This window comes from Ursus arctos, unplaced genomic scaffold (genome assembly GCF_023065955.2).
Source record: "Ursus arctos isolate Adak ecotype North America unplaced genomic scaffold, UrsArc2.0 scaffold_26, whole genome shotgun sequence".
Classification (NCBI taxonomy): domain Eukaryota; kingdom Metazoa; phylum Chordata; class Mammalia; order Carnivora; family Ursidae; genus Ursus; species Ursus arctos.
The window spans coordinates 31,158,589-31,402,381 of record NW_026622941.1 but is presented as its reverse complement, the minus strand read 5'-3'; the positions used below and the strand labels follow the sequence as shown (position 1 = coordinate 31,402,381).

Below are 243,793 nucleotides of genomic sequence, written 5' to 3'. Positions count from 1 at the left end.
AAATTGGCAAAGAAGAAGTCAAAATGTCTCTCTTTGCAGATGACATGATACTCTATATGGAAAACCCAAAAGAAGCCACTCCCAAACTATTAGAAGTTATAGAGCAATTCAGTAACGTGGCAGGATACAAAATAAATGCTCAGAAATCAGTTGCATTTCTATACACGAATAACGAGACCGAAGAAAGAGAAATCAGGGAATCCATCCCATTTACAATAGCACCAAAAACCATACGTTACCTTGGAATTAACTTAACCAGAGACGTAAAGGACCTATATTCTAGAAACTATAAATCACTCTTAAAAGACATTGAGGAAGACATAAAAAGATGGAAAGATATTCCATGCTCATGGATTGGAAGAATTAACATAGTTAAAATGTCCATGCTACCCAGAGCAATCTACACTTTCAATGCTATCCCGATCAAAATACCAAGGACATTTTTCAAAGAACTGGAACAAACAGTCCTTAAATTTGTATGGAAACAGAAAAGGCCCCGAATCTCCAAGGAACTGTTGAAAAGGAAAAACAAAGCTGGGGGCATCACAATGCCAGATTTCGAGCTGTACTACAAAGCTGTGATCACAAAGACAGCATGGTACTGGCACAAAAACAGACACATAGACCAATGGAACAGAATAGAGAGCCCAGAAATGGACCCTCGGCTCTTTGGGCAACTAATATTTGATAAAGCAGGAAAAAACATCCGGTGGGAAAAAGACAGTCTCTTCAATAAATGGTGCTGGGAAAATTGGACAGCTACATGCAAGAGAATGAAACTTGACCACTATCTCACACCATACACAAAAATAAACTCCACATGGATGAAAGACCTCGATGTGAGACAGGAATCCATCAAAATTCTAGAGGAGAACATAGGCAACAACCTCTACGACATCGGCCAAAGCAACCTTTTTCATGACACATCCCCAAAGGCAAGAGAAACAAAAGATAAAATGAATTTATGGGACTTCATCAAGATTAAAAGTTTCTGCACATCCAAGGAAACAGTCAGAAAAACTAAGAGGCAGCCCACGGAATGGGAGAATATATTTGCAAATGACACTACAGATAAAGGACTGGTATCCAAGATCTACAAAGAACTTCTCAAACTCAATACACGAGAAACAAATAAACAAATCAAAAATGGGCAGAAGATATGAACAGACACTTTTCCAATGAAGACATACAAATGGCTAACAGACACATGAAAAAATGTTCAAAATCATTAGCCATCAAGGAAATTCAAATCAAAACCACACTGAGATACCACCTTACGCCAGTTAGAATGGCAAAAATAGACAAGGCAAGAAACAACAATTGTTGGAGAGGATGTGGAGAAAGGGGATCCCTCCTACATTGTTGGTGGGAATGCAAGTTGGTACAGCCACTCTGGAAAACAGTGTGGAGGTCCCTTAAAAAGTTAAAAATTGAGCTACCCTATGATCCAGCCATTGCACTACTGGGTATTTACCCCAAAGATACAGACGTAGTGAAGAGAAGGGCCATATGCACCCCAATGTTCATAGCAGCAATGTCCACAATAGCTAAATCGTGGAAGGAGCCGAGATGCCCTTCAACAGATGACTGGATTAAGAAGTTGTGGTCCATATATACAATGGAATATTACTCAGCTATCAGAAAGAACGAGTTCTCAACATTTGCTACAACATGGACAGCACTGGAGGAAATGATGCTAAGTGAAATAAGTCAAACAGAGAAAGACAACTATCATATGATTTCTCTCATCTATGGAACATAAGAACTAGGTTGATCGGTAGGGGAAGAAAGGGATAAAGAAAGGGGGGGTAATCAGAAGGGGGAATGAAACATGAGAGACTATGGACTATGAGAAACAAACTGAGGACTTCAGAGGGGAGGGGGGTGGGGGAATGGGATAGACCGGTGATGGGTAGTAAGGAGGGCACGTATTGCATGGTGCACTGGGTGTTATACACAACTAATGAATCATCAAGCCTTACATCGGAAACCGGGGATGTACTGTATGGTGACTAACATAATATAATAAAAAATCATTTAAAAAAAAAAAAAAAAAAAAAAAAAAGAAAGTAACTAAGGTAAACAAAGCAACAAGAACAAAGGTTTAAAGGAGAAACGTGAAGCTAGAATGAAGCTGCCTTAAAAGAGCTAGCTACATGTAGTCTGGTTGTGCTTCAATCCATGTTACAGCACCAACCGGATTTACTGAGTGCCCATTGTACGAAAAGCACTATTTTAGGCCATATACATTTTAAAAATATATTGCAAAACAGGGTTTTCGCTCTCATCAGTAAATGTAGCAGTGAGGAGAGTAAGACCTATAAACATGAACTGTCTCAGTTATCTAATGCTGTATAACAAATCACTTCAAAAATTTTAGTAGCTTAAAACAACATACATCGATCGCAAATACGCAACATGAGCATGGCTAGCAGGGACAGCTTATTTCTATACACTCTTGGCTGGGGCTGGAGCAGGGGGACAATTCATTTGCTCACACATCCGGTGTCCAGGCTGAGAAGACCTGAAAGACTGGGGCTCCTCAGTCATCTTACTCTATATGGTCTTTCCATATGGTCTTTCCAGCATGGAGGTTTAGCAGTAGCCAGACTTCTTAAATGGCAGTTCAGGGCAGCAAAGCTAGGTGTCCTGAAAGAGGAAAAAAAGAGAGCAGCAGCTGGAAACTGTATCACTTTTTATGATACAGTCTTGGAAGTCATGCAGCATCACTTCTACCTCATTCTGTTTGTTAGAAGTAAGTCATCAAGGCTCACCCATATCAAGAGGAGAGCAATTAGACCCCATTGTTCATGGAAGGGGAGTTAAAGTGCAAACATATCCTCTGGCCTCGAATTACTTACATTCCTTCTGCATGCAAATTACAGCCTCCACTTCCCAAGACAACCCCACCTCTGTAAAAGTCTCAGCTACTATGGCACCAGACATAGGTTCAAAGTCCAGAATCTCATCCAAGCGTGTGTGACACTCTCCAGATGCTATTTAGCAAGCACAGCTCCTCAAGTATAACAATTCTCAATCTGAAGACCTGGGAAACTACAGAGACAAATTACATATCCTCTGTACACCAAAATACAATGGTTTAAGAGGCATAAGTTAATTATTATAGACTTTTCTATTGAAAAGGAGTGAAATAGAGGTAAACAAGAGTTACCAGTCAATAACGATTCCGAAATCCAGTCAGGCATATACTGATGGTCCCTTGATGACGGCCTACTGCCTAGGAATGCAGCAACAAAACGCATGTCTATATATCTTAACTCTACCCTCTTAAGCTCATGGTTCAACCCCCTTCATCATCCTTTTCCATAAAAAACTGCTTATGTTTGCAGCTAAGTAGTTTCATCAGCCTGCTTCCTGCAAGTAGTACTTTGGAAGTCCAAAGGCCTCTTTTTATGTTGTACCATCTCTGTCCCTTTTAGTCCAAGCAGGCAGTGTTTCTGCAAGTACACTTCTCTTAAAACTTTGTAGGTCTCTCAGGCGTGTCTGGGTGGCACAATCAGTGAAGCGTCCAAATCTTGGTTTCAGCTCAGGTCACGCATGATCTCAAGATCTGAGGTAGAGCTCTGCATCAGGCTCAGTGCTCAGAGGGGAGTCTGCTTCTCTAAAAAAAATAAATCTTTAAACAAAACAAAAAAATAAAATAAAACTCTGTAGGTCTCTTATGAATAGTACTGGGGTTCACCCCATTAGACAAAAGCTACACCACAAAATTCACCAAGATAAATCATTCTCAGGGCACTGGGGTGGCACAGTAAGTTGAGCATCCAACTCTTGATTTTGGCTCAGGTCCTATCTCAGGGTTGTGAGATCCAGCCCCGCATCCAGCTCTGGGCTGACGTGGAGCCTGCTTAAGATTCTCTCTCTCCCTCTACCTTTGCCCCTCTCCACTGCATGCTTTCTCGCTCTCTCGTGTGAATAAATAAATCTTTAAAAAAACGGTAACTCATTATCTTTGGCTTCTTGTCCTTGATAGTCTTAAAGCCCTGTAGTTGAATAGAAACAATTTGCAGTTCATGTCCTTTAAGATCCTTAAAGATGTTTACCTGTTGAAGATAATACCTCAAATCTTTCTGAAGTCCTTGCAAAGAGTTGTACAATGACACCCTAGTCATCACCTTTATTCCCTATATTCCTGCCATTGTCCTGCAATTGACCTTTGTTCAAAAGCCTTTTCATAATTTTAGCATTGTTTGCCATCTGAAGAAACTGGTATTAAAAAAGTCTTATTTTTGATTCCAGCAAGTCCTAGCTTCATTACATACAAAAGTATTTCTTTTGCTTAACACTCTCGTCTTGCATTTTATTACAGGCAGCTAGAAGAAGTCTCTTCAACACTTTGAAATCTCCTTAATTTTGTAGCTTTATTTTCTCATTAGTTCTATTTTCTGCATTCCTACAGGTGACAATGTTGCTTAAATTTCTGTCATTACATAATAAATGTCCCCATTCTTCCAACTTTCAATAACATTATCAATTTCCCTCAGTCCTCGCCGATGAACCACTAACACAAGGTTACCACCAGTCTCTACAAAGGCTACTATACATATTTAACCATTTTCTCAAGGTCCTTCCAGTTTTAGTCTGCCACTCCATCCCAAAGCCATGTTTTAGGTTTTTGTTGTGGCAGCACCTCACTTCCAGGTACTAAAATTATTCTAATTAGCTACTATTGGGCAGCAAATCCCAAAACTCAGTGGCTTAAAACAACATTTATTTTGCTCATGAAGCTGCAGCTAGACAGAAGACTGGTATAAAATAAAAATCTAAATAAGTGGATATAACATATTCATTAACTGCAAAACTCAAGATTATTAAGAAGTCAATTTTCCCAACATTAGTATAAAGATTCAACACAATCCCTATCAAAATATAACTAGATTTTTGTGTAGAATTGACAAGCTGAGACCAAACCTTATTTGGAAATGCACATAAAGCCAAAATAATCATTTTAAAAAACAGGCAGCAACACTGATTTCAAAACCTGCTATAAAGCTACATTAATCAAGACAATCTGTTCTTCACATAAGAGATACAGAAACATATCTATAATAAATAAATATTAAAACATAGATCATAATAAATAGGTAAAATAATAAAAACAGAACATAATAAAGAGTTCAAATCCACACATCATGGTCAAATGACTTTTAACAAAGGCATCAAGTTAATTCATTGGGTGCAAGAATTGTCTTTTCAACAAATGCTGCTGAAGCAATTCGATACCTATGTTTAAAAAAATTTTTTTTCACCTTATGTGGTACAAAACTAATAAAAGCTACAAATAAATCATAGACCTAAATGTAAGAACTAAAAATACAAAACTTCTAGAAGTAATCACAGAAGAAACTGTGACTACATCATTAATTTTTCTGAAAAGATAAATTAGGTTTGATCAAATTAGACCTTCTGTTCTTCAAAGACACCATTAAAAAACTGAAAAGACACTATGGTCTGAGGAAAAACAGTCAAGTTTTGCTATAACAACTGTTATGAAAAGGCAAATTTGTTTCCATATTATATATTAGGGAACAATTTAAGCATGATATAAATTTCAGAGATTGATGTGCGACCGCGTCCACAAGAAACCTTAGGTGAATGCACAAAACTGTACCCGTCTGAACTGAGCCACATAGGTATACACAGAATGAACACACACATATTGAAAAACCTACCAGTTACTTTGATTCACAGTATTATTTTTCATGTTTTGCTATTCTTTTACATTTGTGGAAATTGTATATACAATGAATATATAAAATATGCATAATGAATACATGCGTGTGTGTGTGTGTGTGTGTGTGTATGTGTGTGTGAGAGAGAATATACATATATATTCAACATTCCAAACAAGTCTGAGTGTCCTGATTCAAAAATGCTGAGCAGTGTGGGGAGCCTGGGTGGCTCAGTCAGTTTAATGTCCGGCTCTTGATTTCAGCTCAGGTCTTGACGTCAGGGTCATAAATTCAAGGCGGGCATTAAGCCCCATGCATATACCAAGCTTTAAGTATTATAGAAGTCTGAAATAACAAAGCATTTTAAAAGAAAAGAGAGTGCTATCTCCTCAGCAACAGGCATAAAGAAATATACACTGCAGACCATCAGAAATACAATGAAAAAATACAAGAAATTCCTATGGCTTGAGGAACTTCCAAGTGCTACAAAGTCAAGAAGGCAGCCTAAAAGAAATAGAAATGGTAAAATTACTGAAAATATGGGTTGAAGACCAAACAGTGAAAAAAATCAGGAACTCTTCCCACAAAGAGAAAGCACCATCTATATACAAAAGCCTTAAATATAAATCACCAAATCCTGCAGAAATGGTTTCTTAATGCTAGTATTGGCTAGTTTGGTGGTTTCAAACAGTGCTGGAGCTATAGGGAAGGAAACAGAAGTCTAGAATGACAGCTTTTTTCTGTCAGGATTTGGAAGGTATAATTACACTGTATTTTGTCTTCCATTAATGCTATTAAAAATCATCTAACAGTGTAGCTGTCCTTGTTGGAAGGTAGTCTTTTTCCTCACCAGCTGCTTTCAAGATATTCTTTGAGGCTCTGCCATTTTATTATACTCGGTCTATACATGGATTTCATATTATGTTTCCTACTTGGAAATTGTTGGACTTCTTGAATTTGTTTGGACTTACTGTTTCACTCATATTTTCTATTTCTTTCCCTTGTGCATTCTGGACAACTTATTCTGATGTATATTTCATTTCAAAAATCTCTCTTCACGTGTGTCTAATATGCTGCTAGATGCACTTACTGAGTTTTCAGCAGATGGCAGAAATGGATGGAAAACTGGAACTAGAGAACTGTAAAACTAGAAAAAGTAGCAATGTCAGAATCTGAGTCACACCTACAAAGAGAATTCATGCGTCAATTTGTCATGGTCCCTGTCAATATGGATTCTCCCAGGAGAAAACTATAAGGCAAAACTGAATGCAACATTTAAGTGCATGTAGTTTTTTGGGGGTGTGATTTCAAGAAAGACTGGTAGGGAAGTAGGAAAGTGAGACAGGAAAGGAAGGAAGCTAATAAAGGGTTTATTATCATGCAAGTTACTATTGTAGGCAACTTAACCCTTTTGAGGAACTCCAGAAGAATAGTGTTTCTCCAACTTTAGAGTGCATAAATATCACCCATTTAAGCATATATTCTTGGTCCCCATTCCCAGAGATTCTGATTCAGTAGTTTGGGGGGGGGGGGTTCTAAGAATCTGCACCTCTAACTAAATCCTGTGCAATGGTATCATTAATGTTACAGGTCTGTGGATCACACCTTGAGTACAAAGCGGTGCGGAAAATGCTTTGAGGAAGTTATCCTGCACAAGAGGCAAGGGAACTGCAATATTTACTCACCAACTCCCATCATTCATTATTTTAGAAGACTTCTCTCAAACAGCAAACAGCATTAATTCCCTGGTACTTCCTGCCTGCCTGCACATAGGCAGAGCAGGTGTCTACAGCCAAGAGAAACCTCTCAGGAAGTAAGTCATAGGTGCTGTCAGCTGGAAACCAGGCTGGCATGTATTGAAATGGAAAGTGCCAAGGAAATGTGAGCAGAGCAAGGACAGCATTTGCTGCACTGCTATGTATGGTGTCATGGGGAAAAATAAACATTAACCAAGAAATTACACAAATAAATTACAATTATGGTTAATTGCTATAAAAGAAAATTACATGAGACTATCCCTGAAGATAGCTTCCTACTATTACAGATGGCAAGTTACTAGAGTAATTAATTCTGAGCAAAATAAAGCACTGTTCCACAAATCCGTTAAATACCAACTCCAGATCAGTTATCACACACATCAGCCGTTAGTGACTGTACATTATCTTATTTGCAGTTACTGTGATTGATAGTTTACATTACAAATTGTGTGCATAAATATTAAGCTTTCCATTTTGTTTCATTTGGATAAACCCCAGCTAAAATTTATTTTGTTTTATACATCTTAAGTTGTGAATATGGAAAGAAAGCTGTTTAACTTCAGGGTTTTTTTCATTAAATGGATTCACCAAAGGAAAACCTAAACCATACTGCATTTTGAGAAGTATGCTACAATCTATTCTACTAGGTAAGAGATGTCTTTTTGATTTTGTAAATCTATACTCACTTTCCTCTCCAATATTTTTATCTTCTTAAAGTACCTAAAGAGTTAGCAACTGCAAAGTTAGGGAACAGTCCACAAAACTACCCTTATTTCAGGGGTTTCAAGAGCACCTTCAAATTTAATAATTTGCTTTATAAGGACTCAGAACTCACTGAAAGCTGTTATACTCACAATTATAGTTTATTACAGGAAAAGAATACAGATTAAAATCAGCCTAGGGAAGAAAGATACAGGACAGACTCGAGGAAAGTAATAAATGCGGAGCTTCCAGTAGTCCTCTTCCGTGGAGTCATGTTTCCTGGTATTAATGTGCGACAACACACAGAATATTGCCAACCATGGAAGCTCACCCAAACCTTAGTGTCCAGAGTCTCTACTGGGGCTCCATCATAGTGGCAAGGTTGACTGCCCACATGCTGACCTCAGTTTCTAAAAGCTTTAAGAAGTTGAGCTGATACAGCTTAACCCCAAGTTTCATTCTAAATCACATTATTACTATCTAGCTTGGCCCAAAGTCCCCAGGCTAACAAAGACATTTCTATCAGGCATGAACAACACTGCAACAATTTAGAGATTATATCCCAAAAGCCAAGGGCAAAGGGCAGATATCTTTTGGGGGAAGTTTACATTCTTTACTACACTGCACTTTATCCTGTGTGGTCACTGCACTAAAAAGCGCTGACATTCCTTTTACCTCACTGAGCTTAATTGCCACGTTATGATATTGATAAAAATATAATTACACGTAGATTTTTGTAATGAATGTGCTTTCAGTACTAGTAGGCTTTAATATTTGGGAAAAAAAATCCATTTATTTGATATTTGAAACCAACCTAAGCTTCACAGCTCACCAGTAAAGGGTCTTCTTTTTCTATATATTGATCTTCATTGCTATGTCACATTTTGCAAAATAATGCTCAGGACAGTCAATCCACGATGGAATACTGTTTAATATCACAATGAAAATCGAGCCTTTTGAAAAACTATCAATGTACATCAAATAATTATATTCCCTTTTCATGAGATGATTACTATACTTTCAGAAAATTACTTCAAAACTCTTTGAGCTTTCTGAGTCCAGAAAAATAACTTCCTAAAACTAGCTAAAAACTTAAGAGTGCTACTTTTTAAGCATCAGCTGTTGGTGTTTCTAAATCATTACGCTTCAGATCTCCCCTGCAGCACAAATTATTAAATGATATGTGTGCATGTAACAATGCAATATCTCATCATCCTTTTCTTTAAAGGCACAGAAACTCCTACCAACTATATTTTTGGTTCAATTATATGTCAGAATGCCCTCTGCTGTGCAATCTGTTATACATCCATACAAATAGTCAATTCCAGAGTATGAACATTTAAAATCTTGAAACAAAAAATAAATGTTATGTTGGAAACAAAGCCTATATTTTATAGATGAGAAACTAAAATTTTTGAAAAGAATCTTAGCAAGATTAAAATTAGTGAATATAAATCATTTTTTCCCATGCTGAACATCTTTTATAAAAGCATAGAAATATTTTTTTGTATCTTGAAGAGAAAAACATTTTCCTTTGAATTAATAGAAGCTCCAACAAAAAACACTATCCAAACAAAATAGAAAATATATTTTATCTAAAAATGCCAGAATTTTTTAATGAGGGTATAATATTTAATATAAGTGGCTAATAGTCCTCACTTTGGCAGCATATTAAAACTGGAACGATACAGAGATTAGCATGGCCCCTGCACCAAGATGACATGCAAATTCATAATATAAGTAACTAACAAAATTCTTATAAGATTATAAAACATACTTGGTATTATTTAGCATTATTTTCTGTCTTAAAATCATGGAAGAGAACATTTTTGGTAACAGATGCAGCTGCACTAAATTTTAAAATAAAGAAAACACGGAAGTAAGCAATTAAACATAACAGTAAATAAACAGTAAATTTACATATATATTTTCTAAAAACGTGAAGATATACTATGTATAGATCTTGAAGATATATCTATATATATGTTTAAAAAATCTATGTAAAATTAAATGTATACATTAATATTTAAATGTTTTAAAACAAGCCATAAATATATCCTGTAAATACTTTCACCTTGTGCTTAGCTACATATTCTTATTCCTTACTCTAATGAAATTTTGAACATTAAATGAAATGCTAAATCTTAGGCTGAGATTTTAGAATATTAGTTGTTCTTAAGGATTTCCTGCCCTCCAGTGGTATCTGCCTTAATATTTTCACTGCACCTTCCAACATTACAAAGAGAAGACACATCACTTCTACATTTACATTTTGAAATTATATCACACTGTATGGCAGCATCTGATTTTTCTTCCATTACAGGTTCATTGTCTGTTTGTACCCATGCATCACATCTTGCAACCTGTGGAATGTAGTTAGTACTGGTTTTGTTTTGTAATATGTATGCTGAATTACACTGACACTGTAGAAATTTATCTGTATTATTTTTCATTGAGAACTGGTGAAGATTCTCTTTTTGTTTATGAATTTTGGCATTGTTCTTAATAATCCTACCACATGGAAGTTTTGGCATCCTTTCTAGATAAAAATTATTAGTTGTTTCTTTGATTCTGATGGATTTCCTATTTGATTCTTCAATTTGCTGCAATATTTGCTCTTCATCTTCAGATGGCTAAAAGAAATTTAGTACTTTTGCTGTAAATTTTTGCTTAAATTTACAAAAATCATTCCATCACTTCATAGCATTCTCAAAACTCATACTATAGAAAATTTCAAAATACAGAAGATACTTGGCAGGTTGCAATTCAAAACTGGTATACCAGCAAACAGTCTTCAAACAGTAATCTACTGCCTCTGGAGATTCCTCAAAAAATTAAAAATAGAACTACCATATGACCCAGTAGTTCCACTACTAGGCATTTAACCAAAGAATATAAAAGCACTAATTCAAAAAGTTATGTGCACCCCTATGTTTATTGCAGCATTATTTACAATAGCCAAATTATGGAAGCAGTCCAAGTGTCCACAGACAGATGAGTGCATAAAGATTATATACATATATATATATATAAAGGAATATTAGCCATAAAAATAATTAAACCTTGCCATTTACAACAACATGGACTGACCTAGAGACAATAATGGTAAGTAAAATAAATCACTCAGAAAAAGACAAATACCATATGATTTCACTTATATGTGAAATTTAGGAAACAAAAGAACAAAGAGAAGAGAAAAACCAAAAAACAGACTCTTAATTATAGAGGGGAGGTGGGTTGGGGAAATGGGTGAAATACGTGAAGGGGATTAAGAGTACAATTTTCATGATGAGCACTGAGTAAGGCACAGAATTACTGAATCACTATATTGTACCTCTGAAAATAATATAACACTATGTTAATTACACTGGAATAAAAAATTTTTAAAGTAATAATAATAATAATCTATCACTTCCAGGAGGTTTATGGACTTTTAAAATAGCAAGAACAATAATAATAATTCTTGTATTAAAAATGATAAAGAGGGGAGCCTGGATGGCACAGTCTGTTAAGTGTCTGCCTTCAGCTCAGGTCATGATCCCAGAGTCCTGGGACAGAGCCCCATGTAGGGTTCCCTGCTCAGTGGAGAGGCTGCTTTTCCCTCTCCCTCAGCAGCTCCCCCTGCTTATGAGCTCTCGCTCTGTCAAATAAAAAAAAAAAATCTTAAAAATGCAAACGAGCTAAAAAAGAAAGAAATTTTGTCTCTTATCAGTCCTAATAATAACAGGCCACATCATCTCCCTGCCCTTTCACAAAGGTATTAATAAACAAATTATTCACTCATTGACTTACTAAGTCAAAAAATACCTATACTGTAGCTTTTATGGGCCCAGTCTCATGAAAGGTATTAATTTAAGGAGAGTATCAGCTAACAGGAAATCAAATAGACAAAAGAAAAGTTAAATAAGAATAAATATCTCAGGGGACCTGGGTGGACTAGTCTGTTAAGCATCTGACTCTTGATCTCAGCTCAGGTCTTGATCTCAGGGTTGTGAGTTCAAGCTCTGTGTTCTGCCTACTTAAAAAAAAAAAAAAAGAGTAAGATTCAAAAAAAAGAATAAGTATCTCAACTGTTTTCTAAAAAGTCAAATTTTAAAAACTTTTAATAGGTGTAGATTTCAGTTTGCTAGCTTGAATGTTTCAACTTCATGAAAATTTATCGTTTAATTACTGAACTAACCAAAACATTTTTTTAACAAAAATTCTATTTAGTACTGATTATTCCAGCTTAAAAAAAAAAAGGGGCAGAGTTAACATAAAAACCACAGAATGAGGTACAGGCCTCACTGGATTGGCACTAAAATAGTAAAAAGTAAGCCCAAGAAATAGCACTGAGACTGGCTGGGCACACATTAAAGAAAACAAGCTCACTATATTTATAAAGAAAATATTCCTTTAGCATCTGCAATGTGAGTGAAGCAGACATGGTTGGTGCCCTATTAAAGCACATTCTCACGGGTGGAAATGATATTAACTGAATAATCATATACATACATATAATTACAAATTGAGAAAAGCATTATAAAGAACAAGTATGAAACACTTTGTAAGTATAACTAAGAGACTTTATTTTTTTTAATTTTTATTTTATTTGAGAGAGAGAGAGAGAAGAGAAAGCAGCAGGGGGAGGGGCAGAGGGAGAAGCAGACTCCATGCTGAGCAGGGAGCCCAATGTGGGAATCAATCCCAGGACCCCAAAATCATGATCTGAGACGAAGGCAGACGCTTAACTGACTGAGCCACCCAGGTGGCCCATTAAGGGACCTAACTGAGGAGCCAAAGAGGGGCTTTTATTAGAAGTCACATATCTGAACTGAGACTTAGAGGATGAATAAGAGTACGGCAGAGGAAACAGGATATATAGAGGTCCTGAAACACAAAAGAGACTGATAAGCTAAGGAAAGCAAAAAAATAGTGCATGTGGAATGTGGTGTAAAAGAGAGAATACTAGAAGCTGGACATGTAGCCAAGTGCCAGGTTACACGCGGTCTATAGCCACCGTAAGTCGTTTAGATTCTAAAGTAAAACATACTTCCACTGAATAGTTGAACACAGAAATAACATGATTCAATTTAGGTTTTCAAAAGATCATGTTGACTGCAAACAAAAGAAAGTGGAGCAAGGGTGGAAGTAGAGAGATCTCCCAGGAGACAACCACAACAGTGCAAGAACAATATATCAGTACTTTAGACTAGTGTGCTGACAGCAGAAGTTGAGAGAAGTAGATGAATATGCAATTTATTTTGGAGGTAGAACTGACTGGATAAAGTGATGGAATGAATGTGTTTAAGAAAACTGATAAGCTAGAAAGAAATGGCAAAGTTAACTAAATTTCTGGCATGAGCAATTGAGTTTCGGAGAAAAAAGGTATCTACTAATACAGGAATTATCAGGAAACTGATTTGGGGCAAAGATCAAGGAGTGTTCAGTTTAATGTATGAAGAAAAGGAGATTTTTGTGAAATATCCAAGAAGATATATCAAACAGGAAACTGGACATCTAAATAAGAATGTAGGCTAATGTGATAAAGTTGAAAACTGTCCTGAGTCAGATAGCATATGTCAATGGGATATAGAACACCACCTAGAGTTTAGAGTGTAAGTTAAGAGAAGAAAAGAGTCCTGTAGCAAACCCTAAACACTACAACATTTATACAGGGGGAGGGATGGAAGAGAGTCAGCAAAGGCGTAAAGTAGAATTAAAAGAGGTATGAGGGAAACCAAGATACTGTGCTATCACAAAAGCAAAAAGAAAATAAATCACTTCTACCAGTATTGTTAGTTCTCATAAATAAAAACTGAAAAGTGACCCATGAATTTGGCAACATAGAGGTCACTGGTGTTCTTCCTTAGCAAGGGCAGTTTGGATGGTGAGCCAGAGACAAAAAAAAAAAAAAAAAGATGGGAGATTTAACGAAGAATTCCACTGAAACACGTGATTTATGAGAAATGCAGCACTCCTACTCAGGACATAACATGTCACTCCAATTATTCATATTACATTACTCAACATTTTATAGTTTTCTTCATATAAGTCTTCAGACTTTACTATATATTCTTAGTTGTTTTAGGTTTTAAACTATTGTGAGTAGGAACTTTTAAAAGGCATTTCAAAAGAAATACAACTTTATCACATACACACACATTATCTTGATAAGGGTGGCTTTTGTAAATAACAATGAACACATCGTTTTTATAAATGTGAATGAATGACACTCATTTACATTTCAATTTTACATTTCTGTTTATAAGTTTCTTACACTTTAAATATTTTCTTTACATTTATTTTCACCACTTATTGACAATTATTTTTTTCAGAATGTAAAGCAAAACTATGAGAAATACAAGTAATTCCAAATTAATAGAGCATAAATTAATAAGCGAAGAGAAAAGTAACTTACCATCTCTGAACTAGAACTGAAGCAACTATCTGTTGGCCTTGGAGAGTAACTGGTAGACTGACTACTCTGTGAAGAATCAAGATCTGAAAATAAAGGTTTAACTGATGAAGAATGGTATTTGTTAATGCTCCACAATGTATATATACACAGGCAGAAGATATTTGCTGGTAAAATAAATTTAGCTGACATTCTCTAGAGCACTTTAAAGTGTGCAAAAACTAGTTAAAATCTTGTATACTTGGCAGCTTGCATTTCTGACAGGGTATTATGGGTTTATTCTACACTTAAAACATTTGTATCTATAAGTAAAATAAGAGTATACAACATAAGGGAAGAAAGAATAAAGAAATTGGATTTTTTTTCCCAGTAGACAAACCATTTTTTAAGAACAAATAATTTAAAGTGTCAACTACAGGAAGGAGAAATAAGCCAAGTTTATTAAGTCACAAGGGGTGAGATATTTGCTAATCCAGTAAATGAAGATTCATTGTACAATCAAAATTGTATGAAAAAATCAGGACTAATGCTCTCTGTAACAGAATCTAACCATCAGTCAGCTGAGAGGCAGAGAGAACCTAGCTGAACTCCAATACTCTTAGTTCATCATTCTAGAAGGAAATACACCTGTAGTTCAGGTTCTCCCTGATAGTAGAAAGCAGAGTACAGAAAAGTAAATGATAGGATTTTACTAACACCATAATCTAAGAGCGTTCCCCCTAGTAAGGTTTATTTACTTCATAGGTACAGTAAACCCAGAGTCATTAGAACAGAAGACAAATGCCTGTTGAATTAATATCTTACCTATAGCAGTGTAAGAAAAGATACGCAGATCGAAATGTCAATTCAGTTCAACACTAACCGAGTAATTAATTTATGTAAGGCACTGTAATAGTACGGAAACATGACATGCCTACAATGCTCAAAGTGTTCAGAATCTTTTAATGGAGAAAGACATACTGTGTAAAAGAAAAAGTCACAAAATTAGGTGCAGCAACAGAAGTCACAGAAGGTACAAAAGTAACAGAGAACTAAGTGTGGTAAGCTCAGAGAAAGAGAGAGTTGGGAAGAGCTACTAAGAAAGCACAGCAGGGGCGCCTGGGTGGCACAGCGGTTAAGCGTCTGCCTTCGGCTCAGGGCGTGATCCCGGCATTCTGGGATCGAGTCCCACATCAGGCTCCTCCGCTATGAGCCTGCTTCTTCCTCTCCCACTCCCCCTGCTTGTGTTCCCTCTCTCACTGGCTGTCTCTCTCTCTGTCAAATAAATAAATAAAATCTTTAAAAAAAAAAAAAAGAAAGAAAGAAAGAAAGAAAGCACAGCATAGGGGTGGCCTGGATGGATCAGTTGGTTAGGCATCCAACTCTTGATTTCGGCTCAGGTCCTGGTCTCTCAGGGTCATGGGATCGAACCCCATGGCTCTGTGCTCAACATGGAGTCTGCTTGTCCCTCTCCCTCTGCTCGTCCCTTCACTCATGCTCTCTTTCTCTCTCAAATACATAAATAAATGAAAAAAAATTTAAAAAGAAAAGAAAAAGCACATATAAAGAATAGGTTTTGAAAGATGAATAAACATTTTCCAGAGAGAAAAGATGAAAAGGGGGTAGAAAAAAAAATGGGGTAGAAGAAAAAGAAAATGTAAGGATACATTTTAAAATTAAAGGAATTTGCCTTTGAGATTATCTACAAACACATCTAACTGAAGACAGATTAAAGAAGGGTGAGACTGGATAAAAGCAGGTCAGTTAGAAAATTAACTCAATAAACTCGTTATGAAGTGATGAGGATCTGCCATAAAGCAATGAAATTGGGGTGGAGAAGAGGCAAGGAATACAAATTTCAAGAAATCTTTCAAATAGCCTCAATTTTTACATTATACAGCTTTAAAATTCTTTATGAATCTGGTATATGACATTAATACCAAAACATCAGAAAGACTGCACAGACACATACCTACACACATACTCTAAAGGCAAACCTCACATTATCAATGTAAAAATCTTACATAAGTACTAAAATTACAAATTTTAAATTAAAACAGGATATGGTAAGATAGGATAGCAAGCAAAATTATAATACATCATAAATTGGTAGGATGTATTATAAAAACGCTAGGATGGTCCATATTACAAAGTCCATTAGTAAAATTCACCATTTTAAAAGATCTGTACCACCATGAGGTATCACACCTCACACCCATTAGAATGGCCAACCTATAAAAATTTAAAAACCCAAAAAACAGTAAGTGTTGGCAAGGACGTAGAGAAATTGAAACCCTTGTGCACTATTAGTGGGAACGTAAAATGATGTAGCTGCTACAGAAAACAGCATGAAAGTTCCTCAGAATGTTAAAACCAGAGGTAACATATGATCCAGCTATCCCATTTCTGGGTATATATCCAAAAGAACTGAAAACAGTAGCTTGAAGAGATACTTGTACACTCATGTTCATTGTAGTTATGATTCACAATAGCCAAAAGGTGGAAGCAACCTAGATGTCTCCATACAAATGGATACAGAAAATGTGGTTACACACATGGCATAATATTCAGCATTAAAAGAGAAGGAAATCCTGCCACATAGCATTACATGAATGAACTTTGAGGATATGCTAAGTGAAATAAGCCAGTCACAAAAAGACAAATATTGCCTAATTCCACTTATATATCTAAAATATTCAAATTCATAGGAACAGAAAGTTAAATGGTGGTTGCCAGGGGCTGTGGGGAAAGGGGAGGGAAGGTGTACTGTACACTTGAAAATTGCTGGGAAGGTGCATTTTATGTTATGCGGTTTTTTGCCACAATAAAAAAAAAAAAGACCTATGAAGAAAAGTTAATAATCATTTTTAGAGATGCCAAGAATTACTCTTTCCCAAATTACTTATTCCTCCCAAATCATTTCCTTAAAAAATTCTCAATAAAATAATCAACACACATATGCCTAAGCTCAAAATCCAAAATCCTACTTAATGCAAAGAAAATTGGATACATATTCACACTAAAACAGCAACAAAACAACAAAAGTACCTACAGATAAATCTAACAAGACACATGCAGAATCTACTTAAGAAAAATTTTAAAGTACTTAAACGTGGTTTAAACAAATATTAAAAATACAAAATTAGACTGAATTAATTGAAGAACATCCCTTGTTCTTAAGATAGGCTAATTAACATCCTTAGGTTGATGATTCACACTACGTTAATATATACACTTAACATTTTCCTAATAAAAATTAAAACATTTCTCTGGAAGTTAAACAAGTTGATTTTAAAGTTTATATGAAAAAATAATTAAAAATAGCCAGAAAAACTTTTTTAAAAAGTGTAAAGGGAGGTGTAACTCTTCTAGAAATTAAACACACTATAAATCATAATAAAAATAGTATGGTATTAGCCCATGAAGATTAAGAAAGAGAAATGAAAAGTACAGAAATCCCTGAAACAGACCCCAGTATACATAGAAAGTTACTATATAAAAAAGGTGGTATCACAAGTACTTAGGGAAAAGATGCATTTTAAAAACCTGAATAGATACGTATCTTGCACCTTAATTTAGGATAAATTCCAAATGGATTAAAGACCTAAATGTAAAAATATAAAATTGTGCTAATACTAGAAGAAAATATAAGTGAATTAATTTATAATCTGGGAGTGTGGTCTTTCTAATTAAATCCAAAAGTATAAAGGAAGCGATTGATAAAATTAAGTACATAAAAAAAGTTAAGCCTTTTGCAAAAGCAGAAAACACCATAAGCAAAGTAAAAACAACCCAAAAACCAATAATAAATTAGGAGAAAATATTTGTGATAATAGTTACCTCTAGAGGGCAGGATAGGAAATGCAATTGAGAAGAGCTTCAAAAGTACTGAGTATACATTATTTTTAAGCTACAAACTATATACAAAGGTATCAGTTTTATTATTCACTGAACTGTATATATACATTGTATATACTCATGTATATTTTATAAAGGGTAAGAGAAATTTTAAAGAGTCAGTTGCACTGCTATTATTTCTAAAATATCTATGAAATATTTGCTGGCAAAAATCTGAAAACAACAACAACAACAACAAAAAAAAAACAACCCCACAAAACACGACTGATTTTCATTTAAATGTTAGGTTTTTGTTTTGTTTTGTTTTTTAAAGAATAAAATTCATTATAGTTACACTGGCAGATATTCTTAGCAGATGTTGGTCTGTCTTTTAAAGAACAGGTTCTTCCTTCTTCCATCAGAATCTAGAAGAAAAACAAAATTTTAACAACTTCCAAGTATAAACAGTTAATACCCATTAATATCTCCCTTTTAATCACACCAATTCATTTTATAGTACTTTTCCTTTATATTACTTTAATTCAACAAAGATGATCTTAAAACTACAAAGAAAAATTTGCCTGTGATGAATAAAATAAAATTTAAATATGTTTTGAAACAGCAAGCAACAGAATAGACACTTACTAAGAAAACTGACGGAAAGAAAAGGCTTGAGGTAAACAGTAAATGAAGCTCAGAGGCAGAAATATGAGAGCAATCTGGAGGGTTATTCTGTTAAAGTTCGATATCTTAAGTTGGTTGTCAGTTTATACATTTTCAGGTTTTTTAAATAATAAAAGCCCACAAAGTATAAATTTTCTGTAGAACAAACCATTGGTTTTTGTTTTCATCAATTTCTATGTAATTTCTAATTCATTTTCATTTTCCTTTTTTTTTTATCTTTTTTTTTAAAATCCAGAGTGTTTAATTTCCAGGAAGGTAAGGGAGGTTAAGCATCTTTAGTTGTTGTTTGATGATTTCCAACTTAATGAATTATTAGAGAATGTGACTATGAATCTCTTAGATAAATCTCAATCTTTCTTTACGGCTTACTACATGAATTATATTTGCAAATGTATCCTGGACATAGAAAAATATATATATTCTCTGTTGGTAAGATAGAGTGTTTTAATAAACACAGGTAGGATAAAGGAGAAACTGTCCAGCTGTTCACCAAACTATTTCCCTTTCCTCCTTAGGCATACAGCTAGACTACATATTCTAGCCTCCCTTGGAGTTGATTTGGACATGTGATTTAAGTTCTGGTCATAGGCAAAAGTGGTGTACACCACTACTACTCCTGGCCCATAAAAATGTTCTCCACAATCCTCTACTTCCGTTTCCCTTCTGCTATCTGATATCAACACATGTGGAAACCACCAGTTAAAGACAGCAAAGTCCTCGTCAGCTTGGGGTCCTGAATAACTTTATGGAGCACAGTCTCTTCTCTAATCTCACTATTCAATCATTTAAAAAGTATTATATGTTCAACTCTTAAAACACTCAAGCCCTAAACTGGCACCACAACACACAAGTTGAGACAGCTATATAGACCCCAAAGCAAGCAATACCTACCTCAGAACTGTTTATAGAGGATAAATGACAGAAAAGATCATCCGTAAGAGAAGAAACGAAATTATTCAAAGAATTTCTCCCATACCCCAGGAGAACAAGCCTTCACAATGCCTGCCAAGCTGGATTTCATAATTGGTATGGATCAGTAGCTCTATATTTTCTCTTCTGTTTTCTGAATGAGTTTTCTATTGCATTTATATTTTTGCTCTGGTACTATATATGTTATGTGACAGGCTTCTAATTTACACCTAAAGGCCTACTGAAATACTCTCCAAAGACTGTAGAGCCCAGCAGGCACCATCCTCACACTCTCCTTCTGCTTTGTCTCAGGTCATGGGTACTGCCTGAAAACACTCCCGATGCACACATCTAGAATCCCAGTCTTTGCAGCTACCACCCATGGGATGTCCCTTGATCATCAGCTCTGATAGCCAACAGGGCTTTTTGTATGCAGGTCCCACAGGACTGCAACAAACAGAAAAAGAGTTCTTAACCAGCTACCCACCCAGGGAGCATCAATGAGGCAGCTGAGTGAAACACCCATTTTTTTTCTGTGAAAGAAACGTATATTAGCTTATCCTCATACCTCTGGCCAGAGGGGAAAGCTTCTAATGAAACACACATCTAGGGGCCACCTGAAATCCTCTCCAGATTCTGTGGAGGCCAGCAGGTACCACCTTCATACTCCCTCTGCCTTACCCCAGACTGGTGTCTCCAAGAAAGGAGCTTACACAAACACACAGCATCTCAGCTTTTGTAGTTGCTGCCCAGAGGACACCTTCTTTGGTAACCTGGTTCTGATGGCCAGCAAGGGCTTAGGTTCACAGATTCAACGGGATGACAGCAAACAAAGGAACACCTAACTGGCTATCACACCAGGGCTTAGTGCAGAGGGAACAGACAGATGCCCATCTCAAAGTCTGGCAATGAAAGAGGTATATTTGCATACTTTAAAAGCTCCCACCTGAGGGTGCAGCTTCCAATCAAACTGAATCTGAGTACTAACTGAGATCCTTCCCATTGGGACACTGGCAGGTTTTGGCATTCCCTCAACTACTTGGAACTACTAAAAATAAAGTAGGTTACTTGGAAAATCACAAAGGTTTGAGAGACAACCAAGAGATGGGGTGGGTTGAAACACAGGTTTTATTTCCTACTTAAGGCCCCTCCTTCAGGACTAAGAGAGGTGTCTGATTTATCTAACAGTAGAGACCAACATAGAATCAAAGCAAATGAAGACACAGAACAATATGCTACAAAAAAAAGAACAAGATAAAGCTTCAGAAAAAGACCTTGGTGAAATGAAGATAAGTGATTTTCCCGATAAGCGTTCAAAATAACAGTCATAAAGATGCTCTCACTAAGGTCAGGAGAACAATCCAAGAACAAAGTGAGAATTTCAACAAAGAAACAGAAAATATAAGAAAGTACCAAACAGAAATCACAGAGCTGAAGAATACAGTAACTGAACTGGAAAATATAATAAAAGGATTAACAGAAAACTTGACGAAGTCAAAGAAAGGATTAGGAACTCAAAAAAAGGGCAGTGGAATGTGTCAAATCAGAGGAGCAACAACAAAAAGGAATTTAAAAAAAGTGAAAATAGCATTAAGGGTCTTATGGGACAATATCAAACTAGTATGCATATTATAGAAGCCCCAAAAGGAAAAGGAGATGGGGACAGAAAACTTACTTGAAATTATGGCCAAAACCTTCCCTAACCTGGGGAAGGAAGCAGAGTTCCAAATAAGCTGAACCCAAAGAAACTACACCAAGACACATAATTAAATTATGTTTTTGTAATTAAATTACAAGAGGAGAATTTTAAAAGCAGCAAAAGAAAAACAACTTGTTATATACAGGTAATCCCCACAAAACTACCATCAGATTTTTCAATAGAAACTTTGCAGGCCAGAAGAAAGTGGCATGATATATTCAAAGTGCTGAAAGGAAAAACTACCAATCATGAATATTCTACCCAGCAAAGCTGTCCTTCAGAATAGGAGAGATAAAGAGTTTTCCAAAGAAGCAAAAAGCTAAAGGAATTCATCACTAGACTTCGCTTTACAAGAAATGTTAAAGGGATTTCTTGAAGCTGAAATAAAAGGTTATCAATTAGTAACAGGAAAACATATGAAAGTATAAACTTACTAGTAAAGGTAAATATATACTAAAATTCAAGATAATGTTGTAAAAGGGGTGGTTTAATCACTTACAAAGCTAGTATGAAAGTTAAAGACAGAATTAGTAAAACCAACTACAATAATATCTTAATAAATACATAAAACCAAAAGAAGTTGTGACATCAAAAACATACAATGTTCGGGGTGGGGGGATAGTAAAACTATAGGGCTTTAGAATACATTTGAACTTAAGTTTTTATCAAGTTAAAATGTATTGTTATCAATAGAAGTTGTTTTATATAAGCTTCATGGTAACCACAAAGCAAAAACCTATAGTAAATAAACAAGATTTTAAAAAAAGGAATCTAACACTACAGAAAATCATCAAATCACAAAAGAACAGAGCAAGAGAAGAAACAACAAAGGAATTACACAACAGCCAAAACATGATGAGCAAAATGGCAATTAGCCCATGTCTATCAATAACTCCTTTAAACATAAATAGACTAAATAAATTTCTCCAATCAAAAGATACAGAGTGGCCACATGCATTTTTTTTTTTAAAGATCCATTTATATGCTGCATTCCAAAGACTCATTTCACACATAAGGACACATACAGACTAAAAGTGAAAGGATAGAAAAAGATACTTCATGAAAATGGATACCAAAGGACAACTGCAGTAGGTAAACATAGACAAAACAGACTTTAAAACAAGACTGTAATTAAGAGACAAAGAGAGTCATTATCTAATGAAACAGGGATGAATCCAAGAAGAGGATGCAACATTTGAAAATATATAAGCACCCAACATAGTGAGTATCTAAATATATAAAGCAAGTATGAACAGACCTAAAGAGAGAAATAGCAACATAGTAGTAGTTGGGAACCTGAATACCCCCACTTTCATCAATGGATAAATCCTCCAGACAGAAAATCAATTAAGGAAACATTGGCCTTCAATGACACTTTAAACCAGATGTACTAAACAGATATATACAGAGCATTTCACCCAAAAGCAATAGCATACACATTCTTCCTAAGCACATACTGAATATCTTCCATGATAGATTGTATTTTAGGCCAAAAAACAAGTCTTAATGAATTTAAGAAGACTGAAATCACACTAGCCATGTTGTCAAACCATGACAGTATGAAAATAAAAATTACAAGAAGGAAAATGGAAAATTGATAAATCTATGGAAATTAAACAGCATGCTCCTAAACAACCAGTGGCTGAAAAAAAAAATCAAAAAATATTTTTAAGTATCTTGACACAAATAAAAATGGAAATACAAAAATACAAAAACTCTGGCATGCAGGGGCGCCTGGGTGGCACAGCGGTTAAGCGTCTGCCTTCGGCTCAGGGCGTGATCCCGGCGTTCTGGGATCGAGCCCCACGTCAGGCTCCTCCGCCATGAGCCTGCTTCTTCTTCTCCCACTCCCCCTGCTTGTGCTCCCTCTCTCGCTGGCTGTCTCTATCTCTGTCAAATAAATAAATAAAATCTTTAAAAAAAAAAAAAAAAAAACTCTGGCATGCAGCAAAAACAGTTCTAAATGGGAAGTTTGTGGTGATAAGCACCTATATTAAGAAACAAGAAAGATCTCAAACAACCTAGCTTTATACCTCAAGAAACTAATCAACTGAACCTACAGTTAGTAGAAGTAAATAACAAAGATCAGAGTGGAAATAAATGAAACAGAAACTCAGTAGACAATACAAGATTAATGAAACTAAGAGCTGGTTATATTATATTATTACAAACTTTTATATATTACAAATTTTATATATTACAAACTTTTAGCTATACCTCAAAAGGGAAAAAAAGAGGACTCAAAATCAGAAATGAAAGAGATGTTATAACTGATAACAGAAAAACCGATCATAAGAGACTACTGAGAACAATGATAAACAAACAAACTGAATGACCTAGAAGAAATTAGTAAAATTCCTAGAACATACAACCTGCCAAGACTGATTCATTAAGAAATTGAAAATATGAATATACCAGTTACTAGTAAAGAGATTGAATTAATAATCAAAAACTTCCCAACGAGCAAAAGTCTAGAACAATGGCTTCACTTGTGAGTTCTATCAAACTACCAAACATTTAAAAAAGAATTACTATCTTTCTCAAACCTTCCCAAAAAGTAGAGGAGAAAGGAACACTTCTGAACTCATTTTATGAAGCCAGCATTACCCTGATATGAAAACCAGAAAAGGACACCACAAGAAAAGAAATTATAGGACAATATCCCAATGAACACAGATTCAAAAATCCTTGAAAGTATTAGCAAACTGTATTTAACAATACATTAAAAGGATTACACACCACAATCAACTGGGATTTATTCTGTGATTGTAAAGATGGTTCAACACTAACAGATAAACATCAATCATCTCAAAAATGCAGAAAAGGCATTTGACAAAATTCAACATTCATTCATGATTAAAACTTGCAACAAAAGAGATAGAGGCATCATACCTCAACGGAATAAGAACCATATATGTTCAGCCTATAGCTAACATCATACTCAATAGTAAAATGTTGAAAGTTTTTCTTCTAAGATCAGGAACAACACAAGGATGTCTACTCTCACCACTTTTATTCAACATAATACTGGAAGTCCTAGTTGGAGCAATCAGGCAAGAAAAAAAAAAGGGCATCCAAAACAGAAAGGAACAATTAAAATTACCTACATTTCCAGATAATATGATACTATATATACAACACCCTAAACATTCCACCAAAAAACTGCTACAAATAATAAATTCAGTAAAATTGCAGGTTACATAATCAATATACAAAAGCAGTTGCATTTCTATACACTAATAATGAACTATCAGAGAAATTAAGGAAATAATCCCATTTACAATTGCATCAAAAAGGATAAAATACCTAGGAATAAATTCAACCAAAGAGGTAAAAGATCTGTACACAGAAAACTATAAGACACTGATGAAAGAAATTGCAGACACAAATAAATGGAAAGATAACCTGTGCTCATGAATTGGAAGAATTTATCTTGTTAAAATGTCCATACTACCCAAAACAGATCCAATACAATCCCTATGAAAATTCCAATGATATTTTTCACAGAAGTAGAAAAAATAATCCTAAAATTTATATGGAACCATACAAGACCATGAATAGCCAAGGCAATCTTGAGAAAGAAAAACAAAGCGGGAAGCATCACACTTCCTAATTTCAAACATTAGAAAGCTACAGTAATCTGGGGTGCCTGGGTGGCTCAGTCAGTTAAGCATCTGCCTTCGGCTCAGGTCATGATCTCAGGGTCCTGGGATCAAGCCCTGCATTGGACTCCCTGCTCAGCAGGGAGCCTGCTTCTCCCTCTGCCTCTCCCCTCTTGCTCGTGCTCTCTCTCTCTCTCAAATAAATAAATCTGAAAGAAAGAAAGAAAGAAAGAAAGAAAGAAAGAAAGAAAGAAAGAAAGAAAGAAAGAAAGGGAAAAAACTACAGTAATCAAAACAGTATGGTACTGGCATAAAAACAGGCACAGAGCAATGGAACATAATAGAAAGCTGAGAAGAAAATCATACATAATGGCCAATTAATTTACAAATGAGCCAAAGATGCACAATAAGGGAAGGAAAGTCTCTTCATTAATGGTGCTAGGAAAACTGGACAGCTACATGCAAAACAATGAAAGTGGACCCCTATCTTACACCATACACAAAAATTAACTTAAAATGGAATAAAAGAACATAAGACCTGAAACCATAAAGCTGCTAGAAGAAAACATAGGGGGTGGTAAAGCTCTCTGACACTGATCTTGACAAGGATTTTTTTGGATTTACACCAAAAACAAATGCAATTGAAGTAAAACTAAACAAGTGAGACTACATCAAACTAAAAAATCCTCTGCACAGCAAAGGAAACAATCAACAAAATGAAAAGGCAACCTACAGAATGGGAGTACATATTTGTAAACCATTTATCTGATAAGGGGTTAATATCTAAAATGTGTAAAGAACTCCTACAACTCAAAGCAAAATACCAACAATCTAATTAAACAATGGGCAGGGGAACTGAACAGAATTTTAGCCAAAGAAGACATACAGATAGCCAACAGGTACACAAAAAGGTGCTTAATATCGTGAATCATCAAGAAAATGCAAATCAAAACCCCAATGAGATAGCACCGCACACTTGTTAAAATGGCTAATACCATAGAGATAAGAAATAACAAGTATTAGAGCAAGGACGTGGAAAAAAAGGAACCCTGTGTACTGCTGGAGGTAATGTAAATTGGTCAGCCATTATGGAAAACAGTACAGAGTATCCTGAAAAATTAAAAATGGAACTACCATATGATCCAGCAACTCCAATTCTAGTAATTTTCGCAAAGGAAATGAAGACAGTAACTCGAAGTGATTATCCCCACTGCCTTGTTCACTGCCATTATTTACAATAGCTAAGACATGGAAATGAACTAAGTGTCCATAGATGGAAAAATGTAAAGAAGATGTGGTATACATATGCAATGGAATATTAATCAGCTATATTAAAGAAGGAAATCCTGCCATTTGCAACAACATGAATGGAACTTGAGGGTATTATGCTAAGTGAAATAAGTTAGACAAAGAAAAACAAATACCATATGATCTCACATGTGCAATCTAAAAAAAAAATATTAAATTGAATACAAACTCATAGATTCAGAGAACAGACTGGTGGTTTCCAGAAGTGGGGTATAGGCAAAAGGGATGAAGGCTGCCAAAAAATACAACCTTCCAGTTATAAAATAAATAAGTCCTGGGGATGTAATGTACAGCATAGTGACTATAATTAGTAAAACTATTACATATTTGAAACTTGCTAAGAGAGTAGATCTTAAAAGATCACAAGAAAAAAAACAGATTTTTAAGTGTGGTATGGTAATGGATGTTAACTAGACCCATTCTGGTGATTATTTCACAGTTTATACATATATCAAATCATTATGTTGTACACCTGGAAGTAATAAATTGTTATATGTAATTAAATCTTAATAAAAATATTATACTCCTCCAAGACCTTGTTCTTTCATATTCCCTTCCACATCCAACAAAAGGATCTTGGACCACCCCTACACTTTCCATTCCCTACTATCTGCCATCCAAGATGGATTTTTGTTTGTTTTTTCTCTGTGCTTCTGTTTCTTCATTAATTCTGCCTCAGGAGGAACTATCTGTTCTGATTTTACCCAGGCAGTAGGCAGGCAAAACACTGCCTTTCTTCTGTTCTTACCTCTTCTTCCTTTGCTGTTTTGACTCCTGCCTTGGTTGCTCTTGCAGAATTTAAGATTTTAGCCACTGTACCTTTGGAATAGGTATATATTCCTATACATATGTCTATACATCACAAATTAAAAATTCCATGCCTGGGGGCGCCTGGGTGGCACAGCGGTTGGGCGTCTGCCTTCGGCTCAGGGCGTGATCCCGGCATTCTGGGATCGAGCCCCACATCAGGCTCTTCTGCTGGGAGCCTGCTTCTTCCTCTCCCACTCCCCCTGCTTGTGTTCCCTCTCTCGCTGGCTGTCTCTATCTCTGTCAAATAAATAAATAAAATCTTAAAAAAAAAAAAAAATTCCATGCCTGGTCTACTGAAAGAACTCCTCATAGCACTGGATTCCCGTCGGGCTCCACCAATGGGCTTTTTTCTTTTCTGACTTGCTCTAGCCACATTTAAGCTGCCATAAATGTAGTTAAATAGAGTTGGTTTTTTTTTAAGTATTCTAACCTGCTGACAATTCCTTCTTTGAGGGAATATAGCTATATTATTCTTTTTTGGGAAAACAGAAGTTCTAGGAGTAACAGGACAGCATCTGATATTACTGACCATATTCCCCTCCTTGAAAATCTATTTTTCGGGGCGCCTGAGTGGTGCAGTCGTTAAGCATCTGCTTTAGGCTCAGGGCGTGATCCCGGCGTTCCGGGATTGAGCCCCACATCAGGCTCCTCTGCTGGGAGCCTGCTTCTTCCTCTCCCACTCCCCCTGCTTGTGTTCCCTCTCTTGCTGTCTCTCTCTGTGTCAAATAAATAAATAAAATCTTTAAAAAAAAATCTGTTTTTCTTTTCTAACATTCTTCTGGTAGGATTCCTCAAACCTGTCTAACAATTCATTCTGTCTCTTTTTCTGGCTTCTCTTCTACTGTGTGTCCTCCAACTTTAAATGTTGTGGCTTCACAGGACTCTTTACTCTTGTTCTATACATTTTCTCTTGGAAAGCACATATGTACACACAAATGTATTAAATTACCACCTACTCACTGAATACGAACTAAAAGCCTCTTCTGACCTCAAGCTCTGTATATATAAATGGCTATGACACATTTTCACGGATATCACAGATTTTTCAGAAGACCTCAATCAACCTCGACAGGTCAAAATTTAACTGATATTCTCTTAGAAATCTCTCCCTCTGAATTAGAGTAATGCTAGGTATTAAAAATAAATCACAAAATGTTTAACATTTAAACACAATTATTTCTTTCTCATGTAATAATCTTTTTTTTTTTAAGCTTTTATTTATTTATTTGACAGAGAGAGACAGCCAGCGAGAGAGGGAACACAAGCAGGGCGAGCGGGAGAGGAAGATGCAGGCTCCCAGCAGAGGAGCCTGATGTGGGGCTCGATCCCATAACGCCAGGATCAAGCCCTGAGCTGAAGGCAGCCGCTGAACGACTAAGCCACCCAGGCGCCCCTCATGTAATAACCTAAAACGAGTTTTCCTACTCAGTAGGTAATTTTCCTCCATCTAGTGATTTAGAGACTCAGTCCCTCCCATCTTGTGGCTGCAAACATTCCTTAGGGCTTCACTACCATCTAGCCCTCACAATAAGGATAACACAGAGAAGGAAATCCCCACTTTTTGTAGTGCATGAAAATAATGCACATCACTTCTGATAACATTCGATTACTGAGACCTAGCCACGTGGCCAAATTTAGATGGATGGAAGATAGGAAAAGGGCTCGTTGGCTGCGAAGCCCTTTACAGTAACAGGTCTATCTGTAAAAGAGGTTACATAAAATTTGGTGGAAAGTTAACCTTTTCTGCAGCCATTTCTCATGTTTTCAATCTTGGTGAATGGCATCATCCCATCAACTACCCATTTAACTCAAATCATAAATACAGGTCTTTAATTTTTTCCTTCTCACTTAACTAATCATCAATTTCTATCAAATCTAGATTTAAATCTTTGTTATAGCTCTTCCCTGTTTCCATCCTCACTGCCACTCCTCAACTTTTTAATACTGTGATGTTATCAATTCCTCTGCTAAAATTTTTTTAATGGCTGTTTGATGATAGAAAATTATACTGTTTATATGTCATACAAGGTCTTTTATGACCTGGTCCTTTATAACATCCAGAAATATTTCTTGCCATCCCTCCACCCCTTATAATTTATGCTACAGTAGTGTAGCAATAATAGTAAGTAGAATGAAACACATTTACTTAGAGTTTCTAAAACAAGCTATATTCCTTCGTCTCTTAGTTTCTATCTATATTGCTCCCTCTTCATAGGATGAAGGCAGTTTGTCCACTTGGTAAACTTACTGACACCCAGATCAAAAGTTTTCTCCTCAGGGGCGCCTGGGTGGCACAGCGGTTAAGCGTCTGCCTCCGGCTCAGGGCGTGATCCCGGCGTCATGGGATCGAGCCCCACATCAGGCTCTTCTGCTATGAGCCTGCTTCTTCCTCTCCCACTCCCCCTGCTTGTGTTCCCTCTCTTGCTGGCTGTCTCTATCTCGGTCAAATAAAAAAAAAAAAAAAAAAGTGAGTTGCCTGACTCAAAAATTTAAAAAAAAAAAAAAAATTTTTTTTCTCCTCTATCACATCTTCCTCTGACTACCCATGAAACTTAGAACTGTCTTTTTATTACTTATTATTGAAGTATAACTGACATAAAAGGTGGTATTAGCTTCAGGTGAACAACATACTGATTTGAGAATTCTGTACATTACCCGATGCTCACGTTATATAACTATAGCTACCATCTGTCATCATACATTATTACAATATTACTGACTATATTTCCTATGCTGTACTTTCCATTTCTGTGACTTATTTTATATCTTATTTATTTTATAATCCTCTTCACCTATTTTCCCCATCCCCCCCAACCTCCCTTCTGGCAGCCACTAGTTTGTTCTCTGTATTTAAAAGTCTTGTTTTCTTTTCTTTATTCATTCATCTCACTTAGCATAATACACTCTAGGTCCATCCATGTTGTCACAAAAGGCAAGATCTCATTCTTTTTTTATGGCTGAGTAACATTCTACTCTGTGTGTGTGTGTGTACACACACACACACACATATATATATACATACCACAATTTCTTATTCATTCATCTATTGATGGACACTTGGGTTGCTTCCATATCTTGGCCACTGTATGTAATGCTGCAGCAAACATTGGGGTGCATATATCTTTTCAAATTAGTATTTCTGTTTTTAAGACTTTTTTGTTTTTAGATTTTATTTATTTATTTGATAGAGTAAGCAAGAGAGAGAGCACAAGCAGGGGGCAGAAGCAGAGGGAGAAGCAGGCTCCCCACTGAGCAAGGAGCCCAATGTGGGACTTGATCCCAGGACCCCGGGATCATGACCTCAGCCAAAGGCAGCCACTTAACTGACTAAGCCACCCAGGTGCCCCATATTTGTTTTCTTTGGGCAAATACCCAGTAATGGAATTACTGGATTGTAAAGTATTTCTATTTTTGCTTTCTTAAGGAACTTCAATACTGCTTTCCATAGAGGTTGCACCAATTTACATTCCTACCAACATGTTGGTGCCTGAAGCATACCAAAAAGGAGTCATTTAGAGGTCCCTGTCTTAAATTATAAACAGCAGCCTTTTCAAATTCGGTTGTATTTTGCTCAGAGTACATGACAGAATGTATAAGTAAACCAAACAGACAGCTAAATGATTGGGTATTTGGATGAATTTGTTATGTATTTTATGAAACTGAATTCTCTACAAAGCAGTAAAAAGTAGATCTTAGGTACCAGAAGAACCCAAGTATTGAGTAAATCAAAGAATGTAAGTTTGTAATTCAAGTTAATCTTTCAACAGCTAAAAACTGAAGAGCAGGAACTCTCATTGGCAACTTTTAAATTTCTTGCAGTTGAGGCTTTAGGGCAGAATACCAGAAGTTTTGCACATATAGCTCATAAAAAATATTTTTAGGGAGTATATTTTCAATATAAAAAATTAAAATTAATTCTCCACATCCTCGCCAACACTTGTTACTTTTTGTCTTTTGAATACTGGCCATTCTGATTGGTATGAAGTAATATCTCATTGTGGTTGTGATTTGCATTTCCCTGATGACTGCTGATGTTGAGCATTTTGTCATGTGTTTGTTGGCCTTCTGTTTGTCTTCTTTGGAAAAAGGTTCATTCGGGTCCTCTGCTCATTTTTTAATCAGATCGTTTGCTTTCCTGGTGCTGAGGTGTATCAGTTCTTTATATATTTTGGACATTAACTCCTTATTAGATATATATAATTTGTAAATATTTTCTCCCACTAAGTAGGTTGCCTTTTTATTTTGTTGGTGGTTTCCTTTGCTGTGCAAAAGCCTTTTATTTGGGCGTAATTTAGTTCACTACTGCTTTTGTTTCCCTTGTCTGAGGAAACATAGCCATAAATATGTTGCTAAGGCTGAGAAGAACAAAACTGAAGGTATCACTATCCCAGATTTCAAGATATACTACACAAAGCTATAGTAATCAAAACAGTATGGTACTGGCACAAAAACAGACACATAGATCAATGGAACAGGATAGAGAGCCCAGAAATAAACCCACATCTATATGGTCAATTAATCTACAACAAAGGAGGTAAGAATATAGAATGGGGAAGAGTCTTTCCAATAAATTATATTTGGAAAACTAGACAGCTACATGCCAAAGAATAAAACCAGACCATTTTTCCTACACCATATATAAAAATGAACTCAAAATGGATTAAAGACCCAAAACTGAGAACTGAAACCATAAAACTCCTAAAAGAAAACTTATAAGTATCTTTTACTAAATTCCAACTGCCTTCTGTAAAAACCCCAGCTGGGGCAATTGTATCTAAATGCATTAGGTTTTTTGTTTGTTTCGGTCTAGCTACTAGACTATATAGCTTCCTAAAGGTAAGTTCCATGTCCTTTCTTCTCTGTACCTTTCATCGTCACATGCGTGATAGAATGTAAGCATCAGAAGAACAAAAACTTTGTTTTTTCACCACTGTAGCCACAGTGTCTAGCATATAAAAGACACTCAATAAATTCTATTAAATGAATTCATAATATGCATTCGATGAGTATTTATTGAAGATAAAAAGAGAAAACAGTATAGTAGAAAATATAGAGTCAAATAAGAGTCTCAAGGGGTGCCTGCGTGGCTCAGTCAGTTGAGCGTTGGACTCTTGATTTCAGCTCAGGGTCTTGGGATCAAGCCCTGCACCCGGCTTCCTGCTCAGTGAGGAGTCTGCTTGTCCCTCTACCTCTGCCCCTCCCGCCTGCTTGCTCGCTCTCTCTTTAAAATAAATTTTAAAATAATCAAATTTAAAAAAAATAGTAAGAGTCTAAATCCTGGTTTGAGTGTATTACCTTGAACAAGTTATTTAATCTCTCTGAACTGGAGTCTCTTTTGCACTGAAGAGCTTACAGAATCAGGCTCTTACACAGTAGAAATGAAGTACATAAAGCTTCTAGCACAAAGCCTGGACTGTTTTAACAATCACACACCCTTATAATGAGCAGCAGTTACAACTTACATAACCAATGTTTATAGTTCTTTCAGTATTCTTAAACATATAACTATGTTGACCATAGCACACTGAAACCTAAGTGTTTTCATTTTGGAAAAAATTTTATAGGACTTATAAAAACAATTTTTAAAACATCTAATTGGTTTGTCTTAAAGCATTCTGAAAGGTGTTAATTTTATTTCTAAATCCAAGCTATAATTTCCCCAGAATAAAAAAATATAACAAAAGAAAGTACTCAGAAGAAATTTTTTTTTGATAAAAGCTAAATTTAAGTCAAAGTAAACTGCCAATACTAAAATATGGCATAATAACAACTGACTTAATTGGAAAGACAATGGAAGATGTACTTTACCTCACCAAGTCCAAAGTCCCATGGTTGCTTCAAATGCAATTCTTCCAAACAGATATTACCCCTAAGGATCATAAATAAGATGCTTTTAAAGTGTGCTTTATTTCCTGCTGAAAATTATTATTCTAAATTTTGGTTTCCAAAGTTGGCTTCAGATCAGAATTATAAGGGAAGTTTTTTGAAAAACAAATATTCATAAGCTCCAACCTAAAGAGAGTATTCATTATGTGTGGATCAAACTTGGTATTTTTAATTTTAAAAAGTCATCCCCTCAAGTGATGTGGACATGCAGTCAGGCTGGGAACCATGTTCTAAATCACTTTCATAAAGTACATTTTAAAATTCAAGACCTACCATTCTGTTTTTCATTCACAAGTTTCTGAATATTTGGGGTTTTGACAATAAAGCAGCTAATTTATTGATTTTATTAAATAAGTTGTGAATCTATATTTTAATTAATTTGTTGTGCCAATCCCATTAAAATAGCATCTATACACTCTTTTTATAAATAGATATTTTAAATATTTCCATGAGAAAGTACTTTCAAAATTAAAATATATTCTAGTTCATGATTTTCAGTTACCAAGATCTGACTAAATCACAATTACTACCAAGAAAGTTTGGGCTATTCCAAAACCAGAAATTTTGTTTAATTCCCTATAGTAACAGTCCCATAAAATGTTAATATGCTTATGCCATTACAGTTGAATTCTATCAAACTCTTGTTCTGATTCTGTACTAACCAAGCAACCTTCCCATGGAGAGCTGAGCCAAAAGTTAGAAAATACGCTTACCATGCAAGTAAGCATTCCTATACATGTGACTCTTCTATTTCTTTCTGTAAATTAATAAACTGACATTCTGGTAAGTATGTAAGTTTCTTGAACACATAAGTTAGTTTTCTCAAACCTAATTAATACTCAGCTTCCAGATATTTTTGCAATAGCAAATATGAGCACCATACTCTCAAATGAGGTGATATTACCAAGATTCTGACAGCTGAGAAGCCTTCCTTGAGGGTGGTCTACCCACCCCTAGAGAGCAATATGCCTATTCACTTTTCATCAGTTCAAACGTTCAACATGCATTATATTAGATCCTAATTTGTATTCCCCAGATTTACCTAAAAACTTACATATGATTCACTGGATATGTCTGGCTTCCATTCTGTGGTGTCTTCTCTTGGTAATCACTTTCAAATTTTCCTTTAATAATAAAAGTATTCGTTGAACTCAAAACCTTAACAGAGACTATTTGTTTTTTAATTTGAAGCTTACAACCCATAGAAGAAAATTACTGATTCGAAAAGTCATATAATAGAATGTCATTCTATTTTTAATTTCCTATTCTTCCATGCGCGCGCATATGCGCACACACACACACAAACTGAAAACAAAAATTCCCAATAGATTATGTTTTCCATGTGTAACACTCACCTTTTTTTTCAGAGCTGGCTGCATAACAATCCTTTTCAAAAGATGTACTAAGGGTATTTCTTTCATTATTGTGGTACTCTTTTTGATACCTCTTGTTTGGCTGACACTTTTCTGGATAAATTGTTTTATTAAAAGTAGAATTACTATGAGTCAACTCTGGATATGTAAAAATACTTCTAATGCATCTATCAGTTGAATCATTTTTATCAGAACTTGTGATTGCACAAATATCTCCCATACTGTCATAACCACACTTGTCAAAGTTTTTCTTTATCCTCTGTTGATCAATGTTTAAAAAATTGACATTTTCACTAATAAAAGAGTTACAAGTCTCTGATATAAGGCTGGCTTCTGGTTGGTTCACATCTTCAAGAAAATTTGAAACTCTTCTATTTTCTCCCCAAACATGTTGTACTGACTGTTTTTCAGTAATGAAGTCTGACTGTCTTTGCTCATCCATGCTTCCACATTCTTCACCCATAACTACAACAGGTCTTCCAGTAAGGAAATTCCTATTGCCTGGACTTTGAGATAAATAAAAACGTATTTAGCAAGAAAAACATACAGCATTTTCATTTCGAGACAATTAAATTCTTAGATAACATATTGAATAGCCACTAATATTTACCTAGACTATGTTTTACTTTTTTTAATTTAAATATACAATATTACTTTGGGTCGAAATTTGTCTAATGTACTCTTCTCATGCCTTAGTATAAAAACAAGCTACACTTAGTTCAGGATTTCAACATGAAAAATTAGCATGGGTTCAATGTACTGTTATATTAACAAAACAAAAACCTTCAGCTTGTCTTGTCTTCTATAATAAGATCTAGTGAATAACCCAGACAATTATTGTGTATAGCTGCTGCATCATTTAACCAGAAAAAGATATTTAAAGATGGTGCAGAGGAAAATTATCCTGTTAAAACATAAAATCATATAGTCATGAGAATATAACAGATTTTTCTCAACCTAACAACTCTGAAGTTCCCACAACAGAAAAATGTAGATACAAATGCATATGTAAGTAATAAAGCCAAGATATATAAGACAGATTAGATGAAAATGTTAGACTAATTTTTAAGTTCCTTTTTAATGCAGAAAACATAATTCTACTTTATGTCCAACTTCTATCAAATCAAAGCTATTGTAGGAAATAATTAGATATCAAGATATTTCAATTTTTTTTGTCACTGACTATCAACAAATTTACTTGGGGTTGGGTTGTTCCAGAGACTGGAGGTACCAAAGAAATTGAGAGAAGAAATATAGGCCACTAAAACTCTGACTGATATCCAATTTTATTTTTTAAGTTATTTATTAAATACCTAACAAGCAGGTACACCTGTTGTGTTCCAGACACTATACCGTAATGTGTTGTGGACAGAGAAATAAAAGAATTCAATCTGCTATTAAGGAGAGAGAGATGTTTTACCCAGGAATGTTCACAGATCACGATCCTGAACTGTTAATCAACATAGGTCTCTTTGGTGTTTTGGACAACATAACGCTATTATATCAAAAGGCATAACCTATAGTATGCAATAATATACAACACTAACACCAGAGAAATTTTCATTACTCTAAATTTTTTTTTAAATGTAAAGAAAGACTTATCTATGTATATTAAACAGATATTTAATATATGCCTATTATGTGGTAGGGAGACAATACAGCTTATATTCTAGTTAAGGAAAATAACAAATAATTAACCATTAATAAGTAGAAAGGATAAAAGAAATACAGAAATAAACAAATAAAAAAGATAATTACTGTGCCTTTATAGGTGCTACAAGATCATATGATGGAATAACTTGTGTTAGAAGTCCTATCTCAGAGAGTGTGGTCAGAAAAGTCCCTAGTAAGGAAGGGATAAGTAAATGAAAGACACAGAATGGTTAAACATGTGAAGAAAGGAGTAAGCATACTCCAAGGGAATAGAATAATATACACAAATGCAAAATCTGCCACACATTTGAGGAACAAAAAGAACAGGGGTGCCTGGGTGGCTCAGTCGGTTAAGTGTCTGCCTCCAGCTCACGTCATGGTTCCAGAGTCCTGGGATGGAGCCCCAAGTTGGGCTCTCTGCTCAGGGAGGAGTCTGCTTCTCTGTCTGCCCCTCCCCCGGCTTGTGCTCCCTTTTACTCTCTCTCTCAAATAAATAAATAAAATCTTACAAAAAAAGAAAAAAAGAAAAGAAAGATTGAATAGAATCAGTGAAGGAAAACCTATGACATAGTCTTAAAAGGGGCCAGATTATACAGAACTTAGTATTTTTAATTCAAGCATAATTAATATACAGTATTATATTAATTTCAGGTATACAATATAATGATTCAATACTTCTATGCATTACTCAGTGCTCATCATGATAAGTGTACTCTTAATCCCCTTCACCTAGTTCACTCACCCCCGTACCCACCTCCCCTCTGGTAACCACCAGTTCGTTCTCTAAATTTAAGTCTGATTTTTTGTCTCTTTTTTCTTTGTTCATCTGTTTTTAAATTCCACAAAAGTGAAATCATATGGTATTTGTCTTTCTCTGACTGACTTGTTTCACTTTGCATTATACTATCTAGATCCATTCATATTGTTGCAAATGGCAAGATTTCATTCTTTTTCATGGCTGAGTAATATTCCATTGTGTATATATACATCTTCTTTATCCACTATGGATGGGACACTTGGGTTGCTTCTATAATTTAGCCATTGTAAATAATGCTGCAATAAACATAGGGGTGCACACATCTTTTTGAATTAGTGTTTTAATTTTCTTCAGATACCCAGTAGTGGAATTACTTGGTCATACGAATAGAGCTTTATTTTTTAAAAGAACAATAAGAAACACTGAAAGTTTCTAAATACAAAAGTAAAATTGGCTTGCTTTTTGCCTTGAAAAATATCAGTTTGACTGCTAGGTGAACATAAGTTTCAAAACTTCCAACTAGCCAATATGAAGCAAGAGACACCCGACTTACCCTCCTGACTGGCACAATTAAAAAACTGGACAAAATATATGAGATAAAAGTTTTCATACATGGACCATCAGGTAGAACAGGATAATGATTCTTGAGAGAGAAAGGAAGCAAATGAGATGAACCCTATGACTGCTCCTAGCTTACTGCCTGCAGAAAGTATACAAGCCACAGAATACAAAGGGACAACGCCGTAAGAGCTCACAGATTCCCCTTGTTGAGAAAACAGAGCTGGGAGTTCAGAAAGAATACAGAGGATAGAGTTCACAAGGCAGAGTATCATTAGGAGAGTCCTTCAAAGAGAGAGCACTCTGGAGGTCTACGGAGAGTTCTCAAATCTTCAGCTAAGTACTAATCAGCACATGCATATGAAGAAATAATACCCAAGGCTGGGGATGGGGAGGAGAATAAAATATCTAATAGGATAAGATGGAACAAGTCCAGGAATTCACATACAGATGGGAAAATTTGGTGTTCCCATCAGCCAGAGTGGAAAACCTCATAATTCAAAGGGAATCACAGAGTACTCAGAAGGGTATTGCCTCAGCAGGGCACAAAATTAACCACAGACTAAAGGCATATCTGGTCCTGCTTAACAAAGTTTAAACCAAACTTCAAAAACATCATAGTATTTCCAAATAACTACTGTATCTAGAACAAAGCTTAGGGTGATTTATAGGAATACAAAAATCTCCAGACACCAAAAATATGAAATTCAGAATTTATAGAATCCAAACAAAATTACCAGGAATACAGAGAAGCAGAAAGTACAGGCCATAATGAGAAGAAAAATCATTTATTAGAAACAGACCAAGAAATGACACAAATGACAGTATTCGTAGACAAAGGCGTTAAGAAAAGTTATTGTGCCTATATCCATATATTCAAGAAGACAGAGGAAAGACAGCATGTTGAAATAAATGCATGGAAGATATAAAGAAAAGTTCAATCAAACTTACAGAGATGAAAAACATACTGAACAGGATTTATGAGTAGATGAGACCATCAAAGAAGATACACTAGTGATTTTGAAGATAAAATAATCTATATAACATGAAACACACAGAAAGAAAAAACACTGAAAATATATAAACAAAGCATCAGTAAACCGGGACACAATTTCAAGTGGACTAATTTAATGTAATGACATTTAATTTAATGTCCCCAAAGAGGAAAAAGAAATCAGAAAAAATGTGTTAAAAATTAATGGCTGAACTGTTTCCAAATTTGATAAAAACAGTAGGTCCACAGATTTAAGAAGCTCGACACAGCCAAAACACAAGAAATGGAAAGAAAATGAACATCCTAATTAACGGATAAAAATCCATGTTAGAAAGTGCATGACAGAGAGTCCAACAGAAAAATTATATATTGTATATACAGACATTAAGATAAAAATGACAGCAAATTTCTAGTTAGAAACAATGCAAGTCAAAAGACATCTTTCAAAAAGAGTAAAGACAGGTATACAAAAGATAAAAAGGATTAATCACTAGCAGACCCATATTAGAAGAAATGTTAAAGTGTTTAGAATTGAAGGAAAATGTCACCAGATGAAAATCTAGATCTACACAAAATCATCAAGACCATTTACCAAAAGTGGTAAATTTGTGCTTAAATATAAAAAATATGTTTTCTTATAGATCTCTTTAAAAAGAGCAATAATGTATTACTGGATCTACAACATATATATATAAATAAGATATATGAATATACAGAGGCCAGAATGGAGAAAAGAAAGCGGACTATTATGTTATTATACTATATGTGAAGTTGTATAACTTGAAGATAAACTGTGATAAAATATATACTATAAGCTAAAGCAACCACTGGAAAAAAAATCAGATATAAGTTAATAAGCCAACAAAAGGGGTAAATTAAGTCATAAAAAACACTCAAACAAAATAAAGGCAGATAAAGACGAAAAGGAAACATATGGGACAAATAAAAAACAAGAGAACAGACTTAGGGGCGCCTAGGTGGCTCAGTCGGTTAAGCGTCTGCCTTTGGCTCAGGTCATGATCCCAGGGTCCTGGGATCGAGTTCTGCATCGGGCTCCCTGCTCAGCATAGAGTCTGCTTCTCCCTCTCCCTCTGCCCCTTCCGCATGCTCGTGCATGCTCTCTCTCTCTCTTCTCTCAAATAAATATCGTTAAAAAATTTAAAAAAAAACAAGCGAATAGACTTAAACCCAACCATATAAACTGTCACATTAAATGTAAACCATACTCTTGACAGTAATACAAGTCTCGATAAATTTGAAAGGATTCAAATCATACAAAGGATGTTTCCTATCCACAATGGTATTAATTTAGAAAGGTACAGGAATGCCTTAGGATTTCTAGAAAGCAAACAACAAATTTCTAAATAACTCATGGATTGAAAAAGAAATCAAAAGAAAAATTAGGAAGACTTTCAACTGAATGAAAATTAAAACATCAAAATTTGTAGGATATAGCAATAGGAGCAGTTAATGGACAATTTAAAGTGTGAAAATACCTCTATTAGAAAAGAAAAATGACTTCAAATCAATGACCTCAGCTTTCACCCTAAGACAATAGAAAAAAACTAAATTAAATCCAGAAGTACAGGCAAAAGGAATTGAAGAGCAGAATTCAATGAAATAAAAAATAGAAGATAAATATGTGAAACTAAAAGATTATTCTGGAGAAGATAAAATTGGTTAGTCTCTTTATCAGAATGATCAGGGGGAAAAAAGTAAAAATATATATGCACTCCAATGTTCACTGAAGCATTATTTATAATAGTCAAGATATGGAAACAACCTAAGTGTCCATAAATGATAAATAAATGGATAAAGAAGATGGGGGAGGGGTGCGTGTGTGTCTATGTAATTGAATACTACTATTAAAAAAGAATGAGAAGGGGAGGCAGAAGATTAGGGACCTCATTTCACCTGGTCCCTCAAATTGGATACCTATCAAACCATTATGAACACTCAAGAAATCAGCCTGATATATAAGAAAATATATCTGGAACTCTAGAAGCAGAAAAGCGACTGTTTTTTGCAAGGTACGATGTGCAAAGTCGTGAATCTGCAGGGAAGTATTGGAAGATAAATGGAAGAAGGTGGGAGCCTCCATAAGCTGGCTACTGGAAAGTTATATAACACCAGAGCGCAAAATCAGAACCCTCAGAAATCTGCTCCAGTGAGACACAACCCTTTCTTAAAGTGGCTTGGGGGATGAAAAGGGCAGAATTCTAGGTGGGTCATTGTGGTCTCAGGATCCCAAGAGACACAGAATGAACCGGGGTGCCTGAACCAGTAGAGTGCCCAAGCAGGGGAACGAGGAAACTGGTTATGGTCAGAGAGCCCAGGAGGGACTCTCAGCTCCAGTCATCATAAACCGCAAGCCCGGCCCGTGGGGAGACCACCCTTTGCCTGAGCACCCTGAAGAGGACTGGTACATGTGGGCCGTTTACCATCCCCTGGGAGGGGCGAAATGGCTGCACCCACAACTAGGCAAAAGCTCTCAGGGCCATGGAAAGGACAGTAGGGCAACATTCAGCCATGACCCGGGAGCAGCGGAGCAGGGGGCACGCATGATCTCACAAGCACTTACAGTCCCAAATACACAAAGAGCACTGGCACTGACGGTTCCCTGGGACTCCCCCCAGGAGGACCACAGTGCGTACATACCACAGGAGTCTGTGGAGTTTGGCACACACAGAAGTAGAGAATACTTGACCCAGGGTTTATTGAAGAGGGGCGATCGGGATCTTGCGCCTCTGGGCCAGAGATCCAACACGGCCATTTTTGCTCTGACCCTCTGAAGAGGGCGGAAAGCCTCCAGGGAACAAAAGCCACACAGGCAACCAGCTTATGTTGAGCCCAACCCCCCGACAAGGAGCGGTGCAATTCCACCCAGGCAAAGACACCTGAGAAACAGCGCAACAGGCCCACCCACAGAAGAAAGACTGGAAGAACAGCTGAACTAAAACTGTATGGATTCCAGAAAACTGCAGAACTGCAGCTCCAGCAGAGAATAGTATATTGAGCTCCAGGTATTTCCTTATGACTCGTTTATCTTTCAGTCTAAAATTTTCTATTTCTTTTTTTTTTTTTTTTACCTTTTTCCCATTTCAACTAGATACTTAATTTACTAACCTATGGTTTTAAGTTGCTTTTTAACTTTTCTTTTTACATCTACATTTTATAGATATATGCTTCATTTTTGTCTTTTTTTTCCACTCTACTCAACTTTATTTTTAAATATATATATTTACTACTTATAATTTTATAATTATATTTATATTCTATGTTTATAATTTATAATTATATACTTTATTGTGTGTGCGTGTGTGTGTGTGTGTGCGTGTGTGTATATATATATATATATATACACACACGCACACACACACACACACGCTTTGCTTTCTTTGCAATTTTGGGATTTAACACACAGACCAAAGTTCAATCAGGAACAAGTGGATCACCCTCTTTTGTCCACCCTGGGGGATTAGAGTCTCTTCCCCAACCACCTTTTTTTGTTTGTTTATTTCATTTTGGTTTTGTTTGCTCTGTTGTGGCTTCTGATCACTTCAGATTTGTTTAGGGTGTATTTTGCTTGGGTCGCAGTTGATATTTTGGACTCTGCTCATCCGCTTACCCATCCTTCTCTGGGCAAAATGACTAGAAGGAGGAATTCACAACAAAAGAAAGAACCAGAGGCAATGTTCTCTGCTGCAGAGCTAATCAATATGGAATACAAGTGAGAGAGCAGAGATGGAATTCAGGATAACAATTACAAAGTTAATAGCTAGGCTTGAGAAAAGCATAAGTGACAGTACTGAATCACTAAGGGCAGAAATGAGATCTAATCAGGCTGAACTTAAAAATGCTATGAATGAGATGCAGTCTAAATTGGACGCTCTAATAGCTAGGGTCAATGAGGCAGAAAAGAGAATAAGTGATCTAGACGACAGGCTGATGGAAAGGAAAGAAGATGAGCAAAAGAGAGAAAGGCAACTCAAAGCCCATGAAGAAAGGCTTCGAGAATTTAATGATGCCTTGAAACAAACCAACGTCAGAATTCCTGGGGTCCCAGAGGGGTTGGAGAGACAGAAAGAGAGAGAGACAGAGAGAGAGAGTGCTAAAAGGTATATTTGAGCAAATAATGGCTGAGAATTTCCCTAACCTGGGGAAGGAAACAAACATTCATGTCCAAGAGGCAGAGAGGACCCCTCCCAAAATAAACAAAAATAGATCAACACCCCAACACATAATAGTGAAGCTTGCAAATCCTAGAGGAAAAAAAAAGCTATCCTGAGAATAGCTAGGAAGAGGACATTCCTTACATAGGGAGGAAATAACATCAGACCTTCCCACAGAAACCTGGCAGGCCTGAAAGGGCTGGCAAGATATATTCAGGGTACTAAATGAGAAGAACATGCAGCCAGGAATACTTTCTCCAGCAAGACTATCATTCAGAATGGAAGGAGAGATAAAGAGCTTCCAGGACAGAGAGACACTGAAAGAGTATGTGACCACCAAGTCAGTCCCACAAGAAATATTAAGGGGGATACTGTAAATGAAGAGAGACCCCAAGAGTAATACAGACGAGAAAGAAACAGATAATCTACAGAAATAGGGACTTTACAGGCAACACAATGGCACCAAATTCATATCTTTTAATAGTTACTCTGAATGTAAATAGGCTAAAAGCTCCAACGAAAAGACACAGATTGGATAAAAAAGGAAGAACCATCATATGCTTTCTACAAGAGACTCATTTTAGACCTAAAGACACCTTCAGACTGAAAGTGAGGGGGTAGAAAACAATTTACCACACTAATGGACCACAAAAGAAAGATTGAGTAGCAATCCTCATATCAGACAAATTAGATTTTAAACCAAAGACTGTAAAAGGGATGAAGAGTGACACTATATCATACTTCTTGTCTATCCAACAAGAATATCTAACAATTGTAAATATTTATGCCCCCAACATGGGAGCAGCCAATTATATAAACCAATTAATAACCAAAGTAAAGAAACATATTGATAATAATACATTAATAGTAGAAGATTTCAACACCTCACTCAAAACAATGGACAGCAGAAGACCAACAGAGAAACAAGGGCTTTATGACACACTGGACCAGATGGACTTCACAGATATATACAGAACACTTGATCCCAAAACAAGAGAATACCCATTCTTCTCAAATGCACATGGAACTTTCTCCAGAATAGATCACATATTGGGTCACAAATCAGGTCTCAACTGATACCAAAAGACTCAGATTATCCCCTGCATATATTCAGACCACGGTGCTTTCAAACTGGAACTCAATCACAAGAGGAAATTCAGAAGGAATGGAAAACAGGAAAATAAAATAATAGAGAAAACTGATGAAATCCAAAAACTTAGTTCTTTAAAAGTATCAATGAAATTAGCAAATCTTTAGCTATACTGACCAAGAAAAAAGGAGCAAAGACACAGATCTGGAATTAAAGAAGGGACATCAGGGATACCTAGGTGGCTCTGTCAGTTGACCCTCTGCCTTTGGCTCAGGTCATGATCCCAGAATCCTGGGATGGAGTCCTGCATCAGGCTCCCTACTCAGCGGAGAGCCTGCTTCTCCCTCTGCCTGCTGCTCCCCTGCTTCTTTCTCTGACAAATAAATAAAGTCTTAAAAAAATAAAGAAGGGACATCATTACTGACTTTAACGGAAATTTAAAGATTTTCAAGGAAATACTATAAACAAGTTTATGCTTCACACAACTTATATGAAATGGATAAATTTCTAGAAAAACATACATTACTACAACTGACTCAAGAAATTAGAAAATCTGAACAGACATAAGAAAAATTAGTAGTTAAAAGTTGTCCTGGGAAGAAAAGCCCAGATGCAAAAACACTTAAAGAAAAAATCATATCAATTCTCCACAAATTCTTCCATACCAAAATAGAGGAGGACACATTTTCCAACTTATTCTGTAAGGTTAGTATTACTTTGGCACCAAAGACACTACAAGAAAAAAAAAATTCATACCAATTTTCATGAATACAGACATAAAAATCATCAACAAAATAGTAACAAACCAAATCCTACAATATATGAAGAGGATTATATACCATGACCAAGCAGCTTTTATCCCAGGAACCCAAGGCAGTTTAACATTTGAAAATAAGGTAATACACGATATATTAATAGAATAAAGGGTTGAAAGAACTACATGATAATCTCAAGGGACACAGAAAGAACATCTGACAAAATCCATGATAAAAACTTTCAATGAACTAGGAATAGAAGGAAATTTCCTAAACCTGATAAAGGACACCTACAAAAAACCTACCGCTAACATAAGAGTGAAATGCTTTTCCTTTAAGACTGGGAACAATGCAAGCATGCCCACTCTTGCCTGCCTGCTTATTATTCAACACTGTGCTAGAGGTTCTAGTCACTGTAGTAAGAGAAGTAAAACGCATCCTGACTGAAAAAGAGAGGTATAAATACCTGTATTTATGGACAACATAATCCAGTATGGTAAAAAGCCTAAAGAATCCATAAAACCACTAGTAGTACTCATAATGAGTTCAGCAAGGTCACAGAAGACAAGATCAATATTAAAAAATTAATTATATTCCTATATTTTAGGAACGCACAATCCAAAAAAGAAATTAAGAAAATAATAAATACCATTCACGCCAGCATAAAAAGAAAAAAATATTTAGGAATAAATTCAGCCAAAGCAGCACAAGGTTTATTAACTGAAAGCACAATACATTACACTAAGAGAAGTTAAAGAAGATGAAATACAATGGAATATTGTTCAGCCATAAAAAAAAGAAATTATGCCATTTGTGCCAATATGGATGAACATAGATGACATTATGCTAAATGAAATAAGCAGACACAGAAAGACGAATGCCACATGATCTCACCTATATGTGGACTCTAAAAAGTGACAGTCCAAGAAGCAAGGAGTAGAACTGCCAGGAGCTAGAAAATGGCAGAAACTTGGGGAAAATTTCCACCTTAAAGTTAGTGATTCCTCCAATCCACGATCATGAAGTGTTTCTCCTATTAATTTTTTTTTAATGTCACAGCAGCTTTGTTCATAACAGTCCCAAATTTGAACTATCCCAGATGTCCATTAAGAACAGAACATATGTACACCTGCAACTAATGAAATACTGTATATCAACTATACTTCAACAAAACATAGAATATTATGTAATATTCATACAGTGGAACAACACACAGAAATGAAAAAGAATTAAGTACTGATACATGGAATAGCAAGCAACAGCATGGATGAATCTCCATACCAAAAGAAGACCACTGTATAATTCCTTTTATATGAAGTTCCAAGACAGGCTTAATTCATGTATGGTGACAGGAGTCAGAATGATGATTACTATTGGGAACTAACTTACTAGACTTACTGTGGTAAGTCTACTTAAGAGATACTGTATTAACAAATTTCAAGTATGTAAAGTAGTAGTATTAATTACAGTCACTATGTTGTATATTAGATCTCCAAAACTTATTTGTCTTAAAACTGGAAGTCTGTACACTTTGACTATTGTCTCCCCATTTCTGCAGAGAACATAACTATATGATGTCACACTCAAGTAAAACTCTAGAAAATACAGACTAATCAACAGTGACAGAAAGCGGATCAGCAGTTGCCTTGGGATGAGAGTAAGGGATGTAAAATGGCCAGAGGAAGAGACTACAAAGATGCCCAAAGAAACTACTGGTGATGATGAATATGTTCATTATATTTGACACAGGTCAAAACTTATCAAAGTGCACATTTTAGATAAATTCAGTTTGTTGCAAGCCGATTATACATTAATAGAGCTGTAAAAAAAAAACAAAAAACGGATCTCAGGAAAAGAGTTTAAAACAAAATGAACCATTATTTGATTATTAAAATTCTCCAGGCAAGAGGCAGTAGTGGCTTAGACTGGGATGGAACCTATAGAGGTGGAAATGTGAGTAGGTAACTTTAAAACTTACTAGAACACAGAATTGTCAAAACTTTGTTGGTGAAATGGATATTGGGAGTTGAAGGAAAGGAAGCAATCAAGAACTTTTATTTTGGTGTCAGCTACTGAGTGAATAGTAGTGTCATTTACCAAAATGATGAAGTCTGGGATAGGATTACAGAGTCAAGGTTTCTCATCCTGATTACTAGGAGTGATTCATACTGGTTTTACAAGTTTAATGGATTTTAAAACAATGAACCAGGATTTATATACAAACAACTAGAAAATAAAAAGGGGCACTAATCGACTACCATAAATAAGAAAAATAAAATATGTTTATGATACAGAAAAAGAACTAGTAATTCATGGAGATTATAAAACAAATGCAAAGCACCTGCGCTTTTTAAATAAATGAAAGGTAGATGTGCACATTAGAAAATAATTACTTAAAACTATTTTAATTAAATGCTACATTTAACTTCTAGTATTTTTTTCCTATAAGTATTACTTAGGTTTGTCTATATTTCTAAAAAAATATTTGTTCATTAAAATTGAATTAATAACTCAAAGAAAGAATGCTGTCATTTCTTTATTTCCTTCAAAAGTCTTTGCTTGGGATGTCTGGGTGGCTCAGTCAGTTAAGCGTCTGCCTTCAGCTCAGGTCATGATCCCAAGGTCCTGGGACCAAGTACTGTATGGAGCTCCTTGTTCAGCAGGGAGCCTACTTCTCCCTCTGCCTGCTGCTCCATCTCTCTCTCTCTCTCTCACTCACTCACTCACAAATAAATAAATAAATAAAATCTTCGAAGATATTTGCTTACCTGCCTAATCTTTCGAATAATGACCCAAATTGTGCTGTTTTATGTGGTGGACTGAGAGCATCTTGATTTTCATTTAATTGGGAAACCAAGGAATTAGAATAATTACCTTTACTGAGCTGAAAAAAGAAAGAAGAACCTGCCAAAATGGTAAATGTACATACATGTATACAATTTAAATTACTTACCATAAAATGTAGACGTAAGTGGATATCTATATGCAAAGAAAATTAATTTTCTAGTTCAAAAGAAAGTAACTGTGTCCTTATTGAAAACAAAACTAATATTGTGCTAACAGTGAAAAGCAATACCAGTATTTAAATGATTGTTAAAATAACAGAATTGATACTATGATGAGCTAACCATTTCCTCAGAGGTTAAAATATATGTTATTAACTATAATTAATATTTTATAAATATAATTAAATAAAATTGAAAATATATTAATTATAATTAATATATTATAAATATTATTATAAACAATTAATATATATATATGTGTGTGTGTATATAATACCCAGGACACCAGGATCCTGAGCAAATGATCTCTGAAAGAAAATAATTTTTCCCCCAAAAACAGCTATATTTACCTCAGTTTTATCCATTTACTAAGTAATTTTAGAATGCTCCTTTAATCTTTCTGAATATCAGTATCATTGAGTGCAAAATGAGGAACGTATGGAAAGACTTGTGGAAAACAGTTTAGGTAATCCATTTGTTAATGTGGAAGTTACCACATAAATGTAAGATATTATAGGGGCCCAACACTAATCTATCCAGCAATAATAATTTATATCTGTAGTATACTTTATTAGCCATGAAACACAGAAATGAGAAGTCCAAAAACAATCAATGACACAAAGTTGGAAAAAAAGAAAAGAAGACAAAAAGAGATACTGAAAGTCTTAGAAAAAAATGGGGGGGGGGGTGTCCAAAGTCAGGGAGAGCTAGAAATAAAGTCTGGTAATACATCTCTTATCTCAGCCTCAGAGAAACAGTGATAGAGGTGCAAAGACAAAGTCATCCCATGAAGTGAGAAACACACAAACTAAAAAGAAGAGAATACTTAATGTTGGCTCAATTCTACTTCTCTAGGGTTCAGTGAGCCCCAGGCCACTTTTTCTTCTAAACTGTTGTTTCAATTTATTTTCCTTTGTATTTTATAGTTTTGTTTAATTCTTACTTTTCTTGAAATCCCTCCAAATAAGCAATTAAACACTTTTCTAATACTTCACAAAGTGCCACTACACTTTGGACAGGAACATCAGCCTCTCTTCTTTAGTTTTCTCTTCTGTATATTAAGTATAACATTACTGGCTGGGACTCCTGGGTGGCTCAGTCGGTAAAGCATCTGCCTTCGGCTCAGGTCATGATCCCGGGATTCTAGGATCAAGTCCCGCACTGGGCTCCCTGCTTAGCAGGGAGGCTGCTTCTCCCTCTGCTTACTGCTCCCCCTGCTTGTGCTCGCTCACATGCTCTCTCTCTCTCTGACAAAATAAATAAATAAAATCTTTAAAAAAACAAAACACTATTTACCCCTCTGAAGATAATCACTAACCTGCAGCCTAAAAGTAGGAGATTATTTAAGTAAGATTACAGAGAGTTACATTCCCTATCCTATAAACTATCTAGGTGCAAATTTTAGTCTTATAAAATACAAACTGAAAAACTAAATGCTTTTCATTGTATCATTCCAAAGTTAACGGGGTCCTTAAATTAATAAGGCTAACATCTATTACTGGAATATAATACTTTATTTTCTCTTCTCTGAAAAACAGAAAACATACTTTAATACTTTCATAAAATTGAATCAGTATCATTATATATAATGTACCATGTATAACTTATAAAATTAGAAATTTATAAATTATAAATTTGTTTATAAATGACAAATACATAATTATGGCATAAAACCAATGCATGCTAAAAAGGGAGAAATTCAAAACTGAATATTCCCATTAACAAGACATCATGTTTATATAACCATTTTTCCCACTACCATTATACACTAGTATAACAATCATAATTTTATTATTTATTTTTTAAACTCTATATAATCTGATAAATTGACTACTTTTTATAGTTTATTGCAGATATATTTCAGAACTTTAAAATCTGGATGTTTTTAGATTTTTAACTTTAGAGAATACAACGACTAAACAATATTTTAGCACTACACATCTCTATCCATATAAACACATTTGTATAGTTTTAATTCAAGTGCATATAACCAGTTGTCATCTGTCAAATCATAAAAAGAATCAAACCATCACAACTCATTCTTTAACAGACTACTGTGACATCACTGAGATTTTATACTGCAATTCACAGGGCCCTTTCCATATCATGACTATTGGGCAACCACGACATCAACAACTGGTTATTTACTGTGATTATAATCATCAACTATTATATAAACACACTCAACTATTTTCAATTTTACCACCAGTAATTTTATAAAAGGATGATGATTTCAAAGATTTTTAAAGAAGAGTGCATTTTTTGGATTCATAATCTTCTACAGAGCAGACAATTAAATTTTGACCAGAGGAATTATTTTTTTTTTTATTTTTTTTTTTAAAGATTTTATTTATTTATTCGACAGAGATAGAGACAGCCAGCGAGAGAGGGAACACAAGCAGGGGGAGTGGGAGAGGAAGAAGCAGGCTCATAGCGGAAGAGCCTGATGTGGGGCTCGATCCCATAACACTGGGATCACGCCCTGAGCCGAAGGCAGACGCTTAACCGCTGTGCCACCCAGGCACCCCTGACCAGAGGAATTATTATACTTAACTGATACCCTAATTTGACTATATCTATAGCAATTCACAATGTTTTTAAATCCATAGGAACAGAAAAAAAGAGCATATCATAAAAATACAATGATATAAAATCCTAAGACTAGTGATTCAAATGTACCTGTTCATTCTGTTTTTCACATAAAACTTTCTGAGAACTAGGTGCTATTCTGAGAATGAAACTGTGTTTTGTAATATTCTTATTAGAAGATAATTCTGCTGAAAAAGATGGTTGAGAAAAAGTGTAATTTTCTATTCTGTTGAACTGAGGTTTAAACACTCTATATGAGTCCATGACTTGTGACAACTAGAGGAAAAGAAGATACAACCATTTGATCTGCTAAAATTTATAAACTTGAGAAGAGGAAAGTCAAAATAGGAGTGAAAAAGGTCACAGACTGCAGAAAAAGTTCCAAGGAAAAGCAAGTCATCAGTAATCCACAGGACTTATTAAGACAAGAGAGGTTATCAAGTAAAATCATACTGAAGAGCTTCTTTCTATCTGACTTTCTCTGAAGAGCTCCTTTCTATCTGCCTTTCTCACTACTGGTCCCCTCAACCTCCAAGCTTCATACCATCTCCAAATGACAAGAAATCTGAGTTTCACTGATCCACAATTCAGGTAAAAAGATTTCCAAGAGATGTTAGTATCATTGTCATTCCCTGATGCAGTTTAATTTTGGCAACTCAAAGCAAAGAAAGGATAATTAATAATATAGTGTTGGACCCGAGGCGCCTGGGCGGCACAGTCAGTTAAGTATCTGACCCTTGTTTTCGGCTCAGGTCATGATCTCAGTATTGTAAGACTGAGCCCTGTGTTAGGCTCCACACTCATCACAGAGTCTGGTTAAGAGTCCCTCTCCCTCTGCCCCTCCCAGGCCCCTGTGCTATCTCTTTCTTTCTTTCTCTCTCAAATAAATAAATAAATCTTTTTAAAAATATATAATAATATAGCATTGGATCTTAAAATTTCAAGGTTTAATCACAATCTATATATTTTCCAATTGTTAAAATTTTATTTAGTAAAAAAATCATCTATGATACATTGAAAGAAAAATAATCTTGGAATCAGTGTAAATGGTGAAAATCACAATTTCATATAAAATTATATATACGGTCACTATGCTAGAAGAGATGAATTTCTCAATGATCACATGAACCCAAAGCAGGAATCCCCAAATGAATAATGTTATGTACACACAGGCCTAATCTACATTACCAGAATTCCAAAGAGTTTCTCATAAGCAATCAGTTATTTAAGGTATAAGTTCCATATACTAAAAACTTTAAAAATAGTTTCAAAGACTATGAAAAATTTTTTTAAAGAATAATTTTCCCTGATATTCCAAAAATTTCTATCATTTGGTAGCATGCCACAATTGTTAAAGTAACTTTAAAAAAAATTTTTTTTTAATCTTACCTGAACTGTGTCAAGTTCTTTCTTGCTGCCTAGTCTTGATAGTACATAAAAATGAAAAGAAAATTTTAAGGTTAAAAAAAAGCTGGTAATAAATTTGGCTATCTTTTTATATGTATTTAAAACTTACACTGTTCTATAGAAATACACGAAAACATACAGAACTCAATCATTCTCAAATGTTATAAAAATTGTATTATTACTAGAGAAACATTTTGAGGATAAGGAAAGTCAAACTATGTGTACAAAACACTTAGTATGGACATTAGCTTTTTTGATGAAAGTCTTAATACTTTAATAATACTGTTAACAGCCAAACAAAAACTACAGCTAGAAGAAAAGTCCTCTGTACATTTTCTAATGAATGAAACAGTACTGATGATGACCTGCTTAAATACCTAAATAATATACAACCTTGCTAAAATATACCTGTTGTCTCTATCATCAATGCAGAGGTTAGATGGTACACGGTGAGGTGACATTGGAAGTTCTAAATTATGCTTTCTTAGGGGCATTTTTACGTCTCTATGCATATTCACGTGGATTGGTTTTCTCACAGTTTCTATAATGAAAAAATAATTAAAAATATTTTAAAAGCAATATTTGATATACAATGTTCATTAAACAAGTGTACATCTTAGAAATTTCCTAAAACTACCTATATTCTATATATGCTAGAAGTCATTACAGTACTAAAAACTATCATAGATAATTCAAATCATCTCTTTTTCATTATCTTACATAGTCCTCATCAAAGGGGCTACACTGATTCAGTTCTATTTTTTTCCTTCCTCTAAGATTTCCTTGACCCCCAGACTATACCAGATGCTATGTTATACATGCCCATAGCAGTACGTATGTTCTCTATTATACCACTTACTATGGTTTATTGCACCTGATTAATTCTACCTCTCTTAGTAGATTTTTAAACTTTATGGGAACAGAAGCCTTTTCTCTCCTTAGACAAGATTCCACTATTTGGTCTGCTCAGTACTTTTTAACTACTCTCCTTTTCTGGGTAATGCTTTTGACACACATACCAACTACATATGGGTTTTTTTGTGTGTGTGCATGTACCTTTTTTTAAAGATATTTATTTATTTATTTATTTATTTATTTATCTATCTATCTATCTATCTATCTATCTGTCTATCTGAGAGCGAGCAAGAGAGAGCAGGAGGGAAAGGGAGAAAGAATCTGAAGTAGACTTTGTGATGAGCACAGAGCCCAACGTGGAGCTTGATCCCATGACCACAGGATCATGACCTGAGCCAAAACCAAGAGTTGGATGCTTAACCAGCTGAGCCACCAAGACGCCCCAGCTATACAGTTCTAACAGAGAACTTCCTATCTTCTTATAAACCCTGTCCCTAAGGAATCCATCAAAATTCTAGAGGAGAACATAGGCAGCAACCTCTACGACATCAGCCAAAGCAACCTTTTTCATGACACATCCCCAAAGGCAAGAGAAACAAAAGATAAAATGAATTTATGGGACTTCATCAAGATTAAAAGTTTCTGCACATCCAAGGAAACAGTCAGAAAAACTAAGAGGCAGCCCACGGAATGGGAGAATATATTTGCAAATGACACTACAGATAAAGGACTGGTATCCAAGATCTACAAAGAACTTCTCAAACTCAATACACGAGAAACAAATAAACAAATCAAAAAATGGGCAGAAGATATGAACACTTTTCCAATGAAGACATACAAATGGCTAACAGACACATGAAAAAATGTTCAAAATCATTAGCCATCAAGGAAATTCAAATCAAAACCACACTGAGATACCACCTTACGCCAGTTAGAATGGCAAAAATAGACAAGGCAAGAAACAACAATTGTTGGAGAGGATGTGGAGAAAGGGGATCCCTCCTACATTGTTGGTGGGAATGCAAGTTGGTACAGCCACTCTGGAAAACCGTGTGGAGGTCCCTTAAAAAGTTAAAAATTGAGCTCCCCTATGATCCAGCCATTGCACTACTGGGTGTTTACCCCAAAGATACAGACGTAGTGAAGAGAAGGGCCATATGCACCCCAATGTTCATAGCAGCAATGTCCACAATAGCTAAATCGTGGAAGGAGCCGAGATGCCCTGCAACAGATGACTGGATTAAGAAGTTGTGGTCCATATATACAATGGAATATTACTCAGCAATCAGAAAGAATGAGTTCTCAACATTTGCTACAACATGGACGGCACTGGAGGAGATAATGCTTAGTGAAATAAGTCAAGCAGAGAAAGACAACTATCATATGATTTCTCTCATCTATGGAACATAAGAACTAGAATGATCAGTAGGGGAAGAAAGGGATAAAGAAAGGGGGGGTAATCAGAAGGGGGAATGAAACATGAGAGACTATGGACTATGAGAAACAAACTGAGGGCTACAGAGGGGAGGGGGGTGGGGGAATGGGATAGACCGGTGATGGGTAGTAAGGAGGGCACATATTGCATGGTGCACTGGGTGTTATACACAACTAATGAATCATCGAGCCTTACATCGAAGGCCGGGGATGTACTGTATGGTGACTAACATAATAAAAAATCATTATTAATATAAAAAAAAATAAAAAATAAAAAATAAATAAACCCTGTCCCTAGAAAAAATAATTGACTTAAGGGCAGCCATCTGACCCAAGATGAATCAATAGTAGGATTACATCTGTGTGGTTATAAATAATTGCTCCAGTGCTAGGACCTGGCACCAGTAGGGGAAGGTAATATGCTTCCAGTAAAATTCAAAAACTCAGAACCAAAGAAACAACTCTCAGTGTTTCCCTTGTGGCAAACCAGGAGAGATGAGCAATACTGGTTTTTAAGGTCACGTTTTAAACCTGAACGTAAAAGACAATCTGAGAAAATAAAGTTAATTTTTTTCTCTAAAGTGAGAAAAAAATCTTGGTGGTATTCAAGTCCCCGATTCAAGCAGTGGGGGCCCAGCTCTACCACTGCCCTTTCCTTTTAGTAAAGTGTCTTAGTCCATTCAGGCTGCTGTAACACAATACCACAGACTGGGTAGTTATAAACAACAGAAATTTATTTCTCAGTCTGCAAGCCAAGCAGTCCAAGATCAAAGTGCTCTCAGATTCAGGGTCTAGTGAGAGCCTGAGTCCTGGTTCACAGACAGCTGTCTTCTCCCTGTGTCCTCACACAGTGAAAGGAGCAAAGAGAGCTCTCTGGGGTCTCTTTATAAAAGCACTAATAACATTCATGAGGGCTCCACCATCATGACCTAACCACCTCCTAAAGGCCCCACCTCCTAATACCATCACTAATAAACGTATGCTTTTGTAGGGAAGGAAAATATCTTTTTCCTCTATACCTTTCTAAATTCTCAAGTAGGGACTCTATAATAAAAGATTAATAAAGAGAAAAAAACATACCAATTTATTTAGTATAAATTTTAAATGGAAAACTTTATAAGGAAACTGGGACCCAAAGAAGTGGTTAAACTTGAGCAGTTTGATGGAGAATGAAAAGTAGTGATGATCAAACAAAAGGGGGTATGGACTAACTGTAGCCAACTGAAGGAAACAGCAAGGCTTATTTGTTTAGATTCTTCTCAGTGTCCCTCTGTCTTGGAGATAAAGATGTTCCTTTCCTCCAGGTACAGGGAGAACAATTCTCACATGAGGATCTTTCCTGCACATGCCACTTCTCAATTCCTTCTGCTTAAAATCTTTAGTATTCCAACATGCCTTATTTTGGGGACAGTGTGTCCTGACCCCATCATTTTCTATTCTATTCCCAGCATCCAATACACTACTTATGGAAGTACTCAATAATGGAGGTACTCAATAAACATGTTGACTGTATAAATGAAAAGAAAGTGAGGAAGAAAGGAAATATATAAAGGTAAATACATCATTGGAAAGCCTCATGAAAAAGAGTGAATCTGGTCTCCTATCTTACAACATACACAAAATTCAACTCAAAATGGATTAAAGAGTTGAATGTAAGACCTAAAACCATAAAACTAGAAGAAAACATAAGGGTAAGTTCCTTGACATCAGTCTAAGCAATGATATTTTTGGATTTGACACAAAAACAAAGGCAACAAAAGCAAAAACAAACATCTGGAACTACATCAAACTAAAAATCTACACAGCAAAGAAAATCATTACCAAAATGAAAAGACAAACTATGGAATGGGAAAAAATATTTGCAAATCGTATATCTGATAAGGGTTCAAACTGCAAAATATAAAATGAACATACAACTCCTGGCAAAAAATGAACAATCTAATTTTGTAAATGAGCAGTGGAAATGAACAGACATTTTTCCAAAGAAAACATACAAATGGCCAACAGACACATGAAAAGGTGCTCATCACTAATTTTCAGGGAAATACAAATCAAAACCACAAGGAGATATCACCTCCCACCTGTTAGAAAGACTATCATCAAAAAGGCAAGGGATAACAAATGTTGGGAAGGATGTGAAAAAAGGGAACCCTTGTGCAGAGTTGATAGGAATGCAAATGGATGGAGCAACTATGGAGAACATAATATATGTTCCTCAAAAAATTAAAACTACATGATTCAGCAATCCCACTTCTGCGTATATAGCCACAGGAAATGAAAACAGAATCATCTGGAGTATCTGTACTCCCATGTCCCATGTTCACAGCAGCATCATTCACAATGGGCAAGATATAAGATATGGAAACAAGCTCATGTCTGTCAATGGATGACTGGATAAAGAACATGTGAGATATATACATATGATGAAATATTCTTCAGCCATGAACATTAGGGAAATTCTGCCATTCATGACAGCTCGGATGAACCTTAAAGGCATTATGTTAACTGAAACAAGCTAGAGAAAGACAAACAATGCATGGTATCACTTACACGTGGAATCTGAAAAAAATCAAACTCACAGAAACAGTGTAGAAAAGTGGCTGTCAGAGGCAGGAGACTAGGGAGTAGGGGAAATACAGGTTGGTAACAGGTCAAACTTTTAGCTGTAAGATGAATAAGGTATGAGGAGCTAATGTAAAATGCCATGACTGTGGCTGATAACACCGTATTACGTAAGTGAAGAAAAAGAAGGTAAATACATCAAATAGATTTACAACGAACCTTTTATTCCTAAAGTCCATAAATAATGTATTTATGTCTAAAGTATAACTAAATTTGCTTCTATAAACCGCCGTCTGCATTAAGGAATAAAAATGCCAGAGAAAGGAAGAGGAGATACTAACAGCACTTATGATCAATTTCTATCCCTCCTTTATGAGCTGTCTTATTTCTTAAGTTCTCATTTTCATACTTATTTTAAAAATTAAATATCAGACACGAGTTTCCCTGAGAAAAAAAATACTCTGACTAAACTTTTAATTCACTTGAAGGCTCAAAGTACAGGCAAAAATGAACTTTATTTTGAAGTATTAGTCTACTCTAGTTAAAATTCCAAGAATGCCTAAGAAATTATTCAAGTTGTGATATAGGAAACTAATTATTGAGGTAAAAATCTTTTCAGCACCTCCTTTCAAACAAATTCTCTAAATACTTTAAGACAGTAAAGACATTTATTTCCTGCTCTTTTAGCTAAACTTTGGTAACTATCTGCCTACACAGATTAATGTAGTAATTAAAACAACTGCAATATAATAACTTTGACCATGTCTTATAAAATTAATTTTATATAACACACAACTTAAAAATAGATAAGCAATAAAAGGATTTTAAGCAAAAAGTAACAAAGGTACTTTAAACAAAAAGTAATTTAAGAAGGCAACCAAGTTTTAAAATTAGTTTACTTTCCATATCCTTTGAGTTCTAAAATTATAAATTTATTAGAAAACAATGTTATGATCACATTAGAATCAAAACAAAATGCTAATGGAAAGACTTACCAGGTGTTTTCTTCTGGCAAGATATGTGATTTACCATATATAGGTTAAGGAGGTCTAAACTGACAGTGGAATTTTTGACAGGGGATGAAACCCCCAGTAATTTCATTTTTGATTTTAACCTTTTCTTTTCAAAATATTCCTAAAATAATTAAAAATAAAAGTTATTACAACAACCATATGGTTTTAGGCAGAATCATAAAAAATAAAAAAGTAATAATGCTATTTAGTAATTAATTGACTGGACATTTTTATATTTTTGACACCCCCTTTATATACTTACATATAAATTAAAATCAATCATGACAACATAGTTTGCTTAAAGACCCTTAATTTCACAGCCTCTTAAAATCTTTTTGGTATATGTAATGCCTTTAAAATAGAACTTTATAAAGGCATTACTAGGTATCAAAAGATTAAAAATTATCTGAAGTGTAAAGCTTTTTAAAATTTTGATTAAAAAAATCTGACAAGTTAAAAATTTGTTTTTCTACAGAGTAACTATCCCACAGATATTAAAAACCTTAAAGATATGCACAGTTTAGTACCATTAAAAGTCAACTGAAATAAGAGGACAAGGAAAAGCAGCTGTGTGAGACTAATCTCCAGCCAGAGTCAATTTAATTTCTTTCATTATCCTTCCATGACTGCTACTTTGCCATTAGCAAGAGCTGTACTGTTGAGTGGACTGAGAAGTGAATGAGAGATAAAAGTGAAGGGGCATAGCAAGAAAGGGAAAGGATCCAGAGAGGGCTTCACTTGTTTTAATAAGGGAAAATTGAGTATGTCTGAATATCAGTGGAAAGCCTCCAGTTGACAGTGACTGGTTGAGGATACAAGAAAGAGAAGAAGTAACTGATTCAGTGAAGTCCTTGAGAAAGATGGAATCCAGACTGCAAATAAACAGACCTTCCTTTGACTGAAGGAAACTACTTCCATTATCACAGAAGGGAAAGAGAGGATCAGTGAAGATGTAAGATAGTTTACAGAACTGATAGTAGATATATGAGATAATTCTCATCGGATAGCTTCTATTTCCTCTGAAATATAAGACAAAGTCATCTAATGAGTATGAAGAGATTAAAAATAGGGTTGGAGAAGAGTGGTTTAAGGGAGGCATGACATATTCAAGGGAAGGTATGACATTTTCAAAGAATAGGAAAGTGACATAACTAGAGATCAACATTTCTGGGAAGGGCCATATGTTTTTCCCTTTCTTATAAAAAAAATCTGGGGACAGATTATAGTTTATTTATTGAATGCCTATGTTATTGCTCAACACAATTCTAGGTATAGGAGACACAAAATGAACAAAAGTAATAAAATCCCTCTTCTGATGAATACATGCTGATGAAGGTGGGGGAGAACAGAGGAAACAAATTTATAAGAAAATACCAGATTATGAAAGAGAAAAGTGATAAAAAAAAAAATGGTCCTGGAGAGAAAGTAACTGGAGGGTAGGGAGCTACTTAGATGCTGTGATCAGAGAAAGCCGACCTAAGAGGAGATACTTTAGCTGAAACCTAAATGTTGACAAGCCAGATACACAAATATCTTGAGGAAGAATATTCCAGACAAAGATCAGAACGGCAGAAAGAAGGCCAGTATAGCTAAAATAAAATGAACAGGCCAAGTGGTAACAAAGTCAGAGAAGCTGGCAGGGTGAAGATCCTTCAGGTCCTTCTAGGCTATGGTTAAGTCAGATATTATTCTAAAAGCAATGAAAAACAATTGAAGCTTTTAAGCAGGGGAATGAAAATTCTGATTTGTGATCTTAAAAGATCATATTAACTGCTGTGTGAAGAACAGACTACAAAGGAATAAAAGATAAAGCAGAAAAACAATGATAAATTTGATTACATTAAAATTAAGAACCTTCCTTAAAAGACAGCATTAAGGATAAAAGCTATAGAGTACACATATAACCGAAGAATTCTAAATATATAAAGACAATAAGGAAAAGACAACACAAATTAAAAATGGAAAAAATACTTGGAAAAATACTTCACAAAAGAGGAAACATGGATGAAAATTTCAGATAACCTCATTAGTAATCAAGAAAATACAAGTTAAATTTACAATGAGACATCATTTCACTAAGTTAATAACTATCCTACTTTTGTAATAATACTCCCTTGCTTTTCTTTAAGTTTTATAAGCTTTGAACATATTTTGTTTTGGAACTTTTTATATATGGAATCTTACTGCTTACATTCTGAGTGCTTCATTTGTTCAACATTATATTTTGGGGATTCATCTACATTAATTACATGTGGTTAACACATTTTCACTGCTATATCATTACTTGGGTATGCCATGATTTGTTTAACCATTCTATCCCTAATGAACATTTGGGTGGTCCCCTTCCCTCCCCATTCCTCTGCCCCTCTTCTTCTTCTCTTTTGCCTTCTTCTCTTTCTTTTTTGCTACTTAACAACAATGATCCAAACAAGCTTGTACAGGTCTCAAAGTACACATGTGGAAGTTTCTCTTAAATATATACTGATCGGCTGTAAGATATATACATGCTCAACTTTATATAATAAAATTGATGTAAGAAAAAAATTTTTTAAAAAAAGTAGAAGATACATTATAAGGCCGTCATAATACTCTAGGCACTCAACGATGAGTTGAATCAGGGTACTCATAGCACAGGTATGCACAGGTAGTGAGAAGTGATCAGACTTTCCTTAAAATACTGGGATATATTTTGGAACTAGAATGACAACAAGAATTAGCAATGATCTTTAAGTCTCCACCTGAAAAAATGGTTGGCTAATCAAGCTATCTATAAGAACAGAGAAGACTGGATGGTCTTCCAGTTACTTAGGTGAATTTATTACCCTTTGAAAAACACCAAAAGATCACTGTTCTTATAAGGCTAATATAAATAAAAATATTTTTTCTTTACCTTTTGCTTTCTCCTTTCCTGCTTGATCAGAACCCTGGTACTGAAAAAGGAAGCAAGACAAAAGATATAATGATTAAATAGTCTCTAAAACAATTGACATTTTAGCTGAATTGACAACTTGAAATTAAAAATCTAGAAGTACAGTAAGAATTATTTTCTGAAAAGAAACTATAAAAATGTTCTTATTTACAGTTTATATTGTTTCAGACAATTTTCTTAGAAAATCCAAGAAATAGTAAAAAAGACTCTAGGCCTACGAAGAATAATAAAACACAGAATAAACCTGGATTATAAAATCAATATAAGCAAAGACAAAACAATGCATTGGAAGAGATGTATCCCTGAAACATTCTCATCTAATAGCAATATTCTTGGTCAAAACTGTTATTTTCTTGCCTCCCTTATATTTCAATATTCTACTAAAATCAAGAGGGAATAGAGAGAACATCAAAATCTATTTGGATCTAAGGAAATTTTAAGTTTATTATTAGAGAAACTTCAGTTATATTAATTATATTAATATATTAATTATATTAATATATTAATTATATTAATATATTAATTATATTAATATATTAATTATATGTGTACCTGACTTTTAAAAAATAGTCATTATGGATGTGCCTTATACCTGTGATCTTTGTGCTAAACACTGCACTGAATCCCAATGACAGTACAGTTTTTAACAGTTATAAAATATTTACTCTATTAGTAATAATGGAATGCTATAAAACATTCAACAATTTAAAAAGATCTGCACAATACAGCTTTTTTTTTTAAGATTTTATTTATTTATTTGACAGAGAGAGAGACAGCCAACGAGAGAGGGAACACAAGCAGGGGGAGTGGGAGAGGAAGAGGCAGGCTTATAGCGGAGGAGCCTGATGTGGGGCTCGATCCCAGAATGCCAGGATCACGCCCTGAGCCGAAGGCAGACGCTTAACGACTGAGCCACCCAGGCACCCCAACAATACAGCTTTTGGATATACATGAAACTATAGTCTCAACAAGATTTGTGCAAGAATTATAAGTAAAATTATAAAATGTATCTTAACTACATGAGATTATATAACAACATGAAAATTAAAACTGTTAATAGCAAGTACTATACATCTTGCACCACCCTAAATGCTTTGGATACTTATATGTATAAATTCATTTAATCTTCACAGCAACTCCGTAAGGTGGGATCTATTTTTATCCTCATTTTACTGATGGAGAAACTAAGACACGGAGAGGTTAACTAATTTGCCCACAGTCACATTGCTGGTAAGTGTAAAATGGAGATTTAATTCCAAGAATTCTGATTTTAAAAACTTTAACCAGTGCATTACACTACTTTCCAAGTATGTCAACTGTGAATACACAAGCTATTCATTTTTCCAAATTTTCATAAACTACATGAGTAAGTTACTGAATACCCTCATACTTGCCACTTACTTAACTTGTTCTTTAACATACTTCCCAATAGCTCTGTCCTAATTGACCATTTTGAGCTCGTTGAACAAAGAACCCAATCTATTCTGTTCTGTGCAGCATCATAAGTGTACTGCTGGCATTCAAACTTTAGAAAAGAAAAAGGAAATAAATTACATTTCATTGACACCTCAAATGTTAAGGCTGGAGTGGATCTTAGAGACTAGTTTATTCTCCGTCATATTAAAATTTACAAAAAACTTGCAAGTGACTTAGCCAAGTGACTTTTCAAAGTTCAGAAATATAAGAAGTATGACAGAGCCAGCAATATTAAGCATTTCAGTTTATAAACAGATAATAAGAAGAGATATCAATTCTACAAGCAGTTCCAACATCATAAAGATCAGCAAAATTAAGGACAAGTCAAAATCTAAATACAGTCTTTATATATGTAAATATCAAGTGCTTTCATTCCAGGCTGATTTTCCATTTTCCAGGACACGCTTATGGCTCTCACCAAATTCTCTGTACTACATAATCCCCATCACTCTGCCTAACAAAAGTCAATTAAGGACTCAAGGGGTGCTTGGGTGGCTCAGTCAGTTGAGCGTTTAGCTCAGGTCATGATCAGGGTCCTGGGATCGAGTCCCTTATCAGGCTCCCTGCTCAACAGCCTTCTCCCTCTTCCTCTGTCCCTCTGCCCAGCTTGTGCTCGCTCTTCCTTTCTTGCTTTATCTCAAATCAATAAAATCTTTAAAAAAAAAAAAAAAAGAACTCAAGATCAGCTGCTAGATCAGCCTACTACCATAATAAAAGTGAAAAGGATCCTGATGTAGAAGTCAAAGGTAATTTCTCAAATAAAACATTTTAGATTGTTATTAAGGCAACTGATGCTACGAAACAGTGTCTCTCAATTAAATGCACTAAAGAAAAACACTGCATCAATTAGGATTCTTAGTTCCAAGAAACTGAAAGCACCTTTGGTTAATTTACAAAGAAAATAAATGCATTAAAAGGAAACTGGGTTGAGACACCTAGGTGGCTCAGTCGGTTAAGCATCTCTACCTTTGGCTCTCAGTTCAGGTCATGATCTCAGGGTCCTGGGATTGAGCACCCACACTGGCTCCCTGCTCAACAGGGAGTCTGCTTCTCCCTCTTCCTCTGCTCCCCTCCCCCCGGCTCATGCTCTCTCAAATAAATAATAAATAAAATCTTTTTTAAAAATTGTTAATAAATAAAAAATAAAAGGAAACTGGGTAGCCAACAAACCTGCCAAGGCTGAGAAAGCAGATTTGGCAACCAGCAGGAACAAGATAGTCTAGGCTGTGAGGTCACAGTCAAAACCATGTCGTAATTAGTTTCAATAAGGACATCACTGCTGACACAGGTCAACATTGGACACCACTGATTATACCACTGTTACAGAAAATCCAAGTTCAGCTGTTCTTTGCTTGAAAAGCCAATACTCACCTCGAGATGAGTTTTAGTTGGAAAGGAATTTGAGCTTTATTCAGGAGGTTGATCACCTGGGGAGAAGGTGGACTCCTGTGCAAAAACCAACTCTGAGGTTTCTCTGCCTGGCCAAAGATTCCCCCCCCTCCAACCACCCAAAGAATTTTAAAGGAACTTTAGGGCAGTTATCACTAAAAGGGGAAACCCACAACTATATGGTCAATTAATCTTTGACAAAGTAGGAAAAGAATATACAATGGAAAAAAGACAGTCTCTGAAACGAACGGCGTTGGGAAAACTGGACAGTAACATGCAAAAGAAGGAAAGTGGAGGAGCCTGACTAGCTTAGTCAGTGGAGTATGCAACTCTTGATCTCAGAGTTGTGGGTTCAAGCCCCATGTTGAGTGTGGAGCCAACTTTAAAAAAAAAAGTTAAAAAAAACTAAACCGAGGATGCTTGGGTGGCTCAGTCAGTTAAGATCTGCCTTTGGCTCAGGTCATGATGTCCCACATCAGGCCCCTTACTCAGCGGGGAGTCTGCTTCTACCTCTGCTTGCTGCTCCCCCAGCTAGTGTGCATGTGCTCTCCCTGACAAATAAATAAATAAATAAAATCTAAAAAATAAATAAATAAATAAATAAATAAACTGGACCATTTTCTTAAATTCCAAATGGATGAAAGACATAAATGTGAGACAGGAAACCATTAAAATCCTAGAAGACAACACCGGTAGTAACCTCTTTGACATCAGCCACAGCAACTTCTTACTAGATATGTCTCCAGGGACAAGGGAAACAAGCAAAAATAAACTACTGGGATTTTATCAAAATAAAAAGCTTCTGCACAGCAAAGGAAACAAACAACAAAACTGAAAGGCAACCTATAGAATAGGAGATTATCTGCAAATGACATATCTGATAAAGGATTAGTGTCCAAAACGTATAAAGAATTTATCAAGCTCAACACTCAAAAAAAAATCCAGTTAAAAAATGGGCAGAAGACATGAATAGACATTTTTCCAAAGAAGACATACAGATGGCCAACAGACACATGAAAAGATGCTCGACATCACTTTCATCAGGGAAATGCAAAGCAAAACTACAATGAGATACCACCTCACACCTGTCAAAACAGCTAAAATTAACAATACAGGAAACAACAGGTGTTGGTGAGGATGCAGAGAAAGGGGAACCCTCTTATACTGTTGCTGGGAATGCAAACTGGTACGGCTACTGAGGAAAATAATATGGAGGTTCCTCAAAAAAGTTAAAAATAGAACTACCCTATTATTCAGCAATTCTACTAGTAGGTATTTACCCAAAGAATACAAAAATACTAATTCAAAGGAATACATGCACGGTGATGTTTATAGCAGCATTTTCAACGATAGCCAAATTATGGAAACAGCCCAAGTGTCCATCAACTGATGACTGGATAAAGAAGATGCGGTGTGTACATACACACACACACACACACACACACAGGAATACTACTCGGCCATCAGAAAGAATGAAATCTTGCCAACTGCAATGACACGGATGGAGCTAGAGAGTATTATGCTAAGCAAAATAAGTCAGTCAGTCAAAGAGAAATACCATATCATTTCACTCATACATGGAATATAAGAAACAAAACAAATGATCATAGGAGAAAAAAGAGAGAAGAAAACCAAAAACCAACTACAGAGAACTGATGGTTACCAGAGGGGAAGTAGGTCGGGGGATGGCTTAAAGAGGTGATGGGGGAATTAAGGAGCGTACTTTGTAAGGAGCACTGGATGTTTTACGGAAATGTAGAATGACTATATTGTACACCAGGAAATAACATTATACTTTGTTAACTAACTAGAATTTAAATAATTTTTTTTAATTTAAAATATTTTTTTAAATCGGTAAAAAGGGAGCATAGTGGTCTGCAACACTTCTTGATTGCGTGCCGACTCAATGGTACCAGCTACAGATGTTATCGTGGTACTCAGAGGTTGTGCAAGGGGGTTTGGCTCTGAGACTGTCTGGGAAACAATGCATGATCTATAGATATACAAAGAAAGGTTTGGTTAACCAATCATGTGGACGAAAGGCGCTTGCTAAAAGTTAAAGACTAAGTTGGCCAGAGGGGCCACGGTGGCGGCTTCACCATCTCCACTCCTGGACAGTAAAATACCTCCTCTGGCATCACTGACATTACTGTCCCTGAAAATTCAATCCTGCTACAGCTCCTACAACTGCCTGAAACTACAATAGATTCTCTGTATTCTCTCTCTGGCTCAGTAACTGCTGATTCAAAGTATAGGACAAGCATATCAAAGTCCGAGCTTAGATCATATGCCCATTCCCTAGTGCTGAACAGCCTGAAACACATTATCTGGGTTTTGTTGTGGGGTTTTTTTTATGTGTGTTGGGTTTTGTGGGGGTTTTTCCCCCACATTCTTTAGAGGAAGGTGGCCTGTGCCTAGCACCAAAAGTCATAAGGTGGGAAGTATCCCCCCACACACACACAAGGGGCTCAGATGCTGGGCTGCCAAAGAGTACAAATATCTACTTATACAATACAATTAAGATAGCTGATGATCCAAAAGTAATTTTTTATTTGACTATCAGATGTGTATGTGTGTGTGTGTGTGTGTGTGTGTGTGTGTATTCCTAAGAGTTGCATCTAATGGTTTTGCTTAGGTGAGGGCCAAAATAAGACAGTAATGTTCTTTTTGTTGTTCTACAAGGAAGGGTTGAGTAAGATGGCAATACAGAAGGCTCCTGAGGCCACCTCTTCCCACAGACACACCATATGTACAGCTACATTTGCAGCATCCCCTCTGAAAGAGGTTCGGAAATTAGCTGAATGACTCCTACATACTAGTTAATTGAGGAAATACCCTCACTGAAACAGGTAGGAAAAACTATGACACACTCTTACCATAAACACATCCCCCTCCCCCTTAGCACAATGCCATATAGTTGGGAGGGAACCTCCAACTCCTAGTTTTGACCTGAGGAGCAAATGGTTTGTACTGCCTATGCAGCACTCCCAATTTTCAGGGCCCTCACTAGATAGGTAAGTTCCCAAAAACCCAGCTCTGAAAGCCAACAGGGCCTGTGTCCAGGAGACCCACAAAACTATAGTAAACAAATACGCAAATTCTTAACAGGTGTGCAGCACTCACCACAGCTATCCCTCAGGGTTCAGCATAGAGTAGGTAAATCATCTCTCTTCCAGCCTTCCCTGGAAAAGGTTTATCTGCATATTTAAAAGCTCCTTCCTGAGATACAGGCTTGTAATTCCAGCAGACATTAGGGGCTGGCTGCAAACCACTCCAGGAAGGGAGAATGCCAGAGGACACCTCTCCTGTCTTTTTCCAAACCACTCCAGCACATCAGTATCTCCCTAGAAGGAGATGGTGTGCCCCAGCTATTATAGCTGCCACCCAAAGAATGGGTCACTGGATGCCCTGGCACTGACATTTGTCAGTGGCTTCCTTTCAAAGAAACCGGTAGGACTTTAGTAAACAAACAATTCTTAACTGCCTGTCACCCCAGGGCTAAGCAAGGAGCAACCAGGCAAAATCTCTTAATCCCATTAGATCCCTGAAAAAGGTTCCCCGAAAAAGGTTTATCTGCTTACCTTAAAAGATACTGCTGTAGGGCAAGGCTTCTAATCTAGCAGGCATCAAGAGGCTGGCTGTGATCTTCCCGAGAGACCAGGCTTTCTCCCTCCAGCCCACGCCGGTAAAACCAAATACCAGTATCTCCCTGGAAGGAGCTTGTACAGCATATTTAATGCCACAACTTTTGTGACAGCCACCGGAAGAATAAGTCTTCAGATCACCTGGTTCTAACAGCCAATGGGGCTTGCATTCACAAGTCCCACAGAAATGCAGCAAACAAAGAAATAGTTCTTGACACAAAAAACATAACCCAGTGGCTAGCACAAAGGAACAGGCAAAAAAGCTCATCTCCCAATATCTTCCTGGAAGGGGCTTAAATACATATATACCCAGCTGCTGCCTGAGGGTTAGCAACCATGCGCTAACTGCAGTCCTACCCACTGGGGACACTGATGGGTCTTGGCACACCATCTACTACTAAGAAACACTAAGGAGACCTGGACAATCACAAAAGTTTGAGAGAGAACTAGGAGGTAGGTCCTAGCTAGCTGATACGAGATTCATTTCCTTCACAAGACCATTCTGTCAAAACTGGGAGAAGAGGGGGATTTAGGGTAGATCAAGGGGTAGGAAGATCCTGAACTTACCTCTTCCCACAGACACAGCGAGGCAACAACTACATATAACGCAACTGACTCTGAAAACGACTTGAAGGCTAGCAACAGATCCTCCACAGATAATGACATAAAGAAGCAGCCACCCTGAGACGGGTAGGAGGAGCAGAGATAGAGTCAAGAACCAAACCCTCAGGCGAGACGACTTACAAACAGGAAGGATATGATGAGGATAGAAGTCCTCATAAGAAGCAAGGGAATCAATCTCGATATCAGGCACCCTAGCCCTGGGAACCTGAACCAGAAGACAAGCCCTCACAATGTCAGGATTTCAAAGTCAGTGGGGCTTAACTCCAGAAGAGCCAGAGGACTACAGAAAACCGATACGCCACTCTTAAAGAGCCAGCATGCCATATCACTTGGTCCAAGACCCAGCACAAAAATAGCAGATTGAAAAGCACCAGGGTTATAAATAAAGGGAGATTTATTGACGAATTTTAGGGCATGTGCCAGACAGGCAGGGATCTGTAGAAGCTTTCTCTGGGAATGGAAATGCTGGCACAATTTTTCTTGCCCTCCTTCAACCTAATACTTACAAGAGCCAATTCTGACGCTATGTACTTGCTAGCAGTGCTAGTCCTGCCCTCGCATTCCCTTGCAATTATACACTACCTAACCCACCTGCCCCAACAGGCACTCCTCCAAAGCAGGTCCCACTCCACTACACCCAGCAGGCAGCCCCAACCAGACCAGCACCACTCCAAAGCAGCTCCTTCCTCAGAGAAGGGAATGTCAGGTCAAGCCATCAGTATGCCCACAGCAGTTGCAGGTGGGCCTCTCAGCCAGCCATGCCAGGGGCCAGCCGTGCCCATCGGTGTGCCCATAGTAGTCAGGGCCAGTCATTGCAGACATTTGGGCTGAGAGCCAGCCCTAACTACCAGGGAGCCCACAGCAATCACAGCCCAATCACAACAGAAAGGTACATGAAGCCGACACAGGGGACACCCCTAGAGTGCCTGGTTCTTATGACCAGGGGCACCTGCACTACTGGGCCCTACAGGATCCTTCTACATAAGACCACTGCTTTTAAAACCAGGAACTGACCTATCTAATACATAGAAACAAACACAGAGTCAGGGAAAATGAATAGACAAAGGAATATGTTCCAAACAAAAGAACAAAATAAAACCACAGAAAACTAAACAAACCAGAAATAAGCCATCTACCCAACAGAGTTCAAACTAATGGTCATAAAGATGTTCACTGAATTTGAGAGAAGAGTGGATGAACTTCAATAAAGAGAAAATATAAAAAGAAACCATCAGAATTGAAAAATAATGGAAATGAAAAATAAACCACAGGGAATCAACAGCAGATTAGTGAGTGCAGAAGAGGAGACAGCAATCTGGAAGACAGAGTAGTGGAAAGGATCCAAAAACAAATGAAAAATGAACAACAACAAAAAATTAATGATGATAGCTTAAGGAATCCCTGGAAATAACATCAAAGGTAACACTGCTATTATAAGAGTTCCAGAGAAGAAGACAGAGACAGAATGAGGCAGAAAACTTACTTGAAGACATAATAACTGAAAACTTTCCTAACTGGGAGAAAGAAACAGACATCCAGGTCCAGGAGGAAAAGCAAGCTCCAAACAAGATGAACCCAAGGAGGGCCACAGCAAGAAATACAATAATTAAAATGTCAAAAAGTAAAGATAAAGAAAATCTTAAATCAAAGAGAAAAAGCAAATGGGTACATACAAGAGAAACCACATAAGACTATCAGCTGACTTTTCCTCCTTTCAGGAGAAACATCACAGGCCAGAAATAAGTACATGATATATTCAAAGTGCTAAAAGGAGAAAACTTACAACTAAGAATAATGTACCCTGCAAGGTTATCATTCAGAATTGAAAGAGAATGATTTTCCCCAAACAAAAAAGGAATTTATCACCACTAAGCCAGCCTTACAAGAAATACTAAAGAGACTTCTTCAAGTAGAAAAAAAACAGTCATAATAAAAAAAAATAATAATGAAGGGAAAAAAAATACACTGGCAAAAGCAAATATATAGGAAAGACACTAGATCAATCACTATAAAGCTAGTATGAAAGTCAAAAAACAAAAGCAGTAAAATCAATTATATCTACATATTAGGAAATACACAAAACATTTAAAATATGAAAAAATATACATTTTAGGTATAAAATCTAAAAAAAACTAAAATAAACATAAAATGTGGAGAGGGCAATCGATGTGTTTTATGAATGTGTTCTAACTTAGGTCACACCCAAATTATCACAGACTACTATATACACAGGATATTATATATGAACCTACTGGTGACCATAAACTAAAAATCTATAATAGATGCACAAAGAACAAAGAGAAAGAAATAAAAACACCACTGGGAAAGTCATCAAATCACAAATGAAGAGAACAAGAAAAGAAAAAAGTACAAAAACAACCAGAAAACAATGAATAACATGGCATAAGTACACACTAACCAATAATTACTTTAAATATAAATGGACTAAATAAATGCTCTAATAAAAAAAGAGGCTGACTGAATGGATTAAAAACCCATCTATACACTGCTGACAAAAAGACTTCCTTCAAACCTAAAGACACATACAGACTGAAAGAGAAGAGATGGAAAAAGATATTCCATGCAAATGGAAGCAAAGAAATGAACAAAAAGCTGGGGCTGCAATACTTAGACTTAGGCAAAATAGACTAAAACAAAGACTGTAGGGGCGCCTGGGTGGCACAGTCGTTAAGCGTCTGCCTTCAGTTCAGGGCGTGATCCCAGAGTTGCGGGATTGAGCCCCACATCAGGCTCCTCAGCTATGAGCCTGCTTCTTCCTCTCCCACTCCTCCTGCTTGTGTTCCCTCTTTCACTGTCTCTATCTCTGTCAAATAAATAAATAAAATCTTTAAAAAACTGTAACAAGACACAAAGAAGGGTATTACATAATGATATCAGGATCAATCCAAAACCACAACATAACAATTTTAAGTATCTGAACCCAACATATGAGCATCTGGACACATAAAAGCAAATATTAACACACACACAAAGGGAGAAATTAACAGTAATACAATAAGAGTAGTGGATTTTAACATCCCACTTACATAAATGAAGATTATCCAGCCAGGGGGAATAAAAGTGAATTCGAACACATTAAACCACATGGGCTTAACATATATATACACAAAACATTCCAAAAACAGCAGATTACACATTCTTTACAAGTGCACATGGAATGTACAATATGAGCAATATGAACTAGAAATGAATTACAAGAAAACACCTGGAAAAAAACACAAACACATGGAGGCTAAAACACCATTCTACTTAAAAACCAATGGATCAATGAAGAAATCAAAGAGGAAACCAAAAAATATCTGCAGACAAATGAAAATGGAAACACAACAGTTCAAATTCTATGGGATATAGGAAACGCAGTAGTAAGAGGGAATTTTATACCAATATAGGTCTACCTCAAGAAACAAGAAAAATCTCAAATAAACAATATAGCTTTAAACCTTTAAAGGAACCAGAAAAAAGAACAAAGCCGTAAGTTAGAAGAAAGGGAATAATAGAGCTTAAAACGGAAATAAATAAAATAGAGACTATAAAAAAAAATCAATGAACTAAGACCTGGTTCTTTGAAAAGTAAAGCAAAAATTAAAATTAAAAAAAAAAAACACCTTAAACTAGATTCATTAAAAAAAAACAAAGAATGGGGCTCAAAAAAGTAAAACCAGAAATGAATAAGTAACAACTGATACCACAGAAATACAAAGGATTGTAAGAGACTACTACAAAAAATTATACGGCAACAAATTAAAAGCCTAGAAGAAATGAATAAATTCCTAGAAACATACAATAACAACCTTCTAAGACTCAACAGGAAGAAATAGAAATTCTGAACAGACCAAAACTAGTAATGAATAAAATCAGTAATCACAGGGGCACCTGGGTGGCTCAGTCGTTAAGCGTCTGCCTTTGGCTCACGGCATGATCCCAGAGTCCTGGGATCAAGCCCCACATCAGGCTCCTCCACTGGGAGCCTGCTTCTTCCTCTCCCACTCCCCCTGCCTGTGTTCCCTCTCTCGCTGGCTGTCTCTCTCTGTGTCAAATAAATAAATAAAATCTTAAAAAAAAAAAATCAGTAATCACAAAACACAACAGAAGTCCAGGACAGGATGATTTCAGAGGTAAATACTACCAAACATTTTTAAATAAGAGTTAACACCTATCCTTTTCAAACTATTCAAAAAAAAAAAAAAAAAAACAGAAGAGGAAGAGATGCCTCCAAATTTGTTCTAAGAGGCCAACATTACCCTAACACCAAAACGCAACAAAAAAAACCTTTTAAACATTCATTAGAAAGATCATTCACCAAGATCAACTGCATTTCATCTCAGGGATGCAAAGACTATTCAATATATGCAAATTAACACAATACGTCACATTAACAAAATGAATGATAAAAATCACATGATCATCTCAATAGTGCAGAAAAAATTTGACAAAATTCAATCTCCTTTCATCATAGAAACTCAGAACAAAATGGGTTTAGAGGGAACATACCTCAACATAATAAAGGCCATATATGACAAACCCACAGCAAACAACATAGTCAATGGTGAAAATCTGAAAGCTATTCACTAAAATGAAGAACAAGACAAGGATAGCCACTCTCACCACTTTTATTCAACCAAGTATTAGGAAGTTCTGGCTGTTGTAATCAAACAAGAAAAAGACATCCAAATCGGTAAGGAAGAACTCAACCTGTCACTATTTGCAGATGACATGATACTATAATAGAAAACTCTAAAGGCTCCACCAAAAAACTATTAGAATAAATGAATTCAGTAAAGTTGCAGGATACAAAATTCATGTGCAGAAATATGCTGTGTTTCTATACACTAAAAATGAAATAGCAGAAAGAGAAATTAAGGAAACAATTCCATTTACAATTGCATCAAAATAAAAATAAAATAGAGGCATCTAGGTGGCTCGGTCAGGTAAGTGTCTGACTCCATTTCAGCTCCAGTCATAATCTCATGGGTTGTGGGATCCAGCCCCACATTGGGCTCTGCCCTCAGCAGGCAATCTGCTTCTCTACTTCTCCCTCTGCCCCTACCTCTGCTTGCAGTCTCTGTCTCTAATAAATAAGTCTTTAAAAAAAAAAAAAAAAAGAACAAAATAAAATACCTAGGAATAAATTTAACCAAAAAGGTAAAAGACCTGTACTCTGAAAATGATTAAGACCTTAATGAAAGAAACTGAAGACACACAAATAAATGGAAAAATACTCTGTGCTCATGGACTGGAAGAATTGGACATATTGGACATATTGTAAAAATGTCCTTACTGGGATGCCTGGGTGGCTCAGTCGGTTAAGTGTCTGCCTTCGGCTCAGGTCATGATCCTGGGGTCCTGATATGGAGCCCTGCATCGGGCTCCCTGCTCAGTGGGGAGTCTGCTTCTCCCTCTGCCTCTGCCCCCCGCTTGTGCTCACTCTCTCTCTCTCTATTAAAAAAAAAAAAAAAGTCCTTACTACCCAAAGCAACCTACATATTCAATGCAAACTCTTATCAAAATACCAACTGTATTTTTCACAGAATTAGAACAAATAATCCTAAAATTTGGATAGCACCACAAGACACTGACTGAATAGCCAAAGCAATGCTGAGAAAGGAAAACGAAGCTGAAGGTGTCACAATCCCAGATTTCAAAGTATAGTACAAAACTATAGTAATCAAGACAATCTGGTATTGATACAAAAATACATCACCAAGACCAGAGAGCCCTCAAAAAACCCACTTTTATATGGTCAACTAATCTACAACAAGGGAGGCAAAAACATACAATAGGAAAGACAGTCTTTTCGATAAGTAATATCGGGAATACTGGACAGTACATGGAAAAGAATAAAATTGGACCATTTTCTTATACTACACGCAAAAATAAACTCAAAATGGATTAAAGATGGAGATATAAGTCCTGATACCATAAAACTCCTAGAAGAAAACATAAGCAGTAAATGCTTAGACATCGACCTTAGCAATATCTTTCTGGATCTGTCTCCTTAGAAAGGGAAGTAAAAGCAAAAATAAACAACTGCGGCTACCAACAAACTGTAAAGCTTTTGCACAGTGAGAGAAACCATCAACAAAACAAAAGAGCAACCTAGTTAGTGGGAAAAGATATTTAAAAATGATGTATCCAATAATGGGTTAATATCCAAAACATATAAAAAACTCCTACAACTCAACAACTCCCCCCAAAATAATCCAATTTAAAAATGGGCAGAGGACATGAATAGGCATTTTTCCAAAGAAGACATAAAAATGGCCAACAGATACATGAAAAGACACTCAAAATCAATAATCATCAGGAAAATGCAAATCCAAACCACCATGAGGTATCACCTCACACCAATCAGAATGGCTAGTATAAAAAAAAAATAGCGTTGGTGAGGATGTGAAGAAAAGGGAACCCTTATGCACTGTTGGTGGGAATGCAAATTAGTGCAACACCACTACAGAAAATAGTATGGTTGGTTCTCCCGGTAGCTGGTTCCCATCCTCAGGTGTGTTCCACAAGCCACTTCACTAACATAACAGAAGAACATTTTCCTTTTCTTTTTTTCCTTTTTTCTTTTTATGTTTTATTCAGTTATTTTTATTTTGCTCTCATTAGGAAATTCCAAGGGTTTTAGATGCTCTGTGCCAGGATTGGGGTTGAAGACCAAATATACTTACCTTGTTATATATCAGAGTATCATAATGATCAGTCTTTTGTTGAATGTGTGGTATTGAAGTCCCGTGCTATTATTCTGTTTGCATCTTGCTTCAGCTCTGTTTATATTTGCTTTATAAATTTAGATGCTCCAATGTTGGGTGCATAAATGTTTACAATCGTTATATCCTCTTGACCATCTGACCCCTTTATCATAGTGTAATAATTTTTTTTGTCTCTTGTTACAGTCTTTGGCCTAGAGTCCACTTTGCTTGATATAGGTATGCCATCCCAGCTTTCTTTTGGTTTCCACTTGCATGGAATATCATTTTCCATCTGTTCACTTCAGTCTGTGCATGTCTTTAAAGCTGAGCTTTGTCTTTTGCATGCAACTTCTAGTTGGGTCATTTAAAAAAACCTAATCAACCACTGCATATCTTTTGACTAGAGAATTGAGACGACTCACATTTAAGGAAATTATTGATAGTTATGGACTTACGGTTGCCATTTTGTTAAGAGGTTTTTGGTTGTGGGGCGCCTGGTTGGCGCAGTCATTAAGCATTTGCCTTTGGCTCAGGGCGTGATCCCAGCATTCTGGGATCAAGCCCCACAACAGGCTTCTCCGCTAGGAGCCTGCTTCTTCCTCTCCCACTCCCCCTGCTTGTGTTCCCTCTCTCGCTGGCTGTGTCTGTCAAATAAATAAATTAAATCTTTAAAAAAAAAAAGTTTTTTGGTTAATTCTTCTATTCCCTTTTTTTCTCTTACTCTATTCCTTTGTAGTTTGATGATTTTCTGTATGATATGCTATGATTCCTTTCTCTTTATTTTTCTCTAAAAGCTTTTGTGTTTATCATGAGGTTTATAGAAAACGTAACAGTCTGTTTTAAGCTGATAATAACTAAACTTCAGATGTATATTAAAGCTCCCCCACTTCCATATTTGTGTGTGTTTCATACTTCACTTATAAGTAACGTCTATACCCAGTGTGAGGCTTGAACCCACATCCCTGAGATCAAGAGTTTCACACTTCTCCAGCTGAGCCAGACAGGCACCCCCACATTTTCTGATCTCACAATTTTCATTTTCTCATTTTGTGCCTGTTACCAAGTTATTGTAGTTCTATTATAATCATATTTCTTCCACAAGAGAATTATAAGTGATTACCCACTACCATTAAATTAGAATTTTCTGAATTTATTTATATATTTCTCTTTACTAGTGAGATGTTTTCCTGTTACCAATATCTTTTCTTTTCAGTTTGAGGAATTCTTTTAACATTTTTTGTAAGGCTGGTTTAGTGGTAACAAACTCCATAACTTTTGTTTGTCTGGAAAACTCCATCTTTCTTTAATTTCGAAGGACAACTTTGCTGGTAGAGTATTCTTCGTTGGGAGGTCTTTCTCTGTTAGCACTTGAAATATATTGTGCTACTCTTTTCTAGCCTGCAAAGTTTCTGCTGAAAAATATGCTAACAGTCTTATGGCGGGTTCTTTTGTGAATAACAAGTTGTGTTTCTCTTGCTGCTTTTAAGAGTCTCTCTTTGTCTTTAACTTTGACAAATTCCATGCTCTTTCCCCACATCTTGCCATAAGTATTTCTTCTATCTGGCTATTCCTGAACTATATCCATTTAAAATAAAACTGTAATCAAGTAGGTAAAATGTTTCTCTGAGTTCTGTGAGCTCCTCTAACAAATCAGTTGAACTGGAGGAGGGCCTCAATGGAACCAACCATGTGATTAGAAGGTTGGAACTTTCAGTCCCACCCCCTTAACTTCCTGGAGAGAAGAGGAACTAGCAGTTGAATCAATCAATAATAGCCAGTGATTTAATCACACCTACATAATAAATCTTCCATAAAAACCAAAGGGACCAAGTCTGGAGAGCTTTCAGGTTGGTGAACACATGGAGATTCGGGAGAGTGGCACTCTTAGAACATAGAAATTCCATGCTCTTTCCCCATATCTTGCCATAAGTATTTCTTCTATCTGGCTATTCCTGAACTATATCCATTTAAAATAAAACTGTAATCGAGTAGGTAAAATGCTTCTCTGAGTTCTCTGAGCTCCTCTAACAAATCAATTGAACCAGAGAAGGGCCTCAATGGAATCTCCAATCTATACCCAGTTGGTCAGAAGCACAGGTGACAACTGGGACTTGCTGTTGGTGACTGAAGTAGGGGGCAGGAACAGTTTTGTAGGAATCTAACATTATCTCCAGTTAGATACTGTCATAAACGAGTTTAATTGTATGACACTAGTTGTAGGACACCCAGCTAGTTTTGGAGAGTTGCTTGGGGGTGGGAGGGCAGATACATCAGAATCAGATAAAAAATCAATAAGAAAACATTGGTCTTAAACGATACATTAGATGAGATGGACTTAATAGGCGGAACATGTTACAGAACATACCATCTAACAGCGCAAAAATATACAGCCCACATAGATCATTCTCCAGGACAGACCATGTTAATCCACAAAATAAGTCTTAAAATTAAGAAGACTGAGATCATATCAAGGATCTCTTCCAACTACAATGGCATAAAACTAGAAATCACGGGGTGCCTGCGTGGCTCAGTTGGTTAACATTCGACTCTTGGTTTCAGCTCAGGTCATGAGGTCATGATCTCAGGGTCATGAGATCAAGCCCTCCCCCCCCACCGTCAGGCTCCACACTCAGAGTGGAGTCTATTTGAGATTCTCTCTCTCCCTTTCCCTTTGCCCCTCTCTCTCTGCTCATGCATATTCTCTAAATAAATAAATAAAATCTTAAAAAAAAAAAAAAAAGACCTAGAAATCACTTCCAAGAAGGAAACTGGAAAACACAGTTATGTGGAGACTAAACAATATCCTCCTGAACAACCAACAGGTCAAAGAACAAATTAGAAACAAAATAAAAACATATTTTGAGACAAATGAGGAGGAAAACACAACATACAAAAACTTATGGGATGCAGCAAAGCAGTTCTCGGTAGCAATAAATGTCTATATTAAGAAAAAGAGAGCTCAAGAAAACCACCTAACTTTACACCTCAAGGAGCCAAAACAAAACAAACAAAGCCCAAAGTTAGCAGAAACAAGTCTATAGCACAGAGAGTGAAAATAAGTGAAATAGATGCTAAAAAGGAGAAAAGATCAACGAAAATAGGAGTTGAGTTTCTGAAAAGATAAAATTAACCCACCATTATCTACATTTATCAAGAAAAAGAATGAAACTAAAAATGGAAGAAAAGACATTACAACTGACATAATACAAATAAAAAGCATCATAAGAAACTACTATGAACAATTATAAACCACAAATTGGACAACTGAGAAGAAATGGATAATTTCTTAAAACACACAATCTACCAAAACTGAATAATGAAAAAATAGAAAATCATAACAGACCAATACTACTAGGAGACTGCATCAGTATTCAAAAATCAACCAATAGAGAACAAAGACTTGATGGCTATACTGGTGAATTCTGCCATGCATTTAGAAAATAACTAGCATCAATCCTTCTCAAGCTCTTCCAAAAACAGAAAAGGAGAAAACACTTCCAAACTCATTTTACCAGACCAGCATTACCTTGATACAAAAACCAGACAAAGACATACAAGGAAAGAAAATTACAGGCCAATATACCTGTTGAACATCAATGCAAAAATCTTCAACATATTATCAGCAAACCAAATTTAACATAATGGTAAAAAGATCCTTCACTATGATCAAGCCGGATTCATGCCAGGGATGCAATGATGCCTCACCAATATGCAAATCAATGTGATAAACCACATTAACAAAAGGAAGCTGAAAAATCGTATGATCATTTCAATAGCTACAAAAAAAGCATTTGCCAAAATTCAACATCCTTTCATCATAAAAACTTTTAACAAACTTTAACAAAGTGAGTCAGAGAGAACGCACCTCAACATAATAAAGGGCATAGATGACATGCTCATAGCTAATCTCACATTCAATGGTGAAACACTGAAACCTTTTCCTCTGTGATCAGAAACAAGGGTGCCCACTCTCATAACTTTCATTCAACATATCAAGTCCTAGCCAGAGCAATCAGGAAAGAAAAAGAAATGAAGAACATCCAAAACAAAAAAGAGCAAGTAAAATTGTATTTCTTTTCAGATAACGATATATATGGAAAACCCTAAAGACTCCACCAAAACAAACAAATTCAGTAAAGTTACAGGATATAATATCAATATACAAAAATCAGTTGTTTCTATACATTAACAACAACCTATCAAAAAGTGAAATTAAGAAAACAATCCTACTTACAACAGCAGCCAAAAAAAAAAAAAAAATAGAATAAATTTAACCAAGGAGATGAAACATCTGTATACTGAAAACTCTAAGACACTGATGAAAGAAATTGAAGAATACACAAATAATGGTGAGACATTTCATGCTTATGGATAGGAAGAATCAATATTGTTAAAATGTCCATACTATTCAAAACAATCTACAGATTCAATGCAATCCCCATCAAAATTCCAATAGACTTTTTCACAGAAATAGAACAAACAATCTTAAAATTTGTATGGGACCACAAAAGACCCCAAATAGCCAAGGTAATCTTGAAAATAAAGAATAAAGCTGAACGCATCACACTCAATTCAAACTATACAGATTTTCCTCAACTTACAATAGGGTTACATTCTGATAAAGACATTGTAAGTTGAAAATGTTGTAGCTGAAAATGCATTTAATACACCTAAGCTACCAAATTTCACACTTACCCTAACCTACCTGAAGCATACTCAGAACACTTTACATTAGCCTACAGCTGGGAAAAATAATCTAACACAAAGCCTAATTTATAATAAAGTGTTGAATATCTCATGTAACTTATATGCTGTACTAAACATGAACAAAGGAATGGCCGTATGGGTAGAGAATGGTTGTTATTTGTTCATTGTTTACCCTCCTGATTGCATGGCTGACTGGGAGCTACAACATGCTGCAACTGCCTAGCATCCTGAGAATCATACTACATATCACTAGCCCAGAAAAAGATCAAAAGTCAAAATGCAAAGTATGGTTTCTACTGAATGCATACTGCTTTTGCATCATTATAAAGTCAAAAAATCTTAAGTCAAACCATCATCAGTCAGGAACCATCTATATTACAAACCTATGGCAATCAAATGGTATGGTACTGGCATAAACGTAGACATGTAGACTGAGATTCTGGGATAAAATAGCTGAGCATGCATATATGGTCAATTTTATGACAAAAGAGCCAAGAAAATATAATGGTGAAAGGACAATAAATTGTCCTAAAATAAATGGTAGGGAAAACTGAATGGTCACATGCAAATAATGAAATGAAAGTGGACCCCTATCTTACACCATACACAAAAATTCACTCAAAATGACTTGAACATCAGACCTGAAAACATAAAAGTGCTAGAAGAAAACACAGGGGGTAAGCTCATTGACACTGGTCTTGGCAATAAATTGTTTGGATTAAACCAAAAACAAAGACAACAAAAGCAAAAATAAATAGAACTCCATCAAACTGAAAAGCTTCTGCACAGCAAAAGAAATCATCAACAAAATGAAAAGGCAACCTAAAGAATGGCAAGAAGTATTTACAAATGTTATATCTGATAAAGTGTAAATATACACAATCTATAAGGAATTCAGACTACTCAATAACACACAAAACAAAACAAAACAAATTAACTCAATTTAAAAAGAGGCAAAGAGGCAGCTCATCCTGCCCACGACTCATGGCAGTAGCAGGACACTTAGCTCACTTCATCCCAAAGATACAACTAGGTAACACCAACATCAGCGTAAATAACCCAGAGAGGCAAGAGTAGCAGAACAGACTCACCACAGTTAAATGTAGAAAAGAGGCACATCAAAGAGGGAAGGAAGGGCAGAGATGCAGTCCAGAGCTAAATGGACCTGTGGGACTCTGCCTGGGAGGGAGGGACACTGCCCATGAGAAGAGGGGAGAGGAAAGGACCCCAAACCAGGCACCCCAGGCATAGGAGACCCACACTGGGACAAAGAATCCCCACAATATTTGGCACTGAAAACCAGAGGCACATAATTTCATGAGTTCTTACAGTCAGGGGGGCTTAACATCTAGAACTTTCTAAATGAGTTGGCTTGGCTCTGGGAGAGCCAGGAGGGCAAGAGGAAACTGAGTCCCCACCCTTAAAGACACAGCACAACAGCCTAGTGATGATAGAGCACAGAAGTAGTGGTTTGAAAAAATACCTGGGGTATTTGGGAGGGAGATCTGTTTACTAATTTCAGAGTGTATGCTGGAGGGATAGGATCACTAGATTTCTCTGGGAACAAAAGATCTGGAAGGTGCCATTTCCCTCCCCAAACCTGCAACCTAGATCCTTAGACACCTGCAGGAACCAACACAGTGTCAATACTAGCTACTTAACTTGCCAACAGCATACCTACCCTTGCATTCTCCTGCCCAACTGCTCCCTCCAATACACCCTTAGCCAGATCCATCCAAAGTGGTGCCACAAGCCTGGCAGTGTGAAAGCAGCCCCAACAGGGGCCAATACCACTCCAGAGTGACTACTGCCCCAGGGAAAGGGAAGGATAACCACACACACTAGTAAGACTATGGCCCCAGCAGTAGGCTGGGGAAAGGCATCTGGTTTGACAGCAGGCTCCGCCCACCAACAAAAGCTTCTCAGGGGACAACACAGGGAAAGCACCCTGCAGTTCAGTGCTACTGCATCCCTGGAAAATGCCTGGCCTAACTCAAATCAAGACCAAGGCAGCTCAAGACAGTCCCACAAAAAACACAGGGAACTAACCCTGCCCACAATAGGCAAAGGGAGACACTTCAGATGACTGAAGCAAACACTGGCTCAGCCACAACAGCAGGGGAGATACGCACACACACACACAACACCCCTGAAGTGCCAGGTTCTACTAAATAGGAGATGCTGCCCTGCAGGGCATTACAGAAACCTCTTCTTCATAAGGCCACTACTTTTAAGAGTAGGGGGTGTAGCCTACATACAGAAACAGACACAAGGAGTTAGACAAAATGAGAAGACAGAGAAATATGTCCCAAATGAAAGAAAAGGACAAAATCACGGCCAGAAAGCTAAATTAAACACATAATACGCCTGATAGAGAATTTAAACTAATGGTCATAAAGATACTCACTGGACTTGAAAAAAGAGTGGACGACCTAGTAAGACCCTTAACAAAAAGACAGAAAAATGTAAAAACAAAAAAAAAGGGGGGGGGGGATGCCTGGGTAGCTCAGTCAGTTAAGCATCTGCCTTTGGCTCAGGTCATGATCTTAGGGTCCTGGAATTGAGTTCTACATCGGGTTCCCTGCTCAGGGGGCCTGCTTCTCCCTCTGCCTGCTACACTCCCCCTTCCTGTGCACTCACTCTCTCTGTCAAGTTCTATTAAAAACTAAAAAGATAAATAAAAGCTAAAAAAAAACCATAAAAAAGAACCAATCAGGGATGAAGAATCAGTATTTAAAAATTAAAAGTACACTAAAGGTAATAAACAGTTGACTAGAGAGAACAGAAGAACAAATCAGCAACCTGGAAGACAAAGCAATGGAAAGCAATCAAGCTGAATAGGAGAGAAGAAAAAATAATAAAAATGAAAATAGACTTAGGGAATGCAGCAACACCATCAAGTGTAATAACATTTGCATTACAGGGATACCAGAACGAGAAGACAAAGAAAAGAGTGCAGAGAATTTAATTGAAGAAATTATAGCTGAAAACTTCCAAATTTGGGAAAGGAAACAGAAATACTGATCCAGGAGGTACCAAGAGTCCCCAACAAAATCAACGCAGGAGGTCCACACCAAGACACGCAGCAATTAAAATGGTAAAAAGTAGTGATATAAAGACAATTTTTAAAGCAGCAAAAGGAAACAGCTGCATACAAGGGAAATCCCATAAGGTTATCAGCTATTTTTCAGCAGAAACTTCACAGGCCTGAAGGCAGTAGCATGACATATTCAATGTACTGAAAGAAAAAAACCTGCAACCAAGAATACTCTATCCAGCAAGGCTATCATCCAGACCAGAGGGAGAGATAAAGATCACTTCCCAGAAAAACGAAAGTTAAAGGAATTTATGACCACTAAATCAGCTCTATGAGAAATGCTAAAGGGGACTATAAGGATAACCACAAATCAAAACCCAGTAATAGATATGCAAAAACTAAAGAAAAACCCAAGGATATCACTGAAGCCAGGAAACCATGAGAAAAGAGAGCAAGAGAAGGAACAGAGACCTACAAAAACAACCATAAAACAAGTAACAAAATGGCAATTAAGTACATACCTATCAATAATTACTCTGAGCACAAATACATTAAACCCTCCAATCAAAATATACAGGGGGATGAAATGGGTTAAAAAAGCAAGACCCATCTATATGCTACTTATAATAGACTCATTTTAGACCTAAAGATACATGTAGATTGAAAGTGAAGGAATGGAGAAGGATTTATCATCCAAATGGAAGTGAAAAGAAAACTGGGGTAGCAATACTTATATCGGAAAAAAAGAGTCTTTAAAACAAAGACTCTAACAAGACAGAAAGAACAACATTACATAATCATAAAGGGAACAATCCATAAAGAAAATATAACAACTGTAAATTATGTATGGGAGCACCCAAATACATAAAGAAATTAATACAAACATAAAGGAAGGAATTGATCATAATACAATAATGGTAGGGGACTTTAACAACCCACTTACATCAATGGATAGATCATCCAAACAGAAAATCAACAAGGGAAGAGTGGCTCTGAATGACACATTGGACCATATGGATGTAAGATATATTCAGAACATGCCATCACCAAACAGGAGAATGTGCATTCTTTTCAACTGCATACAGAATATTCTCCAGAAGAGATCACATGTTAGGCTACAGAACAAAATTCAACAAATCCAAAAAAACTGAAGTTATTCCATGCATCTTTTCTGACCACAACACTACGAAACTAGAAATCAACCTCAGGAATAAATCTGGAAAGAATATAAACACATGGGGGTTAAATAACATGCTACTAAACAATGAATGGGTCAACCAAGAAATCAAAGAAAGCAAAAAAAAATACATGTAGATAAATGAAAATGAAAACACAACAGTCCAAAATCTTTGGGATACAGCAAAAGCTGTTCTAGGAGAAAAATTCATAGCAATATAGACCTATCTCAAGAAGAAAGAAATATCTAAAATAAACCACCTAACCTTACACCTAAAGGAGCTAGAAAAAGAAGAACAAACAAAACCTACAACCAGTAGAAGGAAGGAAATAATAAAGATCAGAGCAGAAATCTAAAAAAAAAAAAAAAAAAGAAAGAAAGAAAGAAACTAAAACAAACAAAACCAGTAGAACAGACCAATGAACACAGGAGCTGCTTCTTTGAAAAGATAAAAAATTGATAAACTTTTCAGCTGAATGACAAGGAAGAGAAATCCCCCCCAACAAAGAAAAGATACAGTCTGTGGCCTCTGCCACAGAACTAATGGATATGGATATAACCAAATTGTCAGAAATGGAGTTCAGAGTAACAATGGTCAAGATGATGTGCAGGCTTGAAAAAAATATTAACAAAAATATGAATGAGAATACAGAATCTCTAAGGGCGGAAATGAGAGCGAATCTGGCAGAAATTAAAAATGTTATGAATCAAATGCAGTCTAAACTAGATGCTCTGATGGCCAGGGTAAATGAGGCAGAAAAACGAATTAGTGAATTGGAAGATGGGATGGTGGAAGAGAAGGAAAAAACAGAAACTTGGCTCAAAAAAAATCCAATCTCAAGAATGTAGATTACAGGAGATTCCTGACTCAATGAAATGTTCCAATGTCAGAATCATCAGCATCCCCGAGGGGGTGGAGAAAGAGAGAGGTCTAGAAGAGATATTTGAACAAATTGTAGCTTAGAACTTCCCTAGTCTGGCAAAGGAAACAAGCATTCGTATCCAAGAGGCAGAGAGGACCCCTCCCAAGTTCAATGAGAACAGACCTACACCACATCACATCATAGTGCAATTTGCAAATACTAGAACCAAGGATACAGTCTTGAAAGCGGCCAGGGGGAAGAAAATCCTCATGTACAGAGAGAGAAACATCAGAACGTCAGACCTGTCTACAGAAACCTGGCAAGCCAGGCAAGGCTGGCAAGGTATTTTCAGAGCTCTAACTGAAAAAAAAAAAAAAAAAAAAAAAAACCACGCAGCCAAGGATCCTTTATCCAACAAGGCTGTCATTCAGAATTGATGGAGAGACAAAGACCTTGCAAAACCGGCAGAAACTGAAAGAGTATGTGACCACCAAGCCAGCCCTACAAGAAATATTAAGGGGCATTCTATAAAAGTAAAAAGACCCCAAGAGTGATACAGAACAGAAATTTACATTCTATAGAAACAAAGACTTCACAGGCAACATGACATCATTAAAATCATCTCTCTCAATAATCACTCTCAATGTGAATGGCCTAAATGCTCCCATAAAACGCCACAGGGTTGCAGATTGGATAAAAAGACATGACCCGTCCATTTGCTGTCTACAAGAGACTCATTCTGAACCTAAAGATACATCCAGACTGAAAGTGAAGGGATGGAAAACCATTTTTCATGCCAATGGACCTCAAAAGAAAGCTGGGGTAGCAATTCTCATAACAGATTAGATTTTAAACTAAAGACTGTAGTTAGAGATACAGAAGGACACTATATTATTCTTAAAGGATGTATCCAACAAGTGGATATGACAATTATAAATATCTATGCCCCCAACAGGGGAGGAGCTAGATACACAAACCAACTCTTAACCAGAATAAAGAGACATATAGATAATAAGACGCTAATAGTAGGGGAACTCAACACTCCACTCTCAGCATTAGACAGATCACCTAAGCAGAAAGTCAACAAAGAAACAAGAGCTTTGAATGACATACTGGACCAGATGGACCTCATAGATAACTGAGGACTTCAGAGGGGAGGGGGGTGGGGGAATGGGATAGACCGGTGATGGGTAGTAAGGAGGGCACGTATTGCATGGTGCACTGGGTGTTATACACAACTAATGAATCATCAAGCCTTACATGGGAAACTGGGGATGTACTGTATGGTGACTAACATAATATAATAAAAAATCATTAAAAAAAAAAAAGTTGTAAAAGAGATGAGACAAAAAAAAAAATACAGAACACTACACCCCAGAACAACAGAATACTCATTCTTTTCGAATGCACATGGAACTTTCTCCAGAATAGACCATATACTGGGTCACAAAACAGGTCTCAACTGATACCAAAAGACTGAGATTTGCCCTGCATATTCTCAGACCACAATGCTTTGAAACTGGAACTCAATCACAAGGAAAAATTTGGAAGAAACTCAAACACTTGGAAACTAAGAACCATCCTGCTCAAGAATGATTGGGTAAACCAGGAAATTAAAAATCAGATTAAGCAATTTCTGGAGACCAATGAGAATGAAAACACATTGGTCCAAAACCTATGGGACACTGCAGAGGCGGTCCTAAGGGGAAAATACATAGCCATCCAAGCCTCACTCAAAAGAATAGAAAAAAACAAAATGCAGTTTTTATATTCTCACCTCAAGAAGCTGGAGCTGGAACAGAAGAACAGGCCTAACCCATGCACGAGAAGGCAGGTGATCAAGATTAGAGCAGAGATCAATGATTTACAAACCATGAGCACAGTATAGCAGATCAACAGAACTAGAAGCTGGTTCTTTGAAAGAATAAATAAGATCAATAAGCCACTGGCCAGACTTATTCAAAAGAATAGAGAAAGGACCAAAATTAATAAAATTATGAATGAAAGGGGAGAGATCAAAACCAACACCAATGAAACAGGAAGGATCATTGGAAACTTTTATCAACAACTTTATGCCAATAAATTAAACAACCTGTAAGAGATGGATGCCTTCCTGGAAACCTATAAACTACCAAGACTCAAACAGGAAGAAACTGATTATTTAAACAGACTGATTAATTATGAAGAGATTGAAGCAGTGATCAAAAACCTCCCCAAAAACAAGAGTCGAGGGCCTGACGGATTCCCCAGGGAATTCTACCAAACATTCAAAGAAGAAATAATACCTGTTCTCCTGAAGCTGTTTCAAAAAATAGAAACAGAACGAAAACTACCAAACTCATTCTATGAGGCCAGTATTACCTTGATCCCCAAACCAGGTAAAGACCCCATCAAAAAGGAGAATTACAGACCAATATTCCTGATGAATATGGACGCCAAAATTCTCAACGAGATCCTAGCTAATAGGATCCAAAAGTACATTAAAAGTATTATCCATCAAGACCAAGTGGGATTCATACCTGGGATACAAGGGTGATTCAACATTCACAAATCGATCAGTGTGATAGATCATATCAACAAGAAAAGAGACAAGAACCATATGATCCTCTCAACTGATACAGAAAAAGCATCTGACAAAATACAGCATCCTTTCCTGATTAAAACCCTTCAGAGTGTAGGGATAGAGGGTACATTCCTCAATTTCATAAAAACCATCTATGAAAAACCTACAGAGAATATCATTCTCAATGGGGAAAAGCTGAAAGCCCTTCCTTTAAGATCAAGAACACGACAAGGATGCCCACCCTCGCCATTATTATTCACATAGTACTAGAAGTCCCTGCAACAGCAATCAGACAACAAAAAGGGATAAAGGTATCCAAATTGGCAAAGAAGAAGTCAAACTGTCTCTCTTCACAGATGACATGATACTTTATGTGGAAAACCCAAAAGACTCCACCCCCAAACTACTGGAACTTATAGAGCAATTCAGTAACGTGGCGGATACAAAATCAATGCTCAGAAATCAGTTGCATTTCTACCCACTAACAATGAGACTGAAGAAAGAGAAATTAGGGAATCCATTCCATTTACAATAGCACCAAAAATCATTCGTTATCTCGGAATTAACTTAACCAGAGGCGTAAAGGATCTATATTCTAGAAACTACAGATCACTCTTGAAAGACATTGAAGAAGACACAAAAAGATGGAAAAATATTCCATGCTCATGGATAGGAAGAATAAACATAGTTAAAATGTCTATGCTACCCAGAGCAATCTACACTTTCAATGCCATCCCGATCAAAATACCAATGATATTTTTCAAAGAACTGCAACAAACAGCCCTTAAATTTGTGTGGAACCAGAAAAGGCCCCGAATCGCCAAGGAATTGTTGAAAAGGAAAAACAAAGCTGGGGGCATCACAATGCCGGATTTTGAGCTGTACTACAAAGCTGTGATCACAAAGACAGCATGGTACTGGCACAAAAACAGACACATAGACCAATGGAACAGAATAGAGACTCCAGAAATGGATCCTCAACTTTATGGGCAACTACTCTTTGACAAAGCAGGAAAAAAACATCCAGTGGAAAAAAGACAGTCTCTTCAATAAATGGTGCTGGGAAAATTGGACAGCTATATGCAAAAGAATGAAACTTGACTACTCTCTCACACCATACGCAAAGATAAACTCCAAATGGATGAAAGACCTCAATGTGAGACAGGAATCCATCAAAATCCTAGAGGAGAACACAGGCTGCAACCTCTTTGACATCGGCCACAGCAACTTTTTTCATGACACATCTCCAAAGGCAAGAGAAACAAAAGAAAAAATGAACCTGTGGGACCTTCATCAAGATAAAAAGCTTCTGCACAGCCAGGGAAACAGTCAAAAAAACTAAAAGGCAGCCCACAGAATGGGAGAATATATTTGCAAATAACACTACAGATAAAAGACTGAATCCAAGATCTATAAAGAACTTCTCAAACTTAATACATGAGAAACAAATCAAAAAACGGGCAGAAGATATGAACACTTTTCCAATGAAGACATACAAATGGCTAACAGACACATGAAAAAATGTTCAAAATCATTAGCCATCAGGGAAATTCAAATCAAAACCACACTAAGATACCACCTTATGCCAGTTAGAATGGCAAAAATTGACAGGACAAGAAACAACATATGTTGGAGAGGATGTGGAGAAAGGGGATCCCTCTTACACTCTTGGTGGGAATGCAAGTTGGTACAGCCACTTTGGAAAATAGTGTGGAGGTCCCTTAAAAAGTTAAAAATAGAGATACCTTATGATCCAGCAATTGCACTACTGGGTATTTACCCCAAAGATACAGACATAGTGAAGAGAAGGGCCATATGCACCCCAATGTTTATAGCAGCATTGTCCACAATAGCTAAATTGTGGAAGGAGCCAAGATGCCCCTCAACAGATTACTGGATTAAGAAGATGTGGTCCATATCTACAATGGAATATTACTCAGCCATCGGAAAGAACGATTTCACAACATTTGCAGCAACATGGATGGGACTGGAGGAGATTATGCTAAGTGAAATAAGTCAAGCAGAGAAAGACAATTATCATATAGTTTCACTCATTTATGGAACATAAGAAATAGCAGGAAGATCATTAGAAGAAGGAAGGGAAGAATGAAGGGGGGGTAAACAGAAGGGGGAATGAACCACGAGAGACAGACTATGGACTTTGGGAAACAAACTGAGGGCTTCAGAGGGGAGGGGAGTGGGGGATTGGGATAAGCCGGTGATGGGTATTAAGGGGGGCATATATTGCATGGAGCACTGGGTGTTATATGCAAATAATGAATCATGGAACACTACATCAAAAACTAAGGATGTACTGTATGGTGACTAACATAACGTAATAAAAATTATAAAAATAAATAAATAAAAATAAATAAAATAAAAATTTTAAAAAGAGGTGCAATGTATATACAATAGAATACTATGCAATCATAAAAAATAATGACATGGATGCATCTAGACAGTATAATGCTAAGTGAAATAAGTCAGTCATAGAAAGACAAATACCATATGATTCCACTCATATGTAAAATTTAAGAAACAAAAAGAGACAAAGTCAAAAACAGACTCTTAGCTATAGAGAACAAACAGATGGTTACGAGAGGGGAGGAAGGTGAGGAAAGTAAAATAGGAGGAAGGAGAGGAAAGTAAAATAAGTGAAAGGGATTAAGTGCACACTGTCATCATGAGCACTGAGTAATGCAGAGAATTGCTGAATCACTATACTGTATACCTGAAACTAATATAACACTACGTTAACTATACTGGAATTAAAATTTTAAAATGATAGGGGTGTCTGGCTGGCTCAGTCAGTAAAGCATGTGACTCTTAATCTTGAGGTCATGAGTTCAAGGCCTGCATTGGACATGGAAACTACTTAAAATAAAAAATGAATAAATAAATAAAAATTTTAAAACATAGGCAAAGAACCTAAACAGATACTTTCCAAAGACGACGTACAAATGGTTAACAAGTGCATGCAAAAGGTGCTCAGCATCACTAATCATCAGGGAAATGCAAATCAAAACCACAATGATTTATCACCTTACCCCTAGGAAGAATTTAACAAAGAGAAAAGAAATAATAAATGCTGGGGAAGAAGTAGAGAAAAGGGAACCCTTCTGTACTGTTGGTGGGAATGTGAATCAGTACAGCCACTATGGAAAGCCACTGAGCCAGTATGGAGTTCCCTCAAAAAGTTAGAAATAGAACTACCACATGATCTAGCAATACCACTTCTGAGTACATATCCAAACAGAATTCAGTATCTCAAAGAGATAGTTCTAGGGGCACCTGGGTGGCTCAGTCGTTAAGCATCTACCTTCCACTCAGGGCGTGATCCCAGGGTCCTGGGATCGGGCCCCGCATTGGGCTCCCTGCTCCACTGGGAGCCTGCTTCTTCCTCTCCCACTCCCCCTACTTGTGTTCCCTCTCTCACTGGCTGTCTGTCAAATAAATAAATAAAATCTTTTTTTTAAAAAAAAAAAGGAGATAATTCTACTCCCATGTTCACAGCAGCATTATTCACAATAGCCAAGATATGAAAGCAACCTACGTGTCTGTCAATAGAGGAATGGATCAAGAAAATGTGGTGTATTGTTGTGTATATGTGTTGTGTACACACACACACACACACACACACACACACACACTGGAATATCATTCAGCCTTTAGAAAGAAAAAACATCAAACCACATTATGCCCTCTAGATGAACCTAGAGGGCATAATGATAAATGATAGGCAGGACAGAGAAAAATACCACATGGCATCACTTATATGGGAATCTTTTTAAAAGTCAAATTCATAGGAACAGAGACTAGAAAAGTGACTGATGGAGGTTTTGGGAAATAGAGAAAGATTTTTTAAAGGCTAAAAAGTTTTTCAGATGAATGAGGTGGAGGATCTAATGTATAACATGTCAACTATAGTTGACAATATTGTAAAATATAACTGAAATTTACTGAGAGATTTTAAATGGTCTCACCAAAAGAAATAATGTGTGGTGATGGATGTGATAACTTGATTATGGGAATCCCTTCACAATGTACACTCTAAATATCTTACAATTTGTCAATTTTACCTCAATAAAGCTAGAAAAAATAAGATACCAAAGGGAGAACATAGACCCTAAATAAAGGGGGAACTAGAATTTTACACCTGACAAAGAAAAATGTGCACATAATTAAAGACAGTTTGCCACTGTATAATATGAATCCCCAGAAGTTGTTACTTTGACAACTGCAATATTAAGTATGTAGCTAACTACCATTAAGAATGTAGCTAACCAGCAATTACCATGTTACTCAGGAAAATGGATTTTTAGAAAAATGTATTGCAACCATCTCTTTCAATAGAAGAACGAACAATATTAGTTGCCATTATAGCTACATGCTAGAAGAAAATCAGTAGTAGATCATAACCTGTTCATAGAACACTCTATAAATTATCAAATCTGGAAAGCAGGAATATAGATATTTGTTACATTATTCATTGTAAGAAAGAATAAAGTATAATAGAGAGGTGTAAAAAGGTTAAGGGAAGGAAAGAAATTAAGAGATGGGGAGAGAAGGAGGAAAAAGGATAAGGGGTGAGAAAAGAGAGACAAAGCAATGCACAAAGAAATAAAAGCATGCTGGGGTGCGCCTGGGTGGCTCAGTCGTTAAGCTCAGTCGTTAAGCGTCTGCCTTCGGCTCAGGGTGTGATCCCAGAGTCCTGGGATCAAGCCCCACATCGGGCTCCTCCACTGGGAGCCTGCTTCTTCCTCTCCCACTCCCCCTGCTGTGTTCCTACTCTCTCTGGATGTCTTAAAAAAAAAAAAGAAAGAAAAGAAAGAAAAGAAAGAAAAGAAAAGAAAAGAAAAGAAAAAAAGAAAGAAAGAAAGAAAGAAAGAAAGAAAGAAAGAAAGAAAGAAAGAAAAGCATGCTGACAACAGTAATGTATCAATGCTTCTGCTCCTTACTATGCTTTCTAGTAAAGAAAGATTTAAAGGAAAAGGCTAAAGAAATACTTTCTTCAAAAAAAAAAAAAAAAACCCAAAAAAGACACAAAGGCAAACAGGTTGACCAAGATAAAAAACAACACTAACATACATTTTACATGGAGTATGCAGGAGATATTGAAACTACAATATGAATTAAATACTATGGGTATCCTATGTCTTAACGGTCTTGAATTGCTTTTTGTTTCTTTTGTTTTGCTTTTTAGTTTGCTGCTTAGTTTATTTTTTAGTGGCACGGTGCCATGCAAAAGAAACTGTTTCCAGATTGTTTAGATCTTATAATAGTATCTTGTGTGATTAAAAGTGGAAACTGTAAATACAATAAATAGAACAAATGAAAAACAGTATTTTACAGCTTGTATTACACGGAAATTAATTTAATCTAAAACATCATAATCCAACATTGTTAGCTAGCAAACTTATTAAGATTCAGGACAGTAACTAGCCTAGAAAAAGTACTTACATTGGCTTTCCACAAAACTAAAACAGGTCTACCTGATGTGTCAGGAATAGTAATGATATGTGTAGAACATTATGGCTTTTACATAAATTTTTCTCTTATAATACAAGAAAAAAGTTTTTAGAGATGGATGAATTATAAAAGGTAAGGTATTGAGAAAAAAATTGTCAAATCAATAAGGCAGAAATCTAATACTTAAAATACGGAGCCTAAATTAAGTTCTTAACAGACTGAATTTTTATAGTACTTTCACAAAGAAAAAATTATTTCACAGTTACAGGCTATAATGATAAACATGAGCAGCCATCTCCTGAGTCACATAGTGGAAGAGATTTTAGAAAGTGAATGATACCGCAACATGAATGTATGTTTCAGGCTATTCACAATTAAATCTTAAAAACGTTATTTTCGATAATTTTAATTCATTAAAGCTTTAAATGTTGAAGTTTTTCCACTCTACTTATGAAATAAAGACTTACTTTATTTGAATAAACATTTTTTTAAACAAAATGTCACCAAAATTTAGAGAACTTGCTTACAAAAATGTTCAAAACAACGTAGAACACATGAATTGATTTACACAGTAATTCTTCAAAAACTCTAATGTTTACGAAATTCATTTAATGAAAGGCAACAAGGAGAGAAAGCTTATAATGACATGCCAAAGTATTTTTCAACATTAGTATTGTCTCAGAAACACTGTAATTCAATTACATTAACCGCACATACATAAAATTGTTCAAAATTTTGACAACTGCAACTTCCATTTGGTAAAATACCAAGCTTCTTTGGATGCAACTGTGAAATACACGTAAACCACAGTCAATCCAAGTATATCTTGGTTTCATAGGCTATGTAATTTAGTAAGAGCCCTCTTTAACACGTGATGCTATAATCCACCAAATGTGTATTCATATTATCATTGCAGCTACAATTTTATCTTCAATGTTCTGCAGTTACATGTGTCAAATTATTGTTCACCACTATAAACTCCTTAAAATAACTACTAAATCTGAAAGTAAATCCTGACGCTTTTTCAGTAGATTTGTGTCTTCAGCTTGTCATGTGGTCAATGACATAACCATGAGAGATGCTAAATGCTGGTAAAAATTTTGTGTCTTACTTACAGGTTCATCATCAACTTAAAAACAAAATATCAGTACTTAATTTATTTTTAAGCATTAATTTTCCTTTGAGTTCCCTGCTACTGAAAAGATTACAAAAGCATTAACTGTTAATATTAAAAAAATAGTTGACAAAAACCATTAAAGGAACATTTCCTACTACTCTCTGTATGCTCTCTGACAGGACAAGAGTTTAGTCTCTATTTCTTACAAATATTTCACTTACATCTAACCTAAAATTTCCCATATTTCATATTGTCCCCACATCCAGGTATGGAGCTAATACAAATCTCTCAGACTTCAGCACATTGTAGCACAACTAGCTGGTACAACTGGCCAGCAGGGCAGCAGTTATGTAATACTTCTGCAACCCCAACCAGCAAGTTAATTGTCCCTAGCTGCTCAAGTCCCAACACACTCTATCAAATGGTACCCTCTATTCTGTCTTTAAAAAGAGTGGTTAATTATTTTCGATCTGGAAAGTGTCTTTCCCGAGTTATCACTGGATGTCTTTAGATTTAACCACACGTTAAAGTGAGAACTCCCTTCACTGCACACTCAGCTCATGCACTAATACAGACCACGGCAGCAGAAGTTAAAAAAAAAAAAAAAAAATAGGCCATTCATTGAATCTATCTGGGCTCACTTTAACAGAAACAGTAATGGTAGTTTCTTTAGTTAAAAAACAAAAACTCCCAAGACAAATGCTAAACTGGGCATGCCTCTAGGACCACAAGCATAAATCATGACTACATCATGCAAACAGGGCAATGTTCACAGTGCATTTAACAAATAAAGAAAAGATGCACAGAGACTAATTTACTATAAAGAGAATTTATTGTAAAGCTAATTAAGATTAAGCTTCAGGGCCCTTAATGTGAAAATGCCCCTTCCAAGCCCTGTATCTAATTTTGTAGTCATGACTTTGCATTATTTTTCCATACAGAAGGTTCTGCCCTTGTATGGAGAGGTTTATTAACCCAAAATCACATAGCTCATGAAACCTACAAAATGAGTTAGGACTTGTATTGATTCGATTTGGAGAATATACAGTGATACCAGAAAATGGAAAAATAGTATTAACTTTTTTTCCCCATCATAATTCTAACTGGTACCATTATCTTAAATTTTTCACCCCATTATTTCCAAGCTACAAAACACTAATACCACAGCCATAAAATACCATCTTGATTGTGTTACTTTCAAATTTGTATGACTCAATAACTAACAAATTAAATTTCAACTTCTCAGTCTGGCTTTCAACCTCACTATCAAGCACACACATATACATTTCTAAATTTTTAAATATATAATCTTATCTCCAACTACTTATGTAATGTTTACTTGCATCTTTGTTTCTCCATCCAAACTTTCCTTTATTCTTGTTTCTGTCTGCCAAAGCTTCAGCTAAAACTATCCTATATTCTCCTATTGTTCAGAGTATCTCTTTCTTAAAGCATTTAAGTATTTTGGCCCCTTATCTTAAACATTTTCAAACTTAATGGCATGGCATATCCCCACACCCAATAAAATATAAATCTCTCAGAAAAAGACTAAATTTCATTATTTTGCATGCCCACCTGGCACAAAGCTCAGTACACAGCACTCAACAAATATTTTGCACAAACATTCTAGGCCTACATTTACAAATGCAAACCTCTCCCTTACCTAAATTTAAGCAGAATTTTATCTGCGCCCATCTTATGACACTGGTTGCATTATTCAATCTAAGTTGCAAAATAAATTTCCCCTAATAAAAAAATGTTTTTCTTATACTTTATATATAGTATACTTTATATAGTGTGATATAGTCCATCTATAGTTGAACTCAACACATACTGTAGCCCAAAGACTGGATACATCTTTATATGCTCCTTCCTCTCCTATCTTAACACCTTCATGTCTGAGGTGGCTATGAATTTGGTGAAACAAGTCACTGACCAATAAACAGGGAAATAAAAGAAAATCGTTTCCAAATTTTAAAAAATCAGTGGTTATACCTGTCCTGTCTCAAATTTATACCTCAATCTGACTAGGAAAACACAGGGTCTAAGTGACATATAAAAAGTATAAAACAAGAATTAGAGTTCTAGGGCCCCTCGGTGGCACAGCGGTTAAGCGTCTGCCTTCGGCTCAGGGCGTGATCCCGGCGTTATGGGATCGAGCCCCACATCAGGCTCCTCCTCCGCTATGAGCCTGCTTCTTCCTCTCCCACTCCCCCTGCTTGTGTTCCCTCTCTCGCTGGCTGTCTCTCTCTGTCGAATAAATAAATAAAATCTTAAAAAAAAAAAAAAAAAAAGAATTAGAGTTCTAGAGCAATGATTCCAGACAAGTAAAAGGAAAAAATAATTTAAATGGCAAGACTGACAAATGACTGATATTTTAACTCTGTCAAGAAAAGAACTTAAAAGGTGAGGGGCATTTTTAAAATAAAAATATATATATATAATCTTGGAAAAAAAGAACAGACCATTAAATTGAAAAACCTGACGTTACCAGTGATTAGCAAGTTTCAGAGACAGTTGATTGAGAATTGCTATCAGAGACCCATAAACTACTCCCACCTTAGACCAATCTCTAACCAAAATAAGACTGTTTGAAATGAAATGTCATGATATCTTGCAAAAATGTCCACAGACTATAACACTAAAGCCAAACCCAGTAATTCTGACAAGAAAAAATAAGGGAACCTTACTTCTTCCCTAGCCACCAATCCTTTCCCTTTTTTATTTCACACACACACACACACACACAAAAAAAAAACCCAGACACTTCACTGGTAAAATCCCCAAAATTAACAGTACCAAAATATCAAACGCCACATTTGTTTTATGCCAAGAAAAACTGTAAAGACCTTTGCAATTATAAAGATTCTCCTACTGGGGCGCCTGGGAGCCTTAGTGGTTAAGCATCTGACCTCTGGTTTCAGCTCAGGTCATGATCTGGAGGTGGCAAGATCGAGCCACACATGAGGCTCCGAGCTCAGGAGGTAGTCTGCTTCAGATTTTCTCCTTTTGCCCCTACCTACCCCCCCCTTTAAAATAAATTCTTTTTAAAAAATTAAAAATTATCCTATCAAATGATTCTGCTATTAAACTTATCAGCTTCCTACAACATACAAGAATACTCTACTTCCAGTTGTGTATACAATCAGACTGCTATGATTAAAACATAAACTGCTATAGCCTGCTTCTTTAATTCCCTTAACAAAAATGTGTAAAGCCCCTTACTGGTTTCCTGGGTTAATGCAGACCCACCTGCTGTCTGACAAATAACCCTTTCAATTTCTTTAATACCTCTCCTCTCAACCCATCTCTCCTAAGCCTTGCTTAAAAACTAGGTCTCCAATTTGATCAATTATTTATCTCACCTCCTTTTCAAATTTATGAACCTGTGCTTCCTTGCTTCTCTGTGGTGCTTGTTCTGTACAATATTGCTATCCTTCAAAGTTTCATGTAATTTCCCATTTCTCGGTTCTCGAAGTATCCACAGCCCTTTATGTGTGTGACTTTCACAATACTCATGTTTCTACACAGCATAGCATAGTAGTTAAGCACACTGTTCTCAAATCCTAACTCTGCTACTGATTAGCTGGGTAACCTTGAGCAAGTCACTTAACCTTAACAGTGCTTCAGTTTCCCCATCAGTAAAATAGGGATAACCTTTGTATATACCCCATGAGATCCTTGTTAAGAGTAAATGAGCAAACATGTAAAAAAACACTTAGAAGAGTGCTTGTTTTAATATTAAGTGCTATTTAACTATTCAGTATTATAGTCATTTACCTAATTCTATTCTCACCATTCTACCACGGATTACTTTCGTGGATCAAAATTACATCTTTTTCTTTTCTGAATTTCCCTCCCCCACCCCATACAGAGTTTGCCCTAAACAGGGAGGCATGTGACAACCTATTTGTTTAATTAATGTTGAATGCTCTGAGGGTGCAGTTCTGATGGAGCTTTGTAAATGTTCTCCAATTATTTCATTTGTCTATATTTAAGTTCTTAACAGTTCTCAAAATTTTCAACCAAAAAACAACTCAAATAATGGAGGGTAATAAACAAGTACTCCAGGATGGACTGGGATATGGATTAAAATGTCTAGTCTATAATAGCTCTGATCAGCAGCTAGTAGTCATTACTAAGCCTTGATCAACTAATCTTTTCCACCCTTGTCTACTGTGATAGTAGAAAATGAAAATACTCACTGTTTCGTTACCAATCTGGGGTTTGATTTAAGGAGTCCATTCCCCCAAGAAAATGTATTTAAAATTGTAGCTTTTACCTTAAAATATCGGAAGAATTTTGCACTTTACTTCATAATGTATCCACGTTTGTTTAAATTTAAAAATATGTTTTCCTCTAATCCCTGAGTAAAACTGATGCTCCAGGGAGAGGTGTCATGTTTCTTCTGTGGTTTCTTAAGCCCCAGTGGTACCTAATACCTCCAGGCACAGCACTACCTCATTCTGAGAAACACACCGCTAGACTAAGTTTCCTGCAGTATATTGCTTTTGCATCCTCCCAGCAGCAACTAAAATATTACTCTTTGACTAGCCAGAAGTTTTAAATATATGAGAGAATCATGGCATCTACATTTTAACAGTACTTAAGCATTTGTAAAATGATTTCATATCTCATTTAATATTCACATTTTAAAGACTGTCCAATTCAAAAACATCAAATTATAATCACATATCACCTAAATCTTGTGAAGCCTGTAAGTGAATTTTCCATTTTCTCCAAAGTAGAAGTGTGATGCTAGAACAGCCAGAAGTAATTCAGAGACATTTCTAAAATACAACGCTAACATATTCTTCAATAGGATAAATGCTTCTGCTAAAATTACTGGGCATAGTTACAATACTTGGTGAACATAAAAGCTGTCTTCCTCCTTACAAAATTCCTTAGAATGTAAATGTTTATATTCTAACGATATCACCACGCTCTGCGTCTACTTGTAACAAACACTGTATTTAATAGATTAATATTTCGATTTTAAAAATTCCTTTCATCAAGGAATTTCATCAAATGAAATTACAGGTCCACATTATTTCTATCCTAGTGGACTGTAGGCCAACGGCAATGAAAATGTTACATAAAACTACATTGTCAACCCATCATGCTTCATGTGATTAAAGCTAAATATAAAATAAATTACAAATTTTCTTATGAGTTATTACAGTGAAAATCTGTTGACTTTAGGGGCACCTGGGTCATGATCTCAGGGTCTTGAAATGGAGCCCCATGTCAGGTTCCCTGCTCAGTAGGGAGTCTGCTTGAAGATTCTCTCTCTGCCCCTCCCTCCACTTGTGAGCTCACATGCACACATGCGTGCACCCAGTCTCTCAAATAAATCTTAAAAAATAAATAAATAAATAACTGTTCACTTTACCTCCCTTTAAAAAAGCAAACTAAATTAATGATTGATACTGCCACCGCACCCCCCACCCATGAATTTAGGGGCAGCAAGGAATGGTCTCTTCCATAATACTGTCCAAATTCATGCAGAAACTATATATTGCACGAGAAAAAAACTTGTCATGAGAGAGGGGCAGAGTCGGGAAGAAGGCAGAAGAGGGCTCAGGTGTTGAGAGGCCTCATTAGAGAAGGAAGACGTGGGACACGAGGGAGGGGGAGCGGAGAACCATACTCACTGTGGGCCCCACACCCGAAGCCTTTGGAAAGACTGTACGGAGAAGCCGATTTGCTTTTGGTTTAGAACAGAGAGGTGGTGACTAGGGTCTCCCAACTCGGCTACCAATGAAAACACCCACTCCTGGCAAGGTCTCTCCAGCTCAGGCTGTGTCCACCCCTCCGGGGCTTAGGAAAGAAACGCCATTATGGGAATAAACGTACAGGCACTCGAGGCCTACAATCTGGAGCTCCAGCAACACAACTCACCGGGATCCCCCGACCCAATTCATGTCTCAGAAACTTCTGAGGCCCCAAAGGCAGAAGCTCACACGTCTCCCTTCTGCGCCTCGCCACAGCTTCTTCAGCCTCAGCCAACTCCTTCCGGGCCCAGCCTCCCGACAGCCTCTGCGCCAACGCGGGCTTCTTGCGAGCCTCCCGAAAGCCTCTGCGGTTTCTGCGGAGACAGTGGCCTGATAGGGCCGCAAGGGACGCTGTGGGAAAGCAGCCAGTCCGCCTAAGGGAAGAGGAATCAGCAGTTTTAACCGCTGAGGCAAGGGAAGCCTAAGTAAATGAAGTTTCCGACAGTGGCCACAGGGTTAGTGTTTCAAGCCACCTCCACCATAATTTTATTTAGTTCTGTATTGGGCTCAGCCTTCTTTTTCAGATCAAAGATCAGACTTGGGGGAGAAAAAGAAGGCAAAGACAAAGCTACAAGATCCCTAATCCTAAAGGTGAAGCTTGCATTCCCACTTATCACTCCCCATACAAATCCTTTAAATACCTTTCACATATGGTTTTAATATTAAGTAAACAGATGTTTATTAGGAACGTTGCACTGTAGTGATTTACTATTCTGTACCTTTTGTGAGTTTCTGACAGTGATCAAAATTTTATTTAAGCTGTAAAGGCCCAAAATCTTACTGAAAAAAATCTCAAATCAAGAATTGGGTTTTGCTGCTCATTTCTGCGTTATGTTTGTATATCCTCACAAAACATTTATCCTACAAACTTTTCTATGATATTTTGGTTGGAAACTAGAAATCTCTTGTCACAAATAAATGCACAAAGTACCCTCCCCCCTCAATTGTCATGATTGTTTTCCAGAATTTAACCTAGGGAATATCTCAAAATTTCAAGTATTTTCTGTTAAGTCATTGGGAAGGAGTACATAAAATAGGATTATGTCCCAGGGTAGATATCTTGTTTAATCACATAAATACTGATTTTTATAATAAAAATTCACCAAGTATACCTATTATGGTTTTAATCAGACCAGGTGAATACAGCATTTCAGAACAAATTAGTCTTCCACATGGAGTGGCTGATCATTTTTCAGTGACTAAACTATACAGTCAAGGCAGAAGCAATGACCCAGAGTTATTAGACTTTCCTACTTTCAACATTTTTAAGCAGGTACAAATTGACTAAATTAACTAAAAGGGGAAAATAATTTGCTAAAGGATTAACCGACTCTTTTGATATATTGTATGTGAAAGGACATAAAGGAGAGGTTGATCAATTTACTGAGAAATCAAGAACTCTCACTGCTTTCCTTCCAGTCACAGAGAGGCAGAAGTGGTCAATTAGGCTAAGGAAAAAATTGACCTATGAGACACATCTTCAGACAAGATATTTGCTGGTTTTTCCTTCACAGCAAAAGACATTTCCTTATGAACTAGTTATTAGGTGGTTATTTTTAACAGCTGAAATGTTGACCTAAGCTCTCATCTTTAGTGTTGTTTCTGCCTCACATGAATAAGACTAACATGATCGATAGATAATGAGTCAAACACAGTGCTATTTTAGGGCCAGTAGGGCAATAAGGTAATCTCTTGGGTCAGGAAACAGTTCAAGAAAGGAATACAGCACAGATGAAATACTACTTAGCATTTGGTGAAAGGAAATCCACATAAAATTCTTAAATCTTAATTTATCTTTATTATTAAAAAATATTTACTTTCTGGTGATTTACTATCTAAACATACAACATATATATTGTCTACATTATACATTTTTTATTTATATGTTTGTATATGTAGATCTATTATAAAATCATTTTTTATAATGATGTTTTACAGTTTATAAAGCATATGGTTTAATTTGTTTTATATATATTCTTGAGTATATAGAGAATCTATTTAATCTGGCTCTTCCATGGATATTAGTAGTTCACAGTTCACTTTGACACTGACATTAAGAATATCACACCTCAGGGGCACCTAGGTTGGTTAAGAATATCACACCTCAGGGTCACCTAGGTTGGTTAAGAATATCACACCTCAGGGGCTCAGTTGGTTAAGCATTCAACTCTTGGTCTCAGCTCAGGTCTTAATCTCAGTGTCGGGAGTCCAAGCCCCACATTGGGTTTCACACTGGGCATGAAATATACTTTAAAAAAAAATCACACTTGAGAAGAGAGTAATTTGATAACTATTATTTATTTTTAATTTTTATGCATTTTCAAGATCTTTTTCTAAGATCTTTCTCCTCTCTTAAGCAAATTTTAATACTTTTCCATACAAACACATGTAAAGTTGAGAAGCTTGAGTAGAAATTAGGCTGAATTATGTTTAGTGTAGTAACAAGTGATTTCTTTGAACCTCCTTTTTGTCACCTAATTTGGAATTCAAAACAAATTAATATTATCTTTGTTTTAATTGAATATCACCAGTATAAAAAATGAAAGAATTACCTTGACATTCTTAGTTTCTTACTTAAGTGGGATATATTTCCAACTGGAATTACCTATCTGGTTTCCTATCATCTTGAATACTTCCTCTGAATGTCCTGAAGGCTGGAACATAGTCTCAGATGCTAGGACCAAATCTGACCTTTGGGAGCAAGGTGGAATGAAGGGTGGGAGTAGAATTTAAATGGTTTTGTACTTAGGTCTGTACTTAAGGAGCTCAACATCAAGTCAAATCTCACATTGACCTTTTCCCCAGTTATAGTAACTGGCTTTCAACTTTCCTTGTACACAATTCTAGCAACCAAATTTCTATCTTATTTTCCTCATACCTACATCCTCATTCTAACAAGTCTTTCACCACACATTAAAAGCTTGCTCCTGTACCCCAGCCTCCATATCACTTGGTAAACTGACCTAGCTACAATTAAGCGTGGGCCTGTTTGGATCTCTAATGTTCTTTGCATCTAGATTCCCACTACACTGCTCCTTCTATGAAATGCTGTCCTATGTCAGTGATGTAAGCCACTTGCCTCGACTGCCAGCAGCTTTCTGACCTACACATCCCTCTGTGTAGCATGTTCTGCCTGGCTGAACACCCTCTTGTCATTCCCACTTAAGTTTACCCTGGCCTTCCACTTGTCTGTCCCAGTGAGGAGATGTGACATAAAGAATTAAAATTTGTAAATGTCAGACAGCCTTATTTGACACATGAAAAGCATAAGATTAGGAATAAAAGATGTTGAAAATACCTACTATAACACCATGATCTCTACACACAGACTTAGAAAGTCTTAATGAAATGATTGTGCCGCTAATATGGCCAACTATCAAAGAGACTTGCATGAATTTGCCACTCATGCATTATAAATTTGCTGAATTGAATGCAAACAAACGAAAAGAGACCTGTGATGATTCTTGGAATTAATATAGGTACATGGGAAAAGAGTTTTTAAAGTTTACGAATATTATTACTTATAAAAGAATAGTTCTTTACTCATAGTAAACTGAATAACAAAGATCATTCAACACCGAGACAAGTTTTATATTCTATCACAGGGGTTGGCAAACTTCTTCTGAAGGGGGTCAGGTAGAGTAAATATTTAGGCTCTGTTTCATCTACTCAATTCTGTCACTGTGACTTGAAAACCATAAACAATAAGCAAATAAATGGGTACGGCTATGTTCCAATAAAACTTTATTTCTGGATGCCGAAATAAAAATTTCAGAACCGTTTCATGTCATAAAATATTCTTCTTTTGATGTTTTTTTTTTTTTTCAGATTTTTATTTCTTTATTTGGGAGAGAGCAAGAGAGCGAGAGTACAAGCAGGGGAGGGACAGAAGAAGAGGGAGAAGCAGGCTCCTGGCTGAGCAGGGAGCCCAACTTGGGGTCCAATTCCAGGACCCTGAGGTCATGAACTGAGTCTAAGGCAGACACTTAACAGAGCCACCCAAGCGCACCTCTTTTGATGTGTTTTCAACCACTTTAAAACGTATAAACTATTCTTGGCTAAAGGGCCAGATTTGGTTGTAATTTGCCAACCTCTGTTTAATGCATATTTTCCCAGACTTCCAGATGACTAGAGATGTGTATGTATGTTGTGTATAGGGGGAGCGGGTGGGAAAGCAAAAATGTTTTTGCATATTTGGGAATATACCCAACCTTACCTAAAAAAAGGCTCTTTACATTTTTTGAATATTTTTAATATTTAATATTTGGAGATAATTCTGAACATAGTCAAGCAGAATTTTGCTTGACTATTTAGCAGTTTAAGTCCTCCATTCGTGATGTACAGAATTTTTCTTTAACACACTTGCTTTTTGTCAAGTAACCAAGATGGACATGGGAAGTAACCAGGAGATTATCTCTAAGCCTAAACAAAAGAAACAAAACAAAAGCTTGAAAAAGACAAAAACAAACAAAACTCTTGAAAAATAAGTAATGTTCTGGAGAAGCTAGTCACATACCTCCAAGTACAACTATCTAAAGAACACAGGGAGATGGAAAAGGAAACATTGCACTGGTTTAATAGTCACATTGTAAATAAATATGCTTCATTGCTAAAAATAGTAGTTACGGGGCTCGAAGATTTTTTTATAAGGACAAGTAAACACGGAGATGAAAGTATAGCAAATAATTATTTTTTTATAATACAGAAGATTTCTACTTATTTACCAGAAAAAAAAAGGGGGGGGGAACCCTCAACCACAACTTGTCTGATAGGTTTTAGGACTTCATGTGATACCACAGAGAGAAAAAAATAAAATGGGGGGAGGGGAGTGGCACCAAAAAGCAGATCTAAGTATTTGATACTTTGTTCTTTCCAGTGCCCTCCAAACTTGTCACTTTCTTCTCTCTCCATTTTAGATTCATTGCATACCCTTTTCAGATTCTTTTTCTGTCAACCCTCTTGTCCCTCCTCCCTCATCTCCCTAGCTCCTTCTCCCTCATCTCGTTTTATAGCTCTTTGAAAATCTCCCTTTCTTTTTGCTCTTCCCCTTGTGGTACCTACCAAAACCTCAGAGAAGAGATGTATATTCTGAAACTTCTGTGGGCTTCTAAGTGACGCTGAGCATGCTCAGTAGCTAGGGCAGGTTTTGTCGCCAGCAGCTGCCCTGATTCGACCTCTCCTAAAATAGACGTTTAACTCTTTGAATTCCTGCTTAAAGATGTAATTCGTTTTGCTCTCCTCATTTTCAAGGTTCAAAGGGAGGCAGCGAGGATTCCAAGGTCCCACCGCTCTCCCAGCCAATGAGGAGCCCGAGAGGGAGGAGCCTGGGGCGGCTTGGTGCAGCTTGAGCTTCTGAGGGATTCATCCCCGTAGATGCCTTGGAGTCTGAGCTCTGCTGCATCTGTCACAGCAGAGCAAAATTAAAGCAAAAACAAAAACAAAAAACAGAAGAGGAGAAATGCTGCAGACTATGGAACGCTGTAGGACTTACTGAAACATTTGCTGGGGATTCCCGTGGAGCATGATCTTTTAAAACCAATTCCTTTTGAAGCCTGTTTGGGTAACTGGGAAAATGACAAATATGCTAAATGCAGCAGCTGATCGGGTGAAATGGACCAGATCGAGTGCTGCTAAAAGGGCTGCCTGCCTGGTGGCTGCGGCATATGCTCTGAAAACACTCTATCCCATCATTGGCAAGCGTTTAAAGCAATCTGGCCACAGGAAGAAAAAAGAAGCAGTTTATCCGGCTGCAGAGAACAGAGAAATACTGCATTGCACCGAGAACATTTGTAAAAAACCTTGTCCTGGAGTGAATGCAGATTTTTTCAAACAGCTGCTAGAACTTCGGAAAATTCTCTTTCCAAAACTTGTGACCACTGAAACAGGCTGGCTCTGCCTCCACTCGGTGGCTCTAATCTCAAGAACCTTTCTGTCTATCTACGTGGCTGGTCTGGATGGAAAAATCGTGAAAAGCATCGTGGAAAAGAAGCCTCGGACTTTCATCATCAAATTAATCAAGTGGCTTATGATTGCTATCCCTGCCACCTTTGTTAACAGTGCAATCAGGTACCTGGAGTGCAAACTGGCTTTGGCCTTCAGAACTCGCCTGGTAGACCATGCCTATGAAACCTATTTTACAAATCAGACTTATTATAAGGTGATCAACATGGATGGGAGGCTGGCAAACCCTGACCAATCTCTTACTGAGGATATTATGATGTTCTCCCAATCTGTGGCTCACTTATATTCCAATCTGACCAAGCCTATTTTAGATGTAATCCTGACCTCCTATACGCTTATCCAGACTGCTACATCCCGAGGAGCGAGCCCAATTGGACCCACCCTACTAGCAGGACTTGTGGTATATGCCACTGCTAAAGTTTTGAAAGCCTGCTCTCCCAAATTTGGTAAATTGGTGGCTGAAGAAGCTCACAGAAAAGGCTATTTGCGGTATGTGCACTCCAGAATTATAGCCAATGTCGAAGAAATTGCCTTTTACAGAGGACATAAGGTAAGACAGAAATTAAGGTGATGAGTGAAATGTGAGACTCTTCCAGCTGCCACTGCAGTGCTAGATACCATCTGTTGTCCTGTTGATGGACCCACTTCTTTAGCGTTTTAGATTTCTATGACATCTAAACCTGTTTTGAAATATATGCTTCCTTACCTTTTTAATTACAATCTGTTAAAGAACTGTGGAGTGCAAACTTTTCTGAAGTTTCATGAGAATAAGATTTTCAGCAATCTGAAAAACAGTCTACTTAGCCTCAGTTACCCAAATATGTTCAGAATTATCTCCAAAACATTTTCATAAAACTTAAATTCTAACTGGTTGGTCCTAGAGCATTAGAAGAAAATTTTTGTTTGGAACTCAGTAAACATATTTCCACTAGGTTGGTAAATTTAGGATGGTATTCTTGTTGTTGTTCCTTTGTTTTTCAAGAAGGGGAAAAAAACCATGCTTTTACATGAAAGACAAGTTTGACAATTTTGCATATCTGATCAATGGAGTGACCTCAGTCCTAAGAATTGCAGGAGAATGTGTCTCACAAACAGCATTTACATTACTCTTAGTTAATGTTCAGCACCATATTTTGACACAAATAAAAAGAGGCAATGAAATGAAATTTTGCCTAGCTTTGAGGGAAAAGCTAAGATTAGAGAAGAAATGAGGATGAGAAAAGGAGTTCCAGAATGTTATTTTTTAAATATTAAAGATTTTCAACATCAAGTAGATCCCTAAAATAGTTAGCCTAATTACATAAGCTTGCAGTGCATTAAAGTAACTTCAGAATATTAACTATGATGGAAATTTTTATGGTGATGCATCTGAAATCTTAATACAAATGAATTTGCAAATGAAATATTAAGGAATTCTGAAGCTGAAAATGGTATTTTAATTACCAAATAGAATTATTTAATTTTTGAAGCATCATCAATTATCAAAAAAATTCTGAAGTAGTAGCAACCTGAAGAAGAAAATTTAAAGCAAATTTAGGACTTCTACTCCCACTTGAAAATTGGTCTCATGTGTTATAGTAACCATACTGATTGGTCATTCCTCTTGAATCATTGAACTCGGTGATGTAAATTATAGCATCCTGTAGGCTTCTTGCATTTAAGAGAAAATCCAGTAAATTGAGTTAGTTCAGAAGTGGAGTTAATTACACATATATGTGTCATGTCTTTATTTTTAGATGTTTTTGGTTTGATCAAAGAAGATAAGGTCTAACATGGTTTATTCATGTCTCACAGGATATTATTTAATTTTAACATCTTATACATATAATTTTGAAATCATAATTATAAATCACTTATATGTATTTTATACTTAACATCATACTGACTGAGCATTATGGTTTTTTAAAAAATAATACAGGTGTGGCCAAAACTAGATAATAATGGCTAATCCTGATATTGATCTATTTATTGGTTGTTAGAATCATAGATAATACTATACTAAGTAAAACAAAATATATATGCTTATATATTTGAAAGTCCTCAAACATATAATATTTAATTTTATAGTTCCTGCTAGGTTAATCCTTATCTCTTCTTCCCTCCATAGGTAGAAATGAAGCAACTCCAGAAAAGTTACAAAGCTTTAGCAGATCAGATAAACCTCATTTTATCCAAACGTTTGTGGTACATCATGATAGAGCAATTCTTGATGAAGTATGTTTGGAGCAGCAGTGGACTGATTATGGTGGCTGTACCTATTATCACCGCAACTGGCTTTGCAGATGGTGGTAATGACATTTATGCTCAATCTCAAGTATATGTTTAAAATTAGTTCTCTTGAAGCTGTCACTGCTGGTTTTGTGTGAGAGAAACTGTGTGTGCAGTTACTCTATGGTCATTATTGGTCAGAAACAATGGCAGACCTTGCGGCATCCAATAATAAGATCAGCAATATTAAAAAAAAAATGACAAGTGGCTCAAAACACCTTTCTAGTTCTGAGATATTTCAGAGATCTCTGATGCAGTGTGTCTGGGACTTAACCTTGAGCACTTTTAATTATTCTGCCTAACACACAATGATTCTTTAGTTTGCATTTAAATTCAAAACAAATTAATACCTTCAAAAAGAGTATTATACAAGTTCTCCCCATGTGTTGTAAACTTCAGTTCTGTACATTCTGTGCTTTTAGTCTATAACTATTCTATAACTGGATCAGCCCTGATTTGTGATTTGAAGAACTGGTTGACTACATGAAGGAACCAGGAATATTATTTCAGGGAATGCTTCATGCCCTGGAACAAGCTCTCCTCTACTTGTAGGTAATACAGATAATATCCTATGTAGCGGGATTTAGTGGCACTGTGGGAGGTAGGGCTTAACACGTTCCAGGCATCTAATTCTATTCTGTCACTATCTCAGTGGTTTTAACCAACATTTTCATCCTTTGGAATAACTAAAAAAGATAAGGGCAAGAAGGACAACATTAAAATGTTGTATAAAACCTAAGATGGGAGTTTGGGTTGTAATTGACAAGGATGGGGGAATTAATTAAAAAAGCATCATTTTTCTGCTCTTCCTCCAAAATAAAATATTCTCCCTCCTCTTTAAAAACCACTTGACCAGAATTGGCCTTGGCGTTGAAGGCGCTAGAGAAAAGCATGGTCTTTGTAGTGAGACAGAGCTTTGCTCAACACTTGGCTTTCCCTCTTCCTGCCTGTATCCTCTTAGGCATGTTAATTAAACTTTCTAAAAATCAGTTTCCTCACCTATAAAATGAAAATCAGAAAGGCTACTTCAGAGAGCTGTTGTAAGGATTTAGTAAAGTAATGTTTATAAAGTACAGAGCATACTCTTGATGTTCTTGATATATGGTGACAATTATTACTTAGAAAGCACAAGGCAGCACTAAAAGAGCGTAACAGAATTCACACTATATTACAGTTATTTTTGGTATTGAATTGAGAATCAGTAGTTATTTGTTTGAAGTCATCTAATAAAAACAAGTACAATATTACCTTTTCTATACTATATTGAAAAAGTGCTTCAATGCTTTAACCAATTCTTACAAAAATATTTGTCAAATTTGAGTCTTTCTTAACCTAAAATTGTTCACTCTAGTAAATTAAGATTTGTCAGTCCCTTAGTGTTGAGTACTATACATATACCAAATATATTCCACAACTTAACTGATAGCCAGTGTATTTAGATCGCTAGGAAAACTAAATTTTATGTTTTTATATTTTGTTTTTTAATCATTTTAATAAGTTTATATTGAAAAAGTCATTGTTAGTAATAATACTTTCAGATTTAATCCTTCCATAATGAAATAATTACTTTTTCAAAAGAGTATTAGAGAAAAAAAAGACAACTTAAAAACCTATGGTCTTAAGATTAGTTTTACTAAGAAACTTGACAAAATCATCAGATATTCATAGTGAGTCTCTAAATTTATGGATAAAAGTTTCATTTGGAATATATATTAGAGATAACCCCAATGACAAGATTATGGTGTAGTTATGTTAGTCCTTGGAAGCACTGGTCTTATTAGAAAACCCTGAAGTATTCACCACAGAACAAAGAAAATGCAACTATTAATGGTGACAAATTAACCCCACAGAGACCAGTTAGAAGTAAACAGTGTATGCAAAGAGTCTAACAATCTTACTTCTGTAGGTGATGTAATAAGATGTTTAAAAGTAAATCCTATAAATCCTGAAAATATCTTATTAAACTAAAGAGACAACATAAAAATTTTAAATAGAAATTATGATAATAATTACATTTATGCAAATAAACCAAGTAATTCTTAAAGCTTCCTTTCAGAAGAAAATTTTATACAAAGAGAAGCAATATGACAATTACACAGACAAAAAATGAATTCGTATGTCAACATAATGAGAGTACACTTCACTATCTTCTGTAATTCCTAAAGTTACTACATGTATGCTTATAATGTTTCTATGCATATTTTTACTAAATATATTGACCTACAATAATTAAACATATGAAAATATTAAGTTACCATTCTACTCAGGTAGAATTACTTTTTTTTTTTTTAGATAATGATAGGTCTTTGAGGTCTTGGAATTACATACCCTATATTCTAATCTTGTCTTCAATCTTAATTTACACATATGCCTTGCATTGTCTCTAATGTTAGAGACGAATCAAGCACCTGATACTGTGCATTTTAAGACAAAAATACATGGGAAAAAATGGGTGAATAAAAGAGGTATGGCAAAGAGAAAAGGAGAAAAGGTAGGATAGAGAAAAGAAAGAAAAGAATAGATAAAAAGAAGCAGGGCACTGATCAAATTTTGATTCTGCTATTTAATACTTACCCATCCTTGAGAAAGTTACATAAGCTTTTATGTCCCAGTTTTCCCATCATAACTACAGGGATAAGAATATATATCTCACAGAATTGTTATGAAATTATGTATAAAGTATTTAATGTGCTTTGAAACAGTCCTTGGCAAATAATAAAAACTTAGGTGGAAGCAATTGTTAATATTTACTATAGTCTTACCATGTGGGCATTGGAGTCAGATGTTCTGGGTTCAAATTCTGATTCTTTTGTTTACTACGTAAGACTGTGACTATGGGCAAATCATTTAACCTTTCTGTGCTTCTCGTTGCCAAATGGGGGTAATTATAGCAGGCTGGTTACAAGGATAAAAGAAGGTGACTTATGTAAAACTTAGAATATTGCCTGCCTCGTAAGAAATGCTCAATAGATGTTCGCTGGCATGGTTATTGTAGTTAAAGGAGCAAGGCATTTGGAAATGATTAGCAAATCCGAGGTGAAAATGTCAATAGGAGGAAGAGCATGCATAATTTTTCTTTTCTTTTCCTTTTTTTTTTTGGGGGGGGGGGAGGAGAAAAGAAAAATCGTTCTCTAGTAGTTTTGTTATACCATTTACCTACAACTTTAAGTGAAATCTTATGGTAAGGACAGGAATATGTTTATATTCAAGTTCACTTTATGAAATTGCATATGGAATCATGCCATTTTCACATCAGAAGAGGAGCGTCCAAGCCTTCTAGTCTAGAGCCCCAGAATTGCCTACAGTCACACAGATGGTTAATGGAAGCCCTGAGGATAGAAGACACTATATAATTCTTAGTGCACTGCCTTTTTCCCCTTCACCATGCTGCCTCCATATTAGCTATATTGGAACTTGCTCTAGAAAGGATTTAAATTAGATTGACACTAAGTAATCATGTAACCAGATGGTTGAAAAAGAGGCACTGAAATAGTTAATTATGTATATTTTCTATTTTGTATTTTTAGAGGATATTTCCGCCTTTATTTTATATTAAGAGAGAGATTGAAATTATATGAAGAAAATAGTTACCTGGGAGCTATCATCTCATTTTTTTTAAATGTTAAGTTCAGTATAGTTAACATAGTGTTATATTAGTTTCAGGTGTACAATATTGTGATTCAACTATTCCATACATCACCCGGTGCTCACCAAGGCAAGTGCACTCCTTAATCCCCATCACCTATCTCACACATCCCCCCTACCCACCTCCCCTCTGATAACCATTATAGTTAAGAGTCTGTTTCTTGGTTTGTCTCTCTCTCTTTCTTTTTTTTCCTTTTCTCATTTGTTTTGTTTCTTAAATGCCACATGAGTGAAATCATATGGTATTTGTCTTTCTCTGACTGACTCATTTTGCTTAGCATTATAATCTCTAGCTCTATCCATGTTGTTGCAAATGGCAAGATTTCATTCTTTCTTATGGATGAATAATATTCCATTGTGTATGTATACCACATCTTTTTTATCTGTTCATCAATTGATCATCAATTGATCAATCCAATCCATCAATACCATATTTTGGCTATTGTAAATAATGCTGCCATAAATATAGGGGTACATGTATCCCTTTGAATTAGTGTTTTTGTATTCTTTAGGTAAAACAACCAGATCATATGGTAGCTCTATTTTTAATTTTTTGAGGAACCTCCACACTGTTTTCCACAGTGGCTGCACCAGTTTGCCTCCCCCAACAGCACATGAGAGTTCCTTTTTCTCCACATCCTTGCCAACACTTGTTGTTTCTTGTGTTTTGGGTTTTAGCCATTCTAGTAGGTGTGAGATGATACCTCATTGTAGTTTTGATTTGCATTTCCCTGAAAATGAGTGATGTTGAGCATCTTTTCTGTTTCTATCGGCCATCTGGTATCATCTCAATTTTTTTAATGTTATAGGCCACTTTTCTTCATATCAAGAACAGTTCTGGGCAAGGCCAAGGAAAACTGTTTATAGGTCCCTCCTGCCAGACCTTATCACAGACATTAACAGGGAAGAAGCATCTAAGCCGCTAGCACTGCCAATGGTGTCTGTCTGTGGGTGGTCTGCTAGTGTAAGGTGGCACGTCAAAAGTAGCCACTGAGAGGCACTGTTCTTAAGAATGGAACTAAACTCGATCATCACCTAGTAACAGGGCGATGTTTTTTATTCCTAAAATGTACCTCCAATAAGACTATATCCATAACACCTGCTGTGTTAGTGTCTCATATTCTAATGTCAAATTATTTGAATATAATTTTATATTATGGGTCAATTTGGATATACTTCCTCTCCTGTTGACCAATTATTATAACAATAATTAGCAAAACATATGAAAGATGTACTTTTTAGTTGTAATTAGTTATCCCTATTACATAGCTATGCTAGGTAGCTATAATTTTTCAAGTATAACATACAGGCCATAAAGGACCCTAGGACTCTGTCGTTAGTGTACCACTCAATGAATGAACTGCCACAAAGTTAACACATACACGTAGTCACCACTCGCAAAAAAACAGAAACATACCTTCATCCCAGAAACTCTGTGTCCTTCCAGTGTTACCCCCATCCTCAGCCTACTATCCCATCCCCACTTACTCCTCCCCCCAACATGCCACAGTAAAGATGAAGTAAATATCATTATTTTACTAACCATTTGTTAGTGTTTGCTGGGTTTGAAACTTGTATAAATAATATCATACAATACATATGAGAGTTCTAGTTGCTCCACAAACATTTGTCAATATATGATGTCAGTCTTTTTCAATTTAATGTTCTCAAGAGTGCATAGTGGTACATCATTGTGGTTTTAATTTGCATTTTTCTGATGGGTAATGAGATTAAGTAGTTTTTGCTTATTCACCATTTAGATAGCTTTTCTTATGAAGTAGCAATGAGTTTTTTGTTCACTTTTAAATGGATTTATCTGGTGTTTTTTTATTGATTTGTAAAAGCTCTTTCCTACTCTGTAATGTGACTTTCATCAGATATACACACACACAATCTCAGATACTAATTTTCCCACTCTATTCTTACTTTTTCAGTCTCTTAACAGCGTATAAGAGGAGTTCATAATTTTAACATAGTTAAGTTTATCAATCATTTTGTGTGTGCAGTCAGTGGTTTTATGTCTTATTTAAGAAATACTTGCCTAATCCAAGGCCATGAAGATACTTTCCTATTTTATCTTCTAGAAATTTATTGGTTTTTCATTTCACATGGGGACCTTCAATCCAATTAGATTTGATATTTATATATGTTAGAAGACCATAAGTTTTTGCCGAGATTTGTCAAGGTGATAAAGGTAAAATGCAAATGAAAAGAAATAAACTCAGATTATAAATCCAAAGAAAAAGCACAGAGGAATAACTTACCTTTTTTTTTCATTTTAAAAAAATTAATAGACTTAATTTTCTTAGAGCCGTTTTAGGTTTAAGGAAAAATTGATGAGAAAGCACAAAGCGTTCCAAATATCCCCTCTCTCCCACAATTTCTCCCATTATTTACATCTTGTATTTGTGTGGTACATTTGTTACAACTGATGAATCAATATGCGTGCATTATTAACTGGAGTGCACAGTTCACATTAGGGTTTATTCTTTGCATTGTACACTTGCATGGGTTTTGACAAGTGTATAATAACACAACCTTAGTTTCTAAACCCTTTCTCACCTTTTCAGTGAATAACAACAGATGTCACCATTTTCAATATAATACTTTCTATTAGCAGAGCTGAAAAGTAGCAGTAAAATGAGCAGATCTAATGTTAAATATTACATCTTTAAATGAGAAGCATTCGGCAAAAATATTTAAAATATTTGGTGAGGAAAATAAAATGTGTTGACCTATGGTACAAAATAAATAAGTGTCTGAGGTCATTATATTCTGAAACTAAGCAATCTGGATTTTTCATAGAGGTTATGCAGTTGGCTGTTGTGTGCATGGCAAAATACTATGGGCACTGTTCTCATAGTACCTGCCAAAAAACAACCAGTAGAATAAAAGTCAGATGAAATCTGTTCACAGCTATTCGTAATTTTGTTGCTAAAAGCATGAAGAAAACCCAGTAGGCATTAATCTGCCCAAGCAACAGGGAAAGTACCATGCCATATCAAACACGCGTCCATCTGTGCTCGTGTTTTTCCTTCTTAACAGAGGCTTCGATGCAAGCTGCTACTCAAACCCCTTTTAACCCAGATTCATAAAACTCCATAATTATTTTAGATCATCAGCCAGATTCTCTATAAGCCCAAACTATTCTTAGAACTTTAACTGATACAGCAATTCATTATTTTGGTAGCTTGCTGAGAATCCTTCGGTAATTTTTTTGTGGCTATCTAAATTTTATCACACATTTAAATGTGTTTAAGAATATCTACATTCTGTTCCCAGTCTATTTATCCAGTCACGTCTTTCACTCCTCACTTCTACCAGCACTCGGAGCCTTTTTTTTTTTTTTTCCAGTCTGAGGGAAACTAACTAACTTCAAGGGAACTAACGGTAGCTCCCAGAGCAGTGATTGACAGTAGCTCTAGGAGGGGCCATATTGGACTTTCATAAAAGGTCCCCATGAACACACGGTGATTCTGATACTCAAGTGAAATCTGTGCTTGACACCACCCATACTGTAACATGACTAGGCTATTTATCATTCAATTGGCATTGTCTGAAATTTCCTTTCTCTGTGCCATGCTTATGCCGTACTTGTGGTCTATTAAAATTGTGCATTGTCTTCAAGGCCTCTCTCACAGTACGCTCCGCCAGGAAACATTTCCTGTCTCTTGCACCAAGAAATGATTTTTGCCTCTGCAAACACTTCATGTTAACTCTCATCATAGGCTGCTCTGTACAGTTATTTGGGAACTTGTCTTCCCTCTCCTACCAAACTGTGAGGCCCCTAAGGAAAGAGCTGAAAATCACATTTTACCTTATATTATGCATGGATCCCTTTCAAACTCAGCTGAGGTGTTTATGAGCGGGTAAAGGTAAAAGTATCTGGTAGTCCCAGGAGGGCACAAGTTAAATATCTGCATTGCTATAGAAAACAAAAACAAAAAATCTTCACACTGAGATGAACCAGAGAGAAATGTATAAAAATGGGCCAATGGCTATCAAATCATTCTAATACTTTCATCAATTCACAGTATTTAATTTAGAACTTTGGAGATAATTTATCGAAGAACCAAAGAGAGAATCATATTGATGGGAAGTTTAAAGTAATGACTGGGGAGAATAATTTAGAAGAATAAGACTAAATTGAGTACATATGCAATAATAACAATAATTACCAGAGAAAGTAATAACAGCTAATATTTAGAGCACTTATTATAGGCCGTAGATTAGGCTAATACTTCATTTGCGTTTCACCTTTAAGCCCCACAACAATCCTCTGAGATAGAATTGTTTCAAATAGTAGTATTAATTCCCTCATTTACACATGAGAAAATAGGCTTGGAGAAGATAATTGGCTTGTTCTACTTGTCTTACCATTTGTCAATAAGTGGTAGAGCCTGGACTGAAACCTAGTCTAACTCCTACTCTTGACCATAATTCTGCATTGACAGTAATTTAGGATGTTCATCCATCTATCCATTTACTTATCTATGCATTCATTCAGTATACATTCAGGAGTACTACGTGCTAGACACTCTGTTTTGTACCGGGAATAAAGAATATAAAGCATAGTCTTTATCTTTAAGGACTTTGTAGTCCATTGGAAAAGCCAGACAAGGTTTTCCAGGGAAACCTGTATTAAAGAGTTAACTTTCTTGAAGAAAGAACTTGGCAAAAAAGGAAGGGAAGTAGATTACAGTCAGAAGAAATGGTATATATGCAAATCCCAAAGCATAAACGGAGTATGGCTCGTTTGAGGTGCTGTGGAATGTAGGTGCAGTTTGGGTGAAATAGATACACTGAGTCTAGATTATGAAGGTCAGCTAATGTGCAGTTCTATTGAAGGAACCACACTAGAAATATCTGCTTATATTCCAGTTATTAGTATTTTCTTGACCAAATCAGTAGTATTTTATTGCCTAGCCATAGGAAGGGCCGAGAGTTGAATTTGGAAAGGGTTAAAAGAATGCTAAATGAAAACAGTCTTAGTTGTTAATTAAGTGTTTTACCTCTCCTCCTAGAAAAATAATAAAACAAAAGGAAGCTTTGAATAAAATCTGGAACAAATTTTATATTTTCAATAATTCATTAAATTTCTAGGAAATTGCTGATACTAATGAAATATTTACATGGGGGTTTTTTAGCTGCAATTTCTTTTTTAAAAATAAAATAGTCACCTGAAAAACTCAATAGTTTTGTAATTTGCTTTTAGATCTAGAGGATGGCCAAAAACAAGCAATGGTTAGTGAGCGGACAGAAGCCTTTACCACTGCTCGAAATTTACTGGCCTCTGGAGCTGATGCTATTGAAAGGATTATGTCTTCATACAAAGAGGTACTGGCATTTCTTGTTGTCAATTTGATTAAAATAATACATAAGAAAATCAAGAAAAATGTAAATTATCAGATATACTTAGCATTTTGGAAACATATCTTTTCTCTACTAAAAATTCCTAAGAGTATAATCAAGATAAAGGGCAGCAACTCCCAAGTGTATTGCTGCTAATACACTAGTTTTTACAGTCTTAATTGTAACTCCTCTTTTCCTGTCTGTAGTATGACATATTTGTTTTTAAACTTTAAACCAGAGCACCTACATTTAAAATCTTGTTCCAGTATTTGCAAATTATGTGAACTTGATCAAGATCCTTAATCTGTCTGTGTTTGTTTCCTTGTCTGTAGGGTGAAGATAGTGATAGCATTACTTGGTAGGGTTGTTGTGAGTTAATATATATATAGAATATTTAAAACAACACATATTTAGGAACTCAGTAACTGTTAGCCAATAATATTTATATACCTTGCAAACCTTTACTCATCCTTCATGACAAGTCAAACCTCACCAACCACATATAAAAACCTCTTGTGATTCTACTTTGTTCTCACGTTCCCTGCAAAGTCTGGGTCTTCCTTCTTTGTGTTCTGGGCAATACCACATTATAATCGCTCATCTCCGCACCAGACCCTGAGTGGAAAGCAGCAACAGTTTACTCATGTTTGCATTCTTAATATTCATTTTAATGCTTGAAATATTGCATGTAATTAAGAAATACTTGCTGAAAGAATGGTGATAAGACTTGTAGATATCAGAGGGTTAAAATTAGAAATTATTTATTTCAGATATTATACGATATTCCCAAGGCCAGTCATTTTCACCATTAATTACTCTTGTGGCTTTCGTACCGATATGAATCACCAGAGCATCATTATAAATTCATCTGCCAATTAAATCATCCTTGAATAGACCACATAAAAGAGTAACAAAGTTTTGCTATTTGCTCACAAAGTTTTCAGTGTCATTCAAAAATTGATTTATTGAATTGGGTTTCTTTAAAAAAGTAAAACCAATTGTTTAGGGCCACACACCAAAACAACTCAGTTTTTAAAAATTTTTTCAGGAGCGCCTAGGTGACTTAGTCAGTTAAGCGGCTGACTCTTGGTTTCAGCTCAGGTCATGATCTCAGGTTCCTGGGATCGAGCCCCATGTCAGGTTCCATGCTCAACCAGGGATTTAGCTTGTGGATTCTCTCTCTCTCTCTCCCTCTGCCCCTGCTGGTGTTCTCTCTCTCTCTCACTCTCTCTAAAATAAATTAAAAAATCTTTTAAAACATTTTTCCAATAGTAATTTTGATAATCTGTAGATACAGTGTTGGGGATAGGTTTTTGATGTAATAAATCCCTTATTAAAATTAAGTGACAAATCAAAATTTTATCCATCTCATATTAAAATACTTTGCTAAGTCCCAGAAAGAATATCGACTAGTTTTTCCACATTGTATCCAATACAAGAAATAATTGCATTTTGCTTTATTTTCCCTGAATGTGCTTGGGATCATAGAATGCTCACTTCTAAAGAATCTTATTACCACTGTGACAGCACATGAAAGCACTGAGCCTTCCCTCTGCTAGTGCCACAGGGAACAAGATTCCTTTTCAGAATAAGAGTCCCAGGGCAAACTCCCTGCCGTGTATCCCAAAGTCATTTGCCCAGTCACGTTCTCAGTTTTTTTCAGACACTCTGCCCACTCCATCCTGCACCCTAGTGTGTTAACTCATTGCCTCCTGCCTTTCCTTAGCTGACCCATGCATTTAGTTTTGGATTATTTTCTCTATGCAAATATATTTACCCTGGTTTCTTTTGAATCTGTATTTTGTTAATTCTTAGCTCTGTTTCCTCCACTGTGGAACTCAAGAGATTCTTCAAGATAACATTTTAGAAATTACCCCTTAATTAGTTACAACATTAATATATAGAAATGCAATGCTAATGACAGACCTCTCACACAGTGGAGACATATGGTGGAAGGCTTTTGATAAAAACACCTACACATTTATGGCTTAGGTTTTGCACACACATAGATCTTACACAAATATCAGCATTGTTGTATCATTCCACAGTTAATTAGTGACATGCCTTGCATATTGGTGCCAATTTCCTAGTAAATATTCCTAAAAGGGAATGGTTTTTGTGCTTTCCTTTTCACTGAGAAAGATGGTCTTGACGGGAGATGAGTCACCTTTCACATTACCCTGATAACAAGGTGTTCTTTTAACAGAGAATCAGCAGGAGATTCCACCTAAATTGGATAACTGGCAGAGTAAGAGCAAGACCCCATTCTATTGAGCCTTATGGACTAAAGCAGAGATTGATCTCATTTTATAATCTCGCCTAGAATAAAAGTCATATTTAATGTTTTTCTTTGGGCATGTACATCATGTTTGGCTTGAAAAGAAGCTGAATTGTGGGATTTGGACTGAAAAGGATTTGAAGCTTTTCACTGAGCTCACTCTCAATACTGATATCCTCTGATGGGTATTTCCTTTGGTAAAGCTTAGGAATGTTGACAATCAATTTGACTCAGAAACATTCATCTCATAATAAGAAAAAAAAAGTGTTTTTCTTCCATTTAAAATCTTCTCTTTTAAATCTAAAAAAGATATTAAAACAAAGGATCATTATGACCTTAAGCTTTTCACAAAATTTCTTATTTTCTGGAAATAAAATTTGTCTTGTAAATGGAGCCAAATCAGAAATTTGACTGAAAGATCTTTAGGCCTCACTAACATTCTGAAATCTTTACATTTTATTTTGAACCGTGGCTTGAACAAACAATATTTTACAGGTTTTGTAATTCCAATCAAACTCACATTGACTTGCTATGTTGCTCTCTGGGTAAGCCTTTTACTGTTACTTGTGATAGTTACCAGATGTATATTTTTTTTCATGTATAGTAAAATAAGATTTTTAACATTAAATCAGGAAGCTGATAGGATTGCATATCTTTTTTAAAAAGTCTATCTTGGGTATATTAACTCTATTTTACCCCTCTGTGCTGGTTTTAGATCACAGAATTAGCAGGCTATACTGCTCGAGTGTACAATATGTTTTGGGTCTTTGATGAAGTGAAAAGAGGCATTTATAAGAGAGCTGCTGTCTTGCAAGAGTCTGAAAGCCACAGCAAGAATGGAGCTAACATAGAATTACCCCTTAGTGATGCGTTGGAGATCAAAGGTATTGAATCAAATGTTTTGTATTTTCCTATATTTGAATGTTTATTTTAGCAACTAAACCAAATATTTCTAGAAGATAGCTTTTAACGGTTACAAAGAACTAATACTTGCTTATTTAAACAGTTCTTCCTAAAATTAGTGTCACAATTTGAGGAGTGGTGACTAACATTGCCATAAAAAAATTATGCTACTTGTATTTAGGACAAATTTCTAGAATTATTTTTGGAAACTGCCCATATGCAGAACAAATTGTTTGCTTTTAAAATTCAAACACAGAATTAGAGCTAACATCTTATTGTTCTTCATCCTTCCATGTTTTTAAACTTAAGTTTGGTTATCACATTTTTTTTTAAAGATTTTATTTATTTATTTGACAGAGAGGCAGTGAGAGAGGGAACACAAGCAGGGGGAGTGGGAGAGGGAGAAGCAGGCTTCCTGCTGAGTGGGGAGCCCGATGCGGGGCTCAATCCCAGAACACTGGGATCATGACCTGAGCTGAAGGCAGACGCTTAACGACTGAGCCACCTGGACGCCCCATGGTTATCACATTTTTAAAAATTGTACTCTTCCTTGTCTTAATTCCCTTTTTGCAGTGCTATTTTTTTTTTCTGTAGGAAAGGTTAATTTAGTGAAATAAGTAATTGTAAAGAATATGGCTGGGTTCTATGAGATAGAGTTTATCCCATCATGCTCTCATTATGACATTGACATTAGATTATTGTAAAATCATGTTTCTGAGAATGATTTTCCAAATATATGTGTCAGAATGTCCACATTTACATTAAATTTTGCTTTATATGTAGATGCCACATGTAATGGCTTTTATAACTTAAACTATTCCTTAACTTTTAGGAAGAGTTATTGATGTCGATCAAGGAATAATTTGTGAAAATGTTCCCATAATTACACCAACGGGAGAAGTGGTGGCTTCCAGGCTAAACTTCAAAGTAAGATGATATTCAAGAATCTTCTGATTGTTGCCATCACACTAATACAAAACAACTCAGAATTCATGTACCTTATGTTATATACTTGGAGGAGCATATGGAAAGGAGGGGAAATCAAGAAAGGTATGCACAGTGACTCAATTACAGAAGCAGTTACTTCCTCAGAAAGCAAAGAGAAAGAGAAATTTGATTTCTACTGCTTTTTCCCAGGTTGAAAATCAAAATTTCTCAGTGCACTGAGGGCCTATACAAGGTAACTTTTGGGAACAATAGAAAAATTCATCAGAAATTAATACCTGGAAATAAAATTAATTTTTTCCTTATAGGGATTACTCAAAATATAAAAGCCTATATTGTAATATATTTACTAAAATATGAGGAAAGAAGTCCTTAACAAGCTTACTTCCATTATTGAATATTACCTAAATTTAATTTATATTTCCAATAATCACATCTTCTATTCGGAAAAAAATAGAAGATTCATGGATTGGCATTTAGTTTTTAATTTTGTTATAAGAGATATTTGAATGAGAGATATTTGTTATTTATTGTTCTATGTCTTGACTACAGAAACCAAGATGTAAAAATTGCTTAACAAACCTGAGGCCCTAATTTTAAGCATTGCAAAATTAAAACATACATTTTGCAATTCAAGTACACAATAATTTTCAGATAAGCCTAAATGACTATAATTCAGGCATCTAAGTGTAGTTCAAACAATGACATGATTGGACTTGGTAACAGAATTACAAGTATGGCAATACATGCACTAATGATTTTAGTATGTTCCTCAGTCTAGCCTTAATTGTTAAAGATGGGTTTGCAAATGAATAAGGGGGCTGGAAGATGATAAGTACTAAACATGGGGAGATTCTGTGTTAATAAATATAAGAGAAATTGTGTTTTAACTACAATTTGGTTAGGCTTTATTTTTCCATTTATAGACCTACAGAGTGATTTAATTATTTGGATCTGGCCATGAGTACCTAATAGGTGCTAATGATGTACCATAATCTTAAGTAGATTTGAAATAAAACATTTGAAGAGGCATACATGGAATGTTTAATTACTTATTAATAGTTAAGCCATTTACGATTTATGACTCTTTGTGTAGAATTGTGAGGCTAGGTTTTGTAATATTAATTCTTATTGCTCCATTTATTAAATAGAGTAAATCTTGAATTCTGCCACCTACTAACTACATTATTGTGGATACATCACACTCTTCCTGTGAAAAAATTCAGGGCTCAGTTTATTTTTTATAAAAAATTAATTTTAAAATACTTAATCTAATGAAAATATCATGAATTTTGAAGTTCTACAAAGATATATGTTAATATAGTACACTTTATGATAAGTGGTCTTTTTCTGACTCAGGGAGTTTTATTTAAAGGGTCAGGTCCCTAAAATATAATAAAAGTTCTGTTTCCTCTGTATGCATTGACAAACAGGTTTCTAGGGGAAAAGATTCTCATCCTTTTGTAGACATTATGGAATTAAAAACTGTTTGGAAGAAAATACAATAAATGTGGGAATTATTTTTGCTTCACATTTGCTGTTTACGAAGCGTAAGAAAACTTATGCCAATAAAAGAATTTGAATGTAGAAAAGGCTTCTATCATGGCTCAAAATGTGTTAAATTTCTGAGAATTCCTGAGAATGATGCTATTAAAATATTTTGTGAATATGCCTTTTGCCATGGCACATACCTTTAAAAAAATCATTTGGGAAGTATTAGGCTTCTACAAAATTAAACTTCCTTAACCTCTCTAGTGAAAGAGCACAGCAAATCACAAAATTAATTCTTTTTGGGCTCTTCCCAGGATTTTCTTTGAATTTTATTCTATCAAAATATCTTGTCAGTTTGGATACAATTAGGGAGAAAAAATATCTATAGTAAAATTATATAGTAAAATTTAGACTCAAGCTCTCTCCTGTCATATCCTTGTGGTAGCTGCCTCCAGTGCCTGAAATGCTCTTCCTCCAGCTCTGACTGGTTTTTTCTTGTCACACAGGCTCAGGTGAAATATTACCTCTTCAAAGAGGATTTTCTTGACCACCCAATCAAAAGAAGCTCTCCTCACCACCCCCCCACAGCCTCCAACCCCACAATGTCACCATCTTTCCCAAATGCATCTTTTTTCTTTTGCTATTATAATAGCATTTATCACTACCTAATTTTTTAAAAAGATTTTATTTATTTATTTATTTATTTATTTATTTATTTATTTATTTATTTGACAGAGACAGCCAGCGAGAGAGGGAACACAAGCAGGGGGAGTGGGAGAGGAAGAAACAGGCTCCTAGCAGAGGAACCTGATGTGGGGCTCAATCCCAGAACGCTAGGAGCATGCCCTGAGCCAAAGGCAGACGCTTAAAGACTGCACCACCCAGGCGCCCATCACTACCTAATTTTTTGTTAACTTCTTTTTTGCCATGTTTCCCACTATAATGTAAATCGTGAGAACAGAGAATTTGTCTTGGGTAGCCCTGTATCCCTTGTGCCTAAAAGAATGTCTGGCACATGGTGAATAATCAATGTTTACTGAGGAAATATCTAATTATTTAGACAGAATGTAAATCTGAACCATTTTGCTTTACATACACTTATTATATACATTCCTAGTTCCCTTATCTTAACTCCATCCAACCCTTCTCTTTTCCTTCCCTTCCTCCCTCTCTCCACCACCTTCTTTCAACAAAAAGATTTCAGCTTATGTTACACACAATGTGTAGACATGGAACTGACCCCTTATACTGGCATAACCCAAATAATATAATGTTTTTTCATCTTTGAATTTTCAGTATGATATACTCTATATCATTAATACTTAGATATTTGTATCCATATTATACAAAGCTTTATCTACAAGCATACTGTAGATTTCTGCCTCTCATACTTGATGCTGCATTCACTTTTTAATCACCATTATAAAATATCATTTGTTCTCAGAAATGTTATCGTTGTTCTTAGAGCAAATTTTTAAATGTTGTTCCTTTTCCTTATTCTTTCTAATACTCTTTAAATACCATACGAAGACAACTTCCTGATCCTATTGGGTGGAATGGGAACTCATGAAATTTAACTGTTAAAATTTAAATGACAAATAAGATGGAAGATTCTAAAGAGAAGCACCCGGTTGATAATGGATAAATAACTCCCGGATAAAAAAAGATATATATATATATGTTTTAAATTCATTCCTAGACATAAGACTAAGATATAATCCTCTTGCTTTCCTCTGTCCTGGTTTGGTACATGTATTTTCTCCTTCTGTGAATAAAACAGAATTAGAATCATTTCATCTGTCTGATTATGGGCTTTTCTGACTGTGTAATATTTCAGACTGCCGAAGTACAAAATTACGCTACCCAGCTGGATCTTAGAATAGCTTTGTAGCTAATAACTCCAACTGACAAAAACAACAAAGTTGTATTTGAATTCAATATAAATTTAACCAAATATTAATATAAATAAAGTAAAATGTAATGTATTTTAATTAAAAAATGTATACTTTATTATCTCCCATATGGCTGTGTTTCTACATATGTGTGTGTGTGCCTGATGACAAGACCTCAATTAAAATTTTAGAAAGGCAGTACTCATTCCAAGAAGATCCATTTCCTTTGGAGTTGGATTACTTTATCATACTTTTAGCTTCAGAGCATAGTCAAAAGCCAAATTTGATGTTCTCCATCCTGATATATATATATTTTTGACTCCTTGCCTACCCTGGGTTATCATGTGTTTGAAAGTTTTTAAAAAATGAATCATTTTTAAATGCTAACAAATGAAATCATTTTTAAATATTGCAATTTGTAATTTTATTTCTTACTTTAGGTACAAGAAGGAATGCATCTTTTGATAACTGGTCCTAATGGTTGTGGGAAAAGTTCTCTCTTCAGAATTTTAAGCGGGCTCTGGCCTGTGTATGAAGGAGTCCTCTATAAACCACCTCCCCAACATATGTTCTATATTCCACAAAGGTAGGTACATATTTTATATCACGAGAAAATTTCAGTTTGGTTTTGAATTATCTTGATTCCTTAAGCTCCTCAGTTTATAATCTTTAAGCATGTTTTCATTGAGAGAAACTATTAAGGAAATAAACATTCAGTTATCCAAAAAATTGTTATTGCTTTGATTGTAAGAGTTTCCAGGACAAGACCTCTTCTTTTTATTTTCACATCTATCTAGATATAATGAGCACTCAAAGACTATAGATGTTAATTTCAAGGAAGAGCAGGCAAGTCGAAGGAGTAGTTTGATTGCTTGAGATGTCAGATTATCTCTTCTCACAGACAAAATTGTACTTAGTATACTAATCTCTTTATCAAGCTGTATACATTCATATGTTCTAAAATTGTTCACTTATGTTTTAAGAGCCTCCATAAAATACTCTTTATTACAGTTATGCTATATTATTAATTAATGATTTGAAACTACCTTAATTTAAAAAATTACAAATGAGTGTAAAGTAAGCATAGAAATATTTTAAAAGAATATTGTTTCTTCTGAAGTCTTTAGCTATCTTTCCTTGTAACAATTTAGAAACATTGAAATTTGAAGAAGAGACACACTCATGCTCATCTTTTCCATCTGTCATCACCCCGGGTTAGGTAGATATCACAGAGCACTCCTACTGTATTAGAAGACTATTCTGTGGAACCTAATACACCACTTAGGCTGGAAGTACAGAACCAGAACAAACATAAAAGTCACATCAAGTATGGTACTGTCACATGTCTCTCTTGCTCCTTTTCTCTTGTCAAAAAGTGCTTGTACCATCCTGCCCATGGGCCTAATTTTTAGATCACATGTTGTAGTTAGGCACGTGAGGGTTTGTGAGGTTCTTTGCGTTAAAGTATGACTTATGTTAGTAGTAAGAAGCTACTTGAAGGATGGGAGAATGAAGAACTGCATTCTCAGTAAGAAGATGTTGGTTGTGAGCAGTGTCATGAATTCTTATGTTTAGCATAAAATAATATTTTGTGACAGAATCATTGTCTCTTCCTCTATAGGCTTTAAAGTCTTTAGGGAAACCTTCTGAATCTGACAACTAAATTATCCTGCCAAAGCTTAAGTTTCAGATATTAATGTGTTAAGTAGGCTGATTTTAATTTTTTAATTTAGGTTATAAAGCATAAAATCATGAGGAAAATAGTCTATCATAGAATTCTACTCTCTTAATTCAAATAAAATATATATAAATTTTATATTTTTAGCTATTTTAGATTTCCTATATAATATGAAAGATACAATTCTTTAATATAGCTGTGACCTGAGCAATACAAGATATTTCCAAGGCATAGGAAAGTGCATAATTCAGCAAAATCATCTTTCAGAAATTAAGGAGAAATAAAGTCTTCCCTAGACAAACAAAAGCTGAGGGAATCCATTGCCACTAGACCTGCCTTACAAGACAGGCTGAAAGGAGTTCTTGAAATTGAAATGAAGCTAACTAGTAACATGAAAAAACATGAAAATATACAACAGTAGTAAAGGTAAATATATGGTCAAAGTCAGAATATTCTAATATGATGGTGTGTTAACCACTTAAATATTAGTATAAAGGACAAAGTATTAAAAATAACTATAACTAGTATAATTTCAATATAAAAAAGAGATAAGTTGTGATATTAAAAACTTAGAAGAGGGAGAGTGAAAGTGTAGAGGTTTTGTGTGCAGTTGAAGTTAGGTTGTTACCATAAAACAAAAACATGTAGTATACTCATAGATTAAGAGAAAGGAATCAGAGAGAGAACTACTATAGAAAATCACCAATTCACAAAGGAAGGCTGCAAGGGGAGAAAGGAGCCAGAGAATGCCAAAAAAGCCAGAAAACAATAAGGTGGCATTAGTAAGTCCTTGCCTATTAACACTTACTCTAAATGTAAAAGGATTGAATTCTCCAGTCAAAAGGCATAGAGTGGCTGGCTAGATAAAAAACAAGACCTGACTATATGCTGCTTACATGAGACTCACTTCAGCTTTAAGTACACACACAGACTGAAAGTGAAGGGATGGAAAAAGATATTCCATGTAAATGGAAACCAAAAGAGGGCAGGATTAGCTATGCTTATATCAGACAAAATAGACTTCAAGTGAAAAATGTTAATAAGAGACAAAGAAGGTCATGATGTAATGATAGTGTGGTCAATTTGTCAAGAAGATATAATAGTTGTGATATATATGCACCCAACCGTGAAGCAAATAAATATATTAAGCAAATAGTAACAGATCTGAAGAAAGCTACACAACAATACATTGATAGTTAGAGATTTTAGGGCCCTCCTTTTGACAACAAATAGATCATCCAGACAGAAAATTAACAAGAAACATTGAACTTGAACCATACTTTAGATCAAACGGACCTAACAGACATATACAGGCATTCTATCCAACAGCAGCAAAATACATATCCTTCTGAAGCATGCATGGAACATTCTCTAGGAATATCATATGACACAAAACAAGTCTTAGCAAATGTAGGAAGACTGAAATCATACCAAGTATTTTTTTTCCCATCACAATGGTATGAAACTAGATATCAATAATAGGAGGAAAGTTGGAAATTTTACAAATATGTGAAAATTAAATAATACTCCTGAGCAACCAATAGGTAAAAGAAGAAATCAAAAGAGAAATTTAAAAAAAATCTTGAAACAAATGAAAATGGAAACCAAAACATATGGGATGCTACAAGAGCAGTTCTTTTTTTTAAATAAAGATTCTATTTATTTATTTGACAGAGAGAGAGAACACAAGCAGAGGGAGTGGCAGGCAGAGGGAGAGGGAGAAGCAGAGTCCCCACTGAGCAGGGAGCCCAACGCAGAACTCTATCCCAGGACCCTGGGATCACCCAGGACCCTGGGATCAAAACATAAGCCAAAAGCAGATGCTTAAATGACTGAGCAACCCCAGGCGCCCCTACAATAGTAGCTCTAGGAGGATTATCTATAGTCGTAAATGCCTATATAAAGATGAAAAAAGATTTCAAATAAACTTAATTTTACACCTCAATGAACTAGAAAAAGAAGAACAAATAAAGCCTGCTGTTAACAGAAGGAAGGAAATAACAAATATCAGAGCAGAAATTAATGAAATAGAGACAAGAAGAACAATAGAAAAGATCAACAAACCCAAGAGCTACTAGTTTGAAAAGATAAACCTTTAGCTAGAATAAGAGAAAAAGAAGACTCAAATAAATAAAATCAGAAATGAAAGAAGAGACATTACAACAGATAACTCAAAAATATATAGGGTCTTGAAAGACTACTATGAACAATTGTATACCAACAAATTGGATAACTGCCTAGAAACATCCAACTTACCAAGACTTAATCATGAAGAAAGAAAATATGAACAGACCAATAACAAGTAAGGAGATTGAATCAGTAATGAAAAATGTCCCAGCAAAGAAAAGTCCAAAGCAGCTGGTTTCACTGGTAAATTTCTAACAAATATTTAAAGAAGAATTAATGACAATCTCCTCAAACTCGTCCAAAAAATCAAAGTACTCCCAAACTCATTTTATGAGGCCAGCACTACCCTTATGCAGATGACACTACAAAATAAGAAAACTACAGACCAATATCCCAGATAGAGATGCAAAAATTCTCAACAAAATATTAGCAAACTAGATTTAACAGCCCATTAGAAGAATTATACTATTATCAAGCAAGATTTACTGCTGAGATGTAAGGGTGGTTCAACGTATGCAAATCAATAACCAATATGATGTACTACATTAATAGAATAAAAGATAAAAATCATATGATCATCTCAATAGATGAAGAAAAAGCACTTGAAAAAATACAACATGCTTTCATGACAAAAACTCTTAATGGAGTAGGTGTATAAGGAACATACCTCAACATTATAAAAGGCTGTATATGACAAACCTACAGCTAACACAACACTCAATAGTGAAAGACTGAATGCTTTTCCTCTACAATAAAGAATAAGACAAGGGTGCCCAATCTGACCACTCTTATTCAACATAGTACTGGAAGTTCTAGCCAGAGCAATTAGGTAAGATATAGAAATAAAAGGCATCCAAATCAAAAGGGAAGAACTAAATTGTCTTTGTTAGCAGATGATATGATCTTACATATAGAAAATCCTGAAAATTCCACCGAAACATTCAGAACAAACCAATGAACTCAATAAAGTTGTAGGATACAAAATCAACATGTAGAAATCAACTGCATTTCTATACCCTAACAATAAACTATCTGAAAAAGACATAAAATAATCTCATTTGCAATAGCATGGAAAACACTAAAGTACTTAGGAATAAATTTGACCAAGGGGGTGAAAGATCTGTATACCGAAAACCGTAAGGCTGAAGAAGACACGAACAAATGGAAAGATATCCAAGTTCATGGTTTGGAAGAATTAATATTGCTAAAATGTCTATACTACCCAATGTTATCTCCAGATTCAGTGCAATTCCTGTCAAAATCCCAATGGCGTTTTTCATAGAAATAGAAAAAAAAAAACAAAACACAAAACTATCCTAAAAATTCATGGAGCAACAAAAAGCCCAGGATAGCCAAAGCAATCCTGAGAAAGAACAAAGCTGGAAGCATTGCACTTCTGATTTCAACTACACTATAAATCTGTAGTCATCAAAACAGTATGATGCTGGCATAAAAATAGATATAGACCAATGGAATAGAATCAAGGGCCCAGAATAGGGGTGCCTGGGTGGCTTAGTCAGTTAAGCATCTGACTCTTGATTTCAGCTCAGGTCATGAACTCAGAATCATGAGCTCAACCCTTGCATCAGGTTCCATGCTTTACATGAAGCCTGTTTGGGATTCTCTCTCTGCCTCTGCCCCTCCCCACTCACATATGCTCGCTCTCCCTCTCTCTCTCAAAAAAAAAAAAAAAAAAAAAGGAGCCCAGAAATAAACTCATGCATATGGTCAACTAATACTTGACAAAGGAGCCTAGACTACACAAACAAAGAAAGGGTAGTCTTTTTAATAAATGTTTTTGGAATAACTGGATGAACACATGCAGAAAAATGAAATTGGAACCCTATCTTACACCACTCACAAAAATGAACTTGAGATGGATTGAAAATTTGAATGTGAGACCTGAAACTATAAAACTCCTAGAAAAAAATAGGGGAAAATCTCCTTGGCATTGGTCTGGGGAATGATTTTTTGGATATAACACTGAAGTACAAGTAACAAAAGCAAAAATAAATAGGTGGGACTACATCAACATATAGAAGGGGAGAAAATATTTGCAAATCTTGTATCTAATAAGGGTTTAATATCCAAAAAATATGAAGAATACATACAATTCATTAGCAAAAAATCAAGCGGTCTGATTTAAAATGGGCAGAGGAAGTGAATAGACTTTTGTTTTTCAAAGACAAATGGTCAACAGGCACATGAAAAGGTGTTAATATCACTAATCATCAGGGAAATGCAAACCAAAACCACAATGAGATATCACCTAACACCTGTTAGAATGACTATTATCAAAAAGACAAGATATAGGGGTGCCTGGATGGCTCAGTCGGTTAAGCGGCTGCCTTCAGCTCAGGTCATGATCCTGGGGTCCTGGGATCCAGCCTGGCATTGGGCTTCCTGCTCAGAGGGCAGTCTGCTTCTCCCTCTGCCCCTCCCCCACCTCGTGCTCTCTCTTTCTCTCTCTCTCTCAAATAAATAAAACCTCTTTTTTTTTTTTTTTTTTTTTTTTTAAAGACAAGAGATAACAAGTGTTGGCAAGGATGTGGAGAAAAGGGGAACTTTGTGCACTATTGGTGGGAATGTAAGTTGGTTCAGCCACTATGGAAAACTGTAAGGAGGCTCCTCAAAAACTTAAAAATAGAACTATCATATGATCCAGCAATACTACTTCCGGTTATATATGTCTAAAGGAAGTGAAAACAGGATCTTGAAAGGATACCTGTACTCCCATATTCATTGCAGCACTGTTTACAATAACCAAAATGTGGAAACAACCTTAGAGTCCATCGACAGTTGAATGGAAAGAGATGTGGTATATATATATACAATAGAAACTTCTTCAGCCTGGAGAACAGGTGACAACATGAACAGCCCTTCTGGACATTACACTAAGTGAAATAATTCTGACATAGAAAGACAAATACTATATGATAGCACCTATATGTGGAATCTAAAAAAGCCCAACTTAGAGAAACAGAGAATAGAACGATGGCTACCTGGAGCTGGAGAGTAGAGGAAATGGGGAGATGTTGGTCAGGAATACAAAATTCTAGTTAGAAGATGAGTCAGTTCTGGTAATCTAATGCACAGCATTTGGTTACAGTTTACAACAACATATTATATACTTGGAATTTATTGAGAGAGTAAGTCTAAAATGTTCTCACCACCATAAAGTCATGGTAATTATGTGAGGTGATAGGGTCATCAGGTGACACTTCAGTGATAATCATTTTGCTATATATAAGTATATCAAATCAATATGTTGTATACCTTAAACTTACAGTGTTATATGTTAATTTTATCTCAATAATGGCGAAAAAAAACAAGAAAAAATACCACTGAGCTGTACACATAAAAATGGTAGGGCCAATTTTATGTTATGTGTATTTTACCAAATTTTTAAAAAGTGGGAGAAAAAAACAAAGCACATAAATTCCAGTGTTTGCCCTCAGAGAGACCTGTGTTATTTTGCAACAAACACGAATCACTGGGAAACTTTCTTCATTATGAAATTTACTGATGCCTAAGCAAAAGGTCAACTGCAACTTAGTTAAGGAGAAATGAGAATGAAAACTCTAATTTTTTAAGTCTAAAGTGTTTTAAAATAATTACTGTTAAAAGTAATTTTATCTTGGGGGCACCTGGGTGGCTCAGGCGTTAAGCGTCTGCCTTCGGCTTAGGGCGTGATCCCGGCGTTCTGGGATCAAGCCCCACATCAGGCTCCTCCGCTGGGAGCCTGCTTCTTCCTCTCCCACTCCCCCTGCTTGTGTTCCCTCTCTCACTGGCTGTCTCTATCTCTGTCAAATAAATAAATAAAATCTTTAGAAAAAAAAAGTAATTTTATCTTGATTATATAGCTTCTAGAAACAAGAAAATTTGTATTTATGTTTAAAATTTTATAAGACCAATCTTGCAAAAAAGCATAAAATATATTTAAATGTATATGCAAACCAAGAGAGTCTAAATGTATTTATTTCTTATATTCTAAATGCTGCTGTTTTCTTCAAGAAAACTTGAAAATAATCTTATAAGTGTTTATGATTTCAAAGAAAGCTGCTACAACCTCTTTCAAAATATTTGTCAGTAGGCATTCCTAAACATTTCTTCTTTGAATATTCTCATTAATGAGTATTATTAACTAATGGTTTATTACATTAATTTATAGCAACAGAATATTTGTTAAGTACTACCTTGGCAGGAAAACAAACTGTAAAGTGAATACAGAATTGAGTCTTATATACCTACAGAATAAACTCCGTAAGTTACAAACAGACTTTATAATAATCTCCCTGTTTTCACTTTTTGTGACTAAAAGACTTCTTGATAGAGGATGGATCTCCATGCAGTGATCAAAAGTACATTAATTGTTATTTTCATGGGGAAAAGGGAGTGGATTTTGTTAAAGTGGGTTTCTAATAATGTCATTTGTATACAAAAGAAAAAAGTGAACTACTGAGGGAAAAAATGTTCTAATCAAGCAAATTAGGATACTTATATTTTAAACCACATCTTCAGAGACTGTTGCTATGGCTTAGTTTGCAAGCTAGAAAACCTGAATTCCTAAGAAATTGTGAAATCTCCTCAATATTATCCCAGTTAATGTCTTCTAATACTTTAACAATGTTAATAATGAGAACCAGATAAACGAAAATCTCAGCCTAAGTTCAAGAATACAAATAAAAAGTTGTGCTAGATAAATTAGTTTCAAAACAGCTTCCTCTTATCCTATTTCATTAATGATTGGGTATGATAACTACTAGAACACTTGATAAGTTTTAGCAAAGAAAAATTTTACCTCTAATGTAGATTTAGCTACTCTAAACCTATGGAATAATATATGGTAAAATGCATAGTGTTGCTCAGATGTGACTTTTAAAAATATTTGGGCAGTTTTAAGCTGTTCAAGACCGAATTTCCTGAGCAATGTGACTGTAATGTAATCTTCAAACTGATGATTGAAACTCATTTTTTCCTATTAGCCATGTTGACCCTCAGGGAAAGTCTTCCAGTTGGATACAGATTCTGAATTTCTTTTGTCAGTTCTTGGTGCAGTTTTTCTATCTTCCCAACTACCTAATGGTAGATTTGTAATTTCCTGCTTTTGCATTCACTAATCCACTAATTTATGACCCATTAGTCACATAGTAATTTGGTAGTATGTCTCTCTCTTTAGCCATTAAAGTCTCAAAAGCCCAATCTTTTATTTGTTTAGCTCACCTGCTAACAAAACATTATTATATGCTAACATTCACCAAAATAGGAAATTGAAACATCTTGATGGGGGTAGGGGGCAAAGAAAGTGAGGAGAGGAAAGGAGAAAGTGGGGAGGAACAAAGAGGGAAGGAATGGAGGGAAGGGAGGGAGGGAAGAAAGACCTAAGAAATAGTTGTTTCTTGACAAAAGGTAGCAAAATCTTGTGTTCCTTTATATTACTGTTTTTTTCTTTTTAATCATCCAGAGGATCATTTGTATACATATCTCTCCTCAGCAACAGTCTCCAGTCGGGCACCAACACACTATGTAATTCTGTTCCCAGAGCTCTTGCTCTCACTACTCTTCCTTGATAGAAATATCTTGGGACAGAAATGTTAACCATGATCTTCTTACTACTCAATCCTTACGCCTTAATACTTATATTCAACAGATCCGAAATAGATTCAGACTTCCCATAATTTTGTATGAAAAGATAACTTCTGCAAATTTCTGTCCATCCTTGACTTTGGAATTTAAGAAGTAAAAGGTTAGGAAAGTGAGAGAAGGATTGTATTATAAGGGTCGAATTAAATTTAAACATTTTTTAAAAGGAGAAAAAAGGAAAAAAAAACAAGAAAAAAGAGTGGGGTGGAATGGCTAGGATATCGTACTTCATATCTTGCGAACATTAATGTACTTTATTCTTTGTCATTACTCTACTCTTTTTTTTTTAATTTTAAGTATTTATTAAAGCCCTGCTATTAGATACTGTGGAGGACAGACAATGAGTAAGATACAGTCACTCTCAATGTGGAGCTTGTGTTAAATTTTGTTATAAACAAAATCATGCAACCAACTTCAATACAAGTCAGAATGGGTGCCTCAAGAAAGGCAAGAAATGCTGTAGATGTTCAAAATGAGGAAAAACCACGAGATAATAGTGTTTCCTTTGATCTAGGTTTTGAAAGTTAGTTAGAATTTTAATAGTCATGAATTGGATGTTCCTCCAGTGACTAAATACATCAGAAATGCCTCAGATTCAAGTAGGCATGCAATTTTTGTTCTTGCTTTTGGATACTTCTAAGGAAGGTTGTCCTATCCACCCTCCCTCTAATACACCAAGCTGAGAAAAGCAAATATTTATTAATTCCACTCCATTAATATTATGTCATTGGTACATACTGGAAATACTAGTGTCTGTTCCCTAGGTCCTCAGGTATTGTTAAAGTGCTCTGTATGCTGAAGTTCTCTGAGTTACTTTTTAAAGTTCTCTGGTGCTTTGTGGGTCTGCCATCTGCCCAGTTTCCACATAAGGAACTTATCTCCTCTCTGTAAGTAAATGACACATTTTTCTTATTTTCATATATGTATTATTACATATATATCACATATATACAATCTTATATGTTAAATTTTAGTCTGTTATGCTCCTCAAGAAACATAACAAAAGATAACAATAACTTCTCTTACACTCATTGCATCTCATTCCTTTTTGCTAGAAAATATTCTGAAATTATAGAGGGCATTTCATTTATAAGCTCAGTATTTGTTTACTACTTCATTCACAGGATAGTATGTTCAAGTACCATGTAGTTTAATCTGCTAGACTAAGTGCTTAATAAAGTAGTTATGAACCACATTTTTAAATTAAATGAAACGTGAAAATCCTAAATTTGATTGTATGCAGGAATGATAGCATGAATAATTAGACTGTAAAGAAAATTAAATATAGATAAGGTTACTTTTATCTTTTAATGTTTCAACAGTACATATTGATTATGCTCTGCATAAGTCATGCTAAATAGAATGCTTTAAGTAATTAAATTGGAGTTCAAAGAGATTAGAGACTTTAATACTTTGAGTTACTCAGCATTTCAGAGCCAGGGCTAGAATTCATCAAATCTCGGATCTAAACCCTCCGCTTTCACTGCCTCTTATTTTCAGATTAATAAAATAATCACATTAAAAACATCTACCTGTGATTGAAAAGAAAAAAACAAACCACTGTTTGACCTTAAATGTTTTCTCAGACAATCATAGTAATTAAAGCCTCTCCAGCACTGTCCCAAATTTATGGGGGATAACAAACTATGATTCTTTTATAGTTTGCATTCACTTTCAAAAATTTCTGTATTCATCAATTGTTTTTCTTAGTCAGAAGAGCTCATGACATGAAATCTCAGCTTGTAGCGGTGCCAGCATTTAACCCGTGCATTCTTTGTTGGCATTTCTACTCAGGCCTTTAATGATACAGCCTGTGCATTTTTTTAATTGAAGTATAGTTGACCAGCCTATGCATTTTTAACATAAAGTGAATTAATATTGATTTTTGTTTTGAGAATCTTATGACCTCTTAAAATAATTGATGGATCTTGGAGCATTGTTAGCAGAGCTAAACCTCTCTGGCCTTATTACTTTGTTTTTGTTTTGTTTTGTTATTTTACAACGTGACAAATTATTGCTGTGCATTACTCACTATTCTACACATTTGTTTCTAATTTTTCTGTATGAAAACCCATAAAGTTGGTGTTAGTATCCCTATCTTTAGATGAGAAAACATAGGTTGAAGTCGTCCAGCCGATGGGAGCTAACATTTGCACTTAGGCAAGTCTGGCTCTGAAGTTATTTTGTCTCGGTTGTTACAGGCAGCAGGGCACACTTCTCTGAAAAATTACTACTCTCTTGCCTGATCTTGCAAGCATCACCAGTTCAGGTTGTTTGCTTGGTATGCTAAATCTGTACTAATATCAAGCTATTGTTTGGAAGCCAAGGCCCTTATAATGCTGGGGGTGGAGGACAATCCAAGAAATTTTAGCATAATGGGTGGGGGGGGCTGGGTGGCTCAGTCAGTTGGGTGTCTGCCTTTGGCTCAGGTCATGATCCCTGGATCCTGGGATCAAGTCCCATGTCAGGCACCCTGCTCAGTGGGGAGGTCTGCTTCTCCCTCTTCCTCTCTCTCTGCCCCTCCTCCCATACTTGTGTTCGTTCTCTTTCTCTCCACCTCTCTAATACATAAATAAAATCTTAAAAAAAAGAAAATAAAATTTAGCACAGGTACTGGCTATCATTCATTTATGTTAATGTGGAGGGAGTTATATTCTTGTGTAACACTGAAATTCCTTTAAACTATGTTTAAATCACTTTCAAATTAGAATATGTTCTCTATTCCTTCTGTTCTTCTAAAACCCACTTATCTATAAAATTTTATATAATCTCTAAAAGTATTCCCTTAATTTAAAATCAGACTTCCAAGGTGCCTGGGTGGCTCAGTCAGTTAAGCATCTGCCTTCAGCTCAGGTCATGATCTCAGGGTCCTGGAGTTGAGCCGCATGTTGGGCTCCCTGCTCAGAGGGGAGTCTGCTTCTCCCTCTGCCTCTCCCCCTCAGCTTGTGCTCTCTCTTTTGCTCACTCTCTCTCAAATAAATAAATAAAATCTTTAAGGAAAATAAAATAAAATCAGACTTCCTGCAGAAATATAAAACGAATCTTAATTTTCATAATGTATTATGACATTAAAAAATCATCATTTAACCTTTATCTTGTCAAAAGAAGAGATTGTCTTTTGCAACAGGGTAAAGATTTTTGGTTTAAGAAGTTCATCAGAATGAACAAAACACGTAACACCAATAACACCAACGTTGACACAACTGCACTGCAGGCTAAGATGTGCATATGTCAAACGAGTTTTGTAAATACTTACATCCTTTTGAATTGTTTCTATATAAATACCTTTCATATCCAGGATTTTCTATTTGGAGGGGTAGGAGAACTACGTTATTGAAGAACATCGTTTAACCCATGCATATAAAACCAAATAATGACTATTAAAGAACCAGGAGAACATGAGATCAGGAGGGAGTTTAGAAGACCTGGTTTGCCTACTTTTTCCATGGCAGAGAGGGTGCCTCATAGTCAATAAGTATTGTTAGTGAGATCCTTGCTTTGCTTCTTTTTTTCTTTTTTCTTTTCTCTTCCTCTTCTTTTTTTCTTTTTCTTTTTCTTTCTCTTTCCCTTTTCTTTCTTTTCCTTTCTTTTCTCTTTTCTTTCCTTTCCTTTCCTTTCCTTTCCTTTTCTTTTCTTTTCTTTTCTTTTCTTTTCTTTTCTTTTTTCTTTTCTTTTCTTTTCTTTCCTTGTCACAGATCTCAGTGTAAAAATGAGAATGCGGCCTGGAAAAAGACCTAAGTGAGAGTATGGGGGAAATGCTAGTTTAAATACCTTGATTACTGTTTTCCTCTTGGTCTCTAATTTTTGGAACTTTTCATTCTTAATGGATCTCTAGGTGCAAAAACACCAAAAAGGAGAACCTCTGAAGGACAAAGACTGTGTTTATTTAAGTAAGATGCAGGCTTCCCCCGGGGCCATTGCCTGAGTGGGATATTGGTCTGAAAGGGCCACTGGAATAAAGGAAGAGTATGAAATGACTTCATTCAGGCATACTCATGGAACCCTATACACAGTCAGTTACACACACACTGGTACTGCTGCTCCTAAATTAGACAAATCTTAGGGAGTGGGAGTTGTTACTAGAACAGACTTTGCCCATGTTGACTCACTGTTGAACAAATTTTCATAGAATATAAGCTAGAAAGGGCATCTGCATATCTGTACCACACTGGTGGTATCCTACCGAATCTATAGAATCTACAAAATGGCATATTACAACAGTGCAATGAACATACGATGACTGACTGAAAAAGTGAATGAATGAACATCTCCACAGATTTGGTTTCTACTGCCAAATCAGTCTGGTTCTATACACTAATTAGAAAGCAAACTATTTTGTTTCTTGCACTAGATATGTCATTTAATCCTCTGTATGATGGGGATAACTATTTGTCATTTAACATGACCTTTGTAAAAGAAATTATTTTAGCCATGAAGAAGGCTCAGTAATATGCTATAGCTAATTTACTCCTATTCCTTTGCTTTCTGACTATTAGACTCAAAGCAAGTAAACTTTGCATAAGTATCTTGGAGCAGCTGGCTGACAAAATTGTAAATTATACATTTTGGTATCTCTTGTGTAGTAATTGCTACAGTTCAGTTTTTTAAAGCTCTCTTAAAAGTATCTATAAATGTAAACAATTTCCTATAGCTTTCTGTTGCTTGGAAAAATGTTTAGGATACATTTTTTTTCATATTTAACTATTCTATCAGTTAATTTATAAAAATAATAATGACGGGGGCGCCTGGGTGGCTCAGTCGTTAAGCGTCTGCCTTCAGCTCAGGGCGTGATCCTGGAGTTCTGGAATCGAGCCCGATGTCAGGCTCTTCCGCTGGGAGCCTGCTTCTCCCTCTCCCACTCCCCCTCTTTTGTTCCCTCTCTCGCTGGCTGTCTCTCTCTCTGTCAAATGAATAAATAAAATCTTTAAAAAATAATAATAATGATGAAAAATCTTTTGCATCTAAAAGTTTTCCTTATGAGTCAGTTATTAAGTTGAACCATATGGAATTAGAATTTTTGTAGGTCAAAAAGTCAAATAACAGGGATTTCATACAGTAATCTAATATAATGATAAATACTCTTTTTTTTTTAAAGATTTTATTTATTTGACAGAGAGAGACACGGCAAGAGAGGGAACACAAGCAGGGGGAGTGGGAGAGGGAGAAGCAGGCTTCCTGCTGAGCAGGGAGCCCGACACGGGGCTCGATCCCAGGACCCTGGGATCATGATCTGAGCCGAAGGCAGACGCTTAACGACTAAGCCACCCAGGCGCCCCTAATATAATAATAAATACTCTTAACAAAAGTTGATTTTTAAGAAGTTTGCATTCTCATCAAGTTAGCAATACTTTGATTATCCCACTAACATTATTCCTATTACTTGGAAATAAATACGGTCCCTTTTCTTCAGAGGCTGTGCACATCTCTGTTTTGTCACCTAGAAATAACATCCTAAAAATATGATTGCAGTAATAGTTAATATCTCTTTTCAGTTGAGTACTTCTTTTTTGCCACATATTTTTTTAAGAATATAGGGAATGACTTATGCATTGAGGACCCAAATTTAATTCTAGCTGTTCATGAAAGGATCTGATGACATGACTTGTCCCAGTGTGTACATTTATATGAATAATGAATAGCTAGATTTTATGGCTTTCTGATTGCTAACTTCTTATCACTATGGTAACACAGCAGTACTTAGCTGTACCTTAAACTTAACACATCTCATGTTTAAATATAGTTAATATTGCTGTGAAATTTTTGTCAACATTGTTGACAAATTCCAGATGACTATGAAACATTTAGCATTTTGGGTGATCATTCCAAAGACGACAAGCAACAAAGACAGCCAACACTTCTCAATGCTTTCTCCTTTTTTCTACCTTTGTCTCCATTAAAGAGAAAAATACAGAACAATATAAAAATATATGAATATAAACCTTAATATATGTTAATACATTTCACCAGAACAATCATAAATTGTCAGATTTTTAAATGTTAACACAGAAAAGTGGGGAGTAGAATACAAATTATAGAAGTACCCTGAGACATTTGTAATATAAAATAAAAAACCATAAACATTGGGAATGGATTTGATCTGAAGTAACTTTAATTTTCCTCTTATAATGAACAGTTTTATTTTATTTTATTTTTTTTTTTTAAAGATTTTATTTATTTATTCGACAGAGAGAGACAGCCAGCGAGAGAGGGAACACAAGCAGGGGGAGTGGGAGAGGAAGAAGCAGGCTCATAGCGGAAGAGCCTGATGTGGGACTCGATCCCGTAACGCCGGGATCACGCCCTGAGCCGAAGGCAGACGATTAACCGCTGTGCCACCCAGGCGCCCCATATAATGAACAGTTTTAAATGTAGATGCATTTGAAGTAGTCCCAGATGACGAAGAAGAGCAATTATGATAATCATTTAAACAATAATTATTATTTAAATTATAATGTGATACCTATGAGTTTATTCCGATATCTTTTCCACAGCAAACAGAGGTGATTCTGGATTTTACTTAGAGAAATAAATTGAAACTAGCTAGTGTTTCTTTTCTGATAGCTGCTAATTACAAGCAATCTATTTCTTTTGTTGCTTGTAGTAGATGTGTTGCATGATTCCCTCTCTGATGGGCCAGAGCACGTAAGCTAATAACATTCTGACATGGTAACTGGATCTACCTGAAATATTTAGAAGATAATCTGAATTCTATATATCTAGAAAGGAAAGCTCAGTAAAGGGTATTTTAAGTACTTATCCATTATGTATAACTTTAGTAAGACTAGAGGAACTTGAGCTAGCTTAAAATGTTAAATTCCAGGCCTTTGAGTTGGAAAAGGATCACACTCAAACTAGTCATATAAACATTGGATATAGGGTCATCTGTTTCCTGTGATTTCAAATAGATTCTTGATATAGCTTTTCTTGATATAGCTTTTCAAGAGAATTTGGTGGTAACCTTAACTTTATAATAATTTTAAATAAATATATTAATACAATCTATCAAAGTATCCTTAGTTGGGGGTGCCTGGGTGGCTCAGTTGGTTAAGTGACCGACTCTTGTATTCGGGTCAGGACATGATCTCAGGGTTGCGAGATCAAGCCCCGCGTTGGGCTTTGTGCTGGGTGTGGAGACTGCTTAAGATTCTCTCTCTACCCCTCTCCCTTTGACCCTTTCCCCCTTTAAAAAAAAAAAGTACCCTTAGTTGCTATGTACCTCATTAAACATGTATGGAATGTGTTATTTTTATCATTTTTCATGATGGTAAAACAATTGAGAGGAAATGGGACTCTAAAAAAGCAGTACTTTTTAGTCCTTATAAATATATAATTTTATAAATATTTCTTGTATAATTTCATCTGCATTCCCTTCACATAAATTTTCAAAGTAGCAGTTTTCATATTCTATTTTATCCTTTTGAGTAACAGTAGCTCAAATAATAAGTTATGTGGACACATTTGCAGTTCATTTTTGCATCATAAAATGTTTATGGTTTGACATTTTACTTAAATTTCATGCTGATTAAATTTTAAAAACTTAATAGCTAAACACCATGGTTTTTTTTGTTTTGTTTTGACTTTTATTTTAAGAGTGCATATTCAAAATGTCATGAGACTTATAAACTGAATAAAAACTTCAGCATTGCAAAAACATAACTATTTTACTTGGCCTTAAGAGCCCTTCTGAATTTACTTGGCCTTAAGAGCCTTTCAGGCCCTATAAATTGCTCCAGTGTGGGGCGCCTGGGTGGTGCAGTCGTTAAGCATCTGCCTTCGGCTCAGGGTGTGATCCCAGTGTTATGGGATCGAGCCCCACGTCAGGCTCCTCCACTATGAGCCTGCTTCTTCCTCTCCCACTCCCCCTGCTTGTGTTCCCTCTCTCGCTGGCTGTCTCTATCTAAAAAAAAAAAAAAAAATGCTCCAGTGAACTAAGTGGTGCTCCAGTTACTAAAAGAAGTACTTCTAGGTAAACCTGAGATGCTTTCTTGAGTGTTTAACAGAATATAATTTCTAAAATTTACATAATTATGTACTTGTGTATTAATCTCATGAAAATAATATAAATTTACTATGTGGTATAAAACCACTAGTCTCTTTGCTGGTTAAACAGAAATTCTTTTGCAGCTGTTCTTTTTTAAGATGTTGCCTTTTCACATAGGTAGCAAACTTAAGCCTAAGTAGAAATGAACTTTTGTTTCTGTAACAGTTTATTGAGTGCCTGCTACGTACCTATACTGTACTAAGTTCTCCATCTACATTGCTTCCTTTTTGCTTTATAAAAGCCCACTGCTTCATTTAATTTTCATAACAAATGGAATACAGCAAGTTACTTTATAAATGAGTTACCTCTAGTTCAGAATTTCGGTCACATTGCTAGTAAATAGTGAAATTGGAATTCCAGTCCAGAACCATCTCTCCAAAGCCTATTATCACAACCATGACTCTTTACTGTCTTCCTTGAAATGTGGATACAAAATATGATTTCATCAAATATTGCCAGTTAATCAAGTCTTATGGTAGAATCCTGTAGAAACATTTGTGAAATGAACATTCAGATGTATTTTAATCATTGTAGTCTCCATTATATATTGTGTCATGGCTGTTCTGTAGATCGAATTGTATCTGGGTTTATACTAAAGTATAGGATATATCTGTGCTTCTAATTTACAATAAATTGGAGCTGGTGTCACTTCGGAAGTTAGAGAAAGTACTGCTGACTACGGTTTCCTTGTATTTCTTCTTTAAATAGTCTCAGAGTACTAGTTGAAAAACTACTCATTGGCTCTGATAGACAATTTCAATTTTATGCTATTATTATTATTATAACCAGATATTAATTTAAGATATTGTCACATTATATGAATGCTTAACATATATAGACAAATAACTGTGTGTCCTAATTCTATTTTTTAAAAAAAAATATGGTAGACTGGAGATGGAAAGGTAAAAAGGCAGGAGAGGAAGATATAGGGATATGGTAGAAGAAATGTGACCAGAAATGACAGAGTCACTTCAAAAAAAACAGTTGGGCAGTTCCTCAAAAAGTAAACAAAGAGTTCTATGCCCCAGCAATTCCTCTCCTAGGTGTATGCCCACTGTTTATAATAGGCAAATAGTGAAAACAACTGGAATATCCATCAGCTGATGAATGGATTAACAGAATGTGGCATATTCATACAGTGGAATATTATTCAGCCATAAAAAGGAATGAAATACAGTTACATGCTACAATAGGAATGAACCTGAAGTATTATGCTAACAGAAAGAAGGTCATCCCAAAAGACCACATATTGTATGATTTCACGTATATGAATGTCCAGAATAGGCAAATCCATGGAGACAGAAAGTAGATTAGTGGTTGCCAGGGGTTGGGAGGAGGGAAGAATGTGGACTGTCTGCTATGGGGTATAGAGTTTCTTTTTGGCGTGAAGAAAGTGTTCTGGAATTAGATAGTGGCAATGGTTACGTGAGCTTGTGAATATACTAAAAATCACTGAATTGTGTACTTTAAAAGGGTGGATTTTATGATATGTGAATTATATTTCAATTTTTGAAAAAGATTTATTTATTTGAGAGAGAGAGAGTGAGCAGGGGGAGGGGCAGAGGAAGAGAGAGAATCTGAAGCAGACTCCCTGCTGAGCACGGAGCCCAACTTGGAGCTCGATCCTATGACCCTGAGACTATGATCCCAGCTGAAACCAAGAGTTGGATATTTAACCTACTGAGCCACCCAAGCTGCCCTGTATCTCAATTTTAGAAATATGACCAGGGATTCCCATATTTGTAAAGATCCCATTGAAAATCTTTACATGAGTGTATATATGTATCATTAAGATATAAATATTTTTATTTTCAAATATTAGTTAAGCCTGTTGTAAAACAATCTTGTGTTATCTGTCCTTCAACTGAATCATTTGCATATTATGGGAGAATAGGTAGACAACTGATCTACAAAAACACATTTATATTTAAAACTTTCAACTTAGTCTCTTTCTCCCACCCCCTTCCCTTTTAAAAGTAAGTTGCAGCAATCATAAATCTTCATCCCTAACTACTTTAGGATGTATTTCCAAAGAGCAAAGATATTGTCTAGCATAACCATAGAACAATAATCAAATTCATGAAACTTAACACTGGTATAATATTATTACCTAAACGTACGTTTGTTGGTTCACAAACTGACCCCTATACATCAAGGGCAAAAGGAGATGGAAGAGACTACTCCAGATTGGTAGGTGGTAGGTTTAAGAAGCAAGCAGGGGAATTAACATGAGGCTTGTCATGGTCAGATACAAGGTGAGTGGATCTCTGCACTTGCCCACCAGAATCTTAAGTTTGTATAGAGGCCTTAACTGGGTTCAGTCACATATAGCATCCAGACAGTCCCAGCAACACATTGCTCATTCAAAGGCTGCTTCCTTGGAAACAGTTCCAGTGGTGGGAGTCGTGGTCAGAGCATACATTCCAAGCACAACTGAGGGGATGAGGAGCCTCCGATTGTCCCAGTCCAGTTCATGGTCAACTGGCAGTCATGTTCTCTTAATGACTCCCAACAATTCTCCATATTTTTTTATAAATATTTTTAATATTTATTTATTTTAGAGAGAGGGAGAGAGAGTGCATGAGTGAGAGGTGGGCGAGGGTTGGGGGAGAGAATCCCAAAGCAGACCCCCCACTGAGTGCGGAGCCCCACTCGGGACTTGATCCCACGACCCATGAGATCATGACCTGAGTCAAAACCAAGAGTTGGACGCTCGACCCACTGAACCACCTAGGTCCCCCAACAACTTTCCATATATAAACATTGCCAAGTATCATAATACTATCCTTTATAATAACTTGTTTTTCTCAATTCATTTGCATTTTAGTTGTCATGTTGCTCTAGTTTCTTTTAATCTCACTTCCTCAGCTTCTCTTTTTTTACCACACTGATATACATAGAGTGCAGAACTGTTGTTATTTTAAGAAAATCCTTTAAGTTAGGTTCGTCTGGTGGCTTCCTGATGCTACAATTCAGGTTACACTTTTTTTCTTTTTTCTTTTTTTTGGTACAAGAATACTACCTGTTTCCAAAATCTGCTGGGTAACCAAAAACTTGGTGGTTTAAAACAACAGAAATGTATTCTCTCATAGTTCTGGAAGTCAGGAGTTCAAAATCAAGGTGTTGGCAGGCCTATCCTCCCTAAGAAAGCTCTAGGATAGAATCTTTTCTTGCCTCTTCCAGCTTCTGGTAGTGCCGGGCATTCCTTGGCCCAGGACAGCATAACTCCAATCTCTGTCTCCATCATTACATGACTTTCTTCCCTTCCATTCTCCTCTTCTTATAAGGGCACTTACTGGTTTTAGGGCCCATCTGGTTAATCCTGGAAATCCTTAACTTAGTTACATCTGCAAAGACCACCCCCCCCCCCGCCCCAAATAAGGTCACATTCACAGGTACATGGGGTTTAGGACTTGGGCATATCTTCTTGGGTCCACAGTTCAACCCACTACACTACCTAAATGCTGTTGGGTCCTTCTAAGAGGATAATGTCAGGATACACAGAGTGTAGACAGAACAGGAAATATATTTTTTTAAAGCATGAATTCATACTGACACTTGAATTCAAATGAAATATAGTTTTTCTTGCCTTCTCACCTGCCATGTTTGTATCTTCTTTCTTCAGAGGGAGCACCCTAGCTCCTAACATTATTAAAGTGTTTACTTCTTTGGTCAGTCCTGCAACATAAGTAAAATAGTTTCAGAATTGTTACACCTGTATCATTACTAACAAGAAACTTGCCAAATAAGGTTCAAGATTTCTTTGTGGTTCTTTTGGTCTTCAACTGAAATTGTGTGGCCAGGTTCAAGTTACTTGGACCAGCACCTCCTCCCCCTTTTATGTGGTTGCTATTCATTTGATATACCATTCAGTTCATTTGTTTCTGTTTATATTTAATTTTAAGGTTACTTCCTTCACTGGTTATTGGTTTCATGTTATTTTTTTTGAATAATAATATTTTAACGTGATTCTAAAAGTAAAAACTATATAGAAAGGATACGTAGAGAAAGGATACTCGCTCCCTCCCCTATCCATTCTGCCTTCTTTCTCCAATCTCCAGTAGGTAACCGATTTTATTAATTTCTGGTTTCTGTGTTTCCTTTTATAAATGTAAGCAGATAAATGTATACTTTCTTATTTTGCTTTCATTTTGTATAAAGGTAGTATACTATATATTAGTGATTCTCAAATTAGGGATGGTTTTGTCCTGTAGGGGGCAATATCTGGAGACTTTTTATGGGGGGAGGGGTCACTACTGTAGTAGATGCTACTAGCGTCTGGTGGGTGGAGACCAGGTATGCTGCTAAACATCTATAAATCGTAAGATAGCCCTCAACTACAAAGAAGTACTGGTTGCATATATCCATAATGCTGCTGTTGAGAACCCTCCTATACATCTATTTCTGCACACTTTGCTTTTCAACTTAAAAGTATATTATGGAAAATCACTCTATAGAGAACATCCACATCCTGTTTCACAGCTCCATCCTGTAGGTGTTATAGTTTATTCAGTCTCCTTGTTATGGACATTTAGATTGTTTTCAATATTTTGCAATTACAGATAATGCTGCAATGGATCTTACACACTCTTATTGTTGTTATTTTTGGAAATGCGTCTTTAGAGTAAATTGCAAGAAGTGGGTCAAAGGCCAAATTATATGATGCTTTGCCAAATCCTCTCCAAAAGGTTGTACATTTTTGCATTTTCACCAATGTATGAGTACCTGTTTCTCTATATTTGCTAACAGAGTTGTCAAGGTTTTGAACTTTTACCAATTTGAAAAGTAAGAAACTCAGTGTAGTTTGAATTTGCATTCATTTTATTATTAATGGCATCTTAATTATTTATTTTTTTCTAAAGATTTTACTTATTTATTTATCCTAGAGAGAGAGAGAGCAAGCACAAGCATGCTCCCACACACAAGTTGGGGGGAAGGGCAGAGAGGGAGGGAGAGGGACAAGCAGACTCCCCCCTAAACCCAGAGCCTGATGCAGGTGGATCCCACCACCCATGAGATCATGATCTAAGCTGAAACCAAGAGTCCATGCTCAACCAGCTGAGCCACCTAGGCATCCCATTAATGGCATTTTTAAAAAGTTTTGCTTGTTTACATCGCTGGGTCAAAACCTCAAATTTTATAATATTTAAACCAAATAATTTTAGACGAAATGCAGAAGCAATGTTTATAAAACACATTGAATAAGGTATGTATTTCTGTGCTGAAAATATCCAACTGTTTCTTGTGGCTATGTCTCAATAAATTTTTACATGAACATAATGGAGTATGATCCTGTTGTGCCTGAGAGAGAAATACTCATTACCAGGTAATACATGTAATCCTAGACATATGGTATTTGAAGTCTGCTCTGGAGATTTCAGACCACGAGACTGTCACACTGAGTAAACTAAAACACTTTTGTACTAGGATTCTTGTGTACTTGGTGTTTTATAGGCCATACATGTCTCTTGGAAGTCTTCGCGATCAAGTCATCTATCCTGATTCAGTGGATGACATGCATGATAAAGGCTATACAGACCGTGATCTGGAATGTATTCTGCACAATGTCCACCTCTATCACATAGTTCAACGGGAAGGAGGTAAAGTCTATCATTTTTAAAATGCATTTAACTTTGTTTCAAAAAAATAAACTTGGGTGAATAGTCCATGGTTTAATTTGAATGTATGCTTTTATCGGAACATAAACACAGAAGACAGACTTTATAGCATTTATTGCTTTTCCATTATTGACATTCTCTTTTCTGCTTTGGTTATATTTCCTGCAGCACACTAGGCTTTTTATTGTCTACTGTTAGCATTTGAAAACTGTTTTTCCTTCATATTTGAATATACAGTTGTCCCTGAGACCATCATCAATCTAGATATATGTAAAGTCTGTGACAGAAATATTATCCTGTCACATTCTCAGTTTACATTAAACTTAATAATTTGAGAATTAGGTATCATGAAACTACTTTTTTGTTTTCAGACACACGGTCTCACCAATACATTTGTTTCCTCTTTGAAGTAGCACATAGAGAATTAGATAAAATAGAGAAACTTCTATACTATGTGTTTTATGCATAAGACATTTTTGAAAGAGTGGAATTAACAGTTATACATATGAGCTTTAAAAAGAATTACTTTCTTATAGTCAAACCTTTTTAAAATTAATTTTGATTTAAATTCAATTAATTAACATATAATGTATTACTGGTTTAAGTGGTAGATATCAGTAATTCATCAGTCTTATATAATATCCAGTTCTCATTATATCACATGCCCTCCTTAATGTCCATCACCCAGTTACCCCATCTCCTCAGCACCCCTTCCCTCAAGCAATCCTCAGTTTGTTTTCTATGATTAAGCAGCTAATTAATCGTTGAACACTACAACATTTTAGTACACATATGATGTGTACTATATGTCGGCTAATTGAACATAATAAAAAATAGGGAGAGTCTCTTATGTTTGTTTCCCTCTTTGATTTTGTCTTGTTTTTTTCCTCTCTTCCCTTATGTTCCTCTGTTTTATTTCTTAAATTCCACATATGAGTAAGATCATATGATAATTGTCTTTCTCTGATTGACTTATTTCACTTAGCATAATACCCTCTAGGTCCATCCGTATCATTGCAAATGGCAAGACTTCTTTTTTTTTTTTTTTGATGGCTAAGTCGTAGTCCACTATATGTGTGTATATATATATATATATATATATATATATATATACCACATCTTCATTATCCATTCATCTATTGATGGACATCTGGGCTCTTTCCATAGTTTGGCTAATGTGAAAATTGCTGACATAAACATTGGGGTGCAGGTGCCCCTTCAGATCACTACATTTGTATCTTTGGGGTAATACCCAGTAGTGCAATTGCTGGGTCGTAGGGTAGCTCTATTTTTAACTTTTTGAGGAACCTCCATACTGTTTTCCAGAGTGACTGCACCAGCTTGCATTTCCACCAACAGTGTAAGAGGGTTCCCCTTTCTCCTCACCCTTGCCAACATCTGTCATTTCCTGATTTGTTAATTTTAGCTGAATGGTGTGAGGTGGTATCTCATTGTGGTTTTTATTTGTATTGATTTGTATTTCCCGGATGCTGAGTGATGTTGAACATTTTTTCATGTGTCTATTAGCCATTTGTATGTCTTCTTTCTAATAGCCATACCTTGAAATAACTTGAGTACACGTAATTTGATAGCTTTGAAAAACTATCGAAATAACAAGCTAGAATTCTAGGTTTAATTTTGCATAGGTTTTATGTTTTATTTCCTAGGCCATTTACCTATCAAAAGTACAGTGATTAAGAATGTGAACTTTGAAGTTAGAGTTCTAGAATCAAATCTTAATTGTTGTCTGTATCTTCAACTATAAAATGGGGATAAATATCTACCTAATAAGGATTCTGTGACTATTAAATAAGACTCTCTGGAGAGTCCTACAACTATATGGTCAATTAATCTTTGACAAACCAAGAAAGAATATCCAATAGGAAAAGGATAGTTTCTTCAACAAATGGTGCTGGGAAAACTGGATGGCAACATGCAAAAGAATGAAACTGGACCACTTTCTTACACCATATGCAAAAATAAATTCAAAATGGATTAAAGACCTAAATGTGAGACCTGAAACCGTAAAAGTCCTAGAAGAGAACATAGGCAGTAATCTCTCTGACATCAACCATAGCAACATTTTTTCTAGATATGTCTCCTGAGGCAAGGGAGACAAAAGCAAAAATAAACTACTGGGACTACATCAAAATAAAAAACTTTTGCAGGCAGAAAACATGAACAGATATCTCTCCAAAAAAGACATCCAGATGACCAAGAGACATATGAAAACAGGTTCATCATCACTTACCATCGGGGAAATGCAAATCAGAACCACCAGGAGATGTCACCTCACACCTTCTAGAATGGCTAAAATCCACACAAGAAACAATCATTGATGAGGATGTGGAGAAAAAGAAACCCTCTTGCCCTGTTGGTTGGAATCCAAACCGGTGCAACCACTCTAGAAAACAGTATGGAGTTTCCTCAAAAAGTTAAAAATAGAACTACCCTGTGATCCAGCAATCATACTACTAGGTATTTACCCAAAGAATACAAAAACACTTAGGTGAAAGAATAGATGCACACTTATATTTTTATAGCAGCATTATTTATAATAGCCAACATATGTCAGCAGCCCAAAGTGTGCATCTATAGATGAATAGATAAAATAGATTATATATATATATATATATATGTATATGTATATATATATACATATACATATATATATATATATATATATATATATATATATATATATAATACATACACACACACACACACACACACAACGGAATATTATTCAGCCATAAAAAGAATGAAATCTTGCCAATTGTAATGACACGGATGGAGCTAGAGAATATTATGCTGAGCAAAATTAGTCAGAGAAAGACAAATACCATATGATTTCACTCATATGTGGAATTTAAGAAACAAAGCAAATGAGCAAAGGGAAAAAGGAGAGAGACAAACCAAGAAACAGACTCTTAATTATAGAAAACAAACTAATGGTTACCAGGGGTTGGGTCAGGGGGAGGTTGGATTCAATAGATGACAGGGAGTAAAGAGTGCACTTGTGATGAACACTGGGTGATGTATGGAAGTGGTGAATCACTATATTGTACACCTGAAACTAATATTACCCTGCATGTTAACTAACTGGAATTAAAAACTTTTTTAAAAAAACTCTCTTAGAGCATTTAGAACAATGGCACATAGTAAATGCACAAGAATTAGTAGCTAATGGTAATATTACTACTCATAATATTGATACTATGATATTTTATCTTTTTGTGATGGTACTTGATATTTTATATGGAAATTTCATATATATTATTTCATTTGATTCTTATAATCATCAAATGAGGCAGACAAGAGACATATTATTCTATTTATTTTTGATATTTATAATCACCAGTCATAAATGCTAAAAATATTGGAAAGAAGATTGTCTTTTTATTTTTCATATGGTCAGCTCCTTCCCAGTTTTAAAACACAAGGGCAGAATAAATGCTGCATGTTAATCTTGAGGAAATTATTTTGGGTACATTTGAAATTCAACCATCTAAATAGAATCTGTAATAAAGATGGACCATTCTATTCTTTTAGAAGTCATCAAGAAGTTTAAGAACTTTTTAAAAGAATGTTCCAACCTTAATAATGTAGCAGTAATCATTATGGTTTATTGAGTGTTTACCTTGCAGAATACATTAAGCAATGTATATTGTCATCTTATTTAATACTTATAACTGTCTCATGATGTGGGTTTTAATAACCCCCTTTCACAGGTGAAATTCAGAAGTTTAGAAACTTCCCCAGGAGCCCACAACAAGTGTTATGACAGGGACTCAAATACACATCTCACTTGAAAGTCAATGTTCTGTACTAGGCTATGCCACCATGCTATGCTATCTACTAGCTTCTTAGACACTAATAAGAACTGATATATCCTTACACACAAAAAATTCCAAGGAAGCCTACTCTCTACTCACTTAATCCTTAAAACATGAAACATGTTTCACGTATTTAAGCAAAGCTGGAAAGCACCTAAATTTTCAAGGACATCACTTACTTTAGAAGGAGTCTTCTGAAGTTCTATTTAGACTAGCTAATACTTTGCTTAGAGAAATACTTTGCTTTAGTTAAAGATGGAATTAAAAACTACAATTCATTCCATGAAAGAGGTTACACAATAGAAAAGAGTGAAAGTGTTAACAAATGCTAACGTGAACTAGAGCAATATGTACATCTCAAGGAAACAGGAAAACTGTTCTTTGCCGGCCTCAGCTCACTAAATCAGCATCAGAGGTGAAATTATAACTCAGAGTTTTGATTTATATGTATTATGATCAAGCAATATTGCCTACTAAAACTTCTGGGTTTAGTGGAACAGAGAACATGATTTATTTAAATATGTAAAGCTAAAGTTTCCTTTAACCCAAATACTTTTCTCTTATGCTTTCTCAGCTGGCAGGAAAAAAAAAAATTAAGCCCAGACTATTTCTCCACTGTGTAGCAATCTGAACTTATTTTTCAAATCCTTGCTTATGTTTCATAAATGCTATAAAGTTCAGTTATAAAGAAAAATTATATTTCAACAGTTTTCACTAGAAGCAAGAACTTTAAATCAGATGATATTTTGAGATTCTTTTCCTGGTATAAAATTGTAGGGATATGTTTTTAAATGAACAGAAAATTACTGGAAATTTACCCAAGAAAATGAACAGTGGTATCCACTAGGGAGTATTATTAGGAAATAGGGAAAATCTTTTCAATCTAGTGCACAAAAAACAACAAAGACTCTACTTCCTATTTTCTTTCCCTTTGGCCAAGTTTATTTAGAAAGTTTAATAAAGGTGAAAATTCAGCTGAGGGATAAAGAAGAGGGCAAAGAGCCTGAATTTTTTCCAAATAGGAGAATTAAGCCTTGAATAGTTGGGATTTGGAACTGTTGTCCTGAGTGTATGTGTCAAGTTTTGGCAGTCATTTTGGCCTTTGAAAATCAGACTTTGCCTACTCTGCTCTATTTTCTGATATTCCCACAGATAAATATTTGATATGGCCATCTCTCTCATAGGCCCCATGGTTTTGTTTTTGAGTAAGTTTTTCTTATTACAAAATAAAGATAAGCCATAAAATAATAAAAATCATCAAATTTTCAAATATAATAAAAACGTGTAACTTAGAAGGTAAAAGTCTCAAAATTCCATTCCTGGAGCGGGCTGTCGTGTGTGTGTGTGTGTGTGTGTGTGTGTGTGTGTGTGTGCTTATTTATAGAAATGCAGTCATAATTTATATACATGTATATGCGTGTATGTATCTATACACACACACACAATTTTGCAGCTTGGTTTTTCATATAAAAATATTCCAGGTATATTTCTACATCAGTATGCATAGACGTAACTGATTTTTTAAAAATAGAAGGCTTGCTTTTTGTATAAATATCCAACAGAAAGTCAGTAGTTAAGATGTGAGAGGTGGTATGAAGGTAGACCTACATGTAAATCCTAGCTCTGATCTCTAGCTGTGTAAACTTAGACTTGTCAACTACTCCGTGGATTTCAATTTACCCACTTATAAAATGCAACCAATAAGATCTAGCTCATAAGGTCGAACAGATGATGAGAAAATTCATAGAAAGTACCAGGCACATGGAAGGCATTTAAGTTAGTTTCTGCCTTACTCTTTGTAGACTTTGCAATAGGTCTGTGTAAATTGTTGGTCTTTTCTCCAACCACCCTTCAAAATAAGTACAAATATACCAACTTTTTAGAGATATTCAGAAACAAACAAATTTTAAAAGTGGCCATATTTAGAATTCTTAGGACATGTTTTATCAGTATAAGGAATTATTACCATTAAAAATATGAAATCTAAAACAAAATGCTTGTAAATGAAGCTCTCTAGTTTATCCGAGCATATATTCTATAAAATTCCACGTCCTTTGTGTTAATAATTTACACGTGCCAGAAATCAATTGTCAAGGGTAAAAACAGTAACAATTAAACAAATGCCTTATAAAAATATATATTGTTGCTTATTTTTAAGGATGGGATGCTGTTATGGACTGGAAAGATGTTCTGTCAGGAGGAGAAAAGCAAAGAATGGGCATGGCTCGCATGTTTTATCATAGGTAAGTATGCCATTATTGTAACTAAATAAATCTTTGGACAGGATTCAATCTCATCTTTAGTTTAAAAATATCTTCCTGGGGGCACCTGGGTGGCTCAGTCGTTAAGCATCTGCCTTCGGCTCAGGTCATGATCCCAGGGTCCTGAGATCGAGCCCTGCGTTGGGCTCCCTGCTCAATGGGAAGCCTACTTCTCCCACTCCCACTGCTTGTGTTCCCTCTCTCATTCTCTCTCTGTCAAATAAATAAAATCTTTAAAAAATAAAAATAGAAAAAATAAAAATAAAAATATCTTCCTGGGGGATGGAGGGATGGGCAAAATGGGTGAAAGAGAGTGGGAGATACAGGCTTCAAACGATGGAATGAAAAATCACAGGAAAAAACGCACAGCATAAGGAGTATAGTCAATGATACTGTAATAGTGTTGTCTTGTGACAGATGCAACTACATTTGCGGAGAACATAGCCCAATGTATAAACTTATCCAATCACTATGTTGTACACCTGAAACTAATGTAACACTGTGTGTCAACTACATGCAAATAAAAGAGAAAGAAAGGAAAAAAAAGAAAAAACTAATGCTTAAAATTTACAGGTTTAAATTTCTTTTTTTTTTTTTCATGTTTTGGAAATCTCCCAGTACTTTTTTTTCTATTTCTTAGGTTGAGTAATGTTAGATGACAAAATTAAATTTTCATATATCCTAAGTTTGAAAGAATTATTACTAATTTTAAAATGTGATGAATACATAGTTACTATTATACTGTGGTAAACACAGTAGGTAGGCATTCAATACTGCTTCTGAATTAAATTAGTAAATTCAAACTAAATTAACTTTTCAAGTACTAAGTAGCCTATTAAGCTTAATAGTGTTCTCCTCCTTAAAAATTAGACGCTTATCTAATGCAAAAAGGAACGAGCCAGAGTAGGTCTTAATGGACTCAGAAAAAGAGAGATTTGGGAAATAATTTCTCTCGATAAAACTTTTCCTTTGCAATCAGCTTCAAGGATACCAAGCACAAGAAGCTGGAAAGAAATATTAAAGCTAATCTGAAAAATTCTTCTTATTTGTCCTATTCATCTCTGAAAAAGATCCCTCTGTCTTTGTCTGTCTGTCTGTCTGTATTTTTCTCTTAATCTTAGGCCTCTGGCCATGTGAATCGGAGTTGAATGCAAATCAAGAGGCTATCATGTTACTCAGTTTTAAGAAACAATCTTGGGAAAAAAGGACCAAGAGTTATGTACATGAATGCCTAAATGGCACAGTTTATGGTTGTAAACTGGGGCAGATGTGACACTCTGAAGGAGATACAGCAGAAGCAGTAATACTTTTGTAGGGAACTTTAAAAAACTGATAAAAGGAGCAAAAATATATATACATCAAGGAAGCGTCATTAAATACTTAACAACTAGTTAGCCCACACTTAGTAATCAGTTGGCTATCATTTAAAATAAAAAACCTTTTATTATGGAAAAAACATCAAAGAGAAAATCGTAAATTTGAATCCCAAGTTCCCACCACACCAATTCACCAAGTATAACATATTACCACACTTAATTTATCTATTTTTTTAAAATTCTGAAGTGTTTTAAAGCAAATCCCAAATAGCATGGCATTTTTTCCTAAAAAACTGTGGCATCAAGACAATATAAGAATATTTTCTTTCATAATAACTACCATAATCATAGCTAATAAAATTGATGAAAATTAAAATCATCTAATATCAGGTCATACTCAAAGTTTCACTAATTGTCTCAAAAATATTTTTTTATAGGTGGTTTGTTCAAACATACTGAATTCTTTTGTTATATTTTTTAATCATTTTTAAGCTAAAGTCTCTGCTACTTTGTGCCCCCCTCCCCCAAGTTCCAATCTTGGATGTCACTGATTTGCTAAAGAAACAGGGTTAGAGATAGAGAACAAACTGAGGGTTGATGGAGGGAAGTGAATGGGGGATGAGTTAAATGGGTAATGGGTATCATCACTTGTTGTGATGAGCTGAATGTTGTATGTAAATGAAGAATCACTGAATTCTACTCCTGAAACCAACATTGCACCATATGTTAACTGGAATTTAAATTTAAAAATAAAAGAAGATATAAGAAAAAAAAAAAAGAAATAGAGTTAGTTGTCCCATAAGAATGTTGTTCATTCTAGATCTATCTGATTACTTCCTCACGGAATCTTTTACCTCTTCCTTTAAACTCCTATTTTTCTTGTAAACTAGAAATTAGAGTTAAAATCTTAATTACATTTAAGCTTAGCCTTTTCAATAAGAATATAACACACATTTATCATTGAAAAAGGAAAATATTATTTAAATAATTTTATTAAAATATAATTATATGTTCATTTCATAAAAGTAGAAAATTTAGGTATGTAAAAAAAATCTATTATTTCATTACCTATGTTAAATAACAAAAATTCAACCAAGTAAATTTTAAAGAAACAATTGGCTTTATTGAACAATTCATGAATAAGACAGCATCCCATTTAGCAAGTAGAGAAAAGCTCCAGAGGGCTGCAGAAAGGGAATCATTTTTAAAAGCAGGACAAGGAAGTCATGAACAAACTCACTCCTATGGGGAAACTAAAGGGTCTTACTAGGTGGATTACCTCACCAATGCTGACCAGGAAATTCTAGATTGACCAGTTAAGATTACATTCCTGGGGAAGGTTGAACCTGCAATTAGGTTAGATATTAAGCCCCAGTTTGGTGACATGGACCCAGCACAAGTAACTCTATTTTGGGTCTGTATGTAGTGTCTAGCTGGAGTTTTTTTAATGAGAAAAAATATTGTATTAATAACATGGTATCTTGGAATTTAAGAAACAAACAGAGGAACATAGGGGACGGGATGGAAAAATAAAATAAGATAAAAACAGAGAGGAAGGCAAACCATAAGAGAATACGGAATAAACTGAGAGTTACTGGAGGGGCTGTGGGTGGGGGGATGGAGTAATTGGGTGATGGACATTAGGAGGGCACTTGATGGAATGAGCACTGGGTGTTATATGCAACTGATGAATCACTAAATTCTACCCCTGAAACTAATAATACACTATATGTTAACTAATTTGAATTTAAGTAAAAAAATTAAAAGAAAAAGAAAAAATAACACAGTATTTATAATAATGTGCATGGTTAGCGCAAGCATATGGCAAACTAATTTGCATCGACATGGACAGAGCTAGAGAGTATTATGCTAAGCAAAATAAGTCAGTCAGAGAAAGACAAGTATCGTATGATTTCACTCATGTGGAATTTAAGAAACAAAACACTGGGTGATGGGCATTAAGGAGGGCACGTGATGTGATGAGCACTGGGGGTTATATGCAAATGATCAATAACTGAACTCTACATCTGAAATTAATGATGTACTATATGTTGGCTAATTAAATTTAAATAATAAAAAAGAGAAACAAAACAGAAGAGCAAAGGGAAAAAAGAGAGAAAAAGAGGCAAACCAAGAAACAGACTCTTAACTATAGAGAACAAAGTGATGGTTACCATAGAAGAGGTGGGGGGGGGGATGGGTGAACTAGGTGATGGGATTAAGGAGTGCATTTATTGTGATGAGCAACGGGAGTTGTATGTAAGTGTTGAATCAGTACATTGTACACCTGAAACTAATATCATACTGTATGTTAACTAACTAGAATTTTTTTTAAACTTTATAAAAATAGAATATGGTGAGCTAAAAAATTACAAATCAAATTGATTTGCTAACTCGGAATTTTTAGTGCAGTGTATTTTAGAATGCCCCTTTCTCAGATGATGTGATATTCAAGAGTAAACTTTACTGTTTGACATTTATGACCAGCTGTTACCCACTATCACCCTGAATCTGTTTGAGCCTTGTCCATAAATATTCAGTAATATGATCTCCAGCATAGTTGGTGAAATATAATATGATGGAATGTAAAATGTGACCATAAATTTCTCACTGTATCGGTGTGTTAATAAAATAAACCCTGTAACAAAGAGCAAGAGGCATTAATCTCAACCCAAAGAGATTTTCAAGTACTTGTAACTTGAAATAAGCAGTTGATACTTGGTATGTAAAATATTTTGGATGCAACGTGAGACTAAATAAATATCAAGTTACAAGCATACCAATAGAAAGAAAATTTAGTGACCTATAGAAAGATCCGTGAAGATGAGCAAGTTGTTGAAAAGCAGAATCTGCTGAGAAAAAACAAAATGAAATCGAAATTTTAAACCCTGTGAAAGAAAAGTAAAATAATGAGGAACTGCCCTCGCTTGTCCTCAAAGGGTTAACAACAAGCTCTGAATTACGGTATGAAAGACCTGAGCTAGCTAAAATGGAGAATTTTGGCAGGGATTATTAAGTATCATGGTAGTATACTGTTTTTGAGAGGATTTTAATTTTAATGTTTAAAGAATGATCAGAAAATTTCTGTCCTAGTGGGAATAAAGTAGATCCTTCACAAAGCTCCCTCTTCTGATGCTACAGCAAAAGAAAAAGAAAGGAAAATCAGAGAAACAGTATTATCTAATGTTTTACTTAGTTATATCAGCCCAGATTCCAACTATTGCTTAATTTAAGTACACACACACACACACACACACACACACACACACACCAGTTCTGCCAACCAAACAAAAGTATGGAACCGATCCTGCATCTACTAGCCTAAGGATTACCATGACGACTGAGTGTAAGACATATACTTTATTTCTGATTCTAAGATGGCATCTCTTCTCTGTTTAGCTCAAAGCACTCTGAAAAATGACACAGTATAATAAATAACTAAATTACTAGAAAGAGATTAACACAGAAAAAGAAAAATTTATCCCAAATTGCTTTTTTCTTTTCCCTTTTATCTACTTAAAAAAATTATCCACAAAACAGTAACCAACTCTGAGACAAAGAAGTAGTGCTTAATATTTAAACAGAGCCGTAACCAAAAGCCAAGCAGCACTATTTCTGTTGATATTATGGGGAATCTCCAGCCATCTTTCAGTTCTTCGCACGGAGAGCAGTTATTAAAGTCAAGTGGGGTATTAAAGCTCCCTCGACTCCTGCATCTATTAGCCTTGACTACCCTCTCTGGAATAGGTAACAGGATCCTATTCGTAAACAAATCCAGCTTATAAAAACAATTTGAAGTGCTAAATAAGTATGCTGAAGGAGAAATTATTACTGGCTTTAATGTTTACATTTTCATTGTCATTTATTTTTAAAGATCAGAGTATCTTCATGGAGGAAATTGTCCTAATAAATACTTCTTACTAATTTTCAGCTCTGAAATAAATAATAAATGACAGTGCATGAGTTGACCTTTGGTCCCATTAGCAAAGCTAAGTCATGTTGCTGAGTACCAAATATGTACCTAAAGTCCAGATAGGCTTGAATGAAGACAGGGAAAGGAAAAAAAGAAAGATGGCGGGGTGGGGGGGTGGCTTGAGAGGAAAGGAAGAGAATAAACAGAAGGAAACGGTAGCAAATGTTAGGTGCCTCTGACAGTAGTAGACAGTCATTTCCAAAGTAAAAATTGAGCTAGAAAAATAACTTACTGAGTATAATCAGAAAAATATTTACCGATTGTTTTCCCCTTAAGAATTTGATTGCGAAGCATGGTCTCAGTGTTACCGGGTTAAATGCCTACTCTAAGTTTGTCAGGTTAGGCATACTATTTTTGTGGAATCTTGTAGCAACGAAATTCCATTAATCATGTTTTGGTACTTACATTGTTGATAAAGTTATCTTCTCAATAAATCTTTGCTAACAGGGCTTTTGGCCTGTTTGATAATTAGCTACTGTAATGTATTTTTCATGTAATTAGTCAGAACCTGTTACCAGGAATGAACTTGCCTTCTGTGGGAAAATGCACTCAGTGACCTGCCTCATCTTTCCTATGTCTCATACCCATGAGTCACCCATCTGCATAACAATAAAGCTTATTGTATAGTGAGCAGGCATCAGGAAATCTATTTAAAATTGCAGAGGAATATAATATTCTAATCCAAAGAGGGAGGATGACTGCTGTTTTGCATTATCATTTATCACTTTTAATAATGTCATATGCTCTTTTGCTCCTTTAAAAAAGTCAACATTGCGGGGCACTTGGCTGGCTCAGTCGGTAGAACATATGACTCCTGATCTTGGAGCTGTGAGTTCAGCCACCATGTTGGGTATATGGTGTACTTAAAAAAATAAATTAATGAAGTTAACATTGCAGCTCATATTGTCCATGTAAAGATTTATAATTCAAATGGGAAAAAATCATTCATTTATTTGTGTTTATTTTTTTTCAAGACCAAAATATGCATTGCTGGATGAATGTACCAGTGCTGTCAGCATTGATGTTGAAGGAAAGATATTTCAGGCTGCAAAAGGGGCTGGGATTTCCTTACTATCTATAACACACAGGCCTTCTCTATGGTGAGTGTTTCCAATGTTAATTTGCAATAGATGGTTTTTCTTTGTATCACTCAGAGAATAACTTTGCCTAAACTTTCTTTATAGAGCATAGGATATTTCACTTATTTTCTACATATATTTCTGTTAAATTGCACACTGGTAGTGTAGATGCCCTAAACCTAACATTATAAGATTAATGGGGTATTTGAAAATGGTTATCACATTCCAATAATTCTGAAAAGAAATAGAAAAATCCAGTGATTTTTTTTAACTGAAAATATTCATAATGCGTAGCATGTACTGGGAAAAATATAATTATGTAATCTTATATCATCTTTTTAGCCCTTTTTTCAAAATCCAGGAAAAAAATTCCAAAATTTAATATTCTCCCGAATGATTAAGCTGGAGAAAAACAGAGGGAAAAAAAGCTTTTTTGGGGGGAGGGGTTTTGTTTTAAGGAAAAATGAATGAAAATATTTTCTAAATAACATCTCATTAAACTCAATGGGATTCCCCTTATTTTAAAAAAATGATAACACTATTTTTACCATTTCCTTACTTTTCTACTGATTCATCACCATAGTAATAGTTGCTATTGCAGACTTAGCACCTATTCTGTTCCAGGTTCATTTAAGTCTCATAACAACCCTATATTGAGTATAGGTAGTCTAATTATTCCCATTTTACAGATGAAGAAACTGAGAACTAGAAAAATGAGTAAAGTAACTTCCATGATCACACTCTCTATACTATAGTACGCTGCTCTACTTATTATAAGGAATTCAAAATGCTCTGTATATGTAAGCCATAAAAACACTTGTTCATTCATAGTACACTCCACTACTTGGATATTTGTTTAATCAGTCAAAATCTTCTCTTTTGGTATATTAGTAACTACAGTGGACTCTATACCTGTTAGCCTCCTATTTCCCAAGGGACAGAAAGGACTTCTCTCTCTCTCTAGTAGGTGACTCATCCCATTCTATGCCAAAGCTGTTATCATGTACATGACTTCAAACCTAGGCTGAGTAACAAGCTTTATTTAAGTTAATCCCAGAAGCCCTTCTAGACTTTTCACTGTATAGAGAATGTTTACTTTAAAATTATGAGTTAACTGAGTATGCAATTCAGATCAGGCTTTCATTGTTGAACATTCTTTGATTCTGTTCTACTTCTATTGAGAAGATAATAATCTATTTTTACTCTTCATTTAACATTCAAATTTTTCATAATTTTTTTTTCCCTCAGAGAGGTGACCTGAAAATAGAACATTTCATGAAGTGACCTTCTCTATACAAATTTGTGGTTGGTCTCTCTGTCATTAAGAACTAATTGGCATCTGGGGTGATAAGACCTGACTTACTAATCTCTCCAGAAGCAGTCTGGATCTAGTCCAGAATGAGTACATGGCAATGAGTGTGAGTCCTCTGACTTTTCCCTGGAGAAAACCAACAGGAACTGGATCTTTACGACACTTGACATTTGTCTATAAATCCCCGAATCGGTGATGACGTAGAATCATGCCAGAAGAACTCTTGAGCCCTTTCTGGTATGGACTTGTCATTTCCAGGCATGCTTCCTAATTGATCACATGTTGGCATAACATGGAGTTATGTCTTAGTTCTGGTGCTTTTTCTGACCTTATCAATGGATTTATTATGCTATTCTGTCATTCAGTTCCTTATTCAAGTAGCCTAAAGAGTCATTGGAAGCATATTCAGCCATTTTTTTTCTCTCAATTGAGGGAACAAATAGGTTTTTGTTGTTGTTGGGTTTTTAAAGATTTTATTTAGAGTAGTTTTACAGTCACAGAAATATTGAGAGGAAGGAACAGAAATATCCCATATGATCTGCCCCAACACATGCATAGCCGTATTATCAACATCCTCCACTAGAGTGGTACATTTGTTACAATTGATAAATCTACATTGACCCATCATTATGACCCAAAGTCCATAATTTACATTAGGGTTCACTCTTGGCAGTGTACAATCTATGGGTTTGGACAAATTTATAGTTGCATATATCCATCATTACAGCATTGTACAGAATATTTTTACTGTTCTAAAAATTCTCCATGCTCTTCCTATTCATTCCTCTCTTCCCTCAAGCCCTAGAAACCACTATCTTTAATGTCTTTTTCAGAATGTCATATAGCTGGACTCATACAGTATCTAGCCTTTTCAGTTTGGCTTCTTCACTTAGTAATATTCATTTAAATTTTCTCCATGTCTTTTCATGGCTTAATAGCTCATTTCTTTTTAGCACTGAATAATATTCCATTGTTTAGATGTAGACAGTTTATTTATCCATTCACCTACTGAAGGACATCTTGGTTTCTTCCAGTTTGGGCAATTATAAATGAACCCACTAGAAACATTCATATAAAGGTGTTTTGGTAGACACAAGTTTTCTCAACTCCTTTGGGTAAATATCAAGGAGTGCAATTGCTGGATCATATGGTAAGAGTATGTTTAGTTTTGTAAGAAACTGCAAAATTGTCTACCCGAGTGCCTGTATCATTTTGCATTCCCACCAGCAATGAGTAAGAGTTTCTGTTGCTCCACAGCCTTGTTGGCATTTGGTGTTATCAGCGTACTGGATTTTTGGCCATTCTAATAGGTGTATAGAGGACAAGTAATTTTTAAAGCAAATAAAAAAATCTGTAATTCTATGCCTTTTAACAAGAAAAATGTGTTTTTATTTGCAGCTATTCATACCACATTTTCCCATAAAACTAAAAATCATGTTACTTCTGCATTATGAATTAATTTAGACATTATAGGTTGAAGAAATCTATAATTTCTGATTAGGCTTTCTCCTTAGATGAAATTCTTATTTTCCCTGAAAAGATTTCAGGACACAGAAAAAAATGTATTATATTTTCCCCATGACAGCAAAGGGATAATTGTTGATTATAAAGATTAAAATCAATATCAGTATACAAAGAGCTCCAAAATTATAGAAGCTGATTAAATTATTAATCCTGGATAGAATTATAGCTTTGTACCTACCACTTTCCTATGCTTGATCCTATTAGTGCAGGAAGTCTATAGATTATTTCCAATGAGCCTCAGTTAATATAGTAGTTTCCTTTAAAATCCTCTAAGGCAAACCCTGAAATATTATTTTAGCCCATTATATAGACATACCTTTGAATCCCAGGTCATGAAACACCCATACATATTCTTCCTCCCATGTAGAAATCAAATAATGTTGTGGGACTGGAGTGACGAGTCAAACCTTCATTAGACACTGAAGATAGAGGTTGCCCAAGATCAGAACTATTCTAAAACTGCCCCCAGTTGTACTGCAACATTAGGAAAGCCCAAGAATATTAAAAACAAGATCATTAATCTCTGTCATATGTTATCAAGCACATGAACTTTCAACCTTCAGCTTGAGAGTGACTTTTACTCTTTTAGATACAGTTTAACACAGGTTAGTTTCCCCCTCTTATAGCATGATCCATCCAATCAAAATGAGATGAAACCAGAGGTTCTTCAGTTGATGAATAGATAAACAAAGTGTGCAAAATCATGCAGTGGAATATTATTCATGCATAAAAGTGAAGGAAGTACAAATACATGCTACAACTAGATGAACTTTGAAATCATTTTAAGTGAAAGTAGTCACAAAAAGCCACATATTATATGATTATATATATATGATTATATGATTATATATATTATATGATTATATATATATATATAACATGTCTAGAATAGACAAATCCAGAGAGACAGAAAGGAGACTGATGATTGGCAGGGACTGAGCAGAAGGGGGTGGGGGGAGGGACTGCTAATAGGTATGGTGTTTCTTTTGGGGATAAAGAAAATATTCTGGAATTGGATAGTAGTGATGGTTACATGAGATTGTGAATCAACTAAAAGTCACTGAGTTTTACACTTAAAAGAATGAGTTTATGGTATGTGAATTACATCCCAAGTTTAAAAAAGGAAGTAAAGCTACTTAAAATAAGCTCATTGATCATAGTAAATAATGACAGGTGAGAGCTTAAAAGGGATCAAGAAGCAAGAAGAACTATAGGAAAAGACAGGAAGACTGGGGACATGTAGGAACATGGTTCACTTCAGCATAGTGACAAAATGGAGGGGCTCAGCCATGCAAGGTCAACTCTGCTAGCATTACTGTCTCCACATATCGCCCACAAATCCCAGAAACCAGAGTGACTTTGGCCTCTCTTTAGGACAAGATGGATTGTCTCCTGTCTCATCAATAAAATAATCTCTTTCCCTCTCTGAAGTTTCTAATTATGAACCAGAGACTTGAGAAAGGAGATCAAATTATATGGAGGCATGGAAATATCTTTAAAAGATTTTTATCAAAGAATTCATTTTTAAAAAGTGTTTTAAAACTTTTTTTTCTTTTTTAATATGTTCCACACCCAGCATGGTACCCACAACCCCGAGATCAAGACCCAAGCTTAGATCAAGAGTCCAGTGCTCAACTGACTGAGCCACCCAGGCACCCTTTGTATATCCTTTATTTTTCTTAGTTTTTTTTTTTTCCTGTGTAACCTTTAAAATTTTTACTTTCTTTCCTCAGCTTCCTTTCCTTATTCCCATTCTAACTAAGCTTTGATATTTATTCAGGAGTCATACTGGGTTTGAAGATAAATTAAATAGATACAAACAGCATGACTTCCTTAGTAATTCATATATATTCAGAATATAAAAGAAACTTAATATAAGCAATAGGATTTCCAAGAGATCGAAGACTTTTGGAGTTAAAAAAAAATCAATACTCAACCTCTTGAAGGTTCTTGAAAATCAAATGTAAAATAGGCCCCTTACTTAAAATTTGCCTTTGAATATCAACTGGAATGATAAACCTAAAATGGCTTTTCATGATTATTGCTAATAATATTATTTCATTTCAATTATGCAGGAAATACCACACTCATTTATTACAGTTTGATGGTGAAGGAGGTTGGCGCTTTGAACAACTGGATACTGCTATCCGTTTAACACTGAGTGAAGAAAAACAAAAGCTAGAATCTCAGCTAGCTGGAATTCCCAAAATGCAGCAGAGACTCAATGAACTATGTAAAATTCTGGGAGAAGACTCAGTGCTGAAAACAATAAAAAATGAAGATGAGACATCCTAATTTGTTTTGACATGTTTAAAAGTTAATTTTTAGGTAAAAACTCAGAGTCTGTTACAGTGCATGCATTGTGTTCAAGCAAAGCACAGAGAAAAAAAGAAAGTAAGAAATGTTTTATAAAATTTTAGCATCAAGGAAATATATGATCTGACTTTTCAGAAGAAAATAAACAAACACATTATGTGAGATTGGTCCTTTTGGTTTATACTAATTCCTAATGAAAGCTTAATTCACCTGTCAAACAGGATTTTCTAGGTGAATTTATGAAGAATACCAGATTTACTATGTGTATGTGACATGTCTGAAGTTCTTAACAAACATGGGAGACATCTTGAAAATGGAACAACTTAAGAACAGCATGTGGTTTGAAACCAGGTGCATAAAACTAGAAGTTTGAGTAACATTTCAGTCCATTTATGGTTATTAGGTTTAATAAGTAGAATTCATGTGCATCATTACTCGTGGTCAACTAAACCCTGTACACAAAATAGCTGACAGTTTGATAAATAATTTCAATATGAAAAAAATTATTTTAATGGCAGTGGTTGAAAGAAAGAAGCATGGCTATACATGTATAAAATGCCATATTTTAAAATTTTAGATTTTGAGCATCTTACTATGGGCACATAGCAAATTAGTTTTAATGAGAATCTTACATATTTGTTAATAAACTTGCTCATTTTCAGAAGAGAATTGCCAATACAGAAAAGGAGTATCCAAACAATGTATGTCTCAGCCTGTTACTTTGCTTGGCAGCGTGATCTACGGCAACTTCTGTCTAGAAATACTCAGCCTGTTTTTGTGCTCAAAGGAGGAGTCCACCACATTTTTAAATAGCAGTGCTATAATAGAATATAGGGATCCTCAAAATCACAGTAGTAATAATGTGCAATGAAATAGCACTTTATAATTTACAATCCTCATTTATATCATTTCATTTTAATTCTTGTGGCAATCTTTGGAGGCAACTATTACTTACCTTGTTCGCTTTTGAGAAAACTGACACTCAGACTTGCCTTAATTATGCAATTTATTTAGGGACAGATCCAAGGATCAAATGAAGTTCTGCTGATTCCTTGATTCAGTACTATTTCCACTTTCCACTATCATCCTTGAAATCTAACTGTTGAAAAGGAAATGAATATGGTAATGTTAGTGATATTATTATTTGTTATTGTTTACAAGATGTGGAAATTGAATACAAAGTGGAAAGATCATTGGTTTGTGGTTTCAGATGAGCCAAGAAAGTTAGCAAATTTTTCAGGAACTATGCACTCATACTCAATATTAAGGTACCTCTACAGCCAGCAATCAGAAGGGAAATTCATTGTGTTATAGGTAAATTTCATATTTATTGGACATAATGAAAAAGAATCTGCATGCAGTAGCCCATATAAAAGAAATCTTATCTATTCATGTGCCCTGATGTTGGAAGTAGACAAGCCAGAACTGGCATTTTAATCTCCCACTGCCAAGGCCACCATGTGGATAGGCCAGGAAAAATAAGAATGATCGGTTGTTAGTGGTTTGGGATTTTATTTACATGTTTAGACACAACCATAAAAGGATGCTAAGTCAGTGATTCTGACTTCTTCATGTGGTAGAGTACCTGAACTCATTCACGATGACTGTAGTAGAACAGCATGACATTTTCACATTTTCAATTCTGCCATGCTAATTAAGACATCTTCAGTTACTGGTAAATGTAACCATCTTACATGAAGGAATGTGGTATAAAATCATAATCAGTACATCTGTCTAGGTTTTTCTGTTAGTATCTCTAGGTTCTTGTATTCTTTTGCCAGTTACTGCTACTTCCTATTAGAAAATTGAGGCAGGTGGCAAAGGTTTAAAAAAATGCATGGAGCCAAAACTTAAGCTTGATAATGATCATCCATTAATCTTAACTTCTATATTAGCCGTTATTCAGTTTATGCTGCTGTAGGGAACAATCTGAGGCAAGTGTCTTAAGTTAACTTTTAAAGGTACAAGAAGAAAATGAAAAGTCCTCATTTGAAACATGTGCATAATTTCCATGCCTTCATTTTCACAATTTGAAAAATAAAGCATTTAGGACCAAATATATTTTGTTTTGAAACCTAGAAATGAATGCCAAAACAAATATTAGATTTGTAATTAGCCCTTATTTGGTATATCCTAGCAATGAGCGGAAGTAAATAAGATTCATTATTTATAATGTACAGGACTCGAGGATGTTTAAAATTCTGTACTAAAACTGTACATACTGTAATTTAAATGTTACAGTTCGAAGAAAAACATGTTTTACACGAGCTTTTTTGTGCCTATTTTCTGAATTTTCATCAAGGACCAGTATCCTCTAACTTGGAGGAGAAAAAAATCTGTGATTTGAATTTGTATTGATGTACCATGTAACTATTTCCAAAATGGTCCAATGAGTATACCATATTTTATTATCCTTATAGTTATATTTTATGAAAAACATGAACAAGATTGAGAAACTAAAGAGCCATCTTTGGATACAGCAAAGGGTACATGAGGGAAGGAAAAAGAAAATATTTCAATTTTCAAAGTACTTTTACCATGTTATCTATTTGCCCAAACTTTTGACTTCTGGAATTTTTTGGTGTTTTGTCAAAGAAAGCTGTAAGTTTATGGAGCTTAGATTTGTAAATGGGCACTTTCTGGCTAACTTTGAACTTGGAAAATAAGTTGCATTCTGTGAAAATGTTGCATTTTATTTCTCCAACATGTAGTGTTAGGCCAAGCATGAGTCTAAAATAGTGTGCGCTCTTGTGAACACGATAATGTTTTAAAAAATCCCTCTCCAGGGGCACCTGGGTGGCTCAGTCAGTTAAGCATCTGCCTTCAGCTCAGGTCATGATCCTAGGGTCCTGGGATCGAGTCCCACATTGGGCTCCCTGCTCCGTGGGGAGTCTGCTTCTCTCTCAATCCCTCTCCCCATTCGTGATCTCTCTCTCTCACGCTCTCTCTCTCTCTCAAATAAATAAATTAAATCTTTTTAAAAAAATCCCTTTCCTGGAATCTCGAGGAAAATGATATATCCTGATATTCAATGTAAGTTTACATTTGTTTACAATAGGAATGGTTTTCCCTCGACAGTAATTTGAGTTTTGTGTCAAATTTTACTCTGCCAGTAAAGGTATAAATGAATATGTTAGTTTTTTTTATTTGAGACTTTGGGCCCAAGAATAATTTCATATTTGGCAATAGGCTTAGCCTATTAAAATCTGTTTGGGATAATTTTTTGATTCCATAAGCTTAGAAAAATTTGTTACACACTGGAACCTAGATCCGGAGAATGTTATACACTTCTGAGATGTGCAGAAAATGGTAATGATTATTAAATCATTGATTAAAAGAGATGCCTTTGATAGAATTACTTTATGGGCAAATAGTATTCTCATTTAAAAAAGGAAAGTACTTTCATATAACCCAGGGTATTGACATTTCTGCTGATATATCTTTAGGTATGTCAAATATGTTTTAGAGTTGTACTTGTCATGTTTGTCACATGAGAACTTTCAGATGGATGCATAAAATATTTTTATTAAAAGCAAATCCCTTCTTCCATTGTTGGTGCCTTTCCTGATTACCAAGTACTAAACTGCTTTACAGTCTTTATTGTAAAATTTCTAAAACCACTGATCTACACTACACACAGGGCTTGTGTTGATGAAAGCAAGTGAGAAAAATGTCCTTAAGGGGTAAAAGTCACTATGTAGCTAAGCTAGAATGTGGCTATGTGTGAATATTCTAGAGTATAATCTCTGTCCAAAGAGCAGTTGAACTCAACATTCCTTGTGAATTCCTTAATCATCATCAAAAACATTTGATTAACCAAAGGAATGACAAATTATTCCAGGGGTAGAAAATGCCCTATTTCTATATTTTAAATGACTGCTGGTACATGTCTACATACACACCTCATTTACAAGTTGTATGATGTACAACCTTATGAAGTACTATGAACAATAGTCCCCCAATAGTTGCTTAAATATTTATTTTCTTTATTAATTCAGCACACACTTACTTATTAAGTACTAGCCTATGCCAGGCACTGTGTTAGGTTCTAGGAATAAATAAAATATGGTCCCTGTCCAAAGAAGCTTACCATCCACTGAAAATTAGGAAAATGAGTACCCTCAGAAGAAAAAGTCAATCGCTACTATTTATTATTTATCAAGAAGGCACAAAGCATTGCATATACTTGATTCATTACATCTTCATGAAACTGTAGTTTAATGAAAGAGGAAAAGTGAGGACAGAAAGGTTAGTAATTCATCCAACCTCATACAGCTACTAAGCTATAGAGCTGAAATTTGAACCTAGCAATATTTGATTACAAAGCCTATGTAACTCCCCATCACTTTCCTTTCAATTAGTTTAGGTCAATTTTCATTTTAACTGTTTTAAACTCAAAAGTATAAGTATATTTTTCACTGGCTCAAGGTTTCTAGTTAACCAAACATGCATTTTTTTCATCTAAAAAGGAAACTTGTCACATAAGTTATATTTTCATTGTTTTTATTATAAATGTTGGATGCAGTCATCTGGGAGAAGGAGAACAAAAGGCAAATTTTCAAATGTTTTGAGGAAGAAATGTCCAAACTGGTTAACATTCATTCATTCATTCGGTAAATATTTATTGACATATTCAAGGTACCATTGATTGTGCTAGGGATTCTAAGCGAACAGCACAGACCTGGTCTCAGTCCTCATGAAACATTTTAGTACACCAACACTAAACAACTGTATGCCCGTTAGATGTTGTGGTCCCATCTAAATGGCATATTTGTTTTATAATATCTTCTCAACTCTTGTATTTCCTGCTTATGACCACTCTGTTGCAACATTAAACAATAAGCATTTTCTGGCCGCAGGATTCCCTAGATTACACATTTAAAGGCTTCATGATCCCCATGCCCTCCAACTTGGTCTAAACGACAAGGTCCAGTAGAACAGTCTGTAGGGCTGTATCATCCTTCACCAGTAGGTGCTGCCGTACATTTAGCATGTTGTCTTGAAACCTGAGAAACATTAGCTTCTCAAGTTCAGGTCATGTAAAGTGAACCAGTTTTGGACAGTGAAGAGTATCTCTCTAGTGTTTACACAGAATACAGATAACTGTAGCAGGAAAGTTCCAAAAAGCAAAAATAAGATTAAATTTAAAATAAATAATAAGTAATTATAAAAGTGAATACACAAGTGTTCTAAAGTTAAGCACACTGAGAATTATATGCTCCAGCTCAGTACCTGTTACCCAGTGTAGAAGACAGTGATTAAGTATTCACCTTATGTGTTCTTAATGTGATTTAATACCTATAATATAGATTATGCAAGAGTGAAATAATGAAATATTAAACACTAAATAATCACTTGCCAAATCATTTATTGTAGTTAGTTTATTTTATTTTATTTTTTTAAAGATTTTATTTATTTATTTGACAGAGAGAGAGACAGCCAGTGAGAGAGGGAACACAAGCAGGGGGAGTGGGAGAGGGAGAAGCAGGCTCATAGCGGAGGAGCCTGATGTGGGACTCGATCCCTGAATGCCGGGATCACGCCCTGAGCCGAAGGCAGACACTTAACCGCTGTGCCACCCAGGCGCCCCTATTGTAGTTAGTTTAATCCATATAAAATAGGAGGCAACCTTATATATCAAATATATAATTTAACTTTTATCTATTGAATACATTAAATTTAATAATTAATTTTTAATTAATTAAAATATTAATTTTAATTAATAATTAATTTAGTGGGCCTACAAATCCCTTACTAATTGAAAAATGTAAAAGCTTATTCTAATGAATATATATAAAACGAATGTGAATAGTGTGAATATATATGTATATATGAAGTTGCACACATACAAAAATAGAATACACACTTTTTTTTAAATCCCAAATGGAACATTTATAAAATTTGATCACTTATCAGGCCACATAACAAGTCTCAATAAAGTTCAGTCAATTTGTATCTGGAAAAAAAATAAATTGGGCCTAAACATTGTGTAAGTGTATAAAAGTACAAAAGTTTATGCTAGAAAAGTGCCTTGGGACTCACATAAGGATGGGGTAAAAGTGGTCCTATAATAAGACATTATCTTGTTGGAAAGCTACTATAAAGTGAGCTTTTGCAACATGCAGATACTGATAATTCCAGTGTGATAAACACTGACGAAGCAAGTGTCAAAGCCCCCTTGTCCAGGCTAGCTTCTTGCTCCATGCAACAACTTTCCAAGACCCACAAAGGTGGGATATAGATAAGAGAAGTTAATGTAGATCCGAGCAGATACATATATTTTCCTGCAACCTAACACACACACACATACGCACACATGCACACACGTATGCACACACACAAATGTAATAATACAAAGGCACCTGGGTGGCTCAGTCGGTTAAGCCTCCACCTTCGGCTCAGGTCATGATCCCAGGGTCCCAGGATAAAGTCCCACATCAGGCTCCCTGCTCAGCGGGGAGCCTGCTTCTCTCTCTCTCTCTCTGCTTCTCCCCACCACCCCCTCCCACTGCTGCTCTCTCTCTTACAAGTTAAAAAAATAAAAAATAATATTTTAATACAAAAACAGCATAACGATTTTGAGGACTTAAGTAACAAAATTTTTTTTCTACTGTGATAAAAAACAAAGTTTACCATCTTAACCATTTTCAAGTGTACAGTTTAGCGATGTTAAGTACGTTCACATTGTTGTGAAACAGCATCATCTTATAAGTCGGAAACTCTATACCCATGAAACAATAACCCCTCTTTCTCCCCCTCTCCAGCCCCTGGTAATCATCATTCTACTTTCTGTTTCCATGAATTTGACTATGTGAGGTACTTCACACAAGTGGAACGGGACAGAGTTTGTCCTTTTGTGATTGGCTTATTCCATTTAGCATAATGTCCTTAAAGTTCATCCATACTTTGACATGTGGCAGGATTTTCTTCTTTTTAAGGCTGAATAAAAGCCATTGTATGTTTATACCACATTTTGTTTATCCGTTCTTCCATTGATAGAGCGGGTTGTGTATGCCTTTTGGCTATTGTGAACAATACTGCTATGAACATGGGTGTGCAGATATCTCTTTGAGACCCTGCTTCTGATTCTTTTGGTATCTACCAGGACTGGTATTGCTGGATTGTATGGTAGTGCTGTTTTTACTTTCTTGAGTAAACTTCATACTATTTGCTATAGCGGCTGTACCAATTTACATTCCTGCTAACAGTGCACAAGGGTTCCAATTTCTCCACATCCTCACCGACACTTGATGTATTTTAATAGTAGCCATTTAATGGGTGTGAGGTGATATCTCATTTTGGTTTTGATTAGCATTTCTGATGATTAGTGATGCTGAGCATCTTTTCATATATTTCTTGCCCATTTGTATATCTTCTTTGGAGAAATGTCTACTCCTTTGCTTGAATAATTTTTTTTTAATTCTTTTTTTTTTAAGATTTTATTTATTTATTTGAGAGAGAGAGAGAGACAGCTAGCGAGAGAGGGAACACAAGCAGGGGTAGTGGGAGAGGAAGAAGCAGGCTCCCAGAGGAAGAGCCCGACATGGGGCTCGATCCCAGAACCCCGGGATCATGCCCTGAGCCGAAGGCAGACACTTAACGACTGAGCCACCCAGGTGCCCCTGAATAATTTTTTTTTTTAATTAAAACTTGTTTCACAATGTTCAAGGCCCTCCATGATCTGGCCTTAATCTGTTTCCTTGCTTCCAAAAAGCTGTCTCCCCTTATCCCCCCTCCATCCCTCTGTTCCTCGTTAACCTTGGCTGGACATGGCAAGTGTTCCCTTTTACTTTCTCTCTTATTCATTTATTTTCTCAGTCATAAATGTCCTTACTCCACCATTTTCATCTATCAACTCAATCAAGACTTCAGGATGTCTTGAATTCTTTCCAGCTATATAAAACTTTTTCTTCTTTCTTTTTTCTTTTTTTTAAATTAAGTAGGCTCCATGCCCAATGTGGGTCTTGAACTCATGACCTTGAGATCAAGAGTTGAGCTCTACCCACCAAGGCAGCCATGTGCCCCAAAACTTTTTCCTTTTTTATACTTTGAAAGAGACCACTTCAGACACATGAAAAAATGCTCAATATCACTCAGCATCAGGGAAATACAAATCAAAACCACAATGAGATACCACCTCACACCATTCAGAATGGCTAAAATCAACAAGTCAGGAAACAACAGATGTTGGCAAGGATACAGAGAAAGGGGAACCCTCTTACACTGTTGCTGGGAATGCAAGCTGGTACAGCCACTCCGGAAAACAGTATGGAGGTTCTGCAAAAAGTTAAAAATAGAGCTATCCTACGGCCCAGCAATTGCACTACTGGGTCTTTACCCAAAGATATAAATGTAGTGATCTGAAGGGACACCTGGAAACCAATGTTCATACCAGCAATGTCCACAATAGCCAAACTGTGGAAATAGCCCTTATGTCCATCAGCAGATGAATGGATAAAGAAGCTGTGGTATATATATACAATGGAATATTACTCAGCCATCAAAAAAAGCAATCTTACCATTTGCAATGACATGTATGGAACTAGAGGGTATTATGCTAAGTGAAATAAGTCAATCAGAGAAAGACAATTATCATGTGATTTCACTCCTGTTTTCAATTTAAGAAACAAAACAGGATCATAGGGAAAGGGAGGGAAAAATGAAACAAGACAAAATCAGAGAGAGAGACAAACCATAAGAGACTCTTAATCATAGGAAACAAACTGAGGGTTGCTGGAGGGGAGTGGGGTGGGGGGATGGAGTAATTGGGTGATGGACATTAAGGAGGGCACATGATATAATGAGCACTGGGTGTTATATAAGACTGATAAATCACTGAACTCTACCTCTGAAATAATAATACACTATATGTTAATTACTTCAATTTAAATTAAAAACTTAAAATAGCCCTCAACCAGTCCCTCTGGATCACATTGGTCTGTATTATTTATATAGCTGATTTCTCCATTTCTCTTATTCACTTATTTGTTAACTGATTCTTTCTGCCTATGACTCCTGCCCTCCTAACTGTAAACTTTGTGGACCAGGAATTTTGCTTATGCTATTTGCTGCAATATTCATAGCACCCAGAACAATAAATGGCAGCTACTTTTAAAGTATTTAATAACTGCATTAACAAATGACTGAACAAATGAATAAAAATAGAGCTAAAGAACAAATATATGAATGAGAGAATTAAAATGATTTAATGAGGATGTATGAAATCACTGAGGGAGAAATATAAAAAGAAGTGCACTCTTTCCTTCATTTTCTTATATATTAAGCCAACACTGCTAGGTAAAACTATAAAATGCAGTTTTTTTTCTTTTCTGCTGAAAGAAAAATTGAGCACCTTGGAGATTTCATAGTATTTGCTTCATCTGCTTAATCTCCTCCTTTCCAGAGTTAAGTTGAGAAGTAATACTCTGGTTTAATTCTTACCATCAGGATACGTATTATATAACTTTTTATTTAAGATTTATTTATTTATTTTAGAGAGAGAGCGTGGTAGGGAGGAGTAGAGGAAGAGGGAGAGAGAGAATCTCAAGCAGACTCCGTGCTGAGTGTAGAGCCTGAAGCAGGGCTTGATCCCATGACCCTGAGATCATGACCCCAGCCAAAACCAAGAATCAGACGTTTAACCAACTGAACCACCCAGGCGCCCCAGCATGCTGATTATAAAAGTTTCAGAAACATTTCTTCTAACTCACTGACTCAACAGAAATTAGATATCCCATTAACCGTCTAACTGGACCACCTCTCTAACTGCTACATGGTTCTATCTCTGTGATCACAAATGTACATCCTTCCTCTTTCTGCTTCCCTGGATAGGTCTCAACACCCCTAAAGTCAGGTAGAGCATGCCTATATCCTCATTACTATCAATCCCAATGACCATAAAGAAGTCTTTTCTCAGATTAGTCATGAATAGACTTTTACTTTCTTTGATGTTTATATAAAATTCAATACCAACAGAACAACCCTATCCTAATGACCACTGGACTCCTGATGATAAGAAGAAAAGGGTCAATTCAAAGCAGAAAGCAAATTTCAATTCCAACCTATAACAGAGCCTGTAAGAACCTCTTACTCTTCTGAAGAGCCAAGGTCAGGCAGCCCCCAAGATGGGCCACTTTGGCATGAACATTATTTTGAGTTAAAAGCAATTAAAGCCCAGCTGATTCAGGAAAAGCTTTTTACCTCCTCTTCAACTGCCTGCTTGTACTGTGAAGAAAGCTATTAACAGAGATTCTTCTTTACCTAAGAAATTTATCTACATAATAGAGCCACCTTTGTTTTCCAAACACCTTTCACCTTCCTGCTAATGTCTTTCTCCCCTTTGTATCCTCAGACCCTTCCCCTATCCTTAGCTCATACAAGTGTCAGTTGCCTGTCTTTGGAATTTCCCCATCTGTGGGGATTCCCCACATGTATGCCATTAAATTTTATTTTTCCTGTTAATCTGTCTCATGCTAATTTGATTCTTAGTCCAGCTAAAGGACCTTGAAGGGCAGAAGAAATTCTTCCTCCCCAATCCTCGTCCCAGGCCTCAGGTGTAGGCCATGTGGGCAGTGATTAGGAACACAGGCTGTGAAGAAAGACTGCGTGGTTGAGTCCTGCCTCGGCCACCTCCCCACTGAGCATGTTACTTAAACTTTCAATGCCTTAGGTTTCTAGTTTTTAACATGGGGATAATAATAGTACTTACTTTATAGTATGTTGTGAGGATTAAAAGTATTCACACTTACAAAGAGCTTAGGCGAGAGCACGGCATAGGTTTATAGCAATTATCATTTATGCCTAATATTGATATGAGTTATTTAAATAAATATCTAATCAGCACCCTTCCAGAAGTGGTTGAATGGTCATGGAAGATAGAGGGCTAATTTAGGGGGGAGGGGTGATCCGTTGGGGTGACAAACCCCACGTGTGAGTTGCTAAAGGCAACTAGCTTAGAGTATGATGCATGGTGGTTACTCAATATATGTTTGTGGAACAAATGACTGAATGAATAAATTAGTGAGGTATTGGCAAAAGAAGGAGAAAGGGAGATAGGCAAATGCCAAAGATAAAACTGCAATTTTGCCTAATGTCCAAATGCTAGTTGGCATATCACTGAAACTACACGGACTTGCTACCTTTGCAATGGATCCATTGGTTACTGAAGCCTGAAACTATGTATAAACTGCTGTGTCCAAAAGTTGAAACACTAATCTCTTTTCAATGTAGTATCTCCAGTCCCAAATCTGCCAGCATCGGGACACAACTTTAGTGTGTCTATTTTGTACTTATTTCTTCCACGCAATCCCCAAAAGGGACTTGGAGAAAAAGAACAACAAAGAGAAAGTTAAAGAGAGGAAATGGTAATATCCTGGTGGTGACTGTGGTGACAATGATGATAGAAGTGTGCACTTAGAGAGAAGAGAGTAATCCTGGAGCCCTAGGACCCTCATCACACCAGCTTCCCTCATCTTCTCTCTTACCTTCTTGGGAGAACTTCCATATTTCTAGGGAACTCTAGAATAGGTGCCCACTGAAGATCTTCTTCCTTTATGAAGAAGATGGAAAATTGAGATTTATTACAACCCCTTATTGGTCTATTTTGAAATATTTTAATGCTCCCAAACTACTGATCACACCCATCTGGCAAAACTCTAATTGTGTGTGACCCTGATTACCGATTCTTCACATGCCTGGACAAGAGGGGATGAGTGATGCTGGTGCAAGGCATTGTTCAGGGTAAAGTGTTCACTATAAATTGGTGATGATCAAAAGGTGTCTCAGTAATGTTCAGCAATCCCACTATATTCTTTAGTCACTCACTTTCTCATTCTCCACAACTACTTTCCCTGCTCTCTGAACAATTCCAACCTCCTTCTCTTTTTCTCACAGCTGGTCTCTGGCTGACCCTCTCTTTACCTTCTACCACCAAAGATGAAAACTTAGCCTCATCTGCATCCATTCTACCGTTGTCCCTGCTGACAACAGAGGACTGCTTTTCTTGATTCTTAAATTAGTGGCTCCTAGGAATCACCCTTGCTACCTCTTCGCTCCTCATACTCCATATCTAATTCACCTCCAAATCCTGTTCATTTTGCCTCCTAAATAATCACTTTCAAATAAGTCTCCTTTCCATCTTCACCATGTTAGAAAGGTTCAAGTAGAAATCTCCCACTTGCACTATTGCCATTGCTTCCTGACTGATCTTACTGTATCCATTTAATAACTCCATCTATTTCTCTTTTTTTAAAAAAGATTTTATTTTTAAGTAGTCTCTACAATCAATGTGGGGCTCAAACCCACAACCCCAAGTCCAAGACTCCTATGCTCCACCAACTGAACCAGCCAGGTGACCCTCCATCAATCTATTCTTATAAACAAAAACTTTAAGAAATGTTTTTAAGTGTGGTACCACACATATACTTAAAACCATTCTAAACATAAATATACAATACATTTGCACAAATTGAACACCCTTTTAACCACCATCCAAGTTAATAAATAGGGCATTGACAGCTCGGAAGCCCACTTAATACCACCTTCTAATAAACAGCCCTTCTTCCCCCACTCCTAGTATAAGCACTATCCTGACTTCTAATACCACACATTAGTTTTGCCTGCTTTTAACTTTATGCAAGTAGGATCACACTGTATGTATCCTTCTACGTCTGACTTCTTTCATTTAACATTATATGCATGAAGTTTATCCATGTTGCAGTGTACAATCATAGTCTGCTCATTCCCATTTTTATTTTTATTTATTTATTTTTAAATAGGCTCCATGCCCAGCATGGAGCCCAGTGTGGGGCTTGAACTCATGACCCTGAGATCAAGACCTGAACTGAGATCAAGAGTTGGACACTTAACTGACTGAGCCACCCAGGCACCCCTCATTCCCATTTTTGTATAGCAATCTATTGTATATTTATCATACAATTATTAATTCCACTCTTACTGAACATTGAGACTGCTTCTAGTTTAGGGCTATTAAGAACAGCAAACTGCTATGAACACTGTTATACATGTCTCATGTTATAAATGTGCATACATTTCTCTTGGGCCCATCCATTCTAGTCATAACAGCGACAGTGACCTATTCCTAATGCAAATCTAACCCTATTACTCTTGATAATTTTCAATAATTTGGGGGAAAAACTAAAATCCTCGATTTGGCCTGCAAAACCCTGCATAGTCTGGATTCTCTCCCTCCAGAGCCTTTTCTCAAACCATGCCTTCTTTTGTTCCAGGTCCTTCTTTCCTTTCCTGAGACGGGAAACATTCCTTCCTATCATGGGGTCTTTTACAGTTTTTTCCATGTGCCCAGATAGCTACTCTTCTGCCTTTTTACCTAGCTTGCTTATTCTTTTTTCAGACCTCAACCCTGTCTTTAGTCCCAGAGGGAAGTCCCTCTAATGTTCCTCTCTGGTTAAATTCCTTAACATCACATATGTCCTTATTATTTGTCACATTTGTACTTTACCTTTCATTGATTAACATCTATATCCAATCTGCACCTCCCCCCCCACCATCACCACACACACACACACACACACACACACACACACACAATCATCAGTTTCAAGAGGACAAGGACTATGGAACTTGCTTCTGGTTGTTGGGTTGGTTGTATTGGTTCTAAATTTTACTCTAGCCTTCTGCCTGGCCTATAGTAAGAACTCAAGAAATATTTGTCCAATGAACGAATGAACAAATCAATCAAATTACCACTCCTTACCATGTGTAAGGATTATAAGAATGAACAACCAAACTCTCTTCTCCATTTTCTCACATCAAGAATCTGTCACCATGCTCATTAGCCTGACTTAAAATCAGGATTTGGCTTGTTTCAGGTATATAAAAATGTTAGTTTAACTTTGCCAATTGTAGATAGCATTTTATGGACAGATTTATATGTGCCTTTTCTTAAAATATAACTCAAGCATGAGAATATATTTAAGCACTTCCATATTGATGGAATGTTAATTATGGAGCTTCTGTCTATGTAGTTCTGTTCAGTGCAGCTCTGAGCACAGGGACAACTCTCACTGCTACCAGCATGTGTGTAGTAGAATTCTGTGGAGTCTGGCTTATGCTCAAAAGTACAGAGCAAGGTTTTTTAAATGAAAGAATAATGAAAAAAATAACAAACAGAAATACAAAGCATTTTCCCTGACATAAGGACTATGGGTATATGTGTGAAAAGTAAATGAATAAATTTAAGGGGTACCATCTGGATTGAATAATTTGCAGGAATATTTCATTTCTTTATTTAATTGTTTGCATTTTTAGTTGATACTTTTAATAGTATAGGATATTTGCTTAAGGCTATTCTTCAATGATAGCATCATAGTTTCTATTAGTTTCTAGGTAGGTATGAATACCTCTTGACATCTTTTGTAATATATTTTAGAATGAATGGGTGTTCAAAATTAAGAGATTGCCTTAATGCTTGTAGTTACGTGAATATCTAATTACAGACTAATTTCAATTTGTTGAATGTTAAACAAAGCAAAAATTAAAACCTACCTGAGATACTTCAAATGTAGATACTTTACATTTTTAATTAAATGTGTGGATTTACACATAATAATTTTTAATTATTTGAGTTGAATTAAAGAAAATATTTAGGGATGCCTGGGTGGCTCAGTCGGTTAAACATCCAACTCTTGATTTCAGCCCAAGTCATGATCTTTGCTAGGGTTTCCAATATTGAGCCCCACATCAGGTCCGTGCTGGGTGTGGAGCCTGCTTAAGATTATCTCTCTCCCTCTCTCTCTGCCCCTCCCTCCCCTGCTGGCATAGTTTCACTCTCTCTTAAAAAAAATGTCTTTTAAATATGTATATAACATATTATATATATATATATATATATATATATATATATATATAAAATAATTAAGGAAAATGGCCTTGTTGCTAAAGAGGTTTATTTGCCCTCACATGTGTCTTCTTTCTTTTCATAAAATGATTTACAAGTTAGAAAACTTCCAAAAGAAAACGAGATTTATTTATTAACTGTAGATTTATAGTGGTAGTGATTTGAAAACTATACAATTACTTGTTCATATTTGTTTAAATATCTAATTCCCTCATCTTTAAATTTGTGTTGTATTAAGTGTTTTCTAATGTTTCCTCAACACTGTGATTATTTGACTCCTCTTTGATTTTATTCTCTAACTTCCTTGTGTGGTCAGGGTGAGTGGAATTGTATCCTGTTACGTAGCCCTCTAGTGGCTAAAACTTAAAATATTAAGGAAGAAAAAGAATCAATTGTTCCAGAAAGAAGACCATCCATTTAGAGAAGAAAAAAGCACCAGAAAGGGCAGAAAGTAGGTGATAGACAGTGAAAGGAAAATTAAATAAGATGTCAAAGTTAGGCATTTTGAAATAGGTAGATGAGAAGGAGATGAGGAATCAGTATTTTCTGAGCAGACTTGGTATTTGGAAATTGTGTATTTTCTCACTTCATCTTCACAAAAACTCTATAGGTACAACCCTATCTTACAGGCAAGGAAATTAAGGCTCAGAGGAGAAAATAAATAACATGCCCAAATCATACAATTAGGAACTAGAGAGCTGGAATTTGATTCCCAAGTCCATGCCCTTAAATAGCAAGTGAAGTTGGGAACACTGAACATCAGTTGAATGGAAGTTTTCCTTCATTCCTTATAGGGTTGCAACTTCCTGTTGGCTCAACAACTAGATTAGCAGGAGTTTGATAGATGAATGTGACAGGGGCACCACCCTATCACACACACACCTATCCACCTACTTACGGTTCTTGTGGAACTGGAAGTAAGAGGTGGAGTTCACTGATGACGCCCAGGCTCTTAGCTCCAACCATAATGCATTAGCTCAAATGGGTGGAGGGGGGAAAACAGCAATACCATGACAATTTAAGCTAAAGAAACAGTTTCTTTATCCCAGTTCTGCATAACACAGTATTCATATGCAGCATAATGTTAAGAGAGATAATAGCCTTCATCTTTCATATACGCCTTCTGCTTCTTATTTTTCTTTATCTATTTTCATGACATGTAATACTGTATCTATAGCCAAAGGCTAGGGATGGGCTATATTTCGTAAAACACTACACTAGTTCCAGGCAATGTCTAGAGACATTGTGTCTCAGGCAAGGAAACACGACAAGTGCCAGGAAGTACCTACCTGTTAAATTCTGAGTACCATTTGTTAATTGTTACAAAAGTAGAGATTACTACCTTTTAAAGAATGAACCCCCAGTACATATAAAGAAGAAAACTTCCTATAAGATAGATCTCATTATAGTAAAAATAGCCGTGTTGTTGAATGAGGTATCCACATGTATTTTGAAGAGACTCAGGTTAGTGACTATCTGAATTTAAAATTTGAGTAGGTTGATCTTTTTCTTAAAAATATTATTAGGTATCAGAAAAATTCTTAGAGCTCTTTACTTAGACTGTTCTCTCCCTAGGTAATTTATTGATCTTTCAAGGTACATCAATTGTTCTGCCTCTTGATGCTATTCGTATACCTCTCTTATCCCTTTCAAGATTGTAATTTCTTTTGAGTAAATAGATTATTTTGCTCATCATGGTAGTTTTGTTCTTAATGGTAAAAGTAATCCTACTTAAGCTAGTCAAAAAATTCAAGGTGCAGGGGAGCCTGGGTGGCTCAGTTGTTAAGTGTCTGCCTTCGGCTCAGGTCATGATCCCAGCGTTCTGGGATCAAGCCCTGCATCGAGCCCTGCATTGGGCTCCCTGCTCAGTGGGAAGCCTGCTTCTCCCTCTCCCACTCCCCCTGCTTGTGTTCCCTCTCTCGCTGCCTCTTTTTCTGTCAAATAAATAAAATCTTTTTTAAAAAAATTCAAGGTGTATAAGCAAAACATTCACAATCTGTGTCTTCTCCCTTCTATTCCTATCCCATGATATATCCCATGTGAACAAATTGGTGGGTTATCTTCCACACTTTTCCCTATTTTCATACTAACAAATACAGGATTTGTTTTCTTTTTATTGCTTACTCCACATATAATTCTGTAACTTGAAAAAGTTTTTACATATTATAGATATTTTCTCTTAAAACATTTATTTCTAAATTGTTTCTGTTTTAGTAGAAGAAAAACATTCCATACTACAAATGCACTATCCCACTATTGGTGGATATTTTGTTACCAGTTTTAACACTGCCAACAACACTACCATAAACAGATTTGTGCATTTGGCCTTCTATATTGGTAACTATGTTCCTACAGAATAACTTCTCAAGAGTGGAATGGAAGAATTAACAGATAATTAATTCCAAATCCCTAACCAAAAAGATAGTAGCATTCCCTTCAGGAATACGTAATATCTTTTTGCCTATTCAATCTCCAATGCTGAATATTATCAATCTTTTAATATTTGTCAAACTGGAGAGAAATAGTATCCAATAATTTTCTAATTTGCTTTTTCCTGACTATTAGAGATGTTCAACTATCTTTTCAAAAGTCAAATGTCAGGTTCCCTTTTAAAGCTCTATTACCTAACACCCCTCATCACAAGTCCTACCACTAAATGAGTCTTTTCAAAGTACTTGTGGATACCTCATTCAACAATATAGCCATTTTGTTCCTTGACTGTAGAAGAATGTCATCAAAAAGACATGACCACCGATTGACCTGTGAACTAGACCTAGGCACTCAGAGGCTCCTCACCTCCTCCCTAGTCCTTGGAATGTGGGTTCTGCTTGCCTTACCTGCTCCCAGAGGCTGCTCCAAGGACATAGCCTTGAGATGGCAATGCGGTGTTGAAAACACCTACACGGTATGTACCTTACTGAGCCTGTTAGGACCTCTTTATAAACTTCTAATTTTGGAGAGTGGGTGCAGGGATTCATTTGTCTTGCTTCCACCCAAGACTAGCCTCATATGTTAGTTCCCTTTGTTATTATTAATACCACCACCTACCAGCCTCTTTCTTAGGTCTCTCCCTGCCCTCCACATATGGAGCACGGTTTCAGATTATACCAGGAAAGCTCCCATGAGGGCTGGGAACCAGCATTCACCTCTTCTTCTTTAATGACATTCACCTCCACCCACATGAGCCATCCACTTTCATGAACACAGATGAACTTGTCATCATCTGGAACTACTTGAACTTCTGAACTTAAATTCAGACATCTCATTCTGACTACTGCCTTCTTTCTACTCTTTCACTTCTATTTCTCAGATATTCTCACAATACGTGTTAATTCATCTAATTGAGGTTTCCAGTCCCATCTGCCTATTCTCTGTAAGATCATCATCCCACAAGCAAGAATGCACTTTTTCAAAAATGAGGCAATCAAAACTTTAGAAAGCAATGCTTCTTGGTCTTCCTTGGGATTATATAATATCCAGTGATTTTTCCAGTCCAAAAAGCCCTAGGAGGTGGATTTTTGTAGGGGATGGAGATTGTTTTGGGTTGTCACAAAGATTAAGGAGTCATTCCTGGCATTTGATGAACAGGCTTCCAAGGGATGTTATATGTCCTTCAAAATCTGGAACAGTCCCTAACAAAGAAGTCTTGTCCCAAGTAAAATACCAATAGTGGCCCTAGTTGAAATACAACAAACTCCTTCAATAATCTTATTAAAAAGAGGAATGCAGAGGTACATAAATTTTCTTTCTGACTTACAGGGTTCTCCTGACCCCTGAAGTCCATTTATGGAGCCCAGATTAAAAACTCCTGCCTCAGATTTCTGAAACCTTTATAACATGCCATGATCTTAGAACTTCGTGCCCATGTGCTGACAGATTTCTTAGGAAAGTAATTCAGAATAGTTCCTAAACATTAATATTGCATCTTCTGACAGCTTTCATTAAAGTTTTAACTGTTGAATTCAGGCTCATGGTCTTAAATAGATTCCATTATAGCATTTGAGAAACTGGAGTGACAGTTATAGTCACATCAGAGTAAATTCAAATACACAAGATTTATTATAGTGAATTTCTGGTATAAAAGGAAAATAATCTATATATGAATATTAATTCATTAATACATGAATATTAACCAAATATTCCTAAAACTTAAATATTTTACTTAAAAAGTACTTTTTGTCATTAAAACTATACCAGACATATAATAGACTTGTGTTAAATATGTTCTCATGCTTCCTTTACAGAGTGTTCATTTAGAAGAAAGCACACTAGTGATCCACAGAAAGCCTTATCAGTTCAGTAATTCTGGTTAATCTATCAAGATAATGTAATTATGTTTCATTTTGTGAGGTATACAACAGTGATCTCCTATTTTGCTGTAACTTTTTCAATACTGTTTTGATTATGGGCCAAAAACCTCCCAACTCCTACATAAACTAGATACTATTTAAAAATATAACTGGCAGCATTCAGCTGTTTCAAAACTTCCTTTATGTTGATATTTCTTATCTAAGAACTATTTTTGTTTACATTTCTTTTTCCTTTAAAATGATATTTTAAGGGGCACCTGAGTGGCTCAGATGGTTGAGCGTCTGCCTTCAGGTCAGGTTGTGATCTCTGGGTCCCAGGATTGAGCCCTGCATCAGTCTCTCTGCTCAGCGCTCAGTCTCCCTCTGCTTCTCCCCATGCTCATGCTCTCTCTCTCTCTCTGTATCTCTCTGTCTCAAATGAATAAATAAAATCTTAAAGAATAAAAATTTCAAAATGACATTTTAAACAAAATTTACAGGTGATTTTAAATTAGCATTTAGTTACTATACATTAGGGAATAATCCAAAGATGAATTGTGCATTAGTCCATAATTTCAAGGAGTTGACAATCTAGAGGCAGAATTTATGCAAAAGCAAGCAGCTATTGATTAGTTCCTATTTCATTTGAAGAAACAATGATGAATAGGATAGACATGATCGCTTCCCTCATGGACTTTATAAATTGTTTTTTGAGTTCTCCAAGGTGCTTCTCCAAGGAGAAGGAAAAGTTCCAAAGAATGATATGTGGTGATTTCAATGTTCAGAAAGATTTGAACAGTCTTACTTCTAATTCCTATAAATAAGATAGTACATTTCTTTTTTTATTATTATTAAAGATTTTATTTATTTAATTATTTATTTATTTATTTGTTTGACAGAGAGAGAGCACAAGTGGGGGGAGCAGCAGAGAGAGAAGCAGGCTCCCCACTGAGCAGGGAGCCCAATGTGGGGCTCGATCCCAGCACCCTGACCCTGATCATGACCTGAGCTGAAGGCAGGGGCCTAACTGACTGAACCACCCAGGTGCCCCAAAATAGTACATTTCGAAGATTCTAAACATAAATCTCAAAATACTCTAAGGAATAATCATTTTCATTTATATTCTTTATATAAATAGCTCTGAGTAATTTAACTTGTAACTTCAGACTTTAAACCTTCACAATATGAAAATAATAACATAATGTAATGTTATTTATACACACTGAGAAGTACCAAATAGTGTAACTTTCAAAATAGCATTTTAGTGATTTTGAACAATTATTAGTTAGGCCACCAGAGGAAAAGTTATATGAAAGAGGAGAAATAATTTTGTGACTTCTGTTGATTCAAAAGGAAACTAAATTAACTAATTCACCTTAGTACAGTCTTTGTCCTCATTATCCAGAAAATTGCTCTACTCTTCACTGATAGTCACATTAATATTTACTAAAATATCTTCATGTTAAAAAATTGCTTTTGACATAAATCAATATTTAATTTGTGAAATATTTCCTCACCAGTTAAAACAAAAGACTTATATAACTGTGTCAGGTCATAAATAGCCTCATAAAAGTTATCAGTAGCACAATAATTTAAGGCAATTTATATGTTTAATTTTACTATAGATGCTGTATTAGTGTGTTTGGGCTGCTATAACAAGAATACTACAAACTGGGTAGCTTATAAATAACAGAAATTTATTTCTCACAGTTCTGGAAGCTAGGAAGTCTAAGATCAAGGTGCCTGCAGATTCTGTATCTGGTGAGAACCCACTTTCTGGTTTATAGATAACTGTCTTCTTATAGTCTTACATGCAGAAGAGGTAAGGGAGCTCTCTGGAGTCTCTCTTATAGGGACACCAATCCCACTCATGGGAGTTCTACACTGATGACCTAATCACCTCCCAAAGGTTCCACTTCATAATGCCGTAACATTGAGGGTTATGATTTGAACTTATGAAATTGGGAGACAAACATTTACTCCATTGCAGGGCCCCAAATCATTGGCTTATATTAATATTCTTTATATTACCATCCATAACAGCACAAAATAAACAGATCTACCCACATGGTTATAAATGTATCATGGCTAGACTGAATTACCCATTTTAAAAGGTGCCTTTTTTTTTTTTCAGCCACACATTTGATATATCAGTTTGACAGATTCTTTGTACATGAATCTTTCTACTGAAGATCATAATTATTTGAAGACCTCATCGAAGGAATACATAATTAGAAGGCCTATTGTTTTGTTTTTATTTTACAGCAAAATATTCAGAGTAGACTCCTCTCTTAACTCAGAGAACAGGAGATCTGTTTTAAAATATTAAAGATTTAGGGCACTTGGGTGGCTCAGTTGGTTGAGCCTTTGACTCTTGGTTTCAGCTCAGGTCATGATCTCATGGGTCATGAGATCGAGTGCTGAGTGGAGCCCTGCCTCAGACCCCAAGCGGTGCCCTGCATTGAGTCCTGGTTTGGGCTCTGCACTTCTCAGCTGGGAGTCTACTTGAGATTCTCTCCCTCTGCCCCTCCCCTCCACATGTGCAGACTCTCTCTTTCTCTAAAAAGTAAATAAATCTTTAAAAAAATTTTAAAGACCTAAGTTGGACCTTTAATTATGGCTGATAAATTTATCTGACCTCATTACTTTTTGGTTGGATCTCTAAACGAAGCAGCTTCCATCAGAGAAAAACTGATTTATAAACACAGATTAGGTAAGAGAGTACTATCAGCTCAGGCAAGCTCATCCCCTCTATTCAAATACCATTTCATGAGCACATGCTCCTAAACAGAATCGGTAGTTTCATTTTAATGTATGAAAGTAACTCATTTTTTCATGGACACCTAACACAGAGCTGACCACTCCTTTGATAATAGAGAAATCCAATACAATACAAAATTTCCCACCAGAATAAAATGCTTGGAACTGGAGCTGATAGATATTTGTTGAAAGAGTTAACAATATATGTACTTAAAATGGAGCTTAACTATATATTACAAAAAGAAATCTTTAGTTCACATTCAGAAGTCACTGAATTGTAGATGTTATACTGTAAAGAATCCAATAAAACTTTGCTTTTAACTTTTCAGAGTGCTAAAAATACTTTGACATGACTTTTCAAAGTACTAAGAAAAATGGACATTGAAAGACTTCAATGAGCCATAAAAATCCTGTTCCAAAGGAGGAGCTCAACAGTGAGAAAAATGTAGAGTTTTCTCTAACTCAGAAATGTGAGATATTACTGAAATTTAAAAACTTGACTCTCAACTCTGCTATCTAAATTGTACAAAAACACTGACATGAATACTCTTGTTATTGAGCAGCTCAGTAAAGCCTATAAGTGAATGTACACCTTAGAAAGAAGACAACTGGGGGCACCTGGGTGGCGCAGTCGTTAAGCATCTGCCTTCGGCTCAGGGCATGATCCCGGAGTCCCGGGATCAAGCCCCACATCAGGCTCCTCCACTGGGAGCCTTCTTCTTCCTCTCCCACTCCCCCTGCTTGTGTTCCCTCTCTCTCTTGCTGTCTGTCTCTCTCTGCCAAATAAATAAATAAATAAAATCTTAAAAAAAAAAAAAGAAAGAAGACAACTGAATCAAGGAATTTATTATGACAATAAATTGTGGTATAATCAGGCTCAGTTGGCTCTGAATCCCATATAGTACTTTCTATTTTTTCTTCTGTAACTAAAAGTGAACATCTCTGATGAAAAATAAATTATTGACCAAAAATTGTGAAATACCTTTATAATTTTTTAATTTCTGATAAGTAATAAAACCTTTTTTTTAACCAAATTTTCTAATATACTCCTGTCATTTTTAGGAGTCAATTTTCAAAGACACACTGATGAAGAACACAAGAATTTCCTGACTAACGCTGGCTTGTTGGAAATGCTCTGTGGAGAGCAATGGGTTTGGGAAGGAGCACAAGGTGGGGGTCAACTGCCTCTGTTATTTATCGTCTGCTTACTACCACCCAAAGAAGAAAGTAATCTGGAGAAAACATGGAAAAATGTTAACATTTATCAGATTTTGAGGCTTAGGTTCTCTTTGTACAAAAGTAAATGGTATCGTGAACTGGTCAAGACCCAGTCACTAGAGCCAAAGACTTGCATTCAAATCCCAGTTCAGCTGTTTATTAGTTGTGTAGCTCTAGGCCTCACTTTCCTTACCTGTAAAATGAGGAAAACTGATATGCTTACCCCAAGGTGTTAGTGTGAAAATCTAATGACTCAACACATGTAAAGTGCATAAAACAAAACCTGGCTTACAGTCATTGGTAGGAATATATGTTATTATCATTCATTTCCAGTAAGTTTGCAATCTCTTTTAACTTGAAAAATAAAAGGAGAGGAAATGCCCTAGAAAGTTAAATTTTCTCCAGTTATTCTGATAATTGAAGACAGAAGTTAAATTCTCAGAGAAAATTCTGTGGCCACTGATAAACACTCAGGAGTGTGTTTTGCACTGTATTACTGGAGATTTTAAACAAAGCATAACATAGGTCTTAAAAAATTAAAGAAAATAATTTGTGTCCTGCATCTAGAAGATGCAAATTTCTACTAGAAGCTTAAACATATTTCAGCTAAGTTACATTCAAGCTTAATTAAAATTTAAGCTCCATCTTAGAAGTTGCAAGCATTGTGGTGGTTGCTGACTAGCTTCTAATCAGCCATCATGTGCAGGATTTTGCATCCCTTTCAGATTTTATCTACTTTGTACCATTTCACCTTTGGTAACAACAAATACTTACTTTATCCCCCCCTTCTCAACACCCTTTCCCATATTTAAATTTATAAAGAATTCCTGTGCATTATCCTATTTGATCCTTATACAACATGGTGAGGTAAGCAGGGTAACTGCAGGGGCCCAGGGGGTTGGTAGGAGCTTCAGGTACACCCATGTTATGTTTCAGTTGGTATAAATCCTGTGAGGATTTTTGGCTGAACACACCTTGTTACCCTGTAACAAGGGTACACCTTGTACACCTTGACCCTACACTGCTTCATTTTAATTCTGAGGAAAATGAGTGGTTAAGGGGTTTCCTCAAGATTGTGTGGTAGAGTTGGGCCTTAAACACCAGATCTTTGGGCTCTAAAACCAGTGTTCTTGAGATACACAATGTTGCTTTCTTCAGATAGATATCAGTATCGGAAGAGTTTGGTGGGGCTAAAGGACTAGGCTAACAATGGAACCAAGACCAAAATTGATTTTTCTTTGCATCTAGTTCAGGCTAAGGTAGCGGCTAGCTCTTGTCTAATTAATTTCTATAAATACTTTTGGGTGCCTCCATTTTAGTTCCCAATAATTTTAGCACAAAATGGCCATTCTGAGAGACATTATGGGTTACCCAGGGCGTGTATACATGTGTATATGTGTTTGCGGAATTTAGGGTAGGTACACACATACAAGCATTCATATATGTGTACATATCCTATAGTGTAAATCTCATTTCCTCTGCACCTCTCCCATCATCTCCTGTATGCGTTCCCCTCCACCCCATCAGAAAATGGAAACATGGCTATAAGACCATGACAGACAGAATAATGAATGTCTATCAAGTTCTTTTAATTAGCCAAAAGAAACAAGCTATAAATACAATGGGGGGTGGCATTACTCTTATGAAAACATTTACTCAGAAATGATAATCCTAAACCATGAAGAACAATATTTTAGCATTAAACTGGGAAAGAAGAACAGCAAGTTCTAGGAATAACAGAGCTGCGGGTTCTAATCTCAGCTTTACCATGATTCACCTGTATGACTGGACATGTCATGGAACCAGTCTGCATTTTTATTTCCTCATAGGCAAGACAATGATGACAATACTCACCCTACCTCATAGGGAAGATGTTTGGGCTATCTAATTAGTGATTGTAGAGTGTTATTAAAACATACTATGTAATTATTATTGGATCTGAGTCTCACCCTATGTAATTCAATGAGAATTTTATTATTAGCCTTTTAATTATGGCTACAGATTTTATATAAGGCTTCCCATTTCCTCTACCTTACTCCTCATAAAAGAAACTTTGCAATAGATCTCTGTGCTAAATATGGTAATTCTCCTCTTTTTCAAAAAGATTTTATTTATTTATTTATTTGAGAGAGAGAGAGAGAGCACAAGTAGGGGGAGCAGCAGAGGGATAGGGAGAAGCAGGCTTCCCGCTGAGCAGGGTAGTTCTCTTTTTCTAACTACCTGTTGAGGAAGGATTATTGAAAGCCATGAATGATACTTCTGTGTGGACACAGAAGATATTATGAAAGAGTAAGAACTATGATAGGAGGTCATCTTTTGCCTGAGGATTCAATAAATTAGCTCCTTGACCCAATTAGTAACATCTTCTGAAAGGAACTATTGTACTAAATTTTCGAATCAACATCAAAAATTGCAATGAGCCAGTTTTTCTTAACTACATACAAATTGTGATCAAGTCAGCTTTTTACAGTGAACATAGTTGACTTGAAGTCATGAACATCATTTAGTGAATAGAGTATTAGAATTAAATATCTAACTCCAACTGTTTTGTATCTGCATATTTGGGCAAGTAATTCCTTAATATTGGTCTCTTTTTCTTTTCTTTTTGATTACAAAAATCAAGCTAAATGAAATAAAAGTTCTCAAAACTAAACATGTAACAGTATTTGCTAAGCCTTTTCTAAATTATGAAGTGTTATATGAATGTTACATTATTGTTATTATTGTTACTGTTACTGTCCTGCCATTGATATACCCCCCAAAATGCTGCTAAAGGGTTATTGTTTATTTCCCTGTTAGTCCCAGAGATCAAATTGATTCTTTTAAAATTGTGTCATATAATGGAACCATCTTGCCTTAAGTATCACAGTAGGTAATGCTCCTATATAGATTATATCTCAGAACATGTGACTAACTTGAGTCCAGAGAATACAAATTAGTGGAAAAGGACCTAAAATAAATACATTGCATTGGACTGAAGATGGAGAGTAAAAGCATAGATTTCAGGAAATCTTCCCAGTTATTTTTAATAAGTGAAGCAATTTCATTGGCTTTCTTTACAATCCAGTTAACATTCATTGGTATCCTGAAGCTTCATCTTTTTTTCTCTTCCCCAGTTTTATTGGGGTATAACATATAACATTGTGTATTTAAGGGGTATAACCCTTGATTTGATACATTTATATATTGCAAAATGATCACTGCCATGGCATTAGCTAACATAACTGTCCTGTCAAATAAACATCATTTCATTTTGTGGTGAGAACATTTAAGATTTACTCTCCTAGTGACTTTCAAGTATATATTATAGCATTATTGGCTATAACCACTACGCTGCACATCAGATCCCAGAAGATGTTAATCTTATAACCGGAAGTTTGTACTTTTGACTAATATCTCCCATTGCCCTCACACACAACCCCTGGTGACCACCACTTTACTGTTTCTTTGAGTTGGACTTTTTTAGATTCCATGTATAAGTGATATCATACAGGATTTGTCTTTCTCTGCCTGAGTTTTTCTCTTAACATAATACCCTCAAGTTTCATCCAAGTTGTTGAACCTGACAGGATTTCCTTTTACAGCTGAATAATATTCATGGCTGGGTAATATTTCATTATATCTATCATCTATCTATCTATCTATCTATCTATCTATCTATCTATATCTCACATCTTCTTTATTTATTCATTCATTATGGACACTCAGGTTATTTTCACATGTTAGCTATTGTGAACAATGCTGCAATGAACACTGAGTGTAGATATCTCTTTGAATCCTGTTTTTATATTCTTTGGATATATTCCCCAAAGTGGATATAACCCCCAAGTGGGATTGCTGGATCACACATATGGCAGTTCTATTTTTAATTTTCTGAAGAACCTCCATACTGTTCTCCACAGTGGCTGTACCAGTTTGCATTCCCACCAACAGTGCACAAGGGTTCTCTTTTCTCCACACCCTTGCCAGCATTTATTCTCTCCAGAGCTTAGTCTTACCCACTTAAGGATACAGAGAAATATCCATGGGTCCACCTTACCTGCCAGAGCAGAAACCTGTGGAGTCAGTTGTACCCCATGGTGACATCTCACTTGCTGGAATAGAATTAGAGAACCACTAATGGGAACATAAAGACAAATGGGATTTGGAAATTCTGCCTCAGGTTTCACTTGAGTCTCAAAAAACCCACAGCTGATACCTTCAGTGGTTAGAGATAGTATTTATGGATCATAGAGATATTATTTATGGATCAACATAAGAAGTTATTTGCTTTTTCAATGTGTTTATCAGTCTTACAGAGAATTTCAATATCCAGGGGCACCTGGATGGCTCAGTAGGTTAAGCATCTGCCTTTGGCTCAGGTCATGATCCCAGGGTCCTAGGATCGAGCCCCATGTCAGGCTCCCTGCTCAGTGGGGAGTCTGCACCTCCTTTTCCATCTGCCTCTCCCCCAGCTCATTCTCTCTCTCGCACTCTCTCTCCCATTAAAAAAAAAAAAATCTTAAAAAAATCAACATCTGTTTGTTTGCTTTTTTTTAATTGAAGAGATTATTTAAATTAGCATCCTAGCATTATAGGTAGCCAGAGGGTAGTCTCACATGAGGTCTATAGACCCACACAAGTGTGAAGAAGGATGAGAGCTCACTTAATAATTCACTCACAGTTCGTTTCTTGGTTACTTTTAGACATCATGAGATTGTGGTTTCCTTTACATCACAAAAGTCAGTAAGATGTCAGCAACTTTTACTGAATTTCAGTAGTCCTTAAAATGAGTTTATTAATACAGTCACAGGGATTCCTAAAAATATATATTTCTGGGTCCCAACCCCTGAAGTTCTGCTTAAGTAGGTCCAGTTGCAGCCTGAGCATTGATGTGAGCCAGTTGTAGAAAACATGGCTCTACTCTTGCCTATTTTCCTCAAAACAGTATCATCATTATCTTCATTATCAATGCCATTGTCACCATTTACTGACAGTTTATTAAATGCCATGTGCTATGCCAAGTACTTTTCATTTAATACTTAAAATCCTGTAGAGTAAGTATTTTATCCATTTAGCAATATGGAAACTGAAGGATAGAGAGATTTAATTACACAGAAGCCTAATGGAGCTAGGATTCAAACCCGATCTGTCCAACTCGAGAGCTCTTTCCCTTTGATACCACCTCATTCTTGACTGTGCATGAGTTTTTATTTCAGCAGTCTTTCTACCTCCCTTCTTTTCCTTCCCACTCTTTGCTTACCAAACACAAGCTTAGATTTTCCAAGAAGTTTAGCAAATATTTCAAAGACATTTGTTGAAAGCAATTTTTAAAATCCCCTTGGGGCGCCTGGGTGGCTCAGTTTGTTGAGCGTCCAACTCTTGATTTTGGCTCAGGTCATGTTCTCAGGGTCCTGGGATGGAGCCCCACATCTGGCTCCATGCTCAGCATGGAGTCTGTTTGAGATTCTCTATTTGCCCCTCCCCCCTCCCTCCCCCCTCACGCTCTCGCTCTCTCTCTCAAAAACATAAATTAAAAAAAAAAATTTTTTTTTAATGCCCTCTACCTCAGAAAACGGGTCACAAATTTGGAAATACATATTTTTTTGAGTTGACAAGGTATATTTTACTTTATGTCATTATTTTCACTGTCAGCCTACTTCAGGTTAGAGTTTTCCATGTACACCCTCCCCTCCCCAGTTTTCCAAGTGTAACTGATCATACACCAATTTGACATGTATCTACAACTTCTCATGACACACATAATGCTTTCACTCTCTGTGTGTCAATGTTGACTCTAAAACGTTGTTCCTCAGTGGCACCAAAACTCCGATTCTTTGCTGTTAAGAGTTACAATAGAAGTGATTAATAAAGTTACCTTAAACTGTCATGATCATGGTTAAAGTTCAAATGTTGGTCACTGATATTTACTAATCTGCTCTACTTGGCCTTGGGAGGCTTAAGCCTGGTCTCAAAAAAACTTTCCCACTTAACAAATTATATTATAAGCAAAAGATAATATGACAATTCTTAAACTTTTTGCTTCATCTTTCAGAATTAGAGATCAAAATGCTTGTTCTAGCTTTTTAAAAAAGGAAATACACACACAAACAAATACATAGAGAATAAAAATTTTAAAATTATATTTTTTATAACATTTTAATGACTGGAATGTTTCTTTCTCATTGTGGTCCTTCCAATATATGAGTTCAACAGAATTCTTAAAGTAATGGCACAGTAAGTTTGGCTACTATGATAGTAAGGCCCGTTGAATCAATGAAAACTTCTTTCAGATGGGAAGACATCCTTTCCATTCTGGTTTTCATTATCCTGACTCTGCTTACTAAATACTTATTCTTTTACTTAAAAAATATTTATCAATATCTGTGTGTCAAGCATTACATTAAGTTCTATTTTTTGTAGTATTTGTCAAATAAATTAGGTTAATAAAAGAGAGAACATAACTTTGCAATTTTTATTTTGCTTTTAATGTTAAAGGACTATGATGAACAGATAAAGGAATGCCATATTTTTATTTTTTCTATCTACTTATTCACTTTATAACTCTAGACTGTTACTCCTTGCACACAGGAATGGAATCCATTAATTAATGTAAATCCAATAATACAATCTCATACCAGTAGAACAAAAGATGAAAAAAAGGAGTCATTTGAGCAAATGGCAAAGGAAGAACTGCTTTACATGTCAAGGCCTTCATTCTGGTTTTCAGTATTTCATCTTTAAGACCCGAAATCCAATATCACTTTTTAAAAAAAGTTTTATTTATTTATTTGAGAGAGAGAGGGAGAAACACTGAGCAAGGAGCCCAATGTAGGATTCAATCCCAGGACCCTAGGATCATGACCTGAGCCAAAGGCAGACACTTAACCAACTAGTCACCTAGGTGTCCCCCAAAATGACTTTTAAGTAAAAATTAAATAATAGCTTTCCATCAGTTGTTTTCTAGCTTTCCTAAAAAGAAAGTATACATAAGTGGGTATTAGGTAACATATGTGAAAGAACTGTCTGACATCACCAGATGATTGTGCCATAGTTTTCCCATCTTTGCTTATACAGTATAATTTGAAGGAAAGAAAGAACCTGTAACAATTGGGGTTCTTAGTCACAAACAACAAAATTCATTCTAACTAACTTAAAGAAGAAGAAACAGATTAACAGATACCAGAAAGACCACATAATTTCTATGATAGTCAGAGAGTCAGATTTGTAACCAATGCAGCCAGAAAGAAAGCCCAAATCACACTGCAGAACCACTCCAGCAAAGATCTCATTGCTCTCCTGGGCACAGACCTCCCAGCTCACATCACTGACCTTGGACACTAGACATCAAAGACTCTACTCCTCCTCCCTTGAAAACCATATATCTCTGCAACCATCTTCACCAGAAAATGTATATGTTGTGGTGTCTGCTCCTCACATTGCTCTCTTCCAAATGAAAGTCTCACCTGGGTGCATGTGAATAGCAGAGCTGAGGTTACTTGACTGTAGCTTAGATGTTTACATTGGGGGAGGATGTCAAAAGATGATGAAGATCCAAGTATGAGAAATATGTGTTATGGATTTCTTCATGGCCTGTCACGGATCTACTGATTCTTTTGTGTTAAAGATTCTTCTGGACAGTACTAGGTCCTCTTTCAAATGCAAATACCCATTGAAGAGGCAACTGTTAAAGTCATATAAGACATAGCGTATTTTTTCCAGATTTCTTTGCTCAGATAAGAAGTTCTGGACTAACCTAGAAGGTATTATGCTATGTGAAATAGTCAGACAGAGAAAGATAAATGCCATATGATTTCACTTATATCATGGAATCTAAAAAACAAAATAAATGAATGAGCAAAAAACAGAAATAGACCCCAAAATACAGAGAGCAAGCTGATGGTTGTTAGAGGAGAGGGGGGTGAGGGGAAGAGCAAAACATGTAGAGAGTGGCAGATAAAGGCTTCCAGTTTTGGAATGAGTAACTCATAGGGATAAAAGATACAGCATAGGGAATATAGTCAATGGTATTGTAATAGCATTGTACTGTGACAGATGGTAGATACATTGTGATTAGCACAGCAAAACATATGAACTCGTCAAATCACTATGCTACACACCTGAAACTAATGTAACATTGTGTGTTGGTGATATGTCAATATAAAAAGTAAAAAAAAAAAAGTTCAAAATTAAAAAAAAAATAAGTTCTGGACTATACTGGAGCAGAGAACATCTAAGAAAAGATGCAGACTCAAGAATTGGTGTAGAATCAACAAGCAGGATAAATTTTGACTTCCCAAATTGTTTAGAATCTTGGATGCTAGAAGGTCAAAGAAGATACTACAATCTCTTCACCACATTATTTGGAAATATATCAATATATGGGAGTATTCAGTTGTTATAAAATGTTCTTCTAGTGGCTTATACAGATTAATACCACTTTCGCACCAAAGAGCAAGTAATTAGTTTTGGTTTAGGTACAGGCAGTAAGATCTTGAGGAGCTCCATAAATTACACTAATCCTGTTGTCCTAAACTTTAGTAACCACAAAAATTCTGCTCACTACAATTATGGAAACAGAATCTCCATTTTTCCAGGAAACTGCTGAATGGGGCTCTGTGCCACAGTTAAGTTTCCCCAGGGGAGCCCAGAGTTGCTGAGAATAGCCACAAAAAAAATTGGATTGTTTGATGCTCTCATCTCCCTTTCTGCATCCTTAAATCCTAGGGATTTCTCTTTTATCCACCTGAAGCATCCGGTCCCCATTCACAGATATCTCCACCACAAACAAAAAACACATTTTACGGGTGCCTGGGTTGCTCAGTCAGTTAAGTGGCTGCCTTAGGCTCTGGTCATGCTCCCAGGGTCCTGGGATCGAGCCCCCCATCAGGCTCCCTGCTCAGCAGGGAGTCTGCTTCTCCCTCTGCTCCTCTCCCACTCCCTCACCTTCCCTCTGCTTGTGTGCTCTCTCTCTCGGTCTCTCTCTCTCAAATAAATAAATAAATAAATACAATCTTTAAAAAGAACATACATTTTAGGAGAAGATCTAGTCTATGTGCTCAAACTATCAAAGTAATTTTCAAACTGTTTCAATGATATCCTCATATAAAGAATATTTACCTCATGTCCAAATAAATACACATATGACTGAAATGAAAGTACCATGAAACAATACCTTTCCTTACTAGGAGGACTTAACCCAGATATTTTCTATTCTTTTCCATTTCATTTATTTTTTATTCAAGCCAAGATCCAGTATATTGATTTCACAGACATAGCTTTAAAAGCATTGGCTTCCTATGGTACAAATGCTTAGCAAGATTACTAGAAGAAAACATAGGGGATAAGCTCCTTGATATGGGTTTCCACAATGATTTTTTTGGATTTGACACAGAAAACAAAGGCAACAAAAGCAAAAATAGACAAGTGGGACTATATCAAACTGAAAATCTTCTGCATAGCAATGGAAATAATCAACAAAGTGAAAGGCAACCTACCAAATGGGAGAAAATACTTGCAAACTGTATATCTGATAAGGAATTAATATCCAAAATATATAAAGAAATCATACAATTAGAAACTTTAAAAATGGGCAGAGGATCTGAATAGACATTTTTCCAAAGAAGACATACCATGGCCAACAGGTACACAAAATGGTACTAAACATCACTAATTATGAGGGACACACAAAGCAAAACAATAATGAGATTATCTCATACCTACTTGATTGGCTATTAGCAAAAAGACAAGAAATACAGCAAGGTGACTATGGTTAATAATACTGTTGCATATTTGAAAGTTGTTAAGAGAGTAGATGTTAAAAGTTCTCATCATAAGAAAAAAATTTATAACTATGTATGGTAGCAGATGTTAACTAGACTTATTATGGTTATCATTTAACAATATATATGAAAATAAAATCATTATGTTGTATACTTTAAAGCAATATAATGTTATACGTAAATTGTACCTTAATAAAACAAAATTTTTTTTTAAAAGACAAGACATAACAAGTATTGGTGAGGGTATGGAGAAAAGGAAATCCTTGTGCACTACTGGTTGAAAATGGGGGCAGCCTATAGAATCCAATATGGAGGTTCCTCAAAAACTGAAAAATAATACACATTTTAAAAAATTACACATTAGACCAGATGGACTTAATAGATACATACAGAATAGTTTACCCCAAACTGCAGAATACACATTCTTTTCAAGTACACATGGAACATTCTCCAGGATAGATCACATGTTAGGCCACAAAATTAGAAATCAATTACAAGAAGAAAACTGGGAAAAACACAAACACATGTAGCTTAAAAATGTTACTAAACCACCAGTAGGTCAATGAAGAAATCAAAGAGGAGATCAAAAAATACTTTGAAACAAATGCAAATGGAATGACAACTTTCCAAGACTATGAGATGCAGCAAAAGCAGTTCTAAGAGGGAATTCCATAGTGATACAGGTCTATCTCAAGAAACAAGAAAAATCCCAAATAAACAATCTAACTTTAGATCTAAAGAAATTTTATTACTTATTTATTTATTTATTTATTTATTTATTTATTTTTAAAGATTTTATTTATTTATTTGACAGAGAGAGAGACAGCCAACGAGAGAGGGAACACAAGCAGGGGGAGTGGGAGAGGAAGAAGCAGGCTCCCAGCAGAGGAGCCTGATGTGGGGCTTGATCCCAGGACTCTGGGATCATGCCCTGAGCTGAAGGCAGACGCTAAACGACTGAGTCACCCAGGTGCCCCAAATCTAAAGAAATTTTTTAAAAAATTTAAAAAAAGAAAGAAAGAAAGAAAGAAAGAAAGAAAGAAAGAAAGAAAGAAAGAAAGAAATTTTAAAAAGAACATACTGCAAAGTTATTAGAAGGAAGGAAGTAATAAAGATCAAAGCAGAAATAAATGAAATAGAGACAAAAAAGATCAATGAAACTGAAAGTTGTTCCTTAAAAAGATAAACAAAATCAATAAACCTCTAGACAGACATATCAAGAAAAAAAAGAAAGACGGCCAAAATAAATAAAATCAGAAATGAAAGAGAAGTTACAACTGACACCATAGAAATACACAGGATTATAAGACTACTACAAACAACTATACATGAACAAATTGGAAAACCTAGAAGAAATGGATAAATTCCTAGAAATACACAGACTTCCAAGACTGAATCACAAAGGTGGAGAATCTGAATAGACCCATTATCAGTAATAAAATTGAATTAGTAATTTTAAAACTCCCCAAAACCAAAATCCAAAACCACAGCTTCACAGGTGAATTCTACTAACACTTAAAGAAGAATTAGTACCTATCCTTCTCAAATTGTTCCAAAAAATTGAAGAGGAAGAAATGTTTCCAATTCATTTTATAAGGCCAGAATTTCCAGGGTGCCTGGGTAGCTCAGTGTGTTAAGTGGCTGACTCTTGATTTCAGCTCAAGTCCTGATTTCCTGGTTGTGAGATTGAGCCTTGCATCAGGCTCTGCACTCAGCACAGAGTCTGTTTGAGATTCTCTCTCTTTCTCTGCCCCCCACCCGCTCACACTTGCTCTCTCTCTAAGACAAACAAACAAACAAATAAATAAAACAAGGCCAGTATTTCCTTGACAGAGAAACCAAAGACCTCCCCCCAAAGAGAAAATTACAGGCCAATATCCCTGATAAACAGAGATGCAAAAATCCTCAACAAACACTAGCAAACCAAATTCAACAATATATTAAAAGGATCATACAGCACAATCAAGTGGGATTTATTCCAGGGATGCAAGGATGGTTCGACATTCACAAATTAATCGACACGATATACCACGTTAACAAAAGTCCTATGATCATCTCAATAGTTGCAGAAACGGCAGTTGACAAAATTCAACATCCTTTCATCATAAAAATTCTCAACAAAGTGGATATACAAGGAGCTTACCTCAATGTGATAAAACAAAAACACACCAAAAAACCAAAACAAACTCATAGATATAGTAAACCGATTGTTGGTTGCCAGTGTTGGGAAGTGGGAGATGAGTAAAATAGGTGGTCAAAAGTACAAATTTCCAGTTATAAAATAAATAAGTTCTGGGGATGTAAAAATTTAAAAGTAAACAGATGAACAAACCCATAAATAAAATGAAGCTCACCATAATCTTACTACTCAGAGATAATCACTGTTAATATTTTACTTTTCTTATGCATGTAATTACATGCATAAAAAATAGCTAAATAACATATATTTTAAAAAATAAATGATAAACATGTTTTCATGGTAATAGTAATAATGCTAATATCCCATTACAACTTGATTTTTATTTTTTATTTTTTAAAGATTTTATTTATTTATTTGACAGAGAGCGATGCAGCCAGCAAGAGAAGGAACACAAGCAGGGGGAATGGGAGAGGAAGAAGCAGGCTCCCAGTGGAGGAGCCCGATGTGGGGCTTGATCCCAGGACTCTGGGATCATGTCCTGGGCCGAAGGCAGATGCTTAACTACTGCGCCACCGAGGCGCCCCTACAACTTGATTTTTAACTGACAGTATCCATTGTATGATTGTATCATCATTTACTTAACCAATCTCTTACGTATAACTTTAAAGTTATTTCCAATTTTTTGACATCATAAATGAGGGATCAATGTGAGCACATTTGTGAATATTTCCTTAGGTTAAATTCCTAGAAGTGGAGTCAGTGGTTAAGGATTTATACATTTAAAGCACTCTGCCTTAGCTCTTATACTTAGTCTGTGGGGTCAGTGACACAGAACTCAGCATAGCAAATAGGCTGTCTTGAGGAGGGTTCAGATTTCAGAACAAATAGTATATTCACTGACATTTGAAATGTGATTAATAATTCACTATCAAAGGAGTCCTACAAGGTAAAAGGAAAAAAAAAAAGGAGTCACAAATTCTTTATGAGCAACTGAGATAGTTGTGTGGAAAGGAGTATGGTAGCTGAGCAACTGTCAATAATCCAGAGCTCATTGCAGGGGTTGGGGTGGAGAAGGTATGAGCTGCCTCTGTGGTTGCATTTAGAAGCTCATGTTGGAGTGCATGGGTGGTTTAGTCGGTTAAGTGTCTGCCTTCAGCGCAGGTCATGATCTCAGGGTCCTGAGATCGAGCCCTGCATCTGGCTCCCTACTCAGTGGGGAGTCTGCTTCTCCCTCTTCCTCTGCTGCTCCCCCCCAACCTGCCCGCTCGTGCTCGCTGTCTCAAAGAAATAAAATCTTAAAAAAAAAAAAAAAAAAAAAACCTCATGTCTAGTTTAGCACCAACTTGTCTTACATCTCCTTCCTACTCTTTCAATTCTTCTCCTTGCTGAGATCCAGTCTAGCCTCCTGAATTTGAAGTGGTGTGTTCCCTTCCAACGTTCAGGCCCCAGATAATTTCTTAATGGATGGTATCGGTTTTGCTTATAAACTGGAATCTGATCATTGTCTCCAGTAAATATCCAATAATGGATTGGGGCATGCCAGTGAGTATCTCATTACTTTCATATATGAGATCGGCATCTTCTGTAAGCTTTGTTAATTCCCTACATTCTTGGACCATAATAGAAAAGAGATACTTTCTTTTGAGGCAGAGATAAAGAAAGGGAACTGCAGTTAGGGAAAGGACAAGGAAACATAGATCAAGAAAGAGAAAATTGGCCTTAGTGTATAGTATTAACAGCATTATCTTTTCATGGGAGGGATTTGGAGCACATTCATTCATTTCTTATTTATTCATTCACTTATTGATTCAACATTTATTCAATACCCACAAAGAATCAGGCAATTAGTCACTGGGAAGTCAAAGTTAAATACTTCATAGTCATTGCCTGTAAGGAGCTCACAGTCTGAAAGATGTGCATGCAGTATTTTTAGTTATATCTGAACTTAGAAGTGGGAAGAAATGGTAAATATAGTTTCCAATGTAAAGCTCAAGCTGGGATTGAAGAAGTAGCGTAATTCGCCAGAACACAGGCTACAGCTAAGTAGCATTTTGTAATGCCTTTTGGGTGCCCTGGACCCTGGAGAACCTAGGATTGTATCCTGGAATTGCATTTGGGTTATGCTCACTCCATGTGCTTAGAGAGTTAACACTTAATGGCATATCAAGGACAGGTCACTGAACTAAGTGCTGCTAAGTAAGAATAATTATGCCTTGACTTCATGAAGTTTACATCTAAATCTGTTGGTCACTGGAGCACCCAAAGAAGAGGAGGAAAAGAGATTTATTTAATGTTTAGCTAATGAATGAGAAGTAAAACTGGTATAAGATCTTGTAAGACAAGTTATCAGAATGGATTTGGCTCAGTTGAGTTTATTTCAGAGGGTACTTAAAACCAAGGCCAAGAAAGAAAGTTGCATACAAAGCAGAGAGTTAAGAGGCAACTATCTTAGGTAAGCAGCTAATCTATTTCCAGTTTCTTAGTGGTTCCTCCAGAGAAGTGGTACCATTTTGTTTGAAAACAGTGCACAATGGTTAGTCAGTACCGGAAAGGATGACAATGACAAATCAAAGGAAAATGCAACGGTTAAAATTACATTGCAAAACTATGATAAGCAACAGATTACCCAGGGGAGATTGTGCTATCAAAGCATAGATATTGAAAAAACAAACTAATAAACCTGGCATCTGTGAAGTTTGTGATTAAGTACAAAAAACAAAATGAATTTTTGGGAATTTCAATTAAGTTCTATGCTTCTCTTGGTGATCCCATATTTAGTTTTCTGATAACCCAGGTATCTCCAGCTATCTCAACATGTGTTGTGAAATTTTGTAAGCAAAATAAATTTACAAAGATAAATAATTAGGTATAGGAAAATATACTTGACTAGAACTCATGAGATCTGAATTCCATTTCAGCTTGCCAATAACTAGTGTGAATTTGAGAAAAAGAATTCTCTTTTTGACTCTCCATTTCTTCACATCTAAGTTATGGAATCTAACTGTTCTGTTATACAGAACCATCTAATTGTCTTTTTGCACACCTTGGACCCCATATGGGGTTGGGTGAGAAGTGGTATTGGTACTTTGGAAATCAGAGTTTTGTAACTCTCCAAAACTGGGGGCTCATTATTACATGCTAAAAAGAACATCACACTTTCTTTGGGAAGAATGGGATGAAAATTTTTCTGGTAGCTGAGAGGACCCATAGAGCACACAACTAAACATATGCAAAGGGAAAATTAATACTTACTGGAGGTTTGAGTCTAGTAGTAAAGACAAGGGATGGGCCAAAGAAACCCATAAAGGGAGCATTTCCTGCCTATCTTATTATTTATTGAGAATCTCTGGTTTTTAATTTAATTATTTAATTTTTAAAATTTTTCCTTTCACACTAATATCTAGCTCAAGAAAGTGCCATAATATTCCTTTTCTGGGATTTTGCAATCCCTGAAGTCATGTTGCTGATTGCTTTACTTTAGGCTTGGCACAAGCAGGTAACGTACCCCTGCTTTTATATGATTTACAGCTGAACAAAGCCTTTTGTTTCCCCCTGCTCAGTTCTTAATAGGGAAGAACAATTGTTTTTTTGTGTTTTGTTTTTAATTTGAAGGAATCATTCTGAGCTGCAGTCAACTCCCATCCCAGGCATGTAGAGTCAAGTGTTTTGGCCAAAGGGTGACTTTTGGGTCAGGTATTAACCATGGAGAGGCATTCAGATATTTTGCCTATTGGATTTTAAAAGACTTCGTGAAATACTTAACTCCAGGACATTGTGGCTTTAAAAAGTGTCCAAATGTTTAGGTTGCTACCACTTGGAGTGGTTGCTCACAACACAACCAAGGTGTGGCATTTGTACCACACAGGTTCTATCTTGCTGATTATTTATGGTAATTACACAGGAGGTGAATGAACACACTGTACAAGCTGGAAAAATAAAGAGAGATTGTGATTTGAGGGGAGGGGAAGAGAGATGTGAAGAGAGGAAGGGATAGTGAATAAAAAGGGTGTGGTGTACGTTCTGGTTCTGAAACTTTAGTATCTGTCAACCATGCAGTAGATATAAAGATCTCTGTAGCATTAAAACTACTAGAAATCCCATTTAAGCTTTTGTTCCTTACTGTTGCTTTTGAAATATATCCTCTTAAATATACATGAGAATTGTAAAAGAACTGTTTTCCAATTTAGAGCAAAATAAACTAATTTACCATTTCTCTTATTTAAATCTGTATGTGCTTATCAGAAACACTGTTGTTTGTACAAAACCATTTGTTGATATTTCCAAAATTTTTATTTATTATTCCTCTGCTATGCTGCTGCTGAGTAGTTCTTTCCATAAGCATCTGAAAAATTTAAAACATACATTTCCAAACAGTTTCTTGTTAAAGGATTTCAAAACTTTTCATTTATAGTATTCTGATTAAAAAAAAAAAGAACCTGGAGGATATTTCATATTCTGTTTTCTTTTTATGGTATCTGTACTTCAGCTTTAGTATATATTATATATATAGTGCATATATTAATATATATATATATAATATATATACTATATATTAGTATATATACTAAATATATACTAATAGTATATATTTAGTATATATACTATATACTATATAGTATATAGTATATATATAGTATATATACTATATACTAAATGCTATATAGTATATATACTATATACTAAATAATATATAATTAGTATATATACTATATACTAAATAATATATAATCACAATTAAAATAGAATGTTATTATAATATATATAAAATAATTATATTTAAAATATATAATCTATTATATAACTATGTATAAAAATAATACTAAATAAATTATATATTTGGTCTATATTTGTTAAACTGCCAAAGCTTCAGTTTTCCCAGCAGTAAAATGAGATTTGAATACTTCCTAAAGATTACTGACAGGCTGAAACAAGATCATTAGACAAACAACTAGCACAAACTCTGATAGTGGTAGTTAATGAGTGATTGTATATTATTAGCCTAACAAACACAGTTACATCTTCAAGATGCTTGTTCTATGATATCAAATTGTCCAAAGGATAATTTATAGATACGAATTCAGAGATCTTGGGAGTCTCATTGTTCAAAACTCTGCATCTATTCACATAACTTATTTCCTGTGGTTAAGAAAGGCTTCCCTGTATGTGTGGGTTGTCAGATAAGTAGGATGAGTATGACCTAGGCAGTTTGAAGAAGGGATCAAGAATAAATAAGGGAGGGTGGGGATTGGGTCATGGACAGAAAACGAACATATGCAAAGTTTTACAGAGGCTCCCAAACCTGGCTGCATATTGGAATCATCTGGAGAGCTTTAAAAACATAAATCCTTGCCCTGGGTCCTACCTCCAGGAATTCTGATTTCATTGGTCTGGGGCAACCAGGCTAGCAGGATGTTTTTAAAACTCTCTAAGTGATTCTAATGGGCAGCCAAGGTTCAGAACCATTGCTCTAGAGGCAAGAAATCAGGGAGCTGCAAGCAAATAGAGACAAAGGGTAATGTGTAAGGAGGGTAGAGAGGATAAGGTGGAAGAAGTGGGCAACTCATAAAATGCCTCGTCCACCATGCAATACTATCCTATGTTGAGCTATGCTAAGAACTTCCTGCTTTATTCTGAAGAGAGAATAGTTGCAAGGAAAGGTTTTGCTCTCACTGGCTGCAAGGTCAAAAACTGACGGTAGAAAGTAAGACCAGAAGCAGGAGAGAAGTTTGATAAGTTAGAGTTTTCAGTTGTGCAGCCTGGAGAAGATGGTAGCCTAAACCAGAGCAGTGACAATGGATTGGAGGAAAATGGAGTGATTTGAGAGGCCTTAAAGGAAGAGCTGACAGAAGTTGGTGACTGACTGGAAAGCAGGGTGAGATGCTCTTAATTAAGGTAAGCCAGAACAAGTAGAAGTCTGTGAGAAGAAGATAAAGTCACTGTTGGAAATGCTGATTTGACGTGTCCAAGGAATGTCTAGATGCAGGTGTCGGTAAGCAGTTGGGACTTATAGTTCTGGAGCTAGAGAAAGCAAGGGTGGGGGCAAGTGTTTTGGATACTGAAAGCAAGGCTCTGGTACTCAGGTCTCACACAGATGTCCTTTCCCTCCTTTCATTGCAGCTCCACGGGGCTGGCCCCACTAGACCTGAACTTCAGGGCCTGTCATATAAATCATCTTTTAATTTAGCATGTAATGTCAGTAAAACACTAAAGTAAAGGGGGAAAATGAGAGCAGGACAACTTATTACAGAGAGCTACTTTGTCACAACTCTTCCTGTAAGATGGTAAGACACTGTGTAAGCACCAGAAAGACAAAATCATATATGACATGGGCTCTGCATCCCACCTCAGCTGTTGGTTCTTGGCAGCCATGTTTTCTCCTGCCTGACTCTTGCCCCTTGGTCAAACCTAATTTGCACCTGACTCCAACTAGACCAATCAGATACTCTCTGGAGAATGTAAACTGAGAGATATATTGACCTCAGAGCTCTGGAAGGAAAGTCAAAGGACTCCTGCTGTGGAATTGCCTTGTTTTCTCCGTTCCTCCTGATGGTTGGTTGACTTTTCCTTGGATTCTGTAAAACAGATTTTACTGATAGTCCCAGTATAATATCCATAAATTCTTGTAAATAAATTGTAAATATTCTAAATGTCAATGAACACAATGCAGCCATTACAAAATTGGGAAGCTTTCTGACTTACTCTTTAATGCTGTCTTGTGAGATTATTCATTAAATGAAAAAAACACTGGAAGAGCCACACAGATGCTATCATCCCATGTGAAGAAAACACTATCTGTGCAGGTATGCATAAAATTTGAAATCTGAGCCACAGCCAAATTTTAATAGTAGCTACTTCTTCTGGATTTGGAATTGTACAGGAAGTATTTGATAGCTTTTTTTTTTAAGTTTTAACAAATTTTTCCTTTTTTCCTAACCTAGCTTGAGTTGATTTTTCTAACTTGTAACCAAAAGAGTCTTCACACAACAATTGAAGCCATGGAAATACAAAACCTCAAGAAGCTTAATATTCATCAAGTTTATAGTGAGATTTGGAGAGGAGTAGGGCATTAAGTTGGAAGGACACTGGTAATTAGAAAGGATATTAATTAGGAAGGGTAGTCAGGATCCAGATCATGGCAGGTCTGAGATATATAAATATTCAGGTTCACTACCTTATAAATAACAACCCCAAGTTCTGGGAATAATTGAGTATGAACCATCCTTCTTGCTGTACAAGAATCTGAAGATAAAGCCTCTGAACTCTTCCAATGTATAATAGCGCAAGAGATTGTTTTGAATATTTGAAGCATTTTCAACTGTAATTTTTGAACCGAGTCGGGATTTAGTGGTAGTAGGAAAATGTTTGTGCTAACTTGTCCTTAATAAATACTTCAGGATCAGTATCAACTTCTAAATCTACAAACACCTCCATTAATCTTTTATTTGACATGACATCTAGAAGAAAATGATAGCAAACGCAGCAAAGATATTTAAAATATCTGGCCACTTAAAGAATAAAAATATGCCATCTGGTTTACGCACACCGTCAGGGAATAAAAAAAGTGATGTTATTTTTGTTTAAGTATGTTTGCCATAATCTACTGCCAACATTTTTCAATTAATAATTTCCCCTCGTCACTAAAAAGTAACACTCTAACTTGTACACTAAAAAATCTGTACACTCACACCTAGATTCCGTGCAGTTATGAATAGTCACTCAGTTTTATCAGTTTAAATATGATTTGATATTTTCAAAGACGTAGGGATGTTCACTGAATTGTGACAGTGATTTTTAGATTATTTTTATTGCAAAATATAACACGTTGAGAAGCATTTATAGGAAAATGCAGATGTTACCAATGCACAGATTAGGAAATAGAACACTGATGGCAACCTAGAAGCCTGCCCGTGTTGCCCATGTGTGCCTTTAAGAGCATATCCTCCTCCCTTTCCCTTAGACATATCCATTATTATGATTTTATAATAACTTCCTTTTATTTTTGTTATAGTTTTTTTTATTACCAACTGTGTATGCATCCTTTTTTCTGAACTTTATATAAATGGATGCATACTAATAGTTTTCTTCTGTATCTCATTATGATTATAAGGTTTATCCAAGTTTGTAAAAATCTGTAATTTGTTCATTTTAATTACTAGTATTCCAGTATAAGAACATACCACTTTTTTGTTATTGTTAGTCTATTTTTGATAGACAAAAAGGTATAAAGCCTCTATAAGACCTAAGGTAAATATATTTTGATGTGAACCTAATAATTGTATCCAAAATTTTATTTGAAACTGTATTTTTATAAAATAGGGATCTCTAGAGCAACATTGCTCAATAGAGCTTTCTGGATAATGGAAATGTCTCAAAAATGACTATCTTTTTCTCTTAGTTTTCTCTTTTAAAAATTTTCATTCTATGAGATCTTTTATAAAGTTTTGCTGCCTTTGGAAATATGCTCCTTTTTATCACTTTCCACAAATTAAAATGAAAGTTAGGAAGAATCTCTTATAAAACAAATCATTGAAGATACTGTTAGGCCTGATGCTTTTCATAGGAATTCCTGAAACAGCAAAGCGTTTACACCTCATGTGAGAGAAATAACTGCTGAGCACACTCCCTGCATGCTTTGTCCCTGTTTGGCTGTCATTATAGCTGTGCAACAGGTGCACAGACTTTCTTCCTTTTTTAAAAATTGCAAATAGCCTTCCCACCCCCATCCACTCAGTAGGTGGTCCTGAGCCTTAAACCAAACAAAGCAGCAAGGAAATGATCTCCTTGTTATTGAATTCTGCCTATTAGGAATGGTCACTTTGCAGAATTAATTCAGCAAAAACAATTGCCATTTTCTATCATTGCAGAGTTGAAGCACATGATCTGCTACTTGGCAAAAGTATGTGAACAAATGCTCAAAACTTGGAAAGTAATTGTGTGATGTACTATCAAGAGCATTAATCAAACACTTGAGCAAACTTAGCAGCAATAGCTTAGCAACATATTTATGGATAAATCTCCTCAGGCAAGGAAAACAAAAGCGAAAATAAACTATTGGGACTACACCAAAATAAAAAGCTTTTGCACAGCAAAGGAAAAACTATCCACAAAACAAAAAGGCGACCAACCAAATAGGAGAAGATATTTGCAAGTGATATTATCTCATAGAGGTTAAATCTAAATTATATAAAGAACTTTTACAACTCAACACCAAAAAACCAAACAATCTGATTTAAAAATGGGCAGAGGATCTGGGTAGACATCTTTTTCTGAAGAAGACATACAGATAGGTAACAAACATATGAAAAAATGCTTAGCGTCACTAATCATCACGGAAATGCAAATCAAAACCACAACCAGATATCACCTTACACAGTCAGAATGGCTATTATCAAAAAGATAAGAAATAAATAATATTGGCAAAAATGTGGAGAAAAAGGAACCTGGTGCGCTGTTGGCAGGAATGTAAATTGGTGCAATCACTGTGGAAAACAGTATGATTCCTCAAAAAGTTAAAAACAGAAATGCCATATGATCCAGTAATTCCACTGCTGGGAATTTACCCAAAGAAAATGAAAATAACAATTTAAAAAGATACCCAACCCAAGATAGCCAACCCAAGTGTTCATTGATAAATGAATGCATAAAAAAGATGTGTATATATACACACATATTCCATATATATAATGGAATATTACTAAAAAAAATGAAATCTTGCCATTTGCAGCAACATGGGTAGACCTACAGTGTATTATGCTAAGTAAAATAAACCAGACAAAGAAAGACAAATGCCATATGATTTCACTTTTATGTGAAATCTGAAGAACAAAACAAATGAAAAACAGACTCTTAAATGCAGAGAACTAATGACTGACAGTCAGGTGGGGGGATGGGAAGAATAGGTAAAGGGATTAGGAGGTATGGGCTTTTAGTTATAAAATAAATAGGTCATGAAAATGAAAAGTACAGCAGGGAATATAGTCAATAATACTATAATATTAGGCAGTATGTCCAAGGTTCCGTGGATCTGTCTCTTGCTTTAACAGTGTTAGGACAAAACAGACCCAGGGACGCCCCTTCTACCTGCCTCCAACCACCCTTCAACCTTTTTTCCAACCTTTTTTTTCCCAGTTGCAACATTCAGAGTCATGTTCTCGGCCTTTCTGCCTCTGGGACCAGCCAACATTATTTTGAGGGTAGCTCCTTATTAATGATCCTCCATGAGCTCCCGGATTCCTCAGAATTATTCCACTGAGGTGGGGACGGCATTGACCACCTGGTCAACATGCATCTGCTGACCTGCTACACTTACCTTTCTTTGGGCTTCTATTTCCACTGGACCATGTGGCTCTGGGGGGAGGGGGCCACTTTTTCCAGGAGTTGGCTGAGGAGAAGCTCAAGGGAGCTGAATGTCCCTTAAAGCTCTAAAGCCAGCGCTGCAGCTGTGCCCTCTTCCAGGATGTGCAGAAGCTCCCAAGATGAGTGAGGTAAAACCGTGGACGCCATGGAAACCACCATGCTCCTGGAGAAAAATGTGAATCACGCCCTTTTGAATATGCGTGGCCTGGGTTCTGCCGCACTGACCTTCAGCTCTGTGACTTCCTGGAAAACCACTTCCCAGACGAGGAGGTGAAACTCATCAAGAAAATGGGCTACTACCTAACTAACTTCTGCAGGCTGGCTGGCCCCCAGGCTGGGCTGGGTGAGCATCTCTTCCTAAAGTTAACCCTCGAGCACTACTAGGAGACTCTGAAGCCCAGCAGCCTTTGGAGGGGCCCTCTGGCATCCTCCTGGTGCCAGGGCTTGTGCCTAAGCCTCTCTCTGCAGTCACTAGGCAGCTTTTTAACCACTCTGGAGCCCTCTCCCAAGCCATGGACCAAATGGAAACAATAAAGCTTTTTGCAGCAAAAAAATACTGTAATATTATAATAACATTGTATGGTTAACTACACTTATGGTGAGCATTAAGTAATATATAGAATCGTTATATTGTTATATATTGTTATATACCTGAAACTAATATGACATTGTATGTCAACTACACTTCAATAATTTTTAAAAAGCAGCCATAGAATAAAACATGTTTGGCTACCTGAAAATGTTAAATTCCATGTTAATATAAGATGCAAATATAACAATAGGTTACTCTATTTTTGTTATGTAAGGAGGAATTTTTAAAATCAATTTATAAAAACACTAAAAAACAAATGATTGCAAACAAATGCAAATTAGCTAATATATCTAGTAAAAAATATCTTCTTTCATATGGTCCCTTCTCTACTTAAGAAAAATCTTGAGGAATGACTGCTAGTAGCCTGGCTTGGTCCAATCTCTGGAACTGGAGGTGATTGGGTAATACCTTTACAAGCTCCTACTTGAAACAGGTGGCCAGGACAAAAGTTGTACCAAAAAAAAAAAAAAAAGAGAGAGAGAGAGAGTATGGTACTCATACCAAAGGAAAGGAGTTTAGAGAGTACAAAACAATTAATACAGTAAAATTTAGATCAATTACTTTACTTATCAGTAGCAGGTTATATAGAAAATGTGATTGAGAAAAATGGAGTTACTGGCTAATATGTGATTGCCAAAACTTTGTGCCTCTACTAATGTGAGTAGCTAAAATATTTCCTGTAACTATTAAATTATGTCTTATCCTACCAGAAGGAATTTCATAAGATTGATAGCATAAATGGAAATTTAAATTCAAACTCCAAGTTCTTCTGGCATGAAGATACAAAGTATGAAACAAGAAATCACAGCATATAAAAACAAGCATTTTTAATTTGTAGGAAAAAAATGGTTTATATTTAGGTATCTAGTGAGTCTTAAAACCTGAGCTTCAATTCTACTGAAATATTTGGAAGTCATTCTCACTGAGCTGGCCAATTCCCCTTGTAGAGGATGAATAGAACCATCTCAGCTCTGATTAACTGAGCACAGTGATTTCCAAAACAGGAAACAATCTGCCTGGGACATATCAACAAAGCAATTTCCTTTTCTGAGTGCTTGTAGTTGTATTGAATTGGGAAACATTTCTGAACATGGTTTACCAGCTAGAAAACCATGCTGTTGGGTAATGTTTTCATAGTTTGCCAGCATAGATGAGAACAAACATGAGCTGTAAAGAACTCTATTTAAACTTAATGTTTTTTCTCACCCTCAATATTTATGAATAATCAAGAAAACTGTTTATGGTACAATCTCTCTTGAATTTCATCACAAAAAATTAACAACCACAGGAATTCTGCAGGCTATTAAAAATGAACTAATATTATGAACTGAAATTGATATATCAGAATGGGTAATTCAAAACCTCCAAATTGCTAAGCATAAATTCTGTTATTTTTCAGTTACATTCCTCTTTTTATTCCAAAATTGAAGATACACACATTAGAGTGTTTGAAAGATTTTTGTAAAGCAAAGGTGCTCATCAAGCTGAAGACCTGAGGTAGTAAATAATGATGGTTCAGCAGTACAACCTGTGGTCTATTTTTCTTTTTTTTTTCTTTTTTTTTCTTTTTAAAGATTTTATTTATTTATTTGACAGAGATAGAGACAACCAGCGAGAGAGGGAACACAAGCAGGAGGGGTGGGAGAGGAAGAAGCAGGCTCATAGCGGAGGAGCCTGATGTGGGGCTTGATCCCATAATGCCAGGATCACGCCCTGAGCCGAAGGCAGACGCTTAACCGCTGTGCCACCCAGGCGCCCCTGTGGTCTATTTTTCTAATCATGTCTTCCATTTTTAAAATAACATAATAACTGAGCTCATACAGAGAGGGAACATATTTTTAATTATTGAAGAGCCCAAATTCTAAATGCCATAAAAATGGTAGGGTAAACCCTCTTTATAAGCAATCTATCTATTAGGATTAAATTTTGCTATAATTCAGAATTAACCTCAGGAGTGTCTTTTATACACACACACACACACACACACACACACACACACCCCACATCTCCCACACACACACATTCCAGGTAATAGTTATATATATATGTTATATGTTATATATATTACACTTGATAATTTTGAGAAATTTTTCCTTATTCAAATCTCTATCACTCTGATTAATAACATTCAACTTTTAAAACATTAAATTCATAATTTCAGAGACTGAATTATAAGGTAAATTCATTTTGGGTTTTGGCACAATTCAGAGACTGATTTATAAGGTAAATTCATTTTGGGTTTTGGCACAAAACTGATTATTAAAGCAAAGCACAAAAGCATTTTTTAATAAAAGGGTATATTTTCTCTTGCTTTCAGCCTCCATGAGGAAACAAAAAAATAAAACACTGTGTACTGAAGAATATGGGAGTATTTTCATTTATGCGTCAAGGAGCTATATATTGACATTTGAGCCAGATTAGTTATTACACTAAGGATCTGGAAAAAAATAGACAAAGTTAAATTATCTAATAAAGCTAAATTAGATAAATATTGGCTAGTTATTTGTTTTGTTTTAAAGATTTTATTTATTTATTAGAGACAGAGAGAGCACAAGCAGTGGGAGCGGCAGAGGGAGAGGGAGAAGTGGACTTTCCACTGAGCAGGGAGCCCGATGTGGGGCTCGATCCTGGGACCCTGGGATCATGACCTGAGCTGAAGGCAGTTGCTTAACTGACTGAGCCACCCAGACGCCCCAAGTTATTTGTAAGCAAGAAATCCACACCATAAATATTATATGGTTAAGCAATATAGACAAAGCACTATCGCTGTAAAAAACCTGGGAGCAAGTGAATGAGGTTGACTTGCCTTTCTTAAGTAGTGTGCCAGGCTTCCCCTTCCTACAGTGAAGATCAATGGGGAATTGTCTGTGAGTGTGCGGATGCATCATATCACTGTACAGGAAGGTGCTCTTGTCTCTAGGCAGATTCTCACTAAGGTATTGTTGAAACCCCACAGCAGAGAAAATCAGTCAATGGAAGTATTCTTTCAGTGTCACAAAGAGCTGGTAATCTAGCCTGTTGGCTTCCACATCCAGATTTGCCATTGATTTGCTCTGTGATAACACACTTAACCCTCAGTTCAGCGGTCTAAAATAAAGGAAGCTTTGCTGAGGGAATGGCAGCAGGTTTAATTAATCTTCTTAAGGAACTCTAAATCCCTGGCTATGTGGCTAGGGGAAAAGTACCTAATTAAAGGTTCTGGTCTTTTAGAGAGGAAAAGCACTAAGCTGGAAAGTCTTACCATACTGAGCATATGCCAGAAATGTGATAACTAAGGGTTACACACAAAAATTGAAAGGAAGATAAATTAGTCTAGGAAGTTATATTGAGCAAATGTGACAACCTAGTGATCACCATTAGTTTTGGTCATTTGAAATATGAGAATCTGGAAGTGTCTGAAGAAACAGAAGGCAGGAGTGACTTGTTGTTTGAAGGGTAGTAATGTAAGTAGTACCATTTATTCAGATCCTACTATGTGTGAGGCATTCTCTGAAGGCAGTTTATATATATTACTTTATCCAATCATCACAACACCAATGAAAGGTAGGAATTACTGTCTTAATACATAAGCAAACAGCGTCACTGCAAGAGTCCTTGATTTGCCCCAGGTGATAGGGCTATTAAGTGGCAGAGTCAGGTTTTAAACAGGTTTAAAAACCCTATACTTGTCACTCTAGGTTACAGGGGTCTCAGCTAGTCTGGGTCTTGATATAATTCTAAGAGAAGCACTTGTTTGATGATGGCTATGCCCAAAGAAGACAATTAATTCCGTGGAAGTTTTATTCAGTGAGACGTAGCAGATTTTGTTCCCAAGTGAAGAGTCCTAGAGAATTTCAAAAGAAAGAGTAACTTCAGGGTCCAGCTTCCCCAAAGCAGAGAAAGATATGTGACCCTCACAAATTCCATGTCATGACAGTCACATGAAAAATATTGGACTCTGTGTGAACAATATTGAGAAATAACATAGTAACTCATTTAATAGCTAATACTGCACAAACTGCTTAAGAGGAATGAAATTATATTTGCACTGGAAAAGGATGAGGTTGTTAGTTTATTGCACAATGGAACACTTGTGATGTTTTAAAACTGTGTAGGTATTTGTTAGTGTCCATATGTTTTATGTTTTACTTTTACTTTAAAATATGGGTCTTGGGGAGGGGTGCCTGGGTGGCTCAGCTGGTTAAGTTTCTGCCTTCAGCTCAGGTCATGATCCCGGAGTCCCAGGATAGAGTTCTAGGATGGAGCCTGAATCAGGCTCCCTGCTCTGCAGGGAGTCTGCTTCTCCGTCTCCCTTTGCCCCTCCCCCTGCCCATTCTCTCTCTCTCTCTCAAATAATTAAAATCTTTTAAAAAAATAAAATATGGGTCTTGGGGAGCCTGACTGACTCAGTCGGTAGAGCATTTCACTGTGTGGCACTAGTTTTATTATTTTGGAAAACTTAAATGTGATAGATTTTTACCAAGTGACAATTTCTCTGAACGAGAGAAATTTTAAATATTTTATTTACATATTTTACAAAACTAAGTAGATACTATAACATCAAGAATGTAAATATGAAATTGAAGAACTTTCTGGCATGATGAGAACAATTGCTTGGAAAATATATCCTTAATTATACTACAGAAGGAAGAGAAGAGTGCTCATAAAATAAAATTACCTACTTTTACATTAAATAATTAGGAGTCAGGGGCACCTGGGTGGCTCAGTTGGTTAAGCATCTGACTTTTGATTTTGGCTCAGGGCATGCATGATCTCAGGGTCGTGAGATCAAGTCCCACGTCAGGCTCCACGTTCAGTGGGAAGTGTGCTTGAGATTCTCCCTCTCCCTCTGCCCCTCCCCCCACTCAAGCACACACACTGTCTTTCAAATAAATACATCTTTAAACAATAATAATAATAACTAGGAATCAGTGTGAGCTAGAGAAAAGGAGACCTGGGTTTTAGTTCTAGTTCTTCCACCAACTACATCTTGGGTAAGTTTCGAAAACAAGGGGGTTGGATTTGGTGATCTCAAGTGTTTTATGCAGCTTGCTCTATATGTCTAAATTTCCTAAGAGCTGGATGAGTAACTTACAAAATATTTTCTCAAGCAAGGATAGAATCATCACCACTTGAGTCACTGAAATGTTCACTGGACAAGCTCCTCATGGAGATGCCATATGAGAAGATCCTTCCTTGGCTGGGTATATACAGAATGATGTAATGTTTTAATAGGCCTCACCTTGTCTGGTGGAATCACTTTATCAGTTGATTTCTGGTCTGGCAGCACTGAGAGAAGTACTCAAAGTGGCCTGCACATGATATTTTAAATCCTTTTATTGTGTTGCATGAGGAATTTAGAAAAACCAACATTCCAGTGTATTCCAAATGAAAAATATCACTATCTATCCCCCACCTCCAGTGCTTACTATGGCAAGGTGTGTTCGGTGTAAAACCTGCAGTCACACAGATAAAGGTTTACGTAGCAAGAAATTCTCAATCAGTGAGGAGGAAGCCCTAATGATCTTACAATTCTTATTATCAGCATGCATTTACATGGTGAGTTCCTTTAAGGAAGGCTTCTTGAAACTTCTTCCAAGTAATATGGAAAGGTTGGCATTCAGCCATGGCTGAAGAATCACCAGAGTTTTCTATGTGGGTGGGGGAAATCGCTTTGCTAAACAGACAACTGGAATATTCCCTCAATGTAATAATAGGGTGAAATAAAGTAAATGAACTTCATGTTTCCCTGGCACTTTCTCCTCTCTTTTTGGTCATCTCTTTCTTTACCTGTGTTGCTTTTTATTTTTTATTTTTAAAATGTTTTAAGTAAGCTTTATGCCCAATGTGGGGCTTGAACTCATGGCCCCAGATCAAGAGTTGGATGCTCTACCAACTAAGCCAGCCAGGGGCCCCGTCCATGTTGTTTTTAAAACCAAGAAGTGTATGCAAGGAAAATCAGATGACAAATGTTCAATTATCCCTATTAGCTTTTACTCAAATTCCACTTTTCTCACTTTAAAGTTATAAGCCAACCCTCCTCCTTTAAAATTTGAGCATTTGATTTTTAGTTGCAAACTATAGATAAGGCTGGGACACCTGGGTGGCTCAGTCGGTTAAGCATCAGACTGTTGGTTTCAGCTCCGGGCATGATCTCAGGGTCATGAGATGGAGCCCCAGGTGGGGCTCTGTGTTCAGCAGGGAGTCTTCCTGAGATTCTCTCTTTCCCTCTCCCTCTGCCCCTCCCCACCCTGCTCTCTGTCTCTCTCTCAAATAAATAAATAAGTCTTAATAAAAAAAAAAGAAATACAGATCAGGCAACCACTGTTTATGATTCATAGGCTAAGAGTATTGTATATTGCTTCTTAGCTACACCACCCCCAATCAGGAAAAATGAAGAGTTTTTGTTTTTTACATTTCTCTCTGTAGATCATAAATATGGTTCAGTTCAACATACATGTATCAAATACTATACTAGGTACTGGGAGCACAAAGCTTAAAAAAGAATGATTATTGCTCTCCTGGAGCTTATAGCTAAATAGAAATATAATTATAGTAGTAATAATAATGATAATGCCTAACATTTATTGAATGATTCCTATGGTGCCAAGCAGCACTAAATGTTTTAGATAAATTTTCTCATTTACTCACCTCTGGAATAGGGATTATTATTTTACAGACAAGTAAATTGAACACTGAGGGAAGTTCAGTAACTTGTCCATGGTCACGCTTGCAATGAATGACAAAGCTGTGTTGAAACTTTGGTCTGTCAACTCTAGAACCTCATATTCTTAATCAGTACTTTAAAGTCCTCCAGGAGTACATCTAAAAAGAAAGGCAAGAGAAGTGATGATATCTCATAGAAGGACCCTGCAGTAATCTATGACTCTGGAGATGTCTTATTATGCCATTGGAGAGGCAATGCAAGTAAGATAGAGATGGTCAATGAATTCTAGGCCTTCATACAGAATCAGAACAAGCTTCGATCAAAAGATAAAATATTCTTTCCTTTCATTTCATTCTCTAATCCAGGTATTTATAGAGCACTGGGTAGAATGCTAGCACAGGGAAGAACACGACTCCTGTCCCTATAGATCTTTATTCATACATAATAGCAGTTCATACATAATCCAGAAACATCACATTCCCAGGAATTTGTAAAAGCAAAACAGAACAAAAACAAACCAACAAACCCCTGCAAATATCTGGGCAAAATTATCCAGGCATAACAGTTCTTGTTGCTATCTTTTTTTTTTTTTTTAAGATTTTATTTATTTGAGAGACGGAGAGTAAGAGACAGAGCACAACGTGACACTCAGTCCCAGGACCTCGGGATTATGACCTGAGCCAGACGTTTAACCAGCTAAGCCCCTCTTGTGCCCCTCTTGTTGTTATCTTTATATTTTTAGTTGGAGTATTTGAGCTCTTTGGAGAAAAGAATATCAAGGATAAGGTTGAAAAGCTAAATGGAGGGGTAGATTGAGGAACATCTCAATTTATCTCAACAGCTTTTATAGCATTTAAAAAACAACACACAATTAAGGAAGAATCATTAGAGTTTAGCCAGTGTAAATATTTAAAAAATTTCTAGAGATTAGGGGTGCCTGGGTGGCTCAGTCAGTTGGGCGTCTGCCTTCAGCTCAGGTCATGATCTCTGGGTCCTGGGACTAGGACTCATGTTGGGCTCCCTGATCAGTGGGAATTCTGCTTCTCCTTCTCCCTCTGCCCCTCTCCCCAGCTCGTGCACTCTCTCTTTCTCTCAAATAAATAAATAAAATCTTTTAAAAATTCTTAGAGATTAAAATAAAAAAAAAATTCCTGTCTGGTGCACGATTTTCAAGGTGTATCAAGACTTTACTCAGAAGAATGTACTTTATGGGAAAAGTTTAACAGTGAAAAATGATATTTTTTCAGGGGAGACATTAATAGGCTTGATAATTCAAGGAAGGATATTGAGACTTAAGGACCAAAAACAAAGATAGAAAAAAAGATTTGTGGGGGGAAGAGTTAAGATGGCGGAGGAGTAGGGGTCCCCTTTTCAGCTGGTCCCCTGAGTCGAGCTGGATAGGTACCAGACCATCCTGAACGCCCATGGGATCAGCCTGAGACGCAGGAAGATACATCTGGATCTCTACAAATGAACATCTCCAGCACTGAGTATTGAGGTACAAAGCGGGGAGCCGTGAATCCGCGCACAGATATTGGAAGATAAATGGAAGGGGGAGGGAGCCGCCACTGGGGAAGCGGTAGCCACCTGCACTGGGGAGCGGGCGGACTCGCAGACCGGCACCGTGAGAGAGCAGACTGAGACCGTGAGCCTGGGAATGCGCATGACCAGAAAGAAAACAGGAGCTCTGCAGTGCACGCGAACCACACTGAAATGGAGCTCCGGAGTGTGCCTGGCGGCTGGCCGCTAGCGGTGTTAGAAACACAAAGGACAGAGATGTGCCAGCCCTAGAAGTGAGGACTGGGACGCCAGCTGTGGGGTGCACATTCCGGGATGCTGTAGGGTTTAGCAGCACCAACAGAAACACAGTTAAAGTGGCCAGAAGAGCTCAGTGGAGAGTGGACTGCAATCTCTCTATTCTGAGACAGAGGCTGGGATTCGGCCACTGCTGCTCTGACTCTCAGAAGAGGCACAGCAAACTGCCAGGGAAAGCTGCCAGAGAACAAAAGCCTGGAAATACCCGCTCACGGTGTGCCCATCCCCATCCCCCCGCGCAGGGGACAGGGAGACTCTACCCAAGCAGGGTTGCCTGAGTATCAGCGTGACAGGCCCCTCCCCCAGAAGGCAGGCTGAGAAATCAAGAAGCCCACATCCCTAAGGTCCCTATAAAAAAGTGCACACTGTCTGGGTCCTGGTCAATAATTTGGGCTCTGGACAACCCCGCAACCTCTCCTCATCAGAATGACGAGAAGGAGAAATCCCCCCCAGCAAAGAAAAGACAATGAGTCTGTGGCCTCTGCCACAGAGCTGATGGATATGGATATAACCAAATTATCAGAAATGGAGTTCAGAGTAACAATGGTCAAGATGATGTGTAGACTTGAAAAAATATTAACAAAAATATTAATGAGAATATAGAACTCTAAGGGCAGAAATGAGAGCGAAGTTGGCAGAAATTAAAAATGCTATGAATCAAATGCAATCAAAACTAGATGCTCTGATGGCCAGGGTAAATGAGGCAGAAGAACGAATCAGTGAATTGGAGGATGGGTTGGTAGAAGAGAAAGCTAAAACAGAAACTTGGCTCAAAAAAATCCAATCTCAAGAATGTAGGTTACGGGAGATTACTGACTCAATGAAATGTTCCAATGTCGGAATCATCGGCATCCCTGAGAGGGTGGAGAAAAACAGAGGTCTAGAAGAGATATTTGAATAAATTGTAGCTGAAAACTTCCCTAATCTAGCAAAGAAGACAAGCATTCGTGTCCAAGAGGCAGAGAGGACCCCTCCCAAGCTCAACCACAACAAACCTATGCCACGTCACGTCATAGTGCATTTCACAAATATTAGATCCAAGGATACAGTATTGAAAGCGGCCAGGGCAAAGAAATTTCTCACGTACCAAGGCAAAGGTATCAGGATTATGTCAGACCTGTCTACACAGACCTGGAATGAGAGAAAGGGTTGGGGGGCATTTTTAAAGCTCTTTCAGAGAAAAACATGCAGCCAAAGATCCTTTATCCACCAAGGCTGTCATTCAGAATTGATGGAGAGCTAAAGACCTTCCAGAATCGCCAGTCACTGACCAATTTTGTAACCATGAAACCAGCCCTACAGGAGATATTAAGGGGGGTTCTATAAAAGTAAAAAGGCCCCAAGAGTGATACAGAACAGAAAGTTGTAATCTATAGAAACAAAGACTTTACAGGCAACATGGCATCATTAAAATCATATCTCTCAATAATCAGTCTCAATGTAAATGGCCTAAATGCTCCCATAAAACGACACAGGGTTGCAGATTGCATAAAAAGACATGACCCTTCCATTTGCTGTCTCCAAGAGACTCATTTTGAACGTAAAGATACATCCAGACTGAAAATAAAGGGATGGAATACCATCTTTTATGCCAATGGACCTCAAAAGAAAGCTGGGATAGCAATTCTCATATCAGACAGATTGGATTTTAAACTAAAGACTATAGTTAGAGATACAGAAGGGCACTATATTATTCTTAAGGGATGTATCCAACAAGTGGATATGACAATTATAAATATCTATGCCCCCAACAGGGGAGCAGCAAGATACACAAGCTAACTTTAACCAGAATAAAGAGACATATAGATAAAAATACGTTAATAGTAGGGGACCTCAACACTCCACTATCAGCAATAGACAGATCACCTAACCAGAAAATCAACAAAGAAACAAGAGCTTTGAATGCCATACTAGACGAGTTGGACCTCATAGATATATATAGAACACTACACCCCAGAACCAAAGAATACTCATTCTATTCTAATGCACATGGAACATACTCCAGAATAGATCATGTTCTGGGTCTCAACCGATACCAAAAGACTGAAATTATTCCCTGCATATTCTCAGACCACAATGCTTTGAAATTGGAACTCAATCACAAGGAAAAATTTGGAAGAAACTCAAACACTTGGAGACTAAGAACCATCCTGCTCAAGAATGATTCGATAAACCAGGAAATCAAAAATCAATTTAAACAATTTATGGAGACCAACGAGAATGAAAACACAATGGTCCAAAACCTATGGGACACTGCAAAGGTGGTCCTAAGGGGAAAATACATAGACATCCAAGCCTCACTCAAAAGAATAGAAAAATCTAAAATGCAGTTTTTATATTCTCACCTCAAGAAGCTGGAACAGCAACAGAAGAACAGGCCTAATCCATGCAGGAGAAAGCAGTTGATCAAGATTAGAGCAGAGATCAATGAATTAGAAGCCAGGAGCACAGTAGAGCAGATCAACAGAACTAGAAGCTGGTTCTTTGAAAGAATAAATAAAATAGATAAGCCACTGGCGAGCCTTATCCAAAAGAATAGAGAAAGGACCCAAATTAATAAAATTATGAATGAAAAGGGAGAGGTCATAACCAACACCAATGAAATAGGAAGGATCATTGGAAACTTTTATCAACAACTTTATGCCAATAAATTAAGCAACTTGGAAGAGATGGAGGCCTTGCTGGAAACCTATAAACTACGAAGACGGAAACAGGAAGAAATTGATTTTTTAAACAGACCAATTAATTATGAAGAGATTGAAGCAGTGATTAAAAACCTTCCAAAAAACAAAACTCCAGGGCCTGATGGATTCCCCGGGGAATTCTACCAAACATTCCAAGAAGAAATAATACTATTCTCCTAAAGCTGTTTAAAAAAAATAGAAACAGAAGGAAAACTACCAAACTCATTCTATGAGGCCAATATTACCTTGATCCCCAAACCAGGCAAAGACCCCATCAAAAAGGAGAACTACAGACCGATATCTCTGATGAATATGGACGCCAAAATTCTCAACAAGATCCTAGCTAATAGGATCCAACAGTACATTAAAAGGATTATCCATCATGACCAAGTGGGATTCATACCTGGGATGCAAGGGTGGTTCAACATTTGCAAATCGATCAGTGTGATAGATTATATCAACAAGAAAAGATTCAGGAACCATATGATTCTCTCAATTGATGCAGAAAAAGCATTTGACAAAATATGGCATCCTTTCCTTATTAAAACCCTTCAGAGTGTAGGGATAGAGGGTACATTCCTCAATCTCATAAAAACCATCTATGAAAAGCCCACAGCAAATGTCATTCTCAATGGGGAAAAGCTGGAAGCCTTTCCCTTAAGATCAGGAACATGACAAGGATGCCCACTCTCGCCATTAATATTCCACATAGTACTAGAAGTCCTTGCAACAGCAATCAGACAACAAAAAGGGATAAAAGGTATCCAAATCGGCAAAGAAGAAGTCAAACTGTCTCTCTTCGCAGATGACATGATACTCTATATGGAAAACCCAAAAGACTCCACCCCTAAACTATTAGAAGTTATAGAGCAATTCAGTAATGTGGCAGGATACAAAATCGATGCTCAGAAAACAGTTGCATTTCTCTACACGAACAATGAGACTGAACAAAGAGAAATTAGGGAATCCATTCCATTTACAATAGCACCAAAAATCATACATTATATTGGAATTAACTTAACCAGAGATGTAAAGGATCTATATTCTAGAAACTACAAATCACTCTTGAAAGGCATTGAAGAAGACACAAAAAGATGGAAAAATATTCCATGCTCATGGATCGGAAGAATTAACATAGTTAAAATGTCTATGCTACCCAGAGCAATCTACACTTTCAATGCCATCCCAATCAAAATACCAATGACATTTTCAAAGAACTGGAACAAACAACCCTTAAATTTGTGTGGAATCAGAAAAGGCCACGAATCGCCAAGGAAGTGTTGAAAAGGAAAAACAAAGCTGGGGGCATCACAATGCCGGATTTCGAGCTGTACTACAAAGCTGTGATCACAAAGACAGCATGGTACTGGCACAAAAACAGACACATAGACCAATGGAACAGAATAGAAAATCCAGAAATGGACCCTCGGCTCTTTGGGCAACTAATCTTTGATAAAACAGGAAAAAAACATCCAGTGGAAAAAAGACAGTCTCTTCAATAAATGGTGCTGGGAAAATTGGACAGCTATATGCAAAAGAATGAAACTTGACCACTCTCTCACACCATACACAAAAATAAACTCCAAATGGATGAAAGACCTTGATGTGAGACAGGAATCCATCAAAATCCTAGAGGAGAACATAGGCAGCAACCTCTACGACATCGGCCACAGCAACCTCTTTCATGACACATCTCCAAAGGCAAGAGAAACGAAAGAAAAAATGAACTCGTGGGACTTCATCAAGATAAAATCTTCTGCACTGCCAAGGAAACAGTCAAAAAACTAAGAGGCAGCCCATGGAATGGGAGAAGATATTTGCAAATGACACTACAGATAAAAAAGACTGGTATCCAAGATCTACAAAGAACTTCTCAAACTCAATACACAAGAAACAAATAAACAAATCATAAAATGGGCAGAAGATATGAACAGACACTTTTCCAATGAAGACATACAAATGGCTAACAGACACATGAAAAAATGTTCAAAATCATTAGCCATCAGGGAAATTCAAATCAAAACCACACTGAGATACCACCTTATGCCAGTTAGAATGGCAAAAATTGACAAGGCAAGAAACAACAATTATTGGAGAGGATGTGGAGAACGGGGATCCCTCCTACATTGTTGGTGGGAATGCAAGTTGGTACAGCCACTCTGGAAAACAGAGTGGAGGTCCCTTAAAAAGTTAAAAATTGAGCTACCCTATGATCCAGCCATTGCACTACTGTATATTTACCCCAAAGATACAGACATAGTGAACAGAAGGGCCATATGCACCCCAATGTTCATAGCAGCATTGTCCACAATAGCTAAATCGTGGAAGGAGCCGAGATGCCCTTCAACAAATGACTGGATTAAGACGATGTGGTCCATATATACAATGGAATATTACTCAGCTATCAAAAAGAACGATTTCTCAACATTTGCTGCATCATGGACGGCACTGGAGGAGATAATGCCAAGTAAATAATTCAGGCAGAGAAAGACAATTATCATATGATTTCTTTCATCTATGGAACATAAGAACTAGGAAGATCGGTAAGGGAAGAAAGGGATAAAGAAAGGGGGGTAATCAGAAGGGGCAATGAAGCATGAGAGACTATGGACTATGAGAAACAAACTGAGGGCTTCAGAAGGGAGGGGGGTGGGAGAATGGGATAGGCTGGTGATGGGTAGTAAGGAGGGCACGTATTGCATGTTGCCCCGGGTGTTATACGCAACTAATGAATCATGGAACTGTACATAAAAAACCAGGGATGTACTGTATGGTGACTACCATAATATAATAAAAAAAATATTATTATAAAGAAAAAAAGATTTGTGGAAAAATTTTTTATTATTGCTCCCAACAGAGTAATAAATACACGTTTCCTTTTTATCATAACTCCAAGTTAATGTTTTATAAAGATTAGAGAAGAAAATTGAATTTTAACTCTGTGCAGGTTCACTTGTGTAATATTTATATTTGGTCTGAAGACAATTTGCATTCTTTTTTAAAGATTTTTTAAAAATTTATTTATTTGAGAGAGAGAGAGAGCACATGAGAGGTGGGAGGGGCAAAGGGAGAGGGAGAAGCAGACTCCCTGCTAAGCAGGAAGCTCAACATGGGGCTCCATGTGGGGTCCATGTGGGGCTTGATGTCAGGACACTGAGATCATGACCTGAGCCGAAATCTGATGTTTAACCAACTGAGCCACCCAGGCACCCCTGCTTTATATCTATCTATCTATCTATCTATCTATCTATCTATCTATCTATCTATCTCCATAAACGAGTCTAACAGATGAACTGTTCTTACTGCCCATAGGCTCTGGTATATACGAAAATAATATATACTCTTTTAAAATCAATGTATAATAAGGTATGGTTAAGAGGCTGAATTTTCTTAAATGACCCTATCAGAACATAAACATTCCCATATAAGTTATTCTCTTTCACATGATCTCTGTATAGCACCAAGCTTAATTATTGATCTCTTGAGGTTACTGCTACAAATAATTTTAAAAGTACTCAGTTGGGAATAGTCATCCAATTCTGAATTGCATTTTTAAAAATTTACTATCTGTGAAATTTTACCCTTGGAAGGTGGTTTAACTTTTGGAGTAAAGCTAAAGTCATTGAGCCAAGTCTTATAAACAAGAAGGATTGCTTGTAATCCAAAATGAACTATGTGTCTAAAGTAATCAGACTGATTCTGATATGAGGCTTACAGAAAGTGGAGGAGTGATGATAGGAAAGGCAAGTTGCACAATGATTTGCTTGGTTAATGCTAAGTGGCTGATCAGCTAGATCACCGACTGAGGGTGGAAGAGCTTTGTAACTTGTTCATGGTGAACTCAGCAGAACAAATAGTAGAATCCATAGTTGAGCTTTTATTTGAGGACATACTCATCTAGGTGGAGCAATCACTGCTTGTTGAGCTGGACTAACCAAAATGGTAAGTTTTATAGTGGGGCAAAGAGCAAAGAGAAGAATGGGGGATTATGGTGGTGAAGGGAAAGATTCTGTGTATTTTAAGATGAAATTAATAATGTAAAATTTATTTTTACTGAAAGGTTTGAGAACAAAAGCTTTCTGTTAAAATCAAAGTAGATAATTTACTCAATTACATTGAATGACGAGGAGAAATGGAGGATGACACTGTTCTCCCTTTTCATCTTTGTTATTAATTTAAGATTCACAAAATAAATAACGGAAACAGTTGTTCAGGGGTGCCTGAGTGGCTCAGTTGGTTGGGCATCTAGATGCCTTTGGCTCAGGTCATGAACTCAGGGTCATGGGATCAAGCCCTGCATTGGGCTCCCTGCTTAGCAGGGAGCTCCTTCCCCTGCTTGTGCTCTCTCTCTCTCACTCTGTTCTCTCTCTCCCAAATAAATAAATAAAATGTTAAAAAAATAAAACAGGGGGCGCCTGGGTGGCACAGCGGTTAGGCGTTTGCCTTCGGCTCAGGGCGTGATCCTGGCGTTCTGGGATCGAGCCCCACATCAGGCTCCTCCGCTATGAGCCTGCTTCTTCCTCTCCCACTCCCCCTGCTTGTGTTCCCTCTCTCGCTGGCTGTCTCTATCTCTGTCGAATAAATGAATAAAATCTTTAAAAAAAAATAAAAATAAAAAAAATAAAACAGTTTTTCACAAGCATCATTCAAATACTTCCTACTGTCTTCCCTTTTGAAAACTAGAATTTCTGCTCAAAGTATCATTTGTAATATTCTTTTACAAGAAGAAATTTTCAGAAACATACATAGATACATTTGCAGTCATTAATTTAAAATAGATATTTGAAATATAGTTCAGATAATAATACCTTAAATTGGCATAGCACTTTGAAGTTTTCAAATTACTTTCCTATTTCTGTGGCATAGAAGCAGGAAAGATGTATCGCTTAGGGTTCTCCAGAAAAACAGAAAAACGGGATAGATTGGATAGATTGGGTAGGTAGATAGATAGATAGATATAGGTAGATTTATGTTAAAAAATTGGCATACACAATTATGTGGGATGGCAAGCTTAAAATCTGTAGGGCAAGCTAGCAGGCTGGAAACTCAGGAAGGATTTTTATGTCTTGAGGTAGAATCCTTTCTTTTCAGAGAAATCATGGTTTTTACTCTCATGGCCTTCAGCTGATTGGGTGAAGCCCACCCACATCATCAAGGGTAATCTTCTTCTTTTTTTTGTATAAGTTTTTAATTTTAATTCCAGTATAGTTAACATACAGTGTTATATTAGTCTCAGGGTATACAATATAGTGAATGATTCAACAATTCTATACATTACTTGGCATTCATGATAAATGTACTCTTAATCCTCTTTTCTTATTTCACCCATCCCCTACCCACTTCTTCTCTGGTAATCATCATTTTTTTTCTATAGTTAAGAGTCTATTTCTTGGTTTCTCTCTCTCTTTTATTCCCCTTTGTTTGTTTTGTTTCTTAAATTTCACAAATGAGTGAAATCACATGGTATTTGTCTTTCTCTGACTGGTCTACTTTGCTTAGCATTATACTGTCTAGCTCCATCCATTTTGTAGCAAATAGCAAGATTTCATTTTTTTATGACTGAATAATATTCCATTGTGTATATATACCACCTCTTCTTTATCTATTCATCTCTTAAAGGACACTTGGGTTGCTTCCATATCTTGGCTATTGTAAATAATGCTGTTATAAACATAGGAGTGCATATATTCTTTCAAATTAGTATATTTATATTCCTTGGGTAAATACCCAGTAGTGTAATTACTGGATCACAGGTAGTTCTATTTTTAATATTTTGGGGAACATCCATACTGTTTTCCAGAGTGGATATACCAGTTTGCATTTTCACCAACAGTGCATCAGGGGTTCTTTTTCTCCACATCCTCACCAACACTTGCTATTTCTTGTGTTGTTGATTTTAGCCATTCTGACAGGTGTGAGGTGATATCTCATTGTAGTTTTGATTTGCATTTCCCTGATGATGAGTGATATTGAGCATTGTATCTGTTGGCCATCTGTACATCATCTTTGCAGAAATGTCTGTTCATGTGTCTTCTGTCCATTTTCTAATTGGAGTATTTGTTTTTTGGGTGTTGAGTTGTATAAGTTCTTTATGTATTTTGGATACTAACCCTTTTTTGTATATCATTTGAAACTATCTTCTCCCATTCAGTAGTTGTCTTTTATTTTTGTTGATTGTTTCCTTCACTGCACAAAGCTTTTTATTTTGATATAGTCCCAATAGTTTATTTTTGCTTTTATTTCCCTTGCCTTAGGAGACATATCTAGAAAAATGTTGCTATAGCCGATTTCAGAGAAATTACTGCCTGTGCTCTCCTCTAGGATTTTTATGGTTTCACATCTCACATTTAGGTCTTTATCCATTTTGAATTTAATTTTTGTGTATGGTGTAAGAAAGTGGTCCAGTTTTATTCTTTTGCATGTAGCTGTCCAGTTTTCCCAACACCATTTGTGGAAGAGTTTGTCTTTTTTCTATTACATATTCTTGCCTCTTTTGATGAAGATTAATTGACCATATAATTGTGGGTTTGTTTCTGGGCTCCATTGGTGTAAGTGTCTATTTTTTGTGCCATCAAGGATAATCTTCTTTATGTAAAGTCAACGATTGTAAATGTTAATCACATCTACAAAATACCTTCTTGTTTGTTTTCTCATTTGTCATGTGAGGAAGCCACAGCTCAGTATAGTTAAGCAATCCAAGTAAGTCAGTCATCTCAGAATTGACAGAAGCCAGATTAGAGTTCATGTTTTGCTCCCAGGTTAGGGTTTCACCAATTCCATTCTATCACTTCTCTTTTGAATGTTTTCAGCAGGGCTCATATCTCTTAGTATTTAACAGGGAAATTATTTCCTCAAACACACCGACTTTTTTTTTAATGTTTCATGGTTATTTAGCTAGCATAAATGTTTTGTTCTTGTTTGAAAAGATCATTTTCTTGGCTGTGTCATTTTTTCTTTTATTTAGTCATTTCACTTGAGCTATGTGATTCCAAAAAAATCCAGTAGAATCTACAGTTTTACTTGTTACATGGAGAATTACCTAAATGTGATCATAGCCTCCATGTAAACTACCAGGCAAGCTATCTCAGGGGCCATGGAACGAAAAGCTTATTGACAAAATTAATATGTTCAAATTATAGTTTATTAAATCATTTGAAGATATCAGTATGAAACCACAAAAAAAGAGATTGATTAGGTTAACACACTTGGATTAAGAGTGAAAATACCATACTCTCTGAATCCCTTGTGCAAAGCTCATATGTCCTGTGTCTCTCTCTGCTGTATTAGGTCTCCTGGCTTACAACATGATTATGAGAGCCATAGTTGAGATTTGAACAAGGTGCCCACAGATAGGCAATGATACACATTTGTCTATCAAACACCTCAGACCAATTAACCTGTTGAGTCACTATGGTTTTTATTTGTGTTTCTTCGGTTGAGAAGAGAACATTTGAGACCAGAATGGGATCATAATTGTGTTATTATTATTATTCAGGGGTCATCATGATCATGAATTCGTCTTTATGCTTCTTTCTGTCTTGAAGTAACACTTTTTCTCCATCACAATTTCTATTAGTTTTACCTATCTTTGGTGTACATTAAAAATTAGTAATTTATTCTTAATATTTCAAATATGTTGTAAGTTTGCCTATGTTTTACATGCTACTTTTTACTCATTATGTATACTTATATCCTGTGGGCTTAAACTATGTTTCATAAATTAATAGCTTACTTACTATCTATGCTTTATATTTTTTATGAGTTCTACTTATACCATTTGTTTACTTGCCTTTTTACCATAATTGAATATTCTCAAATAATTTGCACATTACAATTATTGGAAGAAATAATTACAAATTTTATAAACCTCCAAATCAATAATCTTAATAATAATAGAGATCTTTTTAAAAAGTTCCTATGAGACTAGAGCTCTAGTGTTCTTATCATAACAACACTAAAATGGTAATTATGCGAGGTAAAGGATGTGTTAATTAATCTTACTGTGGTAAACATTTTGAAATATACATATGTATCAAATCATCACATCGTAAACCTTAAACTTACACAATGTTATATGTCAGTTACCTCTCAATGAAGTTGTGAAAAAAATAATAAATTATAAATTACAACTCCATTATGTAATTTTGCCTCTAACACCACTTCAAAGTAGATTTTTATAATGAGGAGGGATTGTGCCATTAGTCTAGCAGAAGATAGCAGGTTCTGCCTTTGAAGCTTACTTCTAGAGAATCCAAATTATAAATACAGCTTCTCATGGATTAATCCAATTTCTCAGGTATTTATTTTTTAAGATAAAGTGCTATGAATATTAATACAGAGCTCTTTCTATCATATGACTTAGATTCTAAACCAATTAAAATACAAACATAAATATGAAGTGGTTTCTCAGTTTGAGTAGCTCCAACTATTAGGGCAGGAACATCCATACATAACTACTACTAGAATGAACAATGTCACAAAATAATGGAAGAGGGAATGCTATCTCTAAGAGAATAGCAAAAACTTCTAAGAGAAGCTACTAAGGTTGAATTTGATGAATAGAAGTTTGCAAGATGATTAACCGAGATGAAGAAAACACACATACAAACCACGTAGGAAAGATATGGAGGAATAAAAGAAAATAGCATGGACAGAGCATGGGGCGAATTTGGAATGGCTGAAGTGCATATTTTCTTATGGTTGGAAGAAGAATATAGTAAGGTAACATGTTCATAACATGAAGAGCCTCACAGGACTTTGTTATAGAGTTTGGACATTTTTTTTAGATACTGAGGAATTACAAAAGAAATTTAAACTTGCGTGTGACATAATCAGATTTGTGTTCCCAGATATCATCCCGCTTGGGTCAGAGAAATCAGATTCTGATCTTGGTTTCGACCTCGAGGCTTTGGGTAATGAGTTTCCTGCCAGCCTCTACAGCTCTGTCCAACATGCAGCCATGACCTACCGACATCTTTTTATAATCTCCAGTCAACACTTCTCCTCTTCCAAACACATACAGAGAAACACACTTTGTACTTTTTGGTTATTTTTTGGGCTGAAGTTTCACTTGTAATTTTTATGTGTGTAATTCTCAACTATCCCTTTACATAGACTATTCCTATTCTTTCTATAAAATCCTCTTGACCTGAAAAAAGACATCAGCTCAGAAGTTATCCAGTTCAGCTTCCTCACTCTATTCTATACAGATTTCCTGTAACAATTTTGGAAAAGTTTTTCACTATTTAGTTCTTAGTTGTAGGTTTTTATGCATAGTTTCCTTACAGTTTCTTTTGTAAGTTTTTTTGCCATGAATATTTTTATAACTATATGCCTTTATTATATTTATTTAATTTTAAAAGCAAAACTCTGAAAAATAATATCAGTACTTCCTATGCAACTCAAAATGTCACTATTAACAAAATTCAAACTATGTATTTTTGTAAGGATAATTATAGAAGTTTGGATATATGATCAAGAAGGCAGACAATGGCTTACTTTAACTATTCTCATCACAACAGTTGCAGATATGGCTTGGAACAGAGAGCAAGAAAGAAAATTAGCAGACTTCTGGTAACAGGTTAAATGGATTCAACTCCAAATTGTAGGCACTTCTGTTCATTTCTGAAAAGACTCTCTGTTTAATCTCCTGCCTGAACACATTGAAACTATCCTTTTGTGGCAGATGACATGTATTCAGGTGTCACTCAGGATGGGAAACACCCCTTTTGACTGGTGCCTGGGAACCTTTAGGGCTTCTGGACTGAACAAAAGGGTTTCTCCAAATATAAAGGCTCAAATGTCTGTTGATACTTCTCAGCCCCTCAGGAAGCAACTGCTATTCCACCAATCATTAAAGCAGCAACAGCAACATGAACAAGAACAAACTACTGAACTTTGTTAGTAAATGGCAACGGTTATATAGAACTTGTTATGCTTAAAACCTTATTTTGTATTGGTTTTATTTGGGAAAGGGATATGCCAAACAATTTTGATTTTAAGCTATGAATTAAAAAAAATTATTTAGACAGTCTTGAAAAGTGTAAAATTTGAATATGAATTTGAAAGCGTTATTCAATAATATTTATTCACTGGGCTTATGGATATGACACTATTCTAGGCAATACTAAGTTTTTAAAGAATTGTGTGCAGTGGTTTCTATAATTAAGTCAAGAAAAAGAAGAGCCAATGATGTCAGATTCTTCAAAATTCGAATAGGAAAAAGTCCTTAGAGAAAATTAAGAAAAAAGGGGAAAAATATTTGCTAAAGTTCATAAGAAAAAGAGTAGTAAATTTAACTACAAAGGCACCTTAAACCCCTGTACAACAAAAAGTCCATAAGGACATTCAAAAGAAAATAACAAAATAAGAAAAATATTACAACATATGTAACCGAGAAAAAGCAAAAATTTTTTAACATACAAAGTGTTCTGAAAATTCAATAAAAAGACAATCCACTAGAAAAATGGGCAAAGGTTTTAAAGGACTAGTTTATACAGAAGGAAATACAAATGTCTAATAACCATATAAAATGCAGTCAACCTCAAACACAAAGAAAGACAAAACAAAATATCATTTTTTACTTACCAGATGAGTAAAGCTAAAAATTTTGGTCATACCCTGTGTATGCAAGACATTCTCAAACACTACTAGAGGATAATATATATAAAAAACATATAACATTATTGAAGATAATTTGGTAGGCTCTCTCAAAATTTCAAATAGAAATACTCTTTCACCCAACACTCTTACAATTAGAAAAATACAATGTGGGTATACTAACACATGTATATAAGGATATAGTGTCAGAATGTTTGCTTGGCTATAATAGCAAAAAGCTGTAAAAACCTAAATACACATCAATCGAGGACTTCTTATTTACCTACATAAAATAATATACTATGCTGCTGTAAAATGATATACACTATAGATGGATAGATGTGTTTGCATGTATGTATGTGTGTGTGAGAGAGAGATAGAGAGGGAGAGAGAGAGATGTGGAAAGATGTCCAAGAACTGTTAATAAGAAAAAGCAAGTTGAGGAACCCTAGCTATAATATGATTACATTTGCATATTTAAAAAGGTAGAGACAAAAGCACAAGCAACAAAAGAAAAAACTGAGTGATAGAATTTCCTCAAAATAAGAAAATTTGTATTTCAAAGGACATGATAAAGAAAGTAAAAAAACCCATAGAATGGGAGAAAATACGTGCAAATCATACATAGCACAAGGCACTTATATCTAGAATATATAAAGAACTTTTCCAATTCAACAATAAAAAGACAAATAACCCAATTAAAAATGGGCAAAGGATCTAAATAGACATTTCTGCAAAGAAGATATGGTTATTAGTTAATGGTTAATAAGTACATAAAACAATGTTCAGCATCATTAGTCTTTAGGGAAATGCAAATCAAAATCATGATGAGATTCCTTTTTACGCCCATTAGAATGGTTAAAATAAAAGGCATACAAGTGTTAGTGAGAATGTGGAGAATTGGAACCCTCATACAACTGCTGACTAGGTTGTAAAATCATGCAGTACTTGGAAAACAGTTTTTCCTCAAAATGTTAAACAGAGGACGCCTGGGTGGCTCAGTTGGTTAAGTGTCTGTCTTCGGCTCAAATCATGATCCCAGAGTCCTGGATTGAGTCCCCACAATGGGCTCCCTGCTTCGTGGGGAGCCTGCTTCTCCCTCTGCCTCTGCCTCTCTCTCTCCCTCTCTCATGAATGAATAAATAAAATCTTAAAAAAAAACCTTAAAAAAATGTTAAACAGAGTTTACCATATGCTCCAGCAATTCCACTCTTACATATTTACTCAAGAGAATTGAAAGCAGATGTTCACCCAGAACCTTGTACATGAATGTTCATAGCAGCAGTATTCATAATGCAGGAAAAAGTAGAACCTGAAATGTCTATCAACTGATAATAAATAAACAAAATATGATAGAGCCATGCAATGGAATACTACATAGCTATAGAAATATGGAATATGTACCTGCTACACCAAGGATGAAACTTAAAAACATCATGCTAAGTAAAACAAGCCAGATGCAAGTGGCCACAGGTTGCATGATCCCAGTTATGGGAAATGACCAGAACAGACACATTCATAGACACAGAAAGTAGTTTAGTGATTGCCAGGGGCAGCAGGGAATGGGGAGTAACTGATATTATGTATAGGGTATCCTTTTGGGGTGATGAAATGTTCTGAAATTAGATAGTGATACTGACTTTACAACCTTCTGAATAGACTAAAAACCACTAAATTGTACATGGAAGGCTGAACATTAAAATATTTGAATTATACCTCAATAAAGTTATTTTTAAAAGGTAAAGGAATAGACACTTGTGTACAGTTGACCCTTGAACAATGCCAGGGTTAGGGGCACTGATCAGTCAAAAATCTGTATATAACTTTTGACTTCCCCAAAACTTAACTACTAATTAGCCTACTGTTGACTGGAAGCCATACTGATTACATAAATAGTTGATAAACACATATTTTGTGTGTTATATGTATTATATACTGTATTCTTACAATAAAGTAAGCTAGAGAAAAGAAAATGTTATTAAGAAAATAAAAGAAAAGAGAAAATACATTTATAGTATGGTACTGTATTTGTTGGAAAAAATCTGCATGTAAGTGGACCCACACAATTTAAATCCATGTCTTAAAGTGTCATTATATAATCTGAATTCGTTTATTGAACTTGGTAAAGTGCAAGTGGGAAACATCTTTACTTGTTCTCCCCACTGGGCTTCAAACAAACTGCAAAATCTTCCTTTTTTGGACAATATCTCAGGCAGATCCCCTTAACTTTTCTCTGTCACTTTCATAAATTAACAAAAAGCCTCATTTGTAGGTAACAGAGACTCCAGTCCAGTCTAATACCAAGAATTTCATTTTATCCAGTTCAAAGCTCGTCCACTCTCCCTTCACTCTACTAACTTGTTCTTTTACCCTCTTATCCCTTCTCCTTCTGCTACCTCTCATGTCTGTTTTCATGGTGTAATTACCGTCTGGCAGATATCCAGATGCTGGCTCTTCTCTCTTGGGCTGCTTTGTGAGCTCTCTGGACACCTCCCTCCATCCCTACTCCCCAGACAGAGCCCTCACTTACACTATGCTCTCTCAGGCCGGCTCTGGCTTCTGAGATCTTACCCGCATACTCTTAGCCTGGGTGTCTGCAGGAGTAAAATCCTTTCAAGATGATTCAGCCCAAAGAACTTCTCTGGCAAACGTGTAGATCACAGAAAAATTCTCAAGGACAGGTTTGTCCTCCACTGCAGGGACTGTTCCTCTGTTCAGTGTTCAGAGACTAGCCTCTCTCTTTCAACAGTTTTTTTGTTTTTTGTTTTTTTTAATTCAGGAATATAGCATACCAAGAAAGGCTGCGTGTAATGGATATATACACCAAAGAATAACAATATCAACAACAAAATTAACATCTTGCCAATTTCTTTGAATCTTTCTATTTCCCTGTAAGGTTGAATTTCCTTCCCTCCCCTACAACAGGTAATTGTGAATTTTGTGCTGTTCTGTTTTGTTTTACATTTAATAACAGTTTTTGCCATATATATTGCCAAATATACATATATTACTAAATAATAATGTTGCTTAGCTGTGCCTGCTTTTGAACTTTATATGAAGGGAGTTATATTCCAGACCCTGGGGACAGATTGTCTGGTTTCAAATCAGGCCCCTCCCCATTATGCGATCTTGGGCAGTGACTTAACCTTTCTATACATCAGTTTCTGCATCTGTAAACTGAAGGTAATAATAGCAGTTACATCATTGAATTGTTTAGAGGATTAAGTAAATGAATAATTGTAAAGTAACTGGTCTGACACTAATAATTGTTTGTTTAAAAATGTTTATGTATGTATTCTTCTATAACTTCTATGTTTTATTTAACACCTTTTTTTAACCTTTATGAATTATACCCAAGGTCATGGTTCATTTGTTAATTTCCCTGTAACATTCTACGGTAACATCATTTATTTATCTATTCTACTTTCCATTGATATTTGAGGTGTTTCCAGATTGAGGCTATTTAAGACTTATTCAAATCCTTTGATCACTTTTTAAATTTATCTTTTTCTGGCTTTTTTAAAGTACATTGTAGGAATACCTTATGTATTCTGCATACTAATCCATTGTCAGTTTTATGTAAGCAGATAATTTTCCACAGGTTTTTGCTCATCTTTACTCTTGATAATGTGTTTTTATTTTATTTTATTTTTATTTTATTTTATTTTGTTAAGTCACTTAATTAACATATACTGCATTATTAGTTTCAGAGGTAGAGTTCAGTGATTCATCAGTCTTACGTAACACCCAGTGCTCATTATATCACATGCCCATCACCCAGGTACCCCATCCCCTCACCCCCCGCCCCAGCAACCCTCAGTTTGTTTCCTAGAGTTAAGAGTCTCTTATGATTTTTCTCTGTCTCTGATTATAATGTGTTTTTTTTAACTCAGCAAATTTTTGACATTGAGATAATTGTAGATTCACTGATGGTGTGTTTTGAGAGAGAAGTTCTTAGTTCCAATGTAGCCAAATTTCTCAATCTTTTCTTTTACAGTTAGTGCTTTTTTGAATCTTAAATTCTTCCCTATCTGGATCATGAATACCATTTTCTGTATCATCTTCTAAAATGTCTATAATTTTGCCTTTTATATTTAGGTCTTTAACACACCTGGATTTATTATTATTATTTTTCGTCTGATGTGAGGTAAGGGTCCACTTTCACATTTTTTCTTATTGAGTTTTTCTAGTGCCTTTTATGGAAAATTCCTCCTTTCTCCACTCATCTCCACTGCCATCTCTGTCACAGACTAAATGTCTACAAATTGTAGGTCTTTCTTTGAGGTTTGTAATCATATCTTTCTTTCTCCTCAACAAAAAAATTTTATCTGTTTGTTGGCAGTATACAGAGATGCAATTGACTTTTTAATAATAAATTAATAATTTTATATGTATTTTGTTTTCAATAGTGACAGTTGCAAATTATAACAGTTTTATTTCTTTCTTTCCAATCCTGATACATTTTATTTCTTTTTCTGGCTAGATTGTAGTGACTAGGACCTCCAGGACCGTGCTGAAAAGAGGAGCCAGTAATGCTCATTCTTTCCTGTTTCTGATCTATCACCATTAAGTAGGACACTTGTATTTTTTTTTAAAGATTTTATTTATTTATTTGACAGAGAGAGAGGCAGCGAGAGAGGGAACACAAGCAGGGGCGTGGGAGAGGGAGAAGCAGGCCTACCACTAAGTGGGGAGCCTGATGCAGGACTCGATCCCAGGACTCTGGGATCATGACCTGAGCCGAAGGCAATGCTTAATGGCACCCCAATACTTGTATTTTGTGTGTTTTTGTGGACATGTGTAGATATCTTTTATAAAATTATGGAAGTTCCTTTCTATTCCTAGTTTACTAACAGCTTTTATCAAAAATGATTGTTAAATGTTATACAATGCTTTTTTAAATCTATTGCGATGAGTAAGCTTTTCTGCATTAAAATTTTAATACAGATAATTAGATATTCTAATACTTAATGAACTTTCTATTCTTACAATAAAATGAATTTTGACTTGATATATCAACCTTAATAATGCCTTGTAGGGATAAATTTGTTAATATTTCATCTAGGATTGATTCTTTAGTTAGGAGGGAGATACAGGCTATAATTTCCTTTTTTTTTTTTTTTTTTGCATTCTTCTCTGAATTTGGTATCAAGCTCATACAATTTTCTTTGAAGAAGTTGGAGAATATTCCCTTTTTTATACTTTCTGAAAAAAATGAATGATCAAAATTTCCTTGAATCTTTGGTAGGACACATAAAACTATATGGGTCTACAGTTTTCTTTATGAGACCATTTTGATCTAGCGACTGGATTTCTTTTATTGCTACATGATCATACATGTTCTATTTTTTTGCCATATAACTATACAGATTTCTATTTTAGATTGGTAATTATATTTTTCTAGAGATTTGTCTATTTTATATGTATTTCAACAATCTTTGCCATAAGGTTGTTTAGAATGTTTTAAAATATCCGCTACATGTTTTATTTTGTTCATTTATTCTTTCCTAATATTTTTTTAAAGATTTTATTTATTTGAGAGAGAGAGCGAGAGAGAGAGCTAGAGAGAGCATGAATGGTGGGGAGGGGCAGAGGGAGAGGGAGAAGCAGACTCCCTGTTGAGCAGGGAGCCCGACTACGGCTTGATCCCAGGACCCTGTGATCACCGCCTGAGCTGAAGGCAGACACTTAACTGACTGAGCCACCCAGATGCACCTTCATTCCTAATATTTTTAATTTGTGCCTTTTATCTTTTTTTTTTTAACTTTTTATTTTAATTCCTGTTAGTTAACATACAGTGTTATATTCGTTTCTGGTGTACAAAACAGTGAGTGAACAATTCCATATAACACCCAGTGCTCATCACAAGTGCCCTCCCTAATCCTACCACCTATTTAACCCATTGCCCCACCCACCTCCCCTGTGGTAACCATGTTTGTTCTCTATAGTTAAGTGTCTTTTTCTTGGTTTGTCTCTCTTTCTCCCCCCCTGCCTTTGTTTGCTTGTTTTATTTCTTAAATTCTACATATGAATAAAATCATACAGTATTTGTCATCCTCTGACTATTTCACTTAGTATTATACTCTCTAGCTCCTTCCATTTTGTTGGACATGGCAAGATTTCATGTTTTTATGGCCAAATATAAGATATATATATATATATATATATATATATATATATATATATATAGTCTCCCACCTCTTTATCCATTCATTAATAGATGGACACTTGGCTGCTTCCACATCTTGGATATTGTAAATAAGGCTGCTATAAACATAGGGGTGCATATATCCTTTTGAATTAGTGTTTTTGTATTCTTTGGGTAAATACCCAGTAGTGCAATTGCTGGATCACAGGGTAGTTCTATTTTTCACTTTTTGAGGAACTTCCATATTGTTTACCACAGTGGCTGTACCAGTTTGCCTTCCCACCAACAGTGCAAGAGGGTTCCTTTTCCTCCACATCCTTGCCAACATTTGCGTTTCTTGTGTTGTTGATTTTAGGCATTCTGACAGGTATGAGATGAAATCTGGGGATTTTGATTTCCATTTCCCTGATGCTAAGGGATGATGAATATTTTTTCATGTGCCTCTTGGCCATATGTATGTCTGCTTTGGAGAAACGTCTATTCATGTCTTCCGCCCATTTTTAATTTGAGTATTTGTTTTTTGGTGTTGAGTTGTAAAAGTTCTTTATATATTTTGGATAGTAATCCTTTATTGGATATCCAATTTTCTCCCATCCTGTAGTTTTGTTGATTGTTTTAGTGTTGTTGACTTTTAGTTTTGTGGATTGTTTCCTTTGCTGTGAAGAAGCTTTTTATTCTGATGTAGTCCCAATAGTTTATTTTTGCTTTTGTTTCCCTTCCTTCAGGAGACATATCTAGAAAAAAGTTGCTACGGCTAATGTCAAAGAGGTTATTGCTTATGTTCTAAGTTTTTTATGGTTTTAGGTCACACATTTAGGTCTTTAATCCACTTAAAATTTATTTTTTTGTATGGTGTAAGAAAGTGGTCCAGTTTCATTCTTTTTTCCCAACACCATTTGTTGACGACATTGTCCCTTTCCCATTGGATATTTTTTCTTGCTTTGTAAAAGACTGATTGCCCATATAATCATGCCTTTATTCCTGGGCTCTCTATTCTGTTCTGTTGATCTATGTGTCTATTTTTGTGGCAGTACCATATGGTTTTGATTACTACAGCTTTGTAATATAACTTGAAGTCCAGAATTATGATGCCACCAACTTTCCTTTTCTTTTTCAAGATTGCTTTGGTGATTTGGGGTCTTTTGTGGTTCATAACAAAGTTTAGAAATGAGAAGTTCTGTGAAAAATGCTATTGGTATTTTGATAGGGATTGAATTAAATGTGTAGATTGCTTTGGGTAGTATAGATATATAACAATATTTGTTCTTCTAATCCATGAGCAGTAATGTCTTTGCATTTATTTGTGTCATCTTCAATTTCTTTCATCAACTTTTATAGTTTTCAGAGTACAAGTCTTTCACCTCTTTGGTTACATTTATTCCTAGGTATCTTATGGTTTTTGGTGCAATTGTAAATGAGATTGTTTTCTTAATTTCTCTTTCAGCTGCTTCATTATTGGTATATAGAAATGCAGCAGATTTCTGTATGTTGATTTTATATCCTGTGATAATACTGAATTCATTTATCAATTCTAGGAGTTTTTTGGTGTGGTCTTGCAGGTTTTCTATATGTAATATCATATCATCTGCAAGTAGGAAAGTTTTACTTTGCCAATTTGGATGCCTTTTATTTCTTTTTTGTTGTTTGGCCCTTTATCTTTTTGATTAGAGTTAATCAGTTGTATTAATCATTCCAATTTTGTACCTAGATGGCTCAGTCAGTGGAGCATGTCTTGATTTTGGGGTTGTGATTTTGAGCTCCACATTGGGTGTAGAGATATTAAAAATAAAATCTTAAAAAAAAATCATTCCAATTTTGTCTTTGTTGACACTGTCTGTTTTGTTTTCTATTTCCATTTCTCTGCTTTTTACTTTATTCTTCCTTTTACCCTGAGTTTATTATGTTATTCTTTTTCTAATTTGCTAATTAGAAATGCTTATGAAATTGCTTTTGAAAAATTAATCTTCTAATTTTCTTATAAGAAGTTTTTATGTTATTCTTCTCTTTTAACGATAATATCCAAATTTCCATTAGAAGATTTTTTTTTATTTCTAAAAGTTTGGAATTATTTAAATTATAATTTTGTTATTATTTTTTACTTAATTGCATCATATTTTATAAGTGTGGCATAATAATTTAATTCTATCTTGGTTTTTTGAAATGGCAATAATTGAACATTTTATTATTATTTTTAGCTTTAATTATGTTTAGTTTTTTTCTTTGTTCACCATTCCTCCTATATCTCAGACATTTCTGGGATCATTTTCCTCTCTCAAGTTTATTTACGGAGTTTCTATAGAATACCAAAGACAAACAGATGATATTAAAAGTAGAGGAAAGAAAATCCAGCAAACCTACCAAGAATGACCATTAGATTGACAGCTGTCCCAAGAGCAATACTAAAAACCAAAGGGTATTGGAATGGCATCTTCAAAATGATGAGAGGAAATAACTAGCAAATTAAAGTTCTATATCTCAGTGAAACTTTTAAAAGGAAGAAAAAAGAAAAAGACATTTCAAATGAAAACGGAAAAAATTTACCACCAACACAGTCAAGATAATGGCTGAAAATTTTCATGAATTCTTTAAAGTCATACACTTTCAGATTCAGGAAGCCAAAAGATCATAAACAACATAAATAAATATCAATCCAGGGGCACCTGGGCGGCTCAGATGGTTAAGTGTCTGCCTTGGGCTCAGGTCATGATCTCTGGGTCCTGGAATCGGGGGCCCCATGTTGGGCCCCACAATGGGGCTCCTGGCTCAGCAGAGAGTCTGCTTCTCCCTCTCTCTCTGCTTCTCCATCCCTGCTCATGCTCTTTCTCTGTCTCTCTCTGTCTCAAATGAATAAATAAAATCTTTTTTAAAAAAATCAATCCATAACTTCCTCATTCTCTCTAATCATTCTGGGTCCTAGAATGGAACATATACAAGGCTTTTTTACTCTATCCTTCATATCTCTTAAGATCTCTTTAACTATATTTCATATCTTGGTCTCCCTGTGCTACATATGTGTTATTCTTTTAGATCTATTTTGCAGGTCTATCTTTCTTTCTTCAGCTAGGTATAACTTACTATTTGATCTATCCACTGAGTTTTCAATTTTAATTATAAATATATTTCTAGAGTTTCTGTGTTGTTCCCTTTCAAATTTCATTAGCCAGTTTCAATAGTCTTTTTTTCCTGTCTCATTTTTTTTTGTTTACTATTTCTTGAAGTATATCAAGCACAGTTATTTTGTACTCTGTTTCTGATAATTCTGTAACTGCAATCACTGCATACCTGATTCTCTTTAAATTGTTGGCTTGAAGTATTATGGGTCATATAGGTGGAGCTCATGCTTATGATTAGGAAATCTGAGGTGAGATAGATATTTTTTTCCTTCTATCCAGATCCAAAGACAAAACATGCAAATATGGTCACAATCTCACATTGCGTGGTGTAGTTTTTCCTAGTTTACTCGGTGAGGGTATACTCTTACCAGATCTTACTTTTAGGCAGAGGTTTGTCCTATCTGATATTTCTCAGACCCCAGATTTTGCCTCTTGTGTCTGGTATAGATTGGTTACTAAAACCCGGTCTGCCCACACTAATACACAGATAGTCTTAGGACAAAGTCCACCTTCAGTTCTCTTTTATGCCCATTGGTTCAAACGTTGTTGTTTCTAGCCTCAGTTCAACATGTATTTAATTTTTTTCATTTCATTTTATTATTTTATATATTTTTTGGGTGGGCAACAAAGCAAAGTTAATTGAATGAGAGCAAAGCGATAGTACAAAGCTCCCAAAGAGGGAGGGGACCTGAGAGCATTGCCCTAATTTTTTCATTTTAAATATATGTGTATTTTGTTTGTTTGTTAAGAGGTCTTTATTTTTTCTACAGCAGCTTTAGGTTCACAGCAAAACTGAGATACAGAGATTTCCCATATACCTCTTACATCCAAACATGTACAGCCTTTCCCAGTATCAACATCCCACACCAGAGTGGTGCATTTGTTACAATTGATGAACCTACAACAATACATCGTAATCACCCATATTCTGTAGTTTACATTAGGGTCCACTGTTGATGTTGTACATTCTAAGAGTTTGAACAAATTTATAATTACATGTATCCACCATTATAATATCATATAGAGTATTTTCACTGTTCTAGAAATACTCTGTACTCTGCCTAGTCATCCTTCCCTCTCCCCAACTCCTAGAAATTCTGATCTTTAATGTCTCCATAGTTTTGCCTTTTCCAGAAAGTCGTGTAGTTGTAAATATACATTATGTAGCCTTTTCACATTGGCTTCTTTTACTTAGTAACATTCATTTAAGTTTCTTCCATGTCTTTTCATGGCTTGATACTCATTTCTTTTTAGCATTGAATAATATTCCATTGTCTAGATTTAGCTCTGTTTATCCATTTACCCACTTAAAGACATCTTGGTTGCTTCCAAGTTTTGGAAATTATGAATAAAGCTGCTATAAACATCTATATACAGATTTTGTGTGCACGTAAGTTTCCAATTCCTTTAGGTAAATACCAAGGAGCACAGCTGCTCGATCACAGGGGTAAGAGTATGTTTAGTTTTAAGAAACCACCAGACTGTCTTCCTAAGTGGCTGTACCATTTTGCACTTCCACCAGCAGTGACAGAGTTCCTGTTGCTCCATATCCTTGCCAGCATTTGGTGTTGTCAGTGTTCGGGATTTTGGCTATTCTGATAGGTGGGTAGTGGAATCTCAGTCTTTTCATGTGCATTTTCCTAATGACATATGACGTAGATCATCTTTTCATATGCTTATTTGCCATCTGTATACTGTACCTTCTTAGGTGAGATGTCTGGTAAGGCCTTTGACTATTTATTTTTTATTTTTTTATTTATTTATGTGACAGGGAGACAGCCAGCGAGGGAGGGAACACAGCAGGGGGAGTGGGAGAGGAAGAAGCAGGCTCCCAGTGGAATAGCCCGATGTGGGACTCGATCCAGGAACGCCGGGATCACGCCCTGAGCCAAAGGCAGGTGCTTAACGACTGTGCTACCCAGGCGCCCCTGACTATTTATTTAATTGGGTTATTTGTTTTCTTATTGTTGAGTTTTAAGAGTTCTTTGTATATTATGAATAACAGTCCTTTATCAGATGTGTCTTTTGCAAATGTTTGCACCTGATCTATGGCTTGTCTTCCCATTTTCTTTACATTATCCTTCACAGAGCAGAAGTTTTTAATTTTAATGCAACCTAGCTTATCAATACTTTATTTCATGGATCATTCCTTTGGTGTTTGTATGTAAGTTTTATCTAGAATGTTTGATTTATCGGCGGGGGGGGGGGAGGGGAGTTCACTGAACGTCTAGTATACCATACAGCCAGAAACAGAAATCTTCTTCACTGGATTTTTCTAGGAAAGAATCAAATGCTTACCTCTGTTTACATCAATTCCAGTGGGCAACAGTCAACTTCTCCCATTTCTGTCACCAAGCTCTACTCCTGTCCCGT

General features: G+C 35.9%; 2 protein-coding genes and 1 pseudogene across 3 annotated transcripts; 2 read left to right on the top strand and 1 right to left on the bottom strand.

Moving 5' to 3' along the window:
• The first annotated feature begins 9,796 nt into the window (after positions 1-9,796).
• On the top strand, positions 9,797-9,910 carry LOC113258127 (U6 spliceosomal RNA; annotated as a pseudogene).
• A 218-nt stretch (positions 9,911-10,128) lies between these two features.
• CUNH12orf40 (chromosome unknown C12orf40 homolog) lies at positions 10,129-115,873 on the bottom strand. Of its 2 annotated transcripts, XM_044385551.3 has the most exons (13): positions 99,090-99,195; positions 60,371-60,410; positions 57,463-57,601; positions 52,010-52,157; positions 51,599-51,632; positions 50,300-50,485; positions 47,384-47,499; positions 34,619-35,142; positions 34,318-34,387; positions 33,186-33,246; positions 18,721-18,790; positions 14,553-14,635; positions 10,129-10,785 (listed from the first exon to the last, which is right to left on the bottom strand). In XM_044385551.3, exons 1-13 carry the CDS (start codon positions 99,110-99,112, stop codon positions 10,318-10,320), a joined length of 1,962 nt encoding a protein of 653 aa, XP_044241486.1. In that variant the 5' UTR covers positions 99,113-99,195; the 3' UTR covers positions 10,129-10,317. The 2 variants fall into 2 exon arrangements, with proteins under 2 accessions (XP_044241486.1, XP_044241477.1); XM_044385542.3 differs by lacking the exons at positions 50,300-50,485; positions 99,090-99,195 and adding an exon at positions 114,654-115,873 and having other exon boundaries at positions 10,134-10,785; positions 52,025-52,157.
• ABCD2 (ATP binding cassette subfamily D member 2) lies at positions 101,251-167,970 on the top strand. Its single transcript, XM_026502115.4, has 10 exons — positions 101,251-105,473; positions 107,031-107,211; positions 116,052-116,173; positions 119,182-119,350; positions 120,202-120,296; positions 124,138-124,283; positions 146,641-146,786; positions 152,799-152,883; positions 159,165-159,290; positions 164,181-167,970. The coding sequence occupies exons 1-10, from the start codon at positions 104,535-104,537 to the stop codon at positions 164,398-164,400; spliced, it is 2,229 nt and encodes a 742-aa protein (XP_026357900.2). The 5' UTR covers positions 101,251-104,534; the 3' UTR covers positions 164,401-167,970.
• The last annotated feature ends 75,823 nt before the right edge of the window (positions 167,971-243,793 follow it).

Coding starts and splice junctions, on each gene's coding strand:
- CUNH12orf40 (XM_044385551.3), bottom strand. CDS start 99,112: ATGAATTGGGTCGGGGGATCCCG. Junction 57,602..60,370: donor AGGAAAGGAGAAAGCAAAAG/GTAAAGAAAAAA, acceptor TAATTATTTTAG/GAATATTTTGAAAAGAAAAG. Junction 50,486..51,598: donor AAGAACTTGACACAGTTCAG/GTAAGATTAAAA, acceptor CTTTTCCTCTAG/TTGTCACAAGTCATGGACTC.
- ABCD2 (XM_026502115.4), top strand. CDS start 104,535: ATGACAAATATGCTAAATGCAGCAGCTGATCGGGTGAAATGGACCAGA. Junction 116,174..119,181: donor TTATGTCTTCATACAAAGAG/GTACTGGCATTT, acceptor TGCTGGTTTTAG/ATCACAGAATTAGCAGGCTA. Junction 119,351..120,201: donor TGATGCGTTGGAGATCAAAG/GTATTGAATCAA, acceptor CTTAACTTTTAG/GAAGAGTTATTGATGTCGAT.